We start from the raw sequence: 246,223 nt of genomic DNA on the forward strand, positions 1-246,223 counted from the left end.
CACCCTATAGGCCTACATGTACATGATATTACATAATAATATATAGCATAGCTATACATTTAGGTATAGCGCTTAATTATGACAAATATGCTAAGGCCTATATATAGGCCTACATGTCAAGTTAAAAACAAACCCGAACACTGATGAATCTCTACAGAAACCCGAACACAAGTGTGAAGGGTGTAATGAAAATGGCAACCCGCGATGGGGGGGGGGGGGGGGGTGGTAGGTCATACAAAATTCACATGGAGATAGGAGGGACAGAAGATTAAAATCCCCTATAATAACACGCTAATTTTTCTAGGTTTGGACCGTGGATTTTCATGAACCTCAAGCGTGCGTCTCTTAATACGGACTAACCTAGGTAAACAAACACATAGACAGACAAAATGGTTTTCATAATCATGGAATCCATATAAATTGAAATTGCAGGCTATCACGGAAGCAAATTTTTAAAATTCACCTCATTTACCAGAAAACCCAATTGGTGATTTGGGCTACCAAATCGCTAGTCGGGCAATCTTCATGATCTTTGCTTTTCAATGGAAAATTGCCCTGGATGACAATGAAAATATCGACTATTTCTGCTGGTTGCGCACGAGATAAAAGCACCGAGTTTGACATTTTCAGAGCATGAAGGGAAAAAGGGTAAAATAAAAAGGAAATTCTGACAAAACTATAATATATAGACCCATAGGTGGGAAATATCTTTCTTTAGCAAACTATATTAGTTTGAGACGCTAAAAAATCAATTCCGTAAAAAGCTCGCAGGCGAACTCAAGGCCTATAAAAATAAAAAAAGATACAATTTGATGCTTAATTTTAACACCAGGATTTTTAAAAAAATGTATAAATAAGCACCAAGTTTTTAACTGACATTACTGAAGAAAAAAAAATATTGCTTTATATTTGACCGAGAAAATTAATTTCATAGCAAAAGGTGTATCTCTGAATTGTGCTGATTTTAACATGTATCGATCGACTTTTAGCGCGACTAAGCATTTCTAAAGAATCGGTTGTCCAGGTAGGTGACTGTAAAACGGGTGATGGAATGCAGTTTAAAATTTCCGCCAAGGCCGAATCATTTCACATTTTGAGTGCATTGTAGCCGACGGCTACCCAACTAAAGGCTGCTAGTCAGGTGTAGGAATGCGTGTATTTGGATTCGTCTATAGGATCCTACGCAAATAGCAGAGCATGCAACACCAGCAGCACTAGCAGCGCCGGGCAACCCCAATCCCATAATATCGATCACCCAACTGAATTGCCCAAAACGGCAAATGGCTTGGAGTTGACTTTAGGCAAACGTAACACAGCAAAATAGATTAAAAGGACATTTCGTGATCTACAGCATCATCCCCCCACTTTACTATAAAAAAAAGTTGAGATTTTTATATCACTGGAAACCGGTGGCTACATAATTTTTATGTACAAAATATTTCTTGCAGATTAATTCCTTTAGCAAAGATATCGTGAAATTTGAATTTCGTTATATAGAACATGAGTGAAATAGTTTGGAATTATGTCTATATCTTACGTTGATCACGGTCTGGTTCTGATTCTATCAAGCATATACCTCACCAATCACCGCATCATGCAGTTATTGTTAACTACATGTATGCACACAAGACAGGGGCACTCACAATAGGCAATTGAACCCTACTGGTAGCGCTGTGTTGTAGCTATAGGGGATGAACTAGTTAGCGTCATATATCAAAAAGTATAAAAGCTATGATTTTAGTACTTGCTCTATGTTTCAATTATCTGAATTTTCAACACGGTACAAGCTTTAAGGGTTGTGTATAGCTATATCAGGTGGGTAGGGGTAAAAGTAAGATTATTGCCATTTTGACCAAAACACGTACGCATTTATGATTTGCCAAACAGAAACTAACAGAATAACACCTAAAAGTATCATTTTTTGATCATTTTGCATAAATACGACTTTCCACGATTTACAAAATGTTTGTACCGGGTGTGCCTGTTGTCAAGTCGATGACAGACACGCGTACCAACCTTGAATAATTATACTGAATTGTGATGTAACATTCCGTACAGAGGGTATTCAATACGGCGTGACAGAGCCATTATCATTCAAATAAAAGTCTGGCCTCCATAAGGTAACAATAAAACAGGTAATAGGTATGACTGGTCGTGAAATCGATCTTGAAACCTGGCTCGATGTCATCTTAAGCTACAGGATGTCACTTGCATTTATTATGGAGTGCAGAATTAACTATCCATTTGTTGCCGAAATCAGTAACATGTAATTGTGGACATAGCTAGTTCTTGCTCTGAGCCCTCGTAATATTGAAAACACATGAAAAGGTCACTTAATCCAATATCAAGAATTATACAGTGTTTTAAGCTCTACATCTGTGCCAAATTTGGTGTATCTCCTATGACAACTGTATGATGTCTACACATAATTGCAAAGTAGGCCTATGCGATAGTGATAAAGCAGCAATGTCTTGTGCTTATGAAGTAGGTGACATTTATGCCATTGTATTTCACGTACCGTACTCAAATTAAATACAATGTTGATTAATGTTTTCAAACACGGTATAGATCATTCTGGAACACCCTGTATCTTAGAACCGTCCTTCAACACAGGTGACAGTATAATTGTTATATTGTTCCGGTCCATTTACGACATAGCCGTCCTGATTTTAATACACGATGATACAATAAAACATGAGCTCGGTTTGAATGGTTGTGGAATCAAACTAGAGACCTGTTCCTTTGTCACATTAATAGACCTAATAAATCAAGCAGAACGATTTCATTACAAATCCTTTCACAGAATTGACCGTGTTTCCAGCGCTGTAGCGTTGGTATTAACTTTGGGCTTCTTATGAATTGATTGTCAATACATTACAGGTATATACATTAAAACTCAAACGGGAGAAAGAATCGCGCATACGCACGTTAGAACATATTAAACATTGTTTTAAAATTGTATATTACAATTTACCTACATTAACATTGTATCCTAAATAACATGGACATTTGGGTGATATATTGATGTAGTTACGGGCCATATTTAGTGCCGATTTGTCCCAATTTGCTTTTGACTTGCCTGGCAACACATGGCTTGTCGTGTGAAGAAGCTTGAAGACAAAGTTGGAGACCCATAAGGAATTATATTTGTTCTCAAACGGAATCATGATAAAATCGTAAGTAAAAGTAATTAAATAACATAGCGCTATTAGCTCGCCTATGAACCTTGGTATTCGTTAGTTAACCGGATAAATAACTTTGGCAAAACTGACAAATTTGTACCAAAATTGGCGTTAACTCGTTACTGTCGAAAATGCACAAAATATGGCTTCCGTGAATCTAAACAAATTGATATTTAAAAATTGGTTAATTGTATTACCATAAATCGAACATGGACATGTAGGCTGGTATCTCTAGAAGTCTTTTTGCCTAAAAAAATTGGAATTTTGTTGAATTTAAAGTAACAAAATAACATGCGCCAGACAGTGGTCGACGAGAGTGTAAAATCAGGTAGTATTTTGTCTATTGACGAGCTTCGAACATGCCTTCGTTGCATTCCGAAGTCGCAAATATCTATCATAATTCTTATTTCAAGGTCCTGTAAATACCTCACCAAAAAGATAGGGTCATCGTCCAACACGGACTGCTCGAAAAGAGTTCACCTATAAAAAACTGCGTGGGCTGTTATGCGTCGTTATATGTACAGGCATATTTGAAGAATTTCCTATCAACTAATAATATTCAGATTGCTAAAATATTAATCTAAAGACTTCAGTCTTTCATGTGCACCATAAATTTTGCACCTGAGATAGATATTGCTAGGCAAAATTTCACAGCAAACATGGCAGTTTTCTCCCATTTCGGAGATATTTGAGACAATACAGCTCGACCCCTTAATAACGGGAGAACATATATTTTTATGAAAAGAAATCCTACCATCTATCCAAACTCGCCATGTTATTCCAATGCACATTTTGCTTCACCGGGCAGCCATGCTTTAGTCGTATTTGGAAGATTGGTGTCATAAAACCGTAATACAAATTTAGTACTTTCTGTCAATCAAGTATGGCTTATTCTCTACATGTCAATCTTTAAATAATTAGCATAGTCCTTATAATAACGGTGGTCCGCCTTGATGAGTAAATGACAGCAAACCAGTGAAAAATACCCCAAAACTCCGCTCGTACATGTCAATAGCGTCATTATTGATTGGATTAGTCGTCCGCAGCGGACAATTCAGTCGCTCATTGGATTAATATTATCATGTGGTAATACATTTGCATTGGACAATAGATTACTATAATAATTGTTTAGTACTGCATATATCGGTTTAATCTTCAATAAGCGGGTTTATGCCTGGAAAGGTCACGGTGAATTTGCCGTGGACGTAACTACACTATGGTCATATCCCATCAATTTATTATAGAATATATTGCATAAGCTTCTTATTATTTTAAATCGTAAATATGTTGACAAATGTGTTTTTATATCTGAGTATTACAAGACGGGAATAATATCATGTAGGAAACAAAATGGCACCTATGCCGGGAAGGACTGACCCATGTCAATTGAGCTCATAGACATGATAAACCACTTGGATGCGTTGATTTGTGACAGGCAATTCCGAATAATTTTTATTCCACCCTGTATAACTTGAAGGTCACCCTGTATAATGAGTTGAAATGTGGGTTGATAATTGTGGAGATAATCTAATTAGAAACTCGATTGGTGTAAAATTCATAATATTTGTGATGTAACGCTAAGGGTGCCGAGTACAGGACACATTTCCATATTTGACCCTGGTGAGGTAGAAATTACTATATTTTCATTGACCGACAAATTGAGCGACAAATTATGTTGATGACAAAAACTCACGATCGGGGTAACGCCCAGTGTTGGTAAGTTTGCCTAATTGGACATAATTAAAATAAAAGATATATTAGTATTATAATAGCTCCCACCTTATATCTATTATTGATTTATTTTGTTAAGATACTGTCCACGATATTCATCAAACAAGATGCTTTTACAACCAACCAACTCGAACCATTGAGATACATACCGGAAAGGAGTATTCTATATGGACTCCAAGTTATCCCCAGTATTACCCGCGTGATCTTGCTTGTATGTGGTTGCTACAATCTGAAATAAATACACACGTTCGTTTAGAAATCCTGGATGTTTACTTCTTATGTGATCTGGACAGCGTGACCTTCGGAGACGGACACGATCCCTTTAATACTAGCAGCATTATTCTCAGCGGACAACGAGGTGTGAAAACACGTGTTTTGTATTCTACAAGCAATGCAATGTGGATCCAATGGTCTCCTTCAAACCCTGGAGCATGCCCTCTTACTACTAAATACGAGGAGTGGACAAAATTCTTAGATTTGTCCACGTCGTATTCGGATATGCACTACAATTTGCCGTTTTCGTTTCTGAAGTCTGAGCAAAGTATGGCAGCTTCTACGAACATGACGAATAATACCTACGGGTACTTCATGAAGATTACGTCTCTTCCTGAGAATGGTAGGTACACAAAATCTTAAATTTTTACCGTGGTTTGGATATTAGAAGTAACATATAGCACATGATAATGTGGGTAGTACAACACCATGGGGCATGAGGCTACCATCTTTGATTGAAACCATAGTTGAAGGAAACATATCTCAAGCCTACAATTGTACTGGAGTTATAGAGTTTTGGAATTAAACCTAATACTGGGACTTACTTTTTGCAACTTTTGCTACGTCGCTTCTGGAACTACCAGACTTCATCAGGCAATTGACCCGCTGGGCTGGTCACGTGATAGACAAAAGTTGCAAAAAGTAAGTTCCCATGGCCGTTCCGACCATTAGGCCAGGTAAGGCGGTTGCCTAGGGCGGCAAACGCAGAGGGGCGCAAAAAAAAGGCGAAAAAAGAAAAAATGGGATGGAGAAAAAATGGGAGGACGGGAGGGCGAAAAGAGAAACAGAAAACAGGGCGGAAAAGGAAAAGGGGGACCTGAGAAAAAGAAAAGAAACGGGGCAGAGAAAAGGAAAAAAGACACGGGGCCGGAGAAAAAGAAAGAAGAAACGGGTCGGAGAAAAAGAAAGAATAAACGGGCGGAGAAAAGCAAGATGAAAAACAGAAGGAATAAAGAAAAACAGAAGAAAAAATAGAAGAGAGGAGAAATGAAACAGAAAACACTAAGTGTCGAAGAAGATCAAAAAGTGGGATAATAAATACATAAAAGAAGGAAAACCATAGGTGTACATCCCGGGGTTGTAAATTCACCCAATATTTTGCCAGGGGGATTGTCCATACAATCAACTCCCTCCCCCCAATGTTGACGCCTGTATGTGGGTTTCTGTCAAATTAATCTATTAACATATTTGGCCATTTTAGTCCCAAAAGTGCAATATTATTCGCGCGTTTTTTTGTTTGTTTTTTCATTTTTGCACCACATTTCAACAGTTTAGCTTCAAAATGGCCACATTTTTCTCGCGCTTTGCGCGCATTTGTACCACGAACTTATTATGTCGCCAAAAGGTGCTGAATTCAAGAATTTTTTTTCCAAACCTCATCCCTCCAAAGTCAAAAAGAAATCTACGCGACTATGGAAAACAGTCGCGGGCAGTACACAAATAGGTAACACTTTTTTGGTATGCTTTGGTGGGGCGGCAGAGAGAGGCTTTGCCTAGGGCGGCAAAATCCCTAGGAACGGCCCTGTAAGTTCCAGCAATAGATTTAGTTCCAAAATTCTGTTTGAAACTACTGGATGACTAAGAACATTCACTCATTTGTACTGGAGTTAAACCAGCTTTCTTCTGATGCCAGAATCGTCATTTTGATGGGAAATTTAAAAGTCAATCTTTAGACTGGCATTATGATGTGTCTAAAAATAAATCTTGTTCAGTCGTTACCGCGTATCGTTTGCAATGAAATCATATTAAATTGCATTAAATATCGCTGACAAATGATGAGAGTCTCGTCGAACAAAGAACATTTTGTAACCTGTCTTACCATGCATGAGCTCCATGTGGTTGTTGCACAAAATGGCATAGATTGTTTAATGCTAAATGTCATATGATGTTATGCATATTGTCTATTAACGACGATCCACCAAATTTGATATTGTTCCAAATCCAGTCAAGTGCAATTATAATGTGTTCTTATTTATTTGTATGTTTTTTAATGTTTGAGTGTTTTAATTATAAATGTATGTATTTTTCATAATGCTATTTTTAATGTAAATGTCATGCAATTCAGCCGTTGGCTGCTATGTGATTTCTAATAAAATATACAATATACAAATAAATGACTCGAAAACCAAAATGGTGCATTAAAAGCAAAAATCAGTTTAACATAGAGGAATATATTTATCTACCACAGATTTTCTCCATTGCTCTAATGATACCTATTCGTGTTCAGACGGAAGTTGTACGCTTTTCTCAGCTTTATGCAATAATCTACAAGACTGCACCGATAATTCAGATGAAACAATTTGTGGTAAGGTCGCAACACGTTCATAAATCGGTTCGAAAACTAACAGTTCTCATGCCAACTCCTGCAATAAAATAAGATACAAGGCGCAAGTTTGTTGAGATCATGCCCAAATGTCGTCAATTTGTAAGTTGTCGTCAAAGTTGTTGTCAAACTAATTACTCTTAAACATAAACAGCCAAGACTTCAATTTACTTGGGATCAGAAAGGACAGGGATGTCCCCACTATCTGCATCCCTGGAAAAAGAATTACACGTAGATTTGTTTGTGTTTTGGGGCCGGCATGTGGGTATGTACGGAGGTGAGCTATTGGTTATTGCTATTTGTGGTCGTTTGCGTGCTGCTTCCCTCTATCTACTTCTCAAATTTTCTATCAAAGGAAGGTCCAGAGAATAAGAAACACAATGCATGTTACAAGTGTTCAAACCATCTTTAGTTATTATCCTAAAGGACTTCTTCTTGTTTCTCCAGCAAAATGCGTGGTTAGTTGTCCTAAATTTTAAGTATACATGCTTCCAGTATGAAATTTAGTTATCTACGAGGGTCATTCAAAAAGTTCTACCTCTATCATCACGGGTTATCTTACATACCAGATATTGAAAATTACCCCTAATTATATTCTTTAATCTAGGCTACAAAATGAAAGTTATTTGATGAAAATGTAAATTTTAGTTGTTTAGATATGTTGGTCAAAGCGAATACAGATTTGATACGGCGGAATCGTTAAAGTACCATATTGTAGCTTTGGATAATTTCCATAAAAATGTTTTCAAAATGCGGTTATCCAACTGCTTACTCGGGATAAATATTTTGTTCCTATTTGATCTCCCTGACATTGTCCTTCTGTTAAGCAATGGATGTATTAAGATTAAGATTAAGATTAACCGTTTATAAATATCCTTGTATATACAAAAACCTGTAATGATTAAGATGTGGGCAACCTTTTTGATCAAAATTTGTCGTTCTTTTTTAGACTGTTTCCGACATACCAAATCTGTTTTCACTTTAACCAACACATCTCAACAACTATAACAACTATAATCTTAAAGCCAATATTTAAGAGTATAATTATGGGGAATTTCAATTTCCTGGCAAGTAAGATAATAGAGATGTGACGATAGAGGTAGAACTTTTTGAATTTATTCCATTTTGCAGAGTCCGACAAGTTCCAACTAGCACCAACGTTTGATGTATATGATCAGCACAAGCATCTCATCATATCATCTGATACGATTTATATCTTCATTTCACCCAACTACCCGTCATCTTATTTAAATTTCCTCAATGCATCCTGGATCATTAGTGCACCCATTTCGTTGAAACTTCGACTTGAAGTCAAAGATTTTCAGGTGGAATATGACTTCGATACAGTTCAAGTGGGTGATGGATTAATCTTGGGTCACGATATTGCGTGGATCGGTTCAGGATCGACTAAACTCCGCGTGATTCTTTCGTATGAGGAGTCGATGTGGATTCAGATGAAAAGTGATAAAATTGTGACAAATAAAGGCTTTGTATTTCATATTGAAACTTTCAATGACTCAGGTAAGACAATGGCTCGTTTGTGACGAGTCCATTTTCCCTAATTTCCATCTTTCTTTTTTCTACTTTATATCTATAGCAACAAATATTATTGACATTACAGATATTATGTAAATTGATGCATTTATAGGATTGTAGATAATATAATTCAAACATTATGATTGACAAATCTATTAAATCTGAGTACTCGTCACTTTACCTTCCGCCATCGGTGCTGATGGCTTGATAACAAGCGACTTGATACTTCATGTTGACATTTCCCGGAAGTGACGATAGTTTTCAGCAGAGGATCGTAAACGTGATCGAGAGAAACCAGACCTTCTTCATTGCACGGTTGATTGCGTTGGCCCCCTTTTTGAGCCATGTCCACTCCACAGGGGCGTATCCAGCTATTTTGTCGGGTGGGGGGAGGGGCTAAAAAAATTGGGTTCACTGACGAAAAGAAAAAAAATACGGTTTCATTAGTATGACCTGGTATCAGTGGAAGTGTACATGTACAAGTCTTCGAGTTTCCGAAAAACCTCTATTTGGACAATGTGCGCGCGTAGTATTTTGGCCCCTGATCGGGGTAAAAATGGCATTATTGTGACAATGTGCGAGTGTAGCGAGCAAATATTGGGTATTTTACACTATTTGTCCCATGAGCGGGGTGAATTTTGGTGGAAACAGGCTATTTTGACCCCTTGTTTTTTCGGTGGTCTTCTCAATGCCCTTTTTATCCTTCCGATGGGCCAGCAGATGTTTTTGCGTGTTGTAGATCTCATGGATATTGCCGTAGTAATGTTATGCTTCCTGAAAGATTCTCCGCCAAGTCTTCTACGTAGGGTTTGATACATGGCGAAAGAAAGCTTAAGTCGTGAGTACTCAGATTTAATTGATTTGTCGAGCAAAATGTTTGAATGTATGGACATTATAGTTTTTAAAAAACACGATGTTCATAAGTATGTTCTTCAAAATATTACGTGGTGGCTATAAAAAGTCTGTGGTCTTTTGATGCACGGTGCTCAAAGATATACAGATAGACTGATTCTATTTTGGAAGTATATTATTATTTAAGCATCAAGCAGCAAATTCGCGTAAAAGCTGGCGACCAAATTATTTTGGTTAATTATTGGGAATATTAGGAATTTTGCCAATCAATATTCATAAGATTGTACAATCAACGTCCCGTTTCCTAAATTGTGTTCAGTTTATATTATCATTATTCCAATTTCCTTTAACTTTCTTTGTTCTTCTTCTCTCCTTCCCATCATTATTTTTATTTCTTTTTCTTTAGCTAACGGTTTTCTTTACATGACGGTTAAGCATTATTTTCTTTGATATGGGCTTAATAAGCATTATTATCTTTAATTAATAGTTAAGCATTATTTTCTTTAAAATGGTTAAGCAGTATTTGTAAACAGTATATCCTTTAATTGATGGTGTCTTTAATTTATCTGCAGAGTCTGAGTTGATATGTACAGATTACGGGTTCAAATGTCATATAAATGATTACTGCGTAGATTATGAAGGTATATGTGATGGAATCCCAGACTGTCTGGACAATTCGGACGAATTTGAATGTGGTAAGCAAATATGTACATCTTTGATCTAACCTCAATAAGTTTGAGGAATGATTGTTAAATATGGGTATACTCCTATTTGAGCTATCGGGCAATAGTTGACTTGCGACTTGCTAGTAAGCTGTTCATAATTACGACGATCCGCTTTGACTGCTTAATTTGGTCCACTAGCGCTGCTTAAAAAGGCCATGATGCACTGGAAGAATGACACCCTTTTACCTTCAATTGTGACCCATCCAAGCGATGAATTAAACAGCAGACATTATTTCATGTTAGAAAATAAATGTACCATCGTGCAGAAGATTGCATCGTTTGTACAGAATAAATGTAGATTTAAATTATCAAATGTTGATAACTTAGCAAATAACAGCGTTCGCAAGATAATTAACACACTTTTCACATTTCTATCGCATTTCAGATTGTGACTCAATGGACATCAAATATACAACAGGTATGGTATTTAATTTTATTGCTGCCGTAAGCATAAACAATAGATTTGCTTGAAGTGTTTCTTTTTGGAAAGTACAGAATTTAATCAAAAACTGAAACTTGCATACTTCGTTAACATCGTGCTTAATACGTCGTTCGTCCGATACCATCAGACATCATCAGTTGACTATTTCAGTTCGATTGGTCACGTGAGAGACGGTGATCAATTCCTTTCAGCGCCTGGTCCCACGCGTGCGAGAGTTGACAGCATAATCCTCCTTAATCATGTTAATACTGTTCAGCAACTGAATTTGGACTCTTCCCAGACAGCTTCGCGCATCCCTTTCTCAAACAAGAATAATGTCTTCAGAATTAAAAGTATGCCCTGTATCTTGTGGGTGAAAACGGTCGAGTTCTGGGCTTCTTTAGATCTAGGCCTGAGATGTTGGCCAGTCCTGGCCTGGCTCTAAGATATTGTCCTATATAAGAGTCTTGACAGTCTTTTTTCAAGTAAGATATTCTGCGTTTGCTTTTTGGTGGCTTGTCTTTGAGCGTAACTATAGTTTTCCATGGAGGGTGATTTAAAGATGAGTTAATACCAAAGGACTTCAGTGTCTTCTTACGCCTCTCTGAAAGCTACGTAAGGTATTGTAGTAATGTACGTCGAGTTGGTGATTTGATTGGTATCCTGTGCGTTCTTAGCAGAAGTCTGATCTTCTTCTTCTCTTTTTGTTTTTTGTCTTTGCTTTCTGAACAATGTTGAAAAACCCAGTTTGGGCAACAATAGATATTGATGAGAGTCCGTACGATAGATGCCTATGATTAATGTGATGTGGTTAACAGATGCCAATTTTAAAATATGGACCTGGCCCGTGACAATTAAAGAGTGCCCAAAAATTTTCAGTCCTTGGTCTCGAATGGCCCTCGAACCTGTTGGCTTACCTCCAAAACGAACAAACCTTAAACTTCATTGCGTTTCTAACTTTATACTCTCCTTTGTTGAATGGACTTAACGATGTGCCGTACATTTTTACATGTATCTTGGGACACAAATCTTTTTAATTCTATATAAACAATTAAACATGTACACATGACTCTAAACAACCAATTCTCTTGTTACATTTTACTATTGAGGTGATACATTTTGTCTTAATGTTTGGTGCCACTTTTATTTCAGGAGAATGCCATCTTCCTCTCGGATTACAATATGGTATAATTGGTGACGACCAGATCACAGCATCGTCTTACTTGAATGACTCGTATCACCCATACTACGCGCGGTTACAAAATCAATCATATTGGGCACCGGAAGCAGACGATATCGCCCCTTGGATTCAAATCAGGTTTACCCGTCCACTTATCATATCTGTCTTAGTAATCCAAGGTGCTGGTTTGGATGGCAAGTGGGCAGAAGAATTGACATTGTCATATACTTCCGATGGAGAAATATGGAAAACGTTTAATGACCTTCTTGATAGAAGTAATGTAAGTGAATTATTTCACTAAATATTTGGCCAAAATGTTGTAAGATGTTTTACATGAGAACTGGGTTATGAATGGGTTATGAATTTTACCTTTCATAATTCCGGTCGCGTGGAAGATTTTTTTTCGGAAAACAGATGGCAATTTATTTCTCGCATTTACGGCCCTAGCTACTATGGGTTATTTGCGGGGAGGAGATAAGTTTAAGTGACCGCTTATAGGTTCGAATTTCAACCAGCCTATTCACGAAGCTCCCGTGGGCATAGTGGCCGAGTGGTCAAGTCACAGATCTCGTAAACCTGAGGTCATGGGTTCGGTTCCCAGGCGGGATCACTTTTCTGCTTGTCTCTTTTACTAATTGCGACGCCGAACCTTATAAAAAATGTTTAGTAATGTTTGTTGTTGCTATTTTGCTATTTTAGCTATTACTGGGAAACAAAGATCCGTTTTGTCCTCATGTAATTCACCTGAATCCAGATATACAGGCACAATACATACGAATTCACCCACTTTCTTCTGGCAATGAAATCGGTATGAGATTGGAAATGTTCGGATGCTATGATAACGGTAAGTGCATTATTCAGAACGGTTTTCTGCTAAAGACCCCCGGATAAGACCTGCAACTGTTATAGAACGTGTTTCTTATGTTAACTTTCCTATGTTCCTAAGCGCACCTTGCGTTCTGGCTATATACTAAACATCTCTGTACCGAAAATAGAATTGCTAAATTATGTTGTCAGAGCATTCTAGATTGCAAAATACAAGCTTAAACTATATATTAGCCCCCGAAAGAGGACAGAGCTTGCAGAATGAGGAAAATTATGGAATAAAAAGTAAAAAAGAAAAGTAGGATTAGGGTTTAGGGTTAGTGTTAGGGCTAGGGTTTAGGGTTGATGGTTAGGGTTAGGGTTTAGGGTTATTATTATTATTATTATTATTATTATTATTATTATTATTATTATTATTATTATTATTATTATTATTATTTAAAATGCAAAGGGCTGTAGCAGCAGCAGCAGTAAAAATGCATTTGAATAATGTTAATCTTATTTTTAACTTCCTGCCTATAATTGCCTAATTACAGATTGTGATTACACTTTCGGTCTGATTTCGGGTGACATCAGGCATGACCAAATCAAAGCATCAAGCATCTTCAGCACATTGAATGACTTCACAACGGCCCGCATATCATCATTGAATCAACATGGCTACGGATGGATTCCAGCCTTGGATGACCTAAATCCTTGGTTGGAAATCACTCTTGAGCATGTTCAAAATATTGTTGCTGTGACAACGCAGGGGTGTGGCAACGAAGACTTTTGGGTGACGAGCTATACATTATCTTACTCAACGAGAGCTTCTAGATGGATTGATTATCTATCAGAATCACAAAAAATAGTTAGTAATTCTATTATGTAAGATGATGTGATGATACATTTCATATAGAATCGAGTTGGAACGAATATAATTATATTATGCTATTTGCTAAAACCGCATTCTGCCTAAAAATTACTTAGGAATATGTTTTTCATAGATATTGGCGCTCTACAAAGGCTTATTGATTGATTGATTGATTGATTGATTGATTGATTGATTGATTGATTGATCTGTATCATCATGAAAGTGTTGTTTCGTTTCCCCTCATAGATATTAGAAGGTAACAGGAACAGGAATGAATTCGTTTCAAATGAGTTGACTCCGTCTATTGAAGCACTTCGTGTACGAATTCATCCGGAGACATGGAGCAGAGGCATATGCATACGAACGGAACTGAGCGGTTGTGCAAATGGCAAGTCTTATTTTGATATTTTGTTGCTGTCTTCTCATCGAAGAACAATATTTGATAGACGCGGGTACCCCCAATCCGACACCCCTACACTTCGACAGTCACACACGTATATAATAATATGATTTCGGTTTCATTTTCATTATATAGAATTTCCTGAGTGCGCAATAAGTCACACTGCCTGTGATAACATCCATTTGTGCAATGCACCTACAGCACGCATAGCTTCGGCACGTTATCCTCAAAGCTACTTTATTGGAAGAAGATGTACATGGCAAATTAATACTCCAGTTGTGACGTTCATCTCTGTTAAATTCATCCACTTTGACGTGCCTTCATGGGATAACTGTGAATCTACGTACCTCATCATATATGATGGGCTTACGGATATTAACGATCTACTAGGATCTTTCTGCAACTATAAGATGCCACCTTATAGTTTAAAAAGTAGTTTCAATGAGATGTTTATAAGATTCCAGACTGGACAAGAAGATCCTGGTACTGGATTTCTAATTGAGTACAACAGTGAAGTGTTTATGGATTCAAATTCAACGGACATGTCGGGTATGTCAATATGTATAATATGCACTTTAGTCTTGTTGATATTCGTGACATCCAGGTGATGTTAAAGAACTACATGTGTATCGTATTTTTTTTCAAGAAGAATAGTTGATCTTAAATTGATCATTCATGATATGTTTGTGGTCGTATAAATTGAAATTACATATTTTTGAAGTGTTTTGGGAACCTTTGAATAAAAGGCTAAAATTGTGTGATGGTATTTAAAGGTATACATGAAATTGCAGTTCTAAATGTTGAGATCGTACAGGGACAATCAAGACGTTAATTTATAGAGTTTCAGAAATTAAGTATGGCATCTCCACATTTTAAAGCAAAATTAAATAATCACTTTCCAGGTGACGTTTGTCTACAAGGATGGCTTCCATGGAAAGAAAATTGCTACAAATTTGTTAGAGAAAAGAAACCACTAAAATGGACGTCAGCCGAGGAAAATTGTAAACAACTTGGTGCAAATCTTGCTAGCGTCGGTAGTGAAGACGAGATGAATGTTATCCATTCGTTGTTGATAGAAAACAAGGTTCCAAAATGGTCAAAATGCTACATCGGTACGTAAACACCTGACCCTATCCCAGAGGCAGTCTGTATATCGGAGATAGTCAGAAAGTGCTCATCTTCAAAAACAGATAGCCAGACTGACTCTGGGATAGATTTTGGCTGTGTATGACACCATGGAATGTATATTCATTCACATTCCCAAGAGATGGTTGTCCACCCAAAGCATTTCATCATGCGATTGAGCCCGATTCAAAAGAACATCTTCCCTGTCGCCAAAATAGTCAAACCACTGCAATAACTGATAAATGATAAATGGATGCCGTTGCATTTTAGCAACAAAGATGTAATTATCGTCAACAAATTAGCGCTGACAATGTAGTGTTGCGAATAGTTGGCACGAAATGGTACGGTCTATCCTTTGTATTTGCGTCCTTTATGCTATTACTTATCGTGAGTAAACCACACTTGCATTACAGGTCTAAGGTTACTAGGTTCCAACAATGAACATAGATGGACGAATGGGCGGCCATTGAGCTACACCGATTGGTTTGCACCTCTGAGGTACCCTTAAAAGTTTAACAGATAATAGTAACTATTTTTCGGCAATATTCTGATGTTTTTACAGTCTACTGGTCTACTGAAGATTTTTCATGTCTGTTTGGTCCGTGGACAAATGGGTGGATTTGTGATCCAAATGCTCACATTTCTTACCTTCCGAAAGTACGGTATGCCATCTTGATCGCAGGTGCTTTCGAGGCTCATCGCATCTCTCGCGTCAACTAATAGCGGTAGCGCTGCCATAATTTTGGTTTTAAATCTAGTGGTGTCTACTTTGTTTATTACTAGTCGCATGCGTTTTTTAACTAATTCCTATTCTGCTTTGTTGATGATGCTTTTTTGCTTTCCTTTTGTGGATATGACAGCGCATCCCTTCCTGGTTGGAAGTTGAATTTAACACAAAGGCACAAAGAAAAATTAATACGTATTCACCATCTAAGGTATAACAGTCGTTTACGTTGACCTTCCATATGCTGATAATTATACGTCCCTTTCAATTATTGACCACAGCTTAGATAAATGGGATTTGCGGCAACCAGATGGCGGAAACTTAGAGGCTTGTACAGTCATTGAATTAATTAGCATACATTCAACGAACAATTGGAATGATGTACCATGTGCTTCGGAAGAGACTAACCAGTATGTGTGTGCTATTATCGCTGAAACAGGTAAAATCTGGGTAAATATGAGGAACGAAATTTGAAATTAAACTTCATCAGTGATTAATTGTCTCGTTGTTCTATAGTGATGCAATATTTAATATACAATATGAACAATAAAGCCACTAACATTTATTACTGTTGATGATCTTCCGGGGCTGTAGACTTTATAATCTACCTTTTTCTATACAGCATGATTCACGATAATGTGATCTAGGATGTCGTATTACATATAGCTATCAATTACTCCTGTTCCTTTCTCACCTTCTCTCATTTATAGCTGGAAACTGCGATACGCTGACTTCTGAAAGAGAACTACGGCCTCAAGGGAATGGTAAATATCACAAGTTTTGATTTCAAGATATAGTCTAGGAGCAAGGGGTTTTGAAAATGGTCGAGTTCAACACCCAAGTCTACCAACATTTGTTAGGTGTATATACAGGCTGAGTCAAAAAGAAGTAAATTCATGTTTGAGGGGCTGTAACTCGAGATCTGTAAGGAATCTGCTAAAAATGAAAATACCACTGGAAAGAGCAAATTCTACACGTCTACATAAAAGAAAGAATTGTTGCAATTGCTCACAGCAAACTCAAGTTATACTCATTTGAATACAACCACCCATTTTTGTAGCTGCACACGGTTTCACTTCCCAAGTAGGGGTCTACATATTATTATATTGATTGGTAAGGCGCGATATTCAAATGCAAATAAAGTTCTGTGGCAGGTGTGGTTTCGATCAATAATATCTACATGTTAAAGGGCTCTTTTCAATATGAATTTTACCTCATTGCATTACATTATAATAAAACGGGCCAAATGACAACATAGCACCACAATTTACCGCACGGGAGCGCACGTGTCTGTCGACGAAGTATCATGAAACTAAGAGTCCCACTGTAGTTCAGCGTCTTTTTTGTCTCCAATTTCCTACAGCTAACCGGGATTTATGTAAGGGAGCAGTATATAAGAATGTGAACAAGCTCAATGTGCATGGGACACTAAGGAACAGATAACCGAAAGCTTCAGGCAGACCACGAAAGGCTAGATCACAAGTGAACATTGTTAGACATGCGTTACAGCAAGACCAAAGATCAGCTCAATCCTTTACCCAACATTCCCCAATCAAGCTTCTGCCGGATCGTTCGTAAAGACTTGAATTGGTATCCCTACAAACTATAGTACCGTCATGGACTTTGTTGAATACTAATTAAAAGCAAAAGTTGTCTTTCAAAAATAAATCCTGTTAGCACTTTGCTGATTCGTCGAAATGGATTGAAATGGATGAAAATCAATCAGCCGTGTGCAGCTACAAAAATGGGTGGTTGTATTCAAATGAGTATAACTTTAGTTTGCTGTAAGCAATTGCAACAATTCCTTTATTTATTTAGACGTGTAGAATTTGCTCTTTCCAGTGGTATTTTTATTGTTAGCAGATTCCTTGCAGATCTCGAGTTACAGCCCCTCAAACATGAGTTTACTTCTTTTTGACTCAGCCTGTATACCCTCTAGATCACTGCTAGGGGGTAGTGGACTCCAATTGTAGGGTACGTTTTACGCTAGAGGTCACGAAAGGTCACACAGAGGTAAAATATTGAAAACGCTTCGATCTTGTTGAGAGATATATCAAATGACAAGGATTAAGAAAATGTATAGTTTATGCTATATACGACCTATCGTTATTGAGTTATCCTACAAAAACCTAATTTTTAGGCTAAATGACACGTTTTTGGTTGTACATGGATCACAATTTCAACTTACTCCGCTTTGGACAAAAATGGTAGTAAACTGTTGGCGTAGCTGAGTAGAACCAGAAAAAGAATAGTTTTTCCTATCTACTGTGTTCACTTACTGAGATATAGTGCAAAAAAGGTCAAAGGCCATTGGGTGGCCATAGGCCACTGTTGATCTCTGACTTCCATTGCACGTAACAAGTAAAGTAAACAGATTAGAGGGTAAGCTCTATGCCGTTTCTTGATTCTTATATCAAGATTTATTTTGCACAAATCGTAGTAAGTTGACATTTTACCTAAAAATGAGGTTTTTGTAAGATAACACAAACTATACATTTTCTTAATCCTTGTCATCAGACGAGTTTGTTACGTATATTGCGCCGTGTAGTGATATTTGAATAAGCACTTTGTCTTGCTACATTAGCGGAAGCAATGTTTTTGGCACTCTTACACCTTAATTGATAAAACTGTGATACTTGCCATGAGGTGTCGAGTGTCATACTGGGGCTAAAATTCAAAATTCGTTCTATCATATAGTAAAATAACTCAAATAGGAATTAAAAAAAACCAAAAAAACATTGCGTTCCACTAATGTAGCAAAATAGCACACCAAACACATAGTACCATAATAATTTAGTTTCCTGAACAACGACAAATTCACAGATCATGATAAACCATTCATTTGTTAAAAACTGTTCGTAACATCCTTTTATTATTTGTTCATTCCTTTTGATCATATTCTAGAAGATGAATGCTCTGACACAATGTTCACATGTATCGACAGCGGTGAATGTATACACACGATATACATTTGTAACGGATACAAAGAGTGCACAGATGGTAGCGATGAGGACAATTGTAAAATAGGTAAGATCAGTTACATGAAGGAGACACACAGACCATGACATTTCTTTTATTATACATACTAGGAACATGTTAGTGGATGTATTGTTTCACCAAAATCTCAACAATATCAAGCCTAGTACATCTTGTTGTTCAATCCACTCGCACAAGGTTTTGCAGGTCATATTTGTTTCATACACTCCTATATCAAAGCAGCCAATCAGGAGAGCGGTTAGAAAAGTACGCGGGGTGCATTGATTTTGTATAATGCACTCCGCGTACTACGCGCAGTGCTTTCGCACGCGTTCGCGTCGCGTAAGATTGATTCATTTTTGGGCGGGTTGATGCATTTATATTTGGTTCTATTTTCCAACATTTTGAGTGATAATTTGTTATAAAAACAGCAAAAATCACGTGTTTTTCTTCTCGTGTATGAAATGGGTTAATAAACGCGTATTACTTTTTGCTCGAGAAATAAGATGTATCTTACCCAGCAAATACAAAACGTTTTTGACATCATTCGCAAAAGGTTATAAAAGGTTGTCAGAATGTTTAAATGTCGGGTTATATAAAGGTTATATCAAGAGTATAAAACGTTTTCATAACCTTAAAAAACATTTTTGATAATCTCCTTCACATCAAACAAAAATGTTTTACAGAAAACGTTTAAATGTCGGGTTATATAAAGGGTATAAAAACGTTTTAATAACATTCCAAAAACATTCTTGAAAACTTGATACAAAACATTCTAAACAGAATGTTATTTTGGGGTTTAAAAAATATTTTGCGAAAAATGTTTGCCCAAAATATTGTCAATAACGTTTTAAAAACGTTTTCATGACCTTTATATAACCCGACATTTAAATGTTATTAAAGGTTTTGAAAAAAACATTTTAAGAACATTTCTGTGTTTGCTGGGTTCAAATATTTTAACATAATGTTATTTAAGTATTGACACAATATTTGTCAAAAATGTTTGCAAAAACAGTTTACAATAACATTTTTTGAAGACATTTAAAAATGTTGTTGTAGTGTGTTTTCATACAAGACGTTTTAAAACGTTATCATGACCTTTATATAACCCGACATTTTAATGTTATTAAAACGTTTTTACCTAAACCAAAAGCCAAAATAAAAAAAATGTTTTTAAAACGTTTTTGTGTTTGCTGGCTCGTGCATTAGACGCATCAACATCAGCGCGCGTGTATTATTTTGTCTGTTTCTCCTAACAAGTAATACGCGTTCATTAACCTAGTGAAAAAAATAAGTTGATCCATTGATAAGTCTAATCACTTGAAGACGACACAGGTAAAGTTGGGTAATAAAGCAATACCGTAGCTTAAAACAAATAATCATTATAACGTATTCTGAAATATATTTAAAATATAATTGTGCATTTTAAACGCAGATATGACTCGTATCTCACGCCCCTACGAGGTAGATCAATCATGCCTTCCAGGTAGATTTCTTTGTACAAGTGGCGAATGTATATCTATTTCCTATGTGTGTGATTTTACAAGGCACTGCCTGGACAACTCGGATGAAGATTGGTGTTGTAAGTACACAATTGGCCTTCTGCTTTCTTTATTCACTGTGTTTTTCTACCCTCGTTCGAAATAGCATTAAACAAGAAGTTGTATGACCTTATTTAATTGTCATTCTTGTACCCATAGAAAGTTAATAGGTGTGCAAACAGCTATTCTGGTATTATTAACCTCCACGTTATTTAAACGTTAACATTCTTCCAAGAACTTCTGGTGAAGTACATTTTGATTTTATCTCAAGATCACAGATCTTGTACCGCGAGTGAATTTCGGTGTTCAAGTGGTCACTGTATTGACAGCCATCTTAGATGTGACCTAACACCTGACTGCTTCGATGAATCAGATGAGTATCAATGTGGTGAGTTGTCAAAGTGTAATACATTAATTATAAAATACAATGGAAACATGACATACTATTAAAAGTATACACACATGAAAACATCAATTCAATATAGTCTGGTGGCTGACCAAGGTTGGTTGGGTTTGCCAGATTTCGAGGGGTGTCACCCCTAGGCAATTAGAGATATCCAAGGTCAACGTTTATACAGGGGTCAACATTAAAAACTTGTCCAATTGTGTCGAAACATATCGTCATGAATTCGGCAGAGTGACGAATCGAGTATTTTGAGAAAATTGAGTTATTGTATGGCGATCTTTCATTTCCACCAAAAATTAATGATAAATCTTACTTCCCGACGTAGATATTGAAATTCTGATTTGGACGAATCGCGCCTAAGTGCGATTAATAAATTTGACCAGAAGACGAATCGTATACTTAGCTGTACAAATCAGGTTGATCTATTGTATAGTATAGCTGGAAAATCTATCGAATTTTCTATATTACATGTCCTATACTGTTATTTGATACCAACGGGTAGCTATAGGTTTGTGCCATCCAATGCAATGATAGCAAAATAAGTACACATATTCCTCACACGATATCGCTATGGCGTAGCGCCGTCGCAAAATTGGGAAATCACAGAAAATTATACACAAAATAAAGGCCAATATTGTTATTTCTACACTAAAATCCTTGATTTTCAATCGGAGTTCTCACTAATATTACAGGGATGACTAATTATAACTTTATATATACTAAATATACTAAGTTTAGAATCTATAACCTTAGGACAACAAGTAAATTTTACATACAAGCCCAAATTCAAGATGAGTGTAGTTTACAGTTTACAGGTAGTTGAATGCGGATTCGTCCCACATACAACTCTTTGTGCAGCGGTTGACACTTTTTGGATTTAGCAAAAAGCCGAATAGCTGTAAATACCATTTTTGAGAGATATATCGATTGTTTAAACATGCAAGTGTTGCAAATAATTGGTGCACATTCACTTCTATAATATACATTTCAAATGAGTGCTCACGAATGTTCTAAATTTTTAGAATGACCAATGGAATGGTACCAAGATTTTCATACGCCGTTTGCTCAGAACAGCAATTTTGCGTATTCGGCACACTGCCGTGTTCATAACAATATGATATGCAATACTGAAGCGCTTAAAATGCTGGTATCAGGCTTAGAGTAAGAAGTTTTGAACCTCAGCTTCATTAGCAGGGGGAAAATATCAAACACATGAACATTATTGCATGCATATATTATCAGTAGATGACTTAACATGATTACTATTGCACACATTATCAGTAGGTGTCTGTGACATGGTAGAACATATATACAGTTTCAAGAACATATTGATTATCAAGCTCATACCTTATTTTTGACACTTTGTCATCAAAACGATTAGCAAATTATTACTGAGTGTTTCATTTGAGACACAAGTTGGTAAAGCACCATTTGAGCTACCGGTATTCAGAAGTGTATTTACAGTCTGATATATTGTCTTTGCATCAGCATCAGCTAAACATTTCTGAAATGATCTTTCTTAGATTGAACAATCATATTATTTACAACTTTATTCTGTTCAAGATATTCATCGCGATCAGAGTCACTGAGAGTTTTCCCGCCATTTGCGCTCACGTTAGCGGCCTTCCTTTTCGGCAGATCGGATGTTATCGTCAAACCATTTAGGACATCTGATGGTTCTTTAAAATTGAGTCTCATCCGGACAGTGTTTGTCAAGAATATTGCGCACTCTAATGTTATACTCAGTGGCCTGTTCTTTAGGATCTTCAAGCTTTACTAGTTCGCGAAGTTCATGATTCAAATCGGTCTTGAAAACTTCCATGTCAAGATCTTTAAAGTTCCTTCTTGTGACCGCTCTTCTTTCTGGAACTAGTTTTGACTTAATGGTACACTCAATCATATGATGATCTGAACCGAGTCTGTTAGGGAATACATTGCATTTAATCAACAGATTGTCTTCAATGCGACAAATCACATGATCTATAATATGACCCGACTTGTGAGTAGGGCTGTCCACATATTGATGGAAATCATTGATCCAAACAAGTCGGTTATGAAAAAAATCATCTGACCATTTATATTTTACATTCCAGAGGAGACGAAGTCAGGCTTCCAATGTTACGATGGAACATTGATACCTTCACATCGATATTGTGATGGGCAAAGAGACTGTTCAGGCAAAAATTGGGAAGATGAACCGATACAGTGTGGTAAATTTTTTGGTAGTTATACGAATAGAAGCCATAAAGGGTTTGTGTTGTTGTTTTTATGAAATGAAACATTTGCATATTATCTGCGAGATATTTCCGTTATAAAAATAAAAATACATTTATTTTATGAGCAACACCAAAGAAACATAGCTTAATGTGATATTTTCCCGCGCCAAAAGGTTGCACTGATCAAAATATTATCGAGTTCTTTAATTCGTACATGTTTGTCATTAGTCTCAAACAAACATAATAAATAACAAAAACATTTTTACCACTCTTGATGAATCTATTCTATTGACCTTGTATAATCTAATATAATAATATTTTTCATTTTTTGTTAGTGAGTATGACTTGCGGAAGCAACGAACTACGGTGTACTAATGGCGTCTGTGTGGCCGCCGATACAAAGTGTCAATATGGAACTGGATGTCGGGACGCTTCACACTTACAAGACTGTGGTAATCACTCATTAAAGGGTTGTTTACACGACCTTTTTAATGTGATTTTAAAAAAAATCCAAATTTGTACTATCAAACCATATTCTAATAATAATAAACAACGTGTGCTTGAATACTGTACAAAATACTGTACCGTTGGAGATGTTTTATTTAGTATTATTACACTTTCCAGATATTTGATATCTGCAATTGTATTTGCTACACTTCCGCTTTTTCAAATTTCAGAACAATTTGAATGTGACAATACAACGATTAAGTGCCCGTCATCGTACTGTATCCAATTAAGTCATCGCTGTAATGACGTCATGGATTGCCCGAATGGAGAAGATGAAATTGGTTGTGGTAAAACTTAATTTTATAATTTTTACCTACATAATATTCTCAATTTGACTGTTAAAAACAGTTGTGAAAATACGTTCTTTAGACTGAAATATGATGTGATATGAGGGCATATAGGGTGCCTGCATCATCGCCTTGAGATTAACTAAAATAGTTATGAAGTGCTGTGGTAACTTATGGTATACATTCTGCTTGCTCAAGCTCAAAAAGAATTCCAAATAATTTTGCTTCCATTTAGATACATTCAAATGTCCTGGTGCCTACCGTTGTCATGGAAACCAATACTGCATCCAACAGGTAGAAGTTTGTGACGGATATAAGGACTGTCCATCTGGAGATGACGAATTGTTTTGTGGTGAGCTTATTATTCACCTTAGTGCAATACGACTCATGTCCTACCACAATGCCGAATACAATTTGCAAATATATTTCATAAGACATCTCCAACTGCAGCATTTTGACAAAATTGTACAAGATCAATCGTAAAATACAATTAATATCATATGTGAATGGACACCACCAATCAGCCGTAAAGTCGGCCCGGTCAATTTTGTTTTATTTCGTGTTTAGAAAATATATATCATAAGATCTCACACCACCAAATCAGAGTCCCATAGAGATATGTGCTAAATTTGCCTTAAGAAAACGTCATTTTTTCTTCACAGGAGCGACTCAGTTTTAAGCGACAGCTATGATGGTTGAAATCAGCCCTTGCCTGATCCCTCTGGCTGGGAAAAAATATAGGTTGACCGTCATTATTTTTTACGACTGGCCCTCAAAGTCTACGATGTCTGGGAATTTCCTATTTTTCAGGCAAAACCATGCCGGTGTTTCTGTAAAGAAAAGGCTGCTTAAAATCATTAAAAGTTATTCGATCTCTCTCCCATCTGTGGTACACTTGCAGGAATTAATATTACTAATCATGACCAATCCAAATTTGGCTAAAATTATGCAAATTTCTGCTCATTTTAATGCTTATATTCAGAATCAATGGGTTTTCTGAGAAGTGAAATTCAAGGGCGCACAACCATATATACTATTTGGTGGTGTGAAATCTGAATGATGCAACATGTTTCTGATTATCCTTAATTTCAGACTATTTTAATCTAATTAACTTATTTTTAGCATAATTTGAGCAAGAAGCTGGTTAAATTTTTTTTTTTCAAGCAGAATCATTGTGTTCTGTGACATCTGCTATCTACTGAAGATAGCATTGTGATTAGCATGTCAAAATTCACCAAGACTTAGGCTTTCAGCAATTTACAGTCAAGAGGGACAAGTAACCAGGCAGACACACAAAAACAAAGAAGAACATGACCACAATGTCTGAATTATAAGTGTTGAATTATATGGCCTATTAGTGAAATCTTAAGTCTAACCCCCCTAAGCTTACCTGATCCATGGACACATTTTATGAGCTCCAACCAGTGCCCTAGCCCACGTGCCACCATATACTGATGTCTTCTACATCTGGCACTGAGTCATTGCATACCATCATGATTGTAAACATTACCTGGGTTACCAGTAGTGGAATCATAAGCTTTAATTAGCCTACCCCCCCACCAACACACAAACCGTAAGCTTACCTGATCCAGGCGCCTATTTCATGAGTTCCGACCAGTACCCTAGCACCATACTGCAATGTCTTCTCTATCTGGCACTGAGTCATTGCATGCCATTGATGATGTAAGCTTACAAAATATTATGATTACATTGCATGGGCCTACGAAATGGAATCTTTCACTCAAACACACATTTTGGGTCATAAACTCACCTTAGCACTGGTATATTAGTAGCAAATGTTGCAGTTCTCTTCAATTTTAACCTTTAATTACATAAATTCAGTCAATGCACTTCTTCGGTGAATCCAAACACGAATTAGGCACAGGGCTAACTTGCTCAATCAAAAGTTGAGACTCACACACACAGCTCCATTCAGATCTCACACCACCAAATCAGAGTCCCATAGAGATATGTGCTAAATTTGCCTTAAGAAAACGTCATTTTTTCTTCACAGGAGCGACTCAGTTTTAAGCGACAGCTATGATGGTTGAAATCAGCCCTTGCCTGATCCCTCTGGCTGGGAAAAAATATAGGTTGACCGTCATTATTTTTTTACGACTGGCCCTCAAAGTCTACGATGTCTGGGAATTTCCTATTTTTCAGGCAAAACCATGCCGGTGTTTCTGTAAAGAAAAGGCTGCTTAAAATCATTAAAAGTTATTCGATCTCTCCCATCTGTGGTACACTTGCAGGAATTAATATTACTAATCATGACCAATCCAAATTTGGCTAAAATTATGCAAATTTCTGCTCATTTTAATGCTTATATTCAGAATCAATGGGTTTTTCTGAGAAGTGAAATTCAAGGGCGCACAACCATATATACTATTTGGTGGTGTGAAATCTGAATGATGCAACATGTTTCTGATTATCCTTAATTTCAGACTATTTTAATCTAATTAACTTATTTTTAGCATAATTTGAGCAAGAAGCTGGTTAAATTTTTTTTTTCAAGCAGAATCATTGTGTCTGTGACATCTGCTATCTACTGAAGATAGCATTGTGATTACCATGTTAAAAATTCACCAAGACTTAGGCTTTCAGCAATTTACAGTCAAGAGGGACAAGTAACCAGGCAGACACACAAAAACAAAGAAGAACATGACTCATTAAAAGTTATTCGATCTCTCCCATCTGTGGTACACTTGCAGGAATTAATATTACTAATCATGACCAATCCAAATTTGGCTAAAATTATGCAAATTTCTGCTCATTTTAATGCTTATATTCAGAATCAATGGGTTTTTCTGAGAAGTGAAATTCAAGGGCGCACAACCATATATACTATTTGGTGGTGTGAAATCATAAGCATTAAAATGGTATATTATTTGACTTCAAACGATATCCAGAAGCGGGGTTATGGTTTGTTGAACTCGGTTCCTTCAATAAAATTGTACCTTTTATCGGTTTTACATGTGTCTCTTTTTCCACATTTCTATTAATAAATATCAAACAGTCATAATTGGCGGTCACTTCAAATCATTCCCAAGTCAACGAGATTAAGGAATGTCCTCTCATTGTTAATTGTTGATTATACATACCTAGACAAAATACAATGTTTTGTTATCCACCACTTGAACAGGATTTAGCCAAAGCAAACAAAGACAAGAACTATTCTATAGAAATAGGTAGAAGCTTATTATCCTCTTCAGCAATAGGATTATTGATTGGTTTAAGTGTGTTTGATGAGATACTTATCGCACCGAATTGAGATAGCTATGAATACGACCTTCACGCACATTTTACACTGTAACTCAGAATACAATTTGCCGAGTTTACGGCTCATTCGTAGTGTCCACTCACATATTTTCTACGTTTGTTCATCCCCATCATGTCTTCCAAACAGTCATAATTGGCGGTCACTTCAAATCATCCCCAAGTCAACGAGATTAAGGAATGTCCTCTCATTGTTAATTGTTGATTATACATACCTAGACAAAATACAATGTTTTGTTATCCACCACTTGAACAGGATTTAGCCAAAGCAAACAAAGACAAGAACTATTCTATAGAAATAGGTAGAAGCTTATTATCCTCTTCAGCAATAGGATTATTGATTGGTTTAAGTGTGTTTGATGAGATACTTATCGCACCGAATTGAGATAGCTATGAATACGACCTTCACGCACATTTTACACTGTAACTCAGAATACAATTTGCCGAGTTTACGGCTCATTCGTAGTGTCCACTCACATATTTTCTACGTTTGTTCATCCCCATCATGTCTTCCAACAAATCTTCTCCCCTTGTTTTGTTCAAACATTTTTTATGTGTCTTCTTCCTTTTCCTTCTATTGCATATGCATAAATGTTATTACAGACTTATCGTGTCCAGATAAATGCCGATGTGATGGTCTTTATTACGATTGTAACGGATTAGATTGGAGTTACTTATCAGGGAATGTAACTATGGACGTAAGACAATTGTAAGACCATTGTTTTAAATTTCATATAAATGACATTAACATAGCATTCCCAGTGGGACGTTGAAATTTCGACATCGAAATCAATTTCAACGTTGAAATCAGGTTGAAATCACGTTGTTTTTACAAATGGACTTCAACCTGATTTCAACCTATAGGTTAGTTGAAATCAGGTTGAAATTTCAACGTTGTATCAATGTTGACATTTCAACCTGATTTCAACTATAACCTCTAGATCAGGTTGAAATCAGGTTGTATCAACGTTGATTCAACGTCGATTATTACGTGACTGATGATCATGATAAATTTGGTTTTTTTTTGGATGTAGACATTTAACAGATGTAACACGGGACGAAAGTGCTCTAACCTCGTCAGGGAATTTGTTACTGGTTGATTTACAGATATTTAAATCGCTGATAGTGCTGTAAGTATTGGTATTCATTCTGATTTAACTTTTGAAAGAAATATTTACAAATCCAACTAAGACGTATGCCAAATTTGAATAACTTTTCAGCACAAAACAAATAATAATGTCAAAACAATATAAAAGAAATGAAGTCGCCATGATAATTTTGATAAGGCTCAGCCACTTATAATTAATCAAGAAACACTTATACAGAGTGTCCCAAAAGTCTCAATACCACTTTAAACGTTCATAACTCTAGTATTCAGCACGCGATACTAAAAGTGAAGGTATCGTTGAAAAGATAAAACTTTGGCAATGTTTTTGACACCAAATTTGACATATAAAATTACTAACATAATAAATAATCTACGGTGACATAGTTGGGTATATTACACAAAAAAACATACAATAAGTTTACAGCACATCTCCGGGTCCCAACTATCCACTACCTCCTCTCAACTTCAAGACCAATGTCTCCCCATTCAATTCAATTGCAAATATCAAACAGTTCTTGTATTATAAAAATAGACTACCAAGATGATATACAACACCAGGAATTGTGTACTGATGCTTTGATTTTATTCAGAAATCAAGCCAGTAAAAGCTATCTTCTTTTAAGTTGTGTAATATTCCATTATTCAATAGTGCTCTCTCACAACCTGCACAAAATTCCAGCACCAGGAATGTAAGGACATAACTCTTAATAATTCGCAGTGGATAATGAAATACGGGGAGGTCAACATTAAAGTATCGTTCTTCATATTGTAATTGCAAACCCAAGGAAACAACCAGTTGTTTTTCATTACAAGTGTTCCAAACTCAAGGCATATTCTAAACATTAATTGTCACATTTGATCTTCAGTCGGTGCTACATAATCAGTTTGATCAGTGCCATGGTTGAAACTTCTATTTGAATATATAACTATTGTTAGATTGAAAATTCTATGAAGAAATGATTTCAATATATCATCATCAACCATATCATAACCGAATAAGATAAGCTTTTTCTTTAAAATTGTACTAGAATAGAAGGCGAAGAGCGAAGTCTAAAAATCGATTTTATAATTCTCAACGAGAAACGCATATTTTTGGTTATCAGTATTGGCATGTTGCATTTTCATTTGTCATGTATATTAACGAAGGAAAATGTATCATGTTTGGTATCAAAATAATTGCCCGAATTTACTCTTTCCAAATATGTATTTTGATTTCCCCTCGGTCAATCCTAGCGAAAGATATGACGGTTCAAAAAGGTATCGAGACTTTTGGGACACCCTTACTTAACGTCTCACATTCTATACATATCATATTACATGACTAAATTGTCTTGTGTTATGTCGTCAGGAACGATTGTCATACAATACTCTTTGTAATACTTTATTTCGATTTCGAATACTTTGGCTTGAATGTTTCGGATGTTGATATCTTCACAGAGAGGTCAGTAGAGCATCCATATCACATGTGCTGCCGGGTGTCTTTGCCTCACTTCGTAACCTGCGTCAATTGTAAGTATTCTTTTGTGTGTGTAGGGGGGAGGGTGTGTTTGTAGGTATGTATGTTGGGGTGTGTGCTATTCCCATTATAAAGTTATACTGTCCCTTAACATATGCTTTAATATAGGAAAATTATGTGTTTCTAATCCTAACCCCAAACCCTGCTTTTTGCTACTGGAAGTTAAAGAAGAAACGAAAAGGAGAGAAGATGAACAAAGAAGTCACTTGGCACCATCGGAATTCGAACCTGGGACCCCCTCATGCCAAGCACACGAGCACCGACGGGTAGCTATACGCATTTCGCAGCCCGGGCAACGATTCCGTGAGCATATAGCACATAGAGTGATTGCGTCATCGCATCATCTGAGATTCATGTATGCGCAGTGGTTTTCATCGTGGTGATTTGTGGTATCTATGGGTGTGACGGTTAATTTGTTGTGCTGATATTACGCTTTATTCCTCAAAGGTTGTCACGAAGAATTGAGTAAAACTTAAAGGGAACTGTAACGTATCAGTGAAGCCTTAAATGTGCCTTAACTCCATGCGAACTACCTGCCGATTGGCCGAAATGAACTCTGTGTCCAATTTTGAACCAATCAAGGAGGGTATTAATAAGATCATCTGCAAATGCAAGTTTGACCATAAATAGTTTAAAGGCTAGTCATAATTGGCAATTGAAATGAGCATTTCAAGTTATCAACCAATCAGAAATGCTGTTAGATGACCAGTAGTGTCTAGGGGGTTAAATACATCTATCGTTCGAAACCCACTTATTCTGTTTGCTTTCAGAATTCTGTCTGACAATCAAATCACAATGCTACTTAATGCTACTTTTGACGGTTTATTATCATTGCAATTCTTGTAAGTATACAAAGACATAAAACAATTTCGTTCGTGAAATTCTAAAAAGTATTTTGATAGTTTTGCGTTTATACCTTTAAATTGTATTCTTTACTGATCCGCAGCATTATACACTATTATAATTTTACAAGTTCATTATTACAGAAATACTTCGGATTTGTTGTTGTTTTTGTTGTTTTCTGCTCCTGCTTTAACGCACCATGAAAATGTATCTTTTGTTTGCTTTCTAGGGACATTTCCGGAAATCCAATCACCAATGTGCACAGTGGAACATTTCTATCATTAAATGAACTTCTCTTCCTGTAAGAAAACCAGCCTTAATATTATTTTAGGTCATTTTAATACACGGCCATTTAATTGTGCGTTTCTTTGTGTATTTATAATGTATTTAATTTGAAGTGTATATTTTATATACAATTAGGCATTGGGTGAATGAACTGTGAGAATACTACGTTCTTCGGTGGTAATGTTAAACCGTTGATGTTGTGTATAGAGCCATACATGTAAGGTAGTTGTTAGTTGAAAATTAAAGAGTGGAATAAAAGATAAAATAACGATATCGACACGCAATTCATCTGTAAATTAACGAAACGCAATTCACCTAAATTGAAATTATAAAACTACAAGTAGTAGTAAGAGTATGAGCGGCGTGAGCCGCGAATATTCTTACAAACTAGTAGCACACACCAAAATGCTCTTATAAATAGGAGGTGTGCTCTTATAACCATCTGTCTTGGTCTCAAACTTGTCATCAACTCCAATTTGTTTATCTATAAACCTGTCACCAACTTCATTTCCTTTACCTTTCACAAGAGTTGATCTACATGTAGGGACAATGCAGATATATTGGGTAATTAATTGGATGGGTCTAAGGGAGCAAGGTAGATATATGGTCAGTATGTGTCTGGATTTATAGACTGGGTTTGACAGTTAGTTTTTGCGTGACAGCCCTGATTCCTTCCTATTCATCACATTATTTTCTTTCATTATTTTCTTTCCTATCTTTCTTTCTTACTTTCATTCGTTCTTTCCTTCTTTCTTCCTATGAATTTCTTTCCTTTCAACCCTTCTTTCTTTCCCTCCTTCCTTCCTTCTTTCTTTCTTTCCTTCCTTCCTTCCTTCCTTCTTTCCTTCTTTCCTTCTTTCTTTCTTTTTTTCTTTCTTTCTTCCTTTCTTTCTTTCTTTCTTTCTTTCTTTCTTTCTTTCTTTCTTTCTTTCTTTCTTTCTTTCTTTCTTTGAAAATCCCAAACTATTATTAATAGTTTGGAAGGGTATCTTAGCTTAACCAACTAGGTCCTTCATACATGTTTCAAACATCAGTCAAATATGGTACATATCTGTTGTCACTGCTACTAATTGAAAGGTGGTCTCTTAACCATGTTTACAAGAATGATCTGGTTTAGTTTTGTATGTGAGGTGAAGGACAGAGTAGTTGCCTTTGCAAATCCAAAAGGGCATTGGTTTTACTCACATATGTTTACAACATCAATCTGTCTGAAAATTAAGTATGTCACATATCTGTTATCACTTACTACTAAATTGAAAGTGTTCTCTTATAGAAAGTTCTCTTCCAAAAAGATTCATATTGCATTGTACAATTTAAATATGGAAAATTATAGCACTGCTGGAAAAGGGTACGGTGTGCTACTATCCTCGAAAAATTTCTTGGAACACTTTTGTGTCAGGAACGGAATCTGACACCCCTCTCCCCCGTGCAATGTTGGGAAATGCCAATGTCTTCAGCAGTTTACCAAAGTGTTCCAACATTGATTGATGGGGAGAGGGGAAGAGAATTACGACGAAGTTTACCAAGTGTTCCAAGTAATAAATAAAACTGAACTGAACTGAACTGAAAAGTACGAGGATTGTAGTTCACGTAATAAATTTCATGAATAATATAGTACATAATTGTTACATCTCAGGGACATTCGAGGTACTCTTATCAAACGACCAACTCCTGAAATATTTCAAGCTCTTCATCAACTGGATGCGTTGTAAGTTGTTCTGTAAAATTAATTTACTTCATTTGCCTCTTTAAATTGAAGCGTCTTCCTTTCCTTCATTTTGTCGTCTTAATTTCTTTTCTGTTAAGCAAACGAATTGAATACGTAAGTGGAAGAAGGACCCAACTCCACCATTTTACAAAAAAGCGTTAGACTAGCAGACAAGTTCTTCTTTGTGCGTGAAAGAAGGGCTCAAATCCACTCTCTAAATAGTCTTCCAAGTACAGTAAATCATGGTTTCCATGGAAGAAAGGTCCAACTCCGGGAGTTGGACCTTTCTTCCACAAACATTGGGAATATTATAGAAATGGATTTCGGCCCTTCTTCCTCTTAGGTATGTAATTATCTTTACATCAATGTTAAAGAACATGGGTATATTTTTTTAATGGAACGTTTATCATTATTGGTTCGATAAGAAACAATGAAATATTTTGAATTCATCAACTTTGAAGAGGGCATCAACGATACTGTTCGTTTGTTATGTTGATACTCAACATTATTTGTATCTTCATTTCTTCATGTAGGTATTCCGACAAGTACGTATTCTGTTGTATGGTGAGAGATTTAGCAAGTGTTACAGAATGTTTACCGGAACCTGATCAGTTTTCTTCTTGTGAAGATCTAATGCGTAGCCAAGCACTGCGGATTTTTATGTGGATTCTAGGAATAAGCGCTCTCATTGGAAATGGTTTCGTCATTTTCTGGCGAATCATACCTCACGGAGAAGATAAAATTAAGAAAAGTAAAGCCAATATTGTTCAATCTACATTGGTTTTGAATCTTGCAATGGCTGATAGTTTGATGGGGGTTTATATGCTCATTATTGCCTCAGCAGATATGTTTTACCGTGGCGTTTATATTGTTTATGCTGAAGACTGGCAGGAGAGCATCATTTGTAAGGTAGCTGGATTTCTTTCGGTTCTTTCCAGTGAAACGTCGGTATTCTTTATGACAATCATTAGTATCGATAGATTTCTGTGTATCACTATGCCTTTCAGCCAAATTAATCTTTCGCCCAAAACAGCAAAGTTGTCAGCTTTGACCATTTGGGGACTTGCTTTTGTATTGAGCATTATGCCCGTGTTGGTATAAGGTTATTTCGGTAACGAATTCTACGGCAGGTCTAGTGTGTGCCTGGCTTTGCCTCTGACGAATGATCGACCTGAGGGCTGGGAGTACTCGGTGGCACTTTTTCTCTGCGTGAACTTACTAGCCTTTACAATCATCTTGATATGCTATTCGGCAATATATATTGTTGTGAAGTTATCTGCGAGGAATATAACGACCACTAGAAAGAATAATCTGGCACAACAAATTGAGTTTGCCATGCGAATGGCGTTCTTAGTCGCCACTGATTTCATCTGCTGGATGCCTATAATCATCATGGGTTTCTTGTCGCTGACAAAAGTTGCTACAATTCCACCAATTGTCTACGTGTGGTCCGCTGTGTTCTTGCTCCCGATTAATTCATCATTGAATCCATATTTGTTTACGATATTAACCCGCGAAATGAGTAAACAAAAGGCCAAGAAAAGCAAAGGTAGCGGAGTAACGACAAAGAAAAGCATCTCGGAAACGAACCATTCAGGTGCGTATTGAATGATGTTGAGGCCTTAGTGAAAGAAAGCCCCATCTGCAATAGCTACCAGGTGTCATATTCTTATATTTGTACAGTATAGAATGCAGAAATGGTTAAATGTCTATAGGGCAGCTATTGCAGATAGAGCTTTCCTTCCTTCAGTAAACCTTAAAAATTTAGATATGACCGCCCTCCTTATCTGCCTTATTTAAAAAGAAATAACATTTGTTTTTACAGGGTGAGTCAAAAAAGTACAATAGAGCAAAGAATCTATATTTGTGACAGGACGCGGCGAATCAGCCGTAAAGTCGGCCCCGGTCAATTTTGTTTTATTTCGTGTTTAGAAAATATATACCATAAGCTTTAAAATGGTATATCATTTGACTTCAAACGATATCCAAAAGCGGGGTTATGATTTGTTGAACTCTGTTCCTTCGACAAAATTGTATTTTTTTATCGGTTCTACATGTGTCTCTTTTCCTACATTTCTGGTAATAAATATCCAACAGTCATAATTGGCGGTCATTTCAAATCATCCCCAAGTCAACGAGGTTCAGAAATTTCCTCTCATTGTTCATTGTTGATTATACATACCTAGACAAAATACAATGCTTTGTTATCTACCACTTGAACAGGATTTAGCCAAAGCAAACAAAGACAAACTATTCTATAGAAATAGGTAGAAGCTTATTATCCTCTTCAGCAGTAGTATTATTGATTGATTTAAACAGCGTTTGATAAGATACTTGTCGCAACGAATTGATACACCTATGAATACGACCTTCACATACATTTTACACTTTAACTCAGAATACAATTTGCCGAGTTTACGGCTGATTCGCCGCGTCCACTCACATTTATGCAAGAACCAAGTCGAACTTTCACATTATTGAATAATTCTATAAATGCCACACTCAATAGTCACCTTCTGTGAAAATATAAAGTGAATCGCGACTACCGTTTAATTTTTATGAGTCCTTTTGCTGCAATACCCAATTTCGTTATTTGTCCACGATGTACCATGTATTTTGAATGAGAGCAGACGATGCACGGTAAAGGCACCAGCTTTGGAACTGACTTTAACTTAAATGAGGTTGATTTTGCGTTATTTTAATTTCTTCTTTTTTTCTGTTCAAAGAAACTTTCTAACATTACTTTAAGTCCTTCATACCTCACTCGACTCCAACTCCAGTTTTTTAAAATCCAAATATATGTCCAACTTCCTGAATATTTTGTAATTCACTCCACTTCAATATGCGCGCATTTCTTTTTGACATTTCAAAAACCCGCCTAGAAATTTGTATGTTTTTGAAGGGTAAAATGAAAATAACAACAAATAATGTTTCATCTCCTTAAACAAGACCAAGGACAATAACATTTTGGGTGCTCTATTTTATTTCAATGTCATTGAGATTAAGAAAATGGCAGTTGTTCCAAATCTACCTTACACAAAGTGTGCTGACATTCAAATTTTTAGATGTCTCTTGGACAAACATAATTGGGTATCGCTATAAAATGTGTCATTAAAGCAAAACGGTAAATGCTAATTCTTTGATTTTTTCACACAAGGTCATATGATGTTTTAAAACCTAAAATGTTTCAACTCGGTTCTTAAATAAAAATGGATTCTTTTCTCTATTGCACTTTTTTTCCTCACCCTGTATAATCATTTTAATAGCGTAGGAGAATTCATATAGCAAATTTTATTCGACCGTGTTTATAACGTAATGGCTAATTTGTCTACTCAATTTTGTTCCGGAACTTCTAACATTACAGAGTTGAAGTTATCAACCAACATCGATAAAGCAACTACGCAAGTGATACCCATAATGGAAAACCCACAGATCCTCTCGAACGCACTGTGTGACGAAGAGGTGTCTCTGACGTCGAAAGATTTGGAGGTTATTCAGCGTGAGGTGGAGAAAGCGTTTGATTACTTTGCACAAAACGGGCTTGGAATGAAACGAGTTACAGAAGACGATATATTGATTGACAAGGTATGGGAAGTGAAAACACTGATGATTGAATAAAGTTGAGCATCAATTATCATGTTTATGCCCAAAATTATGTCGCATACTAACAAATTAGCCAGATTGATCTTTTTATATTAAAAAGAGAGTTCAGGGAACGCCTAATATACGCCACTGCTTCGATTCAAACCCTTAGCTTCAAACCCGGTTTGCACGTAATTTGTATTCTCTCCAGTCATTCATAATTCTACTAACATTATCGTTTCTATTGCTTATATCTAGCCCTCAGGTGGTGCTGTCACGCAAGCTTTCTTGATGATGAGTGTACGCGAATCGGGACGCGAATCAGGGAACGACTCAAAAACTGCGCAATCCAATGACGTTTGCGTACAACTGGACCAGCTTCGATGCTTGTTTGTCGATATACAAGGCAGAATAAACACACAGAAAAAATAGATAAATCGGACGTGTTTAAAATGACTTTAAATTGTATCAAATGTTATCGCACATCGCACGCCACTATCGCCGGTATATGCACTGCGCACAAAAGTATCTTCACAAGTGGAAAGAGTTTTTAACTAACTAAACAATGATTAGATAGATATGTTTTCAATATTGGATGCAAATCTTCTTCTGCACATTTTAATACCTATTTGGATCTGCTGTGTCCTCTTATTATTATTGTTATAATTATTAATTCATAGAACATTAAAAAAATTATATAAAACATCAGTACCGCAAAAGTGAGTGACCGCGAAAGACGGATGACCGCTAGTTGTTAATTCTCATGGTTCCTTCAACTGATCAATTGATTATTATATACTTTTAAGTGATATCTATTTCACAAACGTAACCACTGTAAATGTTATTGTTACACCCTGTATTAGTTGTGGCTTTTTAAGACACCCAAACAATAAGATACAGTTCTTTTAGGGACACTCTGTAAATAATTCGGTCTCTTCAATCTTGTAAGATTTATGGTATTGTTTGTACCTCTATGTATGTGCTTTTAACTATAATTATAAACATCTCAAAAAAAGTAACTAACCCCCCTTAATGACCATTATTCAAAAACGGGCTATTGTATTACACATATGTGACCATCCAGCACAACTGAGCCCTGAAGTCGCCAATCATCATTTTTGAGATATTCGACCAAAATATTCTGCTTGAAATTAGCTTTAAAATGATGTGTATCATGTCTATAGTACTTGACATTTAAGTAGTGAAAATCAATAAAACAGTCAATAAATCCTTTGTTTCCTATTGTTTATTGTTAAGTTCAATGGAGCATATCTCAATAGTGGCACTGGCGACATCCGGGCTCAGTTGTGGTGGATAGTCACATATGTAAAATGCGTTGGAAGCAGATTTTATTTCTGCGCATTTTGACACCTCATTTGATACGAAAGCCCAGAAAACAATAAAACACCAGTCAATTTAATGTAGTGAGGTCCAGATTTGAAAGTTGCACGTACATACAAATTTTTACAATACAAAAACACTCAGATATCATTACATAGATTTCCTTCCATTACACCGAATGCAAAATCAATACAATTTAGTGCAACTTTCAAATCTTGGGCTACATTGATTTAAATGTACACTGTGACGTCAATATTTAGTCAATTGCTACGAATGAGGTGTCAAAATGTGCAGAAATAAATTTTGCTTCCAACGTATTTTACATATTTATAATACAATCACCCGTTTTTGAATATAATGGTCATTATTTAAGGGGGGTTAGTTACTTTTTTGAGATGTTTATTTAATTATGTATTAGGACCCCTAGAATAGCATTGCCTTGCATCATTACATCTCCACTGCTTGTGAAGGCTTTCAGCAAAATTTAAAGGAAAAAAAGAGGACAAATTAACACAATTCTGGTAATTTTAGAGGGTGTCATTCGGCAAGAGCTTATCTAAAATCCATTCAGAACTAAATAGGGGTCATTTAGTGACAACTAAATATAAAAATAAAAAAATGCATCACTGGGTGAGAAGAAGTTGAAAAATTGGCGTCAATGATCTCAACTAAAGGCACTCCAGAAATTATTCTTCACTTCAAAAGTGACAATTATCACAATTTTAAGGGATGGGGTATGAACGTTTGAACAGTATTTATTGTGGGACATTAGAGCACATCAGACATATCGAATTGCATTCTGAATACGAAGAATGTCCTTCTGATATCAAATAATTTTGATTTTTTGAAATGCGCAATGTAATACAGATTTTTTTTATGGCAAATGATTACAAATTGATATTTTTGATATTTAACAGTACTCGAGGTAAACTTTATAAATCTGATGATATGTACTTAAGTGTATGTAGGTGGGACGATCAATTAAAACTTTTGACCTTTCGTATTGAAGATATGGATTTTTTCCCCAAAACACCAACAAATATTAGGTCTTTATGGGGAAAAATCCATATCTTCAATATGAAAGGTCAAAATTTTCAATTGATCGTCGGCTTTTTCTTCTCAGCTACATACACTTTAAGAATATGAAACGGTATTGGTAAATCAAGCCAAAACATAATATTATTTTTAGGTAATTCCCATTTCATTTTCCTATCCAAATCGCGTAGTACCCTTTAAATTTCAATCCTGCATTATGTCCTTATGAGCGCGCCGTACGTGGCCAATCAATTATCTCCGTCAGCCAATTAGCGCGCCGTACGTCCAATTAATTATCTCCGTGTCCAATCGGAGCGCGCGTTGGCTGGGGCCTGCCAGGCTCCCCTCGTGGTATCTTTCTTTTGCTCTGCGGATTCATATTGATAGGTGAGGGAGGGTGCTAGCCGAGTTATTACAGAAGCATTGTAGGAGTAGGGTGCCAGAGTATTGCGTGACTGAAATCTGTATGTTGTAGTCTGGAGTTATGCAAATAAAATATTGTTGAGGATAAGTAAGAGAACAATCTACGTGAAGAGTTATTTAGATGCACTCCTGTTTATAAAAATATCGAAGGTGGGGTTCTGCCCCCACAACTTGCCCACGCCTCAGTACAAAATTGTTCGTGTTCCCATTTTGGGAACTGGTGTCAACCCGGCCACCTGACTTTCATAACCAAATTACAGTCCTGCCAGGTTTCTTTTCAAAAACACATTGAGGCATTCGTGCTCTCGTCCCGGCATTCGGCCGTCCCGCCACAAATTGGTGTCAGAAGTGGGATCGAGCATTACAAGCAGACCTATAAGTGCATTCGATATGCCAGGAAGAGTAGGAGAGGAAGGGAGAGGAGGAGGTCGTCGTAGGAAAAGATCAATGGGGAGGAGAGGTAGAGGAAGGAATCGGAGGTTGCGTGATCACCAGGAGGAGGTCAGCGAGGCCGTGGTAGATAGTGATAGTATGGATCTTGGTATTTATGAGATGAGTAAGGAGGATGGCAGAGTTGAGGTAGAGAGACGGGTGAAGGAGGTGCTGGTTGATGTCGTGAAGAAGGACAGCGTGGATAGAGACGGGAGAAGTGGGGAGTTGCCACCGGAAGTGGAGGGGGACCTTGAGCGCTATTTGGAGCACAGTGATGAGGAGGATAGTGGCATTTACCTTTCGGGAGATATGGGGATGGACAGTGTAGATTGGAGTATGGTAGGAGAGGTAGATGAGATGGAAGACATACCCGTTTACGTTAGGGACAGAGAGGATAGTACTCAGCCTGTGGTGTTGAAATCCTCGGGAGATGTGAATGACTCAGAGAGTTGCTCTGGAAATAGCAATGAGGTAGGAGAGTGTGGGACCGTACATATGGATGCTATAGATAAAAGGGTGTATAGAATTGACCAGGGTGATGGAGATGGGGGGTTGTTGAGTGCGAATATGATGGAAGAGATAACGGATGGCCCTGACTCTGGCTTCTCTTACATAAGTAGTGCAGATGCCAGGGTAAATGGCGAGAGGAGCTCAGTTATCCAGGGAGAAAGGCAGGACAAGGCGGAGGCTGATCTCCAGTTTGAGCTTGCTGATGTTGCGGAGAAGGCACAGAAGAGGATAAGTGCCGAATTAAGGTTGATAGAGTTGATAAGGAGGGAGTTGGACGAGAGGGCGAGTGCTCTGTCAGACAAAAAGGCCGAGATAGAAACAAAGGAGAGAGCCTGGGAAAGAGAAAGGGAACATGAAGTGGTTGAATTGGAGGAGCGACGAGCGACATTTGAGAAAGATATGTATGTTCGTGGGATACAGAGCGATAGACGTGAGTGGGAGCTGGGCAGGAAGATGAGCACTTTGTCTGATAGGATTGCGAAGTTTAAGGAAGGGGAGCGAGCATGGAGAGTTGAGAAGGAGCTGGAGGTGGCTAAGTTGGAGGAGCGACGAGCAGCTTTTGATGCAGAAATGGAAGTATGGGAGAAGTCTAAAAGCAGTGATAGACGGGAGATGGATGATAAGAGGGAGGAGAGTGGGGAGAAGTTGAGGGTGAGAATGGCAGCGGTACATGATAGGGAGGTGAGGTGTGGACACGAGAGAGAGGAGGGAAGAGGAGTGCAGGTGTGGGAAGAGGCGAAGAGTAGGGAGATAGAGGAACTTGATGCCCAGAAGGCAGAGTCTGTTATACGAAGTAGAGCGTTAGAAGGTAGAGCTGCCGAATTAGATAGTGAAGCAGCTAAGGTCGAGAGGCGACGGGAGAAGTTTAAGGCAGAGAAGGGTGTGTGTGAACAGGTGTTCCGAAAGAGGCAGGCAGATTTAACAGAATGGGAGGCAGAGTTAAAGGAAAGGGAGCGGAGACTGAGCGAGTTAGAGGGCCAAATAGAGGAGAGAGACAAGTCGATGCAAGAGCATGAGGTAACACTTGAGGGAATTAATGCTGCTCGTAGTGAGGTGGTATTGCGAGAACGGAGAGATGTGGATGAGGAGTATGACGATAGGCCGGAGAAAAGTCCGTTAGAGTTTGATGGTGTCGGGTGGAAAGACTTTCATTTGCATTTCACTGCATGCAAGGAGTATAACAAGTGGGGAGATAGGGATGCTGTGTTGTCACTGGTTGCGTGTTGCCGAGGGAAGGCATTGGAGGTAATGATTGCTAATGACATTGACACAGGCAGGGTGAGCTATGATGAGCTGGTAGAGTTGATGCGTCGGGAATTTGAACGGAGGGAGTGCGCAGAGAGTTATTTATTTGAGCTAAAGAGTCGAGAGCAAACAAGTGGAGAAACCCCACGGAGTCTAGGACGTGACATTTTGAGGCTAGTGACGTTAACTTACCCTGAGGTGAGCCGGGAGAAGAGAGACGGGATTGCCAAATTACACTTTAAGCAAGCGCTTAGGGCTGTGGAGTTGCGGGAGGAGTTGTTTCGGGCTAGACCGGAGACATTGGAGGATGCAATAAGTTGTGCGGAAGCCATGGATTCGTTTCTGCGCAGTGAGGAGGAGCGGTTGCAGGGTAGTATTCGTGGCAAGAAAGTGGGGCCAAGGGGTTCGGTGACTGCAGGGGTCTATGTAAGGCAGAATAGGGGAGGAGGACAATCAAATGATGTCGCAGATGGCGGACGGTGTATGTCCCGGCTGTTGATGGTAGAGGGGGATAGTAGTGTCAGTGTGGGGCATATTGCGGAGCAACGAGTTGGGGAGAATGTACAGGAGGGTATGGAGGACGCGACTGGAGTAGTTGGAGGGAGGCAGAGCAGAGAAGGAGGTGCGCGAGGCGATGGGAGATTGTGGAAGGAGGCAGTTGGGAGGACGAAGGCGAGTGTGTGTAGAGAAGATCAGGACTGGGAGGGGGGCTGTAGTGGAGAAGGAGGCGTGAGAGGAGTTACCTTGGAGAGCATAAGGGACAGGCAATTACGAGATGGAGTTGTTGGACCTGTGTTAAGATGGACAATGGAGGGTAGGAAGCCAGTGTGGGGAGTAGTAGCGAGGTTTTCTTCTGCGACACGGGCGTATATGAGGCAGTGGGACATATTAAGTGTGAGTGAAGGGGTGCTGGTTAGGAGATGGGAGAGCGATGGCGGCAGGTCGGTGAGGTGGTTGGTTGTGTTGCCGGAGGGACTGCAGAAGGAGATACTGGATGAATTATGGTCAAAGAGGGGTACATTGACTCGGGTAAGAAAGAATTATTATTGGGTGGGGATGTATGATACTGTGCAGAACTACCTGATGGGGCGGGGAGTTGCGGTTGCAGGGACTTTTCATAACCAACGTGGAGTGGATGCCGGTGTACGACCAATGCAGCCAAGTATTCGAGTCAAGCCTGGGGAATTTGTTTGGGTGCGGGGTGGTGGGCCCTATATGGTGATGGCTAACCTAGCGGGAGGCGCTGTTCGTGTACAGAGGAACAGGGTTAGTAGGCCAGTGGTTGTCAGTGCGGGACGGTTGACAGTATGCGAGGGACTGAACTTGGAGCCTTGGAAGTGTGGGGTGCCTGTGGTGGAACATGAGCGGCGGCCTTTGGTACATGTGAGGGCTCTAAGGAGTGGAGCTAACTAGAAGTCAGCAAGCTTACAAGTAGTCAAGAGGTGGAGGAGTGTAAATAAGTTTCGTTGCAGTTTTCAGTGTGTTTTAAAGTTGTGTTGAGGTTGTTGCGTATTCGAGTAAATTAAACGTGCGGTTAAGTAGTTAGGAGGTGCCTTCGTCCGTGAGTATTGCGGATGTGTTGTAGGTGAGTTTAACGAGGCTGCGGTTCTTCAAATGACGTGTTTCTACGGACGTGACAGGGAGACTGTACTTTGGGGCTCATCACACTTATTGCCTTATAGGAGTATGGAAATGTCATCAGGACAACAGGGAGTCAATGAGAGTTAAAGGAGTTAGATAATGTCGTGCCAAAATTGGATGGTGGTGATGTCTGTACGTCACAGAACTCCTTTGTTACCTTGACGACGATAGCTTGGTAGAGTCAAGGACACTTGGTTCGGAGTAAAGGTCCAGACCGTCCTATTCCAATGCAATCATGTTGAGATGAGCTGACCAACCAAACTCCCATGACCATGACTTACGAAGAGAGTAGATGGTGAGGTGAAGGAGGGCAAATAGCGAGGAGTACCAGAGAAACTAATGGCACGGCGAAACTTGGGATGGCGACGCCAAAAGCCTAAGCGGTTTCGATGATGCCACTAAAAGCAACTTCAGGGGAGGGGTGAGAAAATCCAGTGAGTAGTGTTGTGTGAATATGTAATTTATCTAGTTCTTTGTTGTTGTTTTGTTATTGTTGCAGGTAAAATCCAGTAAAGAGATGGCGGGGCAGTTTGATGTTGTATTTGGGGTAATGTTGGGGATTGTAATGGCGAGTTCTGTCAGTGAATTTATCTGGAGAGTTGGAGAAGAAGGGAGGTGCAGGAGTTTAGGAGGTATAAGGGGTGATAGGCTGGTCCTTTACCAGAGCGAGGGGATAAGCTCCCTCCACCGCCTTAGCCGTCTTTGTACTGCACCTTTAGCAGTACCCTCCATTTTATTTTTCTCTTCTAGTCCCTTTTACCACCAGGGTGATAGGCTGGTCCTTTACCAGAGCGAGGGGACAAGCTCCCTCCACCGCCTTAGCCGTCTTTTGTACTGTACCTTGTGTACAGTACCCTTTATTTTATTTGTCTCTCTTGTCGGTCCTGATGGTAGTGTGTTTTATTTTCGCGGAGAGATATTTTATTCCCTCCAACTTTATATTTAGTATTTTAGTTTGTCTGTTTTACACTCCCGGCAGCTGCCTCCAGGCAGTACTTACACCAGAAAAGCAGAACGCGAAGATTCTTTGGGTGAGACGTGAGTGGCGATTGACACCATGAATGAGGACAAGATAGGATACCGTCGCTGAGAGCGTGGTATTGATCATCTTTATCTGGTAGAAGACTGTTCCCTTGCTGCCTGAACTATGATAAAGTGCCGTCGCTAAGAGAGTGGTATTGATCATCTTCATCTGGTAGAAGACTGTCCCTTTGCTGCCAGAGCTGTGATAAAATGCTGCGCTAACCAGCCCCGCCCCTAGAGTGTGGCATCTTCATCTTGTGGAAGACTGTCCCTTTGCTGCCAGAGCTGTGATAAAGTGCTGCGCTAATCAGCCCCGCCCTAGAGTGTGGCATCCTCATCTTGTGGAAGACTGTCCCTTTGCTGCCAGAGCTGTGATAAAATGCTGCGCTAAACATCCCCCGCCTCTAGTATGTGGCATCCTCATCTTGTGGAAGGCTGTCCCCTTGGGGCCTGTGCTGCTATAAAATGCTGCACTGATCATCCTTCCCCAGTGGGAACCTGTTCCTTTGGCGTCGGGCTTCGATGGAATGTCCTTGGGAGTTTAATAATTGGTATTCCAGTTCTCTCCAGTTGACAGTTCCATTCCCTTCGGTTCTGTCAGCGTTTCCCGTACTTATCATCATGTGTAAAGCAAGGGGTAGTGGTGCCCTGTTAATGTGAATCACAAGGAGGAGTAGTATGCACGAGGAAGTTCAGAGCAATGGTTCCGGTGGTATACGTGTGGCTGCTAGTGTGAGGATACTTGTCAGAGGAATAGACGAGTGAAGACATTTATAGGTGGTGGGACCACCAGACTCTGTCTCAATTGAATAAGATTACTGGGTAGAGCCACGGTTACCACCAGACCGTCTCTTCTTACCAGTGCATTCCATGTAGGAATGAGTGACCGACCAAACCCTATACCATGACGTACATACTTCAGAAGATGGTAGCAGTTAGACATTCGAGTGGTTAATGATGACGGACAACCAGCATCGCAGATGTCAGAACTGACAGACTGATACAGACGATACCCATGAAGACTGCAGTTCAAGATTGAAGATTTAGGCCGTTTTCATGTAGCTTAGAGTAGAGTAGTGTAGAAGTAACATAAGGCAACATGTACCAATACCGTTTTTTTTTTTTTTTTTTTCCATGTGCCAGGGACGGCACATTGTGGGAGGGGGCTGTGAAACGGTATTGGTAAATCAAGCCAAAACATAATATTATTTTTAGGTAATTCCCATTTCATTTTCCTATCCAAATCGCGTAGTACCCTTTAAATTTCAATCCTGCATTATGTCCTTATGAGCGCGCCGTACGTGGCCAATCAATTATCTCCGTCAGCCAATTAGCGCGCCGTACGTCCAATTAATTATCTCTGTGTCCAATCGGAGCGCGCGTTGGCTGGGGCCTGCCAGGCTACCCTCGTGGTATCTTTCTTTTGCTCTGCGGATTCATATTGATAGGTGAGGGAGGGTGCTAGCCGAGTTATTACAGAAGCATTGTAGGAGTAGGGTGCCAGAGTATTGTGTGACTGAAATCTGTATGTTGTAGTCTGGAGTTATGCAAATAAAATATTGTTGAGGATAAGTAAGAGAACAATCTACGTGAAGAGTTATTTAGATGCACTCCTGTTTATAAAAATATCGAAGGTGGGGTTCTGCCCCCACAACTTGCCCACGCCTCAGTACAAAATTTTTCGTGTTCCCATTTTGGGAACTGGTGTCAACCCGGCCACCTGACTTTCATAACCAAATTACAGTCCTGCCAGGTTTCTTTTCAAAAACACATTGAGGCATTCGTGCTCTCGTCCCGGCATTCGGCCGTCCCGCCACAAATATATCATTAGATTAATAGAAAATATCAAATTTTAATAATTTGTCATAAAATTTGTATTATATCATGAATTTCAAAAATGAAAATTATTTGATATCAGAAAGACATTCTTCGTATTCAGAATGCAATTCGATATGTCTGATGTGCTCTCATGTCCCACAAAAAATACTGTCGAAATGCTCAAAACGCTCATTCCTGATCCCTAAAGGCATTTGAAATTTTTGTGTCAACTATATTATACATAACACAACAAATCAAGATTCTCAAATTCATTTTGTTTTCATTCATGCAATCTTTCTGTGCATATTACATCATTTTATTCAAAAAGTCACACAAAGCATATTACCAAAAAGTTCAGCTTATAATTGGCAAAAATTATATGGCTTTTGTTACTGCACATGTCAATAAAGTCACAACTTACCCTCGCTCACATAAATTCACATAAGCATGCAACAGTGCCACATTACGCAAAGCGCATTTAGCGTGGGTGCTGCACCTTAGAAGTGTGTGCACACCATTCTAAAGTCTATATCAATCTCATGATCTGCAATGGTATGAGCATGGACTAAATACAGACTATTCACCAACTGGTAAAGACCCAGAATCACCCCTTTTATTAAGGGCCAATTGATGACAAAAAAAAGAAGTGCGACAGACGAAACTGTTATGCATATACCGCATATTTTGATTTGATATGTATTAATAATTTTTGTTGCACTTTTATATGTACCGGGTAATTTTAAATTTCTGTTGTGCAATTGTTATATGATGCATGGCCCGTGTAAGAACAGCATTTTTGCTGATTGGGTTACCCTGGGTAAATATGATGTAATAAACGAGAATAAAATAAAAATATTTATACGGTCTTTCGCATAAACGCAAAGACAGGCAATGCTCAATTGTGTGAAGTAACGGCATGCAACGCTGGCATGATTTGTCAGACACAAACGATCAGCCCTCATGAATATGCAAGAATTCACTCACAGCATACAAAGCACATGTCTTTTGGTGAATAGTCTGTATATGAGTCTTTGCCATTTCTTAGCCAAACAAAGTATAAATAGGGGGTAAGACAAGTTTGAGGAGGTGAAAGTGACAGTCCATATACCAGCTCACATCAGGCAAAACTCAAAACCGGTGTTATACTGTAAACAAGTAGAGCTTTGGAGCAATATTTAAGGAACGATGATATCTTGTCCAATGGATCTTATCTCATAACACCAAATGTATAAAGATATTACTCGTTCAATTTCTTATATTGTGACAAACATGTACTTTTTTGCTCAATATTTTGCACATACAATAGTGTTTTTGGAGTACAGTTCTTATAATATCTCTATGGTTACGTCATTACTAACCTGTAATGGATGAAACTGTAGAAATCAATACCCCCCTGTGGAAAACGTGACATTTATCGTCTACACAGGGAGTGTGAATTTCAAATGAGGTACCTGAATGACTGACTCCCAGGGACTGACTCCATTTGAAATTCACACTCCCTAGCTGCGTGGGATATTAAGGTCACATCTTCCATAGGAGGTGTATGGATTTCAACTGGCTTTGCCCATTACTAACCTGTAAGGGATTCAATATGCATACAATATGACTTATAAATAAATAAAATGTTGTCTTTTGGGTATATATAAAACAATCTATATAATATCTTTATAAATGTACAAACTTAACATATTTGATTTATGAAATTAGATAATTGAAGATAAAATTAAAGAGTTGTACATCGGGTGACAACATATATCTACTGATACCCTCTGATATTTTTATACAACTTCTACTCTTCATGATGGAATCTGACATCACTACGAGCAAGTTATACAAAGGCGCAACACCACCCTAGTCATTCCTCCCGCGAGGCAACAATAAGACCCTGTTCTAAGCGCCTGACTGACTGACTGACCCACCTGTAACATTGTTATTGGAGCAAGTAAACCGATTTTGCCTAAAAAATGCAACTGAAGCATTTTTAAGGTCATTTACATCCCCCTCCCCCAAAAGACCGACTCTACATGATATTTTTCGTTACCTTAAAAGTAAAATCTGTTCTGGTCAGACTGGTTCCAAAAATGGCTTGATTCAACACAACTTTTCATTTTGTTTCCGTCCCATTTCTCCCAGAAAATACTTCTTCAAATTCTTCCCCTTTCTCAAGGAGGTTGTAACTGTTTTGTTATTATCATGCAGTTACAACCTTCTTACATTCAGCTATTACACTCCTTATAATGCTCTAATTCATTGCATACAACAAGACTTTTACTTTGACACTCAGCTGGTTGAGCCCCTAGCTTCTGGTTACTTCTTACAATTGCCTAACACTTATGGAGTTCAACTTAGGCAATTAAAGCATTACATTAAATAAAATTCATAATGATCTAACAAACAAATGAGTTGCAGGACAAGATAGGATACCGTCGCTGAGAGCGTGGTATTGATCATCTTTATCTGGTAGAAGACTGTTCCCTTGCTGCCTGAACTATGATAAAGTGCCGTCGCTAAGAGAGTGGTATTGATCATCTTCATCTGGTAGAAGACTGTCCCTTTGCTGCCAGAGCTGTGATAAAATGCTGCGCTAACCAGCCCCGCCCCTAGAGTGTGGCATCTTCATCTTGTGGAAGACTGTCCCTTTGCTGCCAGAGCTGTGATAAAGTGCTGCGCTAATCAGCCCCGCCCTAGAGTGTGGCATCCTCATCTTGTGGAAGACTGTCCCTTTGCTGCCAGAGCTGTGATAAATGCTGCGCTAAACATCCCCGCCTCTAGTATGTGGCATCCTCATCTTGTGGAAGGCTGTCCCCTTGGGGCCTGTGCTGCTATAAAATGCTGCACTGATCATCCTTCCCCAGTGGGAACCTGTTCCTTTGGCGTCGGGCTTCGATGGAATGTCCTTGGGAGTTTAATAATTGGTATTCCAGTTCTCTCCAGTTGACAGTTCCATTCCCTTCGGTTCTGTCAGCGTTTCCCGTACTTATCATCATGTGTAAAGCAAGGGGTAGTGGTGCCCTGTTAATGTGAATCACAAGGAGGAGTAGTATGCACGAGGAAGTTCAGAGCAATGGTTCTGGTGGTATACGTGTGGCTGCTAGTGTGAGGATACTTGTCAGAGGAATAGACGAGTGAAGACATTTATAGGTGGTGGGACCACCAGACTCTGTCTCAATTGAATAAGATTACTGGGTAGAGCCACGGTTACCACCAGACCGTCTCTTCTTACCAGTGCATTCCATGTAGGAATGAGTGACCGACCAAACCCTATACCATGACGTACATACTTCAGAAGATGGTAGCAGTTAGACATTCGAGTGGTTAATGATGACGGACAACCAGCATCGCAGATGTCAGAACTGACAGACTGATACAGACGATACCCATGAAGACTGCAGTTCAAGATTGAAGATTTAGGCCGTTTTCATGTAGCTTAGAGTAGAGTAGTGTAGAAGTAACATAAGGCAACATGTACCAATACCGTTTTTATTTTTTTTACGTCCATGTGCCAGGGACGGCACATTGTGGGAGGGGGGCTGTGAAACGGTATTGGTAAATCAAGCCAAAACATAATATTATTTTTAGGTAATTCCCATTTCATTTTCCTATCCAAATCGCGTAGTACCCTTTAAATTTCAATCCTGCATTATGTCCTTATGAGCGCCAGACGTGGCCAATCAATTATCTCCGTCAGCCAATTAAGCGCTACCGTCGTCCAATTAATTATCTCTGTGTCCAATCGAGCGCCATGCGTTGGCTGGGGCCTGCCAGGCTACCCTCGTGGTATCTTTCTTTTGCTCTGGCGGATTCATATTGATAGGTGAGGGAGGGTGCTAGCCGAGTTATTACAGAAGCATTGTAGGAGTAGGGTGCCAGAGTATTGTGTGACTGAATCTGTATGTTGTAGTCTGGAGTTATGCAAATAAAATATTGTTGAGGATAAGTAAGAGAACAATCTCGTGAAGAGTTATTTAGATGCACTCCTGTTTATAAAAATATCGAAGGTGGGGTTCTGCCCCACAACTTGCCCACGCCTCAGTACAAAATTTTTCGTGTTCCCATGTTGGGAACTGGTGTCACCCCGGCCACCTGACTTTCATACCCAAATTACAGTCCTGCCAGGTTTCTTTTCAAAAACACATTGAGGCATTCGTGCTCTCGTCCCGCATTCGGCCGTCCGCCACAAATATATCATTAGATTAATAGAAAATATCAAATTTTAATAATTTGTCATAAAATTTGTATTATATCATGAATTTCAAAAATGAAAATTATTTGATATCAGAAAGACATTCTTCAGATTCAGAATGCAATTCGATATGTCTGATGTGCTCTCATGTCCCACAAAAAATACTGTCGAAAATGCTCAAAACGCTCATTCCTGATCCCTAAAGGCATTTGAAATTTTTGTGTCAACTATATTATACATAACACAACAAATCAAGATTCTCAAATTCATTTTGTTTTCATTCATGCAATCTTTCTGTGCATATTACATCATTTTATTCAAAAAGTCACACAAAGCATATTACCAAAAAAGTTCAGCTTATAATTGGCAAAAATTATATGGCTTTTGTTACTGCACATGTCAATAAAGTCACAACTTACCCTCGCTCACATAAATTCACATAAGCATGCAACAGTGCCACATTACGCAAAGCGTATTTAGCGTGGGTGCTGCACCTTAGAAGTGTGTGCACACCATTCTAAAGTCTATATCAATCTCATGATCTGCAATGGTATGAGCATGGACTAAATACAGACTATTCACCAACTGGTAAAGACCCAGAATCACCCCTTTTATTAAGGGCCAATTGATGACAAAAAAAAAGAAGTGCGACAGACTAAACTGTTATGCATATACCGCATATTTTGATTTGATATGTATTAATAATTTTTGTTGCACTTTTATATGTACCGGGTAATTTTAAATTTCTGTTGTGCAATTGTTATATGATGCATGGCCCGTGTAAGAACAGCATTTTTGCTGATTGGGTTACCCTGGGTAAATATGATGTAATAAACGAGAATAAAATAAAAATATTTATACGGTCTTTCGCATAAACGCAAAGACAGGCAATGCTCAATTGTGTGAAGTAACGGCATGCAACGCTGGCATGATTTGTCAGACACAAACGATCAGCCCTCATGAATATGCAAGAATTCACTCACAGCATACAAAGCACATGTCTTTTGGTGAATAGTCTGTATATGAGTCTTTGCCATTTCTTAGCCAAACAAAGTATAAATAGGGGGTAAGACAAGTTTGAGGAGGTGAAAGTGACAGTCCATATACCAGCTCACATCAGGCAAAACTCAAAACCGGTGTTATACTGTAAACAAGTAGAGCTTTGGAGCAATATTTAAGGAACGATGATATCTTGTCCAATGGATCTTATCTCATAACACCAAATGTATAAAGATATTACTCGTTCAATTTCTTATATTGTGACAAACATGTACTTTTTTGCTCAATATTTTGCACATACAATAGTGTTTTTGGAGTACAGTTCTTATAATATCTCTATGGTTACGTCATTACTAACCTGTAATGGATGAAACTGTAGAAATCAATACCCCCCTGTGGAAAACGTGACATTTATCGTCTACACAGGGAGTGTGAATTTCAAATGAGGTACCTGAATGACTGACTCCCAGGGACTGACTCCATTTGAAATTCACACTCCCTAGCTGTGTGGGATATTAAGGTCACATCTTCCATAGGAGGTGTATGGATTTCAACTGGCTTTGCCCATTACTAACCTGTAAGGGATTCAATATGCATACAATATGACTTATAAATAAATAAAATGTTGTCTTTTGGGTATATATAAAACAATCTATATAATATCTTTATAAATGTACAAACTTAACATATTTGATTTATGAAATTAGATAATTGAAGATAAAATTAAAGAGTTGTACATCGGGTGACAACATATATCTACTGATACCCTCTGATATTTTTATACAACTTCTACTCTTCATGATGGATTCTGACATCACTACGAGCAAGTTATACAAAGGCGCAACACCACCCTAGTCATTCCTCCCGCGAGGCAACAATAAGACCCTGTTCTAAGCGCCTGACTGACTGACCCACCTGTAACATTGTTATTGGAGCAAGTAAACCGATTTTGCCTAAAAATGCAACTGAAGCATTTTTAAGGTCATTTACATCCCCCTCCCCCAAAAGACCGACTCTACATGATATTTTTCGTTACCTTAAAAGTAAAATCTGTTCTGGTCAGACAGGATCCAAAAATGGCTTGATTCAACACAACTTTTCATTTTGTTTCTGTCCCATTTTTCCCAAAAAATACTTCTTCAAATGCTGTGTTCCCCCTTCCCAACTTGACGCTTTAATATCAAAAGGTTGTAACTGTTTTGTTATCATGTGCTTACCACCTTCTTACATTCAAATGATAACTCATTCTTATAATTCATTCATTACAAAACTTTTAGTTTGACACCAAGATGGTTGAGCTCCTTCTGGTTTCATCTTATGATTGCCTAAAAAGGAGTTCAACTTAGGCAATTAAAGCATTACATTAAATAAAATTCATAATGATCTAACAAACAAATGAGTTGCAGATTTGCACCAATGAATAATCTTTACAATTTGATTACTTCACAGTGAACACTTATATTATTTGCTTGCATCAAGTAGCATAGCAATGGACAGTGTGGAACAGGAATTGGGGATATCAGTAGGCCTGAAAAAAACCCGGAAAATCTGGAAAAGGCATCTTAAATTTGGGCTAAAAAGCCCAAAACAGACTGAAAATAAAGGAGAGTGCGGAAATGTGAACATTAAAAATCTGGAATTACAGATTAATCCTGAAAAACTTACAAAATTGTCTACAAGTGAACCTTTTCCCCATTTTGTTCAAATTTTAAATAAGATGGAGGGGATTTCCCCATACCCCCATTGGTGGTACTACTGGTTATGGAGACACATGTTCAAATCACCTGAGCTAACAAAGGTTTGAAGAAATTATGTTGCCACCAAAGTGTTTTTATTTTGCGGAAAGAGAGATTTATATAGTACAAACAGGCTCAACTAGATACAATTCATTATCATAGACAAATGAAAAGAGTTTCAAGGCCTGTGGAGAAGAATTTTTGCTTGTTAGCTTTTGATACCTATAGGTCATTCCAGTTGATATCTATGGAAGACATGACTTTAATCTCCCACACAGTGAGTGTGAATTTCAAATGGGATTATCTGAATGGGTGACTCCATTTGAAATGTACACCCCCTGTGTGGGTGATTAAAGTCATGTCTTCTATAAGGGGCATATGGATTTCAATTGGAATTGTAACTAAGTTTATTATGGAGGGAGGGGAAGCATCAATCATTTCCCCTGCACAGTCCATTTCAAGAACCTAATTATGTCACTTTTTGCACCAGAACAGTTTGGTGTCAAGGTATTCTTTTATGCATTATCAAACTGAAAATGTGACCAGATCTTGTTCATTCTGGCTAAAATGAAACCGTGATACAAGCAAAAAGGGAGGAGAAAAACATTGAAAAACATAAGAAAATGGACATTTAAAAGGTTTATAACTTTGCAACCAAGTATTCAAGAGACCCGGAGATTCAACATCAGTAATTGTAGGTACTGAGCAAGTTAGTAATGGAAGTAACTCAATTTTCAAAATTCTGACTTCAGCCTGAGTGGATCAGATTTGGTCACAAATGATGGCATCACAGGAAGTGGTTTGTTGCATTATTATAACAAACAAATATACAATTTCACTCTAACCCTCCCTTAATTTTGGAATCATTGCACTTATAGGATCTATATTTTTATATTAAAAAACAATGCAAGATGCCAAAAAGCCTGGATAAAGCAGAATCCAGCATTGATGGACATCGGCCTTTAGTATTACTGTCTATAATTTGGGCAGCAGTTAATAGGTGTACATAATTATCTCACCACATTTGTTAACATAATTGTGTTCAGCTTTGTGCAAGATTACACACATTTGCAGCTATTATATCATATCAGTTGCTTGTGCATTGAGCTCATGCCATCAGTTGAATATCTGCCTATTTCAGACTGATCAAACTGTGGTGAATGGGCTAAACAAAGTATCATTACATATAAATAAGAGGCAATTTCTTGACTTTAAGTAAGACAAGAGCTCTACGGATAGATCAATTTGTTTGGCACCTTTTTATACCTTACTTGTCACTATGTGACTTAATTCCTTCAATTTCTATCCATTTCCATTAACTTTTCCTTACCACACATCAATATTAAACCCAGCACAAAGCCTCTTGAAGCATTAATTATGCTGCAATGAGTCTGTTTTAAAAGGTTAGATTGGTGAATTGCTCTATTTGGAAGTTTTGAAATCTACAGGTTACATAAATTTCCATACCTTGCTTTAAATTAATCAATTTGTATTGAATGTGTTGTTTCAAAATGATCAGAAGCAAATTTTGCCATCTGTAGAACATTTGGATTTTCTTAACAAGCTTTAAATCATCAAGAAATTGCCTCAAATAATTATTCAAGTGTAAATACTTTTTGTGTGCAGTGTATGTCACCCAAGGACACATGAGCTAACTGTCACATTGAGCTACTTGCTGTAGAAGTGATGATGTAACAGGATTTACTACCATAGTAATAGGTTAAAACAATTTTTGAATATATCTCACTGCAGTACATTCATGCAGTACCTCTGCATTGAACCATAGATGTCAAAGAACAGGTATAAAGACCTGGATCATAATTCTATAGAATATTCATACCATCACTCGCACCTTAAGATTAGTATCCTTGAAAAGAGCGGTCTTGTATTCAATCTTGCAGACATACCCACATGATGAGTGCAACCTGCTTGTAATGCAGGGTGATATTTTCAAAAAGTGTTTTAACCTATTGACAAATGGAGTTAATCCTGTTACATCATCACTTCTACAGCGAATTCCATACACCCCTATGGAAGACATGACCTTAATCTTCCACACAGGGAGTATGAATTTCAAATGGGATTACCTAAATGGGTGATTACATTTGAAATCTACACCCCCTATGTGGGAGATTAAGGTTATGTCTTCCATATGGGGTGTACGGATTTTAACTGGGACAGCCCTAGAACACAGTACTTCATCCACAATTTTTGACTCATAATAGCTGCCATTTCATGTCATGTCACTGGTGTGTTTTTTTAGAACACACTTGTATCCACTGTGAAACATAAAAGCTGGAACCTCATATCACTATGGAATTTGCTCAGTAAGTTTTGCAAGAGTCTGAAAAGAAAAAAACAATAAATAAACTCTCTTAGTAAAGACCACATAGAAACCACACAGGAATGTATTAATTGCCAGTACTACTGTCTTTTTTTTCAATAATCTATACCCATAAAATATGTCTCCACTATAAATTAACAGTTATAATAGGAGCCATTGCAGTTGTGATATTAATATTGAATGAAAATGGATGAATAAGGTATCATAAATTGACCTTCTTTCTATGTTAAAATATTAAGAAAACAATTGTTAGTTCTGAAGCTATAGGCGTATTTATAACAGCTGCGTAACTTTTTGTGCAGTCATTAATAGAAAACAATGACTGATAAAAATATTTGAATGCCTTACCCTTTGTCACTTGTTGATAATGTTGGAACAAGCTGAACGGCTTCTTGGAATGATGTGCTAAATAAAATATAAATCACAAAGGAAACAAAAATTAGAACACACTGACTGATGAGATTTCCCACAAATTATTCTCCAGAATGTTGTGATTTCCCATCCAATAGAATGATGAGATTTTCAGAGAATGATGAAATTCAACATATCAGGCAGGTATTGCCCCCCCCCCCCCCCACCTCCCCACCCCACCCACACCACTACATGACTTCACCCTAACACTATGCTGTTTTCTCACACGACTCAAATTAAAGTTAAGCTGATAACACATGTAAGCCTTATCATAAAAGATGCTATACTTACCATGCTGAGAAACTTGAGAAATTGGGCTATTCCATTTAAAATCCACACTACCCCTGTAAAAGATTTTGGAAATATGTTCCACTGGGGGAGTATGAATATCAAATGGAATTAGCACATTAAACAGCTCCATTTGATTTTCATATACCCTCTGAGAAAGATCCAACCTGAATCTTCTATAGAAGGGATGGTGAGTTTCAAATGCAGCTGCTTAATGTGTTTATTTTATTTGAAATTGATACTCCCCCTGTGGAACATATTTCCAAAATCTTTTACAGGGGGAGTGTGGATTTCAACTGGAATAGCCCAATTTGTTTTCCACTCACTTGTTAATTTTATAAATTTTGATTATTGAAGTAAAAATGTTGACATTAAAAATACAATCATGTATTATCAACCACTATTAAAGTTAAGTATGTACAACCAGAGAAGATGACAACCATTAAAAATATAAATTGGACATTTGACATTATCAACACAAGAGCAAAATTAGTTCACTTCAAGAGTTGAAATTGTATGCTCTTCTGAAAATATGTTATTTATTGGACACTTTTTATTTTCCTACATTTGTTGATAATGGATTAGTTATCCAATGCACAATACGATGACTGCCACGGACTGGAATGGCTAACTAATCATGTGACACGGTACATAACCCATAACCTATGATGGAGTTACACTATGGTCCCAACAACTTTGACAACATAATAACAAAACGGTTCAATAAACAACAATTTGAAATGAGCTTCCAAGAGATATAGTATTATATTTTCCTGCAGATGTGAAACTCAACTTAAGTGGCACAAATAACTTTTAATTATATGATTCTAACTGTGTGTACATGTACAGAAAAACTTTGTAAGAAAACCAGGAAGTTTAATGAAAGCTGGAATCTCTTGATTAAAAACTTAGATTAAGTTAATTTCAACATGATTAGGTTTCTCTGCAAAGATGTAGTGTACTAAGAACTTGAGCAGACTATCAGTTTCATGTAACAACTACGAAAGTAAATCATTCATAACTTGCTACTACTGTAATTCAATGTCAGGCAAAATAGGTGAATGTTTTTCCAACTAGTGGGCCATTCCATTTAAAATCCACACATGCACCCCTGTGGAAGATTTTAGAAATATCTTCCACAAGGGAGTATGAATTTCAAATAAAATTAACACATTAGCCGCTCCATTTGAAACTCATCCACCATTTGTGGGAGATTCAGGTTGAATCTTTCACAGAGGGTGTATGAAATTCAAATGGATTTGTCTAACTGTGCTCATTCCATTTGAAATTCATACTCCCCCTGTGGCAGACATTTCTGAAATCTTCCACAGGAGTAGTGTGGATTTTAAATGGAATAGCCCGTTTCATCAAGCAGTGAAGTGTGTATCATTTACAATAGCAATTAAAATGTTTTTTATATTAAACTTGAAGATTGAATCAAATCAATGTTAAAACCATCAATCAGAAAAATAAACACAACATTCAAAATGCATGCAAGACTATATATTAGAACACTTTACTACTTAAAGCCATATTATAACATTTGCTGAGGAGAACGCCCTCAAATTTTTTTTAAATTCTGGTTTTTACACGATTGTAATATACTTGAGTCAATCAAGATACTCTGCAAAAATCAAGACTTTAGGTGCTGTAGTTTTGTCAAAATCTGAGATTTTGAATAAAACGATGGAACCGGCGTTTTATTATTACGATGGAAATATTAGTCGAACACGTATGCACAGTACATACACAGCGTGCAGGATACACATACACACACACACCGAGGATCGTACCGTATTACAACCGTGGGAGTAGCATGCATGGACGCTAGTAGTAAATTCCAATTTTCTATGCTTTACCTCACTTGTTCGGCTCAAAATTAAAGGGGACATATCTGACAGTAAAAGCTAACATTTTATGGAAAATAAATACTAATCTATTTTTACAGTAATGTTATAATATGGCTTTAACTGATTTAAGTGCAATTGAAGTTTCAAATGTTCCAAACTTGCTGCATATGATATAATATGAAGACCTCTAAGTACTTCTTTTAATTAAAGAATACAATAACAACCCTTATTGCATATTCTTTTAGATATATAGCCTATATATAATGTACTTTTCTCTATATGTAAATCATTGGATCATACCATTGTGATAGGAATCATGGAGGCTTAAATGTTATACAATATAGAGAGGATATATGCGCATAGAATATACTAATTATCAATACTTGTTCTAATGTAAAAACCACATGGCACCTAAACTGGCAGCCTATTTCTAAGGCATATAATTATGTTGAGTGTGCCTCCTACATTGCCTCTATGATAGTGCATAAATTCCTTAAGTTTAGTATAAGCAAGCTACTTGATTTATAGAGAACGTAGAGAATATTTATAAATTTTGGTATGCATGTCACCAATATACTGCATCATATAATTATAAATGCATATCATTTGTTGGGTGTGAAATTGTTCAAAATAATACACACAAACTGAGATGTTGATGCGTCTAATGTACGAGCCTCGCAGGAGGACTACATTGGACGCATCAACATCGCAGTAAAACAAGTGCATTATTTTGTACAACTTGATTTCTTGAGCAACAAGTGATATGCATTTATTAACCTATTTCATACCCAAGAAAAACCATCCATGATTTTTGCTATTGTTACAACAAAATTGTCACTAAAAATGTTGAAAATACAAGCAAATATAATTCACGGCTGAAAACAAGCACTGACATAGTTTCCTGAAACTGCTTTAACATTTCCTGGAAATGTGTATTTCCCTATACTTTATACATGGAAGATCCAAGCAAAATTTCCTGAAATCATGAAATTTCCTTTTGCATTTTTCTAACATTTACTCTCACTATCTAAGAGTGTATGAAATTGTTTTCAAAGCATGTTTGTATGAATCTGTGCAATACTGTAGTATTTTGCAAATGGATCAAATTTTACATCTTGAAAGCAAGTCAATGCACATTTCTTACACCCAAATACCAATTCATTTCAGCTTTTGAAAACAAGTGCAAGAAACACCCCCTATGAATGTCAAATTGTTTGTATTTCCCATTGTGTAATAAACTTGTAGGCCTATTCAATACTTCAGATGCAAAATGCTTTATACCATATTTCCTCGAATAGTCGCCCCCCTCAAATAAATGCCCCCCACCATTTTTTTTTTCAACCAAGATTTTCAAAATGCTGATATTTCCATGCTATCTTGCTATATGGTCAATACTGTCGATAATCGGTGAAAATCTGGTCCAAATCACCTGAAGTGAACCAGAAGTCAGTGTTTCTAGTTCGTCATTTCAGTGTGAGTTTTAAGCCTACCTAATGATTTTAAGGGGAATTATCGTTCTAAAAATGACCTCTAATAAACATTCCCCATTTGGAAAATGCAACACCCACGGGGTATTCGAGGAAATACGGTAAGTATGTTGCCTTGTGCACTTTTTCCATCAATATTATTTTGTATTTTAAAACCAACATGTTTTATTCACTTGCATGTATCTGATAAGGTATGAGTATCAATTTTTAGCAATATTGTGATAAATCTTCAAAATGAGGTATGCTCAAAGGGTGTTGATCAGCAACATATGTTTATGTGGCAAAGCTTTTTGAAATGGGGAAAAAGCGGTATGAAGTCAAGAAATTATTTTCGGAAAGTTTATATCACCACACTCATGCTTAGAGGTGAACTAACCAGGGTGGCGTGGAAAGTTCCCTCTCCCCTATCCCTAGCTTGGAATACTGGAACAAACTGACCAGACTATAAAGTGCCCTTCCTTTTAGCCTGTTTCATCGCAAAATGAACCTATTTTGGTCCAATTTATAATGAAAATTGAAAATTTGTGTGCGTGTCATACTTTTGTTCTGGTTAAGTCATGTGTAATTGGGATGACTTGGGAACTTTTCCCCTTTGACATTTTTCCTAGTTAGTCATTAATGATCAGGCTGAATATTGAATGCCAAAGTTAGTAATCAATTACAGCTCTCCTGAAGTTTAAATTTATGGTACCGGTAATCATGTGTGCATTTTTGTGGCTAGGAGAGCATATGCAAAATTTGGAATAAAAAAAAAACAAAACAAAAAAAAATGCAGCGATTTATAGTGCGCTACGCACAGGCAAAACGCCTAAACGTTGATCCACAAGCCTTTACAGTTTGAGATAATTGTGCGATAGATGATCATTATCAACAACACAATTTGAGATTTGATGACTTGATGGGATGACTTCGTATTGGTATGGATGTTTAAATTGCTTAATGCCTCGTCATTACCAATACACACATAATAATGAAATGGTGCATGGTAATGGCAGTTGATACGTTAAGTTGAATTTTTCTGCCAAAATTACAAACTTAAGTAGGAGGTGTTCATACTCAGGAAAGAGCTAAACTTTAGTTGCGTTCAATTAAGTATGCCTGAACCAAGAGCTACAATGAGCTCCTCGAACCAAAGATGGCTCCTGGTCCTATAGTTTGTAGTGTAAAATATTGGACACACCAGGAGCCAAAACAGGGGACCATGGAGTCAAAAAAGCCTGAGAGCCTGCATAATATAATCCTTGGTGTTTAGAATATCCAGGTATCAAAACTGGTATTTACAAGGAAAGATTCTTTGTAAGAAAAAGTGTTTAAAAGTATGATATGTTGATCAAGTAACATGCTAGTCACTCAATAGGTACAAGTTGCATACACACAAAAAGTAGTCTATTAGTAATAGTATCTAGCTTCTTGATCTCTAAAAGCCTGCTTCATATATTTAAAAAAATCCCAGTTGCATGCAAGCACAGAGATTGCCATAAGATTTCATTCATCACTGAGGATGAGAATTAAGCATACAACTAGTATCCAGAAAGGGCTGACAATATCTTTACCTATATACTTTTGTACAGGAATCATCTGAGGCAAATTTCATAAAATCTGGAAATTACCTGAAGACTGACATCTGTGTTTGTTAGATTGCTATAGGTCATGTAATGTGCAGGGAAGGTTAGCTTGCAAGGGAAACCTCAAACCTAAATTAACATGTATTCTATTTGTTAGAATACATGTCAATTTCTAACTACTAAAACACACTTGTAAATGTTGAATCGGGGAATGCAATTTATGAATGCTCACATTTATTTCCTTCAACTTTGGTAAAATCAATTTATATGTTATCAAAATCAATTGATTTTTTCAAGATTTGCTGGTACAAAATGCATGGGCAAAGAACCTTGGAATACATTTGTATTCAGCAAGCACATGTCATATGTTTTTTTGTGAAAATGTAGGGACTTTTAACGGCAGAAACTTGTATGTAATATCATCTCAGAGTTAATGTATACACAACTTGAATGTCATACAATAACATTGTATCGGTCAGAAAAGATGAAAAAAGTCAAACTCTGAACTTGCTGATGAGAATACACAAGTAGTGGAAATGTAAAACAAGCAAAAAATCATGTTGAAAAAGATGTTGAAATAAACGGTCTTACTCGGCCTGGTGATATGCTGTGTCGATAGCTAACAGTTGTTGCACTGTGTAATGCTTCCTCCAAGAGCTGTCCATATAAACACCATTATAGCTTAAGGTTAAATAACAATTTATGTACTACTACTCCCAAAACATTGAAGTAGTTTTGTAGTTAGGCTTAGTAGAGATAGAACATGTTTCTTTCTCAGACCACATTTTTTACGCCTTTTTAAATATTTAACATTGCATTCTATTTACAATTAAGTATTTAAAATACCATTTTAGGGGTAAAAGAACTTGCTAAACACCTAGTTGATTTGTATCACAGTCTAGATGAGAAACATAGCTTTATATTTACTTGGCCTTTTCTGCAGTTAAATGCCAATCATTGTTATAGTCGTAATTAAGCCAGTCGTAAGCCATTGTTATAGATGCAGACCCTGTAAATCAAGCATTATAGTTGACCACACAAGCTTTGACTAATCCAGTTCTGCTTTGGGACCACCATTTACAGTTCTACCCAATCTCTGGCTCTACCCAAGTCCCTAAGTTGAACTCAAAATTCAAAACATTTTTAGCCCCCAAACCTGCACGCAGTATGTACAGCCATTTTAGTGCACTGGGCCTTTTTTACAGCATTTTTTTTCTTCACATTTTGCAGTACCCAATTGTCTCAAAAACTTAACTTCAAAACAGACTTGGTATTGGTACCAAAGCATGTATAGTACACTTTCCAGAAACTAAACCACAAAAACAGTACGCTCATAGCATGTGCAATCAATCAAGTTAAGTGTACCCTTATCATTAAAACAACCCTTTCTGTCCCATGCTCACCTTGATCCTGCATTCCTATACGGATTCAAAGCCTCCTCAATGGCAGCCAACTCTAACCTAGCCTGTAGTGCTCCGCTGGCGCTGAAACTTGTGACGCAACTCATAAGACGCGCCATCTCATCGGCTATTGCCTCCAACACTTGCGCCATCACCCGTGGCATGAAGGCTGGAGCAATGGCATGAACCTCTGCATGGATGGCGATGGCAATCATGATGGCTTCCTTGACATATGCCCTCACACCTGTTAGGAGACGCAGAAACGATACTTTGAACAAAGGATGTTGATACTCATACTATGTAGAAACTCCACAAAGTCAACAGTTCAAATAATTTCTTAAGACTCAAGTGTATTGGTGTGTGACAATACAAGTTTGAACCCTGGGGCTGGCCAGTACAATCAATGGGCTATTCCATTTACAACCTAAACTACCCATGTGGAAGATTTTGGAAATATATTCCACAGAAGGAGTACGAGTTTCAAATGGAATAGACAGTTGGGTAACTTCCATTAACTTAACCGAATGTGTTATTCCATTTAAAATCCACACTACCCCTGTGGAAGATTTAGCTAAAGTCTTCCACAGATGGAGTATGAGTTTCAAATAGAATAGACAGTTGGGTAACTTCCAATTGAAATACTCACTCCAATTGTGGAAGATATAGGTAAAGCCATAATACAGGGGGAGTATGGGTTTCAAAATGATTCTGAATAATTACATTTGAAAAACATACTCCCCCTCCACAGGGGTAGTATGGAATTTGAATGGAATAGCTATGGAATAGCTCATTTGAGTTTGTTCTCATGAAATAATTGAGCTTGTTTAAAATTCCCATAGAGAAGGATCTAACTGGTTATTGTCTCAGATTTCCTGTACGAAAACTCAAGAGCTGATCATGGTTGTGATGGTAAATCTTGAGGTAGGTCAATTAGGGTACTTTGCCTGCATAGAATTGTGTCCCTGTATGCTGCCAAATGTGTTACAAGGTGTTTTCTTGGCCATTATGGACAGTGGTTGGTGACTTTCTATAATAAACACAATATCTTTTAATTATGCTATATGAAATAAAGCAATTATGTGCCAAAAATACAGTACTAACTATATAAACTGAGCTCAAAAAGAAACTTATAATTTTTCACAAGGTCATATCTTGAAATCCTGTCCATCAAATTGAACCAAAATTACACACAGATTTACTTCAATACTCTACTCTTAACACATGTCAGTAACCAAGCAGTTATCCAACTGATACAACAGCAAAATGCACTGACATGGGACAGCTTCCTGGACCACATTCACAGCCCAACCCTGTTTCATGAAAAAAGTGTATGAAAAGCAGAAAGCAGCACCGTTTTATCATCTGTGCAAGGATCTTGTGTACATTCTCACAGATTTTTTGTGCTGGGTGCCAAATGTTGGGCTGTGAAAGTGAAGGAAGTCCAGGAAGCTGTCCCATGACAGTGCATTTTGCTGTTGTGTCAGTTGGACAACTGCTTGGTTATTGACATGTGTTTTGTGTAGAGTATTAAGGTAATCTTGTGTGTAAGTTTGGTTCATTTTGATTGACAGTATTTTAAGATATGACCTTGTGATTCACAAGTTGTAAAAAATATATGTTTCTTTTTGAGCTCAGTTTACTATAGTGTGTCTTATTGAGAGTAGCGCTATGTTGGATTTCGCAGTTACAGATTTCAATAGCGCATGCTAACCTAATCTAGCAGGTCATATACATACGTGTAGAAGGGCGATTTGCTGATGAAGCAACCACATAAATGCACTGATTCAAATCTGTCACTACTAAATCCAACATGGCGTTACTCTCAACTTGATACACTATAAATCACATTCTAGACTATCCAAAGCAGCTTATTTGCCATCGTGTGTTACTTAGGAACACAAGGCTATTACTTATTACCACCTGCTGCTTCCTTGGTATATACATTTAAGATAAAAAGGGTGATAACAGTGTTTTTAGGGAGGAATAATCTGTCCAAAGTTAAATGGGCTAGCCAAGGGTACATTAATCATCCATAGAGGATACTACAGAGTACCTGTATGAACCAATCACACATATATTTGAACAATGTACCCTCAGGACAATAGATAAATGGGCTAGCCAAGGGTACATTAATCATCCGTAGAGGATACTACAGAGTACCTGTATGAACCAATCACACATATATTTGAACAATGTACCCTCAGGACAATAGATAAATGGCCTAGCCAAGGGTACATTAATCATCCGTAGAGGATACTACAGAGTACCTGTATGAACCAATCACACATATATTTGAACAATGTACCCTCAGGACAATAGATAAATGGGCTAGCCAAGGGTACATTAATCATCCGTAGAGGATACTACAGAGTACCTGTATGAACCAATCACACCCCAGGAATCACACATGTATTTGAACAATGTACCCTCATCAGGACAATAGAATGATATTTAAAACATACCACTAGGTTTAGGGCAATCACTCCAATCAAAATGTCCTTCATACATCCCTGGTTCCAAAGCACCTACTAATGGGTCGGTTTTCTGCTCACAGTATGCCTCAAAGATTTTCTCATCCAACTCTGCGTAAGCATCGAGAACGTTCTGAAACCAGGAAACAAATTGGTGTAAATAGGTACCCTGCAAACATATTGATGTAAGTCAAGAATAAGGACTATGTAACATATCGCTCATTCTACAAAATCGGGTGCCAATCCACTGTAAAAATTGAAAAAATAAAAGTTGTTCAAAAGACCTGCTTTTTGTGTTTTTTAAGAGTAAATGTATCACTACTTTCAGATGAAAAAGATTGCCAACACCACTTGCATATTTTTCTTTCAGGAAGTCATGATGTTTTTTAATACTAAAACTCAATGTAATGTGAGCTACGTTACCGGCTACAAAATGGGCTGGTTTTACTTAATCCAAGGTCATAAAAAGCAAACGAAAGATCACTTGAGTGAAATGTAAAACCGATTTCACCATTTCAAGTTTTAAAGATGCGTAAATGAGTGCGTAATGTAGCTCAAAGTAACGTAGTTCACGTTTTTTAAATGTTTTTGATGTGATTTGCGAACGTTAGAACGTTATGTCAGTTAATTCTAATATAAATGGGGTTCGATCACTGGTACCTATCACATATTATTAGGAAGTACATGTTATACAAGTGCATACTATGGAATCCTGGTAACGTAGCTCATCAGTCTTAACATGGTCGGTCAAAATTGCAATGTTTACAACATTTCTATGCCAAAAATGCTACAGCATCACCAGTTTTACTGTGATTTTTAAAAACCTATGAGTGTTTCCTTTCAAAAACCGCAAACTACATTGATACATCTGTTTTACTTCTTTCCAATAACCTGCGTTAAAAAGAGGTAACATAGCTCACAGCGCTTTGGTGGAAAGTGCATTTTATTTTAGAATTACACAAAGACATTTTAATCACTAAAAAATAATGTTGATAAACAATATGATGGCACGTTATCTAATTAAAAAACAACAAATATGTAAAGAAATCGCATTTATTCAAAGAAAATATTAAGGGTCAGATTTGACACTTGAGCAGTGGAAATTGAGCATTTTTAGCGATTTTTGAGCCTTTGCAAACCAATCAGGCTGAAGAAAGCATTTAAAGTATGGACAACTATATACGTCCGTATAGATCTCGTTGAGTTCTACCAGAAAAACAACATATTTGATGCCCTAAATGCTCGACAAAGTGTTTGTGGACCAAAGAATGGGGAAAAGGCTATTGGCACCCGATTTTGTAGAATGAGCGATATGTTGCTTTTTACTGTTTTAATACATTTACTTGCAGTGTAATTTGGCATCGTAGTTGGTAGTAGGGGAGAAACATGTTTTAGTTTCAGTATTGAAATATATTTCAAATACATGTCATATACTATTAAAAGTAATTGCAATATGTGTACATCCATATCAAAACGATGCACTTGTCGGCTGCTACATGTGTCTCATTTCACAAAATAGCTAGCAACAAATACCAGACTCATCCCAAGTGGAGGTCACTTCAAATCATCCCAAGTCACAAGGTTTATGAATACAGAGATACATCCCTTAAATATGTGGCTATGTGGCCTGCATGTGAGATGAGTCTGGTATTTATTCCCAACTATTATGTGAAATGAGACACATGTAGCAGCCGACAAGTGCATCGTTTTGATATGGATGTACACATATATTCTTAAACATTTCGCACTTTCAATATTGAAATACCTAATCTCCAAGCTACTCACATATTTATATCACCACTATTGAACTGATTTCATCATAATGTGTCCAGCAATAGCATAGCCAGTGGGTGGCAAGGGGAGCAGAGTACCCCCCTGACAAAAATGAAAGAAAAATGTGCCCCTCTGACAAAAATGAAAGAAAAAATCTGGAGGGCAAAGGAAAAGAAAAGGGGCAAGGAGCCCCTTTTCCACCAAAATTCACCCCAATCGTGGGCCAAAATAGTGTAAAAACAAAACCAGTATATATTGTATTATGCAATTCCCTTTTTATTTTCGTCTGTGCCCCGAAATTTTATTCTGCCTCTGCTGACCAAGAAAGCTGCCTACGCCCCTGGTGTCCAGAGTTGTTTACGAAATCAACTTGCTTTACACACACCCCAGCTCATTTACACATTTTTGTCTTGAATACTTACATTTTCCACTTCCAGCATTTTAGGATATCCATGACTCTTGAACTGTTCTATCAGATTGGGTGTAATATGCTCTGATACATGGCTACAATTACTTAACACAATCACAAGGCATTGCTCCTGTAAATACAAATCAGATTGGGTGTAATATGCTCTGATACATGGCTACAATTACTTAACACAATCACAAGGCATTGCTCCTGTAAATATAAATCAGATTGGGTGTAATATGCTCCGATACATGGCTACAATTACTTAACACAATCACAAGGCATTGCTCCTGTAAATACAAATGTTCAGTAACAGAATTGATGATCAGAAATAAATCTAACAAAAAAAATGTGACACCATATGTTCCAGCCAGGTCAATGGAGGTTATTTTGAAAATTGAATAATTAATTCTAATCATGCTAATATCCTTACATCACTAGCATACTTGGTTGCAAAATTATGAGCTTTTATGATACATGTATATGTGACACGATCTGGTCCATGGGGGCCAAAGGGGGCATTTTTGAAAATTGAGTTACTGTAATTATTACATTATACATACAATGGGCTATCATTTACTGATACACCAAAGGTCTAGCATACTTGGTTCTAAAGTTATGAAGTTTTTTGATGTCTATTTTCTTGCATTTTCTTGTTTTTTACTCCATATTTTTACCTTTATCTCAGTTTCAAATTTCCCGCCTTTGACCCCCATGGACCAGATCGTGTCACATATATTTAATGTGATATTATTGTCCAGGCCAAACAAAGTTTGGAAAGGGGATTATAAAATGCGCTATGATATTGGTGTGTGTATGATGTCTGTCTGTGTGTGTGATGTAGGTGCACAAAATGTTTAACCTTTTGCAAAAAATTGTTAAGCCTTGGCTTCTTTTGTTGATTTCTCACACATGCTTTGATGGACACAATAAACCTTGGGTACATTGACATGTGTGATGCAACAGGTGTGAGGTCAAACATAATCTTAAGGGCTGGGGTATGAACGTTTGGACAGTATTTCTTTTGGGACATTAGAGCACATCAGACACATCGAATTGCATTCTGAATACGAAGAATGTCATTCTGATATCAAATAATTTTGATTTTTTGTAATTCGCAATTTAATACACATTTTATGGCAAATCATTAAAAATTGATATTTTTGATATTTAACAGTACTTGAAGTAAACTTTATAAATCTGATGATTTATACTTAAAGTGTATGTAGGTGAGATAAAAAGCCGACGATCAATTCAAAATTTTGACCTTTCGTATTGAAGATATGGATTTTTTTCCCAAAACACCAAACAAAAATAAGGTCTTTTGGGAAAAAATCCATATCTTCAATATGAAAGGTCAAAATTTTCAATTGACCGTCGGCTTTTTCCTCCTGCTACATACACTTTAAGAATATATCATTAGATTTATATAATTTACTTGGAGGACTGTTATATATCAAAAATGTGAAAAATATCAAATTTTATAATTTGTCATAAAATTTGTATTATATTGTGATTTTGAAAAATGAAAATTATTTGATATCAGAAAGACATGCTTCGTATTCAGAATGCAATTCGATAGGTCTGAGGTGCTCTCATGTTCCACAAAAAATACTGTCGAAACGCAATAAACGCTCATTTTGGATCCCTTAAAGTTACCTGAGATCATTTTGCAAATATGTTAATATTTTCTGAACCACAAAAGCCCACTTTACTTAGCTCCTAGTTTTTCAGAACTAAACCAATTAAACTATTTTAAAAATTAACATTTTACCATGGATGGTAGATTGTCGTCCCCTTTCTGAAAAATGGATTCTTGTGTTCTCTGTACAGCGTCTGTTAAACTGAAAAATAATCAAGTACAATAAAAAATTATATATACTATACACATATATGTGATTTAATCAAGTACAATATAAGTCTGTCAGTGTTAATGACCATCCACAGCATCAGGGTCTCAGCTAGGATTTTACAAGTCCCCATCATTTTCACCAAAATTGCCTTTCCAAAATTAAAATTGACCCTGAAAACATAAACCAGACCTCTACCCTTCTGGGGGTTCAGTCAGTTCAAATGGCTTTTAGAATTTAGCATATATAAAAAAATTAAAAAAAGGAAGGTTTTATTTCAAACTCTAAAGGTGACCCGCAGGTCAAATTGCTAGAATTGTACATTAAACACACCTAAACAGACAAAAGGCAATTTGCAGGCAGCAGCTTAATCAGCGCCAATATTGCAACATTGAAACAAACAACTATACAAACATCCAACACAACCCAACCACATCCCCCAGTAGGCAATGAGGATAAAGTGCCTTGCCCAAGGACACAACACGTTGGCACGAAAGGGCTCGAACTCACAACCTATGTATTATGAGTCGGGCGCAAAAATATGTCACAAGCATTAATTTTGAATGTCCCAGGAGCATTACTAGCATACTAGCGTTAAGCACTGCGCCCAACAGTGTGCATGCCCGGTGTTGTCACTTCCTATTCAAAGGCGTAACGCATGATCGTTCCCAAAGTCAAAAATACCCCCCTATTTTGCGCGGTTTCAAGAACATTTTCAGCATTTGTTACCCCTATTTTACACAAAAACAGGTACAAATTAGCCTTAAAAATTACCCCTATTTTTTGCATTTCAAGTACACTTTTACAAAAACACCCCTTTTTTAACATTTCTAGAACACATACCAAGAACACAGCGGCCAAACTGGGAAGTGAGTTCCTGAATATTACTTGGAATGCACAAAAGTTTCACAAAAGTGACATCCGGGAGTAAATTGAGCAACAAATGGTATCATGATTTCAACATCAGGATTCACAAAATATACCATACCCTATTTTTTAATTTCGAGTACACCGTCATCAAAAACAACTCTATTTTTTAAATATCGCGAACATTTTATGTTCGTGAACATAGTTTAAACATAACCCCTTTTTTCTCGAAATTGGGAACGATCATGCGTACACATAGTCAATGTTAAGTGATAATACCTGGTGTGCACGCCATTCTATATCAATACACTGTGTTATGAGTCTTATTTTTTCCACCTTATATAAACCGAACAAACTTTACCCTGGAGGCTACAAAAGTTACAACACAAAGTGATTGCAAGTGCACATACTGTATATCCTCGAATAGTCGCTCCCCTTCAAATAAACGCTCCCATGAAAATAACCCTTAAACTAACGCCCCTCTGAACAAAGGGCCCAATTTTACATGGTTTGGCTACAATACTATGATACTACCGAAATTTCCATGCTATATTGTGTAGTAAGCTTATTACCAAGGTGCAAAAAAATCGCAAATAGCGTCGGTAGTTGGCAAAAGTCTGATTGTAAACCCAGAAGTGCACCGGAAGTCATCGTTCCTAAGTTTATAGTTCATCATGAGTTTTAAGCTTACCTAATGATTTTAACAGAAATTATCGTTCTAAAAATGACCTCTAATAAATGCCCCCCCCCCTTTTGGAAAATGCAACGCCCCCCAGGGGCCACTATTCAAGGATATACGGTATATACACAAAAATGCTGCCTGGGCTGCGTACACACTCATGGCTTGCTATTCCCAGTCTTGCCCTCCCCACCCAACCTGCTTCTTTGTCTTAATGGGCTATTCCATTTAAAATCCACACTCCACCTGTGGAAGATTTTGGAAATATCTTCCACAGAGGGAATATAATTTCAAATGGAATGAACCCATTAGCAGCTCCATTTAGAAACTCACCCTCCCTCTGTGGAAGATTCAGGTTGAATCTTTTTCAGAGGGTGTATGAAATTCAAATGGAGCTGCCAAATGGGCTAATAGCCCATTTTCATCACTTACTGTAATCTTTGAGTTGTATCTGCTTCTGTCTTGGGTTGGAATGCAAGCTGATCTAAACACTGGGCAAATGCCTTGAAACAATAACATACAAAACAGCAGAAATTATAATTATGTCATTGGTTATCATTGATTCAAACATTAATATACAGGCACATATATTATCATACCACTTTGAGTGAAACAATACAGTTGATGTGCTATCATACTCTATGATGAGGACAATCATGGATGAGGCTATCAATTACATCGCACAACTTTAATTACTAATTAGAGAATAAAGGTATTGTTTTTGCCCCTGTCATGCATCTATCGTCTCATATAACACGGGCGACTTCATTATTTTAAGTAAAACAATGAGGCAAAGCTGAGTTATTTTACGCCAAAAATAATGATGTCCCTTGTTATACATTTTACAAGGAATTTATACCTAGGGCTTATAGAATCGACCAGTCCCATTGTTGCTATGCACCTCCAATTGGTTCAAACAGCGTGTACAAGTATTGCGTTGACATGCATACGCAAAAGTGTGTTATATTGTGTCATATCACATGGCTAAAAACCAATAAGGTTGAAGGAACTTTCATAAGTGTTTAACAGGGTTCCCACACCTCGAAGCCTTTAAAATTCAAGGACTTTCAAGGTTCAAAAGCATGATTTTCAAGGACTTACCACAACACCAAAATCATGATGCGGCTCTCCATGCGGCATGTATTAACGAAAGTGACAGCTCCTCTCCACTCCCCAAATTTTCTCAAAATTATACTGAAGGTAAAATTCCAATTTTCAAGGACTTTCAAGGACCTTGTGCAAATTTCCAGGACATTCAAGGCCTTGAAAAGGTGTTTTCAAATTCAAGGACTTTCAAGGACTCTCATGGACCGTGGGAACCCTGGTTTAAGAATGTATAATAACTTGCTTACCTTTAACATATCTGATGCTAATTCGACTGACCGTTTGGTTACATCAAAGTCTGCAAAAATCTGTCAAGTATGAAAATAGCAAAAAAGTTTGTATTAGTAGCTACAAGTTTGTCTATGAGACATTACATATCACCAATAATATGTGACCAGCTCCAACAAAACCCAGAACAAGTCGCCAGGCATGTTTTAAAGGCCTTTAAAGATGACATTCCCATTTAAAAAAAATCAAATTTTGGAATTCTTAAGTTCATGGTATTTGACCTTGGGACTGAGTGGACTTTCAAATTTTTGAAAGTACTTATTAAAAAGAGGTTTATTTAATCAATAATTGACAGTTGAACTGTGATAATCCCTATTCAATCCTGTGTAAAGCTGGAAAATAATTAGCTCATTACTTTAAAAAAAATTTATCCATACTATGTATATAATTTTGAAGCTTATTGTCCCATGCTTACATTCTTATTCAAATCATGAAATATCAAAAATGCGACTTGTTCCTGGTTTTGTCAGAACGGGTCACATATATGGAATTGTACTACAGATTTCAGCCACAAACAACATACATAAATTCTCTTTCAAATTAAAAATATTTCAGTAACTTAATCAAAAATGTTGCAAGACATGGCAGTAAATACACAACATGTCTCAGATAACTAAAATCTCATTTTTTTAATAACATTAAATCAAAGGATTATCAGTGATCATCATGAAAGCATGCAAATATTTTCAATGTAATGGGCAAGTCTATGAAATTCTCAGTTTATATTTTGTCATATATGAAAATATATTTTGTCATATTGAAGAAAACAGAAGTCTTGAAAACTGTAAAGTTCCATTCAATTACATGTTGCTATAAGTATCAGGCATGAGACTATACATACATTCATGAAAAGGTCTAGAAATTGTCAAAAAAGCTGGAAAGTGTGTAAAATTGTTCAAAAACACCTGAAAATAAATACAATTGCGGAAATTTTGACATCACAAAAGTCTGGTTCCAGTGTTTCCACTTGAAAATCTCATGCCTGAAGTATCCGTACGGACAGGGATGGCTATTGACAAGAATGTCACATTTTATCGGCTGCTTTTGGTCTTATCACTTGCAGAATAGGTTAGCATGTTTATCCTTCTAAGAAAATTTTGCGAGGTAAGTTTTTAGTAACAAGAGAACACGAACTCATAAACTCCTGATACTCAGTTATGAACAATATTTTAACAAAAATTTATCAAAATACTTAAACAAAATTACGATTAATAATAAAAATCCTTAAAGAATCAAAATATAAATAATAACTATTTGATGAAAAGATAACAAAATTAAGTGTATAAATTCAAATTCAATTTAGTATCAATAAATTCAATGAGTACATGTCAGTTAACCACCTGAGCACTACCTACCGATCTAGCATTGCCTCCGATTGGTCAACTGCATGATATCTTCACTTTAATCACCAATCAGAATGGAGCTTTTCAAATAATTCACCCAATTTTTTTTTTTGCGTGGTGAAATTATTTTAACAATGTTGCTGATTGGTCTAATTGATAATGAAAACTTCTTTTTTTTTATTAGGCAGATAGTTCTCATAGGGTTAAAACAACTTCACACAACTGAAAAATCTAACCATTTGGAAAGCCTGTCAACCACCCAAATGTTATGTAACAAATAAAAGAAACCGATGCAACGTCTGAAATCAACTGGAAAGTATCTTCCCAAAGCTGGCAATCTTTTCATACCTACCGGTCTTTTTTTCATCTTCTCCTGTGAATTGAGTTTGACAAAGACTATTTACTTAATAATGGATGGTCAACAACTCTGATTATTATTTATATCAAGCTTTTCAGCGATACAACAAAACTAGATATTGTATAGTTTTTGCAAAATACCCGCATGCAATACAATATTGTTTTTAATATTGTACGCGTATGCTATCACGCGTCACCATGGTCACGGCTCCTAACAGCACCAACACGCATCACAATACAACAACACGGACGTCGACGTACCGGCTCACAGGAGATTTTATAAACAAGTTAAACCACAAACTTAATTTGCGGCAATTCTGGATGATGAATAACCTAGGAAATATAATCCACATCTACAAATAAACCTGTATATTTTCCGAATTTGTCTTTGGGGAAGGAAAGAGCAGAAAACAAGAAGGTCAAAAGGTAAGCTTACATTACATTGGTTAGGCCCGGTGGCTAGGTAAGCTTAAATTTTCATTTTACAGCAGAGAGAAAACCTGATATAAATAATAATAATAATATTGAATGGCTTATTTTCATGTGATACAAGAATATATTGCACTCAATAGAAAAATATATTCTTTTATCACACTCAAAACCATTCAATATTATATAATTATTTCTGCACTGTATCTTTTTTAATTATTTCATATCAAAACATATTGATTCCAAGTACACTGGGGATATATTCAAGGGCAGTATTATACACACATATTGTTCTAAAACTTATATGAGTGAAAGAACATTTTGAGAGCACAGACTAGACAAGCCAGAACATTTCACAAGCGCACAACTACAGTGTTTGCACAGCGCTACAACTACCGTGTTTGCACATGGCGTGATTTCACACTGCTGCAATTTCTAAGTCCGTTTTAGCCTGTTCAATTTTTTAAAGGACAAACTAAATATAAGTTGTGATTAAAATTGTGCATTTCAAAAAATTTCAGAGAATAAAAAACCTTGAGGTTCAGTTAAGTGAGGACTGAGGATTTTTAAAAAGTGATGGTTATGAATTCGGTAATTAACTTTAATTATAGTGTTTGTTGGCCATTGTGAACAAACAGCAGTCAAGTTAGCTCAATCGATAAGGCGTTCGACTATGGTGCGATTTTTTTTTGATTTGTGAAATCTTTATTGAGGGATTTAAACTACTTCAGTGGCAAGCACTGCTTTCCAAGCAGGCCCTCATACAATGATATTTACAACATTTTTACAGATTATTTACAAAATAACATGATATTTAGTAATTTATACAAAAACATCAATAATAAGTGTGAAAGAAAATAAATGTATCTCAAGTACATGAACGATATAAATCTAAAAATACATACAATATAAATGATTATACATGTAATTCAGCAGTAGTAATGATGCTTGTCTTGAATTGATGCAAAGACATAGTTTCAAGGTTTACACGAAATGATGGTGGCAAATTGTTCCATAAGTTTGCAGCTCTTACAATAAATTGTATTATTATACGCTCACATGGAAAAATTGAGTTAGCTTGAAATTCCCTTGGACAAGGAACTCACTGCTAATTTGTCTCGTTGTAACCCGTACGAAACTTGGGGAGCCGATGGTTGCGATGGTTATTTGTGGAATGTCTAGGGTGTGCGCTCTTGAAGCAGCAAAGTCCCTGAATTGTTGTTTAATGGTTTGTGGAATGATGTGGGATCGTAGTGGTCAGCGACAACCTGTAAAGCGTGCTAAGGCTTGTGGATCAACATCTAGGCGTTGTGCCTGTGTGTAGCGCACTATAAATCACTGCGCTTTAAAAACAAAATGTCCTCTACTTAAAGCCATATTATAACATTTTTAAACAAAATAGATTAGCATTTATTTGCCATAAAATGTTAGCTTTTACTGTCAGATATATCCCTTTTATTTTTGAGCGAACAACTACGGCAAAGCAAAGAAAATTGGAATTTACTACCAGCGCACATGTAGCCGTCACGCACTACTCCTTCGGTCATGTTGTGGTACGACCCTTTGTTGTGTATATCACCAGTGCCGCACGCCGTGTACTGTGTGTTATGAACATCGTGTATGCGTTCGACTAATAATTCCATCATAATAATAAAGCGCCAGTTTCGGCGTTTTATTCAAAATCTCGGATTTTGACAAAACTACAACACCTAGAGTCTTGATTTTTGCAGGGTATATTGGTTTAATAAAGTACAGAAAGATTAGAGCCAGGTATACCAACTTGGTGTGGGAACAAAGACAAAGACCAGATAAAAACTAATGCAGTATGTAAACCAGAATGGTGTACATGCACTATTACGTCTGCATTAGAAAAAATCCAACTCCCACAGAGTGAACCGCCTTTCCACAGGGATGGTAGACAAAGTTAACAAAAATACAACTTGCGTTTTTGAGAAGATAAACTGCTCTTCTTCAGGGACAGACAACAAAATATAAAGCAAACAACGAAAACTACATACTGTAACTGTGTTAAAAAACAATTTTGTAAAAAGAGCAGTAAAATTCAAGTCAAAAACTGAAGGCAAGTTCAAATAGAACTCAGTAGCAAACAAAGCTCAGAGCAAAATAAGCACGTCTTACCTCTATGAAAGACGGAAAGACATGACACCATTCTGGTTTACATACTGCATTAGTTTTTATCTGGTCTTTGTCTTTGTTCCCCACACCAAGTTGGTATACCTGGCTCGAATCTTTCTGTTTTATAATTTCTAGGTATCCTCTTGTATCATCCTTTGATCCTTGGTGTGTTTTGTACCTTGTCCGTTGGAGGCACCATTACCTACTTTTTAATAAAGTACAATTTAATCGTGTAAAAAGGGAATTTTAAAAATTCAGTGAGGGCGTCTTCCTCAGCAAATGTTATAATATGGCTTTAACTGATGAGCAGTTAGTTGAATAAACGATAGGAATTTTTGTTTTTAATATCCTCTACCGTGTGATAGACAACAGGCAGGTCCAATATTTTGAGTAGTGGAGCCGGTATCCACACCACTCCCAATGACTAAGAATAACCTATAATTCCTAAAATTTTTGTGTCTTTCAAGAGCATTACAGAGTTACAATAAAGCTGCAGTCATTTAAAGCTATTTCCTCCCTTAGGTTGGCAGCAGGTTAGCTAGTGGTGTAGGTGCAGGTAGGGGTGCTAATATCTATAGTTATCAATAAAATACTTACATTTTCATTGTCTTCACTTCTCTGGGATGTCACCACTTCTTTTAAATGTTGCAAAGTGTCTATAACTATGCTTTCAAACAACAGAGGCTGAAAAAAAAACACATCAAATTTCACTACCAAGTTACATGTTTCTCTATTTAGGTCAGGTAAGGTCAAAAGAACTTATATTAGCGACGCCTGATGACTCCCTCATGTCTGTATGTTGCTCATGGCAGTTAAGCTATTATACCTTCTGGATTTTGGAAAACTTCAATTTGCAGGGTATTCTTGTTTGCATGCAGTATGAAACCTGCTCCCACAAAACCCGCATAAAGTCTGGAAATTATGATTTGGAGATATGTCCAAATTTAAAATGTTCAGATTGTTAGCTTTTTATTATGATTACTCAATATTTTGGCCTTCAAAAATATACCTTTAGCTTCAAAATTCCATTGTTTTCAATTGAATTTTGGAATGTTTATTAGAACGTATCTCAAATAAAGCCTGGTGACTTGTCCATATATTGTGGCAAAAGACACCTGCTAACCTCATGAAAATGATTTCTTTCTTATACAGTGATCCTGATTGGTTAACTACATGATATAATCATCTGACCAGCCACACAAAATAGGGCTTTTAGATCTCCAATCAATTTCAAGCTTAATCCCCTTCACTTCATCCCTACTGACTATCCTTAGTCTATCTCTGATTGGCTCAATACATGAAATAGGCCTCTTTCTAACCAATCAAAATAGTTCTTCTAGATGCTGATAATTCAGAAGGTTGTGCCCATGGTTTAGAGAGTCCGATCTGCAAAAGCCCCATGCAAAACACTATAATGGTATATCGGAAATATCTGCTAATAAATATTTGTTATTAACTACAGTACTTAGCAAGATCCCTTTAGTTTAGTTGCTAAGCTCCCAAATTTGGTACAATTATGCACTTCATTTGTGGGTCAAAACAGTTCATTTTTGGTTGTACAGGGGTACAAATTTTAACTTAAAAACTGGTACACCATGTTATTCATCTGATCACAAGGATTTCTGTAATGATCAACAGGGCCTTATGGCCAGTCAATGGCATTTTACATTTTTAACCTCTATTTCAGTGGATTAACACATTAGATATGCAAACTTCAAGTTGCAGGGCATTCTTGTTTGCATGTAGTATGAACCTGCTCCCACAAAACCTGGATAAAGTCTGGAAATTATGATTTGGAAATAATTATGTCCAAATTTAAAATGCTCAGATTGTCAGCTTTTAAGATATTATCACATATTATGATTACTCAATATTTTGACCTTCAAAAATTAGACCCTTAACTTCAAAATTCCATTGTTTTCTATGATGTTTGGCATGTTTATCAGACTGTATCTTAAATAAAGCCTTGGTGACTTTGTGGTTTTTTTTTTGTAGAAGCAGGTCTAATATATTGTGGCAAGACACCTGCTAACCTCATGAGAAATATTGCTTTTCTTAGAGTAACCCTGATTGGTTAATTATATGATATAATGATCTGAGGAACCAATCAAAATAGGGCTTTTAGATCTTCAATCAATTTTAAACTTAACCCCCTTCACTTCAGCCCTACTGACTATCCTTAGTCTATCTCTGATTGGCTCAATACATGATATAGGCCTCTTTCTAACCAATCAAAATAGTTCTTCTAGATGCTGATAATTCAGCCGGTTGTGCCCATGGTTTATAGAGTGCAGACTGCAAAAGCCCCATGCAAAACACTATAATGGTATATCCACCATATTGAACTTTTATGTAGTGATAAGTAAAACCTCTTTATTTAGTTTCTTTGATACTTTCCATCGGTTTCTTTAATGCTTTATAGTAGAAATTTCATTTGAATGAACACAACTCAGGTGTATGTGATTAGACCACGATCGTAATTTAAAATACATTGCATTGAATGCAAACGCACGACCTTAGATACTGAAATGAAAATACTAACTAATCATGAGTGAGTTGGCATGGTTGGATTCACTTCCCTGTTACGCACATGTGGGCATTCATCACACAGTGTGTGTGGACAATCGTGATGCTGTTGGCAGCTGTGTTTATTCAAACAAAATTACTGTTTTAATTTTTTTCTAAAACTTACCAATGTTGTTATTCCACCATGGTCATCCATCTGCAATGCCCACGTCTCACGACCATGCAAACTACGAATATCTGAAAAAGAAAGACAACGTTCAGAGCAAATTTAATGTACACAACTTTATCCTGATCGGAAATATCTGCTAATAAATATTTGTTATTAACTACAGTACTTAGCAAGATCCCTTTGCACTTGCCTACATGAAAGCTCTCCATTAGTTTAGTTGCTAAGCTCCCAAATTTGGTACAATTATGCACTTCATTTTTGGGTCAAAACAGTTCATTTTTGGTTGTACAGGGGTACGAATTTTCATTTGCTCTGATTTTAGCAAAACTGGTACACCAAATTATTCGTCTGATCACAAGAATTTCTGTAATGATCAACAGGGCTTTATGGCCAGTCAATGGCATTTTACATTTTTAACCTCTATTTCAGTGGATTAACACATTAGATATGCAAAACTTTTCTTTTTATGATTTCTGTCAGCTAAGCAATTGCCACCACTTTTGTCAAAATCTCAGCAAGTTGAAATTTTTACCCCTGTACAACCAAAATGTGCCATTTCATGGCACATTGTTCATAGCACAAACTATACATTTTTAAACTGTGCCACATCGTAGTAGTACAAACTAAACATTTTTAAAACACAAACTTTCTCACCGTCTGTGGCTTCTGTGAAGAGTACAGTAAGACACTGTCTTCTGAGATCTGTTACTAGTTTGTTGATGTGTATAAGAGCCGATGGAGGAACATCAAGAGCAGTGAATGATGACAATATAGACCTGAAACAAAATTAAATATTATATAATATTCTGTATTGATAGATATCATACAATATACTAATCAACACAAGTACTAATCTTGGTTTTGTCAAAGGAAATTTACATAAATTTCTAACTCTACAGTATATAATTGAATACCTGAGTGGAAGAAGGGCCCAACTCCATCAAAACTGTTTTTGAGATATTAAGAAAAAACTTAATGTTTGGAAAAGTTTTATAGACAGAACGTTATCATCTTCAGGGGACCTTTAATACATGAACATACAATAGTACATACATTCAAAATTATATATGATGTTTCCATGGCAACGGTACAGGTCTTAATACGAGATGGAGTTGGGCCCTTCTTGCACTAATATACTGCACGTGCCAGTTCTGTGTTATAAATAGCTACCAAAATAAGGTAATCACCATTAATTGCACAAGTAGAACCCATGTAATATGTTATTAAGAAAATTTATTGTAGTGAAAAGCAGATTTCATGGATGAACAAAATTCCTCTTTATCCCTATATTTGTGGAAGAAGGGCCCAACTCCATGGAGTTGGGCCTTTCGTCAATGAAAACCATGATTAAGTGTACGTGGAAGACTATTTAGAGAATGGATTTTGGCTCATCGTTCACACACAAGGAAGAACAGTCTGCTGGCAATAAAATGCTGGGTCTAACTCATTTTTGTAAAAAAATTGGAGTTGGGCCCTTCTTCCACTCAGGTATTCAATTGTGGATGAGAGAGGAGCTTTTACCATACTCAATGCATAATGGTTGTATGTCTTGTGTAAGAGATTGACTAGTGGAAGAGGTGATGCATATTTTGTCATTTTTCTTGAACAAATTTAACTGATGAAAATTACAAACATTGGGTCTTTTTTCCCATTACTATCATATTGTGAAGCACCGAGAAGCTGAGGTGTTGGGTCAATATGTTAGGAAAATATGCCTGATGACCCCATGTTGACATTGCCTAAATAAGCTGTATTTTTGCCAGAAAGTGTCCAAATTAATGGCACTAAGGTCCATATGCACAAAAGAGTTAGACCGGGTCTAAAGTTAGACCTGGTCTAAGTGGAATTTAGTACCAGGAGAAAGGACATTTTCCTTAACATTTTCTTAAGTTATTTTTTATTATTTTTGAACTTGGCATTTAAATCTTTAAAATTTGCTGGCTACTCTTGGAAGGAAATAAGAGTAAAGGACCATTCTTGATCGAACTAAATTTCACTTAGACCAGGTCTAACTTTAGACCCGGTCTAACTCTTTTGTGCATACAGACCTCAGTGTTTACCATCTTGGAGAAATAGTTCAAAATAGACAGTCATTCAACATTGAGGAGATTTCTAACCTGATGTGCTCGGTTGCTCAGAGTCCACATGATCTCATTTCCGAGTAATTTCCGATGATATCCTAATGGGATTTGAAGAGGTCTATAACGTCTGTACAGTACACTTACCTAGTATTTCTAACACACTGTGGAAGCCAAGCACCGGGAGATTCCGACTGGAAATCTGACCACATACCGCATTCCACCCTTTTCTCCTTGGACATCTTACTGAGTGTATTAGGCAAGAATGCAGCACGGATCAAATTGGCAAATAACTCGGTCACTTCTGTGATTCTCTCCTGAGAAATTTAAAGAAAACAGGAAAGCTTAAGGGAAGGGGTATGAACGTTTGGACAGTATTTATTGTGGGACATTGGAGCACATCAGACATATCGAATTGCATTCTGAATACGAAGAATATCATTCTGATATCAAATAATTTTGATTTTTGAAATTACGCAATGTAATACACATTTTATGGCAAATCATTAAAATTGATATTTTTGATATTTAACAGTACTCGAAAGTAAACTTTATAAATCTGATGATTTATACTTAGCGATGTATGTAGGTGGGATGAAAAGCCGACGATCAATTGAAAATTTTGACCTTTTCGTATTGAAGATATGGATTTTTTCCCAAAACACCAAAAAAAATTAGGTCTTTTGGGAAAAAAAATCCATATCTTCAATATGAAAGGTCAAAATTTTCAATTGATCGTCGGCTTTTTCTCCCAGCTACATACACTTTAAGAATATATCATTAGATTTATAAAATTTACTTCGAGGACTGTTATATATCAAAATTTGAAAAATATCAAATTTTTATAATTTGTCATAAAATTTGTATTATATCGTGATTTTCAAAAATAAAAATTATTTGATATCAGAAAGACATGCTTCGATTCAGAATGCAATTCGACACGCCTGAGGTGCTCTCATGTCCCACAAAAAATACTGTCGAAACGCCATAAACGCCATTCTAGATTCCTTAAGCTAAGATGTCAATCAGAAAAAAGCTAGCTGAAATTTCCAGTGGTATATTTTGTAGATTCAATGCCTCTATCAATAAATTCTGCCACCATAGCAGTTTATTAGAAGTCCTTTTTACCAGATAAGTATATTTCAAGCATGTAAAATGTAATTATGCAATTCCCCTGACTGCATGTCTTTCCACATAGCAACCAAATTTATCTTAAACAAATTGGAAAATATTGATGACAGGCTTAACCCTGCTAAAAAGAATTTGGATAAAATCTTTCGTTCTCTTTTTTCAATGGCGGCCGACAATCCAGGTATAATATTAAATTGATACATAAATTGACAAGCCATAAATTACATAGTGTTCCACTAAGCAAATGGTTTTTAGTTCGATCAGGCAGTTCGATACGCCGAAAAGTAGACTCATGTTAAGAGTGCTATTAGTTGATCTGTCTGGTAGATGTTTGTGTGTTAAAGAGAGTAGGCAAAATATAGGACTTGAATTAATAACTTGTGATGCTTCTGGCAAGATGTCACAAGACAGTTCTCAAAATGAAATATATTAATCTGCGATGTTATAAGGCTTGCCAATTACGAGCTGATCAAAGTATAGCATTTCATTTTCCTACCTTACCTCAAACACTCCTTTCTTGGAATTATCCACTGACATGTCCTTTCCTCCAGCCTGCAAAAAACAAACCAATAAAACTTAGTCTCACTCCTAAGGTCCATTTCACCAAACTTTAAACCCTTCGTAACTTAAGTAACCGTTGGTAAAGTTACGAATACCCAATACTAGATGTAACTTTACAAAGGGTCCCTGTAGTAAATCACTATTACTTACAAAGGCTGCCGTTCTAAAGTTTAGTGAAATGAGATTTGCGACTCATCGTAAGTTACGAATGATTTCGAGACTTACGAAACTTCGTAAAGTTTAGTAAAAAGGACCCGTGTTCTTTCAGGTCAACAATGGCAGCCAATTTAAACATGTTTTTCAAACCTTAGCAGACATATCAATGATTCATGAGAGTATTCCATCCTTTGGAGCAGAGATGTAATTTGTACCAAGACAGCAGATGTTGAGGAAGTGAACTGATTATGATAGGCCTATCTGCTAAAAAACCAAAATCCCCAGCACTGTTAGTGTTAACCCCATAAGAACTACCTGCCGATTGGCCAAAATGAACATTGTGTCCAATTTTGAACCAATCAAAGAGGGTATTAATAAGATCATCTGCAAATGCAGGTTTGACCATAAATAGTTTAAAGCCTAGTCATCATTGGTAATTGAAATGAGCATTTCAAGTTATCAACCAATCAGAAATGCTGTTAGATAACAAGTAGTGTCCAGAGGGTTAAATGTATTTATTATTATAAAATTATACTTACTTCAGCTACAATTGCCGCACTGAAATATGACTGGCCTAGTTTCCACATGTTGATGAATGTCAACTGCAAGATTTCTACTAGTTCTTCAAGATAGAGCACACGTTGCGGAGGGCTAATATCAACCACTGAAATCAAATCATACAAATCTAATTATAACGTTGTAAATTATGTGTCTGACTGGCATCATACTTTTGATGGTCGTTCATGAAAGTTCATTTGTATTGGTAGATCTATGATATGAATTTCAACTTTTGATCCAAATGCATGAAATCAATTCCTATCTCTGAATTTTCAGTGAGAGTGAGACTGTGATCACTGGTCATGTCTTGCCTTTTTTACCTTGATCACAGACTTGTGAGTGAAGCCACCCTTGTTCTTGTTGACAGATGCCCATTCACTTTGATTAAGACTGTCTCTTTAACACAGCTTTCAAACCACCTGTGGTCCAAGTGAATGAGTCATCTCTCGATAAGGACAGGAGCAGGTTCAAACTCTCAGGAGTCTGCAAGTCTACCTTTACTCTAGCCCTATTAAAGCCTACCACTAATACCTTAACCCAAACTACAAATATCATGAATTTTCAATATTATACCACCAACATTTTACCCAGTTAACATGATTCAATAGCACTCCATTATGCTTGCAAGACTTCAGCTCTGTACATGTGGTAGTCAACTAAACCAGGCACAAAAAGAAACTTGTCAGTTATATTCATCCTTGCTGTTCAATAACTTGATAATTTTGGATTATTCTGAAATATACATTTTGTTAATTGGACTTTTCTTTCTAATTTGACACCCTGTTTGTGAACATTGAGCAAGAATTGACCAAGATATGCACCTCCAAACTCTCAAACCCCAAAATGAAAAGTTGCAATTTTAACGAACAGGGTGTCAAATGAGAAAGCAAAGTCCAATTAACAAAATGTATATTTCAGAATAATCCAAAATTATCAAGTTATTGAACAGCAAGGATGAATATAACTGACAAGTTTCTTTTTGTGCCTGGTGTAGTCTTCATCAAATGTGACACAATCTGATCCAATAAGGCCACCAAAGTTGGCAATATTAATAAAATTGAGCAAAAAACAGTAAGAAAATGGACATATAAATAGTAATAACTTTGCAACCAAGTATACCAGAAAGCAGGGACCTAGGGACTTCAACATTAGTAAGCTTAAGAGCTCTTGAACATAATTTTTTAGATATGGCTCTATACCTCAAAAAATGGATTTTTCTGATATTTTGTGCAATGATGTATGTTAGGGTGTTGACTACTTGTGTGACTAAAAAAAATTCAAAAATCGGCTAGTTGCCATGGAAACGGCCAAAAACCAGATTCTGTCATTTTGGGCCAAATTGGCACTGAAATTAGTTAAAAAACATGTTATATCAAGTGTTCTCTGCATCTAAGCCATATAATGCTGGAACATTACATTAATTTCTTGTGAAAGGACATCTATTCATCTGATGATCAGTATATTTAGAGGTCAATAAGTTATTCTTAAGGGTACGTGCAGAGCCCATCTGTCAGGTGTATTTACACTTTTTCAAAAAATGTCATTTTAGCACCTAACATATCATCATGAAAATCAATAACCCGGTGTTGCCAGGATTTTGTCCATTCTAGTGTGGATAGTACAAGCTAGGTACTTTACATTTTAGTAAGAATCAGCTTGGGCAAATGCTACTTCTAAATACAGTGTTGCCAGAAAAACCGGTATTTCTGCAAATTGACATTTTGTCAAATTACCCATTTTTGTCACAATTTTGTGCATTTTGACAATAATTTCCTTCAAGGTGAATCCAAAACACTTTTTCATCTTTGTTAATACTGTAATAACTAAACTCAAAATTAGTGTTGCCAGAATTCTTGATAAAACACCCAATATTAGCATTTTACTGATAATATGATTTTTTCTTGATGCATTGGTTAGGAAATGCTTATTTCTAATTTTCATACATCGAATGTACATAGTAGGCATATAGAGATTGTTATATGAATGTTTAAACACTAGAGCACAAAATAAGTGTTGCTAGAATTCTTGATAAAACGCCCAAAATCATATATAGTCCACTCACGCTAAAGTTGACAACATCAAAATTTGGTTTACTATCATCAATAGCTTGTCCTAAAAAGCGTTTTCAAATTTTGAAAACCCCACAATTTTAGTATTATCTAGTACAAAGTTATGGTCAAGGTATATGGGTATTAATTTTGGTCTTTGTTTTCTATTGGATTTTGCCACCTTATTTTGCCAATACAGTTACTGGTGACTTAAGCTAAGGCCATGATTTCTCCGTGATACGGAAAAACAGAAAAATTCACGGAATTCGGGTTTGCTCGTGAACGGAAATTTAGGAAAAATAGTGAAAAACTATGCAAAATGTCTACCTTTTGTGTTGATTTGCAAAATAAAACAAAGGAAAGTGATCATTTAGCAGTAATCAACCATTAAACAATCCATTCTAGCATTAATTCTAGGCCTTCGCTGCAAGACTCTGGCCATACTACAATAAAAGGTAAGACAAAATACACTTTAAAATAAACATGTTTGTTTTAACCTTTTAGGGCTTTATAATTATGTGGAAAACGGAAAATCCAATTTGTAACACGGATTTTAAATTTTGTAACACGGATAAATCATGGCTTTAACTTAAGCCTTAGTGGATTGGATCAATATCAATATCAATAATATCAAACATAATAAAGAAATATTAATATCAATATCAATAATAATCAAAAATATTAATATCAATATCAATAATAATAAAAAATATTAACATCGATATCAATAATAAACAAATTAGTGATATCAATATGAGTAAAAATCAAATATTTTAATATCAATATCAATAATAATCAAATATATTAATACCAATATCAATAATAATCAAACAAATTAATATCGATATCAATAATAATCAAAAATATTAACATCAATATCAAGAATAATCAAAATATTAATATCAATATCAATAATAGGCCTAGTCAAAAATATTAACATCGATATCAATAATAATCAAAATGATTGATATCAATATCAATAATAATCAAAATTGTTTAATATAAATATCAATAATAATCAAATATATTGATATCAATATCAATAATAATCAAACAAATTAATATCGATATCAATAATAATCAAAAATATTAACATCAATATCAAGAATAATCAAAAATATTAATATCAATATCAATAATAAATCAAATATATTAATATCAATAATAATCAAATAAATTAATATCGATATCAATAATAATCAAAAATATTAACATCAATATCTAGAATAATCAAAATATTAATATCAATAATAATAAAAAAATATTAATATCAATATCAATAATAGTCAAAAATATTAACATCGATATCAATAATAATCAAAATTATTGATATCAATATCAATAATAATCAAAAAATTTTAATATAAATATCAATAATAATCAAATATATTAATATCAATATCAATAATAATCAAACAAATTAATATCGATATCAATAATAATCAAAAAATGTAATATCAATATCAATAATAATCAAATATATTAATATCAATATCAATAATAATCAAACAAATTAATATCGATATCAATATTAATCAAAAATATTAACATCAATATCAAGAATAATCAAAATATTGATATCAATATCAATAATAATCAAATATATTACGGTAATATCAATATCAATACTAATCAACCAAATTAATATCGATATCAATAATAATCAAACATATTAACATCAATATCAATAATAATCAAACATATTAATATCGAGATCAATAATAATCAAAAGTATTAATATTAATATGAATAATTATCAAAATATCAATATCAATCATCAAAAATATTAATATCAATATCAATTTTAAAATATTAAAATATTTTTGATTATTATTGATATTGATATTAATATTTTTTATTGTTATTGATATTGATGTTAATATTTTTTATTATTAGTGATATTGATAGTTTTGATTATTAGTGATATTGATATTAAAATTTTTGAATATTATTGATATTGATATTAATATTTTTGAAAATTATTGGTATTGGTATTAATATTTTTGATTATAAATGATATTGATATGAATATTTTTTATTATTATCGATATTGATATTAATATTTTGGATTATTATTGATATTAACCCTAGAACTACAAAGTACCAACTCCCTAAGATCTTTTATCTGCTGTAAAAACGCGTGCATTTACGCCCAAACGACCTAAGCTAATCGTAGATCCATCCTTTGGTGAGGCCCACTTTCAATGATTTTCATTTCGCTCATATAAAATTATTATAAGCTACTGACTTTTTACTTGTTAGTTAGGTTGAAATAGTCATTTCCTTTTATATTTAGGAGAAAATTCGGTCAAAATCAAATTTTTGTGGAATTTTTAGCCGAAAATCAATTTTCTCTATACTTTTGTACATGCTGGTATTTCCCAAATTTGCATGGGCGCCTTACATTATGAAGTCATAGCGACATTATGTGGGGAATGTTTGTACTTATTGGTATCACTGGATAGAGGAAACCCATAGCTATACATTGTTACCAAATATAACGGACTTAACGGTATATGACGTTTATCATCGAAAATTAGGGGGTATTGCAACCCACCTTCGTAATCCGTGTTACAAAATATCATGGCTTTAAAAGTACCGGTAGTTCTAGTGTTAATGTTATAATTTTTGATAATTGTTGATATTGATGTTAATATTTTGGATTATTATTGATATTGATATTAATATTTTGGATTATTATTGATAATGATGTTAATATTTTTGATATTATTATTAATATTGATGATAGTAAACCAAATTTTGACGTTGTCAACTTAAGCGTAAGTGGACTGGATCGTGGCACATATAAATATATATATGATTTTGGGTGTTTTATCAAGAATTCTGGCAACACTTCTTTTGTGCTCTGGTGTTTAAACATTCATATAACAATCTATACTATATACATTCGATGTATGAAAATTAGAAATAAGCATTTCCTAACCAAATCATGAACAAAAATTCATACTATCAGTAAAATGCTAATATTGGGTGTTTTATCAAGAATTCTGGCAACACTAATTTTGAGTTTCAGTATTTAGATATTTAAAGAGACGAAAAGTGTTGTTTGGAATCACCTTGAAGGAAACTATTTGTCAAAATGCACAAAATTGTGACAAAAAGGCGTAATTTGACAAAATGTCAATTTGCAGAAATACCGGTTTTTCTGGCAACACTGTGTTTAGAAGTAACATTTGCCCAAGCTGATTTTTGCTAAAATGTAAAGTACCTAGCTTGCACTATCCACACTAGAATGGACAAAATCCTGGCAACACCGGGTTGTTGATTTTCATGATGATATTTTAGGTGCTAAAATGACATTTTTTGAAAAAGTGAAAATACACCTGACAGATGGGCTCTGCACGTACCCTTAAGAATAACTTTTTGACCTTTAAGTATGCTGATCATCAGATGAATAAATGTCCTTTCACAAGAACTTAATGTAATGTTCCAGCATTATATGACTTAGATACAGCAAACACTTGAAATAACATGTTTTTAAACTAATTTCAGTGCCGATTTGGCCCAAAATGACAGAATCTGGTTTTTGGCCGTTTCCATGGCAACGAGCCGATTTTTGATTTATTTTTAGTCACACAAGTAGTCTACACCCTAACATGTATTATTGCACAAAATATCAGACAAATCTATTTTTTGAGGTATAGAGCCACATCTAAAAAATTATGTTCAAGAGCTCTTAATACTTCAACATAAAGAGTCCAAGTTTTGAGTGAGATATTTTCTTAACATATCAAGAGATATCTCAAGAACTACTGAATCAATACTAGACTTGTTTGTACTCATTTTAATGCATTTTTTCATGCTGATTCCAAATATGGTCATGAAAATGTACAATTCTGAAATTTTTGAATTTTTAAAGAAAATTTGAAACTTGTCGTCTGCAGTCAACACCTGCGTGGAGAGTGTTAAGTACTTTGATCTGAGTGGATCTGATTGTGTCACAAATATTCATTACTAAGACATCTATGCCAACTATGAAGGTCAAATCTGCATAGAAAAGCTTAAGCTCACTTTATAATGATGTAAACATAGTTAAGTATGGTTAAGTGAATGGATGGTGCAAGCTCAAAACACTGTTGAATTCTGCTCTTATAGAACATAATATAACTACAATAATAATACAACAATACAACTATATGTACACATGCATTAAACAATGTAACTTATAATATAATAACAATACCAAAAAAATACGTTCAAAGATGTTAAATAATGTGGTTAGTGCAACCTTTGTTGAATTTTCTATAACATGATGTAACTTAAAAATGTGTCAAATGATGTTATACAATGAGTTAGTGCAACCTTTGTTGAATTTTCTGTATATAATTTTCTTACTGCTTCTAGAGGACAAAATAGCCGACTTGCAACAGGTCATAGTTCAAAGTCACGGTGGACTACCCCTTCATAGAGATGACTACAACTATATAATTGACCAACCCTACCATCACTAACATTATCGCATTGCATACTAGCTATAGGCTTCAACATAAGAAATCTCAGAAGTTTTCTCAAAATATCTGACCTGACTCTAGAACCACTGAACCAATACTAGGCTTGTTTGTACTCAATTTAAATGCATTTGTCATGCTGATTCCAAATATGGTCATGAAAATGTACGTAAAATTTATAAAATGTTACAATTTTTTTTTTTTTTTTTATTGGCTGCAGTCGACACCTGCATGGAGAGAGAATATGTAATGATCACACATGACTAGAATGCGCATCCTCAAATAAAAGAGTTAGAAAAATATACAACTAAACACAATGTTACGTCAAATTCACACTACAATACATAAATTCTATTCTAGCTATTCTACTACTAACAATGGAATTGTAATCACAAAGCTTCTTTCTTCAAGTTGGCCAAATTAAAAAAACATTCTTGATCAGGATCTGAATCGGGAACTAAATGACTCTTATATTACCACTGAGCCACCAAAGAAGGGGGAAATGACACAGAACTATAATTTTGAATCTTGGACCTACAATTATTTTTACACTTTGAAGTGGTTTTGGATGCTGCCATTCCAAAGTCACACAGGTTCCTCCAAATTCAAAACCTGGTATGGTAATAAGAATGATATAATTTTCTTGGCCAATTCAATGGAAAAAATTGGTGATCCAACAGTACTAATACAAAATCACAACACATTGCAGCTAACCTGAAGTGTAACTGTACAATGTATGTCAATATTAATGAACACCTATGTATACCACAATACTGAATTCCATCTACAAGCATATATGTCTCGAAATGAGTGTTGTTTTTTTTGACGAAAGAGACACCAGACAGACACCCCCACAAAAACAAAAGCAGATTGGTCTTACAATAATGCCTGTTTGTATAGCAACCAGCATCAATACTATAGTTGCTCAAACTCCAAATAATGTGAAGGGTGTCTGCCTTTTGTCTTTTTTGTCAAAAAAACCCTACTAATTTAGAGGCATGCTTGTAGATGGAATTCTGGTAAGTGTAAGCACTTGCAATTAGTGATGAAATAAAAATATTTTATTAAAATGTTGACATGTTGTAATAATGGGTTATTCCAGTTAAAATCCATACACCCCCTATGGAAGACATGCCCTTAATCCCCTACACAGGGCGTGTAGATTTCAAATGGAGTCACCCATTCAGGTAACCCTATTTGGAATCTACACCCCCTGTGTGAGAGATTAAGGTTGTCTCTTCCAAAGGGGGGTTTATGGATATCAACTGGAATAACCCAATTCAATCAAAACATGACAACATGACATTGATTTCAAATCTACAAACCAATGATGAATTATAAGTAATAATCACTGTAGTATGTATACTTTGTATACTGTAAGCCTGCACATAAGAAGGTAAGATGTATGTGCACTTTTATGGTTAGTGTACTGCACCATTTTTGTTCTGATAAATTATAACAATTTTTTCTTTTCAAAAACATCCATACCCGTATATAGTGTGGTAAGTTTTAGCAGCATGTTGGGATGACAACATAACGACTGCTCAGTGCCAGAAGTGGGTAAGTGCAATAGCTGCCATTGCATGTATAAGTGCCATGTGTAGATGAGTACAATCTAGTCCCAGCAATATACTGTGTGTAATTGCCAAATGTTCACAGAGCAGCTATTGCACTAACCCACTTCTAGCACTGAGCAGTCGGTAATTTTGACATACTGCACATCAATGACAGCACCACTTGTAAAACAATATTAATGCATTGACAACAAATGAATTACCAGCAGCACACCATTACTGTTTGAAATGATAATGTGGTTATGTGGGAATGATATGGAAACACGTAGTGACACAAAACCTACCTGATGAGTCAGGTGTAATGAGTTTGAATTGGGAGCCTGAAAATGAATCAAAATGTTAACATATGATGATGATGTGTATTCATCACAAATAGTAGACCCATTACTGTAATCACAATGATGATATCCATATATCATAAATGGTACTATAGACCCATTACTGGTTAACATACACTACAAAATTCCTATTGTGGTACCTACACAGTACCAATGCTGCTACTGCACACAACTAACCAGCAGTGGTACTACACTGTACCTTGGCAACTGTGTACGTGTGCAGGCAGTCCCAATAGGAATCTTATAGTGTAATTACATGATGAATATGTCCATCTATCACAAATGGTAGATCCATTACTATCATCATAATGAGAGCACCACTATGCAATTCAAAACAAAGGATTTCTTGGGCAACTTCTTAATTTTCCTTCAACTTGCTAACAAGCAATAGTGACACAATTTTGTAATGACCATTTTCTTCTCCAGAAAATATCTCGTCCTATAACCTTTCGTTAAGGGGGAAGGGGTTATAAGTACCAATTATATTTGTAAACACTAGTTTAACTACTGGTCAAAGTTGATTTTTCGGGTTGGAAATTTCAACATTTCAAACTTATGTTATGGGGAGGGAGGAAGTCAGCCTCCTAACATAAACATTTTTGTTTACAGAACGTCATCAAACTGTTTGTTTGTTCCCTAAGTTCTACCAATCAATTAATTGAAACTAGATTCTACCCAGATGTTTTTCTAAGAATCAATTTTAATTCATGCATAGTGTTCATCGTGGTGTGAGAAAAGTGAGCTCTGAACATGTCTTTCTATATATGGAATTTTGAAAGGTAAATTACAATTTTCAAGGTATTTTTTTAACATTTTCCCCCTCCATAAAACATATATGTGTTGCCAATTATTCTGAACCACACACTATTAGAAAGTTGCATGCACAATCTGCTATGTGTGGCACCTTAAGTACTAGGATACATACCTGAATGTGTCCTTGTGTGGCCTTTGTGTGGTCGTAGACTAGGGCCCATTGATTCTGGCTGTGTGTGTTTTTGATCTGAAACAAACAAACGAAAGGTTAGCGCAATAATATATTTTCCTGTAATTAACACAATTAAAAGATACAAATACATTTGAATGCACAAAAATGTTGACAATATAACATATGTGTGACATTAAGCCTGCGATATTCTGTGGCAAATGATCACTGATACTAACATGTAGTAATTAGTAAGTTTTTAGCAGGTTTGCCGTCGAACAATCTAAGCCTATCACACCTTTCTTTGATTTTTAAACTAATAAATTAACTGAGCATTTTTTTGCATTTTCTGAATTAAAAAAAACATCTTGGATAGCGCGAACCAATCAGAGCAATCGTTAGAAAAATCCTAACCATGCATTGATTGTGTATATTGTGCACTCCGCGTACTACGTGTTCACGTCGCGTAGGCTTGATTCATTTTTGGGGCGGGTTGATGCATTTATATTTGGTTCTTTTTTCCAATATTTTATTGATAATTTTGTTATAAAAACAGCAAAAATCATGTGTTGTTTTCTTCTTGTGTATGAAATAGGTTAATGAACGCGTATTACTTGTTGCTTGAGAAATTAGACAAAGTAATGCACTTGCGCTGATGCTCGTGCATTAGACGCATCAACATCAGCGCGCATGCATTATTTTGTCTAATTTCACTCCCAACAAGTAATACGCGTTCATTAACCTATAAATAAAAGCCAAGCTTACCTATTTGTAGATGTTCATTTTTACATTTGAGTAACAGTTTGAGTAGCCACTGTTGTTGGTTGTCAATGCACTTCCAGGCTGGGTCACCAGGAGCTTCTAACTCACAAAGATATCTGACATTAAAAATAAACAGTATCATGCACCATTTTGTCACTTTTGAAACCATCAAGAGATCCCAAATGGGCTATTCTATTTAAATCCACACTACCCCTGTGGATGATTGTGGAAATACCTTTCATAGAGGGAGCATGAATTTCAAGTGGAATGAAAAAATTAGGCAGCTCCATTTGAATTTCATCCACCATCTGAGAACGATTCAACCCCTAATCTTCCACTGAGGGAGGATGGGCTTCTAATGCATGTGTTTGTTGCATTTGATATTCATACTTCAAATTTAGGGTCTAGTTAGAAAATAGAAAAAAAGAAAAGAAAAACAACCCATTTTCATATCAAAATAGACCACAAAGACGACCATTGTTATAACAGAAGCCCATAAATGAGACATCTTTGTATGTTCATTTGTACTGACATTATTACCTAATTAGTTTCTTCTGGTCATCCAGGGCTAGTGGTAATTCCATCAGTTTCTTCTCTAGTTGTATCCTTAAATCATCAATCATCTTTTCCACTTCAAGATACACTGTAAATCATCAATATAAGTACAGATATGTTAAAGAACCTAAGCAGCTGTTACTTCTTCTGAATGCAGTTCCCATATGTGACACAATTTGGTCCATGGGGGCCAAAGGAGGCAGTTTTGAAAATTGAGTTACTATTAATTATTACTTTATACAAACATTAAGCTATCATATACTGAAAACACCAAAGGTCTAGCATACTTGGTTCTAAAGTTATGTAGTTTCTTGATGTCGATTTTCTTATATATTATTTTACTCCATATTTTTACCTTTATCTCAGTTTCAAATTTGCCGCCTTTGGCCCCCAGGGACCAGATCGTGTCACATATTGACTTTTTCAATCCATAAGAATACCCAGTTTCAGACAAACCATGAATGGTATCTTGATTATTCATCCAATTAAATTTAATACTGGAACTGAATTTTTGCAACTCACTTTGCATCCAAAGCCATCAGACTTTATCGGGCATCTGATTTATAAAAATAATAATAAAATAAACAAAGTTTGGATTTATTTAGCGCCTTTTTCCAGATCTTAGAGGACTCAAAGCCCGGGACTCAAAGTGCTGTATGATGGTGTTAAATCAGGCAAGGAATGGCATTACCTGTACTGCCTCAGAATGTGGTGACTCCTATGTAGGTGAAACTAAATAATCCCTACGAGCATGCTGAAACCAACACAGGCACCCACATACAATCAAAAGCTCAAACTCCGATGTGTACAACCACTGCAATAAGAACACTGAACACTTCTTCAATCCAGAAGCAGTTATTCTTGACAAGGAGAGGTGCTTGATGAAATCAGATGGTTTTGGATGCAACATAGCACTAATACTGTACAGACTATAATAATGTGATGTTTTCCGCATTACAAAGTTTACTTTATGGTTACTGATATTACAATGATAACTCAATTTCCAAACATACTAACACTTACAAAAAGGTTTTTTTTTTATTTTGGTTAAATCAAATGCCTAATTTTCATTTTTTCCCTCTCAATGAGGTTAATCTTAAATTGACTATTCCAGTTGAAATCCATACACCCCCTATGGAAGACATTACCTTAATCTTCCACACAGAGAGTGTAGACTTCAAATGGAATCACCCATTTAGGTTAGCTGATTTGGAATTCACACTGTGTTTGGGAGATTAAGGTCATGCCTTCCAAATGGGGTGTATGGATTTCAACTGGAATAGCCAAATACATGTATCAAGTCTTGTTACCAAAAAAAATAAAAAAATAAAAAAAAATTATAAGGAGATAAAGAGACATACATAATACATAACAGAAAAAAAAATTGTATCAAATATACATTTTTTTGTAAGCAAGAAAGTGCAACTAATTTTCCATACAGATTACTCAATACAGATTACTTAATAGAAACATATTTGATACCAACCTCTTTTGAAAACTGGCACTTCTGTTTCAGCAAACAGTGATCTGGCTCTCCCATAGTCATTAATGACTACTTCATAATCACCCTGCAAGTAAATAAAGAAATGCAAACATATTGAACATGTCACATAGTATGTCCACATTAACCTAAATGCCCCAGGTGCTTTTTTAGCAAGAGGGTTCGGAAAGAAGGAAGAAAGAAAGAAGAAAGGTGCAGTTTTGAAAAATCTACCCCTCGGGTCCTAGACATGCACAGGGGTGTACCTTGGCCGGCCAAGCTTACTGTGCTCATACATGCATGTATGTTCACATGATGACGCAATCGGATCACATGGGATACTTGCACTTGCTCTGTGCATTGAAGTTGTTTGATGTTTGGTTCAATTAGGGTTAATACATTGTTTGACTAAGTATATGATTTGGGTTGACAGGTGCTCTGTTCACGTGCCACTCACCATGTCGATCCTAACTGAAGTGCAAATACAAACTATTGCTCAGTAAAGATACTAGGAAAAACAAGGCAGGATGGGTTTGATCCCATGTTAGTGCTGAAAGTGAACAGCATTGTAATCAACTCAAATCAGTACATAGTGAGACATGGCCGGCAACAGTTACCAAGCAGCAATTTTGTGACTCCTGTGAATCAACATCTCCATATTGGTTATAGGCAGTTTGTACAGAGTGCCCTTGGCCGGTCTATTGCCAGTTGGTCTAATACCATTTCGTCTAATTCCCGTTTAGTCTATATTCAATTGGTCTATTACCAAAAAGACTAATTGCCACTTAGTCTAATAATCATATAGTCTAATGTCCATTTAGTCTAATATTGTTTGGTCTAATACCCGGTATGTCTGCTAACCATATAGTCTAATAACCATTTGGTCTAATATTTCTTTAATAACCATTTGGTCTAATAACCGTTTGGTCTAATAACTGTTATGTTTAATACTCGTATGGTCTAATAACCAGTTAGTCTAATACCATTTTGTCTATTTATTAATAAACTAAATGCTTGTAAGACTAAATGGTTTGTAGACCAAATGGCTATTAGACCAAATGGCTATTAGACCTATTGGTTATAGACCAAATGAGTATTAGACTAAATGGTTGTTATATAGACTAAATGGTTTTAGACTTATTGGTTATCGGACCAAATGGTTATCGGACCAAATGGTTAAAGGACCAAATGATTATTGGACGTAGTGAATATAGACCTAATGGGTTTAGACGAAATGGATGTAGACCAAATGGATATTAGACCAATTGGTATTAGACCAAATGGCAAATCCCCCCTTGGCCTGCTCATAATCCTTGTTTCTTTGTAGTCTTATCATGTATATTTCTTCGTCACATACATGACATTCGTACCTTTTTGATGTTACGTTCTATGTTGACAGGCAGATGGAAAAGAAACTTGAAGCGATTCAGCACATTCAGAGCATTGCGTGTAGAGTCGGCTCTATCTTTGCGATGTAACACAGTTTTGAAAATATTTTGAGCATTCTCGTTGCACTCTGCAAAATTAACATGATAAATATGCATAATAATATTCAACTCCTATATAAAGTCAATGTACACAATCAATTGGTGTGTCTGATTTGGTGCATTTCATCATACATGACATAATAGACAAGCACATACATGATTTGAGTACACAGGTACCCATAATTAATTTCTAAGGCCGTATGCAGACTTTTTATTAGACGTAAAATATTTGATATAACATATCTACGTTATTTAATCTATTGTCATTCCATTTCCTGTAATGTTTAAGTTCTAACGAATGTTTGATGACGTAAAATCAATAATATATTTTTACCAGATATTATACGTAATATATTATCGATTTTACGTCATCAAACATTTGTTAGTACTTAAACATTACCGGAAATATAATGGGACCAGATTAAATAACGTAGATATGTTACATCAAATATTATATGTCTAATACTCGGAGTCTGCATACGGCCTAACTTCACAAAAAGCAATGTTATTTTAATATTTTGCCTACATTGACAAGATATTCCACAAGATCTACCATCATACAAAGATATGACAGAGCCCATGATATTCATTTACAGTACTTGCCTGTTAGACACCGTTCTATTTTCTCCAGTGTAAACTCCTGTACCACATTCTCTTGTTCTCCTTCTCCTTCCTCTTGTGCATCACCCTGACTATTTGGCTTACCGTTCGTTAATGTATCACCAAAGTTTTCATGCATCTGAAGGTTCTCATGAATTGCTGGAAAGTAAGCAAACTTGATTTATTACAAGGATAAACTGGTGAACACACAAAAATCAAATATTGACGAAAGGAGGTGGCCTATGTACGATTCATCCTAGCAGGGCAAAGCATATAAAATTACATGGAAGGATATTTTGTAAAAGGTGATTTATTACCCCAACTATAACGAAAACATGTACCTGTAAGATGTCAATAAAAAGCTATTTTCCTATTTCAATTAATAAGTAAATGTTGCTTTTCTATAACAAAAAAAATTTGTAATAAAATATAATTTTTCCAAATTTTTCTGAATTTTGTTTCTAGTAATCGTGATTTAGAAAAAAAGAAGAAAGCGGAACATTACTTTCATTTACTAAGCAAATCAAGACTTGAATATAGTCTACATTACCTGCTAATATATCCTGGCAGTTCATGAATGTCCCCAAGTTAGACTTGATAAAAGTCTGTGGACCTTCGACTTTCAGTGCTGAGTTCTTACATGAAGATATAAAAGTCCTTTTTCAGGTCTTGAAAGCTGAAGAAAAAAATTGAGAAAAAATTACATTATCAATACAAATGACAAGGGAAATATGCTTGGTGATATATTACATAATTCAAAAATGAAAACGGTTTTCACAAAAACCTGAAAAAAAAAATAGTTTCTGATACATTTGTTTGGGAATTACAAAATTCCTCAAATCAGGGGAGAACCTGATCCATATGTGAGTAACATCTCTGACTCTAATGAAAAGCAGTTCATTGAAACACAGGTGCAGACCCAAATGTACATGCAAAATAAGAGACCCAACCCCCCTCGTTTGTAGCCATGTTACTATATTTATAACAAAATTGTCAACAAAAATATTTGAAAATAAAACCAAATGTAAATGGTTTTCTACAACAAAAAGAAAAATGAACGCATCCGACAGCACTGCGCGTAATATGCTGAACATGTGCCCATGCATTATACACAATTAATGTATGGTTCGTATTTTTCTAACGTTTGGGCTGATTGGTTCTCGCTATATAAGAGTGTATGAAAGCTATCTAAGCATGGACAATGTATTTCAGATGCGACCCTTACCTTGTTGCACTGTGGTTTTCAATGAGATACAGCAGAGGTTCAAAATTCTTGTGAGCTAAATTACTGCTACCTGCAAGAAAGAAAAAAATAAACAAATTATAACTTCAGATTATACCTGTCCACAAAACACTGCAAATGCGCGACCATCATAATATATTCAACCAATGTTTGGCAATTTGAACGCATATTCGAATATGCATTACCACATTCAATACCCTACATTGACAAGTTAAGAGAAATTCGCACACTAGTGTCAACAACAATTCCATGCCACTCATGTCTCCCTGTGTTCCATGCCACTAAACACGCTAATGACAGTGTGCTTGGTTGTGGAATGGTTCAGTTATGCCAGCAAACTGGTTTTGTTTGCGTTAAACTGGCAAGTTAAATATATTTCAATTATTTATTTATTATATTTGGCAACAGCCAGACAAGACCTAATAGTGAGTAAACACTGAATTGATGGGTAACTCAACATCAAAGGGCAAAATAAAGAAAACAAACGCAAAAGAAAAAAATACGGCTTAAAAACACCATCAAAAATACTGGCAGAAAGGTGGCCCACCTAATCCAAGAATGGGTCAAGAACAATATTGAAAGTGAGAGTGTATTGCAGTTGCAGTAGACAATCTCCTCCTCAGGAAGCTCATGCCACAATCTGGGACCATGAGTAAAAAAACTTCTCTGACATAATAATAATTCTCTGATGGTAATAATACTTACAGCCTGGAAACATTTCATGCAGTTCTTCATCTGTCATTGGGCTGAAACAAAATACACATTATAAATTATAGTTTATATTTATAATTAAAGTATGTCAATATCAGAAGCCATGCGAGTGGCTGTGATCAGTTGTTTTCACCATTAGCAGAACATGCTTAGATTGGTGCTTAACTTTATCCACCAGTTTATTTGAAAGTTAATGGTTACTTGAACTTACCCATATAATTTCATGCCAGTGTATTATATAAGGTGTGAATTATATTTTTGTGCTAAAATTACAGATCTTACTCTTAGACGATTCTAAATGTCTTTAATTTCTTCACCAGTGACCAGGAAATCAGTGTGAGCAAGGTAGATGTATTTGGGAACCATGCTTCTTATTATTGTAGCTCACTAACCGCCCTGGGCAAAAAGTCATTTTGGATGGGCGCTTATGTGTTATATTGTTTTCGTTATATGTAATATATGCCCAAAAATATGGTTTTTTTGAGTAGACGGTTCAGTGTTTGATACAAATGTAGTTTGATCCTGTGCATAATGATGGAGGATCTGTAGTATTACTACTTGATCATGTGTAGCTTTACTACTAGTAAAGCCACTATGTGGGTGCTGTATGGGCAAGGCCAAGGCTGGTTAATGGAATATGATATTATTATGAACAGAAACTTGTAACGTGCCTTTATTAAAGGATATAAAGCACAGAAACAAAGAGCAGACAAAACATTAAACATGAACACATCTGAAAACAAACTTAGAATTATGGAAAAGATATGCTTTCATATGCTTCTTAACCCCATGAGAACTACCTGCCGATAGGCCAAAAATGAATATTGTGTAAAATTTTGAACCAATCAAGGAGGGTATTAATAAGATCATCTGCAAATGCAAGTTTGACCATAAATAGTTTAAAGCCTAGTCATAATTGGCGATTGAAATGAGCATTTCAAGTTATCAACCAATCAGAAATGCTGTTAGATGATGTAGTGTCCAGGGAGTTAACTTGAATGATGGAATTCACAGTTCTTTAAATAAACAATTAGGTAATGAGCAACATCTAAATGGTAGGCCAACAGCCACTTTTAAGGAATTGCTGACGCTGATTTATGAAGAAGTATAAGGTATTATGATGAAATTGATCTGCTCACGGATCATTTTTTCTTGGAGTACCTACAAGTATGCAAACCAGTTTGCACAATTTACAAGTGAGCGTAACTTGTCAAACATATTCCAGGGTAGTACCATACCATTGCCTGTTTGTTTGTATCAAGGAAGTTAAGTAAGTGTCCCATGTCGATGCCTCCGGTTTTCAGACAACACTGAACCGGCAATCAGAAAACTATGGGTAACTAAAAAGAAAAGGACTACTGCTGGAGGCAAGAATTTTCGCACCATGTACGTTTAAGTTTACTTTTCAAAGGGTGAACTATAAATAGGATAACAAAAACAAAAAGTCTACAAGATAACCGCTTGAAATATTGACATCTATGTGTTAACTGCATGTGCATCTCAGACACATACAGAAAAAGGCACACAGACAAACATATAGACAAACGTTCACAGTTTCACACTCACACAAAAACACAAGACATAGACAGAGAGTGAGACACCCCCGTGTGTGTTTGCCGCCAACAGAGGACAGTTTGTACAATACGAAACGGAATTTTATCCATCAACTGCTGACTGTAGTTTTTACATGTGTGGTCCTCGGTTTAAGGTAAATATCGCTATAATGCATTTAGCATGAATTTAAGGTCTTTTGCAGCAGTTTGAGACTGCGGGCTGTCCTCGGTTGGAAGTACCGTACTGACGCGAGTATAGTCCCACCCCGTTTTTTGGGTGAACATTTTTCAAAATTGGGGGTGGGACTATACTCAATTCAACAAAAAAAAAATTTTTTTTTTTTTTTAAAGTTTTAATTTTTTCGGTTTTGTAGTGTCCCTGGACCTAGACCTAAATGCTAGGATCATTCATGGTTGACCTAAAAAAAAAAAAAAAAAAAATTTCAAGATATTTTGTATTTTAATATGAAAATTGATACATAGTTTTCATGTCATACTCTATTAATGATTTCAAAATGCATTCAAATTCAATGCATTTTGAAATCATTAATAAGTATGACATGAAAACTATGTATCAATTTTCATATTAAAATACAAAACATCTTGAATTTTTTTTTTTTTTTTTTTTTAGGTCAACCATGAATGATCCTAGCATTTAGGTCTAGGTCCTGGGACACTCCAAAGCCGAAAAATAATAACTTTAAAAAAAAAAAAAAAATTTTTTTTTTTTTTTTAAATTTCTGAAATTTTACAAAAATTTGGGGGTGGGACTTTACTCGAAGGTGGGACTATACTCGCGTCAGTACGGTAAGTCCACAGTTTAGGGTTGTTTGCCGGCAAACACGTACACACATACATGTATACATCCACAGAAACACTGTGAAAACAAGAATTAAAAACACTGTGAAAACAAGAATTATACACTGTGAAAACAAAGAGCAATTCAGTACATCTAAGAAGGTTAAAACCTCATTTTTCACAAAAAATTTGTCATTTGGTGAAAAAAAGGACTGCCATGCCGCAAAGCTTTTTTCCACATCTTGATCGTCCTTGGAAATATACACAGATGATCGTCAAGTGGCTAAACATTTGTTCTTTCCGTCCGATTTAATCCAAAAATATATTTTTCCCAGGGGGAGCAGGTCCCCTCTGTTAACCCCTGGTTATCTCCATGCCCCCAACTCCTGGATACTGACAGGTTGTTTTCTGAAATTTAAATTTTGGATTTAACATTTATTTGAATCTTTTTTAATCTAGCCAAAGTTCCCCTCAGTGGCGTGGCATCATAGGGGCACTGAGGGGTGCAAAATTTAGACTTGGATTAGTTGTACTGAGACTGTGGTAGACCAATTGATTGCAAAATTTAGATCAAAATCCTGTAGCAAAATAGTAAAAAAAAACCCCACCCCCATATGACGACCCACGTTGGTTCCCCATGTACTGTTTTAGTTTGTTTTTTACCCCAGTATCCAAAGAATCAAAAGACACACATTACAATGTACATTTTGTTTGTGTTAGTAAGCAGTAAAAGCAGAGCTGTTGTTAAGGTATGTGTTAACCCCATGAGAACTACATGCCGATTGGCCAAAATGAATATTGTGTTCAATTTTGAACCAATCAAAGAGGGTATTAATAAGATCATCTGCAAATGCAAGTTTGACCATAAATAGTTTAAAGCCTAGTCATAATTGGCAATTGAAATGAGCATTTCAAGTTATCAACCAATCAGAAATGCTGTTAGATGACCAGTAGTGTCCAGGTTAACATCCTTCAATCAATTTACTGCAAGTCATGAGCTGTTTCGGGCATCAACGATCATTGCATGCTTCATGCTCAATGTGTAAATGATTACTCACAACTCGTACTCATCATCATTCAAATGACTTACAAATGACCTACACAAGGAAGGAAGACATGGATTATAATAGCAATGTGCTATTCCAGTTGAAATCCATACACCCCTTTAAAAGACATGGACTTTTATAATTTAAATCTCCCACACAGGGAGTGTAGATTTCAAATGACATCACCCATTCAGGTATCCACATTTAAGATTCACACTCCATAGATGGGAGATTTAAGTCATGTCTTCCATTGGGAGCATATGGATTTCAACTGATATAGCCCAATAGAGGTCCTGCATGCTTTTATCAATTGGCTCCAAACAAAGGATTTGAACCGGTATCCTTCAACATAATCATGGTGCAGTGTTGTCCATTCAATCAAATGTTGTCATCAACCTATTTGATAGTAGTGCATTTGTTATGTGTGTGAGACGAGCTTTTGTTGAATGCATTTGAGTAGTCCGCCATATTTACAGTATGATACATCATATGCACAACCTCCATAACACAGACCTGCCAACCTACCGAAGTCAGAATGAGGGACATTGAGACCAAAACCTTGTAATGTGCACAAACCAGGTACCAACAAATTAAAAGACTTAGGTGTGCAATACTTTCAGAATTCAGAGAAGGTTTTGCAGGTCTGAATTTATCACAATAGACTAAAGAGAATGCTATATTTAAAGAGACATTTTCATTATTTTCTGCCATTCTTACATTTAAATTTGCCATCACTGAAATTTTCAGAAAACAGGACTGTCCCTCATTTTCACTTTGGTAAACCCCAAATGAGGGACAGTCCCTCAAAATGAGGGACAGTTGGCAGGTCTGATAACATGTTTCACAGCATAGAAAGAAACGCTGTCACATAACATGTGGAATAGTTTATAACTTCTAACACAAAATATAGAATGGGATAACTCAATATTCTGTTTAGCAACAAGTGTTACACTATGGGAATATCTGCCATCTTATATTGTCATGCATGGGGCCAGAATAATGTCCCTCTAGCATTTATTGTCAAAATTATATAATCAAATGATAATTGGAATCTTAAAGCATTAGCATGTACCAAAAATTTTTCACATGTACCCTGGTGGGGGCACTCGACTTGACGGGGATGTGCGGATTGCAGTTCAGTTCAGGGGTCGTTCAGTGAGACTGGGGAAACTCTTACCAATAAAGGGGGTCATTCAGTGAGACTGGAATAATTTTGGGTCAAGATATTAAAGTTGATAAAAACATTGTGAAAAATTTGAAATTTTTGACAAATTTGAGGAAAAATTATGGTAAAATGGTGTGATAGATTATCAGAAATTTTCCCAAAATTTTGGAAAAAAGGGGGTCTTTTGGTGACAGGAAAAGTAAAACGGGTCATTGGGTGAGAGGGAATTCAGTAAAATAAAAAGGGGGCCATTGGGTGAGAGGGAGTTGAAAAATGGGGGTCAATGTGGTCGAACATCTCCGTCACCCATTTTTAGTGAGTGCTCCCCCTCTGGCATGTACCACTTGGTGCATGGAACACCAAGATCACAACAATCCTTTATATCAAAATTGGAAGGACATAACCTTAATCTCCCACACAGTAGAGTGTGAATTTCAAATTGGGTTACCTGAATGGGCGACTCCTTTTGAAATCTACGCCCCTTGTGTGGGATGCAAGTCATGTGTCCATAGGGGGTGTATGGATTACAAATGGAATAACCCAATTTGCTACCAAACAGCAAAATAATCCTGAGGCAAATTATAAGTACGACAGAAGAGAGAGAAAACAGACAAAGTACCACCAGTCAAAGTCAAACAATCACGCCAGCGCTAGCGTACCTTGGCGTATCTGCGATAGAGCGTTCGCGTGCTTTTCGCATGATAGACCATGAAAATACGCGGTAATTGTGTAGCAGTCTCGCCTGTCGCATTTCATGGAACAATCGGCTCTCATTATCAGATGATGCGGAGACTTTGACTGGTGGTACGCTCTCTGTAGTACTCTGTGATTAGTACTCACACAAACATGGTCAAGTTTGAGTTCTCCCAAATTGATTACATAACAACATTTGCCTTCAAGAAATGTATCTAGGGACATGAGGTGATTTGAAACCATGACCCCTCATTGATGTATATGTATGAGTCTTACAGATCAGTATAACAATAAAACAATACAAATTCCCAATGACAACAGTATAATAAGCAGTTTAATCAGAATTGGGCTATTAGTATTACATTTGAAATTTGCCAATCATGTGACAGGTTTAAGAAAAGTCATCCACAGAGGGAGCATGTTTTTCAAATGGAATTGGCTAGGGTTAATTATTTGAAAACCCATGTACCAGGGACTATCTGTTGGAATTTGCAGGTGAGCATTAAATAGCTCTTCTGGAGCCTTCAAAGAGACCTGTTTAGAGCATTTACAATAGAATGTAAGGAGAGAATGGTCAACTAAAGAGAGCTAAAAATCACTCTCCTATATCAGGTTTAAGGATGGCAGTAGAGAGCAATTATTGCTCTTGCTCTCCTCAAAAGGCAGTCCCTGATGTACTCCACCTGTATATATAATTACCTTATAACCTATATCTTCCACAACTGATGATTGAGTATGGAAGTTGCCCAATTGTCTATTCTATTTGATTTGAAGCCCATGCTCCTTCTGTGGAAAACTTTTAGCTAAACTCCATGGGCACTACCTGCCAAATTATCGTCATCTAAGAACTATTTTGATTGGTTATAAAGAGGGCTATATCATGTATTGAGCCAATTAGAGATATGGTAAGAATAGTCAGTAAGGCTGAAGGGGATTCAGCTTAAAATTGCTCAAATATTTAAAAGCTATATTTTGATTGGTTATTCAGATGATTATGTCATATAATTCACCAATCAGGGGCACTGTAAGAAAGGCAGTAGCTATTCTATAATGGTGATCTGCAATACTTACGGTGATGTTTCAGCAAGCCCCAATGGATCATGAACTGATCCTTGCATGGGAGATGTTGGTCGACTGATGCTTTTCAGGCGCCGTTCAAAGAATGATGACTCGTCCACCCATACGGCCGACTCTTGCACTGGATCTGATGGTAGATTGTAATTTTTACATGTTAAAATAACTAAGACTAAGTAAGGTTGTTTTTCTTATAGAGGGATTCTCATCAGAAACAGGCGTCAATGGAATTTCATTTAGAATTCATATGTATTATACACTGCATAAGTACTTGGCATTTGTTAGTTACTTTGTGGGTCAATAAGTGTATTTTCAAACACAATTTTTGTTATATATGTAGCGTTTACACATGTCCTAACTTACAACTAAATGGAACCGGCAAAATCCATAGAGTTTGTAGATCAACAGAGCAATATCGACATAATGTCATAATTCACACAAGTCCCCCCCATAGAACTCATTCAGCCCAAAACAGCCAGTTGAGTTTCTTTCATTTTACCTCATTATTTTGGCTTCAAATGGACAGAAACCATGCATGACCATTATTACTAATATCATTTCAGCATTTTGGGTACAAAATAACAAAATTTAAATTTAAAAAATAAAATTAAGTAATTCTTCATCTCCCTACTAATTAATGATATTTGTCAACATTTTCACCTACTTGGTAGTATTGCTGTGCCTTTGAACTTGACCGTACAACTTCCCATTCCGCCAGACCGTGTTGCTACAATGACATCACCAACTCCCCTACAGTTTGTTGTACGACATATTATCTTACTAGGTGAGATCCATTCTGCCATCATTGTACAGTTCACATTGCAAATTATTAAACCTGGAAATATAAAACACAATGTTAACCCCATGAGTACTATCTGCTGATTGGTTACAAGAATACTATTATGATTTATTGAGCCAATCAGCAACATGGTAAGAATGGTGGTAGGACTGAAGAGGCTTAACTCCATGAGTAATACCTGCTGATTGGTTACAAGCAGACTATTATGATTTATTGAGCCAATCAGCAACATGGTAAGAATGGTGGTAGGACTGAAGAGTCTTAACCCCATGAGTACTATCTGCTGATTGGTTACAAGAAGACTATTATGATTTATTGAGCCAATCAGCAACATGGTAAGAATGGTGGTAGGACTGAAGAGGCTTAACCCCATGAGTAATACCTGCTGATTGGTTACAAGAAGACTATTGTGATTTATTGAGCCAATCAGCAACATGGTAAGAATGGTGGTAGGACTGAAGAGTCTTAACCCCATGAATACTATCTGCTGATTGGTTACAAGAAGACTGTTATGATTTATTGAGCCAATCAGCAATATGGTAAGAATGGTGGTAGGACTGAAGAGTCTTAACCCCATGAATACTATCTGCTGATTGGTTACAAGAAGACTATTATGATTTATTGAGCCAATCAGCAACATGGTAAGAATGGTGGTAGGACTGAAGAGTCTTAACCCCATGAATACTATCTGCTGATTGGTTACAAGAAGACTATTATGATTTATTGAGCCAATCAGCAACATGGTAAGAATGGTGGTAGGACTGAAGAGGCTTAACCCCATGAATACTATCTGCTGATTGGTTACAAGAAGACTATTATGATTTATTGAGCCAATCAGCAACATGGTAAGAATGGTGGTAGGACTGAAGAGTCTTAACCCCATGAATACTATCTGCTGATTGGTTACAAGAAGACTATTATGATTTATTGAGCCAATCAGCAACATGGTAAGAATGGTGGTAGGACTGAAGAGGCTTAACCCCATGAGTACTATCTGCTGATTGGTTACAAGAAGACTGTTATGATTTATTGAGCCAATCAGCAACATGGTAAGAATGGTGGTAGGACTGAAGAGGCTTAACCCCATGAATACTATCTGCTGATTGGTTACAAGAAGACTATTATGATTTATTAAGCCAATCAGCAACATGGTAAGAATGGTGGTAGGGCTGAAGAGGCTTAACCCCATGAATACTATCTGCTGATTGGTTACAAGAAGACTATTATGATTTATTGAGCCAATCAGCAACATGGTAAGAATGGTGGTAGGACTGAAGAGGCTTAACCCCATGAGTACTATCTGCTGATTGGTTACAAGAAGACTGTTATGATTTATTGAGCCAATCAGCAACATGGTAAGAATGGTGGTAGGACTGAAGAGGCTTAACCCTATGAGTACTACCCGCTGATTGGTTACAAGAAGACTATTGTGATTTATTGAGCCAATCAGCAACATGGTAAGAATGGTGGTAGGACTGAAGAGGCTTAACCCCATGAATACTATCTGCTGATTGGTTACAAGAAGACTATTATGATTTATTGAGCCAATCAGCAACATGGTAAGAATGGTGGTAGGACTGAAGAGTCTTAACCCCATGAATACTATCTGCTGATTGGTTACAAGAAGACTATTATGATTTATTGAGCCAATCGGCAACATGGTAAGAATGGTGGTAGGACTGAAGAGGCTTAACCCCATGAGTACTATCTGCTGATTGGTTACAAGAAGACTATTGTGATTTATTGAGCCAATCAGCAACATGGTAAGAATGGTGGTAGGACTGAAGAGGCTTAACCCCATGAATACTATCTGCTGATTGGTTACAAGAAGACTATTATGATTTATTGAGCCAATCAGCAACATGGTAAGAATGGTGGTAGGACTGAAGAGTCTTAACCCCATGAATACTATCTGCTGATTGGTTACAAGAAGACTATTATGATTTATTGAGCCAATCAGCAACATGGTATTAGAATGGTGGTAGGACTGAAGAGGCTTAACCCCATGAATACTATCTGCTGATTGGTTACAAGAAGACTATTGTGATTTATTGAGCCAATCAGCAACATGGTAAGAATGGTGGTAGGACTGAAGAGTCTTAACCCCATGAATACTATCTGCTGATTGGTTACAAGAAGACTATTATGATTTATTGAGCCAATCGGCAACATGGTAAGAATGGTGGTAGGACTGAAGAGGCTTAACCCCATGAATACTATCTGCTGATTGGTTACAAGAAGACTATTATGATTTATTGAGCCAATCAGCAACATGGTAAGAATGGTGGTAGGACTGAAGAGTCTTAACCCCATGAATACTATCTGCTGATTGGTTACAAGAAGACTATTATGATTTATTGAGCCAATCAGCAACATGGTAAGAATGGTGGTAGGACTGAAGAGGCTTAACCCCATGAGTACTATCTGCTGATTGGTTACAAGAAGACTGTTATGATTTATTGAGCCAATCAGCAACATGGTAAGAATGGTGGTAGGACTGAAGAGGCTTAACCCTATGAGTACTACCCGCTGATTGGTTACAAGAAGACTATTGTGATTTATTGAGCCAATCAGCAACATGGTAAGAATGGTGGTAGGACTGAAGAGGCTTAACCCCATGAATACTATCTGCTGATTGGTTACAAGAAGACTATTATGATTTATTGAGCCAATCAGCAACATGGTAAGAATGGTGGTAGGACTGAAGAGTCTTAACCCCATGAATACTATCTGCTGATTGGTTACAAGAAGACTATTATGATTTATTGAGCCAATCAGCAACATGGTAAGAATGGTGGTAGGACTGAAGAGGCTTAACCCCATGAGTACTATCTGCTGATTGGTTACAAGAAGACTATTATGATTTATTGAGCCAATCAGCAACATGGTAAGAATGGTGGTAGGGCTGAAGAGGCTTAACCCCATGAATACTATCTGCTGATTGGTTACAAGAAGACTATTATGATTTATTGAGCCAATCAGCAACATGGTAAGAATGGTGGTAGGACTGAAGAGGCTTAACCCCATGAGTACTATCTGCTGATTAGTTACACGAAGACTATTATGATTTATTAAGCCAATCAGCAACATGGTAAGAATGGTGGTAGGACTGAAGAGGCTTAACCCTATGAGTACTATCTGCTGATTGGTTACAAGAAGACTATTATGATTTATTGAGCCAATCAGCAACATGGTAAGAATGGCGGTAGGGCTGAAGAGGCTTAACTCCATGAGTAATACCTGCTGATTGGTTACAAGAAGACTATTGTGATTTATTGAGCCAATCAGCAACATGGTAAGAATGGTGGTAGGACTGAAGAGGCCTAACCCCATGAATACTATCTGCTGATTGGTTACAAGAAGACTATTATGATTTATTGAGCCAATCAGCAACATGGTAAGAATGGTGGTAGGACTGAAGAGGCTTAACCCCATGAGTACTATCTGCTGATTGGTTACAAGAAGACTATTATGATTTATTGAGCCAATCAGCAACATGGTAAGAATGGTGGTAGGACTGAAGAGGCTAAACCCCATGAATACAATCTGCTGATTGGTTACAAGAAGACTATTATGATTTATTGAGCCAATCAGCAACATGGTAAGAATGGTGGTAGGACTGAAGAGTCTTAACCCCATGAATACTATCTGCTGATTGGTTACAAGAAGACTATTATGATTTATTGAGCCAATCAGCAACATGGTAAGAATGGTGGTAGGACTGAAGAGGCTTAACTCCATGAGTAATACCTGCTGATTGGTTACAAGAAGACTATTATGATTTATTGAACCAATCAGCAACATGGTAAGAATGGTGGTAGGACTGAAGAGGCTTAACCCCATGAATACTATCTGCTGATTGGTTACAAGAAGACTATTATGATTTATTGAGCCAATCAGCAACATGGTAAGAATGGTGGTAGGACTGAAGAGGCTTAACCCTATGAGTACTACCCACTGATTGGTTACAAGAAGACTATTATGATTTATTGAGCCAATCAGCAACATGGTAAGAATGGTGGTAGGACTGAAGAGGCTAAACCCCATGAGTAATACCTGCTGATTGGTTACAAGAAGACTATTGTGATTTATTGAGCCAATCAGCAACATGGTAAGAATGGTGGTAGTGCTGAAGAGTCTTAACCCCATGAATACTATCTGCTGATTGGTTACAAGAAGACTATTATGATTTATTGAGCCAATCAGCAACATGGTAAGAATGGTGGTAGGACTGAAGAGGCTTAACCCCATGAGTACTATCTGCTGATTGGTTACAAGAAGACTATTATGATTTATTGAGCCAATCAGCAACATGGTAAGAATGGTGGTAGGACTGAAGAGGCTTAACCCCATGAGTACTATCTGCTGATTGGTTACAAGAAGACTATTATGATTTATTGAGCCAATCAGCAACATGGTAAGAATGGTGGTAGGGCTGAAGAGGCTTAACCCCATGAATACTATCTGCTGATTGGTTACAAGAAGACTATTATGATTTATTGAGCCAATCAGCAACATGGTAAGAATGGTGGTAGGACTGAAGAGGCTTAACCCCATGAGTACTATCTGCTGATTAGTTACACGAAGACTATTATGATTTATTAAGCCAATCAGCAACATGGTAAGAATGGTGGTAGGACTGAAGAGGCTTAACCCTATGAGTACTATCTGCTGATTGGTTACAAGAAGACTATTATGATTTATTGAGCCAATCAGCAACATGGTAAGAATGGCGGTAGGGCTGAAGAGGCTTAACTCCATGAGTAATACCTGCTGATTGGTTACAAGAAGACTATTGTGATTTATTGAGCCAATCAGCAACATGGTAAGAATGGTGGTAGGACTGAAGAGGCCTAACCCCATGAATACTATCTGCTGATTGGTTACAAGAAGACTATTATGATTTATTGAGCCAATCAGCAACATGGTAAGAATGGTGGTAGGACTGAAGAGGCTTAACCCCATGAGTACTATCTGCTGATTGGTTACAAGAAGACTATTATGATTTATTGAGCCAATCAGCAACATGGTAAGAATGGTGGTAGGACTGAAGAGGCTAAACCCCATGAATACAATCTGCTGATTGGTTACAAGAAGACTATTATGATTTATTGAGCCAATCAGCAACATGGTAAGAATGGTGGTAGGACTGAAGAGTCTTAACCCCATGAATACTATCTGCTGATTGGTTACAAGAAGACTATTATGATTTATTGAGCCAATCAGCAACATGGTAAGAATGGTGGTAGGACTGAAGAGGCTTAACTCCATGAGTAATACCTGCTGATTGGTTACAAGAAGACTATTATGATTTATTGAACCAATCAGCAACATGGTAAGAATGGTGGTAGGACTGAAGAGGCTTAACCCCATGAATACTATCTGCTGATTGGTTACAAGAAGACTATTATGATTTATTGAGCCAATCAGCAACATGGTAAGAATGGTGGTAGGACTGAAGAGGCTTAACCCTATGAGTACTACCCACTGATTGGTTACAAGAAGACTATTATGATTTATTGAGCCAATCAGCAACATGGTAAGAATGGTGGTAGGACTGAAGAGGCTAAACCCCATGAGTAATACCTGCTGATTGGTTACAAGAAGACTATTGTGATTTATTGAGCCAATCAGCAACATGGTAAGAATGGTGGTAGTGCTGAAGAGTCTTAACCCCATGAATACTATCTGCTGATTGGTTACAAGAAGACTATTATGATTTATTGAGCCAATCAGCAACATGGTAAGAATGGTGGTAGGACTGAAGAGGCTTAACCCCATGAGTACTATCTGCTGATTGGTTACAAGAAGACTATTATGATTTATTGAGCCAATCAGCAACATGGTAAGAATGGCGGTAGGACTGAAGAGGCTTAACCCCATGAGTACTACCTGCTGATTGGTTATAAGAAGACTATTATGATTTATTGAGCCAATCAGCAACATGGTAAGAATGGTGGTAGGACTGAAGAGGCTTAACCCCATGAGTACTATCTGCTGATTGGTTACAAGAAGACTATTATGATTTATTGAGCCAATCAGCAACATGGTAAGAATGGTGGTAGGACTGAAGAGTCTTAACCCCATGAATACTATCTGCTGATTGGTTACAAGAAGACTATTATGATTTATTGAGCCAATCAGCAACATGGTAAGAATGGTGGTAGGACTGAAGAGTCTTAACCCCATGAATACTATCTGCTGATTGGTTACAAGAAGACTATTATGATTTATTGAGCCAATCAGCAACATGGTAAGAATGGTGGTAGGACTGAAGAGTCTTAACCCCATGAATACTATCTGCTGATTGGTTACAAGAAGACTATTATGATTTATTAAGCCAATCAGCAACATGGTAAGAATGGTGGTAGTGCTGATTGAGCTTTAATATTTAGAAGCTGTATTTTAATTGGACACAAAGATTAATAAATCTTGTAATTAACCAATCAGAAATGCTGTGAGATATATATCTTGTAATTAACCAATCAGAAATGCTGCAAAAAAGGCAGTTAGTTCTTAGGGGCTTAAATTAAAAGTGAGATTAACAGATTTTTAGGTCTTCATTTATTTGACATCATGTTGTGGTGCATCCTCAACTTTAACAAAATCACATGAAAGTTGCGATAAAAATCAATTTTGAATATTGTTATTGCTGTTTTTGTTATGACAAAATTTCACTCTAAAAATACACTGAAAGGAGGCACATTTGTAAGAGATGTCCTCAAAACCCAACCATCGGTTGAACGCCTGTGTCTTTGCAGAACCAGTGGGTTAACTACATGTACAATCACCATGTCTGCAAGGAGCGTTGGTCAAGAGGCAATTCGGTTTTGTACTTTGTAGCCATCCGTTTGCTCTTGTAAGTGAGATTCTCATTCAGTATTCTGAGGCTTGGCATGTACATACTTTGCTAATTGCTTCAACTGGAACAGATTTAGATTTTTTCTTGTCTTGTTTAACTTCACACATGTATAGTGTCATAAATATTTGATTTACCTGCGATATCTTTTGCATCAATACTAAGATTGCCTCCTCTTCTTATAGTCAGCTTTTTCTGAAGTTGTATCCACCTACATGTAGGTGACAGCCCTGTCACTGTGAGTGATTTCCAAGTTCTTAAAACTTTGATCACTTACCTATGATATTCTTTGCATTGATACCAAGGTTCTTTGTACCTGGGGAGGGACTCAAGTTTGGTTTTGGTAGGGATGTGCCGCTGAGAATTTGAAAGTGGACCCATAAATATACCAATTTTTCAAGAAATTTGGACCCATTGCTATACCAAAAGTCAAAATATTCGGCCGAATTTAACCCAAATTGTCTTAAATTTTTACAAATTTTCCCAAAATGTTGGGAAAATTTTGACAATTTTGCTAGATTAAGGAAAAATTGGGCTATTTTCGAAAAAATTGAGAACATTTTGAAAAAGGACCCATTCATATACCAAAATAGGCTTTGAAAAAGGGGTCATTAATATACCAAAAGGCTGAAAATGCTACTCATATTTGCGGCACATCCCCATATGGTCATTTGTACTGAGTACCACCCCCCTGTTTGTACCAGGTGGTCCATCCTTGGAGGACAGCCCTGTCACTTTGGGCCGTTTCCGAGTTTATTTTAAAACATTCGATCCCTTATGAACATGAGATTATAATCAGATCTACTGGACTTACGTTTTTATGAATGGCAATACTTCACATCCTATTTCTGATGCATCATCAAGCCAACTGATGATGCTGAGTTGACCTGAGTTGGCCTGATGATGCATCCGAGCCAGGATGTGAAATATTGCCACTCATAAAAATGTAAGTCCAGTAGATATGATTATAATCTCAAGCTCACATTGTTATTACCTGGATGAATGATAATCTTCATAATCATACTTGATACCTTACCTATGATTATTTCAATTTGATACCAAGATTCTGAGTGATTTCAGAGTTCATAAACATTGAACACTTACCAATGATATCTTTTGCATTGATAGTCAGCTTGGTACCCGGTGGCCCCTCCTCGGCGACACTAGCCCTGTCACTGTGAGTGATTGCAGAGATCATAAACATTGAACACTTACCAATGATATCATTTCTATTGATGCCAAGGTTTTCTCCTCTAATAGTCAGCTTGGTACCAGGGGGCCCTTCCTTGGGCGACAGCCCTGTCACTTTGGGTACATCCTTAGGTGAGCGCTTCATGTTGCCAAGTTGGTCAGCAACTCATCCAAGGGATCAATATGTATTCTACAAAAACATGACAAGTGACATTAGAAATAAGCTGGGAATTCCAAATAACATGTACTGAGAGACTGAATATAGCGATATGTAGAATCAATACAATTAATCAATACCAGAACTATTAACTTTGAAAGATGACACATTAACAGTTATCAGAAGTGCAGAAGAAATGGATGATTTTCTGAAGATTACCGGTACCGGTACTATAAGTTGAAATTTTAGAGAAAAAAAACCACTTCAAAATTATTCATACATTCGCGAGAACCAATCAGAGCAAGTGTTAGAAAAATCCAAATCATGTATTGATTGTGTATGGGTCAGTCCATATGATATCAAGGAGGTCCCCCACCTGACCCCCTTAGATTTGCTTTATATTTTAGTCAAATGTTGTACCTGTAAAAATATTAATAAAAACCTTCAAATTTGAGGTCTGTACAATACATGTAGCTCTTACGGATTTTCTGTGGCACTGGCAGCCATTTAAAGTTGGAGTATGTGGGTCTAAATTTGGACTCAAAAGTTGCTTTAAATAAATTTCATCTTTGGGAGTCTGTGACTTCTTTACCAAAAGAGAGAGAGGTCTGAAACCTTGTATACACACTAACTGCATGCCCAATTTGTCAAAAAGTAAAAAAAAAAAAAATTCTGTAATTGCGCGTTGTGTCACAGGGTCATTAAATATGCAAGAAAATATGTAATGTTTTGTAAACTGGCAAGTTTAGCCCCCCTAAATTCACATTTTTTGTCAGATTAATTATTTTTTGTTGTCACTGATGCTAAATATAGGATAAATACAATACATATCCAAAAAATTTAGGTCACAACTCATTTACATTTCGAACAGCGCACTCACAAAGATGAAATTTATTGCAAATTCAACATTTTCAGGGGGCCCAAAGTCGATGTGGTCCACCTTCAAAATTTATAAAACATCACTTTTATATGACTACTAGTCTTAAATTACAACTTAGCTAAGTCCCAGTAATTGTCTAGGTTGACTTCATATAAAAGGATAAGCCCAAAGTTGACCATTTTCTTATGATTGCATGTACTGCAAATGTGAAATAATGTTTTTATAAGTTTTGCATAAATACTTATCACGGCGAAAGCGATTGCAGACGACAATTAAAATATTCTAAATGCCACAAAATACATTTTTAAAACATCAGTTGCTGTCAATAATTATTGCTTTGATTTAATTTATCACCAAAAATTAATAATCGAGAAAGGTAAATTAATTAGCAAAATAATAGATTCATGGTTGTATATTATACCTGGTCTCATGTACCCATACCTAGTGTATGGGTACATGGTATAACCAGGCATTCAAACAGGCACGGAGAGAGCTGTCAAAGAGTGTATATTTCAAAACATGATAACTGCACCAGTTATAAAAATTCCCACACACATACCACTTTCAAAATGCACTCAAAGTCCTTATTCCATATCTGAAAAATATGATCCCCAATTTGTACTTACTTTATTGATAAAAGTCTAAATATCCACATGACAAATTCAGCTGTACATGTCCATTGTATATGTTCACAACATGACCCAAAATCATAACCTTTCAGACCTTAGACACATGCACAAGGCCTGATAGCACTGCCATGTGTAGTCAATAGCCCAATTCATGCTGAACAACAAGAGACTGGTTGAGAGTCCACATGTTCATTCACCTGCACATGGTCAGCACATGCTTCAACTGCTGATGTGTCATATTTAGTGATGTCATGATATCAACCTCATAGTCACAGTCTCTGTTCTGTGGGGTATTGGTAGAATAACACATGTCTTTATGAAAGGTCAAAAGTTAGGGATTGTTTTGTCAGACATTTTGAGAGGCAAGAGAGCCAGATTTGATCAACACCATTTGAAGCATGGTGTAGCTTACAAGCAGGACACATAATTTCAGGATTATTGACTACAAATTTGGACCAATAAATTTCCAGAGACATAATATTACAACCAAGGAAGCTTACTTCAAAGATGTTTAGGGCAACAGTGACATGGTAAGTGAAATAGTTAGGGAAGAATACCTTGGTGTACATTTGAAATGTAATTCTGGTCTTTGTACATGGACTTCATGTCTCCCTATTCCACACATATAGTTGTATATGATTGGTTGACACATTCACGTGTCAAGCGATATCGCAGAGAAGTTGAGATTTCTTCAACTTGCAAAAGCGATTGATCGGCTTGACGCTCTGGAAATGTAAGTAAACATTGAGCATGCGTGAAAATCGCTTTTCTGCAAAAGCGATCAAGTATAAATTCAGCTCGTCTACATTATGTTGTAATGTAAGGCCAAGTAAAAAATAAAACATGTTTCACGTCCGGTTTTCAAAAAAAAGGAGGAAGAGGGGCTTTTTATTTTCTATTTTTTATCGCAAAATTGATGTAAATACCCATAATTAGAGCTGTTTTAGCGCATACAATAATGCCTGGAAAAAGGAGGAGGCCCTTTTTATTTGTTGTTCTGAGAGTTACACCCCCTCTAATGATCACAAAACCTTCCTAAAATGTTTCTTGTATCTTAAAAAGGCTACGGAAAGCATCCCAACTTCCTAGACATATTTTTTGAAAAGTTATAAGTGAATTTCAAAAAATAAAAATATATTCAGGAAACCTCAAAAAAGGAAGCGGGAGGGGACGTGAAACATGTTTTTTTTTTTTTTATTTGGCCTAATGTACCATAAGGTATTTAGTCCTGCCAGCAAGACTTCAATCTTTATCATAATGTAATCTACGGTATGCCGAGTTACAGTTACTGGAACTAGTAAGGTATTCAGCTCATGATCTTTATCTTAATATAAATCATTCATTCATTGTTCATGTACTTGAACTTGATCAACATGATCAAGGGCAAGGCAGCAGCAGGGACCAGGGTCAACAAGGATAAGCTTACTTCAGTACTTGCTTGCTATCATAATCATATCCTGTGAGTGCAAACCAATGATAAATTCCTAAATAGCAAATTAACAGAGAAATGAGCATGACTGTATAAAACACATACCTGTAATTAATCGCCTCAGGGAGTTTCTTTGACAAGTCCTTCCACCACAGAAAATCACAGGAAGTAAAAAAAAATTGATACTGAGTCCTGACCTTTGACCTGTTTACTTTATTTTATAACAAGCTGTTCTTGAAAAAATAATAAAGTGATGTTGATTTAAATAGTGTAGATATCATTTACATTCAATCATTACGGGTGTGAGAATCAAAATAATTAAATGATCTTTAGAAAGTGTTCTAGCCATACAATTTGAAACGATTTTGAAAACATGTTGATGGACCAGTACAAACTGCACGTTACATATAGTGCAAAATTCTGCAGAGTTTGCAATATCAGCTGATATCAGTTTCCGTGTTGCTTTCATCGTGCTTGTTTGAACGAATTGGAAATTGCTTTGCATCTGTTTGGTTAATTTTATCGATGAAATGGATGATAATCTGACACAACAGGTACTAGATTGTAAACGTCTAGGCTGTAACCCGTGTGAAAACTGCACAAATTATGAGCCCTGCATACAAGGCGGTAGAGGAAGCACCTCTGCGCACTTGTTCTCGCTGGGATAAGAGGGATTATAATCTCCTAATCGATCTTGACATCATCACACCTCCTCATCCTACTTCAGTCATGCAGTTGATCAATATTAACCCGGGCACAAGTCCCGTGTATGTGCATGCACTGACGATGTGCTATGACCCCGGCCTATGATGACAAGTAGACGTTTCCCAATATTTACCCGTGATAATTCCTTAAATTATTAATGAATAACAAGAAATAAAAATAATATTAAGGAAAAAAAATTAGTGGGCCTATATTTATTTATTTATTAGCATAAGTGTAAGTTTATGGTTACCATTTATATAAAGAAATCTTGCAGTAGGGCCTACTGGATATTTAATCAAATGGACACGAACAAAGAAAGCAAGCAAGAACAAACGAAAGAAAGAAGAAACTTGATTATTACAAATTTAAAATTACAATGTTATTGCAGAACTTTTATTATAAACTATTGATGACATTTAAAAGACTGACTCTCAACTCAGAGTAAAATAGATATAAAGGCTAGGCTATATCAAATAAGGCCTAAAAAATTGTTTGTTTGGCACCTAACCCGACCTACCCTAAAATTAGGCCCGACCCTAGATTTTTGTCTCCTTTTTTGCAAAAAAAATAAAAATAAACAATGAAAAAAAAAAGAAGAACAATTTAATTTTTAAAAAAAGAGAGAAAAAAAAGAAAAGATCCAAGGTTTTTATCAAACGCAATTTACAGCTTTAAAGTACATACCGGTACTATCAAAATAATAAAGTTAAACACTACGCATGTGTAAAGCCATCAAGACAGCGCGGCAAGTCACTGTATTATAAGTCAATGACGTCACGGTCGTTGTCGATTGCCGATCTATTGATTAGTTGTCGGTCAGGCAATCTAAACATCGATATAGAGTGATTGGGAATTTATAATCCCTCTTATCCCAGCGAGAACAAGTGCGCAGAGGTGCTTCCTCTACCGCCTTGTCCCTGCATGCATGTGCTGCTGCCTGGCCACTGGGGGGGGTTAACTTTTAGTGTTCAATGACAAGTTAGTAGGCCTACAAAAATTGTTCAATTTGTCAAAATCCATCAAAACTTATAAAGTGGGTCAAATTTAGACAAAAACTTGTTTAGGGGGTCAAAATTAGACAAAAACTTGTTTAAGGGGGTCAAAATTAGACAAAAACTTGTTTAGGGGGTCAAATTCCCGGGGGGGGGGGCCACTGGTCATTGACAAGGGGTATCATGCATGGCCATGGAGTTTCAAAAAGCACCCTAAACAAGTATGGGCAACAACTGAAAATACACCCCTAAACAAGTATAACAAGTAGGTAACCTAGGCAAACCTTAGTTAACACATTTACTATAGTAAGAATTCCAATTGAATGAACGCAGCTTTTTACAGCTGCACTCGATCCAACCGCGATCGTATATTGCGATTTCAAACTACAACGCTTGACGCATACGACCTTGGATACAATGCTATCCAATCACGAGTGCGTTGGCATGGTTGATTCACTTCAGCGTTACTCACGCACAGTCGCTGCACGCTGGCGTACATCGCGCAGTGTACGCAAAATTCGTCACGCTATTGAAAGCTGCGTTCATTCAATTGGAATTCCCACTATAGTCAGCGAATTCGCCGAGACCGGGGCCCCAACACAATGCATATTTACATAGAAATTTGAATTTTTTTTCGAGAATAGGTGGGTGAAGGAAACCTACATAAATATGTTTTCTATACTTCACTTGACCCAAATATATGATTTTTTATGGTGATAATCAAGTCGCACATGGAATTTTAGAGGGATTTTGATAGCAGTTCCAATAAAAAAAGCTGCCATCGCCATGAGACTAAGATCTAGAAACACCCCGAAATGCCGTTTTGGGGAATTTTGCTAGCTGAATCTTTTTGATGAAAGTCAATCTTTGACAAGATGTAACTTTGCTACGGAAAGTGCTATGAAAAAAGGTTTTCAGTTTTGGCTTAGTTTACTCAAGGGCTTTAATTTGATATATAAAACGATGCAATTTGATGGCAAATTTGAATTCACCTAGGATACCTATAACAAGTGTAATATCCTACCCTAAACAAGTATTGGTGTTTTTTTACCCCTTAGCAAGTAAAACATATATTTTCGACACCCTAAGCAAGTAATAGGTAACCTAGGCAAACCTTAGGCCCCGAACAATCGATTTTGAGTTTCCCGTCACATAATTTTTGAAAACAAGTGAGGTAACTTTTTCATTATTCATTATTCATTATTTTCGTGACTTTCATTATATGACAAAATGCGAGTGTAAAACATGTTGTTAGCTGTTGTTATTTACCGCTCACTCACTCAAAGGATGTTTAACCAAAGATATAAACTTGCAAAGAGGCTGCAAGGTCAAAATTGATACCAATTCAGTCCTTCGTTTAAAGAAATCATTGAGCTCAATTAATTGCTCTCCTGGAATTGTTCAGGAGCGCAACTTTGAGCACTTAAAATTACACTCCTGGTAGAACCGAGGAGCTCAATTTGTGCTCCCAATTGAACATGAAGGCAGATCGATCTGCGTCCATATCCCATGCATTTGTTGTATGTGGACGAGACAAAACTTCAAATTTAATCATTAGTTGAAGATGAAAATTAGAAATTTCCATTCTTAATTCTTATCAATATTTTTTTAATAATAAATTTTGACCAACCTGCTAAGAATTGAAGTAAATTCTGAAATTATTTGTAAATACAAAGTCAGGAAATCTTGCACTTTGTGTATGCTTTCCGTAACGATGGTTTGATGGGGAAATCCCAGCCAGTCCCAGCCCGCGACCGGTTGATGAAATCACACTTTGTTTTGTGTATTACAGGCGTGGGCGTGGCGGCCTGACAACATGAGGTTAATGTTTATTTACTTATTTATCACAACCTGAAAATATCCAGTTTTTAATGTTTTAACTTTATTTCATCATAAATAATCCACGTTTCCTTTATTAATATTATTGTTACGTTGTGTAAAAGCAATTTTAAAGGCAAAATCGAAATGATAATTTTGTTTTGTATTATTGTGGCACCACGTGTTTTAGCGGACCCGGAAGTACAAAAATTTGCTAGAAATTGGCCGAGTTTGCGCATGTTTTTGCACCTGTTTCTGACCATGTTTTGGACCAAAACTGACACAGAAATGAAACCATATATTGTAGGGACTGGAGATGGAATATTAGGTCGAAAATGTACTTAATTTAATTGAACAATTGGCATTTGATGTGTTCGGTTCGCCAGAGCCGAGCAGCCATTCTTGAAAAAATATATTTTGTTCGACCGCATATTTCGTGCAACAGTGTCACAATAGAGCAGAGTTGAAATATATAAATTTTGCCATTTTGGTACAGTAAAATGAATGTAAAATGATACCAAGTACTATTTTAAAATATATGATTGATATTTATGAAAAGAAATCCAAAAATAACAGAATCAATATATTTTTTTTTAATTCACACAAACATCACTACCGGTATTCATTGTGCGATTTCGCGAACAGCACTGTAGAATCATTGATCTGCATGACAGCATTAATCTGTCAGTCCAGTATATGATACGCACGTGGAAAAGGACAGCGGCGTCAACATATTTACAAAGCGTTGCGAACCGGGCCTACAGGATCTAGGCTATCACTATCAGATGCCAATCAACCGCCGCAATGAGTTTACTGCCGGTAGCGAAATCGATGTTTTGAATTTGATTTTCCACTAAAATGCACGGATTTCATCGGGTTTTTTGCAAAAATGATAAGATTTTATTTTATTTTTCAAAATCGCAATAATGAATTCAAGTGCGGGCCCAAAAATGAAGTGCTTGGCGGGCGACGGAAACTCAAAATCGACTTTGCCAGGCCTTAGTTAACACATTTACTAGTCAGCTTAATTCGCGAGACCGGGGCCCCAACACAATGCATATTTACATAGAAATTTGAATTTTTTTCGAGAATAGGTGGGTGAAGGAAACCTACATAAATATGTTTTCTATACTTCACTTGACCCAAATATATGATTTTTATGGTGATAATCAAGTCGCACATGGAATTTTAGAGGATTTTGATAGCAGTTCCATTAAAAAAAAGCTGCCATCGCCATGAGACTAAGATCTAGAAACACCACCGAAATGCCGTTTTGGGGAATTTTGCTAGCTGAATCTTTTTGATGAAAGTCAATCTTTGACAAGATGTAACTTTGCTACGGAAAGTGCTATGAAAAAAAGGTTTTCAGTTTTGGCTTAGTTTAGGGGAGATTGGGGTTAGTTGGAACACTGGGTAAGTTGAAACATTGTATTTTTTCTGACACAAAAAATTAATTTGGTAAAATACTGGCACCTAGTAATAGGTATTAGTAAGGGTCATCCACCAAATTAGCAACAGCACTGATGCCCCACCAGTGTTGGCTTGGGAAAGGAATATATGTTTTTTGACTTACTGACTAATTTTTATACCCCTCAGAAAAGATGCGTTATCTCCATGTTGTTTGAAGATTCAGGGGATTATTTTTTGAGTATCACAAGCACTAGTAGTAAGTCCCAGAATAATGTTAAATAAAAGTTTTATTGTATTTCTTCTTTTGTGTAATGAACTTTGAAATGTAAAAATAGGCATCAGGGTTAGTTGAAACTTTTGAGGTTGGGTTAGTTGAAGCGTGAAAATCGTATAGAAAAATATAGTAAAAAATTTGACTTTTTAAAATTTGTAACATGTTTACCATTTCTTCAATATTGCTTTAATATGGTTAAAAAGCAATAATACAAGCAAAAAGTGCACACAGAAAGTACATTTTATAATATTTTAGGCTTCTCATATTTTGGTCCATGGTGACACTCGTCACCTTGTGTCCAAAGTATTGAACCGCACTCCCACATATAATATTTATTCATTTTTTCACACTGATTGTTTGTTAAAGGGTGCCTTCAAGGGAAGTATAACCCTAACAACACAATAATAATTATTTTGAAATTTTTTACAAGCCGTGTTTCAACTAACCCCACCCTATGTTTCAACTTACCCCAGGGGTGGGGTTAGTTGAAACACTTTTTTTCAAATTTTCAAATTGGATTATATGAATAATCATAAGCAGGTCCAATAAAGTTTAAGGCTGTATTTGTAGCATGTATGTATATGTTTATACTGATATGGTTAGTGTTTCTTGAAAGTAATCGGTTTGCGTTAAAAAGACGATTTTGTGAAAAATGTTTCAACTAACCCCAATGGCTTTAATTTGATATATAAAACGATGCAATTTGATGGCAAATTTGAATTCACCTAGGATACCTACAAGTAATACTACTTGAAGCTCCATTTTCATTGATTTCTTTAATAGTAACTCAGAATGGCTCCGCTACCAGGGCAGAATATAAGCTATTTTAAAATTCCAAAATAAATGTTACATTATTTAAGCTGATATATAAGCTTATATAGGCCTAGTATCAGAGAGCCTATAGAGGGAATTAAATCAAAACTTGAAAAATTACAAAACTGCAAGAAAAAACAAAAAAGAAAATAGAGAAAAAGAAGTCAAGAAATGTTTTTATATCATTTTTGTAGGCCCTATTAAAGTTTCGACAATTTATTCTCCATCCTCCAAATATTACTATAGACCTACAAATCATGTTTCAAAGTGAGACAAAAATCATAAAATAGTGGTCAGATTTTTTTTATGACCTAGGCCTTTGTGAAAAGATGAAAAGTGCATAATATTAATAATTTATTTTAAAAGCTTAAAATGACAACAATTAGGCCTACTTCTGGAAGGAATCGGATGAATAATAGTGGTATTATTTCATAAGTTGAATAAAGTATTAGGATGAAAATAAGTCAGTAAATAGCGACTGAGATGCATGGTGCTCAATCAGTTCAGCCAAGATTTGCAGGATTCGTGTATGACTGCAGAATTCGATACCAATCCAAAAACGTATTTTAATTCTGCACCATATCCATCTTACCTTTTAATATTCATTTGATGTTATCACAATTTATTAAAAAGTTTAAAATTTGTTTTTTAAATAAAATCAAGATCACTTATTGTGACAAAATTCTGACAAAAATCTCGTGATGCTTTTGACGATAATAACATGCATGTTTTTATTTATTTTTGTGGATAATAGGTCACAGGTCAAATCAATCAATCCTCTTTCGTAGATTTGTGATTAAATAATTGTATACAACATGAAAATTAGCTTGAAAAATCTTTATTTTATAATACAAGATAGAAAATTCAAATAATAGTAAAAACATTTTAAAATGAAATGAGAAACTTAGGACTTGATATATAGGAGAATTGAAACTCTTCCATTAAAATCAGAGTGTTCACGTGCTGTGCATGTACAATGTACATTGTACATGTACTGCATGTGTACATCACCATTGAATGTTGTAGGGTTGTGTAGCATTGAATGGGTTAATGGACAAATATTATCAGGGCCAGCTGGGCAAAGTCGGCAATCTTAAACTTAATGGACTTAAAGAAGAGACTAAACAGAGAACTACACAGTCAAGTCTAGGGATAAACATGAAGGACATGAAACTTATGAAGGACTGGAGTCTGGACGGACCCTAAATACGTAAATATGAGTGTGAAAAAGATACCCTTTTTCTCTAATTTCCATGTTTTTGACACCCTATTCACGATACGTACGTACAGTGCCTGATCGTGAAAAAAGACCCTTTTTACGTGATTTTTTGGCCACGCATGATACCCCCTTGTCAATGACCAGTGGCCCCCCCGGGTCAAATTCTTTGGGAAAGGGCGCTAACAACTTGTAGGGGGTCATTTTACTCACAGAGGGAAACTTGTTTAGGGGGTGTTCGAAAAAATTTGGTCATGCATGCAATGCGTACACTCTCATATTTGAGTGCCCCCCCCCCCGGATATATGGTCGCATGTCATAAGTTGGGTAGGCCTACAATTTCCATTAGGCATTACATGGTCAATATTGACAAAAAATTTATTTTTTGATATGTTGTATATATTGACAACCTAATAATTGACACCATTTTTAACCTTAACGCATGCTTATTTTTTGAGAGAATGCTTAATTATTAATTAATTAATACACAGGTGTAAATGTAAATCTCAATTTTCAAATGCGTTTTTCTCAAATAGGACCTCAATTACAAAAATGACTCTAAAAATGTTCTTAATACATAATGGCCGTTTTTGGGGTGACAAAAATTTTGACTTGCTAATTTCCTGTGAGTGTATGAACATGAAAACTATCAAATAGTGCCTAATTTTCTATGCTAAGTGTGTAACAAGGGTACAATTGTGATATTAAAAGCATTGAATGGGATCCATATATTTCTTTATTTTCGTAGCAGAGGTAGAAACTCAAAGGTTCGGGTGACAATTGATTTGGAAAAAAGTATAATATTTGCCTCATTTTCGAAAATTTTGAAAAGGCCATATCTCCACAATGGTATGAGCTATAGGCAGTGTTCGAATTTAGGAAAAATAAATGGTTGTCCCACGGACAACCAGATTACAATTTCTGGTTGTCCGTCTAAGTTTAAGTTTTTGGTTGTCCGTAGGCCTACAAATGTGACTTTTGGCTAGATTTATGGTTGTCCAGCGGACAACCGAATCAATATTTTTGGTTGTCCGGCGACTTTTTTTAGTTGTCCCGGCAACGGACAACAAAATTTCGAACGCTGGCTATAGGGATGTTTTAAGTGTCTTTTTGCCCAGTATTTCAATAGCTAAATGGTGTTATAACAAATAAGTACCGGGTAAGCTAGATTTACAGAAAAGAAAATAACTTGCAATATGCTACCCCTACCCCTAAAAAAGTACCGTATTCGTCCGAGTATAGCGAGTATAATCCCACCCCCCCATTTTTCGAAAAATTTCAGAAATTGTAAAAAAAAAAAAATGGTTGACCTAAAAAAAAAAAATTGTATTTTTTTAATATATGAAAATTGATAATTTGTATTCATGTCATACTCTATTAATGATTTCAAAATGCATTGAATTTGAATGCATTTTGAAATCATTAATAGAGTATGACATGAAAACAAAGTATCAATTTTCATATTAAAAATACAAAATATCTTTTTTTTTTTTTTTTTTTTTTTTTAGGTCAACCATGAATGATCCTAGCATCTAGGTCTAGGTCCACTCCAGGGACACTCCAAAACCGGAAGAAAAAAAAAACTTAAAAAAAAAAAAAAAATTGAGTATAATCCCACCCCCAATTGTGAAAAAATTTCACATAAAAAACGGGTGGGACTATACTCGGACCAATACGGTAATGGATTTTGTTAAAAAATAAGTCCTTCAAAACTGGGAGGTATAAGGCTAAACAAAGAACATGTTGCTCTTTCCAATACCTTTCTCCAGAGCAACATGTTTTTTGTTTAGGCCTAAGTATCTCCATTTTGAAGGACTTATATTTTTAACAGAAATTTTCGCTCAAATTTGAGGGGTTTGGGCAGAAATATGCCTGTACAGTGCTATGGGGAAAATTTTCAAGTTGATGATTATGCATTTTTTATGTCAGATTCAGTTTCTACACATGTCACCCTAGAAAATGTTCCTTTAAGTAGGATATCTTTCACTTTTAAGTTTCCACCATTTTGTCCGCCAAAAGCAAGTCAAAGCTTGAACGCTGTGCCGAACGCTGTCATATATATTATACAAATGTCAAATGAACATACTGTATGACCCAGGCCGGGATACTATGTATGACTATTTATTTCTGTTTTCTGATGTAGATTCCTGCTGTGACAGAAAGATGGAAACCACAGTGAGAGCCGACACAAAATGCAAAAATAAAGAAAAAGATCGAATTTGTGTTCATGCAAGTGTCTCACTTTGTTATTGAAAAAAAGTCACAATTTCACCCGAGTACACCTTTGCACTAATTCAAGGGGGGGGGGATAATGTGTTGAGCGGGCACCTTAAACATGATTAAAGCACTAGCTTCCGCATGCACCCCCAGCATGTGTTTGAGCGATCATTCTTTGCGGAAACTCGAGGGCCAGTTCACTTGATCATCAGAATAATGGGGTCACTCCCGCTCAAGTATCAGCCCTCCCCCGGCACCTCCTCCAGCTTTATGTCTTTGAGCAGTTGGGAGAACTGGCTGGCGCATGCTCCCTATTATTCCAAAGATCATTGCGGAAACGTGAGGGCCAGTTCACTTGATCATCAGAATGGGGTCACTCCTGCACAAGTATGAACCCCCCTTCCCCTTCCCCCAGCTTATGTCTTTGAGCAGACACATTTTGGAGCACTGGCTGCCGCATGCTCCCTATCCAAAGATCATTGCGGAATCTTGAGGGCCAGTTCACTTGATCATCAGTATGGGGTCACTCCTGCTCAATTTACCCCCCCCCCCATGGCGTAGCCTCATAGGAGCATGTACCCCCCCCCCACCATAAATTTGAAAATTGAGCAAATCCCATACCACGACGGGCAATTGCATCAAACATGGTGCACAAATTGCACTTCAACAAAATTTTGAACAATTCAAAATATATGCAATCTTGATACTCACTATATAGTTAACTCATCAAAATAACTTTGTAAATTCAAAGCCAGAGTTCTCCACTCCAGTAATTTCTACTGTTCTTCACATTTGAAGCCTGTGTAAAATGGCCAGATTTGTGACCAAATCGATCATCACCATTTTCCTCCCAAAAGCTGAAGGGTTGAATCCTCCTGTCCACAATACTCTCGCATGGCCTTGATTATCTGCCGTGATTGATTGAGGGCTGTGGGACTTGCAACTAGGGCCATGATGTTTCAGGCTACATAGGGTCATGAAGACTGTGTATAGACTCAGGGCATCCTAAACACACCGCGCTGTACGTTTCAATAAAATATAATTCAAAACAAATTCAGCCTTTGCTTGGTTGGATTAAAGGCATTGCATTGGAACTCTCAAAAGGCTTATTCAATGATCCCAGCAAAAGTTAAAAAAATTATGTATAAATTGCCAGTGAAAGATATGATAAGTCATTAAAATTGCCATTAGGTTTTTTTAATGAAGCCCCATTTCAAATACATGTACATTGTAGCAATTTACAGATTCATGTAAAATGTCTTATTTTGTCTTTAAATATACAGCTTTCAGCTTTACCACTAGCGGGCTATGATATTAACAATGGTGCCAAAATTGGAATTGTTATTATTTTTACGATCCTCCGGATGAACAAATCACTGAATGGGCTTTGGACCAAGTAAAGTAAATAACATACATATATAACATATCGTTCAAACTTTCTCAAAATGTGATGAGGGAGACCCTTATTATTTGTTAATTTGTTACAAATTTACTATTTATTTCTGTGTAAATTGTGATTGCAAAGGCTTTGTCAACACATCATAAAAATGGGGAAGCCCCTAATATTTTTGTTATATCCACCAAAGTCCTACCTCTAGTTTGAAGAAAGTGTTTGCAATGTGTTTATATAAATGATAATCAAGAACTTCTTAACATGTCTTTTAAGACACTACAAAGGAAGCAAATATGAAAAATAACAAAAATATTTGAAAATCTCCAAAAATCAGTAAGGGCAGACGATATACATGTTATTTATTTTACATGGCCTTAGATATTATCTATAATATCCAGATCTAACCTTACCACTCACAGCAGCTCAAGAGAGTATCCCATCATGCATTGCAGTATATCTGCATGCTCCATAGCAAATGTATACAAAATATAAATAAGAGCCGCTTAGATATTGAGAGCTATTGATAGATTCACAATACTCTATGGGTGATATTTCTTTAAACAAAAGTCTAAGCTTCCCTGATTTAAGCGAGTAATTGAAAGTTGAAGTGTGGGATTTTGTGTACATTTTCTATGGCACAATGAGTTCTGTTATGGTACTGCAAAGCATAATGGGATACTCCCTTCAGCTGCTGTGCTTACCACTATTGTTCTTGTTATCAGGTGGATGAAGTTGAAGCTTTATCAGCCATCTATGGAGATGAATGGTGTGTCCTGGATGAAGCCAGTCGCACATACTGTATTGCAGTGACAGATGGACAGACAAAGCCAATCTGGAAAGTTTGCCTGCAGGTGAGAAATATACACAAGCAACAGGTACATACCGGGTGCACACAACTTCACAAGCAACAGGTGCACACAAGCAACAGGTGCATACAGGGTGGAATTTCCACAGAAGCAAAGGCAATTTCACCTAGAATTATTAATTACATTGTAAGGTTAATTTTGGGAATTTTGTCTGGTCAGTACATCCCAGATGAGTAAAGGTTTCACTGGGTTTGTGCTATCCAAGGGTGAAAGAAAATAAGAGCTTTTCTACCAGGACTCAGCTTGTGAAACAAGTAAGTCCTGGTTCACCTGAATTTGGTCAAGACCAGGACTCACTTTTGTTCAAGTAGTAACCATCAGAATTTAAGCCAAAATGGTGCAATATCCAATGACACAGTTCAATGGTATACTTTCAACAATAATACCTCAAATTCTGACCTCACAGTGCAGAGAAACCCCATTTTGATCCACCATTTCCTATATCTTGGATAAAGCATAGACTGTATGGTGAATGGTTCAGGACATAAAGTGTAGCCTGGTATTATGATTTGGAATCTTAATGGGCTACAGTAGGCAACTCATGGGCCGGAAACAAGGCCTGATGCCTGCTTATTTTCACCTGAGGGTCTATCATTCCAACAGGTGATCTTAACTATAGCTCTAATCCAGGTTATCTTTTGTTTGTTCCTGGCTTGTGTGTGTTTCAGATTCTCCTACCAGCAGATTACCCCAGTGATGCTACACCTTTATTTGAACTCAAGTAAGTTTAGTTCAGTATGTATGTAGTGAAACATTTTTTCAGCAAAACCAAAAAACAGACACCCATTCCAAGAAACTTGAACAAATCCAGTGGTATCTCTGCATGGATGGAAGTTTTCCACAATGTTTGGATTTCGGAAGTTTGGCCATAAAAATAATTTCCTGAAATGTACAAAAAAAAATTTCTTCTTTTTTTTATTAACATTTCCGGAATTGGATGATGATATTTTGTCATAAAAAGAGCAAAAACATTTTATTAGGGAGCGGGTGATGCCCTAGCCTATTCCCCTGACATACTCCCATAAATGTTTGATTTTGTGCACAAGCGCTCAGCCATCTGGCCAAGGACCAGTTCAATTTTCAGGAAATTTAGCAAAATACCCACTTGCATCTCTGTCTCTAGTGGAATTAATGTCACACCGGCAACACTGTGGCTCATATCGAATTGTGCCGACTCCCAATAGCACTACTTATCATGTCATAATTTATAGGCACACATAAAGTGCCAGGAACTAGGTCATGGGATGTCAGTGAAATTATCTCATTGTGTGTCATCAAATTGAAGCTGTGTAATTGTAATGTAAAATTCCAGCTGAAAATTAGTTTTAAAGTTCTAACGAAAATATAAATGCAGTAAAAAATGTAACTGCTTATGGTTGGCAGTGAACGATGACAACATAGATTTTTTGTTTCCCGAGCGTGTGAGAAAGCTCAACTGATCAAACCAGACAGCGTTTTGTACTCAATGTGTGAATAACAACCAAACTGTATACAATGATGCAAGAAACAATTTTCTATTTTGTAACAATGTTAATTTAGTTCCAGTTTGTTTGAACAAATTAACCCCTGGAGGGGTATCTTTGAAACCCGGTATCCTCCACTGCAATGGGCTATTCCAGAAATTAATGGTGCACCCCCTATAGAAGACAAGCATTTTTTTATCAAAAATATTGGGAATTCCCAGGGTAAAATTTTGTCTGAAAAAAAATCCGAAAAGTGCTTTAAAAATTGGGAATTCCCATGTCTTCTATAGAGGGTATTCATTACTACGTCATTGATGTGATTGCTCATGCATAAAATTCCTCCACATAGGTTGTTTAGCTTAATCGGGAGAGTGACCTCTTGAAATGATGATCACAGTTATCTTTGAGTTATTACAGTGAGGCCCCCGTACTATGTTCAACACAAAGTGAACAATGCTATAACTTGGAGGGCAAACAAACCAACACCGCCAAATTCGACTGACATGTGTACAGCATTGGGAAGCTATGGGGAAATTGAACACTTGTTGTCTGATCATGCATGTGTTTATGGTTCGGTATGCGGTTACTTAGCAACTCTCGTTCCGCTTGGATTTATTGCATACACTCTATACCATTTCTAAGGAAAAAGACGCCTTTTTTTGGGAATTCCCAAGTCGTCTATACCATTTCTAAGGGAAAAGACACATTTTTTTGGGAATTCCCAAGTCTTCTATACTACTTCTAAGGGAAAAGACACTTTTTGGGGGGAATTCCCGAGCAAAAATGGCCTATTTTTGGTGGGATTCCCATGTCTTCCATTAATTTCTGGAATAGCCCAATTGTTGCTTAGATACATGGACAGATCAGCAATATCTGTTTCCCTTGAGCATCAGTACTCTTCTAATTGCTTGTACAATGTACATTATTCAAGTTAAACGTAAGATTCAGCCCTTAATGTTGTCGGATTAAGGTTATGGGTAGGGCAATATAAACTATGCTTACAATTTTTGTTTTCTATATAAGAGTTGCTTGCTTGTTTTTTCAGTGCCCCTTGGTTAAAAGATACAGAACGGTACTCACTGAGTGAAAGTTTAGATCAGTTGTGCTGGTAAGTATATAACATGATATTATACATGAATTTGCGTTCTTCTTTTGTGTAAAAGAGTGCTGAATCTTATGACGGAGAACATGTATACATAAAATTAGAAGAAACAAATTATTCATGATATTATATTTTTTTAATATTGAGGATTAACAATGCATAACTGGCCCTACATTGATCACAAGGCAATGTTGTGAAGTTTTGGAGTGCAATTTACTATACTATTCAGCAAATTACTTCAGCGGTGTCCATCTGCTCTGTATGATTATCGCATAAAAGGAACTAGGCTACGCAGTTTGACTAGCAAATGAGCTGCCGATGTGATGATGGCGTGATTCAATTAGCCAATCAGAACCCCAATTCCTTATATGCTTATAACTGCGCCAAATTGACAGACCGCTGAAGTAATGTGCTGAAAACTATAAGAGAACAGCATGTACCATAAGGCAAGACTATGAGATGCAGCCTGATTTTAGTGTAAACATAATTTAGCACTGATAAGAATAAATGATATGTCTCAAATCTTGGAAATATTTTGAAGTTCAATGCGGCAGACTATTAGCAGCATGCAGTTTGTTTTCCTCCCCTGCCCTATCTACAGAAGATAGCAAATAGCTATCTACTAAAGAAAGCAAATAACTTGTCATTTAGCTGTCTACTGATGATAGCAAATAACCTGCCATTTAGATATTTACTGCATGTAGCAAATAACTTTTAAAACTATTAATTTATCCATTTACTGAAGATAGTTAATAACCTGTTGTTTAGCTAACTACTGAGGATAGGAAATAACTTGTCATTTAGCTGTCTACTGAAGATTGTAAATAAGTTGTCATTTAGCTGTCTACTGAAGATTGTAAATAAGTTGTCATTGTTTAGCTATCTAATGAAGTTAACAAATATTTTGTCATTTGGCAATCTAATTAAGATAGCCAAACACTTGTCTGCTGAATATAGCAAATAATTTGTCATTTACCTATCTACTGAAGATAACAAATAACTTGTCATTTAGCTATCTAGGGAAGATAACAAATAACTTGTCATTTAGCTATCTAGGGAAGATATCAAATAACCTGTTGTCATTGAGATATCTAGGAAGATATCAAATAACCTGTTGTCATTGAGCTATCTACTGAAGGTACCAAATAAATTGTCATTTAACCATATACTGAAGATAGCAAATAACTTGTCATTTAGTAATTTCCTGATGGTAGCAAATGATTTGTCATTCAACTATCTAGTGAAGATAGCCAATAAATTGTCATTTAGCTATCTACTGAAGATGGCCAATAAATTGTCATTTAGCTATCTACTGAAGATGGCAAATAACTTGTCATTTAGCTATCAATTAAAGATAGCAAATAACTTGTTTCTGAGCTATCTACCAAAGTTAATCAATTATGTGTCATTTTGCTATCTACTGAAGATAGCAAATAACTTATCATTTAGCTATCTACTGAAGATAGGAAATAACTTGTCATTTAGCTATCTACTGAAGATAGCAAATAACTTATCATGTAGCTATCTACTGAAGATAGCAAATAACTTGTCATTTAGCAATCTACTGAAGATAGCAAATAATGTGTCATTTAGCTATCTACTGAAGATAGCAAATAACTTGTCATTTAGCTATCAATTAAAGATAGCAAATAACTTGTTTCTGAGCTATCTACCAAAGTTAATCAATTATGTGTCATTTTACTATCTACTGAAGATAGCAAATAACTTATCATTTAGCTATCTACTGAAGATAGGAAATAACTTGTCAATTAGCTATCTACTGAAGATAGCAAATAACTTATCATTTAGCTATCTACTGAAGATAGCAAATAACTTGTCATTTAGCAATCTACTGAAGATAGCAAATAATGTGTCATTTAGCTATCTACTGAAGATAGCAAATAACTTGTCATTTAGCTATCAATTAAAGATAGCAAATAACTTGTTTCTGAGCTATCTACCAAAGTTAATCAATTATGTGTCATTTTGCTATCTACTGAAGATAGCAAATAACTTATAATTTAGCTATCTACTGAAGATAGCAAATAATGTGTCATTTAGCTATCTGCTGAAGATAGCAAATTAATTATCATTTAAAACCATCTACAGAAGATAGCAAATAACTTGTCATTTAGCTAAGGACAGGGAGAATGCGCAAATTGCGCTTTTTAAAAAACGGGCGCATGCATTTTGCTCTCAGAAATCACACATTTTCCCTGTGCTTACATTAAGCTATCAACTGAAGATAGCAAATAATGTGTCATTTTGCTATCTACCAAAGATAGCAAATAATTTGTCATTTAGCCATCAATTACAGATGGACAGTAATTTTGTCATGTAGCCATATATTTAAGAAAGCAAATATCCTTTTACTTGGGTATCTACTATAGATAGAAAAGTAACTTCACAAAGTATATTTTTCAAGACAGCAAGAAAGTTGTCAATTATTTATCTACTGTTCCAAAGATGGCATATAATTTGTCAGCAACATGAGTACCTACACTGTTTAAAATCATTCTGACACATGTAAAAGCATACAAGAAAATCAAAAATGCACTTCTTGTCATATATGTTTGTTTGTATGTTTGCTTGAAGAATGTAATTTTATTAGCAAGAGTGTGGATCTGTGTATAAGTTAACTTGTCATTAAAAATCACCATCCTTTGAAGTTGACTTATCATGCTTATCATTTGGCCATCTTTTGAAGTAGTTATCTTATTATTTAGCCATCTTTTAAAGTTGACTTATCTTTTAAAGTGTGCTGAGGCTTGTATCTAGGCATTGTGCCTGCGCATGCTGCATAGTGCACTATAAATCACTGCGCTTGAAAAAAGTTTTTAGCTATATTGAGAAGTTAACTTATTATTTAGCCATCTCAACAAGTTATCTTACCAGGTATTGAAGTTAAAACTTTGAGTTTTATTTTATTGGTTTTCTCCCTTGCTTTTGAATTTTCCTCAAGGTGACAAAATTTGATTTCAAAAGAATATTTTACATCAGAATTTGCTGTGTAATGGCTCCAAGTAATGGAATAATTATCTGTAGGATTTCTAGTACAATAGGTCGGAAAATGCATTAGGCATGCTCTATCTTGTATGAAATCCATTTTATGTGAAGCAATTCTTATGCTACATATGAGATTTTCACTTTCTGGAGAGATTTATTATTAAATAGAACAATAAACAAAGCCTTTAGAATCTCTTTCCATCCTGATTGGGTATTACTGTATGCTATAGAGCCTTCTACCTGTAATGCAAAATTCAGCTAAGTAGATAGCTACAAGTACAATCTGTTAGTTTCTCCACTCACTTCTCTCATAGACTTCCTTAAGAAAAGTCACACATCAGTGAACGTGGTCATGGTGTAGTGTCATCAGCTTGCTACCAGATTTTACAACTAAAACCGTAAAAAGATTTGGTGGAGACAGGATACATATGGATTATTGGCTCTTGTTTTAGTGGCGTTAATTTATGGGCGTCTTTGCACATTCTTAAATTAAGACACGGTACGGCCTGACATTATCATCAAAAGAAGTGATTTACCTATTGTCGTTTCCCTCAATTGAATATACTTGCCTACTCCGGTAGTTTGTAATAGAATTTATATCAATCACCACCATCAGCATGGACATTAACATTATAATTGATAAATAGATAAAGAAGTTGCCTACTGCTGGATATTCCATATACTGAACACCTTGCCTCGCAGCGCTTTTATTCCCATGTATTTTTGATACATGCCACCATCAACTGAGTCATTTCTACAGCTCTTCAAAAGGTGGGTTGTCATTCACTCCCCATGCATTATGTGAGGAGACCGAAAGTACGGAAAAACTTATTCCACTGTTAAAGTGTATAGTGACTTCAGCGTACCCTGTGAACCGCCATCTCAATCTAGTATACTTGTGTACTCCGGTAGCATGTAATAGAATTTGTATTAGCCACCTCCATCACATGGCCATTAACATTCTATTGATACATTAAGTGAGGAGACTGAAAGAACAGAGAAACTGTTTGTGACCATCTAGCTGGTTAAGGTCAGATTTGGAAAATGCGCTCTGTAATGTAGCTTCTTACAGTATAAGTGAAAAGTGACTTTAGCGTACCCGGTAAACCGTCGCCTCGATCGATATACAAGCATACTCCGGTAGCTTGTAATAGAATTTGTATTAATCACCCACCACCATCAGCATGGCCATTAACATATTATCTATTGATAAATAGATGAAGAAGTTATCTACTGCTTGACATTTTCTATGTGAGACATTTAACATGTTTATACTGAACACTTTGCATTGCCACGCTTTAATCCTCCTGTATGTGTCACTGTCAACTGGGTATTGTAGTCTAATAGGTTAAGTCACTGTCAGCGTACCCGCTAAACCATTGCCTCGATCGAGTATACTTGCGTACTTCGGAAGCTTGTAATTGACAAGAGTTGAACACTTTGCATAATATTGGTGTTTGCATCGCTACGCTTTTGTATGTGTCACTGTCAACTGGGTCGTTTCTACAGCTCTTTAAAAGGAAGGTAATTATTTCCTTCCCATGCATTTAGTGGGGAAACCAGAAGTACAGAAAAACTGTCAACTGGATCTTGTAGCCTAATAGCTTAAGTGACTGTTAGCGTACCTGCTAAACCGTCGCCTCAATCGAGTATACTTGCGTACTCCGGTAGCTTGTAATAGACAAGAACTAAACACTTCACTACGCTTTTATTCCCCTGCATGTGTCACTGTCAACTGGGTCGTTTCTACAGCTCTTTAAAAGGAAGGTAATTATTCACTACCCATGTATTTAGTGAGGAGACCAGAAGTACAGAAAAACTTTTAGTGACTTTTTAAGCTGCTTAAGATCAGGTTTGGATGATACACACTGTATTGTACCTTATTACAGTTTAAGTGACTTCAGCGTACCCGTAAACCGTCGCCTTGATCGTGTATACTTGCGTACTCCGGTAGTTTGTAATTGAATTTGTATCGATCACCACCATCAGCATGGACATAAACATTCTATTGATGAACAGATGAAGAAGTTGTCTACTGCTGGATATTCTATTTGTGAGACGTATAACATGTTTATACTGAACACTTTATATTCCCCTGTATGTCACTGTCAACTGGGTATTATATTGTAGATTAGTTTAAGTGACTGTCAGCGTACCTGCTAAACTGTCACTTCGATCGAGTATACTTGCATACTCCGGTAGTTTGTAATAGACAAGAACTGAACACTTTGCATCGCAACGCTAAAATTATTCCCCTGTATGTGTCACTGTCAACTGGGTCATCTCTACAGCTTTTCAAAAGGTGGGTAATTATTCACTCCCCATGTATTTTGTGAGGACACCAGAAGTACAAAAAAACTTTTAGTGACTTTTTAAGCTGCTTAAGGTCAGGTTTGGATTATACACACATACTCTATTGTTACTTATTACAGTTTAAGTGACTGTCAGCGTACCTGCTAAACTGTCGCCTCAATCGAGTATACTTGCGTACTCCGGTAGCTTGTAATAGACAAGAACTGAACACTTCACTACGCTTTTATTCCCCTGTATGTGTCACTCTCAACTGGGTCGTTTCTACAGCTCTTAAAAAGGTGGGTAATTATTCACTCCCCATGCATTTAGTGGGGAGACCTACAAAAAACTTTTAGTGACTTTAAAGCTAGTTAAGGTCAGGGTTGGATTATGTTCACTAGTATTGTACCGTAGCTTATTATATGACTTACAGCATACTCGGTAAAACATTGCCTTTTACTTTTTCTACCAATAACATCAATGGGTATGCTTTTAAATTTGTCTTTGTATCTTGATCATTGATCTTTTCATCTTTGTAATTGGTAACACTGTATTTTTATTACATGTATATTGATTTATAATTTATGTACAGTGCTTTGAAACTGTGTATATTGCACTTTGTAAATATATTTAATTATTATTATTATTACCGCAATTGGTTGTTCACTGGTTGATGGTAACATTACTGTGCAGTGTGCACCATCAATCTGGTTGGTTTCAATGCATGTTACCCACTATTACCTTGCATCACCTGTCAACCACACGCTCTGTATAAACATGTTGACGGCTTAATGTTGTTGCAGAGAGGGAGAAACTGGGAGGCTTGTTGGGTTACCTTTTGTTTTATACCCATCAAATGAATCCATACTTAAGGCTTATAAAAATAAGTGCATAGATACCATGCTCGCAAGTATCCTTAGTCAGTCTTACCATGCAAGAAACTGCAATATGGGTCTGCTTATTTATGCCACTAGATTGATGATATATATTATACAATATTGATGAAGTTACTGTCAACTCAACTGCAAACATATTTAAACAGATCACATGGTTACATGTGTGCATGATTGTTTGTAGCAAGTGTTGATTCATGTAATGAATGATTGTTTAAACTAGAATCCTCTAAGGTTGCAATTCTTCAAAGGTCAACCAAGATGGAAAAGAAAAACAGTTTCATTATTAAAACCCTTGTCACTGTTCTCTTGTGTTCATTCATTTTCCAAATTCCAACGTTATACTGCAGTGCAGATTTACATATTTCTCCTCTTTGGAATGTAACACAAAACAGCTCTGGACCATGCCATCTCACAATGGACAGCATTGTTGGGCAGAACGTGACAACATTAACTGGCGATTTAGGTACAACTTGCAGTGTGCATTTGGAGACATCGGTCGGAATAGGAACTATGATACAAATACCTCAACAAATGGATCTTGGTACATTCATGTTTGCTGAAAAACTAGGAAAACTGCCGAATTGCCAAAGTAGATATGTGGTTATTACAGCAGACGAACCCTGCTTCATTGTATTGTCGCACGCAAAGCTCCAGTTATCGCTGCAAGGTAACGCTAGTATCCATCTCAATTACATAACGATAAACCAGTCTCTGCATTTTTGTAATGAAGAGGAAATTGGTCAAGGAAAGAAAGAGGGTTACGGGATACCTGATGCAAAATACTGTCATGTACAAGAATTCAATCAAACTATTTCTTGTTTCCTATTTTCAAACCATATTTGTTCTTTCAATTTACCATCTAACTGTAATGCCACCCTTGGTAACAGATATGTCGAATTTAAATGTCAGGATAACAATATCCAGTCAAGCCATAAAGCTCTGATAATTTACCCAGATAATATCAATGTGTTAGACCTGTCAGGACAGACCATAGTAGAGATATTAGAAAATTCCTTTATCTATCTGAAACACATAAAGAAACTTGATGTTAGTTATAACAGATTATTCAGACTACATCCTCAAGCATTTACACATTTAAAAACTCTCAGTAAACTGTACTTAAGTGGTAACCAGTTAAAAACACTGGAAGCTCAAGTTTTTGATGATTTAGTTGGTCTAGCTGAACTATTTCTTGATAATAATCTTTTATCAGTTTTGCCAACTAGGTTGTTTCATAATTTGAGACAACTTCAAATGTTGTTACTTTATGGAAATCAGATACATACACTGGATGAACACATTTTTGATCATTTACATGATCTCATTAGATTAGACCTTTATGACAATAAACTGACCATTTTACAGAGAGGGTTGTTCAAAGGGTTGACGAGCCTTGAAAGGTTATACCCTGATGGAAATCTTATCAGATCACTAGATGGGGATTTGTTTAATGATACCAAGAAGCTGGTTAAACTGTTTCTATATAACAATATCCTGACCACTTTGCCAAGAGGGTTGTTCAAAGGGTTGACAAACCTTGAAACATTAAACCTCTATCAAAATCAGATAAGTTCACTAGATGGGGATTTGTTTAATGAGACCAGTAAGCTGACTTATCTGAGTCTGAGAGACAACATCCTGACCACTTTACCAAGAGGGTTGCTCAAAGGGTTGACAAACCTTGAAATATTATACCTCGATGAAAATCAGATAATTTCACTAGATGGGGATTTGTTTAATGAGACCAGTAAGCTGACTTTACTGTCTCTGAGAGATAACAAGTTGCAACATCTACCAAAGCAATTGTTTCATGGTCTGTATAACCTGACTACTCTATTCCTCTATAGTAATGACCTAACATCAATTGACAGTACAATATTTTATGATTTACCCAAGTTACAGGTGTTAGAGTTGGAAATAAATATGTTTGTAAAGTTGAGTTCTGATATATTTTGGAAAGTGAAAACTCTGACATACCTTACATTGGGCTACAACCATTTAACCGATTTGAATCCCAAAATATTTGCAGGATTGAGAAACCTACAAATCCTGTTTTTGAATTTCAATCAGCTTCTTGCATTAGATGTGCACCTATTTCAAGATACAACAGACCTACATTTTTTGGAATTATCTGGCAACCAGTTGACAGATATTCCTAATATTAACAGCTTAACTGAACTTGCTTTCCTTGGATTACGAGAAAATAGCTTGACCCTAATAGACAAGTATACATTTATTGGACTCCCAAAACAGGTAGAAATTGTTGTAAACCAAACAGAAATCTGTGAATGTTATGTACCAAGTGGCATTAGTTGTAGTGCTATAAATGTGCGATCTCCGTATCTGACATGCAATAGATTATTGTCAGATAGAGTGTTGATGGTAATGATGTGGCTCATTGGTTTGAATGCTTTAGGTGGAAATTTGTTTGTTTTGAGTCGAAAGAAATCAAAAAGGAAAAGAACAAAGTTCAAACATTCCTGCTTAACAATCTAGCATTGTCTGATTTACTCATGGGCATCTATATGCTTATAATTGGTTCGGCTGATATTCACTTTGGTGAATATTTTCCGATGCAAGCTGAAACCTGGAGATCTGGTATTACCTGCAGAATAACTGGCGCAATATCAATAATATCAAGTGAAGCTTCTGTTTTCTTTGTGACATTGATAAGCATTGACAGATTCGTGAACATCCGATTTCCCTACCTTCAACGTAAGTTAAGAAAGAAATCAGCAGCTGCAATTGTTGTATTATTGTGGGTGATTTCCTTTGCATTGGGAACTGTTCCCTCCATTTTAGCGGGGGAAAATGATAAATTCTATGATAACTCTCATGTGTGCATTGGCCTCCCCTTGGCTCAAATCGAAAAATTCTCAAAGAATGTAACAATAGAAACAATTTGGTCAGAAAATGGCAATTACTACTATGATAAGTTCATAGTCAAATCTCAATCACTGGGCTATGTTCCTGGCTTATATTACGCCATAGCAGTGTTCCTTGGTCTTAACGGAATCTGCTACTTTATTATACTGATGTGCTATGTGGAGATTGTGCGATTTGTTTTCAAGTCATCGAAACGTGCAGGTTTAAACAAGGATATGAAAGAACAGATCAGAATGACTGTCAAAGTTGCTGCCATTGTTCTTACAGACTTCTTTTGTTGGTCACCGATTGTTCTACTGGGGATTTTTGTGCAAGCTGGTGTACTAACTCTACCTCCTTCAGTGTTCGCATGGTCTGTGACTGTTATTTTACCCATAAATTCTGCAGTCAACCCATATCTGTACACTATCGCAGAAATCATCAGCAATCGCCGTAAAGGAGCACAAATTTTACCAGCTGAGAATCAGCAAGAATCTACAGCTCGACTATCAAATCGGCGACCGGCACCCCGTACCCAAGATACATCACTACAAAGTATGCCTATTTCGCAACATGTGGATATAAATCACAGTCGACATCATTCAGAGGATGTGTTGCCTACTACATCTGATAAAGCAGAGTCAAATGTGTAAAGATTGTAAAGTATTGTGAGCTTTACAAAGAAATGAAAAGCGAATAGGGAGAAATCATACTGGAAAGAGGAAGATTGAGCATAGATAAAAAATGTGTGTGTGTTTCCTGTGCATAGGTCTCTGCCAGCAAATGAGGGCACACACTCGCACTTCACATTTAAACCATATACCACTCTGCAATGGAGGACCATCCTCAGTTTCTGGAGATCTGCAAATGACCGCAATAGCATGTCTTCTGTATTTGTGAAATACGTCCTCTATCATATGTGAGATATAAAGTCTGCATGCAGTTGCTAGGTTAAATTCACTAAAATACACAAACAAAATGATGGAAAACACCCTCTTTATGTCGATTGAGTACGGATTCAGACGACCACATTTGTATAGTCCTAAACGGCATCCATGTTTGGAGGCAATTATACTTGGGGTGTGTAGGGGACGTTGAGACCTGTCGTAAGAATTTTCATTCATTGGTTAAATGTGCAAGGTTAATAACGTGTGTGCTGATTGGTCCATTGGTCAATAATGATATAAAAATATTAATTTATGCACGATGGAGGTTTCAAAATTTTCATGATTTTTAGCATCATTGCAAACACCAATTTGGTAAGATTATAATCACTCATTTTTGGGCTGAATCAACAGGTTGATGAAATTTGTTGAACATTGCGTCCAGTAATACAAAAATGCATATGGACGCAAGAATTCGCGTCCAGCAGGAGCCTTGGTGTAAAAGGGTGTGTGGGATGTGTATATATGGACTATAGTTTTTGGCTGTAGTTATATTCATGTGGGTGTATAAATCTATGGATGGATGAATTGAAAAGAGTTGCTTGGTATTTTATTGGGGCACTGTAAGCACCAGCCCTTTCTTTTTATTTTAAAATCTTGCCAAAGTTTGAGCATGTGTGTGTTTAGTATGTCAATCAGTATATGTATATGGCTTAATAATGTGAGTGCGCCCTCGTGAAATTGGGAAATCCTAGAAAATTATAAAATTATATGCAAAATTTAGGCCAATATTTTGCTAAATATTACAGGGATGACTATTTATAACCTATAAATGTTGACTATTATACCCACCAATTTTCATGCCCATATGACAAATTTTATTTAAATTTGACCTCAGATGACCCATGGACCTCTATTTGCGCAGCGCTAGAGACATTTTGGATTTAGCATAGCCGAATAGCTGTAAATACCCGTTTTGAGGGATATATCGATTGTTTCAGAACATAATTTGTGCACATTCACTTCTATAATATACATTTCAAATTCAGTGCACATGAATGTTCTAAATATTTAGAAGGACCAATGGAATGGTACCAAGATTTTCAAACGCTGTTTACTCAGAACAGCAATTTTGCGTATCCGACACTCTGTTGTGTTCATAATGATATATGTGTCTTTCTTGTGCTAACAGACAGTGTTCGAAATACAGCTCAACTTACCGTACTTTGCCTAACCAGACAGTCCATGCCAAAATTGTTACTACACCTTTACATTTCATCGAATCTCTTTTTGATGTCTGTCATTTTGAACATCACACTTGAAAGATGTATGCTATGTAGAAACTTTATTTTGCAATTTCATAATTTGCATATTATTAGCATATTTGCAAGAAAACACATGAAAATCAATAAATACCTATATTTTTCACAATTTCAATATTTTATTAGAAATTAAGCATGTAGGCTGTTTGTTATGACTTGATGAATGAAGTTGTTAAAACAGATTTTGATATTTTTGCTTATTTTTCCTTTTTTGCCCCAAAATGTGTAAAAATCAAAATGACCTATATTTTCTTTGAATATTTATCAAATTTCTTAATTTAGGTATAATACAGTGCAGAAAAAGATGTAAAAAAAATCTGTTAAAACAGATTTCCAATAAATTGTTCCATTTTCCATTTTGGGTTAAATACTCAATTTTCATGCGCGGGATATTTGAAACATAAAATGAAAACATATCCATTGCACTTTTTCCTCGAGATGTACTATAATATCAAGGTTACGGATATATTATAATCCCTTATCTTCACTGATCCATCAGATACCTATTGTTATGAATGATCGATGAAAAGGTTCAGAACTGGGCTACTAATGGTCTGTCAAGTATCTATAGTTATTTTCATGACTGTGTCAACTCAAAAATCATGCAAGGTCGAATGTAGGCAAAGTACGGTAAGTTGAGCTGTAGGGCCGGTAACTTTTTGACATGGCCGGTAACTTTTATGACTAGCAGTGTAGTTGCTGGCCGGTAACTTTTTAACACTGCTAACAGATAAATGTGCAAAACAGCCAAAAAACATGTCACTATGTATTGTCATGATTAGTTGATTTGTGACAATGAGAGTTATAGTTTTTGTCAATGAGTCAAGTGTAAATGTATTATATCTCTATAAAATCAAAACTATTTAGTTGTATGTATCAAAGTATACAGTCATGCCTTTGATGTATGTAACTTTAATATTATTCTCTATCAAATCAAAACGATTTAGTCACCGGTAAAATGCTTCAGATGTAAATAGAAGCAACAGAGTCAGTCCATGCCAAAACAGACTGAGTGTACACCCACCCTCTTGGATTTTGCTCTCCTTTGGCTCAAAGTTACTTTTCATGGATCCCTAGGTGAGGTCACAAGAAAAAATTCAAATTCCATTTAGTTTATGAATGACGGGCACAAAGTTTGGCGTCCTTGACCAAAATTTGGAATTTAAGGTGTCCAAATGACAAAGTGCTCTCTTTGAGGGGCATTTTCTTCTTAATTGAATCAGTTGTGACCCTCTTGGTGAATGTTGTCACTCACTGGTTGTGTCTGAAATGCTTAATGCCAAAAAAGATAGATTTCTGAATTTCATTTGGGGGGTCGTTCGTTTTCAGGGGGGTCAAAATCAGCACTTTGTACTGTTCAATCAAATTATTTTTGATTTTGAAGGACCCATGATAATGTCACAGTGCACTTATAGGTCCTAATTATATTCAGAATGGATTAAGCATGTGCCAAAGTCTATGAGCAATACAAAAGAAGATAAATTTCTAGACCCCTACAGAATTTTAGGCCCCCCTAAAGTGGTTCAGTCTCAAATGGCGCTTAAAATAAGCAAATTTTGACCCCTAATAACTTTAGGTATACACCAGATATGAATTTCTAGTCTTTTGCATCTGAAAGAATGCAGTCTAACGTTACTAGGAACATAAGATTTGTTTTGTATTTTTTGTGTTTTGATACTAAGTTGACGCTTTCAAAAATGGCAATTTTGACTAACTTACATGTTACGGGGACAAAATGCCAATTTTAATATTCCCTTTTTTCTATTTTTGATCACTAATTATATTCAGAATGGATTAACCAATTGCCAATATCTATGAGCAATACAAAAGAAAATAAATTTCTAGACCCCCTACATAATTTTAGGCCCCCCTAAAGTGATTCAGCCACAAATGGCGCTTAAAATCAGCAAATTTTGACCCTAATAACTTTAGGTGTACACCAGATATGAATTTCTAGTCTTTTGCATCTGAAAGAATGCAGTCTAACGTTACTAGGAACATAAGATTTGTTTTGTATTTTTTGTGTTTTGATACTAAGTTGACGCTTTCAAAAATGCCAATTTTTGACTAACTTACATGTTACAGGGACAAAATGCCAATTTTAATATGCCCTTTTTTCTATTTTTGATCACTAATTATATTCAGAATGGATTAACCATGTGCCAATGTCTATGAGCTATACAAAAGAAGTGAAATTTCTAGACCCCCTACAGAATTTTAGGCCCCCGAAAGTGGTTCAGCCACAAATGGCGCCTAAAAATCGGCAAATTTTGACCCCTAATAACTTTAGGTGTACACCAGATATGAATTTCTAGTCTTTTGCATCTGAAAGAATGCAGTCTAACGTTACTAGGAACTTAAGATTTGTTTTGTATTTTTTGTGTTTTGATACTAAGTTGACGCTTCTGTAGGGGGTCTAGACATTACTCTTTTTTTTAATTTCTCATAGACATTGGTACCGGTACATGGTTAATCCATTCTGAACATAATTAGGACCTATAAGTGCACTGTGACATTATCATGGGTCCTTCAAAATCAAATATAATTTGATTGAACAGCACAAAGTGCTGATTTTGACCCCCTTGAAATCCCAACGAAATTCAAAAATCAATATTTTTTGGCATTAGGCATTTCAGACACAGCCAGTGAGTGACCGACCACATTCAACAAGAGGGTCACAACTGATTCAATTAAGAAGAAAATGCCCATCAAAGAGAGCACTTTGTCATTTAGCCCATTTAAATTCCCAATTTTGGTCAAGATCGCCAAACTTTGACGGCCTGCCATTCGCAAACAAAATGGAAATGGAAATTTTTTCTTGTGACCTCACCTAGGGATCCATGAAAGGTACCACTGAGCCAAAGGAGAGCAAAATCCAAGAGGGTGGGTGTACACTCAGTCTGTTTTGGCAAAGACTGACCCAACATTTCTATGTCTATATTTAACCAGCACAAATACAATTTATTATTATATTGCTATAAAATCAAAACTATTTAGTTGCATGATTAATATTGATTATCAATTATTTCTCTAAAGATAGTAAATTTGTAAAGTCACCAGTAAAACACTTTTAATTGTATTTATGAACAGCACTTCTGTGTCTACTTAAGCAGCATAAATACAATTTACCATTAATTATATTGCTAAAACATCAAAACTATTTATAATTGAATGATATATTTGTATTCTAATTACTTTATTATTGGGTATGTAAAAGACATAGCACCCCAGCATAGCACTTTAATCATCACGATAAAGAAAAATTGAATTAGACATGGATGCAGTATGCACCCAGTAATGGCATGTTTATTGCAATCGGAAGAGATGTACTAAATTTTCTGTTTCCGTGAATGTGGTAGGAAGCTGGTTTTTGTGAACTAAAGAATATAGAAATACCTGGCATCATTCAGAGGTAATGTAGATTACAGTTTAGTGATGTCAAGTTTACAAATGCAGAACTATGGGCTATTACAGTTGAAAGACATACACCCTTATGGATGGAAGACATGACCTTAATCTTCCATACAAGGAGTGTGAGCTTCAAATGTGGTTAGCTGAATGGGTGACTCCATTTGAAATCTTTACTGCCCCCCCTCTATTTGGGAGATTAAGGTCATATCTACCATCAGGGTTGTATGTATTTCAACCGGAATAGCCTAAATACAGTACATTTGTTCACCTTGAGTTTGGTAATGATGTCAGTAGTTTTATTAGGGGTGTGAAATCTCCTCTTTTAAGCTGAAAACTTGTCACTATATGTATCGTCTTGATTAGTTGATTTGTGACAATGAGAGTTATATTTGTGTCAACAAGTCAAATGTTAATGTATTATATAAAATCAAAACTATTTGTAAAATATTGATTATCAAAAAACCTTCTATTTCTCTAAAGATAGTAAATTTGTAAAGTCACCAGTAAAATACTTGTATTTATGAACAGCACTTCTGTGTCTACTTAAGCAGCACCAATACAATTTACTATTATATTGCTATAAAACCAAAACTATTATAATTGAATGATATATTTGTACATTCTAATCACTTTATTATCTGGTATGTAAAAGACATAGCACTTTAATCATCATGATAAGAAAAAATTGAAATAGACGTGGATGCAGTGAACAAAAGAATATAGAAATACCTGTCATCATTCAGAGGTACTGTAGATTACTGTTCAAGTTTACAAATTCAGAACTATGGGCTAGTTCAGTTGAAATCCATACACCCTTAATGGAAGACATGAGCTTATTCTTCCACTCAGGGAGTGTGAGTTTCAAATACGGTTACTTGAATGGGTGACTCCGTTTGAAATCTTTACCCCCCCCCCCTATTTGGGAGATTAAGATCATGTCTACCATCAAGGTTGTATGTATTTCAACATTAGTGTCACCTTGAGTTTAGTAGTGATGTCAGTGGTTTTATACGGTTGCATACATATGTGTCTTTGCTCTGTGCAAATAGGTTGGCATGTAGGATTTGATACAGTGACCAGGAAAATAAACACAGGCTTTGTCACTACCAAAATTGAAGTGAATCAAATAGAGTACATGTGACTGCTGCAAAAAGGTCCATATTCTGATGTGAGAATACAGCCCTTCTTGTGTATGCACGGTCCTATAGAGTTTTGTTATAGGCCTATATAATTGGCCCCTTACTGCCATTGATGGCATTTTGGCTTGGCTTACTCCAATCGGGCTGGAATTAGCAAAGCCGAAAACTGAAAGCGAGGACAATTGTGTACTGTGTAGCCAAGCCAAAATGCCATTAACTGCAGTAAGGGCCAATTATAAGAAACCTCTATAGGGCATCATTTTCTCTACTGCGTGTTTGTTTCCATACAAGCAACCTTTACATTCTTTGACCACTTACATTGTAAATATGAATATCACTTTATATGTAAATGTAACACAATCTGGGTCATTTGGGGGCCAAAGGTGGCAAATTTGAAATTGAGATAAAGGCAAAAATACAGAATTAAAAAAACAATAAAATACATTTAAGAAAATACACATAAAACTTTAGAACCAAGTATGCTAGACCTTCTCTGTGTTTTCAGTATAATAGCCTAATGTTTGTATGGTAATAATTATATTAAAATCCTCTTTTGGGGAGGTACCTCCCCCCCCCATGGAGCAGATCGTTTTACAAATACGAACAATATTTCTTTGTGTACCAAAATAGTATGAATTAACTCATGTCTATAGATTTAAAACTATTAAAATTGAATGATTATTCACTCAATCATTACTTTGTTATATTTAATATTTAGTCTCAGCACTTTAATTGTCATGATAAACACAATATGTGTATATGTATCCAATATAAAGAAACTTACTATAATTTATAGTTCTATGTAGAAAATTCAAAATAATTAGAATTCAGTGATTTAACATCTCATTATGTGACAATTTTGTAAAGTCACTGTAATAAAGCATCTTTAGCATAACTATGACCCCGTTTAGACTAGGGAAAAGTCGTACTTCAACAACGACTTTTTTGAAGTCGAATTCAGGTCTATACAGGTATAGTCGTTGTTCAAGTACGACCGAAGTCGAGTTCAAAAGTCGTTGTTCAACAATGCTCCTGATGTTCATTAAGTCGAATTCAATTCGTCATGGTTGAAGTGCGACTTTTCCTGGTCTAAACAGTCAGTCAAATTGAATTCGACTTTTTCATGTGTATCGCTGACCTGGCGAGGTAAATTTCCGGTCCGTCGATTTGTCGCTAAGCAACGGCACTGTGATTACGCTAAACAACAGCTGTTCTTGTGTATTTTCGTACATGTGCAGCATACTGTAGTGAGTGTACATCCAATTTTCACTCCAAACTCGAAGTAAATCCACAAAAATGGCCGATTTTATCGTGGTGTTAGTTCATCTGAAATAATCCTCAACTTTAATTTAGGGTAAATGGGTCAAAGTATCATCTCGTAACTCGGATGCAAATGGGGCAAAGGGTCAAGGGAGCAATTAATGGATTTCATAAAGCAAGGTCATAAAAGTTTTTGCAGCCTGAATTCTGTGAGCCGCCCCGCGGATGAATTTTATATGAACTATGACTTCACAAGTTGAGCAGTGACGCGTTCTGCACATGCTCAGAATGAGGAAAATATGTGTTAAAAATTCAATATGGCGACGTACTCAAAACGTTTCTACCAGAAAGTTAATGCTGACTTTTATCTCAATTTTACTACTTTGCATGTAGCTTTTTTGTTTGAAAAGTATACAGGCATTCAAATTAGAATATAATGAATTATAATCTTAGGTTTGATAAAAAAAAATACTGGATGACAGAGGGCGTAATCGAATAGTAATAGTCGTAATCGAATTCAACAGAGTCGAATTTGTTCGGGCGCATAGTGTAAACACCCACTAAAAACCACAAACACGAATTAATTTATGCTAATCCTCTGTCTTAATCGAATTCGATGTCAACTTTGAATTAGACTTTTCTCTAGTCTAAACGGGGTCTTAGAACAACATTTCTTTGTATCTTAATGTGCAACTTGATAATATCTATAAAATAAATAACAATACCGGTATTGAAAGATTTGTATGATTGTCTCATTATTTAATCTATATTTGGGTGTTAAGTCACCTCCCATAAGGAACCATTGAATATGTACTCTGTAACATTCTTAGAACACCTCGGACAACATTGGCATTCAGGAATCAGGATGGGTCCAAAGTGTTCAAGATTTAACATTCTGATAATGATTTCATAATTAAGCCCAGGAATAATTTCAAATAATTGTCTTTTTGTCTCACCTGAACTATGTTCAGAGGGAGACGTTGTGGTTACTATAGTATGTGTCTGTGTGTCCATGCATCCCTGTGTCCGGCTAAAAGCTTGTTCTTAAAAACCATAAGAGCTATGATGACAAAACTTGTTGGGGTAGCATGACCAGAAGGGCTCGTCCAGATTAAACTTTGAGCACAAATTATAGTAATTAAGTACCTAATTTGCATAATTTATACATCTCGAGCAAAATAACCTTGTGAACAAATTATCTGGAGCAGGGCATAGGAAAAATATTTCCTGTCTGGGAACTTAAACTACGTTGCTTTATATTTTCTGTGAAATTCACGAGCGCCTGGGGTCCTGGGGCCCCGCCTTAGGGCCCTAAGCTCATGGATTTTAGGCTTTTTAAAGTAAGAAATCACCATTCTGAGGCTCTAATTCAGGCATGAGAAAAAAAACTCTGAATGAAATATATCCATGTTGGTCAAGGAGGCGGAGCCCCCAGGGGGGTCGAAGCCAGGCAATTTTAGCATATTTTGCATCCCAAAAGAAGCCATTTTGACATAAAAAAAATGCATATATCTATGTTAAAGTAATTCTTGACCTGTTTTAAACTTTAAAAAAATGCTTCCTTTATCCTAAAAAAGTGTTTTTAAATGTTCAGTTTCCTATACCTTTGTATATGACACACATTCTTCAAAGTTGTTTTTTAACCTAATAACATGGCCTACATGGCTGAAATTGATATATATAATGCACAATATAAAAATATTGATTTATCAATTTTTTGCCCCCCCCCCCCCTCTTTGGGTATGTGGGAGGGGTACTAATGTGCAGAAGAATGCATTGTATGATAAGAGTAATTTGTAAAATTCGCAATGCTCTACAGTACAACAATGAACAAGAGTTGAGTGTTGGACTTCCTTATCTTTAGAATTTTCTTGTGGGATTCATTTCCGACATGGTCAAGTAATTATAGCTTAAATTTTAATAACATGTTCCTCCTGACCTTACACAAACTCTAACCCATCTTACAAACCTTACTATAAATATACAAACCCACCCAAGCCTAACACCTTTGCCCCAACCCCTAAAAGAGAATTAGGAGTGAAATTACATGTTTAGTATTATTAAATGCATGAATATATATCGATAAAGTTTCAATCACTTTATTTAATAGCCTCATCTCATCAAAATAGCTATTTTTATGGCTAATTATAGGAAGGAGAAACCTTTCACATAATTTTGGAAATTTAAAAAAAAATCTAAAATTCTGAAAATACAAAAAAAATACATTTAAGTGCATAAGCTTTTTTCTTGCATGCAACAGCCTTTTTCTTGCAGTTTAGAAATTTGATAAATAGGTCCATGCATTCATTTTGTATATGATGACCTATTTCTCAAATTTCTACCCTGCAATAAAAAAGCTGTTGCATGCAAGAAAAAATTCTTACCCAGAAGAAAAAAGCTTATGCACTTAAATATATTTTTTTTGTATTTTCAGAATTTTAGAAAAATTTTTTAATTTCCAAAATTATGTCAAAGGTTTCTCTGTCATTTTGTTAGCAACAAAAACAACAATTTCGATGAAATAAGACAAAATAAAGTAATTAAAAAGTAAACACATTCATGCATTTAAAAACATTAAATATAGGTCCGATTTTCTGTAATTTTCAGGTGAAATCAATTTCTACTGTAATTCCCTTTTGGGGTAAGGGTAAGGGTTTGGGGTTAAGTTAAAGGTTAGTTGGACTTGGGTGGTTTGAATACATGCAGTAAGGTTTGAGGGTGGGTAAGAGTTTGTGCAAGGGTAGGAAAAACATTTTTTTAAACTAAGAAAATCGATTTTTTTTTTTTTTTTTTTTTTTTTTTCTTTTCTGTGACTTCCAATTTTTTTTCTGGGAACGGCGGGGCCGTGTTACCGCGGATTTCGAGGGCCTGATCTGGAGATCCGTATGGGTTACAGTGACGTAACTTGATGGAGAGAAAGCAAGGCCAGAGGATCTCGACTTGATTAGATTTGAACACAAAGTATGATAACTGGCTTATTTGCATAATTTTAATTTATGCTTATATCAAGCCAAATAACCTTCTAAACAGATTATCCATTTTTTCAATGAAAAAAGGGATAAAATGCAAAAATTGCCATGTCATATCGTGTGAGTAAGCTTAAAACTTGCATCAGTCATGTCAGTGATGATCGCCAAATTTCAAACATAAAAACCTATTATGACTCTCCATCCAGTTGATTGCCTAATTATGGTAGCATCACATTCATTTCATCAGATTCTTGTTTGATGATGCACTTATGGGTGGTATGTACAGTGAAAATATTGTATTTACAGTGAAAATATCATGTTCCACACGATTCCTTGTCAGCGGCCATCTTGAATTTGAACCTGGAAGCAGGTGATTCTTGCAACCGATTTTTTTATAATATGCGGTTATATTTCAACACTCGATATATGGTAGGCACCGGAGTTTCGCGCGATCGCGCAAAAAGCGCAAAAAATCACGATTTGGGGGGTCCATCGCGATTTTGGTGGTCCGTCGTGAATTTTGAGAATTTTGCCAAACACACTACTTTTCAATGTAAATTCACCAATATTCCATTTGATGCAGGCCCATCGCCTGTTTACGTGAGTCCAGACCACACAATATCCTCCCCGGATGCCCTTCCGTGATATATGCAAATGTCCGATTTTTTCCATGACGTGTTACCATGTGTGGTAGTTAATTCTTTACATCGATCGTATGTATGAGTGACGTCATTAATCATATGCATAATTGATTGAGCGAAGAAGGGTAGGATATAAGTCACAGAGCGCACGCGAGATATACGAATCAGTTCATGACAAAAACAACATTTGGACGCCAAAAAAGTACAGTTATGCATTAAAATGTTTATAATAATACAATAATTGTACAGTACAGTAGTAGCTTTTCACATAAAATTTGCATTGTTCACATAATGTATCAACTTCATGGAGAGAAAAACATCGGACTAGCACGTGTGAAATAGGTGCAGAATTCGGCATACTTGATTTACTTCAATGGATACAAAAAGTGGTGGAAAAATCAAAACGCATTTTCGCGCGTTATAAAAAACCGGCCGCGCATTTTGCCGTTTTAAATCGTGCGAAACTCCGTGCCTAATATATGGTCTGCATTCAAAGACACACTGTGTGAACCGTACGAGCGTGTGTAGGTACACTGTTCAACTCCCAGGTACCCCGACCCCACCCATTTTGTTTTGAATGGATATTTTGATCATAAACCTCCCTCAACTTGTGGGAAATCATGTAAAATCAGAATCTCCATCCCAGAAAATAAACATTTTTTTGAGCCCTGGATTACACCCTTGATTAAGGTATAATATGACATTTCTCTGGTATACCCATATGAAATCGCTAATCGAGCAGTAAAATTCTGCACATGGGGAATTTCCAGTAATGTGTTCTAGATCTACAAGTAGAGTCGATTGTCTCGCTATTCCGTTCAGAGAGCCGTTACTTGCATACTGTTTCAACGATCGGTAAATTCAGAGCGAACAATGTGATACAGTTCATGGAGTATTTATTTTTAACATTTTGTATGAAATGATCGCCAATTGTTTGTGCCGAAAATGTAATTTTTCTTGGAAACTATGATGTTTTATCATTAAAAAAAATTCCCTTTAAAAGGGAAAGCCAGCCTCAATGTAGAAGAGGTCTTGTAATTAGTTTTGGTCAATGTGAAAGGCATTTTTAGGATCACGCTTACATCTACATGACAGTCCACCAAACCATCAACGATGGGAACATGCACACTGAAACAGCAGAAAACATTAATTCCTAATCTCATGTCAACTCTTTTAATTCATTACATGTACTCCAAATTGTTCTGGTCTGTTTGTTTTGTTGTTGTTGTTGTTGTTGTTGTCGTTGGTTTTTTTGTCTTTTCAGCTTTTTACCCACGATATCTCAATTTCCAATTTTGTAATACCAGAACTTACGAACTCAATATCTTCGCTTAGGAATGTCCGATTTCACTGCTTTCGATATATACACTGCCGGTTTGAGTTAACTTACAAGTACATTTTATTTTAAAATAACTTAATTAATTCGCAATGTATAGTTTAAGCCTACTATATTATAATAGATAGTGGCCAGCACATTTATGATAAAGGACTGGTTACTCACTACAATCTTCACTCTTAAACTGTGTTTTTCTGAATGTGCTGATCATGTTGATTGCTAGTCGGAAACTCCTCATGAAGCTATGGACATGGCATCTTACATACTCCATTCTATAACAGTCTGCCTAGTGCCTTGTGTGTTTTCTCTTCAATCATTTTGTTGAATGTAATTTTATGAATCAAATAGTTATGTGTCATTTTATTTATAATAAAGAAGTTATTAAATTAATAAAGTAAGACAATTTATTTATCTATAAGTGCATGTCAAATGGGGTACATTGTTCAATACTATATGGTCATTTTCACGGTAAAGGGTGTAACTTTGGATTTTTAACATTTTAATCCGTAGTGTTCTAATAAAGCCACAGAATTCCATGATTTTTGGCCACATAAGTCATCTAGTTAGCAGCTACCTTGGGTAGCATAATCAGCTTTGGGAGTTACTGCGTTCAGTTTTAGCAGGCTTAAATGTACTTGATATTGCCATTTTGAAAAACTATAAAAAACAGTAACATTTTTGTAAAACCCTGTGTTTTCTTCAGTTAGTTCATGGATAATTTTTCTTATCCTGAAAGTACAGTCATATGTTCAGTAAACACTGCCACATTAGAATTAATTGTGAACAGCCCTGTATTTTTGAGAACGGGACTTGATATTTGTCGTTTCGAGGCTTCATTTTCCGTTAACAATTGTTAACAAACTTTGTGGGTGTAGCTTTGGTTCATAATTCTTGGTTATTTCTTCACTTCTTCTTGATTCATAACAGTTGTTATCTTAACTTGAAATGGGTAACAAAAATTAGTCGATTTGCAAGCTTTTAAATTTTTTATAAAATCTTGACTTCAAAGAGCCGTTTTCCGTTAACTTTTTGAAGCCTCGAAACAAACTGTTCAGCAAAGCTTGTGCAAATATAAATAAAAGAGCTCATCCAATCTATTTATCAAAATGTAGCAAAGTAGATCCTCAAGTCACATGTTTTTAAATCGTGGAGATATATATCACCGTTTGAAAATGGGACCCAATACAAACTTTCCGTTAACAATTGAAGCCTCCAAACAAATGAAGCCTCCGAAACAACAATAAGATTAATTATCATCTATGCATATCTAAATTGGTGTGTTTCATACTGATATCTGCATTGTTATTATTACTTGATATGTGCAGAATGTCATAAATTAAAAAAAATTTTGACATTATGGTTTTATGTTTGAAAAATATACTGATACCCAAAAAAGACTGTTTCGGAGGCTTCACATGCAAAAAACACCATACTTAACAAATGGGTGAAAAAATTAACATGTGATAAATCTACAATATCTGCCGCATAGAATCATTGATTCAATATACACAAGAAAATAACAGCTTAGATGATCCCAACACTGTTGTTTAAAAAAAACTACTTCTGCAATGTTTAACAATTGTAAACATGAAGCCTCCGAAAAAAAAAAAAAAAAAATGACTTGCTGTGATAATTTAATTTTTGTCACAACTGAAATTCAATACTTAGAAGCAAAGCATGAAAATTGGTAATTGTAATATTTTTTACCTATTTTTTTATGTCAACTTGTAGTGGTTAGCCAAATATTTTACTTTTATGATCACCTGTGTTGTTAACTGAAGCCTCCGAAACACAAATCGCTTAAATTGCCAATTCTAAAAATAACTCCAATTTCTGTGAAACTTGGCTGGGAGGTTCCTTTCATCAAGTAGTATTTGTACATGAAGTTAGACATTCAAATTATTTTAGGAACCCAATTAAAACTTAAAAAAATATGTTTAAGGTTTGGAAATTTCCATTGTAAATGACACTTGATGTTAAAAATTTTCAAAACTGCAATTACAAACATAGCAAAACATGGTATAAAATTTAACTTATATCTGTTGACTTACTTTGGAATGGGATTTCACATGTATTCCAGCTTTCATGTCATAATTTTCTGAGGTTATGTAAAATATATTTTTTCTTAGATTTTAACCAAAATGTTATGGAAATGTCAAATTTTTTATTAGAAATCAAAAGGTTTAAGCCTTGAAACATTATTTTACTGGAATTTAAGTTGCTTCTATGCATGATTTCAGTAAACAGAAACATATTTAAGTGGTTTGAAATTTTGACCCAAAAAATCAAAAGTTACACCCTTTACTGTGAAAATGACCATATGCATAAATTATGCCCATATTATAGCTAGGCCCTAAAAACTTTATTTTGCATCGGATTTTTCCCGTTGAAAAGACAAAACTGATGTTTATGATAGCAACCATTTCATCAATAACATTTTGAGTCATTTTTATCCATAAAACGACACAGGATATGATAGATAACTACTTTCACATCAATATGGTCCATATGATCACAGATTGTTGAGAATCTGTGATATGATCCGGGATATGATGAAGATTTTGATTCTATAGATCTGTTATCAACATGATATCACGCTGTTCAGTGGTCAAGGAGTAAGGACCCCGGTCAAGGACGCTGATATGACATCATAGGTGATGTCAGATTTTCTTCTGCTGACCATATGATGCTATATATATTAACTATTATTGTTACATTTAGGCCTTTAAACTTTTAAAGTCATAATTAATTAGTTCAAACATAGCTTTGGTAATACTCGCTCGTTTTCGTTCGTTGAAACGGCAAAACATACTTACTTTTCCTAACAAATCAATTAAAATATTTAAAAAAAATTTAACCACAAAAAGTAAAAAAAAAAATCATTCCAATACCACTAAAATATAATCTCTTGAGTAAACTGACCCCAAACCTGAAACAGGTACCAGCCCCGAATGGGCTGGCGAAAAAATGCATTACGTGCTACGTGCTAAATCTCTTTTAAAAGCTATGCACGCGGGGTCCTTAGACAAACCTTCTTTTTTTGGAGGGCCTAATATTGTCAATATTATGGGTATAATTTAGAACAAAAAACAGTTTCCAACTTGGTATGGTCAGGTCTTTTGGCACCGGTTGTACCGTTCTTTCTTATGCATCTTACTACATTTTTTGAGTCAAAGATACAGTATACCATGAATTCAACAACTCTTCCTATACCTTTGTACAGGAGCCAACCGTTGTTAAACCGTGATGAACCCACACTTTTACTGTAGCGTATACGCCAACGCGAGCGAGACTACGCGTTACGCGAGAGCGCGTAAAATTCGTCATGCCTGGAACCTTTGTGCGTATGCCAGCTTACAAGTTGAATTCAGTATTTTTCAGGTAGCGGCTAAACATTGCTGTTTTATTCTGTAGTTTTATTGCTGATATCAAAAGAGAAATCATCGAAGTTTTTGTAAGGCTGAGTGGCAATGATGAACTGACATTCCTTGTAAAATAATCGTGAATTACACGATATTTAGCTTCTTTTCGCTGTTGAAAGGATTCAATCATGTTTCACGTTGTTCATCACCGTTTAACAACTGCGTCGGCGCGTCTGCGTGGTTTACTTACTTCGGGCAGCTAAAGCTGCCCTTGCGAAGTAAACCATGCAGTGATCGTTGTTAAACAGTGATGAACAACGGTGAAACATGATTGAATCCCTAAATGTTGAATATTGACCCTACCACAAGAAGGGTATACATTTTTCCAAAAATTGTTGCTGATAATATAAAACATTTATAGCCAAAAGTTGCAAAACAAATTATTTTCAAATTAACTTTTTTTTTGTGCACCCTGTATGATCATATGTTTACTGTATACAATTTATTTGAGCATAAATAAATTGACAGCATATCCTCCAAATTTGATCAATATAGTGCAAATAATAAAAAAGTTGTGATACTTTTTGTAATTGACATCCAATTTGTGAAAAATGCATTTGTGCATTATTAATTAGTAATTAATCATTATCACAAAAAGTACACATGGTTTTATATTTAAAATGGTGTTATATATTATACGGAGTCAATACCTATAACATATCAAAAAATATAATTTTTTTGTGAATTTTGAACATGTAATGGAAATTGTGCCCACCTTATGACATTCGACCTTTTAGCTATCTACTGAACACATGTAATTTAGCTATCTATTGAAGATAGCAAATTACATGTCATCTAGCTATCTACTGAAGATCTCACACCACCAAATCAGAGTCCCATAGAGATATGTGCTAAATTTGCCTTAAGAAAACATCCTTTTTTCTTCACAGGAGCGACTCGGTTTTAAGCGACAGCTATGATGGTTGAAATCAGCCCTTGCCTGATCCCTCTGGCTGGGAAAAAATATAGGTTGACCGTCATTATTTTTTACGACTGGCCCTTGAAGTCTACGATGTTTGGGAATTGCCTATTTTACAGGCAAAACCATGCCAGTGTTTCTGTAAAGAAAAGGCTGCTTAAAATCATTAAAAGTTATTTGATCTCGCCCATCTGTGGTACACTTGCCGGAAATAATATTACTAATCATGACAAATCCAAATTTGGCTAAAATTATGCAAATTTCTGCTCATTTTAATGCTTAAATTGAGAGCACACAACGATATAATTCTATTTGGTGGTGTGAAATCTGAAGATAGCAAATAACTTGTCATTTAGCTATTTACTGAAGATAGCAAATAACTTGTCATTAGCTATTTACTTAAGATAGCAAATAACTTGTCATTTAGCAATCTACTGAAGATAGCAAATAACTTGTCATTTAGCTATCTACTGAAGATAGTAAATTACATGTCATCAAAATCAAAGGCAAAACCCTCAACAACCTGCGGTTTGCCGATGACATTGTGTTAATGGCAGATTCAGAGGAAGATCTTCAATCACTTGTAACTCTAGTCCACACTTAAAGCAAGAAATTTGGCCTCACTATAAACAAGGGGAAAACTGAAGTACAGATCATCAACAAAGTCAGCCACCCAATAACCATCTTCATAGAAAGTGACCAACTGAAGCAAGTCCAAACCTTCGCCTACCTGGGAGGAGTTATCACAGAGAATTCAACCAGTACGGAAGACACCAAACGGAGGATTGGACTGGCAATGGGAAGCACGTGGAAGTTAACCACAATATGGAAGTCAAGAGAAATTAGTATCAACACAAAAATGGAGCTCTACCATGTGCTAATCTTGTATGGGGCAGAAGCTTGGATGCTCAAGAAAAGAGACGAGAAGAGATCGTTGGTGTTCGAGATGTCTTGTTTAAGATGGATAATGGGAGTTTCCAGAAGAGATAGACTATGGAACACATCAATAAGAGAGGCAACAAGCAGCCAGGTCACAATAATGGACAAAATCAAAGCTAAACAACTGTTCTACTTTGGACACATCGTAGGGATGCCAAAGGACAGATACCCTAAACATGCCCTTGAAGGTAGAATACCTGGACACAGGCCTAGAGGTAGACCCCCAAAGCGCTGGCTTGACAACATAAAAAGCAGCTGCCAAGAACTTGGGATTACATCAATCTACAATGCAAGGAGTATGGTCACAAACAGAGGCATATGGACTTCCATGGTGAAACGGCTGCTAGCTCCAAGGTTCCCAGGATCCGAGGGAGGAAAGCAATAAGTCCAAGTAAGTCCAAGAAGATAGTAAAGAACTTGTCATTTAGCTATCTACTGAAGATAGTAAATAACTTGTCATTTAGCTATCTACTGAAGATAGTAAACAACTTGTCATTTAGCTATCTACTGAAGATAGCAAATAACTTGTCATTTAGCTATCTACTGAAGATAGTAAAGAACTTGTCATTTAGCTATCTACTGAAGATAGTAAAGAACTTGTCATTTAGCTATCTACTGAAGATATTAAAGAACTTGTCCTTTTAATCTAATGAAGATAGTAAATTACTTGTCATTTAGCTATCTACTGAAGATAGTAAAGAACTTATCATTTTAATCTAAAGAAGATAGCAAATAACTTGTCATTTAGCTATCTACTGAGGATAGTAAAGAACATGTCATTTTAATCTAATGAAGATAGCAAATAACTTGTCATTTAGCTATCTACTGAAGATAGTAAAGAACTTGTCATTTTAATCCAATGAAGATAGCAAATAACTTGCCATTTAGCTATCTACAGAAGATAGTAAAGAACTTGTCATTTTAATTTAATGAAGATAGCAAATAGTCATTTAACTATCTACCAAATATAGCAAATAACTTGTCATTTAGTAATCTACCAAAAATAGAAAATAACTTGTCAGTTAGCTATCTGCAGAAGATAGCTATCTACCGAAGATAGCAAATAGTCAGAAGATTGCAAACAACTTGTCATTAACTACTGGTGATAGCAAATAATTTGTCATTTAGCTATCTGCAGAAAAAAAACAAATAACTTGTCATTTAGCTATCTAATGATGGTAGCGAAGGATTTGTCATTTAGCTATCTACTGTAGGTAGCAAAAAAATTGTCATTTAGCTCTCTACTGAAGATAGATAGCAAATAACTTGCCATTTAGCTATCAATTGTAGATAGCAAATAACTTGTTTTTTAGCTATCTAAATATAAGAATTTATATTGCGCTTTATCATAAAATACCAAAGCGCATTACAAGAGACTTATATAGCCATATATATAGCCTTATATAGCCATGTAGCCATATATTTAAGAAAGAAAATATCCTTTCACTTGGCTATCTACTATAGATAGAAAAATAACTTTACAAAGGCTATCTTTTCAAGACAGCAAGAAAGTTGTCATTTATTTATCTACTGTTCCAAAGATGGTGTATAATTTGTCAGCAGCATGAGTACCTACACTGTTTAAAATCATTCTGACACATGTAAAAGCATACAAGAAAATCAAAAATGCACTTCTTGCATATGTATGTTCTGTATGTTTGCTTGAAGAATGTAATTTAATTAGCAAGAGGGTGGATCTGTGTATAAGTTAACTTGTCATTAAAAATCACCATCCTCTGAAGTTGACTTATCATTTAGCCATCTTTTGAAGTTATCTTATTATTTATCCATCTTTTAAAGTTGACTTATCTTTTAAAGTGTGCTGAGGCTTGTGTCGCATAGTGCACTATAAATCACTGCGCTTGAAAATAAAGTTTTTAGCTATCTTGAGAAGTTTACTTATTATTTAGCCATCTTTTAAAGTTGACTTATCTTTTAAAGTGTGCTGAGGCCTGTGTCTAGTCATTGTGCCTGCACATGCCGCATAGCGTACTATAAATCACTGCGCTTGAAAAAAAAGTTTTTAGCTATCTTGAGAAGTTAACTTATTATTTAACCATCTCAAGAAGTTAACTTGTCATTTAGACATTGTTGTGAAGTTAAAACTAAATTTTATTTTATTTTATTGCTTTTGAATTTTCCTCAACGTGACAAAATTTTGATTTCAAAAGAATATTTTACATCAGAATTTGCTGTGTAATGGCTCCAAGTAATGGAATAATTATCTGTAGGATTTCTAGTACAATAGGTCGGAAAATGCATTAGGCATGCTCTATCTTGTACAAAATCCATTTTATGTGAAGCAATTCTTATGCTACATTGAATATGAGATTTTCACTTTCTGGAGAGATATATTATTAAATAAAACAATAAACAAAGCCTTTAGAATCTCTTTCCATCCTGATTGGGTATTACTGTATGCTATAGAACCTTCTACCTGTAATGCAAAATTCAGCTAAGTAGATATGTACAAGCCCGGTGTACAAGTGCAATCTGTTAGTTTCTCCGCTCACTTCTCTCATAGACTTCCTTAAGAAAAGTCACACATCAGTGAATGTGGTCATGGTGTAGTGTCATCAGCTTGGTACCAGATTTTACAATGAAAACTGTAAAAAGATTTGGTGGAGACAGGATACATATGGATTATTGGCTCTTGTTTTAGTGGCGTTTTCTTTATGGGCGTCTTTGCACATTCTTAAATTAAAACACTGTACGACATGACATTATCGTCATAAGATTATCGTCACCCTCTGATGTGATGTAGGCTAGTCCTGCTTAATCGGAGTACAGCATCCAGATCCAGATCCAGAAGATGTGATTTACATGTTGTAGTTTCCCTCGATCGAGTATACTTGCAAACTCCGGTAGCTTGTAATAGAATTTGTATCAATCACCACCATCAGCATGGACATTAACATTGTATTGATAAACGGATAAAGAAGTTGTTTATGTGAGACGTACATGTTTATACTGGACACCTTGCATCGCCTTGCTTTTATCCCCATTTATTTTTAATAAACCATCAATGGTTTTTTGTACTGCTCTTCAAAAAGTGGGTAATCATTCACTCCTCATGCATTTAGTGGGGAGACCAAAAGTGCAGAAAACCCTTTTGTGACCTTCAAGTTGGATAAGGTCAGGTTTGAATTACATGCTCTGTATTGTAGCTTATTACGGTGTAAGTGACTTTGACAGCGTACCTGATAAACTTCTGCCTCGTTTAAGTATACTTGCATACTCCGGTAGCTTGTTGTATCAATCGCCACCATCACGTGCCCAATAACATTCTATTGATAAACAGATGAAGTTTTCTACTGCTGGACGTTCTATGTTTATACTGGACACCTTGCATTGCACTGCTTTTATCCCGTTGTATTTTTGATAAATGTCAACAAACTTCTTGGATACGGACAGGGTTGGATTATGCACACTTAATACAGTTTCAGTGACTGTCAGCGTACCCGGTAAACCATCACCTCGGTCGAGTATACTTGCATACTCCGGTGGCTTGTAATAGAATTTGTAGCAATCACCACCATCAGCATGGCCATTAACATTGTATTGATAAATAGATAAAAAAGTTTTCTACTGCTGGACATTCTGTGTTTATACTGGACACCTTGCATCGCAGTGCTTTTATTCTCCTGCAGTTTTGATAAATGTCACCGACATAAAGTTGGATACGGCATACGGTCAGGTTTGGATTATGCACACTGTATTGTAGCTTAATACAGTTTCATTGACTTCAGCGTACCCAGTAAACCATCACCTCGATCGAGTATATTTGCTTACTGCGGTTAACAGGGGTAGCGCTAGGTTGCTTTTTGGGATCCCAGACCCACCAAAATAGATTTGGGACCCCCTGTTTTTAAAATTTTCTGCAAGTTCAGGGGTCCCTGCAGACCCCCAGTTTTTCAATCTAGCGCTATTGCAGACATACTATTTATGCTGCGTTTGTGTAATTCGGACTCACCAAACTCTACTCCGGACCCCCTGCAGACACTGGAGTGTTTAGTTCTAGCGCTATCCCTGCTGCGGTAGCTTGTACTAGAATGTGTAGCAATCACCACCATCACATGGCCATTAACGTTATATTGATAAACATATGAAGAAATTGTCTACTGCTGGATATTCCATATACTGAACACCTTGACTCGCAGTGCTTTTATTCTCTTGTATTTTTGATACATGTTACCATCAACTCGGTCATTTCCACAGTAGGGAGTCCGGAAGTACAGAAAAACATTTTGTGATCTTCTAGCTGGTTAAGTTCAGGTTTGGATTACACACACTGAATTGTAGGCTTAGTGACTGTCAGTGTACCCGTAAACCGTCACCTCGAAAGAGTATACTTGCATACTCCGTAGCTTGTAATAGACAAAAACTACACACTCGACCGCATCACTACGCTTTTATTCCCCTGTGTGTCACTGTCAACTGGGTCATTTCTACAGCTCTTCAAAAGGAAGGTAATTATTCATTCCCCATGTATTTAGTGGGGAGACCAGAAGTACAGAAAAACTTTTAGGGACTTTTTAAGCTGGTTAAGGTCAGGGTTGGATTATGTTCACTTTGAATTTGTATCGATCACCACCATCAGCATGGACATAAATAATCTATCGATAAACAGATGAAGAAGTTGTCTCCTGCTGGATATTCCATATACTGAACACCTTGCCTCGCAGCACTTTTATTCCCTCGTATTTTTGATACATGTTACCATCAACTCGGTCATTTCCACAGTAGGGAGTCCGGAAGTACAGAAAAACATTTTGTGATCTTCTAGCTGGTTAAGTTCAGGTTTGGATTACACACACTGAATTGTAGGCTTAGTGACTGTCAGTGTACCCGGTAAACCGTCACCTCGAGCGAGTATACTTGCATACTCCGGTAGCTTGTAATAGACAAAAACTACACACTCGACCGCATCACTACGCTTTTATTCCCCTGTGTGTCACTGTCAACTGGGTCATTTCTACAGCTCTTCAAAAGGAAGGTAATTATTCATTCCCCATGTATTTAGTGGGGAGACCAGAAATACAGAAAAAAAACTTTTAGGGACTTTTTAAGCTGGTTAAGGTCAGGATTGGATTATGTTCACTAGCATTGTACCGTAGCTTATTATATGACTATCAGCATACCTGATAAAACATTGCCTTTTACTGTTTCTACCAGGAACGTCAGTGGGTATACTTTATAAATTAGTCTGGTTGTGTATCTTGATCACTGATCTTTTATTTTTGTAATTGGTAACACTGTATTTGTTTTATAATGTATAGCACTTTGAAACTGTGTATTGCACTTTATGTATTTTATTATTAGTAGTACATGTAGTATTAATTCAAAAGTGGTTCAGTGGTTGATGGTAATGTTACAGTGCATCATCTGTCACTACCTTCAATCTGATTTGTTTCTATTGGAACTGTCAAACATGTCAATGGCTTAATGTTGTTCATCTTACTGGGTTACCTTTTATACCCATCAAATGAATCCGTAATGCTAAAAGAATTAAATGCATAGATACAACGTTAATAAGTAACCTTAATCGGTTTTCACATGCACAAAACGGCAAAGATTGGTCTGCTTATTTATGCATGTGAAGATATGCCACTAGATTGATGAAATATATAATATTGATGAAGTACAATTTACACTTTTTAGTGTCAACTCAACTGCAAACATAATTATTTAAACATATCATACGGTCACATGTGAGCATGATTGTTTGTTTGTAGCAAGTGCTGATTCATGTAATGAACGATTGTTTGAACTAGGTTCCTCTAAGCTTGCAATACGTCAAAAGTCAATCAAGATGGAAAAGAAAAACAGTGTCATTATTAAAACCCTTGTCACTGTTCTCTTGTGTTCATTCATTTTCCAAATTCCAATGTTACACTGCAGTGCAGAATTACATATTATCCCTCTTTGGAATGTAACTCAAAACAGCTCGGGACCATGCCTTCTCACAATGGACAGCATTGTTGGGCAGAATTCAACAACATTGACCAGCGATTTAAGTACAACTTGCAGTGTGCATGTGGAAACATCAATCGGAATAGGAACAATGATACAAATACCTCAACAAATAGACCCCGATACATTCATGATTGCTGAAGGAAAACTGCCAAATTGCCAAAGTAGATATGTGGTTATTACAGCAGACGAACCCTGCTTCATTGTATTTTCACACACTAAGCTCCAGTTATTGCTGCAAGGTAATGCTAGTATCCATCTCAATTACGTAAAGATAAACCAGTCTCTGCCTTTTTGTAATGAAGAGGAAATTGGTCAAGAAGGAAAGAAAGAGGGTTACGGGGTATCTGATGCAAAATACTGTCATGTGAAAGAATTCAATCACACAATTTCTTGTTTCCTATTTTCAAACCATATTTGTTCTTTCAATTTACCATCTAACTGTAATGCCACTCTTGGTAACAGATATGTAGAATTCAAATGTCAGGATAACAATTTCCAGTCAAGCCATAAAGCTCTGATAATTTATCCCGATAATATCAATGTATTAGACCTTTCAGGACAGACCATTGTAGAGATATCAGAAAATGCCTTTATCTATCTGAAACACATGAAGAAACTTGATGTTAGTTATAACAGATTATCCAAACTACATCCTCAAGCATTTACACGTTTAAAAACTCTCAGTAAATTGTACTTGAGTGGTAACCAGTTACAAACACTAGAAGCTCAAGTTTTTGATGATTTAGTTGGTCTAACTGAACTATTTCTTCATTATAATTTTTTATCAGTTTTGCCAACTGGGTTGTTTCAGAATTTGAAACAACTTCAAATTTTGAAACTTTCTGCAAATCAGATACATACACTGGATGAACACATTTTTTATTATTTACATGATCTCATTAAATTAGACCTTGATGGCAATAAACTGACCACTTTACCCAGAGGGTTATTCAAAGGGTTGACAAACCTTGAAATATTATACCTCTATGGAAATCAGATAAGTTCACTAGATGGGGATTTGTTTAATGAGACCAGTAAGCTGGTTCGGCTGTATCTATATAACAACATCCTGACCACTTTACCCAGAGGGTTATTCAAAGGGTTGACAAACCTTGAAATGTTATACCTCTATGGAAATCAGATAAGTTCACTAGATGGGGATTTGTTTAATGAAACCAGTAAGCTGGTTCGGCTGTATCTATATAACAACATCCTGACCACTTTACCAAGAGGGTTGTTCAACGGGTTGACAAGCCTTAAAATGTTGTTACTTTATAGAAATCAGATACATACACTAGATGAACATATATTTGATTATTTACATGATCTCATTAGATTAGACCTTGATGACAATAAACTGACCACTTTACCAAGAGGGTTGTTCAAAGGGTTGACAAACCTTGAAAAATTGTACCTCTTTGGAAATCAGATAAGTTCACTAGATGGGGATTTGTTTAATGAGACCAGTAAGCTAACTTATCTGAATCTGAGAGATAACAACCTAACCATTTTGCCAAAAGGGTTATTCAGAGGGTTGAAAAACCTTGAAAGGTTATACCTCTTTGGAAATCAGATAAATTCACTACATGGGGATTTGTTTCATGAGACCAGTAAGCTGGTTATTCTGCCTCTACATGACAACATCCTGACCACTTTACCAAGCGGGTTGTTCAAAGGGTTGACAAATCTTGAATGGTTATACCTCTATAGAAATCAGATAAGTTCACTAGATGGGGATTTGTTTAATGAGACCAGTAAGCTGACTTATCTGAATCTGAGAGAGAACAAGTTACAGCATCTACCAAAGCAATTGTTTCATGGTCTGTATAACCTGACTGATCTAATCCTCTATAGTAATGAACTGATTTCATTAGACAGTACAATATTTCATGAATTACCCAGTTTACAGGTACTTATGTTGGACACAAACAACCTTACAGAAATAAGTTACAATTTATTTTGGAAACAGGAAACTTTGACATTACTTTCATTGGGCTACAACCATTTAATTGATTTGAATCCCAGGATATTTGCAGGATTGAGAAACCTACAAATCCTGTATTTGAATTTCAATCAGCTTCATGCATTAGATGTGCACCTGTTTCAAAACACTACAAATCTCCATTATCTGGAATTATCTGGCAACCAGTTGACAGATATTCCTAATATTAACAGCTTAACTAAACTTGCTTTCCTTGGATTACAAGAAAACAGCTTGACCCTAATAGACAAGTATACATTTATTGGACTCCCAAAACACGTAGAAATGGTTGTGAATCAAACAGAAATCTGTGAATGTTATGTACCAAGTGGCATTAACTGTAGTGCTATTGATGTGCGATCTCCGTATCTGACATGCAATACATTATTGTCAGACAGAGTGTTGATGGTAATGATGTGGCTTATTGGTTTGAATGCTTTAGGTGGAAATATTTTTGTTTTGAGTCGAAAGAAATCAAATAAAGAAAAGAATAAAGTTCAAACATTCCTGCTTAACAATCTAGCAATGTCCGATTTACTCATGGGCATCTATATGTTAATAATTGGATCGGCTGATATTCACTTTGGTGAATATTTTCCGATGCAAGCTGAAACCTGGAGATCTGGTATTACCTGCAGAATAACTGGCGCAATATCAATAATATCAAGTGAAGCTTCTGTTTTCTTTGTGACATTGATAAGCATTGACAGATTCATGAACATACGATTTCCCTACTCCCAACGCAAGTTAAGAAAGAAATCAGCGGCTGCAATAGTTACATTACTTTGGTTGATTTCCTTTGCATTGGGAACTGTTCCCTCCATTTTAGCGGGAGGAAATGATAAATTCTATGATAACTCACATGTGTGCATTGGTCTCCCCTTGCCCAAATTGAAAAGTTCTCAAAGAATGTAACAATAGAAACAATTTGGTCAGAAAATGGCAATTACTACTATGATAAGTACATAGTCAACTCTCAATCACTGGGCCATGTTCCTGGCTTGTATTATGCCGTAGCAGTGTTCATAGGTCTTAATGGAATCTGCTACTTCATCATACTACTGTGCTATGTGGAGATTGTGCGATTTGTTTTCAAGTCATCGAAACGTGCCGGTTTAAAAAAGGATATGAAAGAACAGATCAGAATGACTGTCAAAGTTGCTGCCATTGTTCTTACGGACTTCTTTTGTTGGTCACCGATTGTTCTACTGGGGATTTTTGTGCAAGCAGGTGTATTGACTCTACCTCCTTCAGTGTTCGCATGGTCTGTGACTGTTATTTTACCCATAAATTCTGCTATCAACCCATATCTGTACACTATCGCGGGCGTCATCAGTAATCGCCGTAAACAAGCACAAGAACCTGCAATTCAACAAGCCAATCGGCGACAGGCACCCTATACTCCAGATATAGCGCTACTTAGTATGCCTGTTTCACAACATGTGGACAAGAATCGTAGTCATCATTCAAAAGATTTGTTGCCTTCTACATCTGATAAAGCAATGTCAAATGAGACAAGATTGTAATGAATTATGACTCTATGACTATGAGATTTCAACATTTTTTTGAAGATATGTGTGAAAACAAAGCATCATCAGCAATTGCCGTAAACAAGCACAAATTTCACCATCTGAGAATCTGCAAGAATCTACAACTTGACTATAAAATTGGTGACAGGCACCCCATACCCAAATTTTACAGTGCTACAAAGTATGCCTATTTCTCAACATGTGGATATAAATCATATGACATAGTCGACATCGTTCAGAGGATTTGTTGAGCAGTATCAAAATGTGTAAAGATTGTAAAGAATTATGAGCTTTGATATACAAAGTAACAACCCAGCAAACATAAAACATTTTCAACTTCATTCTCAAAAGGTTAGAAAAGGTTGCCAGAAAATTACAATGTTTTTCATAGTATAATTCCAAGAAAAAACTCACTTTTTTTTTTTTCCAGAAAATGTTTTTTTAAAATGTTGGGTTTAACTATATAAAGCTTTAAAGGACATAAAGGGTATAAAACGTTTTCATAACATTCAAATATTGTATAGTACATTTTGAAAACATTACATCATGGACCAATCTGCAATGGGGACCGTCCTCGGTTTCTGGAGATCTGCAAACGACCACAATCGCATGTCTAATGTATTTGCGAAACACGTTCTCTATCATACGTGAGATATAATGTCTGCAGTTGCTAGGTTAAATACACTAAAATATGCACAGAAAATGGCGGATAATGTCCTCAGGATGTTGATTGAGTACGGATTCAGACAACCACGTTTGCATAGTCCTAAACAGCGTCCGTCCATGTTTGGAGGCGATTACACTTGGGGTGTGTAGCAAGGTGTTAGCCAGAGAGCGTTCCACCCATGTTTTGGACAGCCAAAGTCAAAAGTAGACGGGTGGAAAAACCATCAACCCATCTGAGATAAAAATGTGTAGTATGGAAAGAAAATTTAGTTTGAATTATTTTCACCTTTATTGCCCCTATTCACATCATATGAATATGAATATAATAGGCCTATGAAAATAATATAACAGTTAAAATACATTTAAAATGTTAACCCATATTATAAAAATTGGTTCTAAGTGCAATGACTTATTCAATCAAGTCAAGTCAATTTCAATTCAGTCAAGGTGGCACATGCAAGAGAAAGGTTAATTCGATTTTCATCTGGACCAATACTATATCATTTGCTGAATCTGGCAAGAAATTTCAGTTGTTAAAAATGAATTAAAATACTTTGTCTTTTTAAAGCAATAGTGGTTTATCATGTCATACATAATTATTAGATGGAGACCTGCCTGCCACATTCAGTATACATGTAAAGTCTGCACAAGAAGTAACACAGCTGTAATAAATACGCCTATAGCTTCAGAACTAATTATAATTGTTTCTCAATATTTCAACATAGAGAGAAGGATGATTTATTTACACAAATTTTGATACCCCATTTGTCAAATGTCGTTCAACATTTACAACCCAGTAGTGCTTTTAAAGATAAATACCCAAATATAAAAGTTTCAGTTTACAGCAATCAACGGTTATTATGCAAGCACTGTAGCACGTAAAGCACATCATCAAATCAATACAAATACATGTACCTGCAACTTTTTAATTTGGATATCTATTCTTTGTTTCATTGCTGTATTGTTAACATTGAACAAAACTTGACAAATTGGGTATCAAAATGCGCGTAAATAAATTAGCCTTCTTTTTATGTTGAAATATTGCGAAAACAATTATTAGTTCTGGAGCTATTGACGTATTTATAACAGCTGCGTTACTTCTTGTGCAGACTTTACTTTGAAACGAATGTGATCGATCATGGAGCAAAATCGATATTGTACCCAAATATATTTTGAACGGGCAGTTTCAGAATCCTGGCTAACCAATTTTCTTTGGACGGGCAGTTTCTGGATCCTGGCTAACAACCTGGTGTGTAGGGGTGTGTAAGTTAAGACCTGTAAACAAGGACGCACACCAGTACATAGAGTAACAGAGAACACCCAGCAACCGAGGATGGCCATGGTTTCTCTACCTACTAGCACCTACTAGTGTATTGCAAACAAACAATGCAAAAAATTCATTTAAGATCAATTCTCCTTTGCCATGGTTAAGATTTGGGTGTGCAGGATCCTCAGTTACATGGGAAAAAGTTGTAGGTCCTCGTCTTTACAAATAGGAGAGTGTGAGGAGGGGTGTATGCATGTGCTTACATATTTGAGGTGTGGGGTAAGTGTGTGGGATGTGTATGGGCTATAGTTCTTGGCTGGAGTTATATTCATGTATGTGTATAATATATGGATGGATGAATGGAAGAGTTGAAAAGAGTTTTGAAGTCGATTTTAATAAATAAATTCTAATTGCTTGGTACTTGTGGCGTATCTGGTGTTACATCAATCACAAGACCTGCCATCATGCAGTAAGAGCACTGATACTCTCCAGGCTTGACTATTGTAACACACTCTTCCTTCAGCTCTCTGCAAAAGACATAAGCCGTCTCCAAAGACTTCAGAACTCCGCCGCGCGTGTCATCTTTGCTGTTGGGCGTCGAGTCGAAGCTCCCCATTAGTCTCATCTCTCCACTGGCTCAGCATTGATAAACGCATCAGTTTCAAAATTCTTCTGTATATCTACAACAACCTTGCTCAAGTACATCTCCAACAAACTGACTCCTTATATTCCTCAAAGGACTCTCAGATCAAGTAATGACACCACGCGTCTCCTGGCTGATAGATCCATCAGTGTCGCCGGTGATCGTCGTTTCCCTGTAGCTGGTGTTAAGCGCTGGAACTCATTACCAACAGAAATCAGACTTTCGCCATCGGTCACTCTTTTCAAACAGAGACTCAAAACTTATTTATTCTGAACTGTTTTCTTTTTTCATCACTGTATTTCAGCATATGTATTTGTTTTTTATTGTAAGCGCAACGATGCTTTCTTTGAGAATTGCACTCTATTACTTTGTAGTTGTAGTAGTAGTAGTAGTTGGTATTTTATTGGGGCACTATAAGCGCCAGCCCTTTATTTTTATTATAACATCTTGCCAAAGTTCCAGCATCTGTGTGTTTAGTGTGTCAGTCAGTGTATAATTGTATATGGCTTAATAATGTGAGTGCACCCTCATGAAATTGGGAAATCACAGAAAATTATATGCAAAATTTAGGCCAATATTTTGTGCTTTAAAATCCTTGAGTTTTTGCTAAATATTACAGGGATAACTATTTATAACTTATAAATGTTGACTATACCCACAAAGTTTCATGCCCATATGACAAATCTTATTTAAATTTGACCTCAGATGACCCTGGACCTCTGGTGTCCTTGACCCACTAACCAAAGCAAACTTGCACCCACCCACCAAGTTTGGTCTCCTAAAAAATAGGCGGACAGACAGATAGACAGACGATGCGTATTAATATATAGAATATACCAAGTTTGAAGTCTATAGACGATTTCCGTAATTGACCACTTCGTCGTCGTTGGCGGCGTTTGGCTCTACTAACTCCAGTTTAGCAAGCAGAAACACTGAAAGCGAGGTCAAAGATCAAATTACATACTCCCAATTATGCAAAGTTAATTTGCTAAGTAACTATAAGGAATATCTAGCTGAAACTTGGTACATAATGTAGTATAAGTAAAATAGAAGTATATTACATTTAGCATTTTGTTAATTTTAATCTGCATAATTAATTAGAGTTTGTTTTATTTTTTCAAGAAATTAACCCTAATTAATTATGCAGATTAAAATGAGCAAAATGCTAAACATAATATACTTCTATTGTGCTTGTACTACATTATGTATCTAGTCTCAGCGAGATAGTCCTTATATTTACTTAGCAAATTAACTTTGCATAATTGGGAGTATGTAATTTGATCTTTGGCCTCGCTTAGTGTTTCTGTTCCGCTAAACTGGAGTTAGTAGAGCTAAACGCCGCCAACGGCACGGCGATCAATTACGAAATCGCCTATAGCCTTAAGGAAGGGGTATGAACGTTTGGACAGTATTTATTGTGGGACATTAGAGCACATCAGACATATCGAATTGCATTCTGAATACGAAGAATGTCCTTCTGATATCAAATAATTTTGATTTTTTGAAATTCGCAATGTAATACACATTTTATGGCAAATCATTAAAATTGATATTTTTAATATTTAACAGTACTTGAAGTAAACTTTATAAATCTGATGATTTATACTTAAAGTGTATGTAGGTGGGATGAAAAGCCGACGATCAATTGAAAATGTTGACCTTTCGTATTGAAGATATGGATTTTTTTTCACAGAACACCAAAAATCAATTGATCGTCGGCTTTTCCTTCCAGCTACATATACTTTAAGAATATATCATTAGATTTATAAAATTTATTTCGAGGACTGTTATATATCAAAAATTTGAAAAATATCAAATTTTAATAATTTGTCATAAAATTTGTATTATATCGTGAATTTCAAAAATGAAAATTATTTGATATCAGAAAGACATGCTTCGTATTCAGAATGCAATTCGATCGCCTAAGGTGTTCTCATGTCCCACAAAAAATACTGTCGAAACACCATAAACGCTCATTCTAGATCTCTTAAGACAACCAGTAATTTCTACACAAAAGCCCAATATCAAGGATGCGTGCTATGGTTTACACATAATTGAATGTGTATTCGACCCCGAATACAACTATTTGCGCAGCGGTACAGACATTTTGGATTTAGCATAGCCGAATAGCTGTAAATACCCATTTTGAGGGATATATCGATTGTTTCAGAACATAATTTGTGCACATTCACTTTTATAATATACATTTCAAATGAGTGCTCATGAATGTTCTAAATATTTAGAAGGACCAATGGAATGGTACCAAGATTTTCAAACGCTGTTTACTCAGAACAGCAATTTTGCGTATCTGGCACTCTGTCGTGTTCATAATGATATATGTGTCTTTCTTGTACTAACAGACAGCGTTCGAAATAGGGCCGGTCAGCCGGCCATTGGCCTGTAACTTTTTGACTTGGCCGGTAACTTTTCTGACTAGCAGTGTAGTTGCAGGCCCGGCTGGCCGGTAACTTTTTAGTTACAGGCCCGGCTGGCCGGTAACTTTTTAGTTACCGCAGTATAGTTGCAGGCCCGGCTGGCCGGTAACTTTTTAGTTACAGGCCCGGCTGGCCTGTAACTTTTTGAGGCATATTTCTAACACTGCTAACAGATAAATGGGCAAAACATAGCCAAAAAACTTGTCACTATGTATTGTCATGATTTAATAGTTGATTTATGTTTGTGTCAATGAGTCAAGTGTAAATGTATTATATCTCTATAAAATCAAAACTATTTAATTGTATGATTAATATTGATTATCAAAACGATTTAGTCACCGGTAAGAAAAACCGAAATCTATTTCACAAGTTTTAATTTAAAAATTTAAAGTAGGTTGCACTTAAAGAAATTATAAAAAGTCACCCATTTGGGCAGAAAATGTGTAAAATCTGAAAGTCCAATTCACAAGCTTGCATTTTTATGTAGGTTGTACTCTCGTATAATTTAAAATGAAGAAATTATTAAAAATAATGTACTCTTTTACTGAAGGAGCAAAGTTTAACTCCGCCATAACTCCACTTCTGGATATGGTTTGAAGTCAAATGACATGTGACCGTACAGCACGAATGAGCCGTAAATTCCCTAAATTGTATTCAGAGTTACAGTGTAAAATGTCATATTCATCGGTAATTTGAGCTGGCCCGACATCTATCTCATTTTGATAGTCAAACACTAATCAATAGTCCTATTGTTGAAGTGGATAATAAGCTTCTACCTTAGATCGCTATAGAACTTTTAACTTGCTCTAGTCTTTGTTTACTGCTTACTTACTGCTTACTGCTCCCTTAACCGGCTTGGTCGTCGGGGCACCACTGATGACATCTTAACAATCTCTCTCCATCTGGTCCTGTCTTCCACTGCCCTCTGTGAGGTGGCAAAGTTCAGGCCAGTCCATTCTTTTATGTTGTCTTCCCATCTCTTTTTCTGTCTTCCTCTCTTTCTTGAACCATTCACTGTACCCTGCAGGATTGTCTTTGCTAACCCGGTTTTTTTGGTGGTGTGGCCGTCCCAACGTAGTTTACGTTGCCTGACTGTTGATAGTAGGTCGTCATAGGGACCGATAGCTTGTTTTACCCTGGTCCGCACCTCCTCGTTGGTCACATGGTCTTTATACGAGATATTTAGTATCTTACGGAAACACCGCAACTCCAGAGCTTGTACCCTCCTTTCCAGGTCAGCAGTCAGTGTCCACGATTCGCAAGCATACAGGAAGATGGATATGGCGAGGGTGCGCATTAACTTGATTTTTGATCCCAAAGATATGTTCTTGTCATTCCACAATGGCTTTAATTTCGCCATGGCACCGGTTGTTTGTGCGATCCTGGAGAGCACTTCAGGTTTGGAGCCTTCGTCTGATATCATCGCACCAAGATATTTGAAACTGGTTACTGTGCCTAACCTTTGCTTGCTTATTTCCACAGCTCCACTGATACCGGAATGATTGTTGGTCATCAGCTTGGTCTTTTCTGCGCTTATTTCCATTCCATACCTCTGTGATGTTTGATGGAGATTGTTAATCAGGGACTTCAGTTCTTGCTCACTACCAGCTAAGCCATCTATGTCATCAGCGAAGCGAAGATTGGATATTGCTCTGCCTCCAATGCTGACCGTTCCCTCATGGTTCTCAAGCGCATCAGCCATGATTCTTTCAAGGAATAGGTTGAAAAGCGTTGGTGATAGCAGGCATCCTTGTCTAACCCCCACTGTTGTTCAAACCAGTCGCCTATGCTTCCATTAGCCAACACTGCACTCATGGCATTGCTGTACAGCTGTTCGATGGTACGCACAAGTGTTGGGTTGATGTTGTAGGTTCTCATAGTGGCCCAGAGCGCAGCATGCCACACCCTATCGAACGCCTTCTTGAAGTCAATGAAGACATGATATAGGTCCTGCTGGTGTTGCAGATATTTTTCACATAATATTCTAAGGTTGAATATCTGTTCAGTTGTGCTCCTACCTGCTCTAAAACCTGCCTGTTCTTCAGCGATGATGTTCTCTGCCAGAGGTTTCAGTCTGTTCAAGATGAGTCTTAACATTATCTTGCTGGGGTGGCTGATGAGGCTGATTGTCCGGTAGTTTTGACAAAGCTGGAGGTTTCCTTTTTTTGTGAGCGTGATCACTAGTGACTGTGTCCAAGGTGTAGGCCAGTTGCCTGTCTTCCAAATGTTGTTGCATATCTTGGTAAGTACATCAACAGCTGCATCACCTGCTGCTTGAACAAGCTCACCTGGAATGTTGTCTACGCCTGGTGCCTTGCCCTTTATCAGTGAGTTCACAGCAACTTCCACCTCTTCTCGCAAGATAGGCTGACTTTCCTCATTATCTGGGTAATGCTGTGGGCAGTCTAGGATAGACGGATCGCCTTGTAATTCATAGTTGTACAATTCGGGGCAATACTGTGTCCACCTGTTAAGGATCTCTTTTTCTTCCCCTCAACACTTCCCGTCCTTTTCCTGGATAGTGGCAGATCTACTGTTCTTTACAGTGGTTAGGTTTTTTACCAGTTGATATGCCTTTCTACTGTTGTTCTTGTTCAGGCTGGACTCCACCTCTTCACACTGCTGACCAATCCAGTTTTCCTTCGCTTTCTTAATGCCATTCTTGTTTGCTTTGGCTAAATCCTGTTCAAGTGGTAGGTTACCAGGCATTGTATTTTGTATAGGTATTTATAACCAGCAATTAACAATGAGAGAACTTTCTTAAACCTCGTTGACTTGGGGATGATTTGAAATGACCGCCAATTATGACTGTTTGATATTTATTGCCAGCAATGTGGAAAAAGAGACACACGTAGAAACGAAAAGCTATAATTTTGTTGAAGGAGCAAAGTTTAACAATCCATAACGCCGCTTCTGGATATCGTTTGAAGTCAAATGATATACCATTTTAAAGCTTATGATGTATATTTTTTAATTTTGTAAACACGAAATAAAACAAAATTGATCGGGGGAGGAATTTACGGCTCATTCGCCGTGAACGGTCACATATATCATTGTAAAGCTTATGATATATATTTTCTAAACACGGAAGAAAACAAAATTGACCAGCGGCCGACTTTACAAGCGTTTCGATGTGGATGGTCACATATAGAGAATATACCAAGTTTAAAGTCTATAGCCTATAGACATAGTTGAATGTGTATTCGGCCCGAATACAACTATTTGCGCAGCGGTAGAGACATTTTGGATTTAGCATAGCCGAATAGCTGTAAATACCCGTTTTGAGGGTTATATCGATTGTTTCAGAACATAATTTGTGCACATTCACTACTTTAATATACATTTCAAATGAGTGCTCATGAATGTTTTAAATTTTTAGAAGGACCAATGGAATGGTACCAAGATTTTCAAACGCTGTTTACTCAGAACAGCAATTTTGCGTATCCGGCACTCTGTCGTGTCATATGTTTCTAAAGAAGACATTTAGAGCTTTCAGAAACTGGAATCCCCATGTTGATATGACTTTTCTTTGCAAAGTTCCGTCAATTTATCAATCGCTGAAAACAATATAAAACAGAACAATTTTAACACTGTTTTTGCCAATATCTCAAAATGAATATGAGTGACATCCAACTCATTTCCCTTGATCGTGTCACATATATGTGTCTTTCTTGTACTAACAGATAAATGTGCAAAACATGGCCAAAAAACTTGTCGCTATGTATTGTCATGATTTAATAGTTGATTTGTGACAATGAAAGTTATATTTGTGTCAATGAGTCAAGTGTAAATGTATTATATCTCTATAAAATCAAAACTATTTAGTTGTATGATTAATATTTATTTTCGAAGTACCTTTGATCTGTGTACCTTTAATATTATTCTCTATCAAATCAAAACGATTTAGTCACCGATAAAATGCTTTAGATGTAAATAGAAGCAACATTTCTGTGTCTACATAACCAGCACAAATACAATTTATTATTATATTGCTATAAAATCAAAACAATGCAGTTGAATATTTATTATCAAACTACACAGTCATGCCTTTGATGTGTGTAACTTTAATATTACATCTCTATCAAATCAAACGATTTAGTCTCTGGTAAAATACTTTAGATGTAAATAGTAGCAACATTTCTGTGTCTATATAACCAGCACAAATACAATTTACTATTATATTGCTATAAAATCAAAACTATTTAGTTGTATGATTAATATTGATTATCAAAGTACCTTTGATGTATCTAACATTGATATTATATCTCTATAAAATCAACACTATTTGTATGATTAATATTGATTATCAAAGTACCTTTGATGTATGTAACTTTGATATTATATCTGTATAAAATCAACACTATTTGTATGTTTAATATTGATTATCAAAGTACCTTTGATGTATCTAACATTGATATTATATCTCTATAAAATCAACACTATTTGTATGATTAATATTGATTATCAAAGTACCTTTGATGTATGTAACATTGATATTATATCTCTATAAAATCAACACTATTTGTATGTTTAATATTGATTATCAAAGTACCTTTGATGTATGTAACTTTGATATTATATCTCTATAAAATCAACACTATTTGTATGTTTAATATTGATTATCAAAGTACCTTTGATGTATGTAACTTTGATATAATATCTCTATAAAATCAACACTATTTCTATGATTAATATTGATTATCAAAGTACCTTTGATGTATGTAACTTTGACATTATATCTCTATAAAATCAACACTATTTGTATGTTTAATATTGATTATCAAAGTACCTTTGATGTATGTAACATTGATATAATATCTCTATAAAATCAACACTATTTCTATGATTAATATTGATTATCAAAGTACCTTTGATGTATGTAACTTTGTATATCTCTATAAAATCAACGCTATTTGTATGTTTAATATTGATTATCAAAGTACCTTTGATGTATGTAACTTTGATATTATATCTCTATAAAATCAACACTATTTGTATGTTTAATATTGATTATCAAAGTACCTTTGATGTATGTAACTTTGATATTATATCTCTATAAAATCAACACTATTTGTATGTTTAATATTGATTATCAAAGTACCTTTGATGTATGTAACTTTGTATATCTCTATAAAATCAACACTATTTGTATGTTTAATATTGATTATCAAAGTACCTTTGATGTATGTAACTTTGACATTATATCTCTATAAAATCAACACTATTTGTATGTTTAATATTGATTATCAAAGTACCTTTGATGTATGTAACTTTGATATTATATCTCTATAAAATCAACACTATTTGTATGTTTAATATTGATTATCAAAGTACCTTTGATGTATGTAACTTTGTATATCTCTATAAAATCAACACTATTTGTATGTTTAATATTGATTATCAAAGTACCTTTGATGTATGTAACTTTGATATTATATCTCTATAAAATCAACACTATTTGTATGATTAATATTGATTATCAAAGTACCTTTGATGTATGTAACTTTGATATTATATCTCTATAAAATCAACACTATTTGTATGTTTAATATTGATTATCAAAGTACCTTTGATGTATCTAACATTGATATAATATCTCTATAAAATCAACACTATTTGTATGTTTAATATTGATTATCAAAGTATCTTTGATGTATGTAACTTTGATATTATATCTCTATAAAATCAACGCTATTTGTATGTTTAATATTGATTATCAAAGTACCTTTGATGTATGTAACTTTGATATTATATCTCTATAAAATCAACACTATTTGTATGTTTAATATTGATTATCAAAGTACCTTTGATGTATGTAACTTTGATATTATATCTCTATAAAATCAACACTATTTGTATGTTTAATATTGATTATCAAAGTACCTTTGATGTATGTAACTTTGATATTATATCTCTATAAAATCAACACTATTTGTATGTTTAATATTGATTATCAAAGTACCTTTGATGTATCTAACATTGATATAATATCTCTATAAAATCAACACTATTTGTATGTTTAATATTGATTATCAAAGTATCTTTGATGTATGTAACTTTGATATTATATCTCTATAAAATCAACGCTATTTGTATGTTTAATATTGATTATCAAAGTACCTTTGATGTATGTAACTTTGATATTATATCTCTATAAAATCAACACTATTTGTATGTTTAATATTGATTATCAAAGTACCTTTGATGTATGTAACTTTGATATTATATCTCTATAAAATCAACACTATTTGTATGTTTAATATTGATTATCAAAGTACCTTTGATGTATGTAACTTTGATATTATAGCTCTATAAAATCAACACTATTTGTATGTTTAATATTGATTATCAAAGTACCTTTGATGTATGTAACTTTGATATTATATCTCTATAAAATCAACACTATTTGTATGTTTAATATTGATTATCAAAGTACCTTTGATGTATGTAACTTTGACATTATATCTCTATAAAATCAACACTATTTGTATGTTTAATATTGATTATCAAAGTACCTTTGATGTATGTAACTTTGATATTATAGCTCTATAAAATCAACACTATTTGTATGTTTAATATTGATTATCAAAGTACCTTTGATGTATGTAACTTTGATATTATATCTGTATAAAATCAACACTATTTGTATGTTTAATATTGATTATCAAAGTACCTTTGATGTATGTAACTTTGATATTATATCTCTATAAAATCAACACTATTTGTATGTTTAATATTGATTATCAAAGTACCTTTGATGTGTGTACCTTTAATATTATATCACTCTAAAATCAAATATGTATATGTAGTTGTATGATTAATATTGATTGTCAAAGTACCTTCTACTTCTCTAAAGATAGTAAATTTGTAAAGTCACCAGTAAAATACTTTTTAATTGTATTTATTAACAGCACTTCTGTGTCTACTTAAGCAGCACCAATACAATTTACTATTATATTGCTATAAAATCAAAACTATTATAATTGAATGATATATGTTTGTACTCTAATTACTCTTTATTATCTGGTATGTAAAGGGCATAGCACTTTAATCATGACGATAAGGAAAAAAGAGAAATTGACATGAATGCAGTATGCACCCAGTAATGGCATGTTTATTGCAATCGGAAGAGACATGCTAAATTTTCGACAAATGTGGCAGGTAAGGACCGTCGATGTTAGGATTTTAAAAAATCGATATATCGGTCACTCATTATCGATAATAATCGATAAATTGATTTTCCTCCCAATTTTAGTGACCTGAAAATTCAAGTCACTAAGCTTCTAAAATTTGAATTAGGCATATGGAAATGTATTAGAAACTTTTAATAGTGGTGAGGTAAAATAACACTTATTGATTCTAGAAGTTTTACATTTCAAAACACGCTGTACTGACATAATTGCGTAGTTAACACACTGCTTACGCCCGATTTTTGGATTTTGTTTTCATTATCGGCAACTCCGATATATCGATTTTCTTCCGAAAGTGATATCGGCGATATTGATATTATTGGATAGCCGATTTTTTGATTATTATCGATTCATCGACGGTCCTTAGTGGCAGGAAGCTGTTTTTTTTTGTGAACTAAAGAATATAGAAATACCTGCCATCATTCAGAGGTAATGTAGATTACAGTTTAGTGATGTCAAGTTTACAAATTCAGAAGGATGGACTGTTCCAGTTGAAATCCATACACCCTTATGGAAGACATGACCTTAATCTCCCACACAGGGAGTGTGAGTTTCAACTGCGGTTACCTGAATGGGTGATTCCATTTGAAATCTTTACCCCCCCCCCCCTATTTGGGAGATTAAGGTCATATCTACCATCAGGGTTGTATGTATTTCAACCGGAATAGCCTAAATACAGTACATTTGTTCACCTTGAGTTTGGTTGATGTCAGTGGTTTTATACAGTTGCATACAAACCGCCCTTATGTCATTGCTCTGTGCAATTAGGTTGGCATGCAGGATTTGATACAGTGACCAGGAAAATACACACAGGCTTTGTCGCTTCCAAAATTGAGGTGAAACAAATAAAGTACATGTGGCTACTGCAGAGGGGTCCATATTCTGATGTGAGAATACATTCCTTCTTGTGTATACACGGTCCTATAGAGTTTTGTTATATATAATTGGGCCCTTACTGCCATTGATGGCATCTTGGCTTGGCTAACTCCAATTGGGCTGGAATTAGCAAAGCGCAAAACTGAAAGTGAGGACAATGGTCTACTGTGTAGCCGAGCCAAAATGCCATTAACTGCAGTAAGTTGCCAATTATAAGAAAACTCTATATGGCATCATTTTCTCTACTGCACATTTGTTTCTGTACAAGCTACTTTTACATTCTTTGACAACATACATTGTAAATATGAACACCACTTAAATATGTAAATGTGACACAATCTGTCCCATGGAGCCCAAAGGTGGCAAATTTGAAATTGAGATAAAAGCAAAAATATGCAGTAAAAATCAATCATATACATTTAAAATACACATTATAAAACTTTATAACCAAGTATGCTAGACCTTCTGTGTTTTCAGTATGAATGATAGCCTAATGTTTGTATGGTAATAATTATAATAATTAAATTGTCAACAAATGCCTCCTAATTAAGTCATTTAGTTATCTACTGAAGATAACAAATAACCTGTCAGTTAGATATCTACTGAAGATAGCAAATTACATGTCATTTAGCTATCTACTGAAGATAGCAAAAAAAATGCTCTCCCCATGGCTTATCTGGTAATTGTGGGGCAGATGAAGATAGCAAATTACATGTCATTTAGCTATCTATTGCAGATAGCAAATTATGTGTCATTTAGTTATCTACTGAAGATACCAAATAACCTGTCAGTCAGCTATCTACTGAAGATAGCAAATTACATGTCATTTAGCTATCTATTGCAGATAGCAAATTATGTGTCATATAGTTATCTACTGAAGATAGCAAATAACTTGTCATTTAGCTATCAGCTGAATATAGCAAATAACCTGTCAGTTAGCTGTCTACTGAAGATAGCAAATTACATGCCATTTAGCTATCTACCAAAGATAGCAAATAACTTGTCATTTAGCTATCTGCTGAAGATAGCAAATAACTTGTCATGTAGTTATCTACTGAAGATAGCACATTACATGCCATTTAGCTATCTACCAAAGATAGCAAATAACTTGTCATTTAGCTATCTGCTGAAGATAGCAAATAACTTGTCATGTAGTTATCTACTGAAGATAGCAAATAACTTGTCATTTAGCTATCTACTGAAGATAGCAAGTAACCTGTCAGTTAGCTATCTACTGAAGATAGCAAATAACCTGTCAGTTAGCTATCTACTGAAGATAGCAAATTACATGGCATTTAGCTATCTACCAAAGATAGCAAATAACTTGTCATTTAGCTATCTGCTGAAGATAGCAAATAACCTGTCATTTAGCTATCTACTGAAGATAGCAAATAACTTGTCATTTAGCTTTCAGCTGAAGATAGCAAATAACCTGTCAGTTAGCTATCTACTGAAGATAGCAAATAACTTGTCATTTAGCTATCCACTGAAGATAGCAAATTACATGCCATTTAGCTATATACTAAAGATAGCAAATTACTTGTCATGTAGTTATCTACTGAAGATAGCAAATAACTTGTCATTTAGCTATCTACTGAAGATAGCAAATAACCTGTCAGTTAGCTATCAACTGAAGATAGCAAATAACCTGTCATTTAGCTATCTACTGAAGATAGCACATTACATGCCATTTAGCTATCTACTAAAGATAGCAAATTACTTGTCATGTAGTTATCTACTGAAGATAGCAAATAACTTGTCATTTAGCTATCTACTGAAGATAGCAAATAACCTGTCAATTAGCTATCTACTGAAGATAGCAAATAACCTGTCATTTAGCTATCTACTGAAGATAGCAAATTACATGCCATTTAGCTATCTACTAAAGATAGCAAATTACTTGTCATGTTGTTATCTACTGAAGATAGCAAATAACTTGTCATTTAGCTATCTACTGAAGATAGCAAATAACTTGTCATTTAGCTATCCACTGAAGATAGCAAATTACATGCCATTTAGCTATATACTAAAGATAGCAAATTACTTGTCATGTAGTTATCTACTGAAGATAGCAAATAACTTGTCATTTAGCTATCTACTGAAGATAGCAAATAACCTGTCAGTTAGCTATCAACTGAAGATAGCAAATAACCTGTCATTTAGCTATCTACTGAAGATAGCACATTACATGCCATTTAGCTATCTACTAAAGATAGCAAATTACTTGTCATGTAGTTATCTACTGAAGATAGCAAATAACTTGTCATTTAGCTATCTACTGAAGATAGCAAATAACCTGTCAATTAGCTATCTACTGAATATAGCAAATAACCTGTCATTTAGCTATCTACTGAAGATAGCAAATTACATGCCATTTAGCTATCTACTAAAGATAGCAAATTACTTGTCATGTTGTTATCTACTGAAGATAGCAAATAACTTGTCATTTAGCTATCTACAGAAGATAGCAAATAACCTGTCAGTTAGCTATCTACTGAAGATAGCAAATAACCTGTCAGTTAGCTATCTACTGAAGATAGCAAATAACCTGTCAGTTAGCTATCTACTGAAGATAGCAAATTACATGTCATTTAGCTATCTACTGCAGATAGCAAATTACTTGTCATGTAGTTATCTACTGAAGATAGCAAATAACCTGTCAGTCAGCTATCTACTGAAGATAGCAAATAACCTGTCAGTTAGCTATCTACTGAAAATAGCAAATTACATGTCATTTAGCTATCTATTGCAGATAGCAAATTACTTGTCATGTAGTTATCTACTGAAGATAGCAAATAACCTGTCAGTCAGCTATCTACTGAAGATAGCAAATAACCTGTCAGTCAGCTATCTACTGAAGATAGCAAATAACCTGTCAGTTAGCTATCTACTGAAAATAGCAAATTACATGTCATTTAGCTATCTATTGCAGATAGCAAATTACTTGTCATGTAGTTATCTACTGAAGATAGCAAATAACCTGTCAGTCAGCTATCTACTGAAGATAGCAAATAACCTGTCAGTCAGCTATCTACTGAAGATAGCAAATAACCTGTCAGTTAGCTATCTACTGAAAATAGCAAATTACATGTCATTTAGCTATCTATTGCAGATAGCAAATTACTTGTCATGTAGTTATCTACTGAAGATAGCAAATAACCTGTCAGTCAGCTATCTACTGAAGATAGCAAATAACCTGTCAGTCAGCTATCTACTGAAGATAGCAAATAACCTGTCAGTCAGCTATCTACTGAAGATAGCAAATTACATGCCATTTAGCTATCTACTAAAGATAGCAAATTACTTGTCATGTAGTTATCTACTGAAGATAGCAAATAACTTGTCATTTAGCTATCTACTGAAGATAGCAAATAACCTGTCAGTTAGCTATCTACTGAAGATAGCAAATAACCTGTCATTTAGCTATCTACTGAAGATAGCAAATTACATGCCATTTAGCTATCTACTGAAGATAGCAAATTACTTGTCATGTAGTTATCTATTGCAGATAGCAAATTACTTGTCATGTAGTTATCTACTGAAGATAGCAAATAACCTGTCAGTCAGCTATCTACTGAAGATAGCAAATAACCTGTCAGTCAGCTATCTACTGAAGATAGCAAATAACCTGTCAGTTAGCTATCTACTGAAAATAGCAAATTACATGTCATTTAGCTATCTATTGCAGATAGCAAATTACTTGTCATGTAGTTATCTACTGAAGATAGCAAATAACCTGTCAGTCAGCTATCTACTGAAGATAGCAAATAATTTGTCATTTGGCTATCTACTGAAGATAGCAAATATCTACTGAAAATAGCAAATTACATGTCATTTAGCTATCTATTGCAGATAGCAAATTACTTGTCATGTAGTTATCTACTGAAGATAGCAAATAACCTGTCAGTCAGCTATCTACTGAAGATAGCAAATAACCTGTCAGTCAGCTATCTACTGAAGATAGCAAATAACCTGTCAGTTAGCTATCTACTGAAAATAGCAAATTACATGTCATTTAGCTATCTATTGCAGATAGCAAATTACTTGTCATGTAGTTATCTACTGAAGATAGCAAATAACCTGTCAGTCAGCTATCTACTGAAGATAGCAAATAACCTGTCAGTCAGCTATCTACTGAAGATAGCAAATAACCTGTCAGTTAGCTATCTACTGAAAATAGCAAATTACATGTCATTTAGCTATCTATTGCAGATAGCAAATTACTTGTCATGTAGTTATCTACTGAAGATAGCAAATAACCTGTCAGTCAGCTATCTACTGAAGATAGCAAATAACCTGTCAGTCAGCTATCTACTGAAGATAGCAAATAACCTGTCAGTCAGCTATCTACTGAAGATAGCAAATTACATGCCATTTAGCTATCTACTAAAGATAGCAAATTACTTGTCATGTAGTTATCTACTGAAGATAGCAAATAACTTGTCATTTAGCTATCTACTGAAGATAGCAAATAACCTGTCAGTTAGCTATCTACTGAAGATAGCAAATAACCTGTCATTTAGCTATCTACTGAAGATAGCAAATTACATGCCATTTAGCTATCTACTGAAGATAGCAAATTACTTGTCATGTAGTTATCTATTGCAGATAGCAAATTACTTGTCATGTAGTTATCTACTGAAGATAGCAAATAACCTGTCAGTCAGCTATCTACTGAAGATAGCAAATAACCTGTCAGTCAGCTATCTACTGAAGATAGCAAATAACCTGTCAGTTAGCTATCTACTGAAAATAGCAAATTACATGTCATTTAGCTATCTATTGCAGATAGCAAATTACTTGTCATGTAGTTATCTACTGAAGATAGCAAATAACCTGTCAGTCAGCTATCTACTGAAGATAGCAAATAATTTGTCATTTGGCTATCTACTGAAGATAGCAAATAACTTGTCATTTAGCTATCTACTGAAGATTGTAAATAATTTGCCATTTAGCTATCTATTGAAGATAGCAAATTATGTGTCATTCAGTTATCTACTGAAGATAGCAAATTACTTGTCATGTAGGTTCCAAATCAGGGTAATAAGCCCGATTGTTAGCTACACTTGACTGTCCTGTAAAAATTCCCCAACCAGCTATCTATGGCGACCCCCTTCGTTCACCCGGTCACTTGTACCTGGTCGAAGTATCATCAGCGTTATCTCCTAGATTTCAGCTGATTATTCACTCATTAGTAATTACTTTGTTATATTTAATATTTATCTGGTGTGTAGAAATCACAGCACTTTAATTATCATGATAAGCACAATGTGTGTATATGTGTCCTTATACATATAAAATTACTATATTTCTATATACATGTAGAAAATTCAAAATAATTAGAATTCGGTGATTTAACATCTCATTACGTTATTTACATGACAATTTTGTAAAGTCAGTGTAATAAAGCACCTTAAGGGAAGGGGTATGAACGTTTGGACAGTATTTATTGTGGGACATTAGAGCACATCAGACATCGAATTGCATTCTGAATATGAAAAATGGCCTTCTGATATCAAATAATTTTGATTTTTTTAAATTCGCAATGTGATACACATTTCATGGCAAATCATTAAAAATTGATATTTTTGATATTTAACAGTACTCGAAGTAAACTTTATAAATCTGATGATTTCTACCTAGGTGGGATGAAAAGCCGATGATCAATTGAAAATTTTGACCTTTCAGATTGAAGATATGGATTTTTTCCCAAAACACCAAAAAAATTAGGTCTTTTGGGGAAAAAATCCATATCTTCAATATGAAAGGTCAAAATTTTCAATTGATCGTCGGCTTTTCCTCCCAGCTACATACACTTAAGACTATATATCATTAAATTTATAAAATTTACGTTGAGGACTGTTATATCTCCAAAATGTGAAAAATATCATATTTTAATAATTTGTCATAAAATTTGTATTATATCGTGAATTTCATAAAATTATTTGATATCAGAAAGACATTTTTCATATTCAGAATGCAATTCGATAGGTCTGATGTGCTCTCACATCCCACAAAAAATGCTGTCAAAACGCTCATTCCAGTTCCCTTAAACATTTCTTTGTGTCTTAATTAGATTCATGTGCAACTTGATAATATCTATAAAATAAATAACAATACCGGTATTGAAAGAGCTGTATGATTAAGTCTCATTATTTTTCTCTATGGGTGTTAAGCTTATTTAAAGTCACTGTCATAAGGAACCATTGAATATGTACTCTGTAACATTCTTCGAACATGCGATTTTGTAGCCCAATTGAGTAACTTTTCAACATTGGCTACTGTGACTTCCGATAGTTTCCTGCCCCATAGAAACCAATGGTAAAGAGAAATTTGGGTGACTTTTTGATTATTTGACTCGCGATTCTGCTGAAATTTTTTGGCAACCCTAACACCGCAGACAATGTTGTCATTCAGGATGGGTCCTAACCCTAACCGCCTAAGGGCTTTTTGGCGACGGGAAGGGAAAGAAGGAAGGAATAAAGAGAGAAAAGAAGGAAACAGGTTGTTTGCTCTGGGTGGGATTCGAACCCACTCGGTCGGCGACACTTTGCCACGGTCTTGGGCTTCATGGCCAGCTGAAACCGTGCCTATTATATCACTTAGGGCGATTAACGTCATCACACCACGTGGGATGCATGCACGAACAGCGCATATATCAAGTAGTATTTTGTAGTATATCATCCTGTTAGGGTTAAGGAAGCCTATATTGAGTTTCGATAGTGGTAACCTAACCCTAACCGCCTAAGGGCTTTTTGGCGACGGGAAGGGAAAGAAGGAAGGAATAAAGAGAGAAAAGAAGGAAAGAAGTTGTTTGCTCTGGGTGGGATTCAACCCGAGACCCTCGCATGCCAGGCACGGGTCGGCGACACTTTGCCACGGGTCTTGGGCTTCGCTGGCCAGCGAAACCGTGCCTATTATATCACTTAGGGCGATTGCGTCATCACACCACGTGGGATGCATGCACGAACAGCGCATATATCAAGTAGTATTTTGTAGTATATCATCCTGTTAGGGTTAAGGAAGCCTATATTGAGTTTCGATAGTGGTAACCTAACCCTAACCGCCTAAGGGCTTTTTGGCGATGGGAAGGGAAAGAAGGAAGGAATAAAGAGAGAAAAGAAGGAAAGAAGTTGTTTGCTCTGGGTGGGATTCGAACTCCCGAGACCCCTCGCATGCCAGGCACTGGGTCGGCGACACTTTGCCACGGGTCTTGGGCTTCGCTGGCCAGCGAAACCGTGCCTATTATATCACTTAGGGCGATTGCGTCATCACACCACGTGGGATGCATGCACGAACAGCGCATATATCAAGTAGTATTTTGTAGTATACCATCCTGTTAGGGTCAAGGAAGCCTATATTGAGTTTCGATAGTGGTAACCTAACCCTAACCGCCTAAGGGCTTTTTGGCGACGGGAAGGGAAAGAAGGAAGGAATAAAGAGAGAAAAGAAGGAAAGAAGTTGTTTGCTCTGGGTGGGATTCAACCCGAGACCCTCGCATGCCAGGCACTGAGTCGGCGACACTTTGCCACGGGTCTTGGGCTTCGCTGGCCAGCGAAACCGTGCCTATATATCACTTAGGGCGATTGCGTCATCACACCACGTGGGATGCATGCATGAACAGCATATATCAAGTATTATATACTTCATTAATATATTCTTGTTCATTGATTGGTTAAAAGTGGATCACATGACCAAAAATAGTTTTACCATCAGTACTCCTATCCGTAAATAGTACCTCTAAGCCGTAAATAGTATTTTCAATGTCCCGGATGAGCCGTAAATAGTACCTCCAAGCCGTAAATAGTACTTTTGACCATGCCTTCAGCAAGCGCATTCGATCGACGGAACAGTTCACGCACGCTGAAACTGCCATAGCGTCATTTCGCGCTGCTGTAATTGGTTAGCCCGATTTTAGGCTATTCGATTTTTTGAAGGGTAGGTTGTGCTTAAATTAGCCGTGCTGTTCACTCAGGATAGAAGCGGGAGAGTCAAAGCGTCAAATAATTTTCTTTTAACAAATCAATGAACAAAGAACATATTAATGAAGTATATAACACAACTATATACTGCCTTTATTCGAAGTTCTGGTTAAAACTATGGTCCCTCGTTGAGATCAATTAATACTATTTTCCTTGGGCTGCGCCCTCAGGAAAATAGTACTATTGATCTCACCTCGGGCCCATAGTTTTAACCAGAACCTCTCATGGCAGTATATATTTGTATAGTATTTTGTAGTATACCGTCCTGTTAGGGTTAAGTGTTCAAGATTGAAGATTCTGATAATGATTTCATAATTAAGCCCAGGAATAATTTCAAATACTGTAAAGCTATTTAATTTCACTAGTACTTAATTTCGCTAATTGCCAATGACCACCATTATTGTGGGTATTTAATTTCGCTAATCCAGCAGTTTGTGTGTACAATTCAATGTAAAACTGTTCAATTTGCGGGTATTTAATTTCGCGAATTAAGGCTTCTAGCGAAATTAGCGAAATTAAATCCCTAGCGAAATTAAGTGGTTTTACAGTAATTGTCTTTTTGTCTCACCTGAACTATGTTCAGAGGGAGACTTTGTGGTTACTATTTTTGGGGTCATCCGGGGTCACCCAGGGGTCATCTGAGGTCAAATTAGTAAAAAAATGTCGTATGCGCATGAAACTTGGTGGGTACAGTCACCTTTTGGCGTCAAATTTTTGGAAGGTCATTTTGGGGTCATCCAAGGTCAAATTACTAAAAACTGTCATATGGGCATGAAACGTGGTGGGTGCAGTCAACATTTAGAGCCAGATTTTGGAAGGTCATTTCGAGGTCACAAGGGGTCAACTGAGGTCAAAACTGTCCTATGACTGGGGGTCGCACATTCCTCAAACTTGACAGGTCAAATTAGTAAAAACTGTCGTACGGGCATGACACTTGGTGGGTACAGTCAACTTTTAGAGTCAAATTTTTGGAAGGTCATTTTGGGGTCATCCAGGGTCACCCAGGGGTCATCTGAGGTCAAATTAGTAAAAAATGTTGTATGGCATGAAACTTGGTGGGTACACTCAACTTTTAGAGTCAAATTTTTGGAAGGTGATTTTGGGGTCATCCAAGGTCAAATTCCTAAAAACTGTCATATGGGCATGAAACGTGGTGGGTACAGTCAACATTTAGAGCCAAATTTTGGAAGGTCAATTTTGAGGTCACAAGGGGTAATCTGAGGTCAAATTAGTAAATATTGTCCTATGGGCATAAAACTTAACCAGGTAATCGCGACAGCCGAGAACCGCCAAATACGGGTAACCGCCTAGTCTATATAATAATACTGGTAGTCTGTGACTCTGTCTGTGACTGTGTCTGTGCCTCTGTCTGTGACTTTGTCTGTCCGCCTATTTTCTCAGAGAGTAGGGGTCGCACGTTCCTCAAACTTGGTGGGTGGGTGTAGTTGAACCCCACACGGAACAAGTTTGTATTGGTTAGTGGGTCAAGGTCACCCAAGGTCATATTATTAAAAACTGTTTTTCTCAGAGACTGGGCAGGTGGGTGCATCTTAACCCGGCACAGAACAAGTTTGTATTGGTTAGTGGGTCAAGGTCACCCAGGAGTCATCTGAGGTCAAATTAGTAAAAACTGTTTTCCGCCTATTTTCTCGGAGACTAGGGGTCGCACGGTCCTCAAACTTGGTGGGTGGGTGCATCTGGACCTCAGACAGAACAAATTTGTTTCGGTTAGTGGGCCAAGATCACCTGAGGTCATCCAGGGGTCATCTGAGGTCAAATTAGTAAAAACTGTCGTATGGGCATGAAACTTGGTGGGTACAATCAACTTTTAGAGTCAAATTTTTGGAAGGTCAAGGTCAAATTAGTAAAAAATGTCATATGGCCATGAAACTTGGTAGGTACACTCAACTTTTAGAGTCAAATTTTTGGAAGGTAATTTTGGGGTCATCCAAGGTCAAATTACTAATAACTGTCATATGGGCATGCAACTTGGTGGGTACAGTCAACTTTTAGAGTCGAATTTTGGAAGGTCATTTGGGGGTCATCCGAGGTCACAAGGGGTCATCTGAGGTCAAATTAGTAAAAACTTCCCTATAGGCATAAAACTTGGTGAGTACAGTCACCATCAGCCAGGTAATCGCGACAGCCGAGAACCGCCAAATACGGGTAACCGCCTACACAGAACAGCTTTACCCACTTGGATGGGTAAGGTTGAATGATAACAGACATGGTGAGATTTGGTCAATTGATCAAAAGAGTGAAAATATTGATCAACACAGGATTTAGCTGTAACTGACCTTGGTTATTTAGTCCATCTGATCTGCACATATAGTAAAGCACTATACTACTATCTATGTTGATCCATGTTAATGTTGATGCAAATATCCAACAAAATCCTTTCAAAATGTGGGTTTTGGGTGACGCACATCAACAAAATGTATTAAAATGATCCATGTGCTTAGCAAAATCCGTCAGTCATCACCAAAATAGTGACAAATATGTAATTCCATCATTTGGCAGGAAAATGTGAGAGAGTGACCAAAAGGACACCTTACACCAGTAGGTGTTGCTAGTTTGATGATAATTTTTGTAATTGACATCCAATTTGAGAAAAACGCATTTTAAAATTGATGTTTACATTGGTGCATGTGCATTAATTAATTAGTAATTATAACTAATCATTATCACAAAAAGTACCCATGTTTTTATGTTTAAAATGGTGATATATTATAGGGATTCAATACCTGTAACATATCAAAAAATACATTTAATGGAAATTGTGCCCACCTTATGACATTCGACCTTTTAGCTATCTACTGAAAATAGCAAATTACATGTCATTTAGCTATCTATTGAAGACAGCAAATTACATGTCATCTAGCTATCTACTGAAGATAGCAAATTACATGTCATCTAGCTATCTACTGAAGAAGGTAGGAAATAATCTGTTATTTAGCTCTCTACTTAAGATAGCAAATATAGCAAATAACTTGTCATTTAGTAATCTACCAAAAATAGAAAATAACTTGCCAGTTAGCTATCTACAGAAGATAGCAAACAACTTTGTCATTTAGCTATCTGCAGAAAAAAGCAAATAACTTGTCATTTTTACCATCTACTGACGATAGCAAATAACTTGTCATTTAGCTATCTAAAGATGGTAGCGAATTATTTGTCATTTAGCTATCTACTGAAGATAGCAAATAACTTGTCATTTAGCTATCTGCTGAAGATAGCAAATAACTTGTCATTTAGCTATCTACTGAAGATAGCAAATAACTTGTCATTTGGCTATCTACTGAAGATAGCAAATAACTTGTCATTTAGCTATCTACTGAAGATAGCAAATAACTTGTCATTTAGCTATCTACTGAGTGAAGATAGCAAATAACTTGTCATTTAGCTTTCTACAACTCTTCCTATACCTTTGTACAGGAGCCAACCGTTGTTAATCTGTGATGAAACCACTGTCCAGTAGCGTATACGCGAATGCAAGGTTACGCGAATGCAAGGTTACGCGTCCGTGTTACGCGCATGAGGGCGTAAAATTAGTCATGCCTGGAACGTATGCGTAAACATGCACTCTCTTATGTTGGCAGTAGCAGCTAAATATTATTGCTTTATTCTTTAGTTTTATTGCCGATATCAAGAGAGCAATACCGCGATCTTTTTGTAAGGTTGAGTGGCAAAACCGAATGCAATAATCATTTGAATTAGACATCTTTAGCTTGTTTCGTTGTTGAAAGGGATTCAATCATGTTTCACTGTTGTTCATCACTGATTAACAACGATGCGTCCGCGTCCTCTGAGTGGTTTACTTTGCGAAGTAAACCACGCAGACGCGCCAGACGTTGTTAATCTGCGATGGTGAAACATGATTGAATCCCTTAATCAACTGTAGATAGCAAATAACTTGTTTTTTGGCTATCTACTGAAGATCGCAAATAACTTGTCATTTAGCTATCAACTGTAGATACTATAGCAAATAACTTTTTTTAGCTATCTGAAAAGTTAATAGATTATTTGCCATTTTGCTATCTACTGATGATAGCAATTAACTTGTCAATAAGCTATCTACTGAAGATAGCAAATAATTTGTCAGTTAGCCATCAATTATAGATGGACAGTAGTTTGTCATTTAGCCATTTATTTAAGAAAGCTTTCACTTGGCTATCTACTATAGATAGAAAAATAACTTCACAAAGGCTATCTTCTGAAGACAGCAAAAAGTTGTCAATTAGTTATCTACTGAAGATAACGTATAATTTATCACTTAGCCATTAACTGAAAAAAGGAAATAACTTGTCAACCATGTGTTGACAAGTACCTTATTTAAAATCATTCGGACACATGTAAAAGCATGCAAGAAATTCATAAATGCACTATTGCATATATGTTTGTATGAAGAATGTCATTTTAGTAGTAAGATGGTGGATCTGTGTATTAAGTTAACTTAACGTTTCATTTATATATCACCATATACAGTTAACTTCCCATTTAGCCATCCTTTGAAGTTGACTTATCATTTTGCCATCTTTTAAAGTTGACTTATCCTGTAGCCATCTTTTGAAGTTGACTTAGGGGCGCACCATTAGATTTCCAGGGGGGGCATGGGAGTTTTTTGAAAGAAAAAAAACTTCGCCCACTAGTGAGACGAAAAAAACAACTTTGCTCACTAGTGAGACAAAAAAAAAATTTTGCCTCACTGATGAGTAAAAAAAAATTTCCCCCACCCAACTTTGTATAAAAATTTACATTAAAATTGAAAAAAAAAATACTTTGCATGAAGGCAGCGAAAACAAAAAAAGTTGGTGCTCTCGGAGGCGAAAAATTCCGCCGCCTTGGTAGCGAAACAAAAACTCCCATGCCCCCTGAGAATCTAATGGTGCATTCCTTATACTTTAGCCATCTTTTGAAGTTGACTTATCATTTTGCCATCTTTTAAAGTTGACTTATCCTTTAGCCATCTTTTGAAGTTAGCCATCTCGAGAAGGTTATTATTTAGTCATTATCGGTTAGACATCGTTGTGAAGTTAAAACCTTAGGAATTTTATTTTATTGGTTTTCTCCCTTGCTTTAGTTTGCAAGAAATATAATCAAAATGTGTGTGTTTTATTGAATTTTTCCTCAAGGTCATTGTGTTTGTGAAGTTAAAACTAGAGTCCGAAATTTTCTGTTTTACGGAAAACGGAAGAAAATCACAGAATCAGAGGTACAACACGGAAAATGACATTTTTGTATGATGTGACAAAAATTGTTAAAAGATAAGAGAAATAAGTGTTAAAAACAAGCATGAGTTGTGTATGTCAATTTTTATGACTAAAATACTGTTTAATAATACTGAAATAAAGGTATATTACCAAGGCATGAACCCCCTATATCCCTCCAAACATCGTAATAGTCGGCCTATTATCGTGTGAATATTCCAATCAGAGCATATTGATCGCAATATTGAACACTTTATTGTTACATTAATATCATTGTTTATACATTTTAAGCTTTATTCATGACACGGATTTACAAATTTTACAACACGGATTAGAACACGGAAAATGGATTTTAGAAAACGGTAAACTTCGGACTCTAGTTAAAACCTAAGGAATTTTATTTTATTAGTTTTCTCCCTTGCTTTAGTTTGCAAGAAATATTAACAAAACATGTTTTATTGATTTTTTCCTGAAGGTGTCAAAATGAATTGAAATGATTTCAAAGTCATATTTTATATGAGACTTGGCTGTTCAATCTGTAGGATTTTCTGCACGATTTCTTAGAAAAAATCATTAGTGCATACACTATTTAATAAAAATCCTTTTTATGTGAAGCAATACTTACGCTACATTAAATATTGGGATTTTAACTAGGACATTAAACAAAGCCTTTAGAATCTCTTTCCATCCTGATTGGGTATTACTGTATGCTATAGAACCTTCTATCTGTAAAGCAAAATTCAACTAAGTAGATAATAAATATAATAAATTTTGGATTTAAATGGCTGCAAGTCCAATCTATTGATTTCTCCACTCACTTCTCTCATAGACTTTCTTAAGAAAAGTCAAACATCAGTGAATGTGGTCATGGTGTAGTGTCACCTGTTTTGTACCAGATTTTGTGTGTACTATAATAAAAACCATAAAACGATTTGGTGGAGACAGGATACATATTATTGGCGCATGTTTTAGTGATATTTTCTGCATGGGCATCTTTGCACATTCTTAAATTAAGACACGTACGGTTTGACATTATCATCAAAAGAGGTGATTTAACTGTTGTCGTTTCCCTCGATTAAGTATAGTCGAGTACACGATAGCTTGTAATAGAATTTGTATCATTCACCACCATCAGCATGGCCATTAACATTCTATTGATAAAAGGATAAAGACGTTGTTTATGCGAGACATACAACATGTTTATACTGGACACCTTGCATCGCCTTGCTTTTATCACCCTGTAAGTGTCACCATCAACTGGGTTGTTTCTACAGCTCTTCAAAAAGTCTGTAACCATTCACTCCATTTATTCCATCCATTTAGTGATTAGACCAAAAGTGCAGAAAAACTTTTTGTGATCTTCAAGTTGGATACGGTCAGATTTAAATTGTGTGCTCTGTATTGTAGCTTATTACAGTGTAAGTGACTTCAGCGTACCCGGTAAACTGTCTCCGGTATACTTGTGTACTCCGGTAGCTTGTTGTATCAATCACCACCATCACATGGCCATTAACATTCTGTTGATAAACAGATAAAGAAGTTGTCTACTGCTGGATATTCCATATACTGAACACCTTGACTCGCAGCGCTTTTGTTCCCTCGTATTTTTGATACATGTTAACATCAACTGGGTCATTTCTACAGCTCTTCAAAAGGCGGGTAATCATTCACTCCCCATACATAAAGTGAGGAGACCAAAAGTACAGAAAAAATTGTGTGACCTTCAAGTTGTCAGGTTTGGATTATGCACACTGTATTGTAGTTTATTACAGTTAAAGTGAGTAGTGACTTCAGCATACCTGGTAAACCGTCACCTCGATCGAGTATACTTGTGTACTTTGGTAGCTTGTAATAGAATTTGTATCAATCACCACCATCAGCATGGCCATTAACTTTCTATTGATTAACAGATGAAGAAGTTGTCTACAGCTGTCTACTTCTTGACATTCTATACATATATGTGAGACTGAACACTTTGCATTGCCACGATTTTATTCCCCTGTATGTGTCACTGTCAAATGGCTATTGTAGCTTAGTTTAAGTGACTGTCAGCATACTCGGTAAACCGTCACCTCGATTGTGTATACTTGCGCACTCAAGCTCAAACTGTGTATTGCACCGTCAATCCGATTCATTTCAATTGGGACTGCATGTTAGGGGCTCATATTGAAATACCCTACCACGTTTTCACACAGAAAGAAGGCAGGATTCCCTCGCTAAGCGCGCCTCAGGAAAGCTTGGTCATGAAGCGGATGGATTATATGTATCAGTGATACACCCTGCCCAGGATTTTAACAAAAGAAGGCTAGCACAGGAAAGCTGCAGGATGGCGCACACCTTCCTGTGTAAGGGAATTTCAATATGAGCCCTTACCCACTGTTACCTCACATTACCTCGCATCACCCGTCAACCCCTCACTCTGTGGAAACATGTTGACGGCTTAATGTTGTTCATCATTGCAGAGAGGGAGAAACTGGGAGGCTTGTTGGGTTACCTTTTATACCCATCAAATGAATCCATACTTAAAGAATTAAGTGCATAACACACTATCCTCAATCAGTCTTAACACACAAGCAACTGCAATATGGGTCTGCTTATTTACGTGTGAAAGTATGCCACTAGATTGATGAAATTTACCAAAAATACAATACACTTTTTAGTGTCAACTCAAATGTAAACATATTCAAATAGATCACATGGTTACATGTGAGCATGGTTGTTTGTAGCAAGTGTTGATTCATTTAATGAACAATTGTTTGAACTAGAGTCCTCTATGCTTGTAATACATCAGAGGGCAACCAAGATGGAAAAGAAAAACGGTCTCATTATTAAAATGCTTGTCACTGTTCTCTTGTGGTCATTCATTTTCCAAATTCCGATATTACACTGCAGTGCAGATTTGCACATTTCTCCTCTTTGGAATATAACTCAAAACAGCTCTGGACCATGCCTTCTCACAATGGACAGCATTGTTGGGCAGAATGTGACAACATTAACTGGCGATTTAGATACAACTTGCAGTGTGCATTTGGAGACATCGGTCGGAATAGGAACTATGATACAAATACCTCAACCAATGGATCCTGATACATTCATGTATGCTGAAAAACAAGGAGAACCTGGAGTAGAACTGCCCAAGTGCCAAAGTCCATTTGTGGTTATTACAGCAGACAAACCCTGCTTCATTGTATTTTCGCACACAAAGCTCCAGTTATTGCTACAAGGTAACGCTAGTATCCATCTCAATTATATACTGATAAACCAGTCTCTGCCTTTTTGTGATGAAGAGGAAATTGGTGAAGAAGGAAAGAAAAAGAGTTATGTGATACCTGATGCAAAATACTGTCATGTACAAGAATTCAATCACACAATTTCTTGTTTCCTATTTTCAAATCATATTTGTTCTTTCAATTTACCATCTGACTGTAATGCCACTCTTGGTAACAGATATGTTGAATTCAAATGTCAGGATAACAATTTCCAGTCAAACCACAAAGCTCTGATAATTTACCCAGATAATATCAATGTGTTAGACCTTTCAGGACAAACCATAGTAGAGATAACAAAAAATACCTTTATCTATCTGAAACATGTAAAGAAACTTGATGTTAGTTATAACAGATTATTCAGACTACATCCTCAAGCATTTACACATTTAAAAACTCTCTGTAAATTGTACTTAAGTGGTAACCAGTTAAAAACACTTGAAGCTGAAGTTTTCAATGATCTATTTGGTCTAGCTGAACTATTTCTCCATAATAACATGTTATCAGGTTTGCCAACTAGGTTGTTTAACAATTTGAGACAACTTCAAATTTTGTTACTTTATGGAAATCAGATACATACACTGGATGAACACATTTTTAATTATTTACATGATCTCATTAGATTAGACCTTGACGACAATAAACTGACCATTTTGCCCAGAGGGTTATTCCAAGGGTTGACAAACCTTGCAAAATTGTACCTCTTTGGAAATCAGATAAGTTCACTAGATGGGGATTTGTTTAATGAGACCAGTAAGCTGACTTATCTGAGTCTGGGAGATAACATCCTGACCACTTTACCAAGAGGGTTGTTCAAAGGGTTGATGAGCCTTGAAACATTGTACCTCCATATAAATCAGATAAATTCACTAGATGGGGATTTGTTTAATGAGACCAGTAAGCTGACTTATCTGAGTCTAAGAGATAACATCCTGACCATTTTGCCAAATGGGTTATTCAAAGGGTTGACAAGCCTTGAAATTGTATCCCTGTATAGAAATCAGATAAGTTCACTAGATGTGGATTTGTTTAATGAGACCAGTAAGCTGACTTACCTGATTCTAGGTGATAACATCCTGACCACTTTACCAGGAGGGTTATTCAAAGGGTTGACAAGCCTTGAGATTTTATACCTCTATGGAAATCAAATAAGTTCACTAGACAGGGATTTGTTTAATGAGACCAAGAAGCTGGTTACTCTGAGTCTAAGAGATAACATCCTGACCATTTTGCCAAATGGGTTATTCAAAGGGTTGACAAGCCTTGAGATTTTATACCTCTATGGAAATCAAATAGGTTCACTAGACAGGGATTTGTTTAATAACAACATCCTGACCACTTTACCAAGAGGGTTGTTCAAAGGGTTGACAAGCCTTGAAAGGTTATACCTCTTTGGAAATCAGATAAATTCACTAGATGGGGATTTGTTTAATGAGACCAGTAAACTGACTCTGCTGGATCTTAGAGAGAACAAGTTACAGCATCTACCAAAGCAATTGTTTCATGGTCTGTATAACCTGACTGATTTATACCTCAATAGTAATGAGCTGATATCAATAGACAGTACAATATTTCACAAATTATCCAGTTTACAGGTACTTATGTTGCATGAAAACAACCTTACAGAAATAAGTTACAATTTATTTTGGAAACTGGAAACTTTGACATTACTTGAATTGGGCTACAACGATTTAACTGATTTGAATCCCAGAATATTTGTAGGATTGAGAAACCTACAAATCCTGTTTTTGAATTTCAATCAGTTTCGTGCATTAGATGTGCACCTGTTTCAAGACACTACAAATCTCCATTTTCTGGACTTATCTGGTAACCAGTTGACAGATATTCCTTATATTAACATCTTGACTAAACTTGATTTCCTCGGATTACGACAAAATAGCTTGACCCTAATAGACAAGTATACATTTACTGGACTCCCAAAACAGGTAGAAATGGTTGTAAACCAAACAGAAATATGTGAATGTTATGTACCAAGTGGCATTAACTGTAGTGCTATAAATGTGCGATCTCCGTATCTAACATGCAATAGATTATTGTCAGATAGAGTGTTGATGGTAATGATGTGGCTTATTGGTTTGAATGCTTTTGGTGGAAATTTGTTTGTTTTGTGTAGAAAAAAATCAAAAAATGAAAAGGACAAAGTTCAAACATTCCTGCTTGACAATCTGGCAATGTCTGATCTACTCATGGGCATCTATATGCTTATTATTGCATCTGCTGATATTCACTTTGGTGAATATTTTCCGATGCAAGCTGAAACCTGGAGATCTGGTATTACTTGCAGAATAACTGGAGCAATATCAATAATATCTAGTGAAGCTTCTGTTTTCTTTGTAACATTGATAAGCATTGACAGATTCATGAACATCCGATTTCCTTTCTCCCAATGCAAGTTAAGAAAGAAATCAGCAGCTGCAATAGTTCTATTACTTTGGTTGATTTCCTTTGCATTGGGAACTGTTCCCTCCATTTTAGCGGGGGAAAATGATAAATTCTATGATAATTCTCATGTGTGCATTGGCCTTCCCTGGCTCAAATTGAAAAATTCTCAAAGAATGTAATGACAGAATTAATTGATTCAGAAAAAGGCAATTACTTGTATAGGAAGTACATAGTCAAATCTCAGTCACTGGGCCATGTTCCTGGCTTATATTATGCCGTAGCAGTGTTCTTAGGTCTTAACGGCATTTGCTACTTCGCCATACTGCTGTGCTATGTGGAGATTGCGCGATTTGTTTTGAGTCATCAAAAGCGTGCGGTTTAAACAAGGATATGAAAAACAGATCAGAATGACTGTCAAAGTTGCTGCCATTGTTCTTACAGACTTCTTTTGTTGGTCACCGATTGTTCTACTGGGGATATTTGTGCAAGCTGGTGTACTGACTCTACCTCCGTCAGTGTTCGCATGGTCTGTGACTGTTATTTTACCCATAAATTCTGCAATCAACCCATATCTGTACACTATTGCGGGCATCATCAGCAATCGCCGTAAACAAGCACAAGAATCTGCAATTCAACAAGCCAATCGGCGATGGGCACCCCATACTCCAGATATAGCGCTACATACATGTAGTATGGCTGTTTCTCAACAAGAATCGTAGTCATCATTCTGGAAAGAGAAAGATTGAGCATAGAGAAAAAGGTGCATGTATTTACCGTGCGTAGGTCTTTGCCAGCAAACGAGGGGACACACTCGCATTTCACATTTAAAGCGTGGACCACTCTGCAATGGGGGACCATCCTCAGTTTCTGGAGGTCTGCAAATGACCGCAACAAATGTCTAATGTATTTGTGAAATACGTCCTCTATCATACGTGAGATATAATGTCTGCAGTTGTTAGGTTAAAATACACTAAAATAAAGAAACAAAATGATGGGGAACGTCCTCGGTATGTCGATTGAGTGTAGATTCAGATGAACAAATTTGCATAGTCCAAAACGGCGTCCATGTTTGGAGGTGATTACACTTGGGGTGTGTATATGGGTACGTGTGCACATGAAGACGCACTCCAGAGCATAGAGTAACAGAGGACACCCAGCAACCGAGGATGGCCATGGTTCCTCTACCTACTAGTGTATTGCAAGCAATGTAAAAAATTCATGTAAGATCCAGTCTCCTTTGCCATGGTTTGGAGAGCTTAGCTTTGGGTATGCAGGATCCTCAGTTACATATGAAAAATGTTGTAGGTACTCATCTTTATAGAAGGTCCAATGGAATGGTACCAAGATTTTCAAACGCTGTTTACTCTGAACAGCAGTTTTGTGTATTCAGCACTCTGCCGTGTTCATAACGATACATGTTCCCATCCACCACAAACTGGTCGTAAAGTCGGCATTTTCCATTTTGAGATACAATCAAAAACAGTAATTGGATTTCTATGTTGAATATACTAGGAATTTGACCTTTGATGAACTATAACTTCACTTCCAGATGTCCGATGAAGCTGGTGCATGAGGTGTCATTTTGAAGCTGAAAGTGAATTCTTTCAAAATCTGCAATAAACAGAAAATGATCTATGTATTGTCACGATTAGTTGATTTGTTGAGAGTTATATTTGTGTCAATGAGTCAAGTGTAAATGAATTATATCTCAGTCAAATCAAACCTATTCAGTTGTATGATTAATATTGATTATCAAAGTACTTTGATGTGTGTACCTTTAATATTATATCTCTATCAAATCAAAATGATTTAGATATAAATAGTACATTTACAATGTAGCAACATTTCTGTGTCTATATAATTTGCATAATTAATGAGCTAATTTGTATAAATGCTAATTAATTATGCAAATATGCAAATTAGGGACGGCTTTACTATATAATACATTAGAACATATTAGAAACACATTGCTCTAGAAAATTTCGGCGCGGGAATTTTGAATATCGCGTGTTGAGAGATTGCTGTTTTTATTTGTTTTTATGGTTAACATGAGTTGGTTTTGAATAAAACCATGTGATTCATGCTTGATAATTATTTTTCTAACATATAAGTTACAGGATATTACGTAAAAATGGTGAATTCCAAGTTTTGCCAAAACTACCTATTTTGAAAACCTGAAAAATTACTAATCGTTCAGGACAAAAAGTTGTTTGGAAAATGTTATTCAGTATATTTGTTGTGTCCTGTTCTTACTTCTACTAAATATTCGATATCAGTCGATTATTTATGATGTTACAAAGCAATCCTTGTATGGAATAAAGGATTTGTTACGCTTGAGTGACCTTAAACTATTCTTTCTTTGGCGGCAGTTTTGAAGACAAGTATTGCAGTGTGTGAGTTTCATCATTTGAAATGCTGGCAGAGATGGATTTTTCATAAAAGTATAGAGAATGTTTGTCCTTAGTGTCACAGCATGTATTTATGTCCACATTATATTGGCAAATCCACAGCTACGTAACAGAGAAGATGAGAATTTACTGCGGAGGATCCTTGAGGAAGTTATATCCTCTGTAATAATGACATTTTTGGGTAAAAATTGTGGTAAAAATTACATAAAAAGTTTTTCAACCTAAATATCTGAAGTCATATTGCAAATGTTTCACTTAATCCCATATCAAGAATTATTCAGCGATGTAAGCTCGACATCTGTGCCAATAAAATAATGTAGGATTTCTCCAATATATTGCACAGTGCAGCTGAACAATGGTAATATAAAGGATCCATGTGTTATGAAGCCTTTGCGCTGTAAATTACACACATGCAGTTTTCATCATTTTCAGTAATATCAATGTCACGCCAAAATGAATCAAGCTATTTCCATGAAAGTCACAGAATAAGTAGGCGACATATGTGTCATTGAATACACTGTTGACTATATATTTTTGATATTTTGTTCAAACACGGTATAAATGATTCTGTACACCCTGTACAGTACATTTGTTTCACCTTAACACGGAATATCTCATAGAAGCAGACAGACCGAGGAAAACGAGGGTAGGCAGATTTCTTTCATGCTTTGATGGTTGAGCAAGTGTCCCAAGTTATGCACACTGGTAACATTAAAAAAATCTCACGACCCCTCTGGTACGAGATACAAGACCCCCCTAAAATGACCCCCTGCCTCCCCCTTTCCAACAACAACAAAGCTAGAAAATGGGTAGTTTCAAGATGATCAAATATATAGAAAACCATTCACAATACTCTGCAGGTATTAAGTTGACATATTAATCTTAACGGATATGAAAGAAAAAGTAAAAAATCTTATTGGGTTGTTCCATTTTTTTTTAGGAGGGTGTTTTCCTATTTTTCACTTTTTGAGAAAAAGTGAAAATGCGTTTTTACCCACTTTTTGGCGCAAAAATAAAAACCTTCATACCTTTTATTTTTTTTTATTTTCACATGTAAACTAGTTTCATGCAAGACTAATTAAATAAAGAAATAAAAATCATGGAGAGTATTTTAGTTTATGAGATATAAACCCCGAAGTGGACTACTTTTTCCATATTCTAGAATGCAGATGTTGTAGAGATATTGAGTTTAATTGGTTTTTGAAGTCTTGATTGTGTATGTTTAATAAAAAGAAATTGTTTCTCCTTTATAATGTCTCAGATGACAATCAGAGGTATTTTGAAGCCTGGGCTATTCCATTATAATACAGAGGTATCACTCTAGAACATCTTCAAGTTTGCTTTAATGGGCCAATTACATCTAAAAAGCTAGAAAATGAGTATTTTAACGATGATCAAAGATATAGAAAACCATTCACAATAAAAAAATATACTCTGTAGGTATTAAGTTGATATATTACCCTTAACAGATATGAAAGAAAACGTTAAAAAATCTAATTGGTTTGTTCAAAATGCGTTTTTTACCCACTTTTTGACGGAAAAAATAAAAACCTTCATATCTTTTAATTACTTTTATTTTCACAGGTAAACTAGTTTTATTCCAGACTAATTAAATCAAATCATGGAGAGTATTTCAGTTTATCGGATACAGGCCCCGAAAATGGACTACTTTTTCCTAATGCTAGAATGCAGATGTTGCAAATATATTGAATTTAATTGGTTACTTGAAGTCTTGATTTTGGTTTAAATAAAAAATAATTTGTTTCTCCTTTATATTTTCTATTTTGACAATCAAAGGTATTTTGTGGGTTAAACCATTATAATACAGAGGTGTCACTCAAGAAAGGTAGCTTATAATGGTCCATTAAGTTGACATATTAATCTTAACGGATATGAAAGAAAAAGTAACAAATCTGATTGGTTTGTTCCATTTTGGGGAGGGTGTTTTCCTACTTTTCACTTTTTGAGAAAAAGTGAATAATGTGATTTGTTACCAATATTTTGATGCAAAAATAAAAACCTCCATACATTTTTATTTTTTGATTTTCACAGGTAAACTAGTTTAAGGGCTCGGATAGTGACGTTTTCACATATTTCTTTGTGGGACTTGAGAGCACATGAGCCTTCTGATATCAAATAATTGTGATTGTGATATAATAGATTTTTTTTTCAAATACACCAAAAACATTTAGGTCTTTTTGTGAAAATATATCTTTAATATCTATATGAAAGGTCAAAATGTTCAATTGATCGTCGGCTTTTCATCCCAGCTACATAGGCCTACACTTTAAGTATATATCGTTAGATTTATAAAGTTTACTTCGATGAATGTTAAATATCAAATTTTAATAATTTGCCATCAAATTTGTATTATATCGTAAATTTCAAAAATCAAAATTATTTGATATCGGAAGGACATTCCTCGTAATCAGAATGCAATTGGAAATGTCTGATGTGCTCTCAGGTCACATACAAAATATGTGAAACGCCGCTATCCGAGCCCTTAATTCCAGACTAATTAAATAAAGAAATACAAGTCATGGATGATATTTTAATTTACGAGATACACATGCCAGAAGTGGACTACTTTTTTGAAATGCTAGAATGCAGATGTTTTTAAGATATGGGCTTTTAATCTTTAATGTGTATTTGTAATTAAAATATGATTTGTTTTCAGTGGGGTGCCACGGGGGGTGCTATCCTCAACAAATGCCCCTAGTCAGAACTCTTTCCCCAGTTGCCTCCCCCTAAAACTGGCGCTGCCATTGTTTGTGTCTCCTTTATAATGCTTAATATGACAATTAAATGTATTTTGACATCTGAGTTATTCCATTTTTATAGATGGGTGTCATTCTAGAAACTAAAATGGAGAACATTTTCATGACAGAAATATTTTGAAAAAAAAAGCTGAAAAAGTGCATCTGAATTCCAAATCAGTCATAATACTTAGTCATAGGTGCAAATGGTAAATTTTGTTTGAGGCGAGTGATCATTCTCTCTCGCACGCCACAGCTTGCCCAAACTCAAATGCTAGTGAGCAATTTTCCACTCACCATAGATACAATTTTATGTGAATGTAGATACCTTTACATACTTTCATTAAGTATTACAGCTTCAAATCTATGTAGCATTTCTTATATAATTTATAGTTGAGATTTGGACATAGAATAAAGGACATCAAAAGACATTTTTTGAGCCTTTTGATGCTTATTGTTAAAATCATCATTAACCTTTGTCACGGATGTAATACCGTATGAGAACTTCATGGCTTGGAGCAATTGGTAATGCAAAGAAGTTGGCATTTCTCAGTGTGGAACGTAACTCCGCATAATATAAGCATTTTTACTTGTGGAGTTCTTGCAAGGTGTCCAGATCGTGTTTTGATTGAACTTTGGTCAGCATTTTGGTAGACCGTTTATGTATTATCCCTTCAATGTTAGACATACGAAACAGTGAAATACGGCGAAAACCATGATAATTAAGTTTTCTACAAACACCCCAGTGACATAATGTTAATTGTATTTTTTGTTGAAATCATTACCATCTGTTGTGATAAGGAAGTAGTTTGTGTAAGAAACACATGAAGAAAAACAAATGCTTCATTTGACCAATTGTTAAAAATGCACTGCATTTGGTGGACATTGTTAGATGCTATGGTATTCTCTGCAATGATATGACTGTATATTTGTGCAAACAGCAATAATGGGACAATGCTAAAATGCACTGAATTGGTGGACATGTAAGTAAGATGCAATGGTTGTCTCAATGATATGACTGCATATTTGTGCAAACAGCAATAGTGGAATAATGTTTAACAAAAAATAAAATATTTTCCTATAAAAACACACAAATTAAAATTAGGACTTACTAAGGCATTTTGAACATTTTGAACATTTCGTTATTTATTGTTATAACCATATTTGTTAAGTTTGACCAAGCTAATGCAACTATCCTAATTAGCATCATACGGTAGAGATATGAGCATTTAGCAGACCGTACAGCTATTATCTGCTCAATATCAGCCATTTTACACAGTGGAATATAGCAAAAACCTTGATACCCCAGTTTTCTACAAACACCCCTTTGAAATAATGGACTAACCCTGGCTAATATTCCATGTTTGTGTCACCGTAGTCATGTGGTATAGAGTGATAAACAAAATGTTGCAGTTTTGAATTGAAGTCATCATCATATGCAGTGATATGGAAGTAGAAGTGTAAGTAACACAAATGCCTAATTTGACTAATTGTTAAAAGTGCCCTGAATTGGTGGACATGTAAGTAAAATACTAAAGAAGTCTCCATGATTTTGAATGCATTTTTGTAAACATCAATAGTGGGGTAATTTATGACAAAAAAATAAAAAATAAAAAAAGATATGAAGGTTTTATTTTTTCCACCAAAGATTGGGGGAAAATTAGGCATTTTCAACATTTTAAAAATACAAGAATATAGTCTCACCCCTCATGCTGAAAATGGAACATTCCAAACAATTTTAAAGCTTTCTGTGCATTTTCATATTGTGAAAATATGTAATATTACATGACAGAAAAAATAAACTGATAAACCATTTTGTTATATTCAAACATGGCATCTGAAATGTGTGCAAAATTCAATATTTTCAAATTTGTCAGGGGTTAACAGAAGCATATTTTAGGGCGGTTTTAGGGGGGTCTGGTATCTTGCTCAGGGGGGATATGAGACTTCAAAATATGAGTAAAAAATGCTGACCCCTCTTTTCCTCGATTTTGCTATATTGTACTGTTTTCTGAGATATGTAGTGTTAAGGTTACACGAAGGAGCGTATAAAAAACATAAAAAGACGTATAAAGTTATCCCTCTAAAACCGCTTTTTCTCAGCAATCAAATATCACAGTGAGTCAAATGTTGGTGCATGTGTGTATCTTTACATTATTTTTGTGTGTTTATACAAATTTTTAGAATCCGTTTTAAAATCCTTTGTGTAAATTATTTTTACGCACCATGTTTACAAGATCAAAAACGCGTTCCATGCAATTTTTTTCAAATGTTCGCTCCGTATAAAACCACGCCGAGTGATTGTTTTCTCCTTTTTTGTATTGTACTATAAATCGACCAAAGAAATAATGTTGCCATGGGGAAGAACCAAATACAGTACCGATTAAATTTTATTAGCCCATTTTTGGGAACGATTTTCGAGAATCTTGTACCACAAAACACTGTTATGTTACATTATCGATATCTGGATTGTGGAACGTTCATTTTGATTTCTAACTGCCTACATTATTTCTCAAATGTCTGTCGCTTACTTTACCATTTGAATTTCACTCCAAATTTAACCTACTTTTGCAAACAACGAGATTTTCCCCATCGATACCTCCGACATTTACAGCGGTAGTGAGCTTGTTTATCATAAGAGCCTGTTGTGCACTATTCCATAATAGTAAGTTTTAGATCAATCGATTCCATATGTCCCTCAGTGGCTCAATCGGTTAGCGCGTTGGACTTACGTTCGACTATATAATACTATAGTTTTGAGCTGGAAACTTTGGTACATGTTAGTTGAGTCCCTATGTGGTCCATTCCATTTATTTTATTTTATTTTTCTCTCACTTTTTTTCTTTTTTCTTGTTCGCTTTTTCTTTCTGACTGCAGCGATTGATTGTTTTTGCGGTTTTTTTTTTTCATTATATAATTCAGGAATTTTTAGGCCTATACTAGTCTAATAGGCGCGGCCTATGAATATAGTTTTACAAATTAGATTAACAAAATATTGGTTGTTGGTTTTGTTATAGTTGTAGTTATTGTTGTAGGCCTATATATTTAATAATCAGGGTATAAATAGGCCTATAGGCTATTATAGCCTATAGAAGCATTGATTTATTTCACGACAGATATTATCCAGGATCATTTTAAAAATTGAAAATTTAGAAAATCAAAAAGTCTGTAGCCCTAGTTCAGATTGATACACTATTGTACGTGTGAGTTCATTCTTTTCTGCATGGCTGTTTCCATTGTTAACTTACGCCCCTCTGGAATCAAGCCTTGAAAATCAATTGTATTTAACCTTAAGTTTGGTAGTGATGTCAGTGGCAGTGGCATTGCAATGGGAGTGGGGGCGAAGAGGGCACATGCTCTGGGTGCCAACCTTAGGGGAGCGCCAAATTGACCAATTCAGCATCGATTCTGCACCCCTGGGGCGATGAAAGACAAAAGACAAAATATTCAACTTTATTATAACCAAAATTATTAGTGGTAGGCTCTAGTTATGCATATTTTCGTGTGTGAGCGCAAGAATTTTTTTAAGATTTGGGGAGGGGCGCCATTATGTATCCTTAGCCCTGGCCACCACAAGCCCTAACTACGCCACTGGTCAGTGATTTTAATATGTGGTTGCATACAAACCACCCTTTTATGCTTGTGTAGCTGAGCCAAAATGGCATTAACAGGAGTAAGGGGCCAATTATAAGAAAACTTTATATGGCATCATTTTCTCTACTGCATGTTTGTTTCCATACAAGCTACTTTTACATTCTTTGACCACTTACATTGTAAATATGAATATCACTTTATAATTATGTAAATATACACTTCTAGTGCATCACTCCATTGTTTATTATCCATTGTTGTCCAGTGCATTATATTTTACGAATCACTCTTCAGCGAGGTTATCTGAAGTCATCGTGCACAAATTATATAGACCTGCACGCTAAACAAAAGAATCTAGATAACGTGCACGCTAAACAAAAGAATCTAGATAATCCGTGCACGCTGCCCTTTTATAACCTCATAAGAAAACCTCTAGAAACACCAAGAGATTGATAAGTAAAATATAATACACAGAACAACAAAAGATAATAAACAAGAGATTAAACTACTTGAAGAAAATCAATTGCCAACAACAGATGAATACATCACTCGAAGTAAACATACATATTATGGAATTATGACGTCAATAACCTTCAGATATTATTGTAAGTTGTACTTAAGGGGTGGGGTATGAATCTTTGGACAGTATTTATTGTGGGACATATAGAGTACATCCGACATATCGAATTGCATTCTGAATACGAAGAATGTCCTTCTGATATCAAATAATTTTGATTTTTTGAAATTCGCAATGTAATACACATTTTATGCCAAATGATTAAAATTGATATTTTGATATTTAACAGCTCGGTAAACTTTATAAATCTGATGATTTTACTTAAAGTGTATGTAGGTGGGATGAAAAGCCAACGATCAATTGAAAATTTTGACCTTTCGTATTGAAGATACGGATTTTTTTCCCAAAACACCAAAAAAAATTAGGTCTTTTTGGGAAAAAATCCATATCTTCGATATGAAAGGTCAAAATTTTCAATTGATCGTCAGCTTTTCCTCCCAGCTACATACACTTTAAGAATATATCATTAGATTTATAAAATTTACTTCGAGGACTGTTATATATCAAAAATGTGAAAATTATCAAATTTTAATAATTTGTCATAAAATTTGTATCATATCGTGAATTTCAAAAAATGAAAATTATTTGATATCTGAAAGACATTCTTCGTATTCAGAATGCAATTCGATATGTCTGATGTGCTGTCATGTCCCACAAAAAATACTGTCGAAACGCTCAAAACGCTCATTCCAGATCCCTTAAATGCAAGATGTGTATACCCTCACTTTGGAAATTAATGCTTATTTAGACTTCATTTTATAGGCCTATACTTTAAATTATTTGGACCTTAAATGTTTTATTGATGAATTTTTGACTATTTCTCACAACAAAAATTGTTCACTTACATGACCTTTCGGCTTGCGGTCGATAAGCATTTTTATTAATCTTGAAGTATTATTATTCTTTAAACATGTTTAAAATGTCATGAAAGAAAATTGTGTCTACATGTTATGAGCTAACATGCTTTCACATTTCAACACTTTTTGTTAGCGTCAATTCTATTAAATTATGTGTTGTTCAATTTCACCGAATTTTAGTCCAAACAGTTTTTAAAAAAAAGAGATTCATCGACACAACAGCGAGTTGAAAAATAGCCCAAATTTAACAGAGAAAGAAGTTGTATTTTAGAAGCCCTAGGTCCGACGATAGGCCTATAACAAGACTGTTCTGTCATGTCTTTGATCACGTTTTCAACTGACCAATTAAAATTTTGTCTCTTTGTAAAAAGTTAATTGTGTCTTAGTATCATAATTATTGATACAATATTTGTTCGAATTTGGGTGGTAAGATTGTGTCATTATTCCGTTTACTTTTGTTTTTTTAACTTTTCTTTTCTCTTACTTTTAGGGTTACAATTAAATTACTCTGTTTTCATTTTTGAGGTGTATTGCTATAGTTTTACCCAATTGCAGGATATTACTTCAGGTGGTGGTTACCACTTTTGATCAATTCTTTTGGACATTATAGGCCTACTTATGAAACGAAACACGTCGGGACCGTTATATGTTAATAGGCCTACCCGGGTAATCATAGTAATGAGAAAAAACAGCGCTTTTTGCTGATATTAATATCTTTATATCAGACGTATAAGCCTACATCTTTAAATCCTAAATTTTGTTGTATGATCAGCCGAAATACATGCATGTATTGAATATAAACCTTGAAGTTTGCTGTGTTCTACTTTCGAAATTCCGCTTTTGTCTATGTCACTTTCCACGCTTTTGCCGCTTTTCTTATGACTTATCGTGTTTTGTCCGTTTTACCATGTTTTGTCGTTTGAGAAGTTTAATAAAGATAGGACAACTATACGCACTTTTTACACGTTTGTTTGATTGAAAACAACAACAGACACATTTTTTTGATATTTTTCTTAATATTTTATTCACTTTTGTCAATTATTTCAATTTTATTTATGAAACTCTGTTTTCCGCTTTTCTACCTCCGATTAGAATTTGTCCGTTTTCGGTATCACGGCATGGCTTTAATGAATTGCAAGGCCTAATGTTTTTAAAAACTTTAATAAAGTGATTCTTACCTTTTCGTCGAGCGATCTTGATCACGGGACATTGTTCGTTACTTCTGTTTTCCTTCTTGTTGCATTTCCTTCCTCAACCATCATGCTCGCTGATATTATCCAGTCATATGTCCAGATATGTCGGAAACAATTGGTACTATAATTTACTTCGTACATCGAAGACAGTGATAGGCCTAAATCATTGGTAACTTCCATGGTTCCTCTCGGGGCATAAGTAGTTGAATGAGGAGCCGGTGAGGAGCACATTCTGCCAAATTATCACTGCTTTGATATTTAAATTACATGTCTTTATAATTCAAAAGGTAATTGTATTACTCCATGCATCATCTAGAAGATGATTTGAACTAAACACCTGGATCGTAATTCTATAGAAATTTGACATAAAGCTGAGTCAATGTATTTTCAATCGCACTTGTAAAATCATTGTTATTATTACGGTATCAATCAGCAATTGATCAATTTGTTTTAGGGGAGTAGATTCTGGGGTACACAATGAGCGTGTTTATAGTTAACCAGCTTAGCTATTATTTAGCGCATATATCAGCGTAAAAGTACTGCGAAATCAATTGCAATGATAAGGATAATCTTTCCGTATACAGCCACTCTAACACCATTATTAACAGTTATATAAGCAGCCATCAAACTGACTATGTTGAGAAAATAAACAGATAGTGGAGACAGGTTATTGACCAGTGTTTTTAATACATGTTTTAATTATTATTTTAGACTAAAAAAATTAATATTAATCATATTTTAATGTGTTTCTTTTATTATAAGTGATGCTCTTGAAGTGTATGAGGGATAATTACTTCGCAGAAGTGCATTCGTCAAGATAATCGCATTTGACCGTAGAGTTATTGCATTAGCTAAATGCAATAACTCTATGGTCTCGTGCGATTATCTTGACTAATGCACTCTGCTCAGTGAATTATCCTTATCGTAACACAATCTGGCTCATGGGGGCCAAAGGTGGCAAATTTGAAATTGAGATAAAGGCAAAAATACGGGGTAAAAAACAATAAAATACTTTTAAAATACACATTATAAAACTTAACAACTTTAGAACGAAGTATGCTAGACCTTCTGTAAGTTCTGTGTTTTTAGTATGATAGCCTAATGTTTGTATGGTAATACTTAAATATCAATTTTCAAAAAATGCTTCCTTTGGGGGAAGTTTGGCCCCCGTGGAGCAGATTGTTTCACAAAAACGAACAATATTTCTTTGTGTACCAAAATAGTATGAATTAACTATTTAAAAAAAATTAAAACTATTATAATTGAATGATTATTCACTCATTAGTAATTACTTTGTTATTAATATTTATCTGGTGTGTAGAAGTCACAGCACTTTAAGGTGGCATGCATGATCACTCATAAGTTGGAAATTTAGACATTGTTTTGTATTGTATCTTTAAAAGTAATGATGATAAGTACATAAAAGTATACATTTTCAGAAAGGAAATGATGCAAGGAATCCAATTAGCATGGCAGATTTCTGCAAAAATGAACACTTTTTGAGAAAAACACCAAAATTGATTTTCCATGCCATTTTTATTCAGTCCACTATAACAACTTTCCTTAAATATCAAAATTGACAAAAATGGTATATCTGTGTTCTAAAGACACAAATCTAGAAAGTGAATTTTTTCTTCATTTTGAAAATATACCTTAAATTATCTCAAATTTTGGTCAAAATTGAAAAAAAGTCAAATTTTGATCTTTTTTGACCCATATTTTTAAAACGAAAAAAAATTTAAAAATTAAAAAAAAAAACTTTCTAAAAAAAAGCTTGTCTTTAGAACACAAATATGCAATTTTCATCCATTTTGATATTTTGGGTAAGTTGTTATGGCGGACCGAAAAAAATTGGCATGGAACATTTGGCACTTTTCTCAAAAACTGCTCATTTTTGCAGAAATCTGCCATGCTAGTTAGATTCCTTGTGTCATTTCCTTTCTGAAAATGTATACTTTTATGTACTTATCATCATTACTTTCAAAGATACAATACAAGATAATGTTTAAAATTTCTGACTTTTGAGTGATCCTGCGTGCCCCCTTAATTGTCATGATAAACACAATAACAATGTGTGTACATATGTGTCTAATACAAATAAAGTTACCATATTTCTATATACATGTAGAAAATTCAAAATAATTAGGATTCATTGATTTAACATCCGGGGGGGTCTCAGTACAAATGACCATACGGGGGCGTGCCGCAAATATGGGTAGCATTTTCAGCCTCTTGGTATATCAATGACCCCTTTTTCAATGCCTATTTTGGTATATAAATGGGTCCTTTTTTCAAAAGTTTCTCAATTTTTTCGGAAAATAGCCCAATTTTTCCTTAATCTAGCCAAAATTTTCCCAAAATTTTGGGAAAATTTGTAAAAACTAACACAATTTGGGTTAAATTTGGCCGAAAATTTTGACTTTTGGTATATAAATGGGTCCAAATTTCTTGAAAAATTGGTATATTTATGGGTCCACTTTCAAATTCTCAGTGGCACGTCCCTACCAAAACCAAACTTGAGTACCCCGGTTTAACATCTCATTACTTGACAATGTTATAAAGTCACTGTAATAAAGCATATTTAGCATAACTTAGAAAAACTCTATTTGTATCTTAATAAGATTCATGTGCAACTTGACAATATCTATAAAAATAAATAACAATACTGGTATTGAAAGAGCGGTTTGATTGTCTCATTATTTAATCTATATTTGGATGTTAATCTTATAAAGTCACTGTCATAACGGACTATTGGATATGTACTCTGTAACATTCTTAGAACACCTCGGATAATGTTGGCATTCAGGATGGGTCCTAAGTGTTCAAGATAAAATATTCTGATAATGATTTCATAAATACGCCCAGGAATAATAATAATAAAACCCACCCATTGATATGCCAAAATTACTGAAAAGGTGCCCCAAAATTGTGGCACATCCCTGTACACTTTCAACTACTCCCTATTCCAGAAAAATACAGCACTAATTTTTTGGGATCACAAAAATATTATCAAGTTCTGCCAAATGAAAAATAGCTCAATCCTAATCCTTTAGTTAGTCCTAACTGGCAATAAAAGAAAAAATTCACTATTTTACTAATTTCTTGAAAAAAGAGCCAAAAACAAGCATTTTTGGCATATTTTCTGACAATCGAGTCACAAAAATCAAAGACTTGGAACAAGTCTAAGCATTCAAAATCTTGAGTAGATGCCGCAATTTTGCTCTAATTCACACTTTTTTGTGTTACTATAAAACACCCTAAAAACGCATGTTTTTGGCTCTTATTTCCAAAAATTGGCCAAATATTGAAGTTTTATTTTTATTGCCAGTTAGGATTAACTAAAGGATTAGGATTTAGATATGTTTCATTTGGCAAAACAGGATAATATTTTTTATATCCCAAAAAATTAGTGCTGTATTTTTCTGGAATAGGGAGTAGGGTCAAAATTGCAAATGTGTCCTCGGAATCTAAAAAATAGGGGTGTTTCAGAGTACCATTTTGTCCTTGTTTTGGAGTAAAAAGGGAGTAAAATTTCACGACTTGTCCTTGAAATCGACTGCGAAAGGGGGTAATTTGTACTTGTGGTAACGGTCCTACGCGGCCCCCTGCCAGGGAGTGACCCCACCGGGGCACTACGGTGTGTGTCCGTCCAAAGTACATGTATGTGCTAAAAGCTTGTGAACAATTCATTTTGAAAACTTGGTGGGGATAGCATGACCAGAAGGTCTCGACCTTATTAGATTTTCAGTGCAAATTATAGTAATTAAGTGGCTAATGTCTCTTAAAGAGACAAGTGAAATTAAGTCCAGTTCAGTGCACATCCCACGACACAAGTAAAGTATAAATTTTACTATTGTTACGCAACATATCATATAGGGTAAGGCGGGGCAATAAGTACCATGGGGCATTAAGTACCACCCAATAAACAAGTAATTATTATGCATATCAGGGAATACTGACCATTATTTTAAATATGCATTGCAAGAGTGGTATAATAGCTACTCATTAAAAATGATCAGTGTTTATGTAACACTCATGTTAGTTGCTCATCACAGTTTTACCCAAACATCATCTTGGCATGCTTATTTAAAGATTGAACTAAGACCACAATTGTTTAACAAATTGCATTAGATTTGCTTATTAGTTGTGTAAATATAGATCGTAAAAGAAAAATAGACCCCATATGCACTTTTAAAGAAAATTTTGCAATTTTATGATTTTAGCGATATCTGGTGGTCCCTAATGCCCCGTACTACGTTTTCAGTGAAATATTGGTGATTACCCATGTATGAATTGGTTGTCCGACAACAACTTTTAAAGTCTGTGCTCATTTTATGTCATAGTGGGCTTAAGGTAAGTTAAATTACCCAGTTATGACATTTTATGGTCAAATCATAGCCATATAATGAAGGTAGAAGTGGTCCTTAATGCCCCATATGTACAATATGCTGCTGCACTCCAGAAGAAACAACAGCTGAACAAGAAGTCAAAACCAACCAACAAAAATAACAAGAACCCTAAAACCAAGCCAGTAAAAGAAGACGAAGAAGCAAAAAATCAGGCAATGAAGATCATCCTGACAAAATATGTCCTGATTGTGGACTGGAGGACTTTGGTCAAGTTGGTCGTGGTTGACTCCAGTGCATGTTTTGTAAAGTTTTATGGCATTTTGCAAAAGGAGAAGTTGTGGGCTCGGAAGAGGACAGAAAAGACAAGGACTGCATGTGTCAGTTGTTCCTCACATAAAATAAACACCATACTGATATAAGACTTTTAAAAAGAAACTTTTAAGAATGACTAAAGGTCTCAAAATGGTCAACAAACATGATACTAGTTGGTGGTACCTAATGCCCCACCATTGGGGCAATAAGGACCATTTTGACGTCACTGTAAATAAATGCATGGCATTTGAAAATGAACGCATTTTTTGCAGATTTTTTCCCTGTGCTACTTAGCTGAATAACAGTTCTATCAAGTGAAACCATTAAAAACAGAAACAAGTATTAAATAAAAGTCAGCTATGATGAAAACTAAAATGGGGGTCCCTAATGCCCGCTTTACCTATAGTTAAAACTTTTGTAGAGTTTTAACCCCTTGTTTAGTGAAAAGCAAATACAAGAAACTTACGTTTTGCCTTACATTTACGGAAATTAAGTCCACTCTTATGACGCAGGTAGCTACAAATTTAAATATATAAACTTTATTACTGTTACACTATAGATAAAAGCTTTTAGAGCTTGGTTCCTTCTTTGGTGAAAAACATGTTTAACATTGTAATGTGAGAATGACAATTAAACACGCATCCGCATACATTGAAGTTGTCAACTATCTGGTATATTGATAAAAAGCATGTTCAAAAAGAGTTTTGCTTCATATTATCTGAAATTAAGTTCAGTTCAGAGCACATCTTACAGCTCACTTCATGTAGCTTGATATCTATATAATAATAGGCATCGTCTATCTGTCTATCTGTCTGTGTATCTGTGTGTCTGTGTGTCTGTCCGCCTATTTTCTCGGAGACTAGGGGTCGAACGTTCCTCAAACTTGGTGGGTGGGTGCAGCTTGACCCCACACAGAACAAGTTTGTATTGGTTAGTGGGTCAAGGTCACCCAAGGTCATCCAGGGGTCAAATTAGTAAAAACTGTTTTTCTCAGGGACTGGGGTCGACGTTCCTCAAACTTGACGGTGGGTGCGTCTTGACCCGGGACAGAACAAATTTGTATTGGTTAGTGGGTCAAGGTCACCAGAGGTCATCTAAGTGTCAAATTAGTAAAAACTGTCATATGGGCATGCAACTTGGTGGGTATGTGCATCTTGACCTAAGACGGAACAAGTTTGTATTGGTTAGTGGGTCAAGGTCACCCAGGGGTCATCTGAGGTCAAATTAGTAAAAACTGTTTTCCGCCTATTTTCTCGGAGACTAGGGGTCGAACGTTCCTCAAACTTGACGGGTGGGTGCGTCTTGACCCCGGACAGAACAAATTTGTTTCAAGGTTAGTGGGCCAAGATCACCCGAGGGCATTTAGGGGTCATCTGAGGTCAAATTAGTAAAAACTGTCGTATGGGCATGAAACTTGGTGGGTACAATCAACTTTTAGAGTCAAATTTTTGGACGACCGTTTTGGGGTCATCCAGGGGTCATCTGAGGTCAAATTAGTAAAAACTGTCGTATGGGCATGAAACTTGATGGGTACAGTCAACTTTTAGAGTCAAATTTTTGGACGGTCATTTTGGGGTCATCTAAGGTCAAATTACTAAAAACCGTCGTATGGGCATGAAACGTGGTGAGTACAGTCAACATTTAGAGCCAAATTTTGGAAGGTCATTTCAAGGTCACAGGGGGTCATCTGAGGTCAAATTAGTAAAACTGTCCTATGGGCATAAAAGTTGGTGAGTACAGTCACCATCAGCCAGGTAATTGTGACAGCCGAGAACCGCCAAATACGGGTAACCGCCTAGTTTAATATAATTTTGCTATTGTTACCCTACAGATAAAGCTTTTAGAACGCTTTTAGAGCTTGGTTCCTTCTTTAGTGAAAAACATGTTTAAAAACATCACAATGTTAGAATGACATGCATCCTCATAAAATAAAGTTGTCAACTATACCAGATATTATCATGATTTATAACTTAAATACGCAGATTTAGAGATCATGATGCTTCCTCAAATGCTATGCGGGCACTTATTTTATCTAAACTAGACTATGACCCCGTTTACACAGAGCCTGAAGTCGACTTTAGCCGACTTTGAACTCGACTTCATTTGTGTGTAAACAGGGTCGTCGCATTTTGAACTCGACTTCAGAAGTCGACTTCGAATGATGACCCGGAGCAACATTTGTCGAATTCAAAGTCGACTTTAAACTCGACTTTTGCAGTGTAAACGAATACGTAATTAGAAGTCGACTTCATAATGGAAATTTGAAACATGAGCAAGTGATGGCATAAAATTTGAATTCATAATTTGTTTTGAAGTCGACTACCGTGTAAACACCCGTTAAGAAATAATTTATGCTAATCCTTAGTCGCAATCTGAATTTGATGTCGCAATTGAAGTCGACTTCTCTCTGTGTAAACGGGGTCTATGGCAATGCACTGCTGTTTGGATGCAATGTTAAAGATCTTGCTCGTCTACAGCGCCTACAAAATCGGGCAGCTCGCATAGTTTACCAAGTTCCGCATCGTCATTCAACATCTCCTTTGTTAAACTGGCTTCACTGGTTACTGGTTGATAAACGAATCTATCTCACTGACTATATCGCTACCTACATTCCACCTAGGAAAGGCCTTCGCTCTGAGCTTGATATTGCTCGCCTTGTCATCCCCAGGAGTAATAGAAAGATTGGTGATAGTTCATTTAGTGTGTCTGGTCCAACCCTCTGGAACCAGTTACCGCCGGCTACCCTTCGCACTGCTCTCACAGTTGAATCTTTTAAAAATGGTCTTAAAACATATATTTTTCTAATGTATTTTGCTGTTGTTATTTTTGTATATTTGTAAAGTGCAATGTTCATATTTTTGGTATTGCGCTATATCAAGCGCCATTGTTATGTTATGTTAAATATTCATTTTTTTTTTGCTTTATATCCAATGACTGCACCTTATAAAATATAAGGAAAATTGAGAAATGGAATAAAAAGCTTTATCAATTATCTGCCAGATTCACAACAAACACAGAAAGTAAAATAGAGATTAGAAAAGATGATCAAAGAAAAACAACAGAAGAAAATAATAAGAGAAAGAAATATATTGTAGAAAGAAAAAAAAAAATTAAGGATCAAAAATAGCAATGACTTTCTATTCTAACAATTTCACACATATAGCATTGATGAAGTTATAGTAAAGTTGATAATATTTAAAAGAAGGAAAGCTTTATAACAAACTTTATCAATTCAAGGCTACGAAAGAGTGGTGGGCTGGGCAGTCAAAGCTTAATAACAAGCTCGTGACTATAATAGTATAAAGATGGACACATTAGAAGCTTGTGACTATAGAGATGGAGTAATTAGATGCTTTACAATTGATTTCTATTGTCATAGATTGTCACCTAATGTGAGAAATGAAGAAAATATAAAGTAATGTCTATGAAAGAGAAGACGTAGCAGATGACGCAAGTAGCAGACGACGCGATAGCTAATGGAAGTCTGAATGCAATGAGATGGAATACCTCGCGTGCTACAGCTTCTAAGGATGAAAATAATGTGTACAGAAATAGAATTATTTTGTTACAAAATTATGTTTTTTTCAAGTCTCATGATCAAAATTCACAAAACTCGCTTGATCCTGCATCATTTTGGATCGCTACCAAGATTTTGCCGGAACTAGGGCTACATGAGATGAGTATAATGTTCCTGGCTCACTTTTTATCAGATTTTACAGAAATGTCACATAAAACGCATGAACACTATGAACTTGCATGGTAGTGATCAACGATAACTTCTGTAGATACAAGGACAAGGAGTGCAAATAAATTTAAACTTCTTTGGAAGCGAGCAAGTTGATAATAAATTTAAACAGCCTTTAGTGGATAACTGGGTCCAAGTATAAAACCAAATTTAATAGATTGCAGGGTGTGAGTATACGCTGGCGAAGTTACGTAATAATCGGATTAACTACCATAGCAATAGGTGAAACAATTTTCGAATATACCGCGCTGCACAGAAACGTTCACGCGGTACCTCTCCATTGAACCATATCATGCTGATACTTGCACCTGTAAGATTAGTATCTTTGACAAGAACAGTATTGTATTCAATCTATGATTGCAGACATACACAGGTGATGAACCTGTTTGTAGTGCAGCGCGATATGTTCAAAATTGTATTCACCTATTGCTATGGTAATTAATCCGATTAATTACGTAACTAGGATATCGCCAGCGTATTACAAATGTCTTGGAAGTAGTACATAAAGATAGGAGTGTTTAACAACCTTAAGTACATATAGGTCCAAATAGGAAACTATCTTCAGTAGATAGTAAGGACAAGTGTAAAACTGTATTCAGAAACTAGCAAGGTGCAAGTATAAAACAACCTTCAGTACATATCAAGGTCCTTAGAAAACTCTTTAGTAGATAGCAACTTGAAGATGTGAGCATAAAAGTATCTTCGGTAATTCAGCAAGGTGCTAGTATAAAACTGTTAGTGGCAGCTAGGGCAAAGGGCCATCTTTCTCCGGCAAGTTTCCAAGGAAAGAAAAAAGGCAAGCAAGAAAGAAAGAAACTAGTGCTACTGTGCTTCTTGAGTTAGAGCCCAATGTGAGCAACTTAAAATTTGACCTGACCTTTGACCTCATATGACCTTTATGGTTTCATACTCCTAAAGTGCCAGGAATCATTTTCTGCAAGTTACAGCTCAATCAGAGAAACTTCAAATTTGACCTGACCTTTGACCTGGGATGACCTTTACAGTTTCATACTCCTGAAGTGTCATGGATTATTTTTCCTGAGTTACAGGCCAATCAGAGCAACTTTAAATTTGACCTGACCTTTGACCTCAAATGACCTATGTAGTTTTATACTCATGAAGTGTCAATGATTGTTTTTCCTGAGTAACAAGCCCATCAGAGCAACTTTAAATTTTACCTGACCTTTGACCTAAGGTGACCTTTGCATTTTTTACTCCCCAAGTGCCAGGGATCATTTTCTGCAAGTTACAGCCCGATTGGAGCAACTTTAAATTTAACCTGACCTTTGACCTCAGTTGACCTTTGCCGCTTCAAACTCCCAAAGTGCTAGGGATTATTATCCTCGAGTTACAGCCCAATTGGAGCAACTTTAAATTTGACATGACCTTTGACCTTGGATGACCTTTGCAGTTTTGTACTCCCCAAGTGTCAGGGATCATTTTCTCCAAGTTACAGACCAATTGGAGCCACCAGAGTATGTACCACCAGTCAAAGTCCCAGTGTATTGCATGCGGTGATTGTTCGATCGTGCCATGTCTAACAATCATAGCAGTCTCGCCTGTCGCATTTCATGTAACCATCGGCCCTCATTATCGGGTGATGCGGAGACTTTGACTGGTGGTACGCTCTCTGTAGTACTCTGTGATTGGAGCAACTTTAAATTTGACCTTACCTTTGACCTTAGATGACCTTTGTGGTTTCATACTCCACAAGTGCCAGGGATAAAGCTTGGGCCAGTGATTATTCTGACCAAGTTTAGTGGTCATAGCATGCAATTTAAAGGAGAAGCAACATTTTTAAGATTTTCACTAAATTACCCCTAATATCCGTTATGTGACCTTTGACCCCTATCTGTGTACAACTTATATCAAGCTTGGGTCAGCGGTTCTTATGACCACGTTTGGTCGAAATTGGGTCAAGCGCCTTGCACTAGTAGCATTTTATAGATTCTCACACAATTCATTTTTGGAACAAATATAAATGTGTATCAGCTTGTAAACCACTGGGAAATGTGAAAGCCGCATAATTTAATTATGATCATATACAAAAGTGATTGTTAAGGGTAGACTAGGTGTTATTGGTCGATTTTCATTATCTAAATCAATATTTATGAAAACAAACACTTTGATGTTTTGCAAAAGTTCATTCTACAATATCATAACATTTTACAAAATTGTTTCAGCCTTCTTTACAACATAACTTAAGAACCACACGACCTACAAAAGTATATCTGTGATATTTGATTTCTTCTACACGCTCGCTATAAAATGATCAATGCAATTTTCGCCAAAACTCACTACCATTCGCAAGATGCTGTGAACTACAAAATCGCATCAGAAGATGACATTTTCAATTTGCAAAAATAAATCAAAATCAGTACACTTGGCCTACTTAAAAAGTTTCCAAACTACAATATAAGGAACTTCATAAGTGAAACACATGTTTTAAAGTCAACCAATGTGTGATAGCATGCAATGGGGCATTGGGGTATTCCAGTTAAAATCCATACTACATATATGTACCTCTGTGGAAGATTTTGGAAATACCTTCCACAGGGGGAGTATGTTTGTCAAATGCAATTGGTCAGGGTTAATCATTTTGAAACCCATACTCCCCTGAATTATGGCTTTACTTAATCTTTCACTACAGGAGTGAGTATTTCAGATAGAAGTTACTCAATTGTACATTCTATTCAAAAGTCATATTCCCTCTGTTGAAGGCTTTGGCTAAATCTTCCACAGGGGGAGTGTGGATTTTAATTAATACGGTAACTCATTTCTCACACTTTATATTATTGTGAAAACAAGTCCACTTTATATCATGCAGTTTTTCTCCCAGGTTTGACTATTAGCTGCTATTGTTATACTCAATAGACAATAGCCTACTATTAGAGTTTGGATCCTTCTTTAAGTGCAAAGCGTGTAAGAATCCATCAGTGCATTGTCATGTGAGACGGACAATAAAATGATTTTTTTTGTATTTTTCTACATTAGTTAGCCTAGAAACCGACAGGAAAATATTTAATAGTCTCGTATTTTTATATAGATTATCTCGTAATGATGCGACCATAGTGTAATTTGAAGATATTCATTTCATGTGTAATATTATTTTTGTGTCATTCTTATAGCTTGATCAATTGTAAAAGTAAATAACTAATGTTGAATTCTTTCTTTCTACTTCACAACCCTCGCTTTAATTTCTTTTTCACTATTTTATATCCCTCTTCCTCCCTCTATCTCTCTCCCTCCCTCTCCCCCTCTCCCTCTCCCCCTCTCCCTCTCCCTCCCCCTCTCTCCCTATCTTTCTCTCCCTCTCTTTCTTTCCCCCTCTTAAGGGGGTACTACACCCGTAATAAATTTGTGTCTATTTTTGAATTTTTCTCAAAAACTAATAACACACTGGTAATAAAAGTTATGTATATTATAGGGGCAAGGCATCCAATTACTACACTGGAATTTCAGTGACTCAAGACAAGCGGTTCGTTATTTATGATAAGAAATAAGGTACCGCTAGGATGTACCTCATTTCCTATCATATATACTGAACCGCTAGTCTTGAATCACTGAAATTTCAGTGAAGTAATTGGATTCCTTGCCCCAATAATATACATAACTTTTGTTACCAGAGTGTTATTATTTTTTGAGAAAAATGCAAAAATAGTCACAAAGTCACCACAGGGGTGTAGTACCCCCTTAACTCTGTATTTCTTCATTTTACCCTCCATAACCTCTGTTACTAGTCTTTTCTTCTCTCTATCGTATTAGTGTACTTTTCTATTAAATTGTATAGATTCTCACAATTCAGCACTATAAAATGACTGAGTGATTGTTCAATATTTTGTTATATCATACCCATGAAAGCTACCCAATCGTGAAATAAGTTGCAGCAACATATTATAATCGTAAAAAAATACATGAAATATTTCAAATTTTTGTGTTTCTGAGTATTTTATTTAATACCTGAAGATTGTAACTGACCTGTCAATTATATCAATCTTTTGAAGTTGTAACAAAATAGAACAAACAATTAACCATTTATATATACTGCATCCCTCCCCTCTCCCTCTCCCTCCCATCTCCCTCCCCTCTCCCTCCCCCTCCCCTCCCCTCTCCCTCCCCTCCCATTTATATAGACTGCTTAAATAGAGAGTGAGAAATAGTGATGCCATTAGACCTGTGGCTATTGACCTTTTCGGTAAATCCCATAACCCTTTGCGAGTACACCTAAGGACTTGTCATTTTGCGTCACGCCGCTCTGCGCCGATGCGCACATCGTTTATCGAACATCGTTACTTGCGCATTGCAAGTCGGCGTGACGTAAAATGACAAGTTCTCAGGTGGGCTCGCAAAGGGTTATGGGATTTACCGAAAAGGTCAATTAGTCAAATGATAATACTGCCCTCTATGGCAAGTGGTCGTCAGTTGAAATGAAGACAAATATTGTAATAGTTTCCATAAATGAGACCTGCTCACACCCCTGTGTTACCCACAAAATGAGCAGAAAGTCACTATAGTCTGTCCACATAGAAGTACAAAGTAAATAGACCTCGGAAACTGGAGGTATGAGAATAATTATTTCAGTGCAATGCTTCTTTGGCGCGCCAACTGCTGCGCGATTTGTGCACCACGCTCTTTACGCGTCGCGTCGAGCTCACGTGTGACGCAAAGCATCGACCCCCGATGCCACAGATTTGGTTTGTACTTCTAAGTGGACAGACTGTAGGATAGCTATTATTTCTACTAGTCAAATACTGCCCTCTATGACAAGTGGTCTTTAGTTGAAGTGCAGACAAATATCGCAATATTTTCCATAAATGAGACCTTTTTTTATCTTTCGACAGCCATAGTGTTACTGTCTATGATTTATTAACAAATTACAAAATATAAATGATGGCTGATTTTATGATATAAAATTTTTTAACACCAGAAAAGACAACGAACACAGACAACAAGGACAAGTTTCCCATGTTATTTTCATTAGGTGTGCACAGAATGTGAAAAAAAAAAAGGTTTAAAGGCGAGGAAATGCAAATGGCAGGCCAATTGATCTCAATCCTCATTAAGGTCAAACGAAAAATTTCTTAAAATGTTTGCCCAATTTACATTTACCTTCTGCGATCCTATATTCGGTATTACCGTAACCACTCGGGTATAAGCTCACCCCCCTAGATGGGCAATTTAACTTCAAAACTGGGGGTGGGCTTATAACCGAGGAGGCGCTAGTAGTTGAATTTAAAAATAAGAAAAATCTTCCCCATTTGTATATGGCCAATGTATCAGTAATTTCTATCATTCTTTTCCATTTTTTTTTTAATTTGAAGTATGGAATGTTAATTTTTAACTGATATTTTTTAAATATTTGTTCTTAAATGTGAAAAAAAGCATTGATATGATTTAAGAACTTAGCCAAAATGACTACTGGGCTTATACCCGAGTGCACCCTGGTTCCCTGAATGGTTTGAAAAATAGGGGGTGGGCTTATAGCCGAAGGTGGGCTTATACCCGAGTGGTTACGGTAAGTTTCATTCTCACAAAGTTCATAAAAGCTTGGAAACTGGGAGAGGTCTTTTGAAATTTACATCATGAATATAAAGCTTCAAACATAATACAAGAAAATTGATTACAATTTTGTGCTCAGAGTCATAAACATTAATTCCATTAATCCCTATTGGTAGTTAAAAATTGTAATATTATCACCAGTTTTGCTTTCAATAAATTGGGTCAGACTGATCCACAAGCATTTGATTTTAGAATTATTACAAATCCATAAATAAGACCTGCTCTCAACCCGGTGTTCTCACAAATTGAGCCGAAAGTCTCCAGGAAAGAAAAGTAGATGTGGTTCATTTGAACATGCCAGAAAACAATAGAAATCAAAAGAATTCTTCTCTGAAATATTGTTTTCTTGCCGGAGGGGGGCAAAATAACATTTGGGGGGCACAGACGAAAAAATTGGAGCTGCATCGTACAATACATAGAGACTATGTTTTCGAGCTTCCAAAAAAGGCTTTAATGGGACAATTTTACACTATATTTGCCCCGGGGGGGCCACTGTAATGGTGAAGGGGGGGTATCAGGCGCGTCCGTAAATTCACGTAAAAAGGGTATTTTTTCAGACTAGCGTACGTTACGTGCGTAACGTGAATAGGGTATCAAATTCATGTAAAATTGGTGTAAAAGGGTATGTTTTTGGAGCTCTTACGTTACTTAGGGTAGTTTAGTCGAGACGAAATTAGGAAATAAACCAAGCTAAACTGGCCGTGTTTGCCGTCTTCTTCCAACTTCAATATGTGTGGTTTGCAATCGCCATGGTCGTAATTTGCGTTGGACTTGCAGTTCAAAATTCTCTTGGATATGTGGAGAAATGGGTACATTCCAATCCCAAAGAATAAATTCTACAATATTTCAATAAAAAGGGTTGGACCTGTGATCCAAAAAGGGGAAATTATTGGCCCAAAAATCTTGAAAATATTGGACATACTGCATGTACTTTGAGGTAAGCTTTAGCACCATGTAAACTTGTATGGCTCAAAATTCAGACGGCTTGCCACAAATTGCCAGCCCTATCATGCCACTCGCCGCCTGGGTTCTGTGTGTTTACTTGTTTAGGGGTAATAATTGCATCAATTACTTGTTTAGGGTTGGGGAAAAGACAACTACTTGTTTAGGGTAGCAAATCGTGTAACTTATACTTGTTTAGGGGGAAATTTCAGTCTCGGAAATACTTGTTTAGGGTGCTTTTTGAGAGTCCTCGGACGCGCCTGATACCCCCTCTTGACACTATAGTGGCCCCCCCGGGATATTTGCCCATTATTAGGATGAAAAGGGCTTTATTGTTACAATGTGCACATATAGCACACACAGATTTTATATTTTACACTATTTTGGCCCATGATCGGGCTGAATTTTGGTAAAAAAGGGACTCCTTGCCCCTTTTCTTTTCATTTGCTCTCATGATTTTCTCTTTAATCTTTTTTCAGAGGGGTATATTTTTCTTTCATTTTTTTGTCAGGGGGTTCTCTGTTCCCCCCCCCCCCCCATCGCAAATAAAAACGGTACATCTTTAATAACATCCACAGTTATTTAAAGATAATAATTACTAAATGAGACAGATTAAGGTTTTATATAGGCCTAATCAGATGAATCTCTTTCTTTTGTATCACTTATTTACAGTGAAAATGCTGGCGAGTGTGTTTTATATCTCCTGGTAGAGAGAATACGAGAATTTCTGGTGGACAAATCCAACGCTCAGCAAAGAAAAGGTAAGAGTTAAGAGCGAGTTATGTGTGGCCCTATATGCCTGGAGTCAGTAAGTGAATGAGTTGCCTTACTGAAATGTTCATGCTGACCATCCACAATAGGTGCAAATATATCAGTATATACATGTAGGTAGGGGTGTGGGTGCACATGTATTTATAGTTTTTGGCAGTGGTGTAGCCATTTTTTCGAGATTTTGACGCTTCAAACAGATGTCTTCAAATACTTCCAAGCTGATCCACTCACAGAACTAAAATTTCAGATGATGCAGTTCTTTTAGAAATGCCCTGGATCCTGCATAAAGTAGTGGACCATCTACATTTCTCTTTCCATGAGAAATGGACTATAAAACTGTAAAGGTGTCTGAGTGTAACATTTCCCATTGGTATTATAGATACAGGTATTCTGCAGCTGATGCGAAAGGTCCGTATTTTATTTGCACTAGCGGTCACCCGTCTTTCGTGGTTCGTACATAAATGCAATTTTACAAATGCATCACCACCCTCCGAGTTTTTATTGCGATTGGTCATTCGTTAAATTTTATTCATTTTAATCAACTTCTTCTTTGTTGCCCTCCCCTCATGTTGTCTCCTATCCTCCCGTTCTTTCCACTGGGGGTCCTTTAGCTCACACCTCTCTTTTCCCTCTTATCCGCTCTGCCTCTTATCGTGGTTTTAGTAGTTCTTCCTAGTCAACTGGTAAAAAATTATTAATTTGTATTTTTGCCAGTTTGATGGTCACCCCATGATGTGCATCGCGGATTGTTAAAAAATATCGCCAACCCATGGCACCCATGCACTCTCCTCACTCATTTTGATTTCCCGTGTTTATTGCAGCGTGTTGATACGCGATTCGCGAGATGAAGCGCACAAAATGATACAGGCTTTTTGTTTGACGCGGCGTGTTGATACACGAAGACGCAAGATTTTTTTTGTTTGACGCGATGTAGTTGTTAGGCGGACTTAGTAACTGATGCTCACTATTTTGAGGTCCCTGGATATTTTTAAAGGTATTTTTGCTCATTTTTAGACTTTAATCAGTAAGATTGAAAAAAATGAGGTGAATATGCAGCGTAACTCGGTGAATGATTAGATTTGCAAAAGTGAAATTTGCAGTTGCATCACCACCTTTCGAGTTTTTATCACGAAAAGTTTTGCAACTCGGTAATTTGTTATAGATGTAAATACACAAAATTTGCAAAAAGCATGAACCATGTATCAGTACTAGCATATATAGTCTTGAACATGAGTATTGTAGTCAGAAAACATGTATAGTTAAGTGCATGTTCGTGGTCAATGGCATACATTGTAACAAGGGGTTAACAGAGGGCTAACTGCTCCCCCCGAACAAATTTTTATGACCAGCTAGTTAGGCACCTGATGTGATACTAAAGCCTTCACAAAAAGTAAAGCAGCGTTGTTATTATTGAACAGAATTGGGTGAATTTAGTATCAAAATGAGCATACATAACCACCTGTCATTCTATGTGAAAATATACAATTAGTAGTTCTGATGCTGCAGATGTATTTGTAACGGATGTGTTACTTTTTGTGAAGGCTCTAGTACATGCTTGTGTACAAATATTGACTATATTGACCATGTTTGTTTACAAAGTGAACAATTTTGAAAACTTGTCTCTTGAAAAGCAAATTAATGGATAAATCATTCCTATGTTATTTTGTCTTTCATTTACAGAAGAAACATCCATGGGCAGTCCATCCTCAAGCAGTGATATCCAGTATGCCATAGATTTAGCCATGAAAGAATCAGCAGATTCACAATTATGTAAGTGGAGGATGGAAAGGATTTTTTTTTTTATTTGCCTATACATTTAGGTGCTTGGTCAATTTGGTATAATGTGCAACTATTCAGTAAGATTATATGATTATCAAGTTGGTGTCACATACATGTATGTGATGCGATCAAATAAAATCGGAACTCAGAAATAATACATTTTCAGTTTCTTATAGGATAGTAACAAGCATTTACAAAGCTGCATTTTGCAGAAAACCCCATTGAAATTGAACAACCAGTTCCAAAGATATGAGCAATTAAAGAGTTTCCAAAACAGCAGGAAACAAAAGGAAATAATTTCTTGGATTGACTATATCTCAAAATCAATATTTGTGAGTTCTGACTGATTTTGCTTGATCGCATCACATATGTGACCTGCTCCCACGGAATGAGCGTAAAGTAGCAAGTTGATAGTTTTGACCCTCTGGCTGCTGAGTTGATGTTCTTTGTTTAACATACCTGTACAAGCCAGGAGTATCTGTGAATGGGCATTCTGCTATCTAGGTGGCTTCCTCTCACAGAATGCATGCATTGATGACGAGATCACTTCACGAATTAGCAAAGCAAGTGCCAGTTTCGGACGGTTGCAGCACAGACTCTGGTCTGATCATGGCATCCGACTCAGTACTAAGCTCGGTGTATATAGAACAGTTGTGCTATCCACCCTCCTTTATGGAAGTGTCTCTTGGACCTGGTATCGCCGGCATGTGAGAAAACTTGACCAATTCCATCTAAGGTGCCTTCAGTAAAATCTGTGGTATCTCATGGAAGGACAAAGTACCAAACACCTCAGTACTTGAACGCTGTGAATCGGAAGGTATCGAGGCAATCCTCATCAAAGGCCAACTCCAGTGGGCTGGACATCTTGTTCGCATGGATGGTAGCAGAATACCAAAGGCCCTGTTTTATGGCGAGCTAGTCAATGGTCAGCGTTCACGAGGAGGTCAACACAAGAGATTCAAGGATGTCCTTAAATCCAGTCTGAAAGCTTGTGACATACCTACTGCATCTTGGGAGAGTCAGGCTCTCACCCGTCCAGAGTGGCGATCCGCTTGTCGTGCTGGTGTTAGCAAATTCGAGCAGCGACGTATCAAGACGGTCCAGGAAGCCCGCTCAGCCCGCCATGCTACACAAAGCCAAATTCCACCAAGCAATACTGATTATGTCTGCCCTGACTGTCAACGACACTGCCGTTCCAGCAGAGGATTGGTCAGCCACCGCAGAAAACATCGAACCCTCAACCAGCTTTGAGAGAAAGGAGATCTGTCGGATACGACGGCTCACACCATCATCATCACAAGCCAGGAGTATCTGTGAATGGGCATTTTGCAAACCAGTTTTTGTGAATGAGGCAGAATGGGTATTCACAAAGGACATACTACTACTGGCTTGAACAGGTGCGGGTCAAACAGAGAACATCAACTCAGCACCCAGAAGTTCTCGAAACTACAAACATGCAACTGTACGCTCATTTTGTTGAAGCTAGGTCACATATATGAGCACCAGTGTTGAAAGAAATTAAAGCCGTGTTTAATGCATGTTGCTGCAAATGTCAGTATGGACAGACTCCTCCAATATTGCACATGACTAAAATGTCCAATTTGAATCTTATTGGTATGTTTCACACCTACACTTCTTAAAGCTTTGTGCAAAATCTGATTTTCTTAACAAGTAAAGGGTAATGCAGTATCCTTTACACCCAAGTAATGTGGTTGAGACAGTAAAAATGTGAATAATGGGTGAGGCGCAGCTGCCGAGAACAAATTATTTTGATGTAAAGGATAATGCTACACCCTCAGGGCCTCAGATTCGACGAGAATCACAGAATCGATTCTCCAAATGAGTCTCCTAAAAAGTTGTTGCGAGAATCAACTTCTTTCATTGAATCATGCAGTAAGTAAAGCAACTCCGATGTTTTTTGATTCTCGCGAAATGGAACCAAACTGAGGCCCTGACCCTCTAATATTTTAAGTTGTTTACTTCAAGATGGATGTAGCATGTACGCGTATCTGCAGCGTGCTGTGAAAATATTGTACACCTAGTTAAGCGTAGAATATGTGACACATTTTGACAAAGCACAGTGTATGATGTTCAGTAATGGGTTGTGAGGGTAATAGAAATAGCAAATCAATGATTAAATACATTCCTGTTACTATTATTATCTCCTGTAGTTGATGAGTTGCCAGTTATCCAGCATGGTGATCCAATAACAGACAGAAGAAGCACATTCCAGGCTCACTTAGTCACTCCTATAGTCACAACAGAACAGGTGATTATCATGCAGGTATTAGGCCACCTGCAGCTATAAATCCCCCCATATTATTTGTGTAGAATCTCTCATCTAGGGGGGATGGACATATATCCCTGAGTGGTTATGGTAGATGCAATGAGGTAGCATCAAAGAGTTGCAACTTCGCCATGTTTGTGTGTCGCTTATGGAGGCAAATTCATATACCCAGGGGTGTCGCTAGACCAATATGATTCGGGGGGTGTACAGTATGGTTTGCCGACGGGAGTATGGGGGGTGGGGGGGGGGGGTAGGAGTCAAAAAAATTTCAAATAATTTTTTTTTTAACTATTAACTAGTAAACCATCAGTAGGTCTATTACGTTACAACAACACAATTTCGGAACACATTTAAAATCTTTTACATGGCTCTCACAATTTGCCGACAATCACACATACCTTTGACTACATTTGCTGACAGTCACATGGTTTTGCCGACAGCAGTCAAATTTTGCCGACAAAATTGTGTATTGGGGGGTGTCACACCCCCCCATACCCCCCTCTAGCGACGGCCCTGCATATACCTAAGAATAATTTCGCTATATGCAGACAATTCAAAGTGTGGGGTTGTTTGCATTCTGTCTGTGACATGTTGTGCCAAAGACGCAAAGCTAAGACCCTCTTTGGTTTGGCTGGCTGATTAGTGTTAGGTGCATTGGGCTATTCCAGTTGAAATCCACACTACCCCTGTGGAAGATTTTGGAAATATCTTCCACAGGGGGTGTATGTTTTTCAATTGTAATTGATCAGAGTTAATCATTTTGAAACCCATATTCCCCCTGTATTATGGCTTTACCTATATCTTCCACAACTGGAGTGAGTATTTTAAATGGAAGTTACCCAATTGTCTATTCTAGTCAAAACTCATACTCCCTCTGTGGAAGACTTAAGCTAAATCTTCCACAGGGGGGTGTTGATTTCAAATGGAATAGCCCATTGATACTTCACCTTACTAACCCTAACTCTAACCTGAACAGTAATCATGGGGTGTGGTAGAATATTTTGCAGTGAACCTTTGACGTAGTTTGGGATCCTCACACTGCAGCGGATCTATACTATTAAAGAGGAACTTGCCGATAATCGATACTTTGAAGAGGAACTGATCGATTCATCGGTATCATCTCGGAGATTATAGATAAATTATAAATTAATAAATAGATAAATAAATAAGTTCTAGCATTTCCAGATGAATGGTAAATGCATAGATAGATAGATAAATTAATAAATACAAATAATTATTTGGATTTACTCGGTAGATCAACCAATGGTGGCCCGCTTATTTACGGTCCGTTGCTGCGTTGCTATACGCGGAATACGCACAGGTCGTGGCAACTTCCCGACGCGCTAATGGTAACAAAACTTCCAGTTTCATCTAAGACGAAAATATCACATCTCTTAGACGGAACTAACAAATTAATGGCTGAGACAAAGGTGGTTTTAAGTTACGTATTTTGAAAATAAATGGTCCAAGTGATCTAATAATTTTGAAAGTGATATTAGTTTATCCGTTCGTGGTGACTTTCGACGGAGAGTGGGCATTATGCGGCATGGTAACCGCAACTGCTATAATAATAAATCAACTGCATTCGTTTATGCAAATTATGACTTTCGGAAACTTCTTTTGTGATGACTTTCCGAAGATTTTAAATTCAAGGTAGGCCTAGGCATATATACGGTATTGGAAAGTAATTTGAGTTTATTCGTTTGTCATGTTGTGATGAATTTCGATGGGGAGTGTGGGACATTATTAGCAGATTATAGCATGGTATAAAACCGCAACCGCTAAATATCCGTGGCGTAGATTTCTTTTTGACATTAGGGAAGGGATGAAAACATTTCTTGAAGTAGGCATATTAATAGTGAATCCGGCATCTTTTGACAACATTAACAATGGCGTAGATTTCTCTTGACATGGCATTAGTCCAGGCCCTAGCTAGAACCCCGCCTACACCGGATAGGGTAGAGATTTTGACACTTGATTTGGGTTATTGGACCTTTAAGGTTAAAGAACCACGGAGGTGCTTTTGCGAAAGCGGCTGCGAATTCGAGAGTTCAAGATGGCGCCATGGCCATTTTGAAAATTTTAAATTTTAGTTTTCACTCAATATTCATGTGTAATACATCATTCTATAGGTTTTTGCATACAAGGAATCAATTTCTGACATTATTTTTATGATTGAAGGTCAGTATAACATGTTTACATTCAAAATGGCCGCCGAATGGTTGCCAAAAGATGGGGTTTTCATTAAAATGCATTTAGAATTCAATATTTTAACTTATTTGATGTTAAAAATAACCATGGGATGCTGATATTATGGTGACAACAAATCATAAGTCGTCTATGTCATTTCTATCATCTCCTGGATATGTTTAAAAATCAAAATGGCTGCCAAAATGGCCGCCAAAATAGTCTTTTTTCATTAAAATGTGTTACAGGAGTATTATAAAGTACCAGATTTACAATGAAATGGTGCCAAACATTGTGTTCTTTTGTATTCAAAGTATCCCTCTGGTAAAGGGGTAACAATATGACATCGGCATCAATTAATATTATCTCATATGGGCATGTAAACATTCAAAATGGCCGCCAAAATGGCTGCAAAACATGATTTTTTTTCATTAAAATGGTATTTAAAACAGCATTTTAATAGATGTTGTGTTAAATATTTCCATGGAACGCTGATATAATGTTAAAGGGATATTTCTATCCCAATTTCTTCCTGCTCATGTGTTTTTACATTCATAAAAGAATCTTAAATCCTAAATTTCATGCAAATCGGACATTCCGTTGTCGAATTATGGACTATAACATACCGTATATTTCAATGGTCCATAGGATTGTGTGTTATACTTTCGTTGGCGACAGAATAAAATTCAAAATCGAACATGTTGGCGGTTTCTCTGGAAAGGGAATATATTTGCAAGATTCCTCTTGCACATGATCATTATGCACCTAGTATATAAGGGGTCCCGTTGGTATGAGCATGCCGGCAGAATCATTTTACGACAGAATGTTAACCATATGCCATGAAGCTGAAAAAATGACATCTCCTGTAAAAAACTGGTATCTTGAAAGTTGGTGTAACAGTCATTTAAAAGAATATAATATACTCTTTTAAATGACTGTTACACCAACATCCAAAATATTATTTTGGTGGCCAAGTTGAATTTTAAACATGCCCAATTACTCATAAGTCCATGCTGTTTTCCTATTACTGCTATGCTATAATGATTATGTGGGAAAATACTCTCCTTTTATGGCACCATCCCCTTGAAAACCAGATACCTAGTGTCGCTGTAACAGATTTTGATGAAAAAATAATATTTTGGTGGCCATTTTGGGAGTCACTTTTATTTCTTTGAACTTACCCATGGGATAATTTTGAATGACATATTTTACGTTACCCTTCTGCCACAAAGATATTTTTGGATCTCGAAGAAAGCACTCATGTGGCACCATTTCCTTACAAAATCAGATAAATTACATGTTGTTGAGACATAATATTATCAATTTAAAAACTACTTGCATGGTCATTTTGGAGAAAAAAAGAAAGGAAAGAAAGCACTATTGTTGCACATAATACATTATGTAAATTGTAAGTTGCTGGAAGGTATGGGTCTTGCTTAAAATGCCATATAGTTGAAAGCTTTCCATCCTGTTTCTGTTTTGCGAATTTGATGGAAAACAAAAAATAGACTATGGGGCAGGTTGGCCCACTTGTGCTGGGGCAGGTTGCCCCCATTGTGTTTATGGGCAAGAGTTATGCATACTTTCTCCATTTTCACCCATTTTGTGTCAAATGAAGCAAAATACAATTTACACACCAACACTAGTCAGTTCCATGGATAAAATTGTTCAAAGGCGGAGTATAGTACAAAAAATCTATATTGTTGTCCTATTTGAGCACTTTTTGACTGGAAATAGCAATATTTCAATATCATATTTCTTTATAATTGGGAATTTGTACATAAAAAGTAATTCATCACTCAGAATAGTTAATAATGAACAAAAAAGTCAATTACAATTGTTATCCACAGCCTTTCAGTTTTTCGTTATGGGGTTTATAAGATGATTGGTTAACGTTATTTCCTTGATTTTAGCTATTTCCTCAAGAATGACCCATGATGGCGCAAAATGAATTTTATTTTTTGATTATCTTGGAACTATGATAGGTGATATCTTACCACAGTTGTAACTTTAGAATGTTTTATTGGAAAGAAATATGGCAATAACACACGGTTGTGCATAGAGGGCCAACCTGCCCGTTTGGTGGGCCAACCTGCCCGGCCTGGTTAATTTTCTTTTCGCTCTCTCCTACAACTACTATAACTTTTGTATAAGTCAGAGCCATATAAATTTGTTAGCATTTACCTAGAGTAAACAGCTCTCAAGTATCAAATTGAGAGCCTCCTAACCCACAAACTGAGCTCTCCAGATAAGTGGGGAAAAAGGGGGCCAACCTGCCCCGGTCTCCCTTACTAGGTGCATAATGATCATGTGCAAAAGGAATCTTGCAAATTTATCTTATAAATTTATAATTTATATCTAGAAAGCGGGCGAAATGTTCGATTTTGAATTTCATTCTGTCGATAACTAAAGTATCACACACAATCCTATGGACCATTGAAATATATGTTATAGCCCATAATTCGCCAACTGAATGTCCGATTTGCATGAAAATTTGGGTTTAGGTTTCTTTCATGAATGTAAAAACACATGAGTAGGAAGAAATTTGGATAGAAATACTCCTTTAACATTATATCAGCGTTCAATGAAAATATTTAACACAACATCTATTAAAATGCTGTTTTAAATATCATTTTAATGAAAAAATCATGTTTTTGCAGCCATTTTGGCGCCATTTTGAATGTTTACATGCCCATGAGATCATATTAATTGATGCTGATGTCATATTGTTACCCCTTTACCAGAGAGATACTTTAAAATACAAAAGAACACAATGTTTGGCACCATTTCATTGTAAATCTGGTACTTCATAATACTCCTGTAACACATTTTAATGAAAAAACGATTTTATGGCCATTTTGGCAGCCATTTTGATTTTAAACATATCCAGGAGATGATAGAAATGACATAGACAACTGACCATAATATCAGCAACCCATGGTTATTTTTAACATCAAATAAGTTAAAATATTGAATTCTAAATACATTTTAATGAAAACCCCATCTTTTGGCAACCATTTGGCGGCCATTTTGAATGTAAACATGTTATACTGACCTTCAATCATAAAAATAATGTCAGAAATTGATTCCTTGTATGCAAAAACCTATAGAATGATGTATTACACATGAATATTGAGTGAAAACTAAAATTTAAAATTTTCAAAATGGCACTGGCGGCCATCTTGGATTTCTCGAATTCGCAGCCGCTTTCGCAAAGCACCTCTGTGATTCGTTAACCTCAAAGGTCCAATAACCCAAATCAAGTGTCAAAATCTCTACCCTATCCGGTGTAGGCCGGGTTCTAGCTAGGGCCAGGACTACATGGGGGATGGGTCCGTTTAAATCAATTTCTTGCAATAGGCCTACAGTGAAGCCAGCATCTTGGCGACAGAATAATTTATGGCAAGCTAATTAGGCCTACTGGTGAATTATATTGTGCAAAAGTGGAACAAATTAAGCACGAAGGCATAAAAATTGGCACTTTTTAGTTTGGCCAAAAATGAGGTTAATTTTGTCAGAAACCCACATCTATTATACATGTGTGAACTTGGGGTGATTATACGGACCATTGACCTTATCAAAACATTGGGGGGTTATACCCACCCCAACACCGAATTTACGCTATGTAACTCAACCTTCTTGAAACCCAATGTTGCTATAGGCCTACTTGATGAAACAGAAACACATATAAAAAAAGAACGAACGAAAGAAATAAAGGAACCCACATATATGCGTCAACATGGAGGTGATTCAGTAGATCATGCCCCTGATCGAAATATTGAGGAATTTATTACTCATCCCGGGATTTATGCCTATGTAAAGAAAGAAGAAGGAAGGAAGGAAAAAAGGAAGGAAAGAGGGAAGGAAAGAGGGAAAGAACGAAAGAAAGAAAGAAAGAAAGAAAAAGAAACAACGGGAAAGCAAGAAAGAGAAAGGGAGAGAGAAACGAAAACAAAGAAAGAAAGAAAGAAAGAGGGAAAGAAAGATAGAAAGAAAGAAAGAAAGGGAGGGAAAGCAAGAAAGAAAGGGAGGGAAAGCAAGAAAGAAAGGGAGAAAGAAAAGAGGAGGAAGCAAGAAAGAAAGGGAGGGAAAGCAAGAAAGAAAGGGAGGAAAGCAAGAAAGAAAGGGAGGGAAAGCAAGAGAGAAAGGGAGGGAAAGCAAGAGAGAAAGGGAGGGAAAGCAAGCAAGAAAGAACGGGAAAGAAAGAACGGGAAAGAAAGAAAGAAAGAACGGAAAGCAAGAAAGAAAGAACGGAAAGCAAGAAAGAAAGAACGGAAAGTAAGAAAGAAAGAACGTCGTTTGCAAAGTAGAGGCAACAAATGGTAGGCCTACCACATCACTAACCGCGTAATAATTGAGCTGTTAAAAGCGATACCAATTGACATGATTACCATTTCTATCGTTTATACTAACCGATCCCGTTTACTAACCGCTCCCATTTACTCATCTAGCGGGGGCCCGCGCGAAGCGCGGGTACCCGCTAGTATTAATAAAATAGAGATGGTGCAAAGAAGGGCAGTGCGGTTTGTAAATAATAACTAGAGTAGAACAGAGGGCACAGTTACCAACTTGTTAGATCAGTTAAACTGGACATCACTCCAACAACGAAGGGAAACTTTACGTTTAATCACCATGTTCAAAATTCAAACTCAAAACTTTGCCGTCCCCATACCAGATTATATACAAACACCAAGGGCATCACATACTCTTCAATATCATCCTCTTAAATTCCATGTCATGGCTCCCAAAACAAACGTATAGGGCCTATACGTTCAGCTTCTTCCCGCGCACGATACTGGACTGGAATTCATTACCCTCATCATTACTCGATTGTAACAAACTGGAATCATTTACATCTGGTCTTAAAAACAAAAGTGTTAATTAAGTCTCTTAATGTAGATGTCAATAATATTTAGCAATGTGGCCCTAAAAGGATATGGCCCTAAAAGGAGCAATGTGGCCCTAAACCTGTATCTTTAGGTAGAACTTTGAAGACAGTTTATTTCTATTACAAATGTATAGTATTTGCTTACCAAGAGTGTGAGGTATTCTATTCCCAAATTATTTTAGTTAACCGTCAACTTTTGCCTCTTTTTCAGGTGAAGCGAGTACTAAGAAAACTGTATGAAAATAAGAAAATTGCCAATGCAACTCACAATATCTCAGCCTATAGGTAAGTTTACTAATTATATTGTAAATGAGATATATTATTGCTACTAATTGATTTTTGAGTAAATAATTTATAACATTAACAACTTGACTAGGTCTTATATTGAAGCCTGCCATTTAGACAATATGTTCCCAATTCAAATTGTGAGTTGTTTTGCTCCAGTTAAATGAAAAATATCTTGGGGGTTAGATTTAACTTGGGTAATAAGAATGATATTATCTTTCTTCTGATACCAAAAATTAGGGATGAGGCTATCGATTGGATAAAGGACCTTTAAATGGTTTGATGCAGACACATTGAAGTAGGCCTGGGCATGGGTAGTGTTTTCTATATTGTGATTTGAGGCAAAGAATATCACAATACGGGTCATTTTGTTATTCTTTGGTTATAGAATCTGTGGTGAATCTTCAGATAGTATGATACAAGACTGCGATGATGATGGGGAAACAGCGGCTGGAGGCGATTACTGCATTTACTACAGGTAGGGTCATATGTACTATATAAACAAAATGGTTTAATGGTCTATAATAAATTACTGAGTTTGAAAACTTTTGTGATAAAATTCATACATTTCCCATCATTCAGTGATTGTATTTTTTCAAAAAATAACAAAAAATAAAATGTAACATTATTAAAATGTTGGTTTCCCTGCATTTTCTTTAATACTGACTTTGTCACGCTAAAGCAGCCAGTCATGAACATTGTTTATGTGCGGCTCTCGTCCAATTACACACACTGTTAAATAATGCGTAGTGTTCCAAACATGCATCTTGTGTTGAAAATGAAATTATGATACATAATGGACATTTGTGGAGTAAGTGGCTTTGGGTGTGAAATGGCAGGGAACTTCTTATTAGAAATGAACAACACAAATATATAATGTTGGTTTGAATAATCATCAGTATCGGTGTTGATCATTGTTTACAGATCCTGGATGCCCGTAATGTGCTAGTTGTTGTATCCAGATGGTACGGTGGTATTCTCTTAGGTCCAGATAGATTCAAACATATCAACAACGCTGCCATTCAATATTATTATCTGTGTCATTGTTTGCAGATCCTGGATGCCCGTAATGTGCTAGTTGTTGTATCCAGATGGTACGGTGGTATTCTCTTAGGTCCAGATAGATTCAAACATATCAACAACGCTGCCATTCAATATTATTATCTGTGTCATTGTTTGCAGATCCTGGATGCCCGTAATGTGCTAGTTGTTGTATCCAGATGGTACGGTGGTATTCTCTTAGGTCCAGATAGATTCAAACATATCAACAACTCTGCCATTTAATATTATTATCTGTGTCATTGTTTGCAGATCCTGGATGCCCATAATGTGCTAGTTGTTGTATCCAGATGGTATGGTGGTATTCTCTTAGGTCCAGATAGATTCAAACATATCAACAACGCTGCCATTCAATATTATTATCTGTGTCATTGTTTGCAGATCCTGGATGCCCGTAATGTGCTAGTTGTTGTATCCAGATGGTATGGTGGTATTCTCTTAGGTCCAGATAGATTCAAACATATCAACAACGCTGCCAGGAATGTGCTGCAATATGCTGGATTCATTGAAACCAAAGTATGTATAGGACAGTCAAAGAGATTTGAACCAAAGAGAACGGACTCAGAATTGCCCTGTGTGTAACACTATGGTAAATCTGCTATATTGGTGTGTCACATATGGAGACTAAAATAGTGTGCCTCTGGCATTTATTTATTGGCTTAAGCCTGAAATTGAACAATAATGTACATCTTTAATCTCGAGCATTACAAAGCTTTGGACGTGTAGCACTAGGTGCGCAATGGGCGATTCCAGTCATTATGTTTTAATCAATTCAAGTGTGTGAAAATATACAATCCAACACATAAAAATGATAAAATTGGATGCTTTATGCCCACTATTTATTGGTCTCGCTATGAGTTTTAAAATTATTGGACTCGACCAGTAAACATGGGCTCAATCGATCCAATTTTATATCAAATCCATACACGCCAGTGAAAGACATGGCCTTAATCTTCCGCACAAAGAGTGAATTTCAATGGGGTTACCTGAATGGGAAACTCTGTTTGAAATCTACACCCCCCATCTGGGAAATCAAGGCCATGTTCTTCATAGGGAGTGTGTGGATTTCAACAGGAATAGCCCAATTTAAATCAATTACACCAGGCACATTGCACATAAATCTGGAGGCACACTTTTTTGCAAACCTGATGAAGTAGGTTCTCTTTAGTTTCGATCTCTTTGAGAACAGTAGATACTGTGCTATGTTTGAGATTATTTGTTTAAATTCTCAAAGGTCATGACACCCTTTAACTTTTAGTAAAATATTGCTGGGTGTGACGTACATGGTCTCAGCAGTAATGTGAAATTTCTATAGAATTATGATCCAGAATTACCTATGCCCTCACTGAGGTTGCCCCTATAGTAAATCTATTCACTCTAACATCAGTTTGTAAATCATTCTTTTCACTTTATTGTTTTCACGTAACAGGAATCAAAAAGCAGTAAAGAGAAAACAGGGACAGGGAAGACGAAGAACTGGAAGAAGGGCAAGTAATGTACAAGGAGATAAAAATGTATCAAAGATCATTGTGCTTCCAACAAATACAGTATACAGTGCAGCTTTAATACTGTCAATATCAGACCAAAGATTGAAGATGTGACCCAACATTAGTAAATGAGGCAGATAACCAGGATGAACAAAATAAAAAATCTTGCTCAGTCTTTATTGAAATTGTTACGCATCAAACGTGATGTGAGTGCATACCAACACATTACTGACCACTTAGTGCCTCACTTGATACCTACATATAAAATAGTGATAATCATCTGCCTCAGTTACTTATGTTAGGTCAGCTGTGTTCATGGTACACAGGTTTTAAATAATGGGAGAAATGATTTTCCATCATGTTTATTTCTGTCAGTGGAAATCTATATGGAATAATCAGGTATTCAACATAAAATATTTGATTTCTGCTACTCATCAATTATCTCCTTCTGCATCATACATGTATTTGTGTGCTCTTTGCTATTGAGTCAACACATGGTATTTCTTTATGTTATACTATTCAGCAAATTACTTCAGCGGTGTCTGTCTGCTCCGTCTGATTATCGCATAAATAGAACTAGGTTACGTGTTGCTATGCAGTTTGAGTAGCGAATGAGCTGCCGATGTGTGATGATGTGATTCAATTAGCCAATCAGAACCCCACTTCCATATAGACCATAAACTGCGCCAAACTGGCAGACCGCTGAAGTACTGTGCTGAAAACTTTAGTGATTTTCAAGGATCTGATGACTACCATAGAGTTCCACATGACTGATGTTTGGAATTTTCTCCCATTATTTGAAGTCTTTGTTTATTTTTAAGTGCCTCTATGTTAATAATTTTTAATGCAATCTGATCACTGATGGTGGCAATGTTGGACAATTTTTGAGCTTTCACCATACTGTAATTGCTCATATCTTACATTTTCTAATTCAAAAAAACATCTATCTCTAGCATATTGGGCTATTCCAGTTGAAATCCATATACACCCCTATGGAAGACATGACCTTATTCTCCCACACCCATTCAGGTAACCCCATTTTCACATCCCCTGTGTGGAAGATCTTCCACGGGGGTGTATGGATTTAAGCTACAATATCCCATTGGCCTGAGTGAATCAGATTGTGTCACATTTTTATGTGCAATGAAACAACTCAAGTAGTAAATGTGTTTATAATATTATATTGAATCAATATCTTTAATTTGTTTATGAACATGTGGGGAATTGGGCAATATTTTTGCCGGCCCTCCAGGCTTTTGTTTATGAAGTTTATACGTATATTGTGTACAAACTCTTGAGGGCCTTCCTACAAATCCAGGCCTTAACATATTTTTGGAATATTGTAACTACTAAATTTTATTCAATATATTTTGTAATGAAATGTTCAACTGAATAGGCAGAAGACATAATAAACATTTTCATTTTGAGTGCTCAGTGTAACACTGTCTCATCTCCATTTTGGCCAAAATTATGTTTAATGCTCTGCATGCTAGCCATAGGCTTCAACATAAAAAGTCCCCAAGTTTTGAGATATTTTCTAAAAAATATCAAGAGTTATCTCAAGAACCTCTTAACCAATACTAGGCTTGTTTGTTCTCATTTTAATGCATTTTACATGCTGATTCCAAATATGGTCATGAAAATTTACCATTCTGAAAGTTTTGAATCAGAAAAATTGAAACTTGTCGTCTGCAGTCTATTTCAGTGTGGAGAGAGTTAAGGAATTATAGCTTCACAGGCCTTTGTAGTAATTGTACAAGACTATATTTTACTGATTTGTGACTTTTTGGAGGGTTGGAATTGGGAAAAATGAGTGAGCACAACAATATGTATACTTTAGTGATGACACACTTTGTGGGTTAGTGCAAGAATATTGTATCTGTACTTTTGTCATTTTGCAGGAGAAGCATTTTTGTGTTGCTTTATGTATATTTTTAGACTAAATGTGTAATTAAAATTTTATTAATTACTTTTAAAGGAGTATCTTCATTTGCTTCGGCTGATCATGATGAAATCTCTGAAATTATTGTTCGTGCACCAAATAAGACTTGTTCTCTGGACTCCATGCCTACATGGCTTCTTAAGACCTATGTCCATGATATGGTTCAGTTTGTCTCACATATTGTGAATACTTCCATCAGTACTGGTGTTTTCCCAGACTCCTTACGTCGGGCCATAGTTACTCCGATCCTTAAGAAATCAAATTTGGATCAAAATAACTTGAGTAATTATAGGCCTGTCTCCAATATCCCTTCCTATCCAAAGTCATTGAAAAGGTTGTTTCTCGTCGTCTTGATTCATATATCATGGAAAATTCCTGGAACAACCTTTTCAGTCAGCTTATAGAGGCAACCATAGCACTGAAACTGCCATTCTACGTGTCAAAAATGACATTATGCATGAGATTGACAATAACAGGGCTGTTTATCTTGTCTTGTTGGATTTGTCGGCGACGTTCGGCTACGATTGACCATGATTTATTAACATCTCGCCTTGCTACATCTTACGGGCTGCGTGGTCTCGTGTTGAACTGGTTTGATAGCTACCTCAAGAACCGCACAAATCGTGTCAGTATCTCTGGCACCCTTTCGGATGAGCAATCTGTGGATTTTGGGGTTCCTCAGGGCTCAGTTGTGGGTCCTCTCATATTTACTTTTTACACTAAACCTGTCGCTAATATCATAACTCATCATCATCTGAGATACCATGTATATGCAGATGATACACAGCTTTATACTGCCTTTGATCCTTCTGTTCCTGGAAGTTCTGATCTAGCTTTATCCAGATTGTCTGCATGTATCTCAGATATCAAGAAGTGGATGACAATCAATAAACTCAAGTTGAATGATCAAAAACCGAATTCTTTGCTGCTGCATCCCTCGTGCCATTAACTCCATTTCCAATGTTACGCTTCATTTGAGCAGCTCAGTCATCATCGAGCCCTCCAATTCCATCCGGAATCTGGGAATCATATTTGATCCCACCATGTCTATGCGTGACCACATTACCACCCTCACAAAGTCTGTCAATTTCCATCTTCGTAATCTTTACCGCATCCGTAAATTCATTGACCAGGATACCTGTCACCATGCTGTTCGCTCTCTCATACTGTCCCGACTTGATTATGGCAATGCAATCCTCTATGGTATCACTCAAGGTGAAAGAAATAGACTGCAGAAGCTGCAAAATCGTGCTGTGCGTTTGATTTTCTCTGTCCCTCGCTCAACTGGTACCTCCGACCTTCTCATTCAATTACATTGGCTTCCAATCCAGGACCGAATTCTTTTTAAACTCCTGCTTTATGTTTTCAAGTGCTCTCAGGGCCGTGCCCCCAATTATCTTTGTGAGCTTCTTTCAGCCTATGCTCCCGGAAGAGAATTGAGATCTTCTTCCGATAAGACCCTGCTTAGTCAGCCTAGGGCACATAGAGGATCTGGTTTAAATACATTCTCTGTCTCTGGCCCGAGGGAATGGAACAAACTCCCTAAAGCCATCAGGGAGTCTCCATCAATTCCAGTTTTCAGGAAGAAACTGAAAACTCACCTTTTCAGTTAGCTTCTTTCTTGTTCCACTGTGTTTCTTTTTTTTTTCCCCATCCTTTCTCTCCTTGTTCAGCGCCTTGATAAATTTTAAAGGCGCTATATAAATACCTTTATGTATGTATGTATGTATGTATTTTGTGATCCTAGCATCTTCTTTTTATGACATATTTCAGTAGATATCCACGAAAAAAGCTTATTCCCAAAATTTCAGTTGCTTCCGATCGTGCGTTTGCGAGTTATGCATGATTATGTATATTGCACCTCTCCAGAACGAAATTAAAATGTCACGATATCTTTGCTAAACGAATTAATCTGCAAGAAATATTTTGTACAAAAACATTATGTAGCAAGAGGTTTCCAGTGATATAAAAATCTCAACTTTTTTTGAGAAAAGTGGGGGGATGATGCTGTGGATCACGAAATGCCCTTTTAAGATTGGTAAAATAGCTGAAAATGTGTGCTTGACATAATAATATTTAAATAATATTTTAATGACTTGATTTCACCAAAAAAAGTTAGGATATTCGTGCACTGATTGGTCAACTTGTTCTCAGTATATTTTTGTAGTTTCAACAACAAATCCTACCTGTGCTAAGTGTGGAATTCCGCTTGTATTATGAATGGTTTACTATTCTACTACACCATCAGGTGGCAGGTATTGTATGACCGTGGAAAATGTTCAGATCAGTGAATATTAGTATTTCAATCTCTTATTACTACACTCCTCAAAGTAATTTAAGGATCAAAAAGTTTCATCCAGATTATCTTGACCATACTTGTACCTAGTCGAAATATCTTTTTATAATATGTGGCCTTGTCCATGTTCTACTAAACACTGCAAAAAGTCTCGTCATGACTGTTTCATCTGGCACTTAGAACATCTTGAAAGATAATTCTGTTTCTGAAAAATATTGAATGGAATTTTTTGATCCTTAAATTACTTTGAGGAGTGTATTGTGGATGATTTTTTAAGGTATGCATAGCCCCAAAACAAATGTGGTGTAAAATAATTGGATGTAAAACTGTGAATGGAATGGTACATGCAAAGTTGATCAATTACCGCAACAGTAATTTGAAAATCATTAAATATATGTATGAAATTAAGAATGCTAGTACCACCATAAGAAGGGAATTCTGTGATGTAATTAAAATATATGCATAGATGGGGACAAGTGTGAT

General features: G+C 36.1%; 2 protein-coding genes across 2 annotated transcripts; one reads left to right on the top strand and one right to left on the bottom strand.

Moving 5' to 3' along the window:
- Positions 1 to 50,321: 50,321 nt before the first annotated feature.
- Positions 50,322 to 117,668, bottom strand: LOC140136477 (exocyst complex component 2-like). Its single transcript, XM_072158199.1, is given in 30 exon segments — positions 50,322 to 55,131; positions 55,480 to 55,536; positions 61,324 to 61,389; positions 62,136 to 62,376; positions 64,595 to 64,736; positions 66,799 to 66,915; positions 68,560 to 68,629; positions 70,614 to 70,684; positions 71,534 to 71,593; positions 76,436 to 76,522; positions 78,531 to 78,601; positions 79,188 to 79,309; positions 80,759 to 80,928; positions 82,244 to 82,294; positions 82,999 to 83,123; positions 91,393 to 91,428; positions 92,372 to 92,446; positions 93,134 to 93,246; positions 93,671 to 93,773; positions 95,172 to 95,253; positions 96,536 to 96,681; positions 97,256 to 97,411; positions 97,803 to 97,891; positions 97,893 to 97,928; positions 98,478 to 98,547; positions 99,201 to 99,241; positions 105,533 to 105,665; positions 106,200 to 106,370; positions 114,409 to 114,574; positions 117,585 to 117,668. Coding segments are annotated over 29 exon segments (2,907 nt in total). The 5' UTR covers positions 114,530 to 114,574; positions 117,585 to 117,668; the 3' UTR covers positions 50,322 to 55,046.
- Positions 117,669 to 117,816: 148 nt separating this feature from the next.
- LOC140135470 (protein IMPACT-B-like) lies at positions 117,817 to 243,483 on the top strand. The gene is given in 12 exon segments (XM_072156977.1): positions 117,817 to 118,033; positions 129,040 to 129,168; positions 129,852 to 129,904; positions 131,692 to 131,754; positions 227,432 to 227,520; positions 229,211 to 229,300; positions 231,481 to 231,578; positions 238,883 to 238,956; positions 239,345 to 239,409; positions 239,412 to 239,434; positions 240,397 to 240,531; positions 241,445 to 243,483. Coding segments are annotated over 12 exon segments (909 nt in total). The 5' UTR covers positions 117,817 to 118,009; the 3' UTR covers positions 241,511 to 243,483.
- The last annotated feature ends 2,740 nt before the right edge of the window (positions 243,484 to 246,223 follow it).

The sequence above is a fragment of the Amphiura filiformis genome, chromosome 16, assembly GCF_039555335.1.
Source record: "Amphiura filiformis chromosome 16, Afil_fr2py, whole genome shotgun sequence".
NCBI lineage: Eukaryota > Metazoa > Echinodermata > Ophiuroidea > Amphilepidida > Amphiuridae > Amphiura > Amphiura filiformis.